The sequence below is a fragment of the Notamacropus eugenii genome, chromosome 2 (assembly GCF_028372415.1).
Source record: "Notamacropus eugenii isolate mMacEug1 chromosome 2, mMacEug1.pri_v2, whole genome shotgun sequence".
In the NCBI taxonomy this organism is placed as follows: Eukaryota; Metazoa; Chordata; class Mammalia; order Diprotodontia; family Macropodidae; genus Notamacropus; species Notamacropus eugenii.
Window position 1 is genome coordinate 379023613 of NC_092873.1, and position 267143 is coordinate 379290755.

At 47.7% G+C, this 267143-nt stretch overlaps 18 protein-coding genes and 2 long non-coding RNA genes across 92 annotated transcripts; 12 read left to right on the top strand and 8 right to left on the bottom strand.

Moving 5' to 3' along the window:
* Positions 1 to 6965: 6965 nt before the first annotated feature.
* Positions 6966 to 29401, bottom strand: PBXIP1 (PBX homeobox interacting protein 1). Of its 17 annotated transcripts, none has more exons than XM_072647126.1 (13): positions 29339 to 29401; positions 26952 to 27001; positions 22813 to 22879; positions 15551 to 15644; positions 12447 to 12537; positions 12133 to 12200; positions 11637 to 11841; positions 10944 to 11171; positions 10538 to 10630; positions 10368 to 10435; positions 10115 to 10246; positions 8406 to 9628; positions 6966 to 7836 (listed from the first exon to the last, which is right to left on the bottom strand). In XM_072647126.1, the coding sequence occupies exons 4-13, from the start codon at positions 15602 to 15604 to the stop codon at positions 7755 to 7757; spliced, it is 2244 nt and encodes a 747-aa protein (XP_072503227.1). In that variant the 5' UTR covers positions 15605 to 15644; positions 22813 to 22879; positions 26952 to 27001; positions 29339 to 29401; the 3' UTR covers positions 6966 to 7754. The 17 variants fall into 17 exon arrangements, with proteins under 17 accessions (XP_072503227.1, XP_072503230.1, XP_072503225.1 ...); XM_072647129.1 differs by having other exon boundaries at positions 11637 to 11802; positions 15551 to 15656; XM_072647124.1 differs by having other exon boundaries at positions 15551 to 15656.
* Positions 23622 to 29708, bottom strand: PYGO2 (pygopus family PHD finger 2). Its single transcript, XM_072647142.1, has 3 exons — positions 29339 to 29708; positions 26952 to 27001; positions 23622 to 26444 (listed from the first exon to the last, which is right to left on the bottom strand). The coding sequence occupies exons 1-3, from the start codon at positions 29439 to 29441 to the stop codon at positions 25377 to 25379; spliced, it is 1221 nt and encodes a 406-aa protein (XP_072503243.1). The 5' UTR covers positions 29442 to 29708; the 3' UTR covers positions 23622 to 25376.
* Positions 29709 to 31385: 1677 nt separating this feature from the next.
* On the bottom strand, positions 31386 to 43965 carry SHC1 (SHC adaptor protein 1). Of its 3 annotated transcripts, XM_072647154.1 has the most exons (14): positions 43817 to 43950; positions 42247 to 42320; positions 39200 to 39361; positions 38581 to 38651; positions 37979 to 38042; positions 37695 to 37814; positions 37388 to 37441; positions 37160 to 37211; positions 36836 to 36962; positions 35436 to 35634; positions 35274 to 35337; positions 35036 to 35161; positions 34548 to 34786; positions 31386 to 32930 (listed from the first exon to the last, which is right to left on the bottom strand). In XM_072647154.1, the coding sequence occupies exons 2-14, from the start codon at positions 42256 to 42258 to the stop codon at positions 32802 to 32804; spliced, it is 1419 nt and encodes a 472-aa protein (XP_072503255.1). In that variant the 5' UTR covers positions 42259 to 42320; positions 43817 to 43950; the 3' UTR covers positions 31386 to 32801. The 3 variants fall into 3 exon arrangements, with proteins under 3 accessions (XP_072503255.1, XP_072503254.1, XP_072503253.1); XM_072647153.1 differs by lacking the exon at positions 42247 to 42320 and having other exon boundaries at positions 43817 to 43965; XM_072647152.1 differs by lacking the exons at positions 42247 to 42320; positions 43817 to 43950 and having other exon boundaries at positions 39200 to 40000.
* A 115-nt stretch (positions 43966 to 44080) lies between these two features.
* On the top strand, positions 44081 to 48621 carry CKS1B (CDC28 protein kinase regulatory subunit 1B). The gene is made up of 3 exons (XM_072647171.1): positions 44081 to 44404; positions 46358 to 46485; positions 48097 to 48621. The coding sequence occupies exons 1-3, from the start codon at positions 44220 to 44222 to the stop codon at positions 48147 to 48149; spliced, it is 366 nt and encodes a 121-aa protein (XP_072503272.1). The 5' UTR covers positions 44081 to 44219; the 3' UTR covers positions 48150 to 48621.
* Positions 48622 to 50574: 1953 nt separating this feature from the next.
* On the top strand, positions 50575 to 56802 carry FLAD1 (flavin adenine dinucleotide synthetase 1). 16 transcript variants are annotated; one of them, XR_011975330.1, is made up of 9 exons: positions 50632 to 50874; positions 51039 to 51095; positions 51397 to 51586; positions 53638 to 54382; positions 54890 to 55037; positions 55567 to 55730; positions 55841 to 56030; positions 56394 to 56467; positions 56563 to 56802. XR_011975330.1 is itself a non-coding variant. In XM_072647164.1 (9 exons), the coding sequence occupies exons 3-9, from the start codon at positions 51524 to 51526 to the stop codon at positions 56696 to 56698; spliced, it is 1455 nt and encodes a 484-aa protein (XP_072503265.1). In that variant the 5' UTR covers positions 50637 to 50874; positions 51039 to 51099; positions 51435 to 51523; the 3' UTR covers positions 56699 to 56802. The 16 variants fall into 16 exon arrangements, 13 of the variants coding, with proteins under 13 accessions (XP_072503265.1, XP_072503264.1, XP_072503259.1 ...); XM_072647164.1 differs by having other exon boundaries at positions 50637 to 50874; positions 51039 to 51099; positions 51435 to 51586; positions 55632 to 55730; XM_072647163.1 differs by having other exon boundaries at positions 50642 to 50939; positions 51435 to 51586; positions 55632 to 55730.
* Positions 56803 to 56899: 97 nt separating this feature from the next.
* Positions 56900 to 57754, top strand: LENEP (lens epithelial protein). Its single transcript, XM_072647172.1, has one exon. The coding sequence runs from the start codon at positions 57346 to 57348 to the stop codon at positions 57538 to 57540; it is 195 nt and encodes a 64-aa protein (XP_072503273.1). The 5' UTR covers positions 56900 to 57345; the 3' UTR covers positions 57541 to 57754.
* Positions 57755 to 59058: 1304 nt separating this feature from the next.
* Positions 59059 to 65578, bottom strand: LOC140528881 (uncharacterized). 3 transcript variants are annotated; one of them, XR_011975333.1, is made up of 4 exons: positions 64602 to 65578; positions 63046 to 63162; positions 60571 to 61558; positions 59059 to 59908 (listed from the first exon to the last, which is right to left on the bottom strand). It is a non-coding gene; the product is annotated as an uncharacterized lncRNA (long non-coding RNA). The 3 variants fall into 3 exon arrangements; XR_011975334.1 differs by lacking the exon at positions 63046 to 63162 and having other exon boundaries at positions 64602 to 64811; positions 65139 to 65577; XR_011975332.1 differs by lacking the exon at positions 63046 to 63162 and having other exon boundaries at positions 64602 to 65576.
* Positions 59819 to 62048, top strand: LOC140528882 (uncharacterized). The gene is made up of 2 exons (XR_011975335.1): positions 59819 to 59928; positions 61436 to 62048. It is a non-coding gene; the product is annotated as an uncharacterized lncRNA (long non-coding RNA).
* Positions 64281 to 80861, top strand: ZBTB7B (zinc finger and BTB domain containing 7B). 3 transcript variants are annotated; one of them, XM_072647156.1, is made up of 3 exons: positions 64281 to 64329; positions 76480 to 77606; positions 78450 to 80861. In XM_072647156.1, exons 2-3 carry the CDS (start codon positions 76486 to 76488, stop codon positions 78913 to 78915), a joined length of 1587 nt encoding a protein of 528 aa, XP_072503257.1. In that variant the 5' UTR covers positions 64281 to 64329; positions 76480 to 76485; the 3' UTR covers positions 78916 to 80861. The 3 variants fall into 3 exon arrangements, with proteins under 3 accessions (XP_072503257.1, XP_072503258.1, XP_072503256.1); XM_072647157.1 differs by having other exon boundaries at positions 64295 to 64312; XM_072647155.1 differs by lacking the exon at positions 64281 to 64329 and adding an exon at positions 64403 to 64629.
* A 1-nt stretch (position 80862) lies between these two features.
* DCST2 (DC-STAMP domain containing 2) lies at positions 80863 to 93268 on the bottom strand. 2 transcript variants are annotated; one of them, XM_072647143.1, is made up of 15 exons: positions 92919 to 93268; positions 91942 to 92112; positions 90859 to 90960; positions 89760 to 89957; positions 89406 to 89471; positions 88651 to 88864; positions 87519 to 87676; positions 85952 to 86116; positions 84629 to 84796; positions 83278 to 83378; positions 82720 to 82850; positions 82218 to 82345; positions 81530 to 81623; positions 81225 to 81389; positions 80863 to 81139 (listed from the first exon to the last, which is right to left on the bottom strand). In XM_072647143.1, exons 1-15 carry the CDS (start codon positions 93172 to 93174, stop codon positions 80950 to 80952), a joined length of 2307 nt encoding a protein of 768 aa, XP_072503244.1. In that variant the 5' UTR covers positions 93175 to 93268; the 3' UTR covers positions 80863 to 80949. The 2 variants fall into 2 exon arrangements, with proteins under 2 accessions (XP_072503244.1, XP_072503245.1); XM_072647144.1 differs by lacking the exon at positions 84629 to 84796.
* A 46-nt stretch (positions 93269 to 93314) lies between these two features.
* DCST1 (DC-STAMP domain containing 1) lies at positions 93315 to 108609 on the top strand. 6 transcript variants are annotated; one of them, XM_072647145.1, is made up of 17 exons: positions 93315 to 93366; positions 93534 to 93678; positions 93939 to 94064; positions 94601 to 94675; positions 95941 to 96069; positions 96718 to 96857; positions 97770 to 97980; positions 98262 to 98405; positions 98804 to 98925; positions 99665 to 99822; positions 102353 to 102452; positions 102617 to 102712; positions 102945 to 103071; positions 103320 to 103436; positions 104593 to 104735; positions 104995 to 105108; positions 108161 to 108609. In XM_072647145.1, exons 2-17 carry the CDS (start codon positions 93609 to 93611, stop codon positions 108410 to 108412), a joined length of 2124 nt encoding a protein of 707 aa, XP_072503246.1. In that variant the 5' UTR covers positions 93315 to 93366; positions 93534 to 93608; the 3' UTR covers positions 108413 to 108609. The 6 variants fall into 6 exon arrangements, with proteins under 6 accessions (XP_072503246.1, XP_072503249.1, XP_072503247.1 ...); XM_072647151.1 differs by lacking the exon at positions 93315 to 93366 and adding an exon at positions 94392 to 94529 and having other exon boundaries at positions 93377 to 93678; XM_072647148.1 differs by lacking the exon at positions 93939 to 94064.
* A 493-nt stretch (positions 108610 to 109102) lies between these two features.
* ADAM15 (ADAM metallopeptidase domain 15) lies at positions 109103 to 120456 on the top strand. 14 transcript variants are annotated; one of them, XM_072647173.1, is made up of 24 exons: positions 109104 to 109322; positions 110642 to 110748; positions 111636 to 111712; positions 111901 to 111979; positions 112165 to 112241; positions 112324 to 112507; positions 112615 to 112680; positions 112761 to 112829; positions 112918 to 113087; positions 113191 to 113275; positions 114578 to 114726; positions 114839 to 115013; positions 115234 to 115326; positions 115474 to 115778; positions 115927 to 116122; positions 116291 to 116368; positions 116890 to 117004; positions 117279 to 117417; positions 117589 to 117648; positions 117854 to 117938; positions 118671 to 118742; positions 119233 to 119304; positions 119539 to 119660; positions 119761 to 120456. In XM_072647173.1, the coding sequence occupies exons 1-24, from the start codon at positions 109244 to 109246 to the stop codon at positions 119807 to 119809; spliced, it is 2703 nt and encodes a 900-aa protein (XP_072503274.1). In that variant the 5' UTR covers positions 109104 to 109243; the 3' UTR covers positions 119810 to 120456. The 14 variants fall into 14 exon arrangements, with proteins under 14 accessions (XP_072503277.1, XP_072503274.1, XP_072503275.1 ...); XM_072647174.1 differs by having other exon boundaries at positions 119545 to 119660; XM_072647176.1 differs by lacking the exon at positions 117589 to 117648 and having other exon boundaries at positions 109103 to 109322; positions 119545 to 119660.
* Positions 120457 to 120565: 109 nt separating this feature from the next.
* EFNA4 (ephrin A4) lies at positions 120566 to 125186 on the top strand. 2 transcript variants are annotated; one of them, XM_072647191.1, is made up of 5 exons: positions 120566 to 121458; positions 122763 to 123055; positions 123510 to 123578; positions 123753 to 123812; positions 124381 to 125186. In XM_072647191.1, exons 1-5 carry the CDS (start codon positions 121346 to 121348, stop codon positions 124497 to 124499), a joined length of 654 nt encoding a protein of 217 aa, XP_072503292.1. In that variant the 5' UTR covers positions 120566 to 121345; the 3' UTR covers positions 124500 to 125186. The 2 variants fall into 2 exon arrangements, with proteins under 2 accessions (XP_072503292.1, XP_072503293.1); XM_072647192.1 differs by having other exon boundaries at positions 124842 to 125186.
* Positions 125187 to 134814: 9628 nt separating this feature from the next.
* Positions 134815 to 145348, top strand: EFNA3 (ephrin A3). Of its 4 annotated transcripts, none has more exons than XM_072647187.1 (5): positions 134816 to 135036; positions 142762 to 143075; positions 143605 to 143670; positions 143865 to 143942; positions 144181 to 145348. In XM_072647187.1, the coding sequence occupies exons 1-5, from the start codon at positions 134909 to 134911 to the stop codon at positions 144309 to 144311; spliced, it is 717 nt and encodes a 238-aa protein (XP_072503288.1). In that variant the 5' UTR covers positions 134816 to 134908; the 3' UTR covers positions 144312 to 145348. The 4 variants fall into 4 exon arrangements, with proteins under 4 accessions (XP_072503290.1, XP_072503288.1, XP_072503291.1 ...); XM_072647190.1 differs by lacking the exon at positions 134816 to 135036 and adding an exon at positions 140111 to 141628; XM_072647188.1 differs by lacking the exon at positions 134816 to 135036 and adding an exon at positions 141662 to 141864.
* A 48981-nt stretch (positions 145349 to 194329) lies between these two features.
* EFNA1 (ephrin A1) lies at positions 194330 to 201573 on the top strand. Its single transcript, XM_072647198.1, has 5 exons — positions 194330 to 194617; positions 198660 to 198955; positions 199767 to 199832; positions 200277 to 200330; positions 200756 to 201573. Exons 1-5 carry the CDS (start codon positions 194526 to 194528, stop codon positions 200866 to 200868), a joined length of 621 nt encoding a protein of 206 aa, XP_072503299.1. The 5' UTR covers positions 194330 to 194525; the 3' UTR covers positions 200869 to 201573.
* Positions 201574 to 204354: 2781 nt separating this feature from the next.
* Positions 204355 to 207260, top strand: SLC50A1 (solute carrier family 50 member 1). 5 transcript variants are annotated; one of them, XM_072647197.1, is made up of 6 exons: positions 204355 to 204822; positions 205171 to 205268; positions 205419 to 205542; positions 206104 to 206265; positions 206671 to 206790; positions 206874 to 207260. In XM_072647197.1, the coding sequence occupies exons 1-6, from the start codon at positions 204463 to 204465 to the stop codon at positions 206973 to 206975; spliced, it is 966 nt and encodes a 321-aa protein (XP_072503298.1). In that variant the 5' UTR covers positions 204355 to 204462; the 3' UTR covers positions 206976 to 207260. The 5 variants fall into 5 exon arrangements, with proteins under 5 accessions (XP_072503298.1, XP_072503295.1, XP_072503294.1 ...); XM_072647193.1 differs by having other exon boundaries at positions 204623 to 204822; positions 205171 to 205248; XM_072647195.1 differs by having other exon boundaries at positions 204685 to 204899; positions 205171 to 205248.
* A 1027-nt stretch (positions 207261 to 208287) lies between these two features.
* On the bottom strand, positions 208288 to 208942 carry DPM3 (dolichyl-phosphate mannosyltransferase subunit 3, regulatory). The gene is made up of 2 exons (XM_072647199.1): positions 208843 to 208942; positions 208288 to 208685 (listed from the first exon to the last, which is right to left on the bottom strand). The coding sequence occupies exon 2, from the start codon at positions 208678 to 208680 to the stop codon at positions 208402 to 208404; it is 279 nt and encodes a 92-aa protein (XP_072503300.1). The 5' UTR covers positions 208681 to 208685; positions 208843 to 208942; the 3' UTR covers positions 208288 to 208401.
* Positions 208943 to 240474: 31532 nt separating this feature from the next.
* KRTCAP2 (keratinocyte associated protein 2) lies at positions 240475 to 246782 on the bottom strand. 7 transcript variants are annotated; one of them, XM_072647203.1, is made up of 6 exons: positions 246718 to 246782; positions 245944 to 246116; positions 244904 to 245058; positions 244272 to 244335; positions 241204 to 241270; positions 240475 to 240630 (listed from the first exon to the last, which is right to left on the bottom strand). In XM_072647203.1, exons 2-6 carry the CDS (start codon positions 245945 to 245947, stop codon positions 240510 to 240512), a joined length of 411 nt encoding a protein of 136 aa, XP_072503304.1. In that variant the 5' UTR covers positions 245948 to 246116; positions 246718 to 246782; the 3' UTR covers positions 240475 to 240509. The 7 variants fall into 7 exon arrangements, with proteins under 7 accessions (XP_072503304.1, XP_072503305.1, XP_072503307.1 ...); XM_072647204.1 differs by lacking the exon at positions 246718 to 246782 and adding an exon at positions 246541 to 246628; XM_072647206.1 differs by lacking the exon at positions 246718 to 246782 and adding an exon at positions 245558 to 245741 and having other exon boundaries at positions 245944 to 246051.
* A 135-nt stretch (positions 246783 to 246917) lies between these two features.
* On the top strand, positions 246918 to 256999 carry TRIM46 (tripartite motif containing 46). Of its 3 annotated transcripts, none has more exons than XM_072647209.1 (10): positions 246918 to 247022; positions 248680 to 248941; positions 249261 to 249604; positions 250168 to 250311; positions 250466 to 250561; positions 251177 to 251430; positions 251795 to 251916; positions 253101 to 253403; positions 254913 to 255210; positions 255601 to 256999. In XM_072647209.1, exons 1-10 carry the CDS (start codon positions 246960 to 246962, stop codon positions 255992 to 255994), a joined length of 2280 nt encoding a protein of 759 aa, XP_072503310.1. In that variant the 5' UTR covers positions 246918 to 246959; the 3' UTR covers positions 255995 to 256999. The 3 variants fall into 3 exon arrangements, with proteins under 3 accessions (XP_072503310.1, XP_072503309.1, XP_072503308.1); XM_072647208.1 differs by lacking the exon at positions 246918 to 247022 and adding an exon at positions 247402 to 247788; XM_072647207.1 differs by lacking the exon at positions 246918 to 247022 and adding an exon at positions 247925 to 248236.
* A 1961-nt stretch (positions 257000 to 258960) lies between these two features.
* On the bottom strand, positions 258961 to 263584 carry MUC1 (mucin 1, cell surface associated). Its single transcript, XM_072647210.1, has 7 exons — positions 263416 to 263584; positions 261584 to 262803; positions 261419 to 261474; positions 261133 to 261269; positions 260742 to 260860; positions 260491 to 260640; positions 258961 to 259371 (listed from the first exon to the last, which is right to left on the bottom strand). The coding sequence occupies exons 1-7, from the start codon at positions 263468 to 263470 to the stop codon at positions 259303 to 259305; spliced, it is 1806 nt and encodes a 601-aa protein (XP_072503311.1). The 5' UTR covers positions 263471 to 263584; the 3' UTR covers positions 258961 to 259302.
* Between the last annotated feature and the right edge of the window lie 3559 nt (positions 263585 to 267143).

Below are 267143 nucleotides of genomic sequence, written 5' to 3' on the forward strand. Positions count from 1 at the left end.
CAGGGTGAGAAGTCCAGGTCAGAGACTGCATTCAGGACAACCAACATCTGAAAGCCTGTTTGGTGCCTCTCCAGGGCCCTGAGTATGGCAAAGGAGCAAAACCAGAAACTCCTGAGATTCTGAAAGTCCCCTGAGTCTGAATTGCTGTATTATGTGCTATATTGGGTCAGTCCCAGAGAGCCTGGACAGGTTCCCATGGCAACAGCTAGACCTGATGTAGCTTCTGCCCTTGGGGGCCACAGCAGATGGGGCAGGGTGGTGAGGGAAGGAGCTAACCAAAAATAAGAACTTTCTGTCCACAAGTGTTAATGAGGAAGGGTCATGTTACCAGAAGGGAAGATGGAAACTGTGGAGTCCGAAGTGGAAAATGAATGCCAGTCCCTGGGTGGGGCCAGTCAGGGAGAATAAGAAAAGGAGAGGAGAATTCCTTCCTTCCACCCCATCCTGGGAACAGTTCTAGGCTCAGCTTTGGCATGAATAACACGTACTTTGCAAAACTCTGTGCTAAGGACAAAGATGGACAAAACATGGTCCCTACCATCAAGCAACTTACCAATTATAGAAGGATAGAGACCAAATGGATAACCAAAATAGAGGGAGAATGTGATGAGTGCAGTAGGGAGAGGATGGAGACTCTAGGAGGGGGCATAGCACAGAGCTTAAGGGAAGATGTGACACTAAAGATGGACCTTGAAAGTGAAGGGAGTAGACTAGATGGGGGGCAGAGGGTGTCAGTTCCAGGACTTGGGTTCCCCACTTTCTTACTACAATTCACAGAGGTTGGACAAAGGCAGAGAGCAAGGAGGAGGCCCATTTTGAATCATAAATGAAGGGAAGTACTGGGAAATGAGGCTGAGATGGCCCCTTCCCCTTTGCTGATACTACAGCACTCTGGATTGGAGACAAACTCTAAGAAGTGCATGTCCCTGAAAAACACTGTAGAAGAGGGAAGGAGGCTAGGTAAACACTGAGGAGAACCAGTGGGGACTAAAAAACAATAAAGGGAAAGAAGGGGAAGGGAATAAGTGCCTACTATGTGCCAGGCACTATGCTAAGGGCCTTACAAATATCTCATCTGATTCTCACAACAACTCTAGGAAGTAGGGGCTGTTATCCCATTTTATAGCTGAGAAAACTTGAGGCAAATAAATGTTGTTGTCTAGGGTTAAACAGCTAGTAAGTATGTGAAGCTGGCTTTAAACTCAGGTCTTCCTGACTCTACACCCTAACCACTGTACCATCTAGCTTCCTGTAAGGAAGGAGGCTGGAGACTGATGAAGAAGAGGGACAGGGGGACATTCTTTGGGAAAAGGGTAGCCTGTTGAGAGACAGGAAGTAAGTACTAGCTGGAAGGGAGAATTCAGATTGGTGACCCAGAGCTGGGTAGAGTATTAGGGAATTAGTTGTAAGTACTGGTTAAATGCCCTGGGAAAGTCACTTAACCCTGCTTGTCTCAGTTTTCCCATCTGTAAAATGAGCTGGAGATGGAAATGGCAAACCACTTCATTCTCTTTGCCAAGAAAACCTCAAACGGGGTCACAAACAGTCGGTCATGACTGAAACAACTGAACAACAACAAAACTGGTTAAATGTACTAAGACTCTTCAGTTTGCAAAGGGAAGATCATAAGGCAAGGAAGAAATGAGGAGGATCCCCAAGGCCTATTGTTTGGAGCAGGGGGCCCTATTCCTTTCTAACTCTATTAAGAACAGAGAGATCATTTCTGTACCATGAAGGAAAGAAGTGAGGTTTCTAGTGTTGGGGAGCCCAGGCAGGGTCTAAGAATAGGAAATATTAATAATAAGGAACAGGAAACCTGCAGCCTCGAGGCCACATGTGGCCCTCTAGGTCTCAAGTGTGGCCCTTTGAATCCAAACTTCACAGCACAAAGAATTTTAATTTCAGTCAAAGGACCACACTTGAAGGCCTAGAGAGCCACGCGTGACCTTGAAGCTGTAGGTTCCCCACCCTTGGTGTAAGACCTTTTTCCCTAGGACTGTTCCTAACCTGGGTCAGATGTATTTAGGTATGGGCCAGCACTGAAGCTGGTCAGCCCTATTGGCCGAGTGACTAGTCTTTTCTCCTAGTGAGTTTGAGAAGGAAGGGGAGAAGAAAGAGAAAGAAGTTGGGGCAGAAAAGAACAAAGGGATTTAAGAAAGAGCCAAATAATACGAGGTCTGGTTGAGTCAGAAGAGCACAGATCCATGTAGAGTTTATACAAATTTGTCCAAAGCAAAGATTCTCCATTATAAAAATTCAGATGGACATCCAGTGCAAGGACCCAAGTTCTTTAAAGAGAGCTTCTTTGGGCATGGGAGGATCCTCCAGAAGTTCCTATTAAAGGGAGACATTGCACTGCCTTCTCCCACTCCCCTCAAGACTGCAGCTACCCTTGGCCAGGGATGGGCATGACTGCAGAGATCATCTCTTTATGTTACCCTCAAGCCAGCCTTTAAACAACCCATGTGAACCTACATGTCTTATAGCAGGACTCACACAATCTTACACACAGTCACAAGGTACTCTAAGATTGACAAGGTACCTTCCCCACAACTATCCTGTGAAGCACATAAGGCAAGCATTATTATCTTTATTTTATAGATGAGGAAGCTAAGACAGGCTGGCTGCACAGGTACTGAATGTCAGAACCAGAATTCAAACCCAAATCTTCTGACTCCAAATCCATCATCGTCTGCCCTTTATCATGCTGGCTTTCATTGTGGAGTGATAAGCTCTGTAGGTAAGTTCTCATGGCAAAAGCCTTGATGGGTGTAAGGTCTTTGTCCTTGGGACCATAGCCCTTGTGGAGAAGGAGTGGGGATATCTTCATATTCTCTGGTTCTTCTGACTTCTATTGCTAATCCATTCTGCCGATCTCTGAATGGCATGGGGCTCCTGCATGAGATAGAGGCTGGGACACCAAAGCTGGTCAGAATCATAGCTAGGCAGATAGCTCTCGGAGTAAGCTGAGCATCTCATACTCTGTCCAGTCTCTTCTCTATTCCTCCACATCACTCCTCCAAGTCCACTATAACTCACATGCGCCATCACCACACCCTAACCCAGTCTTTCCTAGAACAAAGGGTCAGAAAAGAGAGAAGCCAGATCTCCAAGCATCCTTCTGTCTCCTGAAGTAGCAGGAGAAAAGATGGAATACTTATCTGCTCAAATGAGGACGGCAGACTAGATGATTGAAACATAATCACCCTCTTCTCAGAATCATGTTTTTAAATGCATAAAACAAAATACATAGGACTGCAAAGGAAACCAATTCAATTGAAATATGGTTATCTGTGATAATAGAAGATACTCCCAACCCAGCCCTTTGCAGAGGTGGGAGGTCCATATGTGTTGCACATTGTATATATTTACAGATTTTTTTTGACAGTGATCCATTATACTGAGTTTTTTCCTCTTTTCCTTTTTTTCTTTAAAAAAGTTTGTTACATGGAAAGGTTTTCTAGGAGAGGGATGGAGAGGCATACTGGGGGAACTATGGTGATATAAAAAACAAAACACAAATAAAACTGATGAAAAAAAGAAATATAGTTATCAAAACATTTTTTTAATTAACAGACCCTAGGCTAAGAACTTCTGGATAGAGGAAAGAAAACTGGATTCAGACTGGTGGTACATGCCTTTAATCCTGATGGGGTGGTCCAAGTGGATAGAATATTGGGACCAATGTCAGGAAGATTTAAGTTCAAATCCAGCCTCAGAAATTTATCAGCTGTGTGATGCTGCACAAGTTACCTAACCCGCCTGCCTCAGTTTCCTCAACTGTAAAGTGGGGATGATAATAATACCTCAACGGGTTGTTGTGAGGATCAAATGAACTGATATTTGTAAAACTTGTAGCATGGTGCCTGGCACGTAGACTCTTAATAAAATGCTTGTCCCTTTCCCTGAGGGTGGCTAAAGTTGCGGGATCACTTGAGCTCAAGCGTTTGAGATGTAGTAGGACTAAGGTGACTAGGTGTTACATCAAATCTGGCACAAAGAGAGTGGTAGTGGGGGTGCCACCAGGCTACCGATGAAGGGGTAAGCTGGCCGGAGCAGGTCAAAGCTTCCATGCTTATCCACAGTGGAGTAGCCGGTGAGTGGCCACTGAACTTCCATCCTTGAAGAGATAGAGAGATCTAGTCTCCAAAAAAGGGGGATGCAGCTAGGTGGCACAGTGGATAGAACCCTGGCCCTAGAGTCAGAAGGACCCGAGTCCAAATGCAACCTCAGACACCTGACTAGCTGTGTGATCCTGAACAAGTTACTTAACCCCAATTACCAATAAAAAAATAAAATAAATTTTAAAAGTTAAATTTTTTTAAATTAATGTACTTCAGGTTAACAACCCCTGGGCAAGATAGATGATCTCTAAGATCCTCTTCATCTCATGATTCCCCGGGACAGAGAGGGAAAACTGAAGCCTAGAGAGAGGTATTGATTGGGGGACAGGGCACCCAGGTGTGCTTTTTTTTCTCTGACTCAGCTGCTTCAAAAACTTCTAGTTCATCAAATCTGTTTCCTGAAGGGTAGAGAACTGGGGGAACCTCTAGCCACCCCCAGAGGTCGTTATGCAAATGAGAGAAAAGAAGCTTGAGAATCGAAACTGTTTGAAAGACTTAAAAACCAGCTCCAAACCTACAGAGTCAGCACCCTGAGAGAGCCTGGAAGGGCAGGTCAGCTTTCTCCCTGTCCTCTGGCCTATCCTAGGCTGCTGAGCATTGCAGCTCTGAGGACCCTCCAGGACAATTCAAACCCCTGTCCACAGCAGGGTCCTGAATTCTGGGATTCAAATTCAGCTCCTATCATTTTTGGTTAGTAGCTTCTTCCCCTTTCTAGGTCTGTTTCCTTCATTCAACAAACATTTCTTAATCCCATGCTTTATGCAAAGAACTGCCCTTGGTGCTAGGAAAATACAAATGAAATCATCCTTGCCCTCAGGGAGAGTAATGATATTCACCAGTAAAATGAAGGTGATTCAAGAGATGACAAGTTCTTGTCAGCTGTAAAAATCCTAGGATCCTACTCAGCTAACTTCTCTGTCAGCCTGCTGTGTGTTGGGCCAGAAAAGAGCACAGGAGATGGAGAAGTTAAAGTCTCTCGATAAGACAAAGCGAAAATCCAATTCTGTTTGACTCATCCTTCTTTTCTCTACCTCTTCCTTGGCAGCTAAGTGGTTCAGTGGATAGAGTGCTAGTCCTGGAGTCAGGATAGACCCCAGTTCAAATCCAGCCTCAGACACTAACTATATGACTCTGGGTAAGTCACTTAACCCTTTTACCTCAGTTTCACCAACTATAAAATGGGAATGGCAGCTACTTTGCAGGGTTGTACAATGCCTGGTACATAAAAGGCCCTTAAAATATACTCCCTCTCTGTGCCCAGTCAGTCATTTTCACTTCCCTTTAAATTCCCCCTCCCTCCCTGGGCATTCTAGTCCACACTTAGTTAAGATACAAACTCTTCCACTAAGTCCTTGGGTATCCCTTTATTTTTCTGGGTCTCAGTTTCCTCAGCTGTAAAAATGAGGTAGTTCACCTCAAAAGTCCCTTCCAGCTCGAAATCCTTTCATTCTATGAAGCCAAAGAAAGCTCCCAGCTCTGCCTTCTTCCTCCCTCTCCCTGGCACGTGGGTTCAGGAAAGAACATTAAATGAGGAGCTAGAAGATGGAGCTAGCTTCTTGGGATGCAATAACCTTGGTCAAGCCCCCTTCCTGAGTCCCAGGTGTCTAATTTGTAAAGTGAGATGTTGGACCAGATGAGCTCTAAGGTTCTAATCCTTCCAGCTCTGAAATTCTAATTCATTCCAGTGACTAGACCAGTAAATTGAGGGCACAGGGAGGGGGCATGGAGAGATTGAAATCTCCAAGACCAAGTGCCCCAGCCACACCATTCAGTGATGTAAAGGGTCCTAAAAGGTGAGCCCAGGGACAAAGGGGGGGGCTTTGTGTAGCTTCTGCTTCAGGGGGAGTCCTTCCTGAAGGTCCTTCCCTTCTGAAAAGGTTCTTCCCTCACCTGCCCTCCATCAACTGCTCCATTTTCTAACACGGCTGGGCCCTTCCCAAGGTCTAATCCCGCTGTCCTTTTGTACTGACCTGCATCACCACTGCCTTTCTCGACTCCCGGCAGCATCACCTCCCCAGCTGTCTGACTCCTATATTTCTTGGGCTCCACATGTCTCCCTCATCACCCAAGCTGAGTCTTTCCCCTCAAACCTCCCCTCCTCAAATGGGGGCCCCCTGATGCCCAGGTAACGATATCAGCCTCTTCAGGACATTTCAGCTCTCCCCTCCCTAGCCCCAGCCCCAGGAACCAGATTCAGCCACCTAGAAATACCATTCTGCCCTAAGTCCAAGTTGGGAGGTTTTCTAAGAGGAAAGAGTCCACAGCCCCAAGAGTAACAAGTAGGATGGGGTTCAGACCTCAGGAAGGACTTTACATGAGGTGACCGAGGAAAAGTAAAGAGACTCTCCTTCCCTAAAGAGTTTCAGAGATAGGACTGTCAGCTAGACTTGGCTAAGAGACAGAGGATCACAGAGACTCATTACAAAATGTGACAAAACTGACAAAAATGTGAAGCCAGTGCGCCACCTAGTGCCCCTTCTGCCCCCACCCCCACCCTACTATCTAGAGATGCCAGGGAGCCTGGGAAACAAGCTCTGAGACTGTACCAAGGAGGCTACTGTGCTGGAATTGGAAGGGAGTTGTCACAGATGACGGTTGAATACAGGGGAATGGCATTAAGTGCTTCAGTTCAAGGCTGAATGTTGGAGATGAGGATAAGAGCACCAGGGATGAGGCCTAGGACAGGTGATCTCTGCAGCTTCTCCAAACCCCTATTGTCTGTGGGCACAAGTAGGGCAGTTCTGGGGTCTGTGATCCCCAGTGAGAGCCCTGCCCCTAACAGGGAACACTCCCCCCATCCCATCCCTCTACCCATGGAAACACCAAGCCCCACAGCCGCACTGCTAACAAAGGCACTTTATTGAGTTCAGTGTTGACCAAGTGTCCAAGTCAAAAGCCTGGAAGCAAGGGAGTCAGCCTCCCAACTTTATACCTACAGACAAATCTAGGTGGGCACTGGAGCCTCAGGCCCAGGCCCAGAAATGACATCCCCCAAGAACCAAACCAACCATGGCTGGAGCGAGGTAAGGGGTGTCCCCAGGAGCCCTCCAGGTACCACTGTTTCTGTCTCCCTCATACACACACATACACACACAAAGGGGTGAAGGGAGCCTTTATCCTGCCTCTCAACCAAAGAAGCCTCACCTCAGCTCCTTTCATCCCCCACACTCTTCCCTCAGCACTATACCCCCCCACACACATACACCCTTACAAGCAGAGGGAACAGCCCACTTTGGTACAACCAGCTTGGCCTCAAAGCCAACAGGGTCTCCATCCAGGAACCCCAAAGGGTGAAGAAGGCCCAAATGTATTTACACACATAAATAAACATAAGCAGTGTCAGAGGATTTTCAAGCTAAAGCAGTGTCTCCTGAGCAAGCTGGGGTTTGAGCTCTTTTCTGCTCCTACTCAGTCCCCCTACCCTGGACCTACCTAATCCTGGAAGTGGAGACAATGCCAATGCCAGAAGGAGATCCTAATGCCCCCATCCCCCCAACTTGTGTCACAGACCTCCCCCAAAATACCACAGACCTCCCCAAATATACCACACACATGCAGTGATAAAGACCAAAGGGGGCTAGGGCCCCCCATGTCTCTGATGGCTGGGCATAGCCCCTCCAGCCCTCTGCCTCAGTCCTCCTGGGAGTGTCTGGGCCTGTCCTTGGGCCCCGAGCTTCTGGGGCCCTTCTGGTATTTGTCTTTCTTCCCAGACCTGCAAGACATGGAAGGTAGGGAAAGAGGTGGGTTGATGTTAGTGCTAACCTAAGAACTAGACTGACAAGGGATCTCCCTACACCAATGAAATAATAGATCTAGACCCCAAACTCAAACCCAGATGTACGCTGACAGGAAGCTACTCCTGGAGAAGACAGCACAGAAGACCCTCATACATACAAACACGTACAAAGACTCATGGTCCAAGGAGCTGCTTTCACTGAGGAACGACCACTAGTCCCTCAGCCTAACTATAGCTTTGGTCTCCTGGTCTGAAAGGCATCAGCCTGTACTGTCGATGATGCTATGCCAAAAGAGGGATGGGGAAGGTGGGTCCCACCTTAGGTCAAGGAGAAGAGCCAGAGGCAACTAAACTTCCCCAACCTCAACTGATTTTCAGAGAGTTTGTTGGAGTCAAACCCCAAACTAGGCATTTGACCCTCTTCTAACTCCTCAAGTCCCTCCTCGGTTCTTCAGTGGACCAAGAATTCCCTAGACCAGCTCCCATGTACTGAGCCTACTTTCTGTTCCACCAAACTTCGCCCCCCTTTCCGTAGACTCCCACACCTCTTCCTCTGTGCCTTGGCCCCAAAGAAATGGCCAAAGATGAAATCCTCAAAGTCATCAACTTCATCGTCGTCTCCCGTCTCTCTGACTGCAGCCTCCTCCAGGCTGTCCTCCATGGCCTCCACAAAGTCCCAGAAGCGAAGGCGGTCATGGCGGAAGATGCCATCATCACCAAAGTAGGTAGACAGGAAGGATAGTGGTTCAGGAAGCCACTGGCCCCAGGGCAGCCGGGCCAAGTATTTCTGCAGCAACACTTCCAGCTCCTGTCTCTGAACCGGTGGCAGCTCCACACCAAACATGGCCAGGCCCTCCTGGCGCGCACACTCGGTCACACCCGAGCAGCCCTGAGGCATGCGGTACTTGCGGCCCAGCACCTTCTTCCAGGTCACCTGGGGATCATGATGGCCAGGGCCACTGCCCTTGGCCCCTTCCCTATGTGCCATGTGCGGGTGGGGCCCCTCACTCCCTCTGGTACCATCCCAACTCTTCTTGGGATGCTCCTTCATACCCCTCCATTCCCGCTTGTTCTTGCCCCCTGATTCTGCTGTGCCTAGCTTCTCTGTCTTCCCCCTCTCTATGGACTTCCTATCTCCTTTGCCCCTGAAACTCCTCTTTCCATCCTTGACAGATTCTTCCTTCTTGTGTTTCCACTTCTCTGCCTTATGGTCCCCTTGCCTGTCCTTCCATTTCTCCTTCTGACTGGACTCCTGTGGGCTCGTTAAGCGGGCTTCTCCTAGCCCCCAGGCCTCTGATGTGTTGGCCCAGGGGCTCCAGCTCTCCACTCCCTGAAGCTCTACTGCCAGCTTCCGACCCAACTCAGCCAGATCTGCCCAGTCCCTGTGCCCCAGCCCTGACTCTCGGAGACTCCTCTCCAGATCCCTCTGAACTGAGCTCAGCAGCAGCCTCTGCTTCTCTAGCTCCCTGCGCAGCATCTGGGCCTCGGCCTCCAATCGTTCTTTCTGCTCCAGGAAGCCCTGGGACTCCGCCAGCCTAGGGGCTGCCTTCCATGCGGTCTCCCCTTCACTCTGGCTATGGCAGGTGCTCTCCACTCCACTCGAGTAAGTCTCCTCAAGTTCCCCTAGGCGGCTTCGGAGCTCCTGCATCTCAGACTCCAGCACCCGCTGGGATGTTTCTCGCTGCTGCAGGGCCCCCCGGAGTCTCTCATTCTCCTCCTCCAGGCCCGGGTGTCTGTGCAGCAAGTTCTGGAGCTCTTCCTTCTGAGCCTGGAAGGGAAAGAAGATGGGGGAGGGAGCTGAGCCAGCAGGCATGACCTAATGGGAAAAGAAGGTCCCATGGAGACAAGAGCATGACAGGGGGAAGTAACCATGCCTACCCAAAAAATGACAATCTTTCCACCTCCAATTCCATCTAATCACAAGGTACAGGTTGTCCCTGTCAGAGGGAGGACCCTGCCCCATCACCTAAGCCCCAAATTCCCAGACAGGGAAGTTCTCCTCTTGACTCAGAATCACAGAATCTTAGAACTGGAGGGGACCTCAGAGATAAATTCCACAGATGAAGATACCAAGGGTCATGGGGGAAAGTGACTTACCTAAGCTTTCAGGGACAGTAAGTATAAGAGACAGGCTCCCCCAGCAAAGGTCAAGGCTTTTCCCACTCTCTCTACTTATCCTCACCATCATAATTAGCAGGATTATCCTAAGAGGTTATTCCCTTCAGTCTTTCATTTAACACGAAGTCTTCTCTACCTGCAGCTGGGCCTGAAGGAGCCGGATGTCTTGATTCTCCTTAGCCAGTTTATCCAGCAGGAGGCTCATGGACTGGAGGCTTGGGTCACTTCCAAGGGGGGAATGAGCCTGTTGCTGCAGCCTCAGTCCATCCTTGGGGACAGGAAAGCTAGGGTCACATACATATGACCAGAACTAGCCCTTTGCATCCCTCTACCCAAGTATATATACACGGGATTGAGCCTCTAGACACACATAGACACACAAACACAACCTGAATATCCTCAATGTCCTGTGATTCAGACTCTGGGGTCACCTGTGCCTCCAAATTCTCTGCTGGCCCTAGCAAACAAAGAGGAAATGTGGGTAGCTGGTCACTCACTAGCTTCCAGCCTGTACCTACCCAAATTCTACCAAACAATGAATACATACACACACACTCACTTTTCCCTCTCCTTCCCTCCTTCCTCCTAGCTCTGCAAGATCCTGTAGCCCAGGAACTCTGGTTTGAGGTTATCCTTAAACATATTTTACATACTAGAAAAGAAAGAGCTTCTCCCTTCAACCACCAGTCCCCAGACATTCATTCAGTCAGGGGAAGAGATTACAAGACATTCTCTTCCCCCTGACAACTAAGACATTCCCACTCACCAGCCTCAAGGTCAGAGAAACCACCTGGAGACAGATAGAGAGGAGTCTGGGTGAGTTCCCTCTGGCATCAAGTGGGGGTGAAGGGACAGGGAGAGGAAAAGCAGAATCAGGATAACGGCAGGAGAGAGACTGGACAACAGAGGGGCAAGGTTTGGAGAGAAGGGGAGCAGAGAAGGTAGAAAGGACCCCCGTTGCTCACCAGAGAAGAAGAGGAAGCCAAGCCCCACCAGGAGCAGAGCTCCAAGGAGACAAGTGTTCAGGGTGAGCCCTAGCTCCCCACTTCCTCCCTCATTGCTGGCCTGATCGTGCACACCCACGGAGGCCGAAGAATGAAGCAGGCTGGCCTCCCGGCCCCGACGTCTCCTCAGGCCCTCCACATCCAAGTCATCCTCACTGCTTGAGCAGCTGAATTCCTCACTAATCTGATCTGGAAGTGAGGAAAGGAGAAGAGGAAAGTTAGCTATGAGTGCAGGGACCCATGGTCAGAGGCAGAGAAAAACATAAAGTTGCAAAAACATGGAAAACAAAAAGGTAGAGAGAATAGTGGTTGTAGCCCCCTACCAAGGAGGAGTCAGTTCTAGCACTCACTGAGCCTTGGTTTCCATGTGTGCAGTATGAAAATAACAGTGACTGCCCTGCCCATCTAATAGGGTTGCGGTGAGGCTCAAAGATGAAAGCACTTTGAAAACTAGAAGCATTAAAGGTTAAGTGACTGACCCAGGGTCACACTACAGAAAGAGACCAAGCTGGGCTCAGAGCTCAGGTTTTTTGTCCTCTGCCTTCCATGGCAGATAGGAGCTGTGGGCAGGGGCTGGAGGGAGAGATGGAAGGCACTATGATCGCCATTAGGTAGAAAAGGACAGAAAAGGAGAGACGGAGGAGGGATTCTCGCCTGCTTTAGAGGACCAGGGGTCATGCTTTGGAGCGCTCAGCTCCCTGTGATCCACGATGTCTGATTCCAACTCTTCCCCTTCGGTGGCCTCTGGCTGCTCAACCTTTGTTTGTTCTTCATCTGGACTTGGGAGGTCCAAGCTCTTGTTGTTGCTTTCCAGGGACACCTGACACAGGGTAACAGCCTTGAGCATGGCTTTTGCTCCCTGGCCCCATTTTACAGAAGAGGACATAGTCTCAGAGTCACAATACGTCACTTCAGTGAGTTAGAGGTGAGACTTTAAACTAGGTCTCCCAATTCTTTTTTAAAAAACTAATTAATTAATTAGTTTTTCATTTTCAGCATTCACTTTTATAAGATGTTGAGTTCTAAATTTTCTCCCCCTCTTTCCCCTCTCCCCACCCCTCCCCAAGATGGCATGCAATCTAACATAGGCTATATATATACATGTTCCCAATCCTTTTGGCCACCTTGCCTTCCTCCATGAGGGGCCTACCTTGATGTCTGTCTCCTCTGGCAGGCAGGCACCAGGCTGGACAGGAGGATTCTTGTGAACAGTAGGCACTGTAGGAGGGAGTCAGGAAGGCTCAGAGAACACTCTCCTACTCAGCCTCCGCCATAACTCCTGGCCCCCTGTATTCCCAACAAGTCTCTCCTGCCCCAGTGTGAAGTGAGAAAAGGCCAAGAACAAGATGAACAGGGAAATCAATAGGCACCAGGGCAGGGACAGTGTGAGGCCAAGGTGACAGGTAGGAAAAGCGGGAATCCAGAAAACCGCAGTGCACCGGCTCCCTCACAGGGCCCAATTACCCTCTCCCTCCAAGGTTCCTAGAAGGTCATCCGTTGAGGTCTGTGGGGCTGCCTCAGATTCTGGACCCAGCGTCTCTACTGGCAAACAGCCCTGAAGGAAGAAGGGTAGGGGGGATGTGTATATGCATGTGTGCATGTGCGCGTGAGAGCACACACATGTGCACAGTGAAGAGGAGACATTTCCTGCTGGTAGAAGCCTCTACCCATCCTCTCCAGTGGTTTGTCTATGCACTCTGGCCTGGGACTGAGCTTAATTAGCAAGTGTCCAATACCCAGATCATGGTCTCTGCCAGACCTTGCCACACTCCTTGACCTTCCTCTTCTCTCCCTCTCTGCATTCTTTCCTTGGACAGCTTGTCCACTCCCTGAACTTCCACTATCATCTCTACCCCAAGGCTTCTCCCATCTCCATATTTCTCCCCAGCACCCCAGTCCTCCAGCTTGCTAGTAGCGTGACAAGGACAGTCGTAGCTCTGTCACACTCACTGGTGTGACAGGAGGGAATTCACTTAACAAGCTCTTTGGGATTCAGTTTCTTTAGCTGTAAAACGAGATGTCTAGACCAGATGATCTCTAAAGCCATTTCTGCACTTAGCACACTCAAATTCACATTCATTATTTCTGTAAAAAGAGTTGGCCTCAGAGCCAGGAAGGTCTAGGTTCAAAGCCTGGCTGCTGACAAAGACTATAGCTGTCACCCCAGGCAAGTCATTTAGCCTCCTAATCAGTAAAATACTTCTCTTAGCCTGGAAAGTTACAGAGAAAGTGTTGTGCCGACCTACAGAGACCAAGGGAATTTCCTTATTGGGGATTTCCCTATACCAGTGAAATCACAGGTGCAGTCCCTCACCCTCTCCCTCTATTTGTGTACATATCTTGTTTCCTCAGTTCAGCTGTAAGATCCTTAAATGCCAGGACTAAGTTTTAGTTCATCCTGGGGTCTCTACAGCCTTGTGAATAATAAATATTTGTTGAATTAAATGAAAACTAAGGCCCTCCAGAATCTGTTCCCAAACTACCATTCTAAGCTTAGTCTTCCCTGAAACCCTTAGGCCTAGCTCTGGCTCCACCTACTCAACAGAACAGTCACCAGCTTGCCCAGTCCAGTGTAATCTCTGGCAGTCTGTCAGAGCAGACATCTTGCTGGATTTGGAATTCATAAGACCGCTAAAAAATACTACTTTGCTGTGTGACCATGAATAAAGAGATTTACCTCTCTGAGCCTTAATTTCTACATATGTAAGACAGATAATAATAATGACATTCTAGGGTCTACTCCACAGGGCTGTTACCAGGCTCAAATCAGACGATGGATAAAGTGCATTGCAAACTGTCAAGTATCACATGAATGTCAATCACCCGTCTTTCCCTCCAATCTTGTAGCACTAATTTTCTATACCAGTCATTTGGCCCTTATCGTGTACGTAGTGGCAGTATAGACCACCTGAGCTTGGGATATAAGTTTTTCCACCTGGGATGTTAAGCAAAAATGTATTTTACCCAATTAGCCACACCAGTGACATAGTGGGAAGTAGAGCTTAACCACCACCCAGACGCTACTCTTGGGTAACCAAGCCTCACAGTGGGCACACCAAAGATCTCAAATCTGACTCAGGGGTCCTCTGGTGTGGGGAATGAGAGGAATTCCTTCTGGAACATCCCTGACATTTGGCCATCCAGTCCTTTCTTAAGGAGCTCTACTAGTAGCTGTTATTGAAGCCAAAGGTGGAAAGAGAGTTTGACTCAGAGCTGGGAGAGCCAGGGGCTCAAAGCCCTGTTCCCAGACTCCAAATACAACACTTGTCCCACAGCACTAGCCTCCAGGGGGACGTTCTGAGGATAGTGCTTGGTAAACCTGAAACCATGAGACAAACAAACTACTATTACTACCACCAGAGCATAGCACTGGTATTATTATCAATTATATCATTCATTAATCTGGACACTGAAGGTAGGGATTTCCGATCTGGTGGCCTAGTAATGAGAAACTTTGCCCCCTCCCCTGCCCCCCTTCCCCCGTCCCCCATCCCAGTCCTAGTCCTATTCTGTGCTACTTTTGTGACAGCATTTTCTTCTCTCTCTCCACCTTAGGCTGGGGGACCTAGAAGCCCCCAGAAGGCAGGCAGGGTCTGTGCTAGGTTCTCCTCGATGTAGCTGGCAGTTTCGAGCTCACCGCTTTAGCTAAAGAGGAGATGCTCAGGATATGGCACAACTGCTGATGTTGGAGCATCTGTCTGAGCACATCCACTGTCTTTTTTTATTGTTATTACTGTTTTACTGTTATTTCTTTATCACTGGTGCAGTGACTTGCACATGGTAACAAATGTTTGTAGTGCTGATTTGAATTGCCTCCCTCCTCAGTGAGTCTGCTCCATTCTCTGATTCCCCTTACTTGGTGGTTCAGAAGTATATGGCAAACCCCAGCCCTCCCTCTTTGCTACCTCCAATAGCAAACCTCCTGGTTGCTTTCCACAGTATCCAAATCTACACCAAGGAAGCAGGGGAAATAGTGGGTTCAGAGCTCACATCTGGAAATCCTCCAAGGTTTTCATGTTTCCTAAGGCTCCTCTCTCCCTTTCCCCTTCCACTACCATCCTGACTTCACTTTTCCATCTGGGCAAACCTGCTATTTCCACCTATGGTTTACCTATTCCCCACAGAAGGGGCCATTCCAACCCTCCAGAGACACCTTCTAGTCTGCTCTTCTCATCATACTCTGCACTAGACTTCTTCAAGGAAGCCTTTCCAGACTAATGCTTCTGGCTCCCTTCATCCTCTCTGCTTCCTAAGCACTGATAACTAGGCCTCCTGTCTGGCCACCTTTATCTTTTTGTCCCTAGGTCTGGGTCAGCATCCTTGGGGGTGAGGAGTGGGGTACTAGATTGTCTCCATCAAACTGAGAACTCTTGGTGGATAAGGACTTGGCTTCTTTCTTCTTCTGCCCCCCCCCACCCCCTACCCCTCCAGGAGTACCCAAGGTTGCTGAAAGACACTCAGAATGGAAGAGGGATAGACTGAATGAAATTAAAGTCTCTGGGAATCCCTTCCCCATCACAGACATATTCTGGTTCTCCCATGAAGTCCCCAGCCTCTTCCCTTCTTACCTCTGAGCCAGCAATCACCCAGCTATTATCCGACTCCGGGCTGGAGGACTCCATAGCTGTTCTCACCCCTGGGGACCTCAACAGACACCACCTGCTGAGAAAAGTGCTGAGAAATGGGATCTTCTCTTAGACATTGCCTCAGGAGCAAGGGGAGAAGACCTAGGGGGAAGGGAAGAGAAGTGCAGCAGAATGCAAGGTCCAGCATCAAAGACCCTGCTCCAGTATGGGTCCTTCTAAGGTCAAAGCTACCAACTTGTGGGCATCATTTGACTTGTAAATGAGTATCTGCAAATGTTCACAAAAGAATATGCCTCTTCTAGGGATTGGCTAGCCTGCAGGAATGAAGAATGACCTTGAAAGGACACAGAATTTCACAGCTAGGATCATTTAGTTTCAATTGGGCCTCATTTTTACTGCTGAAACTGTAGCCTAGGGAGACTGGGGGAGTGACTCACCGAGGGTCATGCTTAGTGACAGAGCTGGAATTAAGAACCCAGGTTTCCTGACTCCTGGGCAGTACTTTTTTCACTGAGCCAAATTTTCTCTCCTTATCTCTCCTCCCCAGCTTCTCCCCAACCAGTAACATAATTAGGAGGAAAAGGCAACATGGTGCAGCAGAGAGGGCCCTGGCTTCACAGGCAGGGACCTGGTTTTGCATACTGACTGCTACTTACTACTTTGGCCTCGGCCTACTCATCTGTAAAGGGAAGGGGTTAGCCTAAGACATCTCTAAGGTCCCTCCTAGCTCCAAATCTTCTCTCCAAGTAGTACCCCATGCTTTCATGCTATCTCTCCCAGTCAACCCTCCCTTTTAATGGGGATCTCATGTAACCTACATCAGACAGAGACCCTCCAGAAGGGAAAATTCTTATTACCCCTTCAGCATTGCTTCCTCCTCCAATCCCCCCTCCACACTCCCACACTCTACTCCTCCCCTCAAAGCTGTGGGAATTTAGTGAACCACACTAACTCCATCTTGTGACTCAATTCTGGAGCTAGTTCAGTTCCTTTCCTATTCAATTATGATCTAACCAACTTCTGTCTTGTGAGAAAACTTTATTCAGTTGTGGGGATTGTGAGAAAACCTTATTGCACTGCTCAAATCTAGTCCTCCAAGGCTCTTTTACCTGCCGGTTAGAGATCCTTAACCAAGGACCTAGGTTATTACGATGGGAAACCCAGTCAGATCCAAAGATTGATGCAAGAAGTTTTCTCACAATTATATGTCTCAAGCAATCCACATGTATAAACCGAAATCCAGTCTATATTGGTTAATCAGTTACTGTTTCCATGTTCCTTTGATTGAATACAGACACTTGGTGGGGGGGAGTTCTTGATCCAGAACTGGGAGGAACCAGAGAGTTCATTGAGTAAAACCCTCTCATTTTACAGATCAGAAACCTGGGGCCCAGAAAAACAGAAACTTATCCAAGGTCTCAGGTATGGCCTTTTGACTGAGTCCAAGTTTTACAGAACAAATTGTTTTGTTAAGGGGATTTGTTCTGTGAAGTTTGGATTCAAAGGGCTGTACTTGAGGACCTTAAGGGTCACATGTGTCCTTGAGGACAAAGGTTCCCCACCCCTGCCCTAATCCTTCCTCCAATTAGAAATCAGATTCTTATTGTTATCTTTTGAATGCATAAAAATCTGTCTCCCTCTATCTATATTCAGGGGTCCAAGCTGAGGCGGTCTAGTCCTGATTTGTTATGCAATTAGCATACACTGCTTAATAAATTGATAGGCTTGGAAGCTGGAACCTATTTTCCTCAGTTATTTTATCTTTCACCTTCCATGTTGCCAGGCACAGAGATTTTACCCCATTCCCTTGGCCAGGAGTCACTTCAATTCCTCAATCTTGTAGCTACAGGGGAAATATCTTTCTTCAGTCTTCCTTTCCTCCAGAGGCCAGCTTTCTAGCTTCACTAAACAGTAACAGTTTCTCTTTTATCTAGGAACCCTGAGGGTCTTCCCCTCCCACTTTGATTTTTTTTTTTAAATTAAAAGGCTCCATCCACTGACTAATTACTTAAAGAAGCTTATTCATTGAATGGGTGTATCTCACTCAAAGTGAGAATGTGGTAAGACCTTAGAGCCTGAAAGGGCCAGGGTCTCCCATTGCATCCTCGGCCATCTCCAGTCTTCCTGAAGAATATCAGGCCGCTGGACCCAGATGGCTCAGGAGGAGAAAGTGAGGCTGGTGACCTGCACAGACCTCCCTCACTCAAATCAAAGTCAACTGCAAGTCATGTCATCATCTTGATGTCATGATCCTCTTCCAGAATGAAGGACAAACACAACTTCACAATGCATTCCCTTATTATCACCAAACTCCACCTCCCCCTAACGCAGAGCAGTGTAAAAAGGGCAAGTTCAAATCCTAGCTCTGCACAAACTGAGTGGCCATGGGCAAATAATGACTCTTTCTGAACTTCAGTTTCCTTAACTGAAAATTGGGAATCATGAGAAAAGTGCTCGATAAATCATGAAATGCTATATACGGGAGTTCATGTTGTTGGTGCTGCTGTTCAGTCATTTTCAGTCATGTCCAATTCTTGGTGACCCCATGTGGGCTTTTCTTGACAAAGATACTGAAGTGGTTTGCCATTTCCTTCTCCAGCTCATTTGACAGATAAGTAAACTGTGGCAAACTGGGTTAAGTGGCTTGCTCAGGGTTTCACAGAGCAAGTAAATGTCTGATGCTGAACTTGAATTCAGGTCTTCCTGACTTCAAGTCCAGAGCTCTATCCACTGAGTCATCTAGCTGCCCACTGAGCTAAATTAGAGGTGAAGGGTAGGGCAAATTTGGACAAAGTAGTCTTGTACCCTAAGCCAGGTTTGAAAATTGTACTCCCTTTAGGCTACCATCTACCACAGGATTTGAACTTTTGCTGTAATGCATGTGGCTTAGAGTCATTAATCCCTTAACTGGAAGAGATCTCAGAGACTACCTAAGCCAGGCCCCTCATTTTTTACAGATGAGGAAACTGAGGACCCCCAGAAATTTGTCTAAGATTTTAGAGGAAGAAAAGAGAAGACTGGGATCTAGGTCTTCCAACTCCAAATCCAGTACTTATCACAAAATAAGTACCTGCAGGGCATAAAGCCAAGAACACAGTCTGGAGAATGGATGATATGACCCTGGGCAACATCAGTGGAAGAGAAATGGTGGCACTATTAAAGATTCCTGAAACTACAACAGGAGAGACTAAAAACTAGAGCCTCAACACCCAAATGACTTCACTACAAAAAGACTTTTGGCTAAAGGGAACAAAAGTACAACAATTTCACCTTTAAAAGCAACAAATGCTTTCAATTCCACTGCCCCCATGTCTGAGCAGGTTTAGGACCTACATGGAGACAGATGGATGGTGGCTAGAATTTCTCAGAATTCAGTCCAGAGTCACTAGACACTTACAGATCTGCCTTCAGCTACATGTGCCTATATTCTCCCTTCCCACTCCTCCTCTAGGTCCTGGCTTAGTCAATTAGACCCTTTTTCATGCATTTTCAATCTCTCCCTTTCTAGTGGCTCTTTCCCACATGCCTACAAACATAACAAGGTTCCCCTAATCTTAAAAAAGCCTTTGTTCAGTCTTTCAAACCCATCTAACTACTATGTCATTTCTTTCTGATAGAACCCACCCTTTCACTGCCAGAATTCTGCAAAAAGTCATTTATAGTGGAGACTTCTACTTCACTCCCATCACTTCACTTAAATTCCTCTCAGGTCATCAGTGACTTCCTTATCACCAAGTCCAATGAACAGTTCATATCCTTCTTGACCTCTCTGCAGTTTTTTGAAACTGACCACTCCTTTGCTATTAAACATTCCTGCTTCTCTGTTTCAGACATTCCACACTTCTCCTGTTTTTCTTCCTAACATGATAACTACTCCAGTTCCATAGTGCTCCTGTCTTCGTACCTACCCTTTGAAGTAGGTGATCACCAACATTTGGTCCCCATCCCTCTTCTCTTTTTTCTCTACAGCGAATACCAATCTCATTTGTTACCATGGTTTTGGCTATCACCCCTATACAAATGACTTCCATATTTATCCCCTTCTAACCCTCAGCTCTCTTCTGAGTTCCAGGCTTACATCTCCAACTGCTTACCAGAGCTAGTTGATTTCTTACGTACTCCTCTGCTCAAGGCACAACCCTCCTATGGCATAGGTCCAGTACTCTCACCATCCTGGTCACTCACTCAGACGTCCATACTACAGTGTGTCATGGTCCGTCGTCAATGAAACAAACATCATGGTCCAACAGGGCAGAGTAGAACAGAACTATCTCTTCCCTTGTCTGAACATGATTGTTTCCATTAAACCTAAATTCAGGTTGCACAGTTAGGTGGCACAGTGGACAGAGCACTGGGTCTAGAGTCAGAAAGACCTGACTTCAAATCCAGCCTCAGACACTTACTAATTGCGTGACCCTGGGCAAGTCACTTAACCCTGTTTGCCTCAGGTTACTCATCCATAAAATAAGCTGAAGAAAATGGCAAACCACTCCAGTATCTTTGCCAAAAAAAACCTCAAATGGAGTCACTAAGAGTCAGACACGACTGAGGATGACAAATTCAGATTAGATTTTTTTTTTTTGCCTGCCATATCACACTGTTGATTCATATTGAGCTAATAGCCTTCTAAAATAGTATTTGGAAAGTGCTTAGCATAGTACCTGCCACAGGATAGGGGCTATATAAATGTTTATTCCCTTTCCTTCCCCTTCCCCTAAAATCCCCCCAGTTCATTTTCATACTAATTGTTGGTTAGGCAAAATTCTGTCATGGTATACTTATACAGCTGATATTTTTTTAACCCAGGTAAAACTTAACATTTACCCACATCAAATTCCATCATCAGAGATTAGGCTATCCTTCTAGTCTGTTCCAAACCTTCAGGATACTAATTCTGCCATGTGCATGCTTGCTATCACTTTCCAACTCTTATGAATGTTTGAAGAGCACACGATTTATACCACTGTCCAAGTCACCAATAAAAAATGTTGAACAACATACCACCAAGCATGGATTGCTGGGGCACTCTACTGGAGACCACCTTCCAAATCTCAATCTTCCATGTTCAAAACTGAGATTGTAACTTTGCTCTCTGGCCCTTGCTGCCTCCCCTCCTATATACCCTATTGACTCTTCCATCATAAAGTCTGTCCAATCTGTACTGGTCTTTTCATTCTCAACATCATCTCCTCAACTGCAACAGCCTCCAAAGGTGACTGGCTGCCTCTCTTCTCCTCCATTCTTCACACAGGTACGAGATTAATTTCCCTTATACACAAATATTATGTGACTCCCTGGCTCAAAATCCTCCAACTGTTGACCAAATAAATTTCATTCTTTAACCTGGCCTTCAAAGGCATCTCATTAATAGAATGCCAATTACTTAAAGGCAGGAGCTATCTAGTTTTTGTCTTTTCCATAAATTGTAGTGCACTGTATACAATAGGCACTTAATAATATTATCCAAACTGAACTGAAGGCTTTAAAATATAGTTATCTCATGCCTTTCCTCCCCTTCACATACTCCAAATTCTAAGCTGAATTCTTCAGATCCTTTTCTTCCCTTCCTCCATGAAGATGTTTATGTGATGCTCTTTAGGCCAGCAATGCCATCACCCTTTCCCATCTCTGCCTACCTACTGAAATCCTACTCACTCCTTAAGGTTCAGCTCAAATGCCATCTCTTCTACAAAGTCTTCTCTAATGCCTGTCTTTCCTCCTACCTCCCCAGACTTCACATGGCAACTTACACAAGTTCCATATTACAAAATAATACATGTTGTATGTCCTGCCCTACTACTGATGGAAGCAGGGGCTTCATCTGAGCCTTGCATCTCTCCAGGACAACACAGTGTTTTGCACAGTGTTGTATCATATAAGCATTTTGTGAAACGAATCCCTATCTCTTTCTTACACCTCAAGGCTCTCTTTTATATCTGCCAGCCAGCTGCTACAGGCCTCTTAGTTACTAGGTAAGATTGTTGACAAGCAGTAACAGGAAGGAAGTGAAGTCACCATGGGTAAAGTCTCTGTTTACTCCTCATTCTGGTACAGCATGCTCAAGTCCCCTGCAACGGCCACCATCACAATCAAGGTGATGTCAGGCCCACTGTCACCATAGGGATGAGGGCTAGTATTTAGGTCACAGAGACCCTGGGGAGACCCAGACAAGAAAAGGGCTCATCCTCAAACCTCCTGGGTTCCCAGGACCCTGACATATCTTAGAGTAGCTTTCTGGGGTCCCTGGGGTTCCCTTCTGTGCCAGCATCTTAAGGAAAGTTCCTTTCTCTCTTTGGGTATGTTTCTTCATCTGTAAAATCTCAAAGGTCCCTGAGAGCTTCAAATTCTATGATCTAAGTTTCTTCTACTGTCTAACCTTTAGGACAGCATGATAAAAATTCAAAGAGCCCTGAATTTGAAGTTGGAAAGACTTGTGTTCAAATGCCACTAATAGCCATATATGAGACTCAGTTTCATCATTTGTAAAATGGGGATAATACTTTGCTGCAACTACTTTGCTGAATTACAGGGAGGATAAAATGAAACAAAATGCTCTTCAAACCTTAAAGAGCTATGTGTCAACTATGAGTATAATCAAACCTCCTTTTCTTCCCAGTTCTAACTTCGAACAGGATTTCTAGTTATAAAGACCTCAAGAACCCAGAGGTTATCCTGTACTTGTACCTAACAAAAATCCTCATTTTCTTCCTTCCCTCTGACTCATGTAATACCGCTCTCTCTCTCTCCTCTGTCTCTCACTGCTTTAAGGTTTGCAAAGGGCTTTACAAAATACTGCCTAGTTCAAACTCCTAACCCCAGGACATAGGTGCTATTATTACATTCTATTACTACTTTACAAATGAGGAAACTGGGGCAGAAATCAGTGAGATGACTTGCCCAAGCAGGGTCACCCAGGTAACAGGTCATCTTGTTAGGGAGGGGTGGACGCCGCGGGAGTGTCTCCGACAAGACACCGAAGAGGCCGTTTCCAGACGAAGCCGGGCACGGCAGCCGGGGCCAGCGCAGGCAGACCGCGCTAGCGCCCCGGCTGGCGGCGTCACCTGTGAGCCCTGTCAATCTCCCCATCCCCGGATCCTCCAGCCGGGCGGACTTCACTCTCCCCACCCCGCCCCCCGGGAAGACTGGGAGGAGGGCAGTTGGGGGGGCAGACCCCGCCCCTCCCGATGAGCCCGCCGGGCCCCCGATTCCTCCCCGCCCCTCGCTCCCCAGCCAGGGTACACTACCTCTCCCGGCTCCGTGGTGGCCTCGGTCCTCGATCTGCTCGCTGCCGGATCCCCGGGTTTCCGACCTCTAGTGGAGGGAGAGGCACGTGACACCCCAAAAACCAATGAGGAAGCTGCTCCCCGGCCGTGGTAAAAAACTTTGGACCAATGAGACAGGGAGGCGAGGCGGTGGGGCCGCGAGGCCCGGACTCCCGCGGTCAGGTCGGCGTAGAGAGGAAGGCCTCGCGCGCCACTCCCACCCTCACCGCCCACCCCCGCGTCCGTCCGACCTGGGGCCTCGGGGTCCACAGAACATGGCCGCTTCCGGAGCCGAGCCCCAAGCAGGCCTTGACGCCAACCTGCCCCGGACGGACTGGGGCAGCTGCGGCAAGATGGGCGGGGGGGAGGGGGAGCGTGCGCTCCTGCCGCGTCCCCCTCCCTCCTCCCGTCGCCCCCGGGGCCTCGGCGTCCTAACCCTGGCTCGAGGCCCAGCCCCGGGAATGAGCCCAGAAAGGAAACTCGCGGTCCATTTCTCACGACCTGCTCAGGCGGGGAAGGGGCAGGCCTCCTGCGGCAACCCTCGCAGTCCAGCCTCTAGCCCGTGCCCCCTCCAACCAGGCTGTCAGTCGCTTTCCATGACTGGTACAGACCAGTGTCCAGCTCTTGGGGCAGGCACCCAATCAGTGTGAAAAAAAATCAGTCGATTCCCACTTGTTCCCCGGGGAGTGGGCAAAGGCACACAGGGGACAGTAAAGTTCCTCAATAAGATTTGAGGCCTCCACCAGACATCCCACCCACCACTCTCCCAAGCACAAGTCGGGGATTCCACATGGTTTTTCAAGTCACTTTATAAATCCAACATACAAAAAGACCAAAGGCCCCCCAACGCCGATCCATCTTGGCCTGCTCCACCCTACTCTCAGCGGATGGAGGGGGTGGTGCTTTACAAAACAGGGGAAAGAAGAAAATGGAAGGGAAACGCACAAAAATAGGCATAGATAATGGGGACGCCAGAGGCAAACCAAAACCTAACAAAATTTAACTGTGGCTGTCCATCCGTCTGTGCTCAGTTACTTCTCATGTTTTCATCGTTCTTTTTCTCCAGGGGAAAAGGGAGAGGAACACAGGTCCACTCTCTTCAGGAATTAAGAGCTTCGAATATTAGCAGAACAGACAAGAAACTTAGATGCCCGGTCCCCTGCCTTGGAGTTCTCTTCTCCAAGCTGCTAGGGTGCCTGGCTGCAGAAAGGACTGGGGCATCTGGTTAAGAAAGCAGACGTGAAAGGCATCTTGGCCCTTTTCCATCATTCTCTCCTCAACTAAAGGACTGAGTACCCACAGTTAGAGGCTGTTAATTCCTTCCAGATGACTAAATATGCAAGCTGAGGGTTTCATTTGGGTACTCACATACCTCTGGAACCGGAGTGGGCTAACCAGAAAGGCTCTATGCTGGGCAGTCATCTGTCTTCATCAACCAAGTGGCTTTATCAACAGAGAAAATACACTGTAAAGGGCTGATGAGAATCAGATTTTAAACTGCTGGGTCACTATTAAGCCTTGGGACATGCTGAGGGGCTGGGGAGTGAGATTTCTTCCCTTCCCCTTCTCTCATAAGGACCCTGCCCCATTCCAATAGGTAAGATGAAATCTTCCCTTTTATCCTATAAGAACACCTGAAATCAATGACTGAGAAAATTGTTGGGGTTTCTAATTATTTTCTTAGGTTCTCAGCACAGTGAAGACACAGGAGCTATAGGTAAGAGGGCAGATTTGATAAAGTAGTTTAGGATAATGTAGCTGAGATGTACAAAGTCCTGGGGGTTAGGAAGCATGACATGGACCAGGAGATGAATAGACTGAAGCTGGGGAGGGAGGGACCTGTGACTTTGGTATGAGGAGGGGACTGACTCAAGAACATCATCTCTCAACCATTCTGATCCTGCTACCACCAAAATCTCCAGGAATGTTACGGGTCAGACCTTCATCTAGCTTCCTCAAAGCCTTTTGGTTCCAGAGGAGGGAGGTCAGTGGAAAAGGGGACAGTTAAAAATAATGGATGACCCCTACCAACTGGTTCCACTCATCATCTAATACTGTCTTCTGCATTGGGCTAAAACCCATTGGTAGGCCACTGAAGGAATGAGGGAAAACCCTGACAATTACCTCTGGCCAGAGGGGAAAAACATTCAGGAGTTTATCCCTAAGAGTGAGGCTAGGTACGAGTGTTAGGCACAGATACTAGAAGGCATCTGACACCAGCAAAGAAATGCAGCCCCTAATCAATAATGTCCACTCATATTCTACCCCTCTATATCCTTTCCTCTTTAAGATACCCTGGACAATCAGAGAATGGTACTGATCACTGGGGCTTTGGCCTCCCAGGGGATTCTTTCTTAGCCCTTCAGGGGCAGGTTCCAAGGAGAGAGATCTAAGCATTCTCTTGCCCAGGAAATCCCTTCTCCTATTCCCAGGAGTCACTGTGCCTCCTCCCAGCCTGAGTGCGGAGCTGGGACCAAGAGCCACAAGAGGAGAAAGGTCCATGGTCCTCAAGGAGATTGCTTGGTCCCACACCGAATGTGCCCAATTCACCCATCATTGGCAGCCACTAGTTGTCCCATGCCCTCTCGGATGTAGACTGACTGGATCTCCTTGGTCTTGAGGCAGAAATCACAGGCCCAGACAGCTGAAGCTTCAGTGGTCAGCAGCCCATAGGCATTCTCTGTCATGCCAGTACACTCCCGATGGAACCACTTCTGACATGATGCCTCACATAAAATGGCGTCCTGGTCATCATTCACTTCACTTCGGCATGCCCCACATGGGTATACCAAGCCTGGAGGGGGTTGGTGCCCTGATGTCCCACCTGTCTTATTTGGAGGTGCCAAGCTATTGGCATCTGGGGTGCCTCCACCCCGACCACCACTGTTCTGGGGAAAACTGGGTTGGTTGCCATTGACAGCAGCAGCAGGTGAGCCTGAATGAGGCTCCTGTGGGAAGGCAGTCGCTGCAGGAGGGTTTAGGGGCTTTCCTCCATCCTCTCCCCCAGGCCCAGGGAAGCCAGGGTCAGGACCAGGGAAGGGGCTCGTGTTGGGAGGCAGACTTGGGAGTCCTTGACCAGGCCGCTGAAGGGGTGAGGGCCCAAAGGGAGCACCTGGCTGGGCAAATCGTTGGGGAAGGGAAGGAGGGCCCAGCTCCCCTCTGGGTGGCTGCCCCATAGTAGGTGAAATCATGGGTCCAAACCCCCCCACAGGGCCTGGCATCATTTGTCCCCCAGGAGGGCTAAAGTTCTGGCCCAAGGGCTGGTTAAAGGGCTGACTGGGGAAGTTCATGTTACCAGGAGGTGGGTACCCAGGACCTTGAGGGGGCATACTGAAGGCAGGACCCAATGGATTTGGGGGAAAAGGAGGAGGCTGTCGTCGAAGTGGTTGAGGCCCGCCTCCACCTCCACCACCATAGCCTGGGGGCACCTGGCCAGCCATGCCCCCTTGGACTCGGAATCCACCAAAGGGCACAGGGCTACCAAGGAATGGAGGAGCTGCTCCCCCAACCTTGGGGGCCCCAAAGTCATCCTCAAATGGGTTAGATGCCACCAGGTGATCCACCATGGGGGTCGGGGGTGGTGCAAACTCCGTCAGGTGTGAGTATGCAGGGCCCTGGGAAGGGGAAGGACAAAGAAGGGGAGGGGGTGTTACAGGTGAAAGAACAGAGGAAACCGAAGACTTGGAGAAGAGGAAGAGAGATCCAGAAATACAATTCATTTACAACAGAAGGGAACAAGGGATGGTGGGAACAACAGAGAAAATCTGTAGACTGTGAAAGATCCTGGGTGTTGACAAAGCCTGACCAAAAGAGGAACCTTCTGTCAAACCATGTCTCTTAGCTCACTCATACCATAGGATTTAGAGTGGGAAGGGACTTTTAAATAATCAAACCCAACCCACTTCAGGGTAAGATTAAAGAGGTAGTGAATGGACCAAGAAGAGATCTATTGAAATAGAACCAATAGGAACTCCTCCACCTCTTCTCTTCCTATACCTGGTTCAAGGAATAGATGGGAACACTAAAGTTTAAAAGTAGGATAGGCATATGAGAACCAGGATCTTGGCATCTCTAAGGCTAATGAGAAAAGATCACCACCCCACCTAATATGCAACATTCACCTGAGTATTTGACTTGCGCCGTTTCTTTTCTGGGCTCTTCATTTGCAGACCTGGGAGAAGGAAAGAATGGTTGAGGAGGACAAGTTTCCAAAACATGGGCAATCTAGGCCTTCCAAACTCCCTTCCACAAAGCCATGAATCTCCTCTGCCACCTCCATTATCTAATCATCTTCCCTCAATGCTGTATGGTCTATGCTCCCAATCCAAGCCTAGCTCTTCTCCCAACTCCCATTCAATTTGGGTTGCCAGGCTGAAGAATGCAAGGGACGAATGAATGAAGAGAAGGAAAAATTCCAGGCTTAGTCTGGGATTTAAAGGAGTGGTTCAGAGCTTCAGTCTAGGACTCCCCAGATTCTTGACCGCCCCAGTCTAAGACTAAGGATCTGGCTAGAGTTCTCTAGGAGCCTAGCACGCATTTCAGATTGGTCTCAATCGAGGGCCTCCTCACCTTTAGAAGTAGGTTGACAAAAATGACCTTAGAAAACTTGCTGGACCCACAGCCAGCCCATCCTCTCAGCTCCCTAAACACAGAGGGTAGCATCTTCTATAAATCCAGATGCCTCTGTACCCACTGACTATCCTGTCCCCTTGCAGTGCTCTGTCCCACCCCCTCACCTCTTCCTTTTAGTTTCCCTGACTTCCTTTGAGATTCAGCTCAACCATACCCAATGAATACATGGTCAAAGAATATGAAACAGGTAGTTTTCCTAAGAAATCAAAGCTATCTATAATCATATGAAAAAATGCTCAAAATCACTATTGATTAGAGAAATGCAAATTAAAACATCTGGGAGGTACCACCTCATGCCTATCAAATTGATTAACATGATGGAAAAGGAAAATGACAAATGCTGGAGAGGACACAGAAAAACAGGAACACTAATGCTCTCTTGGTGGATTTGTGAACTGGTCCAACCATTCTGGAAGATAATTTGGACCTATGTCAAAAGGGCTATAAAACTATGCATCCCCTTTGATACAGCAATACACTACCAGGTTTATACCCCCAAAAATCAAAGAAAAAGGAAAGGGCCTATTTGTACAAAAATAAGTATAGCAACTCTTTTTATGGTGGCACTGAATTGGAAACTGAGGGGATGCCCATCAATTAGTGAATGGCTAAACAAGTAGTGGTGTGTGATTGTGATGGTATGCTATTTTGCTGTAAGATATGAAGGGAATGGTTTCAGCAAACCCTGGGAAGACTTATATGAATTAATACAAAGAAAAATGAGCAGAACCAGAAGAACACAGGACACAATTAACAATGCTGCAAAGATGATCAACTGTGGAAAACTTAGCTACTTGGAACAAGTCAATGCTCCATGACAATTCCAAAGGACCCATGATAAAAAATGTCATCCACCTCCAGAGAGGGAACTTATGAACTCTGAGTGCAGATTGAAGTATCTTTTTCTCACTCTATTTTTCTTACTTTTCCCCCCACGACATGGCTAATGTGGAAATAATGTTTTGCATGACTTCATATGGGTATCGTATTTCCTGCCTTCTCAAAGGTTGGGGGAGGGAGTGGAGGGAGGAAGAGAGCTGGAACTGAAAATTAAAAAAAAAAAAAGACAGCTCAAAGCCCATCTTTGAGAAGCCTTTCCTGGATACCCCAGCTGTTAGTCCTTCCCCTTTCAGATCACCTCCCATCTACTTTGTATATACCTGATCATGTATTATCTCATCCGTTAGAATATTTACTTCTTGAAGGGAAATACTGCTTTTTGCCTTTTTCTGTATCATTCGTGGTTAGCAGAGTGTCTGGCATATATAAACCTAAAGCTTTAATAAATGCTCGTTGATGGCGTCCCTCAAACCCTGCAAATCCTTTCCTGTGACCTCTACCACCCCTACCCCCACACTTCACAGAAGCACAGAATGTGAGAATTCCAAGGGACATTAGTCATTATAAAACTGTAAAAAGAATCTCTTCTCAGTCTACGACTCCCCTAACCTTTAATGTGCCTTCCGGACTCCTCAATCTGCGAGCCCCTCACACCCAAGAGCCAGTAACTCCCACCCTAACCCGTAGACCCAAATCACCCCTCTTATGCCACTGCCCTGGAAGACCTCCTGGTCTGGAATCACCCTGGAGGCTCAGATCCCTCAGCCTGAGACCTGCAACTCCTAGACCCCACAGCGTGAGGGGCCCGTAACCCTCAGGCTGGAATCCGCACCTACCATCAGCCATTAGCCCTTAGCCTAAAGCACCCCCACCCCGGGCTCCTCTACCTGGGCCCCCCTCCTCTCCCTCCAACCCTCAGCAGCAGACCCCCTCCTTCCCACTCCTCTGAGCCTCCGCCTAAGACCCCCACTCCCTCTGCCTGGGCCCCCTCCTCTCCTTACAAGCCCCAGCCCTGGTCCCGCGCTCCCGCTCTCACCGGCTTTGCCCTGCTTTCTCCCGGTGCTGGGCGGCGCTGGCGGCGCAGCGGGGCCGCCTCCTCCCTCCAGCTTGTCAGGGGGGGGCGGCGCCGCGGCGGCCATGGGGCGGGGGCGCGGGTCAGCGGCGGCGGCGGCGGCGGCCGCCGGGACGGCGGCGGGGGGGCAAGGAGCCCCCGGCCTGCACCATCTCCCAGAGCGGGGGATCAGGGCCAGCGCAGGCCTCTGGGCGGTACCATCCTGGGCAGCACGGAGGAGGGAGCGGGGTCCCACAGCGGATAGGGAGCTCCCTCCGTACTCAACGCCCGCCCGCCAGCAGCCAGGACCGGAACCGGAACTCGGCCGGGACTCCACCACTCCGGCTTCGTGGGGAGGGGAGAAAGAGACCAACAGGCGGAAACGAGGACTCTACCATCCGCACGGAGCCCCGGGAGACGGGGACTTCAGGGAGAAGGTTCCGCCAGGCGTGAGCGTACCGCAGCGCACCGGTTTTCCAGCTGACTCTCCTTCTGGAGAGGTCAGACCCCGCCGCCTCGGTGCCCAGGGCCTGCGCGTGCGAATCCCCACCCATCCACCTCTGCCGGGGCCACCCCCAGACGCACGTCCAGGCATTGCTGCCACACTCCCATCCGCCCACCCCTCCCGGTGGTGCCACCCCCAGACACACGCACAGGCGTCACCACCACACTCACATCCTGTCAGTCGTATCCACCTACCTCTCCTAGTGACGCTACCCCCAGACGCACATCCAGGTGTCACTGTCACACTCATCCACCCACCCCTCCTAGTGACAGCTACCCCTAGACACACAGGTGTCGCTGTCACACTCATCCACCCACCCCTCCTTACGGTGCTAACCCCTAGACACACAGGTGTCGCTGTCACACTCATCCACCCACCCCTCCTAGTGACAGCTACCCCTAGACACACAGGTGTCGCTGTCACACTCATCCACCCACCCCTCCTTACGGTGCTAACCCCTAGACAGTACAGCTCTATCACCCTCACAATCATCCACCTCCCCAAGTGATGTTAACCCCCGACGTACAGCTGTATCACTCACACTCACAACCAAGTCACAAACCCATCTAGCCCACCTACAGTGGAAACGACATCCAAATATACAGCTGGGTCAGCATCACACACCCATCCACCCCTCCCAGTGATGCTACCCTCAGGCATAAAGCCATGTCACTGTCACACACACACCCACACCCCCTACAGTGACACTATACCCAAATACAGTCTTGTCACTATCATCCTGACACACAACTGACACTCATACTCATCGACCCTTCCTCCAGTGATACTACACCCAGACACAGTCATATCACCATCCCACCAGCATTAATATCACAATCATATATACAACTATATATATATGTCACAGCCACATATGGCTCCTATACCACACCCAGACACACAACCTTGCCACTCATACCCATCCACTCTTTGTGTAGTGATATTACAGCAGACAGTTTCAACAATGATATTACACCTAGAAATAAATCCCTTCTACATGCAAATCTATTCTATCCAAGTTCTTACCCTGCATACAACCATGCCAATATCACAACATATTCAATCGTAATACACAGTCACGTCACTATCACAAATGTATTAACTTAACACCCACACTACTTTAACAATATATCCCAACCCTGACATCACTCCTACAGTAATATTCCTAAGCCCACACAATCATATCAATATCACATAACACCCCGACATCTCTCCTATATGGCCATACCACATGTAGACATGTTCAAAGCACATCAATCACATCCAAACAAGTATCAACATCTTATCTACACATCCCTTGGAGTAACAATACCCATATATCCCTCCTACAATGATAACACACACATACACCCCAATATCCCATCCGTTACCCCTCATAACACACCACAACATCCACCTACCCCAAGTCTATCAAACAGATATACAAGCCCAAACTTGTAGGTGAGGTCAGAGCTTGTTTTCCTTTCCCCCAACCACAAGCAGGCCCCAAAGCAACTGAAGAATGGGTGTTGAATTGAAAGAGAGACATTTGATAAAAGAAATAATGATCTTTAATGACATTTCCCTTTGGTATAAGTGAGACCCGTGAATAGATTCAAACAAAATAAGGGTAGGAGAGAGAAACAGAAGTGGAGGAGATAAAGATACAGTCAACTCTCCATTATCCACAACTACTCAGAAGTGTCTTCTACACTTCTTCCTCACACTGTCTAGCAACAGGTACTCAATAAATACATTGATTTGAATGATACCCTCTGAGACTTATCTGCAGCAAAGTTAAATTCCAGCCTTTTTCCTAGGCTAGGATGAGGTCTGGCTTTCAGTCCTGGCCATTTACTTGCTATGTGGCCTTCAACAATCACCTAACCTTCTCTATGCATCAGTTTTCTCACCTGTAAAATGGAGATAATAATGCCTGTGCTACTTATTTCACAGGCTTGTCATGATGGTAAAATGATATAATAGATGAAGTCTTTGAAAACATAAAAAAGGTGCTATACGTATAAAGATAACTTTTGTGCTCAAGCAAGTCAAAATCAGGAAATAATTCAGTTGCCAAAACTATAATATTCCCAAACTAAATAAAAATTCCACTGCTATAGATAAAACATTACCCCTCAAATAACGCAGAAAATTGAGAGTTGACTGTAAAGAAGAACAAAATACTGGATTCACTGTCCAACTCAAAGGAGTTGGAGAGGCTACAAGAGGCTACACTTTGGCTGTAAAATAGGAGAATGTGCATGCAACGCTGGGGGTGGGGGAAAATGGATGTTTACGAAATGTATATACAGACCCCCTAGAACAGGAGGCCCCAGCCAGGAGGCAATCTGTGTTATGTGGCAGAGGGGAGGAATAGGGATAGGACATTTACCTCCTCCTGGCCAGGAAGTAGGGTTCTGGGATAGGCTCTGAGGATTAAACATCCTCTTTGAAGAAGGGCAAGTAACCACATCTGCCCCTAGTCTCCCAAGCCCAGTCTGGGAGTCCCAGGCTAAGGGAGGGCTGGGAGACAGGATCCCAGGGGGGCAGATGGAGTGTCATCATTTCTAGCTCACAGGAAAACTTTGCATAAAACTTATTTAGACCTGGCGCATGGTCAAAGGCACAAGGTTTAAACACTGGAGGAGGGACAGAATTTTATCCCTTTGAAGAAAATCCCATTCCACTGGAGTTGTCCCTAACATTCCTTTCTCCTGTCAGGGGGTCTTGCCCAGGCCCATATGAGGGCCATGAGGCTGCAAGGGCACTACTACTCTCATGGAGGAGAAAAAAAAATTAATCCCTCCTCCAGGTCCCGAGCCCTAGGATTCAGGCCACTCACAGATACAAGAGTGCTGCAACCATAGCATTTGTCCCCAGAAAACTGTTGGAATTGGGACCAGAAAAGTGAAAAGGAATGTCCTGGAGGCTGGAACAGGGTTGGGGACAGAATCAGGTCAGTTACAACTTCCGTTCCACGGGCTGCTGAAGACATAGCTCACTGCCTGCAGAGATGATGGGTAGGTGATTGTCCATGTGGTAGCTGATGAGGTGACTGACGCTCTCAAATCGGTGATCCTTTGTCCTAACCTGGAGGGAGATGACAGAGGACATTCAGACACTGAGGGCTTTTTTTGGTGGGGGTGGGAGAAGGCAGTTAGAAGGATGGTTGAACTGGATGGAGAAGCATTCACCTCTCTATAACCAAAGAAGCTAAGGCATCCAAGAGAAGAGGGAGAAAGTTAAGAAGAAAGAACTGAGGCAATTGGATGATAAGTAGGAAACGTAAAAAGAATGAAGAAAATGCTTAAGACTGAGGACCTGAGTACCAAGCCAATAGCTATTACTGAAGGATCCTGGTTCTTCTTGGATGAAAAAGGATAGAGGTCATTTTAAAACTGAAGAACAAAAAAGGAGGGGCATGCCCATATGGCAAACAAAGGCCTGAAATCATTATCCAGGAAATAAATTAATAATAAGAGTGGCTTAGGTTGGGTAAAGATAAAGACACACCTTTGCAGAGTGGAGGGATTTACCTACTCACTCTCCAGAGGGAGGCACAGTAGAGGAAGAAGAGAGGAGGGAATAGGTAAAGATTATGGGAGAAAAATGATTAATAGTTCCAGAGAAGAGCTAAAGGCATATGTGTACCTTTGTTGGTCTAAAGATCTTACGGAACTGTGCAATGTGGATTCTTGATAAAGAGAGGGTATGTGGGTAGAGAAGCCTGGAATAGTATAGGAATTGTGGGGAAAGAAAACATGGGATCTGAGAGTTAGGAGACTCTGGCCCTGCCACTAACTAGCTGTGTGACCTTTACTTCGCCTCTTACCCTTTCAAGGCTATGTTTCCTTATCTGTAATATTAATAACTGCTAATAATAGCTAGTATTTATACAGTGAAGAAAGGCTTGTGAAGCATTTTACCTATATTATCTTATAACAACCCTGGGAGTTAGATGCTATTATGATCTCCATGTTACTAACAAGGAAACTGAGGCACAAAGGGGCTAACTGATATGCCCAGAGAGATAGAGCTAGTAAGTGTCTAAGGCAGAATTTGAATTAATGTGTATCCTAATCCTAGTGCTGCACTTTTCCTTCTGTACCACCTACACCCCACTGGCCAAAATAATAAGGAATCAAGTAAAAAAGACATTAAGCAAAATCTTTAAAAGTCTCTTCCAGAATCTGACCAACATAATAACCACAATTACCAGAGGATGCATGATAAAACATGCTAAAGTAGTTTTTGTTTTTTTTTAACATAGCCAATGTGGGAATTTGTTTTGTTTAACTATACATATTTGTAACATATATTTTGTTTTTTCTTGTTTTCTCATTTTGGGAACAGAAGGATGTGGAAGGGGAATGAAAAAGGACCTAAAAACAAAACAAAATTGAATGTAAGAAATAAAGTCTCTTTCAGCTCTAACATTCTAATACTCTTTTGTTTTTAAGTGGATACAAGCTAGAGGGAACAGACTTATGTATCAGGTCTCAGAACCTTGTTGGAGTTGGGCAATGAAACAGCCCCTAGCAGATGGAACTGGGTTGTCTCAGAAATTAGTAGTGGGGAGAGGTGGGAGTTCAGCCACCTGGAGGGAGAAAGGTGGTAGTAGAAACATTTGCAAAGAAGAGCTGTGTCTCAGGATGGAGACCGAATGACAGACCCCACCCACACTCATCTACACATCCAAGAACTCACCACGCCTTCAGGATCAACAAGCAGCAAATGTTTGGGCTGGCCACTCTGCAGACCAGTAAGGACATACTGGCCTGGGGTAGTTGTACTCTCCCGAACCAGGAAGTCCCCATTGAGCCTCAGCTGCCCTTCAGCCTCCCGTCTACTCAACTTCCCATGAAACCAGGGCTCCCCTCGGAGCTGTTCAGCCATTGGTGTTGTAGGAGCAGGTGGAGGGACACGAAGAGCATCTTCAAATGGCTCTGAGGGAGTAAAGGCAAGTCAGGGTAAAAACAGGAGGCAATGTGGCTCTTTTTACTAGTGGGACCCTCTTAGGAGTAGGCACAAAACAGACCCACCCCCCCAACCCAGTACTATGAGGTGATAATAGAGATCACACTGAAGAAGGAAGGAAAAAAATGGGAATAGAAAGAAAAGACACTGGAGGAAAAAATAATCAGGGGAAATGTAAAAAGAAAATAAAAACTAGGCGGGGAAAGAGTAATACTCACTCATGTCAAAGAGGTCACGTGGGGCACTGCCATTGGTAGTAGGGTTAGAAGGACCACCAGCCCCTTGGCGGACTTTTTCCAGGTTCTGGACATTGACGTAGGAGGGATCATCAAAGAGTTCTCTACCTACCAAGGGAATGGGAGTTTGTCAGCCAGAACCCCAGAGTCTATAATCCCCTTAACCCTTTCCCCCCCAACCCCAATTCTCCAGCTGTTCTAACCTTCCCTTTCTTCATACCTGGTCCAGGAGTTGGGAGCTGTTTTCGAATATCAGGGTCGCCACTGGCTAGCTGTCCAACAGGCTATGGTGGCAAACACAACATGAGAACTGCAGATAACAGTAGCCTATCTTATTCCCCTAGTCCCAAACTGACTTTCTTGCTCAGCTTAGGCAACATACCAAAGTGGCTCCTAGGTGGTTGGTGGATTGGGTACTAGGTGGGGGTGGACGAGGAACCCCTGGGGCAGCTCCATCCCGAAGCCTCATGTCTACTACCCCACCAAGAGGGGGCTCCTTCCCTGGGAAGTCATTGTAGTACTGATGGTCAGGTGGTTCCTCTTCCTCCTCATCCCAAGCTGAGCCATCAAAGCCAGCCATCCTCGAAGAAGAGAAAGAAAAGGAAAGTTCATTCATTTCCTGGCCCTAGCCCACACTGGCCTGCAGAGAGAGGATCTCATAAAAGTGGAGATTGGATATTTCTCCCCCAAAAGATTGAAGCAGGGCAGCAGCTAGAATAAGGACTGAGGCTTTAGCTCTCTAAAGGACCTGAGAGGAGACCAAGTACTATCTCCTAACTTCACAGATGAAGTTACTTGTCCTTGGGCACTCATCTGGTTAGTTTCCAAATCCAGCCCTCCATCCACTACCTCCTGCTGAGTCTTATCTAGAGGATACTAGGTGACATTGTAGACAGCACTGGACCTCGGATCAGGAAGATCTCAGTGGAGCTCATTACTGGCTACGTGACGCTAGACAAGTCACTTCACTTCTTTCTTGATAGTGCTTACCTCACAGGGTTTTGTGAGGATCAAATGAGATATTTGTGCAAAAGGATTTGCAAACTTTAAAAGAATTATATACTAGCAGAATAACAGATATTAGCTATTAACTGACCAGGGGTTATGGACCCAGAGTCTGTGGAAGACGTGGCTTATCTAGAAAGAGGGACAGCCTAGATTCCAAAGCAGTTCATCTTCCCAAAGAAATGATAACGAGAAGCTACCATTACAGCAGCAGCGCTAGAGATTAGACCCCAGGAAAGAATTCCCAGAAAGCCAGTAGAAAACATGGGAAAGAAAGAGGTAGGGCAGGTAGGACATGGGGTAACTTCCTCCATTCTGTAAGATTCTTTTAGCTCTGAGAAAGAACCTGTCAAGTGAGCTGAGGCAAGAGGGATAGCACACCCCTCATCTCCACTGCTTAGAAAAACTGGCTTTCTTCAATGCTCAGCATCTGTGCCACCTCTCAGCTCAGCGTCACTGGCTTCTTTGTCCCCCACCCAGTTGTTACAGCTTTCTCCTCTTTGTCTAATTTAATTGTTTAATTGTATTGATTTGTTGAAATGTTGTACTCTCCCATGCAGAATGGAAGCTCTGTCAGAGTCAAGGGGATGAACTGATTTTTTTTTTTTGGTCTTTTTATCCATTTTTACTGGCATCATGCTTTGCACAGAGTGGGAGCTTTAGAAAGGCTTGCTAGACTGAATGTGGTAATGTGGGTTTCTACTATATTTCTGAAGTATTTTTTCCTCTAGGGAAATATTCCCACCCCAATGCCCACATCCCTAGCCTTCATCCTACCTGTCATGGGGAGTGACAAGCTTGGGTGGGTTCCTGAGGTATTGTTTGAAGCGCAGCTCAAAGGCCTGGCCAATGGTGCTGATGACATCCTGTGCTAGTCCTTCTGGACACTCCAGGATGTGGCAGGCTATGGGCACAGCAGGCATTGTCCTTATAAGCAACAAGTGCGGGGCTAGGGATGTTCAGGCATGACCCATCCCAGCCATCCCAGGCTCCCTGGAAATAGCACCCACTGGGCAAGGGAAGCTTCAAGTGCCCTCAATGACCACAGAACTAGTAATTGGAGAAGGAACCCCTGACCCACCCTACCAGATTCCCACTTACCTCTCTGATTGACAGGATCTTTGGCAACATAGGCAACATACTCAGCAGTGTCCTAGGGGATCAGGTTCCGAGTCGGGGTAAGATCAGCCAGCATGGCTTTACATGTTCCCCACCAGCCCACAAAAACCTCTTTATTCCCCCCCCACCTCTACCCAATCATTCTGGGTCACCTCAATCCAGAGTCACTCCATTTTTCCCCAGCCACCATCTCTTTTTACCATAACTCACCGGATCCCCACCGGATGCAAATGAGATTGACTGCATGTGGTGATTGGCAATGATCTGAGAATTTGGGGTGGTGGGGTAGTGTTAGCAATTCCACTTTGACTCACATTCTTCACTCCTTAGTATTCTCTGTCCTACTAACTCCCTTATTTCTTTCTGTCCCATCCCCTGGTCCCTTCCACCAGGGGCCCTCTAACTATCTCCACCCAGATACCCAGTTCTTCCCTCACTTTCTCCCCTTGAGTTTCTCTGACTTCTCTTCACTGGCTAGACTGTTTCCCTCTCCCCAACCCCCCCAGGCACAACAAACCTGTTTACAGTCTGCAGCCATGAGATTGAGGCTGCTGGTAGAAACAGTCAGGGTGATAGGCATGCCAGCAAACTTTAGATTACTCCTCCCCAGTATGGAGCTGAGTGGGCGGCTACAGGGCTAATAAGAAAGGATCCACAGAAAATTTGGGGGTTAAAGGCTACAGGCCTACCCCTAAAGCCCCAATTTCTATATCCAGAAACCCATCTCCCCTCCATTGCTCCTGGCTTCCCCTCCGTCTCTCCTCCCATCTACTACTCTCCACAACAATGCTCCCCAGGTACCTTTCTCCTTCGTGCAGCCCCCTTGGCTCCTGGCACAGCCTCACACACCAGACTGATGGCTTCTCTGAGAAGACAAAGACTTGCTTAGAAGCAAAGATTTCCCTGGGCCCCAACATAGGTCTAAGGGAGGGGAAGCCAGGGACAGACTCCAGGGGCACTCTGAGCTCTTTGTAGTGGCTGATTGAATTAAGGGCCTTTAATATTTGATGATACTAAGGAGCTGCCTGCTGGTTGATTGGATTAGGGCCTCTGAGCCCAGTGATGGACCCAGTCACTTCCCCTTAACCTCAACCCTTCTAGTCACCAAATACTAATTTTCCCTGAAACCATGCTCCCACCCTTCAGGGTCTTTGTAATCTTATGGGCTGGCACACAGTAAGCCCAGCCAAAGTTCATTGACTCAAGTGCGTGCCTCCTCCATTCCAAGGCTGAAAAGGCAGAGGGGAACCTAGATCTTCCACTGGGCTCCCTTAAGTGCCCCATCCCTCAGTAATAATGCTCTTCCTGTGCTATCATGACCACAGAGCCCCAGGAGCTCACTAACTGCTATGAGCCCCAGCAACACTGACTGGCCCCCATGCCCCCAGACAGACACCACTTACCTGGTAACCTGGGTGCGAGTACTGAAATCCAAGGCCCGCATCGACTGGAGGACCTCCACACAACCCATGTACTGAGGGAGGGGGAGGGAGGGAAAAGTGGAGCATTTGACCTCTGCCAACTACTATCAGCACCACCCTCAACACACATGCACACAAAAGACCCCCCAGGATTTTCTCCTATATTAATTCCAGAATGTGAACGCCTACCCACTGACTATGCTTGGTATCTGAATGTAGAACACCCCTGGTCCCAGTGTAGAGGGAGAGAAGAAGAGGTTAGAGAAACAGTCTATGTAAAGTAATGGGGAAAGAGAAATCTTTAGGTGCTGGGAAAAGACCAGAATGATATGGAGGAAGAGAACAGGAAATAAGAATGTCTGCACAAGAATTAGGGGAAAAAAAGCAGGGGGGAAACAGAAAGGAATGGGAAATAGCAGCATTTGGGGCAGGGAACAGGACAGGTAGGAAGTAATACATGGAGGGACCTGAAGAGGGAATTTGGCACATAAAGAAAACATAAAATCCAGCAAAACAAGGGACTTACAAGGGTCTCAGGCAAAAGAAGACTACATGGGGATTGAGGGGAGGAATATTTGAGAATACGGACATACTCACTCACCCGAACAAGGTAGGAAACCCCAGGTCCCATGACCTTGTCGTTGGGATGTAACCAACCCCGAGTTGGCTTGTTGACAAAGCTCCCGTGACGAGTCCACTCCTCACCCCCCAGCTGGCCCCCTTCCACCCGAGTCCTCCGCCCGCCGCTCAGTTTGTTCATGTCCTGGAGAAGAGGTGAAGGGCCTGAGTCCGGCCCAGTGCCCCCTGCATTTCCTTCCCTATCCTCAGGTCCTTGTCCTGACTCTTCAGAGGGACCGAGCCGCCCCCCAGTTGGGTTGGCTAGCTTCAAATTGCTCATCCGAGGGAAAAAAGAGCAAAGGGTTGTAGGACTATCATCCACCAGCACTGGGGGCAAGATGGGTCCCAAGGAAGAGGCAGATGGTGAGGATAGCTCCCCAGGGGATAAGGATCCCAGAGTCCCCTCTTCCAATGAAGACAGAGATTCATTCCTAAGAGGGTTGTACTTGGGCTTGGGGGGCAGGAGATCCATGGCTAGAGGAGAAAGGAAACTGCTGTCCAGCCCGGCCCTCCCCCCAGCCAGGGTAAGGGGGCCGGGCTGGGGGCATTCCCAGACCCTTAGTCTGATCTGCTATATACAGGCAGATAGTCACAGAACCCTTGCAGAGAAGACCACCACTCCCCCAGCTCAGATCCAGACAAGCCCTAGCTCCAACCCCGCCTAGCATGAAGCCTCTTTTCTAGCTGTAGAAGAGAGAGCTGGACCAGGAACAGTTTGGCTCCTCCCCAGGGGAGGAGAGTTAGTAAGTGGAGGCCAATCAGGAGGACAGTGCTGACTCACAGGCACAGAAGGGGCAGAGCCCCCCACCTCTACCCCACCCAAGGCCTCAAATCCTAAGGGAGGGAATCTCTGTGGCCCTCCCATTTCCACATATCCACCCACCCCCCCTCTTCCCAACCAAGCATAATCAGGAATGGGGAAAAGGGAAGGGATGATGAGAAGAGAGAACAGATCTGAAAGTCTAATGCCTGACTGCGAAGGGGGAGGAGAAGACAGGAAGCCAGGGCAGTGGGGAAGGAAAGAGAGAAAGACAGGGAAAGGGGGCAATCCCTGACTTATTTCCCTTTCCCACCCCAGTTAAAAATTCTGGCAACCTTGCCGTGGGGAGAAGATCCCCAGGGAACCTCAAGGCCATTAGCTAAAACTGCCATAACAGCTGGAGATATAGTAGAAAGAAAATCTCTCTGTGCTGTCTGGGAAACAGGGAAGGAAAGAAAGATAGGAAGGGGTTGCTAAGCAAAGGGGCAAGATGAGCAGAGAGCCAAGAGAGACTGAAAGAGCCAGGGAGCAAGGCCAAACCAGTGCATTGGTAGAGCCAGCCCAACAAGGCCTCTGAAGGAAGCATGTGGGATCCTGGAGAGCTTGGGACTGTAAAGAAAGAAGGCAGGTGAGATGAGTCTCACCTTTTAAGCCTCTCCACATGACATAAGGGAAGTGAGCCAGCCACAAAGACAGTCCAGCCCCCACCTGTACTACCTAGGGCATTACTGGGGGAGTTCAGCTGTCAGTTTCCTCCCAAGATGATGTTTCAACCAAGAGAGCATCACTTGGAAGGTGGGCAAGGCTCTGTTCTCCCGAGTCCAAACGTTAGGACACATCACTACCCAACAATTCTCCTGTCCGTGGGGTTCCTCTCCCTTTGTATATGGGCACTTACCCATTCCATGAAGATCACAGGAAAGGAAAATCCATTACTGACCACAGGATCCTAATTATCCTAATCCTAGAGGTCTATGCTCTCTCTGATTCCAAAGCTAGGCTTCCAGACTCCTCCCCATAGCCACCAGGCACTGATAGTAAAGGCAGATTTAAAAGCAAAGAGGGTCAAAGGCAGCCCCTGGCATCCATGGGCAATGTCTTATACATATATATGGTAATCCAACTGCCACTTCTCTCCCAGTTATCCCTAAATCTCCCTTCTGAGGATGAGTGCCACTCTGAAAAAGGGCTCTACTCCAACCTTCACGCTTCCCCCATATTCTAATCATACAGAAAAGGAGAGTTTGGGGAGTCGGGTTTGAGTCTGGACACAGGAAACAGTCCAAAACTCATTTCCTCCACCCACAAGTTCCTGACTTCCTGCCAAACCAAATGGAAGAGAGGGCAGAAATTCCTACAAAGGCAGACAGCAAAAAAAGACTAGAGGAACTAAATTCAAAATTAAGCCTCAGGTACATTCCTAGCTAGGGAGAGGGGGAAAAGCTTTCTTTCACCTCCTAGGCAAATTGTACTAACAGAAGCAGTGGAAAGAATGGTGGATTTGAAGTCAGAATACCAGGGCTAAAATCCCACTTCTACTTGGCACCTGCAACTTTAGGCAACCTCTCCATGCCTCAGACCCCTCATCTATAAAATGAATGGAAGGGAAGAGGATTGGCTTGGATGGTCTCTAAGGTCTCCTCCTGCTGGGAATCTACGATCCCATAAATGGGGGAGGGGAGAGAAGAGAGAAGGGTTTGTTTCAACTCCTAACTGGGAGAAGAAATTTATCATCCCCATTTCCTCACTCCCCAGGGCTCACTCAGTTCACAGATCACAGAAAAAAAAGAAGACCCAAAAGATAATTACCCCGATATCCTACATACTTTGTGCCAAGACTCTTGTACTGTCTAGAGATACTCACTTTCTTATAGCTTTCACAGTAAGAGAGTAGTGAGCCATATATAACGGAATATTTGGAAAAGAATGTAGAAGAAACTCAGTTCCAGAGAACCAAAAACTAGATGACTTTCAGAGGTTTGGGGTGGGGGTGGGGAATATCTGCTTTCTCTGCCCAGGGGGAGGAGAGTACAGTGGCAGGGAGCAGCCGGAAATGGCAAAAGCCTCAGGAATGTTTCCTGGACTGAAGGTTAGGCAGACATAGAAAAGACGGGGAATACCTAAACAAGAAAACAGGAATGGGGGTTGGAGTAAAGTCTCTAGGGCCAGAGAGCAAAAAGCATCCCCCCACACCTCCCAATTGCAAAATACCCTACTCTTTTAGGGTAGGTAGGGAGAAGTTACCCATTTCACAACCCCATTCCACACACCAGGGAATCCATGGCCCAGCCCAGCTCCTGAGGTACAGGTACGACATGCAGCTGTTTCTGGGGTGGAGCCGGTCCTGGGAAGGGAAACTTAGGGAGTAGATCTGGGAACTCGTGAGGGATTTCCCATCCCTTCTCCCCTACCTCCAAGCCCAACCCACTTCAGGTCATCCCACACCCAAGAATAAAATTAAGGCCCAAAGGGGAGGGAAAGTACAGCCAATCTTCAATCCCTCAGATTTGAGTCAGGGTTAGGAATAATGAGGCAGTAGAAAGAGCCTTTGGCTTACAGTTGGCAAACTTAAGATGATTTCAGCCTCTAATACATAATACTAATGTGATCATGTCACTTAAACTCTCAGAGTTTCAGTTTCCTCATGTGTAAAATGCAAATGAGAAAATTTGCACTGCCTCTCTCAAAGGAATTTAAGGGGATACTGCTATATATCTCATTTATTTAAATTATTACCACAATATGGGGTGGGGGACAGGGACACAGGCACCAGGAACTGAGGAGAAAACCTAGGCTGGATGGAAGGACAGAGTGTGATTGAGAAAGGAAGCCAGGTTTCTGGGTTTGAAGCAGGGACCTTTCAGGTTACAAGGATCGCTTCAGATTTTAATGAGCACCTTAGAAGTATCTCTTGGGAGGTATGGTTTCAGAGAATTATAAAGGGAAAGGTCATCCAAAATATTTTCCAGCTTACTTTTCCAGGCTTAGTGTTTCTCTACTTCACACACTCTGTCTTATAGCCAAATTAATCTGCTTACTATTCTAGTCCACAGCATATCATCTTTCATCTCTGTACCTCTACACAGTACCTTTTGCATCCTTGTAATGCAACCACCTCTGATTCATAAAATGTCTAGGTTCATTTAAAGTTCCACTCAAATGCCACTATCTCCAGGAAGTTTATCCTGATTTCCCCCAGTTGCTAAAGGAAATTATTCTTATGGAAATTACTTTGTGCATAATTTATATTTAATTTTCTACCTGCATGTTGTCTCCTCTCATTAGGAGGCAAGCTCCTTGAAAGTAGGAATTGTTAGGTTTTTGTCTATGCATACGTAGACAAGCACTCTGTGGGACACACAGGGGAGCTTAATAAATTCTTACTGAATTAAATGGAAATGGGCCCCTACTGAATTAAATGGCCAGGGAGGAGAAAGAAATGAGGTATACAGAGGGGTCGTGACCTAATGAAGGGCGGAGTTCCCCAGAATTCTAGAAGGCACTTCGGGGTGGGGTACGGGTAGCCCGGGACTAGCCGTAAAGAATAGTTGGAGGGCCCCCTCTCGGGGTAGGGGCGTTCAGGGAGTGTTAAGATTAAAGAGGGCGTGGTTTCGGGGGGGAGGGATGAGGAAGGCAAAGTTTTCCAAAATAGGGGGCGGGAGGGGGAAACATTTAGGTCGGTGACAACTTTGAGGGGTTCGGGGAGCCCCTGAACTGGGGGCTGGACTTCCGGGGATGGGGTCCCAGAAGGCGGGACTTATGTATGGTTGGCCGGAAGTGGGATTCCAGTGGATTGGGGGGAAGAATATTAAATAAAGATGATAAAAATTTCATACTCACCAGGGCCGCATGGGGTCTCCGCTCCGCGCCGCGGGCCGGTCTCACTCCGGATCTGGCGGCCGCAGCTTCTTAGAGGAGACGCTCCAACTTTCTCCCCCCCCCCCAGGCCCAGCCTCCCCGAAGAAACTTTATTGCACTCACTTCCGGCCTGACTAACCTTTGACCCCTACGCATTACGTGTCTCCTCCTTTCTCCATTTCATTGCCCCGCCCCTCCCGTAGAAGTGCAGGGTGGGGCCCTCAAGTAATGATACCCAATAAGAGCTTGTGTATGGTCTCATGGGCGTATACGAAACATACTGTCTGGCCCTATGGACCAATAAGAACCCGAGGTGGGATAGAGTGAAAACTATAAAAGCCAATAAGCGTCTCAAAGGTGGGCTCTTTTTCCCGCCTCCGATAGAATGAGCCAATTAATTGAAGGAGCGGCAGGTTTGAAAGCGAGGCCCCGTAGAGTTGTGGTGCGCGCGCGCGTAGCTGTAGTTAGGCGGTTGGAGGCGCGGGGTTGGGGTCCCCCGGAAGGAGCAGACATGTCGCATAAACAAATTTACTATTCGGACAAATACGACGATGAGGAGTTCGAGTACCGGTCAGTTCGGGCGTGAAGGGGGTGGCCATGCTAGGTAAAGTAGGCAACGGCGGGTGCGGGCGCGAGGACCATCTTAGCCTTAGCGATGGACGGGAGAAAGAGCTAGAAACGCATGCGCTAGAGCCAACTGGGAAGTTAGACGCATGCGCAGGAAAGGTTCGTAGTGAGGCGGGGTAAATTATATTTAGAACGCATGCGTGGAATCCTCGCGGTTTGATAAAGTTGCAAAGGAAGGGGACGAAATAGTGAAGGCTTGTTACCTTTACCTGTGCTGGTCTGCCGCCATCATCCCCCCACCCTCTTTCAAACTGACAGCTCTCTTTCATGTCTGCCTAAGGAATGCCAGGTGGTTATGGAACTGAGAGTGTGGCAGGCCCGCCGGTGATATCCATTAACCCCAAGAAAAAAGGGGGTGATTGAGGGCTCCTTTGCCCCTGGAACTGTGAGGGTTCAGTGAGTGGGAAGGACGTCGAAAGCGTTAAATATGCTAGTAAATAATGGATTGAAGGGAGGAAGGATATGACAGATATCCACATAAATTTGAAGGACCATTTAGAAAAAAGGATTAGACTTAGTCTAGGTGGCTTCAGAAAACAGAACTAGGACCTATTGGTACCTCTGACTAAGGACTCCCTTCTTAATTATTAGTAGTGCTGTCAAATGTAAAGCATTGTATTCTATGATAGTAAGTTGTACCTGCCACTGCAACTGTCGGGGCAGATCCCATGTTAACTAGATGTAGAAGAGAAATTCTTTTAATGGATTTTAATGGCACTCTTGCAAAAATTCTAAGACCTTTGTGTTTTGGAAAACAGATAATTTACTAACCACCTATTGGAACGTTTTAATTTGTTCTTGCTATAATATAAAGGTTCTTAAGATATCTCCAATTCTTTCCAACTAGATTTCAGGTTCCTTAAATACAAGGAAAAGACATGGATTTCATTTGTATATCTCACAGGACCTAGCATAGGGTTCTGTACACCCTAGGCAACTGCTAACACCAGCCAACATATATTGGGTGCCTACTCTCATACAAAATGTTGCAGAGAACTAGATAAAAACCCAATACTTCTTAGCTGTTCTTTTAAATAAACTAATAACAGAGACTCATTTATCAGTCCCCCCAATTATTAAATCAGAATAAGGAAAAGTCACTTGTTTGGTCCTGGGGAACATGCCGTTTTGGAACCCCAGCTGAAATGGCTTTGTAGTAGGCCTTGGTTTAAAATATCCTGTGCTACTGTGTTAAATGAAAATTATTTGTTCAGGTTGGTGGTTTTTAATTCTCAGCCTGTTAGCATATAAATCCCTAATCAGGGATTCTGGCAAGAAACATTTATTTGGATACAGAGACACCTTTGTATACAAGGAACATTCAGCAAATATTCATTGACATTACTGAAGCTCAAATTGGGTCACGAGGACTCAGATTTCAAATAATCAAACAGCTCATCTGCCTCCCTGAGTGACTTAGACCCCAGCTCAGAACCTTAGCTAAGAAGTATTTCAAGTTTTCCAAAAAAGGATCAGAAAATTAAAAACCATTTAGTTTTCTACTCTGTACACTGGCTTTTCAGAACCACTATCCACATTCCCTCCCCAGAGTCATGCTCTTTCCCAGATATTGATTAAGATCTATCATCAATCAACTGTTATAAGTATTCTAATAATGCCATTCTCATCAGCATCATTAATCAAATACAGTATTAGTTTTAAAGTTCTCAATAATATATTACAAGTTTTTGAAAGTGTTTCTATAGTAGTCTTGACTGAAGAAATCCCCCATTAGATTGTAAGCTCCCTTGAGAGCAGGAATTGTTATTGTTCCTTTGTATCTTCTCTTTAGTCCATGATATACTTTTCTGTACAGAGTGAAAGGCATAATATAGAGTGTTGATTGCCTAACTGCACCATGCTTAGATGCAAACCATCCCCACATTTCTGTTACAGGCACGTCATGTTGCCCAAGGACATAGCCAAACTGGTCCCTAAGACCCACTTGATGTCTGAGTCTGAGTGGAGGAACCTTGGTGTCCAGCAGAGTCAGGGATGGGTCCATTACATGATCCATGAACCAGGTCAGTGGAAAATCTGAAAGCAACTCTATAGGATAACACTGGAAAAGTAATAAGATCATATATCAATGTAATAAGCTAAGAAGATGGGAAGGGGGAGGAGGGATGTAATAGTTAATAATTTATTGTCTTAAGCATCTGTGCCCATGTAATTGCTGATTATTTTATCTATTTAGGTGGGATAGATGAGTGTTCCCTTGCCCTACATGGAGACCACAAATAGCAAAATATCTAGAGTTCAATGATGGCTTGTCATTTGGTCAGTAAGCCTTTACTATGTGCTAAGCACAAGACAGTCTCTATTCTCAACCAGCTCATAATCTAATGGGGGATACCATAAGCAAACAGATTGTACAAACAAACTGTATGGGATAAATAGGAAATAATTAACAGAAGGAGGACACTAAAATTAAGAAGGAAAGTTGTCCTGTAGAATGTGGGATTTTTGTTGGGACTTGAAGGAAGCCAGAAGGCAGAGATGAGGCGGGAAAGTATTACAGGCATGGGTGACAGCCAGAGAAAATAACTGGAGCCAAGAGATGACTGTCTTGTTCATGGAATAGCAAGGAGGCCAGTATCACTGGATTGAAGAGTATGTAGAGGTGTGTAAGGCCTAAGAAAACATGAAAGGTGGGAGGACAACTTCGAAAGCCAGAGAATTTTGTATTTAATTCTGGAGGCAATAGGAAGCCACTAGAATTTATCGAATAGAGGGATGATATAGTCAGACTTGTGCTTCAGGAAACTCATTTTGACAGCTCTATGAAAAACGGATTGGAGTAGGAAAAGGCCAGTGGCAGGCTGACCTACCAGCAGGCTGTTATAATAATCCAGGCCTGAAGTGATGATAGCCTGCCCTACAGCAGTGGCAGTGTCAGAGGAGAGGTGGAGGTATATTCAAGAAATGTTGGAAAGTGAAGTTGACAGGCTTTGCAACAGATTGGCTATGGAAATGAGAGATGGTGAGGAGTTAAGGATGGCTAAGTTTCAGGCCTGAAGGTCTGGGAGGATGGTGTTTCCCTCTACTGTAATAAGGAAGGTAGGAGGAGAAGGCATTGGGGAAAAGATGAGTTCAGTTTTGGACACAATAAGTTTGTTTAAGATGTCTACTGGACATCCATTCAAGATATCTGAAAAGCAGTTGGGAGCCTGTCTATGTGGACACTCCTCTTAAATTCTGTACTCTCTGATTACGGACTAGTTATAAACTAAAGTCAAATATTCCCTATTAACTATCTCTACCTCCCCTGCTTCTCTGCCCCTCAGAAACCCAATTTTTGTGCTTGGACATCTTTGAACTATAGCCAAAAAAACTTGTTTTTTATAAATCACCAGATAAAACATCAGAAATTCAGCTTCAGGGCAACGCTAATAAAAGACACTTCTATATCTAGGCAAACCACGTAGAGGGAGAATTGATGTGAGCATTAATATATTTGCTGGCAGACCAGGCTGCTTGGTCTTTTTCTAGGGCTGAATGGTAAAATAAAACTTAAGTTCTAAATATTAGAGTGTGCTTATTAACACATAGATGATGACATAAGGGGGAACTAGCTCATGAGAACAGTCCAGTTTGTCTCATCTTATCGAAATATCTATTTCCCTGTCTTCCAGAGCCTCACATTTTGCTGTTCCGGCGGCCACTGCCTAAGAAGCCTAAGAAATGAAAGAGCATGCCATTTCTGTTCCAAGCTGTACATAGCTGTCCTTAACCCGCTAACATCTTTCTGCTAATAGTGTTGCCTTCTTGTTTCTCACTTGGGATATTTAAGGGATGATTAATACACTGTTTGAAAGTGCTGGTGACTTGTTTCTTGAGCAAAGCTGACATCACCACCACTACCCCATTGGGTGCTCTGATGAATGTAACTTCAGCTGAGCTTTGCCTCCAAAAGCCATGGCAAGTTTCTTATCAAGCTGAACACATCAAGTAGATGGACAAAGCACCAAGAGTGACTGAAGATTCATCATTGTTTAGTTGTGGGGCATGTATAATTGTTTGTGTTTTTTTCCCCACCAGGTTGTGTATAAGGTGACTTAATGGATTTATATTTTCATTTGTTGGAAACTTTCCATTTTATTCAAGAAATGTCTGTTCTGTTGAAATCCCTTGAATAAAGAGGAAGTTTTTGTAATTCATTCTTAGATTCCTTCTGCCTGTGATCAGGATGAGTATCATTCATGAGATACCAAGGTCCTAATCTGACTTCAGTACTTTTCGGATAATGAGGCTCATTTCAGGGATTTAATTTCAAAAATATGTTAAGCTGATTATTCTTAGCCATCTGCTGAAAATCTTCATTTCAAACTTTCACTGGTCCAGGGCAGCTCTCTCAAAAAAATGCATTAGTCTGTCACATTTTATATTTGTATGTCTTCTGCCAAAGCATTGCTTTACGAATTCAGGCACGAATAAAGGGAATAATTCCATTCACAACAGTTCCACATATAATCTATGACAAGAATAGATTTTCATCAAGCTAAATTCCCTTTAGTGTAGTGTTGACAGTCTTCTGAGCTAAAGACCCCTCTGAGGTGCTGCTTTTCTACCTATTTCTTTGAACATTTAATAACATTCCCTGTTAAGTGTTTGGCCTGAATAGGATAGTCTACAGATTAGAAGCGGCCAGTTTGAGATCTTGTTCAGGTCACACTGACAGAGTGCAGATATGATACAATGAGCAGTTATGGGAAACAGTTAAGGAGCTGGTAGAAGTTCTTTAAAGAAAAAAAAAATCCAGACACACTAAATAATTATCTTGGTTTCCAAGGACACCCCTTTGGCTTCCTCTTCCTGAGGTGGAGATTCATGAAATTGTCCCGATAAGAAAAAGTTGCTGGGTTTGAATTCTAGGTGGCCTTTGACCAAGTGACTAACCTTTGGTTTGAGTGGATAAGAAGTCAGTCATTCTGTCGTGCTGTTATTGGTTTTTAAAAATGAGACCACTTCTTCCTCATGACAGTCTTACCGGGAGTTGGAGATTTTTAGTCAGATGAAATAGCTCACATTTCTATAGTATCAGGCTTGCAAAGGTTTGGAAAATGAGGCTTGTAGGTTAAGTGATTTTGCCCAAAGCCAGACAGTTACAAAGTATCTTACAACTCTGATGGACTGTCTTGTTTGTCCTCAAAAAGGGCCATGACATCAGGGAGGTGATGCCATGACATGCAAGTGAATTGGATCTAAGTACAGGAGGGCTGTGCAAAGTCACCAGCCTCACTTTCTCCTCCGGTGCCATCTGGGTCCAGGGGCCAGATGTAGATAAGGCAACCAATGGCCCTGGATGCAGTGGGAGACCTTGGCCTCTTTAATCTGAAGCCTTTAACAGGTTTTAGTTTGACTGAGGCAACAACCCAATGAATCACGTGGTTGTTACCTTAAGGCTACAAGCTCCACTTACTAGTGTTGCGTAAACAAGGCCTCCTATAGCAAGCGCTCTAACGCTGGTTACTTAGGAAGGCTAGGGAGAGGGCCTTACCTGTAAATGGCCCTAAAAATAAAAGACAAGTGAACTATGTACTTGACACTGCAGGGAAAGTTCCGGGGCTGCTAAGCATAGCTGGGTGTGGCAAGGTATTAGCTTTCTTTTAAAGATACTTCCAATTCTCGTGTTTTGACTAGGTGCCCAGGGCAGAATTTCCTCCCTCTCCCCAAGAAATGTTCGTCTTTTAGAGGCAATGGACTAGCCGGGCCCTGATCCTCTATTAAGCATCCACAGAAAAGTGCTGTGCCCTCACCTTAGAAGGTGGTGGTGTCTAATCAAAATGTCGTCTCACCCACCAACCAGCTACGTGCCCACTGCACCTTCACCCCGCAACTACTGCGGGCAGAGCTGTGGCCTGTGCTATCGGACTGCGTCCTTTAGTCCCGCCGGGATTCAGCTACAGCAGACCAAAAGCTCTTTGAGGCCCACTGTTAAGACAGTTTCTATGGAAACCTGGCCGGAGGGGGAGGAATGAGGGCACCACCCCGCGTCCCAGCACTTCCGGGCGTGACGGCCACGTGCTCTCCACCAACAACAAGCCGGCGCCTCTCCAGCCCTCCGTTCGGGGACAAGCGAGGGACAGCCGCCTGCGCCAATGAAGCCTCCGGGGGCTGAACGGGGCGGGGAAAGCCCGGGCCAATCGGCGCAGAGCGGTTGTCTAGCTGAGGAGGAACGCTAGCTACGGAAGCCGCGTCGGGACAGCCGGGAGGGAGTTGTTGGAAACAAGTGGGGAAGGGGCAAAGGGGCGGGTGAGAGCGGAGAAATCCTGGCTGGTGGGCAGGGAACCCGCAGCGCGGCCCGAGCGGGATTGGGGGCCCAGTTTGGAAAAAGCGCGCTGTCGGGCCCGGAGAAGGACAGGCATTGTCTCCGCGTGCGGGGCCCAGGGACCGGGCGATTAAGGACACAGGTACCCGACACGCCGAAGCGACGTTTAAAGGGCTGGCAGCGAGCGTGCCGTGGGCTCTGAAAAGGGTGCGTGTGATGTGGGGAAGGGAGCGTCGGGCCGCGATCCAGCGCCGGCCCGAGCTCGCCCGCAGCACGCCTAAGATCCAAACTCCCTTTATTTTGCAGATGGGGAAACGGAGATCCGCAGTCCAGAGAGTTCCGTGACTCATCCAAGGTCGCACAGTGAGTAAGTCACAGAGCTGGGACTCGAACCCAGTGCTGTGTTTTCCCTACTCCAAGGCCCTTCTTCACTTTGCTTCCAGGGGAGTCTGCTGCAGCACAGTGTGCAGTGTGCCACTGAGCAGTCACTCCCCCTTGAGCCTCAGTTTCCCCCTTAGCAAAATAATGGAGTCGTATTAGATCACCCCCTAAAGTCATCCCCAGTGCGGATGTTCTTTGATTCTCCGACCCCCAACTTAAGGATCCTTCACCGTTCCACAGTTTTCCTTTTAGTTCCTTCCATTCTAGTCTTGTCGCCCATCAGGCTGATACCTCACCTGAGCCACAGCTCCTGATTTTCAGTAGAGCTGGCGGGACCCTCATGTTCCCGAGTGCTCGCCCGGGGCCTGGGTGGCTACTGGAGGGTACTACAGGATCGAAGAAGTTGGACCATGGCCACCCCCAGGAAAAATGTGACTGCTGGCATCATCATCATCGGAGATGAAATCCTCAAGGTGGGTGTGTATGGGGGGGGTGTGCGTGTGCACTTGCTCTGGTGTGTACCACACGAAAAGGGGACCCCACCAGCATGCACCTGCGGCAAAGGAGTCCCCGGGAGCATGCCTCAGCAGGCAGGGATGCAGTTGTGGACCTGGACCCTAGGCAGCTCTTCCTTTCTCTCTTTCTTTTCCCAGGAGGATAGCTTATTGATTTTAATTGAGGGGGAGAAACGTTCAGCTTAGTCCAGCTGGGAAAGAGGAAGTGAACTTCCTCTAGTGCCGCTTACTCTAAACTTGCAGGTTCCATGACACAGACCTCCCACTGCCACACACCTAACAACGTGACTGAGCCCTTTGCCAAACTGGTTACTTAACTCACTCCCCTGTTCATTTTGCTCAGCTCTCTTTTTCCCTGGCTTCAGTAAAACTCCCAAAGGAACTCTGTGGAGGTGGGGGTAGGTTATATATTCATTCATCTAACAGACATTTATTGAGCGCCTACTGTATATGTAGGACTGCATATTAAATAGCATGGGAAATGCAAAGCTGTCTATATACTTAAAGAAGGAAGGAGCCTTTTTTAAGTGTTTGCTATGTGCCAGGCACTATGCCAAGTGCTGGGGATAGTAATAAAAGCAAAACCAAGGTACTACCTGCCTTCAGAGAGCTTATATTCTAATGGCAACCAGGTAGCACAGTGCAAGACCCAAAGTCACTTACTAGCTGTGTGACCCTGGGCAGATCACTGAATCTCTTTGCCTCCGTTTCCTCAACTGTAAAATAGGGATAATATAGCTACTATCTCCCAGGGTTTTTGTGAGGATCAAACAAGATAGTAATTGTAGAAGTGCTTAGTACAGTGCCAGACACATAGAAGGTGGCATATAAATGGTAGTTACTAATGGGGAAGACAGCTTACATAAAGGGGGTTAAAGGTAAAAAGTGAAAGGGGAATTACACTCCTGTTGAAATAACTAAAGACCTTTAAGAAGTGCCATTTGAATAAGTGATTCACTGTGTTTGGAGCTCCAAAAAGAAAGAGATCACTTCCAGGTGACTAAGTGAAGATGCATGGAGGAAGCTTTGGAGCTGAACCTTGAAAGTGGTAGAAATGGTGGGGAGGACCTGACGGGGAGGGAACAGCCTGACCAATGGACTGAAGATAAAGAAACACAAGTCCAATTCAGTGAGCAGTAAATAGTCTGATTGGGCTGGAATACAAACATGTAGGCGGGTAGTGCATAGCAAAGTAGCCAGATAATCGAATGCCAAAATGAGGAATTTGGATTGTAGTCAGTGAGAAGTAGAAGGGCACTGAAGGATTTTGACCACTTTGAGCATTATTTTTGGAGGACTGGTCTGAGTGTCCTGTGTAAGATGGGTAGAGGAGAGGAGAGCCTGGAAGGAAGATTGGGGACATGGTAACAGTGCAGGCCAGAAGAGATGAAAGAGGACCTAATTCAGGATGTTAGCAGTGAAAATGGAAGAGCACTGGACTAACTGGGTTCAAATGTCAGATTTGCCATGTAAAAATTGGGAGACTTAGAATAGACAGGACTTGGCAACTGATTAGAAATGAAGGAGAAGGGAAAGAAAAAAGTTACGTCATTCTGAAATAGGAAATTCATGAGCAATGGCAGGTTCTAGGAGAAGCATAGCTTTATTTTGGACCTAATGAGTTGCAGCAGTACATCTGAGTAGATACATTCAGGAGCAATTGAAGATATGAGAGCTCAAAGGAGTAGTAAGTGCTGGAAATAAATGATTGAGGAGTCATCTTCATGGAGGTGATGTTTGAAGCTATGACACTAGACAGTCTCACCAAAAGAGAAGAGTATAAGGCTAAGTAGAGCATCATGGATCTGACTCAGTGAGTGACTCCGTTCCAAATCTTAACCCTAAATGATTTTCCATTATCCACTCTCACTCATTTCTCTCTCCCATCTCCCTATCTCTATGGTACCTCCAAGAAAGAGACTTTCTTTTCCAACACGTGGGAGTAGCTACCCTCCCTCCACAAAACAAAACATCAAATCTCTTTACTCTCTGTCCCCCACTTTCCCCAGGGCTATACTCAGGACACCAACACCTATTTTCTGTGCCGGACTCTTCGCTCCATGGGTGTACGGGTGTCCCGGATCTCTGTGGTACCAGATGAGGTGATGGCCATTGCAGAGGAGGTGGCTTCCTTCTCTGCCCGCTTCACCCATGTCCTCACCTCTGGTGGCATTGGACCCACTCATGACGATATCACCTTTGAGGCTGTAGCCCAGGCTTTTGGAGACAAACTCCAGCCCCATCCTGAGTTGGAAAAAGCTGTGAGAGCCCTGGGGGGCACTGGGCAAGAGAAGCTGGTTCAGGTGCCTTCCACTGCCTGTCTGCACTATGGTACTGACCCTGAAACTGGAGTCCCCTTCCGATTCCCCTTGGTTTCTGTCCGGAATGTCTACCTCTTCCCAGGCATTCCAGAACTGCAGCAGCGGGTACTCGGGGGGCTATCAAGTCTATTCCGGAATGAAGGGGTGCAATTCCACCTTCGAGAGTTATACCTGACAGTGGAGGAATCGGCAGTTGCTTCCATTCTCACAGAAGCACAGGCTCACTTTGGACGAAGACTTGGCATTGGTTCCTATCCAGAGTGGAGCAGTAATTACTACCGGGTTAAGCTGACCCTGGACTCAGATGAAGAGGCAGCAGTGGAGGAAGCGAAGGCCTATCTGACTGCTCACTTACCTCCTGGAGCCCTGGTGCCATTTGTACCCAATGCAGTGGAGAAGGCTGGGGAAGCTGTGTACAAGTTAGCCCAGTCAGGTAAGAAGAAGGCTGTGGAGGATGGGAAGCGGGCATTGCATTCCTTTGGCTATCTCCTGTCCCTGGCAGAAGTTTTTGTATTTGTCTTAGGAATGGGTTCAGTAGCCAGTAGATCTTGTAAAAAGAGGTGCAGTTTGCTACCTGTAGTTTTCCTTTCCGTCCAAATAGTGCTAGTGAATAGGCAGTGAGACCTTCACTCTGCTTTTGGATACTGCCTCTGATTTCTCAGAAAGCCACTGCTTGTCAGGGAAGGAATGCATATAGAGAAAATGCATGCTTCCCAGGCAAAGGGCTGGACTAGAGATGACCTCTTTAGCTTTCTTTAAACTCTCAGATTCTGTATGTTCTAGTGTTCAGAGAACTAACTTGGTTCTAGCCCCTGGGGTGGGATCCAGTGGAAGGGATGTTAAGCTGTACAGAGGCTGGGAAAGTCCTGAGGAATCATTGCATGATCCCCTCTGACTGTTCATGCCTATGTCTCCCCTGTGCTCCCAATATTCCTGGCAGGAACTCCCCTGGGGAAGAAGGTAGCAGGGGCCCTGAAGACAATGGAGGAGGCCCTGTCGAGGTACAGCCTGACCCAGCTCTGTGTGGGCTTCAACGGGGGAAAGGACTGCACTGCCCTTCTACACCTCTTCCACGCTGCTGTCCAGAGGTACTGCAAGTCCTGGGAGAGGCCCTCCCAAGATGCATGTTCCCCCACTGCTTACCACCAGTGGCTCCCCTCCCTCCTTCCTGGGTCCATTCACTCTGTTTCTCCCTCCTGGATGTGTGTCGGTGTTGAGGAGGAAGTCTATTCATATCAGTTCAACGAGGATTTGTATGTAGAGTGTCTTTTATGTACATGCAAGGCCCTATGCAGGAACTAGGGAAGATACCTAAGGTTCATTAGACGCAAGCCCTACCCCCATGGAGCTTACAGTCTTGTTGATGTGACATTAGTGGAGTACATGACAACCAAAGAGCAGTGAAAACACGTTCACTAACCAAATGTTGGATCATGTTCTGTAGAAGATAAATATTTAACAAGTTGGGAGAAATCAGGCTAGGGCTGGCTTCCTGGAGGAAGGAAATATTAAGCTGGACCTTGAGAGGTGGGATGTGCAGGATTTAGATATAAGAAGACAAAGGAGGGCATTCCAGGATGGGGTGGGGGAGAGGCTAGTGTACATACACTGTTTTAGGGGGCACTCTACACAAATGGAGGAACCTGTGGGTCCTCCTGACCCTTCTCATCACCTACCCAAAGGAAATTCCCAGAGCACAAGGTCCCGCTGAAGATTCTCTACATCCGTAGCATCTCCCCCTTCCCAGAACTGGAGCAGTTTCTGAAGGAGACAGCCAAGAGGTACTGGGGATCAGGAATTTCAGGCTGGGAAGGCTGAGGGTTATGGGGGTTAAGAGGAGTGGGGAGTTGTTTGATTATGGGTTCAAGAGGTGGTTTATGGGCCTCTCCAGGTATAAGCTGCAAGTCTTACAGGCTGAGGGTGACATGAAGCAGGCATTGAGTGATCTTAGGGCACAGAACCCCCAGCTGGAGGCTGTGTTGATGGGCACAAGGAGAACGGATCCTTCATCCCGAAGCCTCAGTCCCCTCAGTCCCACTGACCCAGACTGGCCCCAGTATATGCGCATCAACCCACTACTGGTGAGAGAGAAAACATTCCCAACTCATACTGCCACCTTCCATCCCCTGAGACTCCCATCTTTTCTTCATGTAGAATAAGATAAGTGATGTTTTGGGAAAACTCAGGAGGGATCAGAGAGAAACTAGGACCAGAATCCTACCCTTTTTTAAAAACTCAGGGGAGGGAGCTGAGGATGAATTGCTTGATTTCAAGCATTGTAGAGGATCAGAAGGCAGAGCTGCCCCTCCCTCTAGGGATCAGGTGGGGAATAGGGTGAGTAGAAATGCTTGGATCTATCCATTCTCCCAGAAGTGGAAAGGGAGGCAGCGTAGGTGATCCAAACGTAGCGCGCCAGCTATTCAGTGAAATGACTTGTTCTCCAGGACTGGACATATAGAGACATCTGGGATTTCCTCCGTCAGCTGTTTGTTCCTTACTGTATCCTATATGACTGGGGGTAAGCACTGGAGGTTGTGGGGGAGGATGACAAGAGAGGGCTAACATGGGAAATCAGGTATTTACAGGGACCTCATCTTTCCTCCTTGTCTCCAGCTACACTTCCCTTGGAAGTCGGGAGAATACAAAGAAGAATGTGGCCTTGAAGTACCCAGGCCCTGGGGGATGCCCCACCTATCGACCAGCCTACCAGTTGGAGAATGAAGATGAGGAGCGAAATTCACGAACCTGACCCTGGGATTTTGTCCCCATCTGCTGCTCTGCCGTCCCCCAGTCCCAGCAGCCCTGCCATCAGTGCTGACCAATAAATGGTGCCTGTGTGCATTGCTTCTGCTACTTCATTCTTTCTTGTAGTCAAAGCTACCATGGATATGATTGGGACCCCCTTCTCTTCCCCAAAGCTTCAGCAAAGCCCCACCCTCAAAGACCCAGAAGTAGAGAGCTGGGCTGTTTCCTCTGTGCCTAGACATCCTTGACATTGAGCAGGGACAGGGGAATTAGGAGGATGAGGGCTGGGCTTGTGAAAAAAGAGGGTCTGGATAGGCTTGAGCTGACTCTGATGCTTCTCGATGCCAACATCAGCAGGGTTCCACGTGAGGATATATGACCTGGGGAGAAGGGAGGAGGGAGCTGGGCCATTGGGTAGCTTGGCAGGATGCCCAGGGCTTTCCTACACAGTGAGGGGAGGGAAAAGGGGTCAGATACTCCCTCCCAACTCCCACCCAGCCCAGGCTGACACAACCTATTATTCCTCATTCCAGAATCTCCCCTTGCCTCATCCAGGGGCTTTGTTACGGCTAGTCATGAGGGCACCCAGTCCCCAGGGCAGGAGAATGTTTATAAAGGCCAAGGGAACCAGCCCCCTTTCTCCCACTGAGAATGATTCCCATGCAACCAAGGGCTGTACCCGTAGCCCAGGCCTTGCCCTTTTCCCTCAGCCAGGCCATTCATGATGCTGGGTTCCGATTGCCTGTCACCAAGATGGGTACAAGCTGGGGGGTACTGCAGAGATTCCTGAAAGAGGTGGCTTATATTCTTCTCTGCTGCTGGTGTATTAAGGAGCTGCTAGACTAGCCCAGGTATTCAGGTATTCTCCCTGCCCACCCCCATCCATGATAACCATACCCAGCACTCTCAGGTGGGCACATTGGGGGCAAGACTTTAGCTTTCTTGGCAATGTTCCTTCTTCTGAGCCTCCCCTTTTCTCCTTCTAGTGCCTCCTTCATCTCTGAGATTCCTTGTGTCTTCTGTGCTTACCTGAGGGTACCAATAAATGAGTGAAGTTCAATGCCTACTGTGAGCTGTGTGGGCTTCCAGCCTCTTCCAGCCCTGGGGTCATTTGATTTCTAGCCCCTGTGGACAGTCAGGGCCAATTCTCTGCACAAGCAGGATCTCAGTGATCGGGGATAGGGGGAGGGCAAGGTAGGAGTTCATAAGAAAAAGGAGGTAGGAAATACACTATCCTATGCCAGGTTGTGGGGGGGGGGGTTATTTTTTTGTCGGGGTTTGTTTTTTTTAAGCATGACCCTTATGGGGGTGGGGGGCACCAATGACAACATTATGGGCCCCTCCCTGTTTAGCATTGCTACTGTACTCAAGAGCTTCCCTATCTCAGATATAGCACACAACACTCTCCTGTGCAAAAATGCCAGGGATAGGAGACCTCTCCCTCAGGACCCTGGATTCTATTGTCCTCTCTGTCAAAATGTAGGAAAAAGGATAGAACCCCAGTACTGGTCCTTGGTGTGACATAGGAAAGGAGACCAAGATGGTGGAGAAGAGAAAAGCAGCTCCCACAATCCAATCTACCCCTTCTGTTCCCTTCACAACGGCCTGGCCTCCATTTTGCCCTAGCCTACCCTGTGACTCAGGCCCTGGCCTCCTGCCTCTACCAGGCCTTTTCCTGTCTCCCGCCCCATGACCAACCCCACTCCACCCAGCTGGAGTTGGGACATGGCCCAAAGAACGAGGGGGAGGGGGTAGAGTCTGAGTACAGGGGGCTGAGAAAGGAACCTATGCCAGGGGAATGGAGTGGGCAATGGGATGCTTGGCAAAGGGGACTTTGGGGAAGTGGTGGGTGGAGATGGGCAAAGCTGTGGTCTGTGAGACAGAAAAAAAGTCAGAAAAAGAAGCAGTGACAGAGGGAGACAAATTCAATATGCAATTTGAGCTGGGGGAGTAAACACTTGGGAGGGTGAGACCTGGCAGCTGGAGGGGATATGGTTAGGAATCAGCAGTGTCTTTCTCTCCCCCCATTTCCATTCCTTCCTCTTATTGCATTCACATCAAATATATTCTTTTCTTTTTTCTTTATGAACCTAGTGTTGAGAACAATAAAACCTTCTACCTGCCTCCCCAGCTTAGTATGGAAGTAGGTTGTTTTTCTCTCCACTACTCCTCTTTCTTCCACCTCCAGGTCCCGAAGTTCACAGGTGGAAAGAGGAAAGGAAGGCACCCCTTCTTCTTTTACCTTCCAATATTCTGACTAGTATGAGGCAATGGGGTCAAACTCACATAGAAACACGGAGCTGTTTGTTATTAAGCCTTACCTAAAGATACCTATGAGACGCATATTGACTTAATTTACCCATGTAATGTTATCTGTGTTTAATTGTATTTGGATTTATTTTGTTAAATATTTTCCAGTTTTAATCTGGTTCTGCCGCAGTGGGGAATGTTAAGGCAGGCAAGAGTTTTACATAAGCACCTTCCATCCACTCTGCACAATCCGCGTTTCCCTTCTCCTTTGTCCACAAGGTTCCAGTCTGAGCTATCCTAGGTACTAGGGTCCTCAGGGCTGAGAAAGGCTGTTAAGGTGGAAAGACGAAGGCTAACGGTAGGCAAGGTTTCAGCCCACCTAGGAAACACTGAGGGATTCTTTAATATAACTTTTCAAAAACAGTGCCAGAAAATTCTGCTCTCCGTGACCGCTAGTTATTTTATGAAGTCAGGTTTCGTTTATCAAAGTGAAGGCTCAAAGCCTTGAGTAAGCATATTAATACACTGCCCACCAGCTGTAGGGTAGTTATTTGGGCGTTTTGGACTTGGGGGTGATTGGGGAGAGAATGTTGTCTGTTTCTCCCACCCAGTGCCCCAGCAGGCAGTGCCAAATTCCATGTTCCGCATGACTGAAGGGGAAGGGGAAGGAGACATCGGGGTGCGCTTTGAGCAAGGGTCTTGGGGACTCAAAGGGGCTTTCCCGGTAGACAGAGGGGGGCTTTCCGAGTCAGCGTTTGGAGCAGCACGGACATCTAGTGGCTTCCAAGGGAACTGAAGCAACCCCGGAAATTGGAAGCTAGACGCGAAGGGAGAAGGGACCATGGAACGAGAACCCAGATCCGACACGGACCCCCTAAGAATCCGCTGGAAAGAGGAAAAATGGAGCACAAGCCGGGGATTCATAGTCACTCTACTCGCGGCCCCATGGTGGAGTTTTGGACCCCTGGATTGGGAGAAAGAAAGGTATTACTTTACCGCGTGAATAAACTGGATATCACAGTTTTTAAAAAGAACAACAAAAAAATCCAGACCCTTGGTATCCAGCGTCTTCCCGATTGCGAGGTCGAAAAGGGGTCACTGGTGGCTATGGACACTCAGCACCAGGTTTTGGGTTTTTTTTTGGGGGGGGGGGTTGTTTGTTTGGTTTTTTTTTCATATATTTGCATCTTAGTTGCATCTGAGTCATTTCCTTTCTGTGTGAAAAAATCCCGTCCCGTTCCCCCCCCCTCCCCCCGTCACAGGGTCCTTCTTCTTTGTGGTTGTCCCCCACCTCTTCCCCACCCCAGGTCCCACTGCCCTCCTCGAATTCTCCCAGATACCTTCCCTCTTCCCTCCCTGCCTCTTTCCCCAGGCTCTCGTTCTCAATGTCTTCTCTCCATCCTCACAGTTCCTATCTACGACCCTACGAATCCCGGTCTCCAGGATTAAAATACCCCCAAAATAACCGTTTTTTTCTCCTTCGCGACCAGCGCCCCCTGCAGTCCAGCGGAGGGGGAAAAGGGGTGAGGGTGAGGAGTGGGGCGGGGTCTATTTCCCCCACCCCCACCCCCTCGTAGTTTTGGAAACTTGTTCCCCAGAGCTTCCTGGGGCTAAATTTAAATTTACCTGCCTAGGCCCTGGGGGGCGCAAAGATCTCAGCGAAGATTAGAGCGCTGGTGTAGACGGCTGTGCACCCGAGGCTCGGAATAGGCACCGGAGTTATAAATAGAGCCGCCCGCAGATGCTAGTGGGGGGGGGACTGGGGAAAGGGGAGGGTGCCCCCCTGGCAGCCGCGGCCCCTTCAGGTGGGTTGGGCGGTCGCAGTGGGAGCGCTGGGGTGGCGGCGGCTAGGGGGGCTGCGGTCTGGGCGCCCCCAGCGGTTTCCTGGGCGGCTGGTACTTCGAGGGAAGCGGTGGAGGCAGTGGGGGGCCACAAGTTAAGAGGTGGGCACAGCAGATATACTAACTTGGGGTCCCAGCTTCCCTGCTAGGGGATGGCTACCCCCCCCCCCAATCCCAAAACGCAGGACCTCCAGGCTTTCAGTCCTGGAGGTCCCTTTTTCCCACACAACCCCAAAACATATTTCCCTAGTTCTCAGAGCGTTTTTTACCCCCAATCGTATGTACCTTCCTGCCTGCCCCTTCTAATCTTTATGTCCATCCCAAAGGATGGGATGCCAACTTCCACGGTCAACTCCATTCTCAAGGCAAATATCCCTATTTTTCGGTTTACTTACCACATGCCTTACCCCACCCTGTCCTCCGTCCCTAAGTGGTTACCTATCTGGGTGGGTAATTTAAGTCTTGTTGGTCTAGAAAGGGGGATGGGAGAGGCGAGGATGAAGCTCAGACCTGGGGAGTTTGGAGCTTCCCTCTTCCCGCTTAGCCCATTTCCAGTCCAGCCCAAGACTGACTGGCAGGCCAAGGTGGCAAGAGGCCTGGGGGGGCCAGGGCTTGAGGGACAGCAAGAAGTCTACGTTTTTCTGCTTCAGATGTTCTCGACCGTCTGGTTTAGGATGGGAAGACGCGGGGACGATTTAGTCTGGATTCCCTGCCCCATCTTCCATCATCGGAGCCGGGATCCCAGGGGAGACATAGGATGGAGATCGTAGAGACTGAAAGGAGAAGATTTGGAAGGTCGAAGGGGGTTGGATGGATGGGGGTGGGGAGAGGCTGCGGGGGATAGGGACTAAGCGAACGGAGAAAACAGGAATGATTCAGATTGCTAGGGAAATGAAAATCGAAATTCCTCGCTTAGCAAAAGCGAACAAGATGCTACCCACCCCCCAATACCCCAGCCTTGAGAGGCTGGGGGTGTGTGAGGGGGGAAGGAGGGAGAGGTAGCTGGTGGCGAAGGCTGTACTCTCTCAGTCTGGCGCCCGGCTTCCTACAACCAGCCTAGGAGGTCACGGCAACCTTTCCAATCCCTTAACAGTGTGACCTTGGGCAAGTCAAGTAACGTGAGACTGTTTCCTCATCTGTAAAATGGGAGTACTAATATACATAATGCCTACCTCGTAGAGTTGTTGTGAGACCCAAATGAGATGTTTGTAAGACGCTTTGCAAATTTCAAAGTGCTATATAAATATTAGCTATTATTACTTATATTGTTATTTCTTGTGTCAATTTGTCCTTGGCCCTCCCTCTCTGTTCCTCCCCTCCCTTATGCGTGCCCTCTCTCTACTGACTCTGTTCAACTCTACCTCTGGCATAGCCCCTTCTTGATTTCAAATATGCCCCTGGCACTGCCCCCTCTAGCCTGGCACCGGCCCTTCCCCAGGCCAGCCTGTCCCAGGAGGTAGGGAAGAAAGGAATAAACCCCGGCGTGGATCCAGCTCCTTCCAAGCCCTTACAAACCGGACTCTGTCCGCCGAGACCAGGAAGAAAACCCGGAGAAACTCCCTGACCATCTACAGAGGGACTGGGGGGGGAGGGTGGGGGGCCGAGAACGGATGGGAACAGATGGAAAACCCGGAGCGGATCTCCCGAATCAGAGTTCCCACCCCTTCACACCCCCCTTAAATGCCCCAGAACCTCACCCCCCCTAATTCTCCAGTGAGATAATGTCTGGGGGTGGGGGGCTGTTTGCCTTGGCCTGGGCCCTCTGGGGCGCCTCACACTTTCCGCCCCTGGCTGGGGCGCAGGGCAGCGGCCCCGAGGCTGAGTCACGGCCGGCTAGGGAGGGAGTGTGGATGAGGGAGGGGCCCGGACCCGAGCTCCTCCCCTCCCCCTAGCCAGGGGATCCCGGGTCAGCCCGGGTGAGGGACTGGGCCCCCGCGACGCCGCCCATTGTGGTCCAACAGGTTCAGCTAGTGTCCCACGAAGCCACCTGCTGGGATGGGGGGGAGCCCCGGGCCGAGGAAAAGAAGGGAAGAGGAGGAAAGGAAGAGGGTGAATCTGACCCGGTTCGGCCGGGCCAGAATGGGAAGAGAACCTGGCCAGCTTGACTGGGGTGGGAGGGGTCCTTCGGGAAGCGGGAGGCGCCAGGCTCGTAACGGAGCCTCCCAGTCCTCTCCCGTACCTTCGGTTGGGGACAGGGTGAAGTACAAAGTGCCCTCCCTCACTCAGGTGGTTTTCCTGCTACCAACTCACTCCCTCTTACCCAGATTCCCCCCCTCAAAGCTTCAGTCTCTGGATCGTGTTCCAGCCAGTATAACTCTCCACAAAGTCCTCAGTTTCCCCAATTATCGAAAGGTGAAAGGAATTCAAGGCTCTCGAGCTGGGAGAGGAGGGGCGGGGAGAAGAAACAACGTGCCATCCCCATTCCCCCGCCCTCTTCCATGAACCCAGCCCCTCCCCGTTGGCAGTGCCAAGGCCGCAGCCGGGCAAAGGGCTGCAACTCAGAGGCCGAGTCCTGCCTTTGGGCTTAGCCTAGGCTTAGGTCCCCACCCCGTGGGGTACCGTCTTGCGTGTGGGAGGGACACGTAATGAAGTCTCCAAGTCCAGACCCCTTCCCTCCCGTCTAAGGGGAATGGGGGAGGGGGGAAGTGAGGGACATGGATCTCAGGCCTTGGCCATTGGTGACTCCACCCTCCCCTTCCCTCCCTCCTTCTGCTGGGCTTCTACTGTGACCTGATTATTTCCCCTACTCTGGTTTACCACCCTTCTCTCGCCCTACACCGAGTCCCTGATTCCGTCCCCCAATCAATTCCCATTCCCCTTCCATTAACTCCTTCACAAGCCACTTCCCTCCATTTTGCTGTCCCACCCTTTGGGGAGCCCTTGGGGACTGGATGGGAGCACTAGGGGGAAGGCGGGGAAGGGCTGGTGCCCAGGCCGCTGCAGACAAGGTCCCCAACCCCCCCCTTCTCCCTGTACCATTCCAGTCCAGAAGCCCCGCCCCTCTCCCCAAGGGCCAAGTGTGGGGCGGGACTGAAATCTCAATTGACGGAGATTTCAACCAATAGAAGAGCTGGGCGGTGGAGCTAAGGGGCGGGGGCGGGGCATTCCCCTCGGGTTGGATGGGGGTAGAGGGTGGGGTTTGGGTTAAGGTGGACTGGGGAAGATAACTGCAGGAGGAGGGAGAGGGGAAGAGGTACCGCGGCAGGTGAAGGGGAAAAAGAGGGAGAGAAGGAAAAAAGAGAAAAGAGGAGAGAGACACAGAAGAAGGCAAAAGGGGAGGGGAAGGAAGACTATAAGGGGGAAAAGAAGGGAAGAGTAGACAGCGCAGTGCCGTAAAGGGACAGGCTGGACTAAGGGGTTGAAGTTTATGTCCTTATTGGGCGGAGGGGGGGCCTGAGGGGGGGTGGTGGAAAACCAGGAAGTGACAGAGGGTGTTGCTAGGGCTGGGGAGGGGAGTGGGGGGGGGGGTTGCAGGAGGGGGCGGGGGGAGGGAGGGAGGGATGGGGGGAAAGGAGGCTGGAGGACAGGTGAGACAGCAGGACAGGTGAGGCGGGCCCGGGGGGGTGGGGGCGGGGGGGTGGGGTGGGTGGGAGCCAGGTGGATGAGCGGCTCCCAGCAGCCTAGGGGGGGCGGGAGGCAGGAGGAGGCAGAGGGAGGCGGAGGAGGAGCCCCCCAGGAGCAAGCAGCCAGCGGACTGCCCGCGGCCTTCTGACCAATATTGGAGCAGAGCCCCGAGGCTCCGGCCCCTTACGTCCCCCCGAGCCCACAGGGCCTGGAGGGGGACAATCAGTTCCCTACACCCCGCATCTCACAAACCTCTGCGGACAGACCCGACGGCAGAGAGGTGAGTTACACCCCTTCTCCTTTCCTTCCCAGGCTCGGGGTTCCCCTTCTCAGTTCGAAACTGCTGCAGTGTCCTTCGGTCGCCCTGTAGCAGGGGGACCCCCATACGGCCATACCACAGAAATAGGGATTCCCACTCCTCTGGTTCTCTCCGAAGCCTTTCGTCTTTGGAACTGGTTTAGGCTGGGAGGAAGGGTGCAGAGGAACCACGACTCCCCCACCAGCTCTTAGCATAGGGCTCCTGGTAACTTTCTCAGCACTTCTTAGGGGCCCAGGTGGCTTTTTTTCTGAGATGAATTGGAGTAATTCAGCGCCGAGCGCTCCCCAGGTTTCTTCTTGGGGATATTGGGGGACCCTCCACAGGGTTAGGGTTGAGGGAATGGAAACGCTGACTCTAACTAGGACATCGCACCCCCCCCCCCCCTGCTCCGGCGCGGTGAGCTGGACCCCCGCCAGAAGTCCGAGGAGGAGGGGGCGCCCAGGAGGAGCCGGGACTGGGGGGAAAGTTACCGGCTGGACTATTCGGTTTCTAGATCTTGTAGGACAGTTCTCTCGTTCGCTCGCTCCTTTCCCTTTCTCTGCTCGCTGTGGCTCCAGCCTCCCGCCTGCCCTCCTGCCCGGTATCGCGTCCCTTTCCTTCTTCACTCTCCCTCTGCTCTCCTTGATAACGTCTCCCTCTTGGCTGCTCAGCCGCCTGCCACCTCACTACCGCGCCCGCTCGGGACCCCCAGAACCCGAGATAGAGGGTGGGGTGACGGAAGAGACTTTTCCCACTCACCTCCCCCCTCCCCAATTCTCTGGCTCTGGAACACCTGCCCCCACCCATGGGTGTGCGCGCGCGTATAGAGGGGGGTCGCGACTGTGTTTGCTAAGTAGGATCGTCCTCATGCAAGGGTAGATTTTGAAGAGGGGTTTGGGGGGGTGTTTCCTGGAGTCTCCGGCTCTTTTTCTCCTCCCACCCCCTACCCCACCCCAAGTCAGAGAGCGACGTGTCCCGGCCGGAGCGAGGGGGGGACTCTGGAGTCGGGGGGGCGGCGTGGGCAGCGGGTTGTGCCCGGACACGTGCCAACTCCAGCGCCCCTGCCCGGCTGGTGTTTGGAGAGAGGGCGGGGTCCCTTGCTCCCCCCAACCCCCCCTACGTATCAAAGGGCGGCTGAGACGTGGTGAGACCTCGGGGCGCCCTGGGGGGCGGGGAGCTTAGGTCCAGAGTAGGGGAGGGGCAGAGGCGCTGGGGCTAGCTGACCCACAGGAAACGAGCGCTGCTGACCTAGTTTGGGACACCGGAAGTGGGTGCTCCGAGGAGAGGGGGAGACAGGGAGGCAGGCAGGCAGGCGGTCCTGGCTTCCGGGCCAGGTGGAGGGCTTTCCGGAATTAGCCTTGTCCCCTTATGCCTCGGACCCCTCTGCTCTGCTGCTGGGAATGGGAATGAGTCAGCGCTGCCCCTCCCCCTACCTCCTCCCTTAGGGGAGTCAGAGGAATGGGGGTGAGACCCTGTAGGGCAGGGAGGGGTTAAACTAGGACAGGAACTCTTTGTTGGGGGGAGGAGTGGAGGGGAGTAAAGCCAGAAGGATTATGGGGCTGGCTCCTTCCCCCCCAACTGGTTTGGTCACCCCTATACCTGCCTGGCATTGCCAAAGGGGGAATATGCCGGGAAGTGTAATGAGGGAAGGTGGGCACGCATGTCAGGATATTCTGGACTGTAGTATATTATTGAATAGATAGTGTTAGGTGCTTATTTATGACTGGGCTTAGGTGATAGCGTTCCTCTTGGTGCTGACTGGAGAGAGTGGAATGGGGGAAGCTCCCCCTGGAGCAGCTGATGAAACCTCGGAGAAATCTCAGCTACTGCCTCCTATTCTGGCCCCGGGGACCCCAGACTCCCCCAGCGCCACCTGTGTGTTAGATGGTTACCGTGGGCACCATGCAGCCGTTGGGCACCCCTGGGCACTGCCCCCCTCCCTTGGGCACCCCTGGGCACCGCCCTTCCTCTCTTGCTCAGGGGTTTCTGGAAGGGGTTAACACCATTAGGGAAGGGGGCTCTGGTAAAGGAAGAAGGCAGTGCCCACTAGATTAATATGTCAGCGAAAGAGGCCACACTGAAATCAAACACTTCACATATAGGCCCTGGTGAACTGGACCCCAGTATTCAGGAGATAGGAGTTGCCCCCTCCTTCTTGCCATGGTGCCCCCTGGTACTCAAGGGCCCCCAGCTTCTCCTTGGCATGGTGCCTGCCCTGGGAGGGCGCGGCGGGCAGCGGGGGCTGGGCTAACAATGCACCATCGGGCCCTTTGTGTGCTTATACTTGGCACCCTGGGGAAGAGTGGGGGAGGGGGTGCCCCCTGGTAGGCATGGGGGTTGGGGCACCTCTGGGGCGGAGATTTGGGGAAAGCTAAAAAGAGAATTAAAATAGGTGAGAAGGAAAGGGAAGTAGGTCAGATAAGGGGGCTAGCCCCCACTCCAATTCCAATCCAGGCCAATGCACCACCAGTATCTCCTGGTTTCCAGATGGTATAAAACTTGCAAACAGGGAGCAGTATGTGGTTAGGAGTTGAAGGTCAGAGGTCACTGTCACAGAGAACTGCCCAGATGGAGGGAGGAGGGCCTAGTGTTCCCCCTCCCCTCTGGTGGGCATAAGGCCCAGTTCCCCTGGCCCTCTGCCCCTGAGAGGCCTAAGGAGTAGGGAGAAAGAGTCAGAGGCCCCACCCAGGTGGGTAAGTAGGTGGGCATTTTGCCAGGTTACTGGCCTCAGGACTAAGGCCTCTACTTCTGCTGGGTCCAGACTTCCAACAGGCTTCCGGGACAGTGCCCACCTGGCATAGTGCCTTTTCCTAGATTTGAGACTACTTGAACTCTACTAGGCTGTAATAATGAAGGAGTGAGGGGACCTATGCCTTACTTGTACTGAGGCTGGGCAGAGGGGTGGGGAAGAAAGGTGGGGATGGGCAGATGGATAAGACCCTGGCATGGGTGTGTCTGCCCTGGCCTCTTCCCCCTCCTGCTGAGTAAACTTGTGAGTAAACTTGACATTTTGCCCGGACAGTTTGAAACTGCCTTACCACCCCACCCCCTTAACCCCCCCATCCCCACCCTACCCCACCTCCTCTCAACAACACAAATGAAACCAGGAACCAAGACAGACTTGGGATAGGATGGGGGAAACATTTGCCACCCACCCTCATAGGTGCTGGAGGGGCCAGAAAGGTTCTTCTCCCTCTATTCCCCTCTATGTCAGGCAAGTTGTCTTGGTGGGAATGTCAGCTATGAGTGGGAAACTTCTGGATGGCAGAGGAAGGATGATTTCAAAACATCCATGTTACTTTGACAGGGACCTTATAGCCAGTCTATCACCCCAGTCTTGGCCTCCCAGACCTGTCTGCCTTTTATATGGGCAGACCTCTTAACAGTAAGTGGATTTCATTGGATGTTTCCCCAGGTTGTCCTGGAAAAAAGACACTCATTACCTCCTCCCCTACTCCATGAACCAGCATTCTCTGTAAAATAGGTCAAGGGGGCAAAGAGGAGGTAGGCCAAGTTATCACCCTTGTGTTGGCATGGCCTCTGGCATTGGAGGGTGGGGATTATATCCACAGTGTGCCAGCATCCTTCTCTTATTGAGGGAAGAGCTGTGCTTTCCTCCACACCGAGGGCTAACTCAACAAGGCCATGAGGCCACAACTGAGCATAGAAGCTAGCCAACATCCCCAGTGCCACCTCTTCCCTCTCCCTACTAGCATCCTCAGAACTGAGTCAGGCTTCTGAACCCCACAGTTAACTAGGTTCAGAGACCAGACCCAGAGGCAGGGCAGGATGGCAGAGAGATTAGAGGGTGAGCCAGGCTAGGCAGGCACTATGCGTGATAACTGCTAAAATGGACAGTGCCAAAGTGGAGCACCCCCAAGTCCCTGCAAGGCTTCTGAGTGGGGGCTCCCCTAGGCCTTTGTTCTAGGGGCCTCATGTCTCTGGCTTTAGTTTCCTTCCTGTTTCCCTTCCTACACCCCCACCCCACCCATATGCCCCTTTCAACAGACATCCTCTCCTCCTTCCTTCCTCCTTGCCTCCCCTCTGCTTGGGCCAGGGGATAGGGGGCAGCTTGGTCCCCACCCTATGGGCTCCTTCTCTACCTCAGTTTTCCCAAACCTAGGTTCCATGGGAATTCTTTCCCATCTTTGACTCCTCCTAAATTCTGTACACCACTGTGCCCGTTACCTCAAGGGGTGGGGTGGAGGGAGCACCTATATGGCAAGAGTAGCTCTTGTGAACTACAACTCCCATGGTGCACTAGGGCCCTCCACACGTAGCATACTGGGAGCTGTAGTCAGCCTGGAGTTGTGGGAGAAATAAGCTGGAAATGTTGGGAGTGGGGTAAAGACTAAGAGAGTTAGGTAGGGTGGATCTTCTTCCCATTTGTCCCCCCCAGCCACCTCACACTCCTTTGGCCTTTTCCTCTGTGACTTCATGACACCCACAGTTGGCGTGAACCTGATGCCAATGTCATTGATGCCCTCTGGGAAGAGAGATTCCACCCACCTTTCTCTTGTGGCCCCACCCCAGAGGTGCCCACACCCTGCCCAGTTGCCCCCAGGGGAAATGAAATTGGGGGGCACCTTGTGAACCCCCTCACCTGCCCCAGGCTCTGCTCATTCTCTTTATGGGGATCAAAGGGCAGAGTGCTGCCCCACCCACCCCCTCCCAGGCACAGGGGCTCCAGGGAACCCAGTGAGAATTGCAGGGACTTTGGTGTCCAAGCAGATGCAGGGGGTGGGGGGAGGCCTGTAGGCTGGCATCTGGTGCCTGGGAACACACACCCCCTCCCCCCAGGGAAGTGGGGACACCACGGTTCTGTTATAGATAACCGCCCATCGCTGGCTGCAGGTTCTCCATGACTGTGTTTATGGAGACCTGGAAATAAGTGCTACCTCCAGAGGGAGGGCTTCTAGGGACTAGGGGCCTCCTGGCTTGTCTGTCTGTGGGACCTGGGGGTCTAAGGCTGTGCCAGGCTGGCATGAAGGGTAATATAACCCTCCCCCACCCACTACCCCAGAGTTGGCATGAGAATCCTGGGAGAAGGAGGATTGGTTGGGGGGGAGGGCAGTACTGCCAGCATCCTGGTGGGTAGGTGCCAACCGGGCAGGGAGCTGGTGAGGGGCAGCTGGCCAGGGGCACAGTGCCAACTGCCAGCAGGAGAGAAGGGGAGGGGGCATTTCAGGGGACATTACTGACAGTCTCCCCACCCTGATCCCTTCCCAGGCCCCAAAAGAAACCAATTTAACCCAGTGCCTAATGAGCTGTGCTTAGATTGAGGGAAAGTCCCCCAATATCAAAAATCTCCTATCCCTTGGTACCTGGTCCCTGGAAGCTACAGAAAGGGAGCCTCGTTGTTTATGTCCCAGCTTTAAGCTAGGACCAGAGTCCTGGGTGCCCCTGCTCAGCCTGGGCAGGTCCCACCCAACCCAACTGGCCAGGATGGTGATAGTCTTGCGCAAGAGGTGGGGCCAGGCCCTTCCCAGCAGATGCCCCCTGCTAGCTAGCTCCTTCCTCTTTCAGTACCCGCTGCTCCCCTCCCCTTACCCCCAAAGAAGACACTATACCCCATATCCCTCTGGCCTTTGGGGGTTGGTAGAGTTGCTGCCCCCTGGCCTGGTTGGCAGGGGCAGGCACCCAGGCCAGAAGCTGTGGTATGTGAGTGGGTTTGGGGTGAGGCTATAGGGAGGGCGGGGTGCTGCCCCGCCTGGCCCCTGAGGGCCTGAGCCTGTCACCAGGCTGGGAGGGTCTGGCCAGCTCCCATGGGGGTGGGGGACCCTGTTCCTTAATGAGGCTCCTAAGGGTCTGAGACCTGGGCATCACCATTGTGAAGTCTGCTGGCTTTGTACTCCTTCCCTCTGTCTCTTTCATTCCCTTTCTGTGCCTCCTCCTCATCTTCCCCTCCTTTCTTTCCAAGACGTATCTGCTCTCCCCAGTCCCACTTCTTTGTGACTCTCCCAGTCCAGCAAATACATTTTTATATTCTCTGCCTCAGTGTCACAGTTCTCTGCTTACCCCCACTTCTTATCCCTCTTGCCCCCTCACCTGCTTCCCCTTCCAGAGTTGGGAGGAGGGAGGAAAGGAGGGAAGGAGGTGGTAGTGATGGTGCCAAAGGCAGAGTTTTGCCAGATTCTTGGGTCCTTCTCCCACGGTGTTGGCCCTCCCAGTGGCCCCTCCCTCCAAGCCTGGGGGGGGGGGGGGAGGGCCAGCACCCAGAGGGTTAAGGCTGCTGGGGGAGGGGCTGGGCCAGGTCGTGGGCGGCTCCTTTGAAGAAGGGAGCTGGATTGGGGAACGGCCTACCCCCCCCATCCCGCCCCCAACCCGCCCATCACCCCCCCACCCCAGCCCAGCCTCCCCCCTGCCTGCTCCCCCCAGGGCCCAGGACAAGTTGCAGCCACCGCCCCTCAGCGTGCAGGTGAGTGGGGCCCGCTCCCCAGGGACTAGGAGACAGAGGCCCTAGGGAGTCTGGGGAGAATTGGGGTCAACTGGCAGGCTTGAAAAACAGTCTAGGGGAGATGAAGAGAATCCATTCCTGGGGAGATGTGGTAAATGAAGGGACTGAGGGAACTGGGATATCCGGGAGACATTTGAGAGATTGAGGGGACCAGAGAAACTGAAAGACAGCAGGGAAATTGACCCTCAGGGAGGTGAACTAAGAGATTGCTGGGGTTGGCAGGCCGACTAGGCCTGGGAGCTGGGCTCAGGGGACCAGGCTGGGGTGTCTTCTGGGGCTGGGGGGCTCAGGTTTCTGCCGGCAGCATGGCGGGTGTGGGGTTACCAGGCGGCTCGGTTACCCGCCCCACAGACGCCAAATCTCAAGGGGTGGGGGTGGGCAGCAGGGCAGACCCCGGCACTTCTGGGCACACATGCCAAACCTTCATGGAGAGAGCTGGCTGGTCTACCCTTTATAGCTAGGATATGACCCCTTGAATCCTGGGGTCTTCCTGGGGGGATAACAGGCAGAGTGGGGCGCCCCCCGGGGAAGTCCGGTGGTTCCAGGGTTGGAAAATCTGACGGTCTAAGCATGTCCCCACCCCCCCCACACACATCCGCTCTCACTGTTCCCCACCCCCTCTATCCTTTCTATTCCCCTCCCTCTATCCCTTCCTTAATCCAAGAGGCCAACATGAGGACTTTGGCTAATGGCATTGCCTCCCATGGCACTGCCAGGTCTTGAAGGAACTGGGCTCTGGCTTTGATTTTGTTTCTATGATGTGCTCCATTCACCTATTACCTTCTACACTTGAGTAGAGAAACTGAGTGGGTCTTGGGGCGATACCATAGAGGATTTGATAGGAAAGATGAGGATGGATTTTTGGAGGGGCCTGAGAAAGCTGAGTGGAGAACAGGGATCATTCCACAGGACAGAAGGAAGAGAAGGGAGTGGGAAAGCCCAGGGAAGAGTAAGGCAGGTATGATGGGAAGGAGAACGGCACAGAATGGAAAGAGATGGAGTGGGCAATGAGGATTAATGCTCCCCCCCCCCCCCCAAAGGGGTTTAGAGCCTTGGACTTGGAGTAGGTAGAAGGAAGCTGGAGAGTAAAGACGTATACCATGGAGGATGTTTGGGGAAGCAGAGGTCTTCTTAATCCACCCCCATCCCACATCCCACCATCGTTTTCCCTCTATCTCCTTCCTATCTCCCCTGCTGGAAACAGGTGGCTGTGGGCTTGTGTCATGGAAAGGAAAAAGTGGGGGCACTAAAATCTCTTTCTTGGGTGCCCAGATGATTGGAATGAAGGATTTGGGGGGGAGGTTGGCTTTAACCCCAATAGCACTGGGAAGCAGTCGGCTCCTCTCACCTCCTTCCCCCTTCGTGGCTTGCGGTCTCTCCTCTCCCTGTCTTGGCCCCCAGGAAGTGTGAGTTCTGGGGGTGGTGAGGTTAGGAGGGGGGAAGGGGTGGGGGGAGGCAGGCAGAAGCTGGAGGGGCTAGGGTTGGAGGGCGCTAGTCCTTTGTGCATCTTGGGATAAAAGGGCCTTCTCTTTCTATCTCTCCTCTCCCCATACTTCTCCATCTTAGCACGCGACTTTGTGATCCAGGTGCCTGTCCTCAGTTTGAGAATGTGTCAGAAAAGTCTAAAGGAGGCAGTGGACCTCTGGGTCTTTGGGGAAACTAGTCTGGCTCTTTGGTCATCCCCCTAACACCCCACACATACAGCCCCGCCACCTATCCCCTGGTCCAGCCACAGGCCAAAGCCTGTGCTTCGTGCAAGCTAACTCCACAAAAACAGGAAGAAAACCTGAAGCTGGAGATGGGGTGGGGGTGGGGGTTGGAGGGAAAGAGAAGCATGGGGGAAGGGGAGCTGGAGGTATTCAGAGTTCTCAGTCTCTCCATCTTTCTAGCTTTCATTGAGGGTCTTCATGCTTTTATTCCAAATCTGTAGGATCTTAAATCAGACCAGATCTTGCAGCTACAGCTAGCTCTAGGCTCTAGATCTCAAACTGACATGTCCCCCACCCCCCACCACACCATCACCCCAGGTCCAGTCTTCATCCTAACACCAGGGATGGGGGAAGTGTAAAGGAGGGAATGTATGCTTGTATCTTAGTCCAGTATCTATTTTCTCCCTCACCCCATAATCCTGGCTCCACCCCACTAAGCTGGTTCCCCTAATCCCAGGGGTGGGGGAGGTGGTGGTCAGCTTGCTTTACTCAACTGTTCAACACAGGGCTTCCTAAACCTGCCCATCAGCTGGCACCGATTAGCATCATTGGTCCTGCTATTTATTAGAACCCACAAGTCACTAGATTTGAGTCCTGCTTGGTATTGGCACTTGGGGCAGGGAACCAAACTTTACTTTATCCAAATCCAGGGCTAATGGCCTCTGCCCTTTTGGCTCCACTGATATAAGCATACCCTTCTTAGTGCCCACTGGCACCAAGGAAGGTAGTTAGGTGATATTGGTCTCCCCCTCTTCATCCCTTTATTGCACCCCCCTCCCACCAAGATGGGGCAGATTTGACTCAGGTCCCAGTTTCAAGAGAGCTGCCCACCTGCCCGGCCGGTCGAGCAGGCCTGACAGTGAGGGGAGCCTGGGGGGGTGGGGGTGGGGGGGTGGCTGGCAAGGGGGTAAGAGTGGGGCGGGGCCCCCAGCTTCCCATCCCCCCCTAAGGCAAACAGACCAAGCCTGGTTCCCTGGCACCCCCAGCACAGTTGCCCTCCCCACCCCCCAACTACCACCACACCCGTCCATGCCCACGAGGTCTTAGCAAGAGGGGGCATGCCAGGCAGGGTGGGGATGGGGCCGCCCTCATGGGGCGTTGGGGGCTGGGCGCTCTGGGATGGAGAGGTGGGCAGGTTGCCCGAGGGGGAGTGGGCACACTGGCACCAACACCCTGCCCAGGACAAAGGAAGGTCTCCAATGGTCCTACATACCTCCCAGAGGCTGGGACTATGCCCCCTGAGCCTAGTTGGCACCAGCCTAGCTCCAGGTGTCACTCAGATTGGCACAGCTGCCAGTGTCCTGGGGAAATCTCCCTAGGGAGGAAGAGTGGTCTGGTCCTTATTCCCCACCCTGTCCATACCCCCTCTCATTTTGCCCCTCCTCCTTCTTTGACCAATATCTCCTTAGAATGGACAGTGGTGTGGCATTAAGGAGTTAAACACCCACTCTTGCCTGAGCCTGTGAGAGCTGCGTGGTGAACCAAGCTGCGCCCGTGACCTGACAGTGGGGTCAGCCAATCAGCACCCCCGCCACACCACGTTGCCAAGGAGATCGCCCCTGGGGTGGGAGAAGGAGGGAGCAGAGGGATCTAGTGGGGGGGGACAGGAGAGGGAGAAGGACTGAAAAGGGAGTGGAAAGAGCCACGTGCCCGCCGGTGCCCCAGCTCATGGCCAATGGACAACTAGGACAACCCCTCCCTCTTTTCCTCTCTTCCTCCCTCCCTTTCTCCCTCCTCCCAGAGGAGTGTAAGCCTAGGGTCCCAACTGGGCTACTGTTGCTGCCCACCTCTGTTTCTGTGTATTTTCTGCTTCACCAAAGTCCTGATGGCTTTTAGCTCCAAGAACATCTTACAAAGCCTAGAGCTAGGCAGGAGAGGGCCTCCTCAGCGTATCCCTTCTGGGGGCTAGCTTCTGAGTTGGGGAAAGGGTGCCTGTAGATGCTAGGGTACAGCGAGGACTCCCTTACCCCCCAGAAACACATGTGGGCAGCTGCTTGCTCAAGGCTTGGGGGCGGGGGAGCCAGTACTCTGGGCTTTGCAATCAGGGAGGTGCACAGGAGAGCTGTCACATAGACACAATGCTGCTCTTGTATCTTAATGAGGAAACTTGGGGCCCCGCCTTATTTTCCCCCCTCCCCCAAATAACAGAGTCCCCATCGTTGGCCAGGGCTGGGCAGCTGCTGTGGGAGTGGCAGAGGTAACAGAGACATAAAATGTGGAGTTGGAAGGGACCTTGGCCATCGTCGGCTTCATTTTACAGATGAGGAGAACTGAGGTGCCCAAGGTTACCCTATGAGTTGGTAGCTAGGCTGCCACTCATATCCAAGTCTCCTGAGTCTTAGCCTTTTTGTTTTTGGAAAGAATTTTGGGCTGTGTCCCTACCCCCCACATTATGAGGTGGGGAAATCTCTCTCCAACAAGCTCAGGGGTACCCCTTCTCCACTGGAGAAGCAGCAAATACAATGGAAAAAGTGTTGAATTTGGAGTCAGGCTACGAAGGTTTGAATCTGGAGTCTGCTGTGTGACTCTAGGCAAGTCAGATTGCCTCTCCAGGGCCCAGTTTCAAAATGAGGATAATAATCCTTATGCAACCTGCATCATAGGGTTACTGTGGGAAAGCACCCTGGAAACTGTAAATATCTCTATAATACAAGATCTTGCCTACCTTTACCTGACTAGCAAGAGGGTTGAAGGCTGTAATACTGAGCCCCAAAGATAAAAGACTCTCCCTAGCATTCCCTCTGCGTGATGCTACCCCGACATCCTTCTCTGTGTTCTTCTCCATGCTTCCAGGGTAGAAAAGGCATCTTAGGTCTCCAGTTAACCCTCATTCCACCTATGCTAGCCATAGCAGTGGTTTAAAAGGGGAAGAGGATCAAATTGGTGCCACTTCCAGGGCACCTCCTGCCTGCCTGGGAATGGGGGAGGAGGGATGGAATCTGTGAGGAGGGGGGTAGGAGCATGAAGCCTAGCCTATTGTCAGTGGGGGAGGGGTCGGGCAAGATGCTTATCTTCTGGGCAGGAAGCACCAGAGACACCCCAGCGCCCTTGGTGGCTGTTCCCCGGGCCCCATTGTTGGAGGGGGGAGAGGATGTAGGGGGCCCCTGGGAGCTGCACATTTCCCGTCCACTAGATAGGGAGGGGTACTCCAGAGGGGGAGAACCTGGTTGAGAGAGAAAAATTAGGGTAAAAATGCATTAGATTTGTGACTCACTGTGAGCACTTTTCTTTTGTGTCCATCTCATTTGAGCCACACAAACCTGGGGGAGAGGCAGGGTAGGCAGCATGGTGGCATTTTCCCCTTTTCCCAAATGGAGGAATTGAGACTTGGGAGAGCGGAAATCCCACCACTATGATCTGATGACAGCTCTAATTCTGATTATGATGCCCCCGCTCACAGATGAGGAAACTGAGGTTTGGTGACTTGCCCAAGGTCACACTGTAAATCAGTGTCAGAACCAGGGCTAGATTCCAGGTATTCCCTTTGTCCCATATTCTTCCCACTGAGATTCTCAAAAGATAGCTTCTTGAAAGCAGAGGCAATGCAGCAGATGAGTCTGGGGATTACAGACTTGCTTTGGTTGAAGAAACTTCCCTACTCTCCTTCCCTCAAAATGCCAAGCTTCCTCTCCTAACTGTGGCTTGTGTCTTTCCATGCTCCCACAGGTGAGGATGGGGAGCCCTGAAGATGATCTCATTGGGATTCCCTTCCCAGATCACAGCAGTGAACTCCTAAGCTGTCTAAATGAGCAGCGCCAGCTGGGCCAGCTGTGTGACCTCACAATCCGAACCCAAGGTCTAGAATACCGAACCCATCGGGCCGTGCTGGCTGCTTGCAGCCACTACTTTAAGAAACTGTTCACTGAGGGGGGTGGGGGCACCGGTGCCAGTGGTGGGATGGCTGCCTCTTCCGGTGCTGGCGTCTGTGAACTGGATTTTGTGGGGCCAGAAGCACTAGGAGCCCTGCTGGAGTTTGCCTACACAGCCACCCTCACTACCAGTAGCGCCAACATGCCTGCTGTCCTCCAGGCAGCTAGACTGCTGGAGATCCCCTGTGTCATTGCTGCCTGTGTTGAAATCCTGCAGGGGAGTGGGCTGGAGGCTCCTGGACCTGATGAAGATGACTGTGAAAGAGCCCGCCAGTACCTGGAGGCCTTTGCAACTGTGGGCACTCGGGTGCCCAATGGTGATGACAGTCCACTACCAGCCCCTCTTCCACCACCCCCGCCCCCAACACGACCTGTTCCCCGACGAAGCCGAAAGCCCCGAAAAGCCTTTTTGCAGACAAAGAGGCCTCAAACCAACCATCTGGTGTCTGATGTGGCTGCCATCCCCTCCCACCCCTTTACCTATCCAGATGAGGAAGAGGCAGGAAGTGGCATGGGGCTAGGGGATGGCTATAGCCCCCCTGGCGGGGCCAGGTCACCTCCTGAGGGGCACCTGGGTTATGAAGGATATGATGGGGAGGAAGAAGAGGAAGATCTAGTGTACCCACCAGGCTATGGGCTGGCACAGACTGGGGCACCCCCCTTGTCTCCTGAAGAGTTGGTCTCAGATGAGGATGCCATTGACCCCGACCTGATGGCCTATCTGAGTTCCCTGAACCACGAAGCCCTCACACCAGGGTTAGATGGCCAGGACAAACTGGTGCGAAAGCGTCGTTCCCAGATGCCCCAGGAATGTCCAGTTTGTCACAAGATCATTCATGGGGCAGGCAAGCTGCCCCGACACATGCGGACCCACACTGGTGAGAAGCCTTTTGCCTGCGAGGTCTGTGGCGTCAGGTTCACCAGGTGAGAGGGCACCCAGCTTTTCCGAAGGGGGAGGGGAGGGAGGCCATGGGCAAGAGGGTAAAGGAGAGTGCCACACCTACTAAAAACCCAGGAAGGGAAGAACCACTCAGTGGAATACTCAGCCAAGAGGAGGGATGGGAGCCAAGGGAAGATACACAGGAATGCAGTGGGAAATGGGGAGATGGGGAGAGGAAGGAGGGGGGGAGGCAAAAATTAGAAGTTCAAGGACACTGCTGTAGGGCATGAGGGACACAGGACAGGTGGGCACTGGATATCGGTGAATAAGAGTACAGGCAGATGAAGAATGAACAATGCCAAAATGAGTTGTCTGTCCTTCATTCTCAAAGAGGACCATGACATCAAGGAGATGTCATGATTTGCAAGTGAATTGGATTTGAGGGAAGGCGGTGCAAAGTCACCAGCCTCACTCTCTCCTAAGGAGCCATCTGGGTCCAGTGGGAAGATAGAGATTAGGACGACTGGAGATGGCCCAGGATGCAGGGCCTGGCCTAGCCTTGTTGAACTAAGGCTTTTCTCAGGTCTCAGTTTGTCAGAGGCAACACCCATTCAGTGATTAAGGCTAGGTAAAGATGAGTCCAAAATGGGAAAGAAATAAAGGAAGCACAGAGCCTGTGGACAAAGCTACAGGGATGAATGGAAGAGAGATCAAAAGGGGAGGAAGAAATGGGAATGAAGGTGAAGAAAAAAGGTAGATACCTACAGAAATAAAATTACTCAGGCCTATGCAAATATCACAAGGACTTTCTCTAGGCCCTATTCCTACCTGCAGGTTCTTAGCCTATCTCTTCCACCACCCCCAACCCCACCCTTTCCCCTCCCCAGGAATGACAAGCTGAAGATCCACATGAGGAAGCACACTGGTGAGCGGCCATACTCATGCCCACATTGCCCAGCACGCTTCCTCCACAGCTATGACCTCAAGAACCACATGCACCTGCACACAGGCGACAGGCCCTTTGAATGCCACCTGTGCCACAAGGCTTTCGCCAAGGAGGACCACCTGCAGCGCCACCTGAAGGGTCAGAACTGCCTGGAGGTCCGGACCCGACGTCGGAGAAAAGATGATGCACCCCCCCACTACCCCCCACCCCAGGTGCCCACCCCAACTGGCCCTGGCCTTGACCTTTCCAACGGGCACCTGGATGACTTCCGCCTCTCCCTGGCGCGTTTCTGGGAGCAGCCAGCCAGGGCTGGGCCTCCTCCTCCACCCCCAGGGCCTCCTGAAGAAGATGAGGAGGAGGGGGCACCAACCACACCCCAGGCTGAGGGTGCCATGGAATCCTCTTAAATGGGAAAAGGAGGTGGACTAGGGTGGAGTCGCAGGGTGGGCGCCAATGCCAAGGAAGATGAGGGCTGTGGAGCACAGACTGTACTGTGGGTCAGGGGAATTTAGCCTTGCAGGGTACCGGGCTCTGCTCCTCCTCTGCACCTTGGCAGCTCCGGGCTAGTCCGACGTACAGGGAAAAGTTTGGGCTCTCTCCTGGGCTGGGGCAGACTCCCTCCCACTAAGGGGTGATAACTATATATGTATATATACATATATAATATTTTGTGTATATATATATACATATAAATATATATGCACACACACACAGCTCTTGTAAAGGTGGGGTTCCCCCCTCCCCAAACCCTGGCTCTTCCCAGGAATCTAGAAGCAATAATATATTTCTGATTTGTAGGGGGCTCCCTTTTCGGCTATGCGGGTTTTTAGGGGTGAGGGGCATGGGACCAAATCCCTGCCCCACCCACCCTAGGGGTAGGGCTGTGTGTCTGGGGTGGGGGAAGCTGCCCCTCCTTCCTGGTTTCTGTTCCCCTTTTCCTGGCAGTGGATTATGCAAAGGTGGGGGGAGAATCGCGGTAAGGAATAGACTGGAAGCGGGGGAGGTGAGGGGGAGACGGCAGGGAAGGCAGGACTGGGGGTGGGGGGCACGGTGGGAAGCTGGCGCAGAGGCGAAGGCGGCGCCCAGCGCTGAGTCACGGGGTCCGAGGAGCAGGCGGGGGGCGGGTGCCCAGGGCCTCTCGCCCGCCCCCGGGGGCAGCAGGAGGAGCCCCACCCGCTCCCCTCCCCTCCCGCGTCCCCAGGCAGGGAATGTCTTGTTCCCGCCGCTCCCCGCCCGGGGCCAGAGGGCTGGGCGGGCCGGGCTCCGGCCCATCCTCGCCCGGCCCTCCCCGCCCAGGTGCGAGCTGCTGCCGCTGGGGCCGCCGCCGCCGCCGCGCCCTGACTCACGCCGCCCCCGGGCTGGCGCTGCAGCTGCTCCGGCTGCCGCCGCTCGGGCTGGGGGCGGGGGGGCTTGCTGAGAGGGGCCTGCGGTCGCCACCTGGCGGCGGGCTGCAGCGCGAGCGCCCCTGGCGGCTGCTTTGGGCGAGTAGCTAGCACCATCCCTAGCCACCGCTGCCGGCGGGCGAGCGCTCCCTAGCGGCGGCCGGGTGAGAGCCTGAACGCGGCTCCCTGGAGGGGCTGCACCAATAACTTGTCCCTCTTCACCTCCGTTCCTTGGGGGCTTCTCCTGGGTTGGGGAGGAGTCTCCTCCCGCCCTCCCAGCCACCCCGATTCCCTTAGGATCCAATCCACCCATCTTTCTGTACATAGCATCTTCTGTTGGTCTTGTTGAAATCTAGTTTGAAAATTTTAATTTCCTCTTGATTCCCTCTTGATTTCCTGGGGTGACGGGAGGGTGCTGGGGGCTCTCTCCAGTCTCTTCCTCACTGGGTGCTGGACCCCCACTGTGGCCTGGGCTCTGCTGATTGGGCTGGTAAGGGAGGGTCCCTCCCTCCCCCACCCCAACTCTGCCTTGCACTATTCCCCCTCCCTGGCCTAGTGGCCCCTTCCCCTCCCTGGGGGGGCAGGTTCAGGGGCCGGTGCTGTCTTCCTTTCCTTCCCCCTCCCACTATGCCCCATGCCCATTTGCACAGCTGCTCAGGCCTCTCCCCCCGGGCTAGGGGGGTCAGGGGAGGGGGTAGCGGGACCAGTCCCTGTATCTATTTAAGGCGTGATGATGTAATATATTGGGGGGGTTGGGTGCCCCGGGCCCCATCTTAGCATTTCAGGTGGTGGGGGGCCCAGGGCTGGGGGGGGGGGAGACTGGGGACACCTTGGCCTCCCCTCCGCATTTCCTTGGCTTTTCCAGTCAGTGCCTTAGGGTTGGGGGGGGCAGTTCCCCCTCTCCTGCCCCATTCCCTTTCCCTCCCCTCGGGTGTAAACAACAGAAAGAAAATAATAACTTAAGATTCGCACTTGTGTCGCCTCTCCTTCCTTCTTTAATTTCGGGTGGCGGTGGGGGTGGCAGCAAAGGCAGGGTCGGAGGGCTGGGCACCAGAGCGCTCAGTGGCTACTTCTGGGGGGGGGGGGGGGAGGAGGGGGGATGGGGATATGGACCGAAGGCTCTGGATTGGAGGTAGACTGCAGTGAGGGGTTGGGGTCACCTTCACCCTCTTCCTTGTCTTTGGCCTCCTCACCACTGACCCCATCCTGATTCTCCGGCAGCTGGTCACCGCCGGAATCTGTTTCATCACTGACAAGAGAAGACGGATTGGGGGGAAGGGAGCGGGGACCTCCTCTGCATTCCTGTTCCTCAAGTCCCTCAGCTCTCCCCTCACCTTGAGCTATAGGTTACATCTTGCTTAGAAAGGAGGGATAGCTTCTTGAACCTGGCTTTCCCCAGGGTTGCCTTCAGCTTTTTCTTGAACCACCTTCGCTTCTCCTTGCTCAGGCTTTTGGCTGAAGCCAGCCACAGGCGGGGGTGCTCATCATCACTGGAGTCCCTGGAGGAAGCCTCAGAACTTAGGGAGCTGGAGGTTGTTTCTGAATCATCCTAGACAAGTGAATTCCCCTGCACCTCTGCCTCCTAGTTTCCTCCCTTCTGGAACCAACCCCGTGGCGAGCTGTGTCCTTGAGAACTCACAGCTCCAGATCCAGGATCCCCTGGTGAGTCAGGGGCGCTGCACACACCGAGCAGGTGTTATCCAGGAGTCGGAAGCAGGACCTGCAGAAGAGGCCTGGGAGGCCGAGCCCAGGGAGTAGTGACTCAGGAACACTTGGCCTGGCTACTCCTTCCCTCCCTCCCTCCCCCGACTTTCCTGGAGTTCTTCCTGCCCCCCCCCCCCCACCTTACTGGGCTGCCAATGATGGGATGCCATGCCATAATAGAACTATATGCAAATTGAAGAAAGGGTGCAATGCAAATTAGGCCAAAACTGACAAATTTGTGTCTGCCTTATGTAAATCACAAAATGCATATGCAAATCACTATGTCCATATGCAAACGAGTCCATGCATAGCAATAACATTGGATCCAAATGTAAAACCTATGCAAAGTTTATGTAAATTATGGACCACAATTGATTGTGTCTATGCAAATGAAATAGAATTATAGATTTAAAATTGGAAAGAACCTTAGAAGCCAGTCAGTCCATGCCCTTCATTTACAGAGAAAAGAAACCGAGGGTAGGAAAGCTAAATGACTCCCTAGGTTTCAGCATGACCTAAATGGGACTGGAAGCTAACCTTTCAGACAACAAATGCAGAGCTCTTTCCATGGTACTATGTTGGCATCTCTAGAGCAAGACTCTGGTGATTCCCAGCAGGCCTACCTCTACAACCTGGGGTGCTACAGGACACAAAGTCTTCCATCTCATGTTCGTTCTGAGGCCTCCCACAGCCTAGACAGTAGGTCTCATGTATTCCCAAGAGACTGATCAATGGTACCAGGCAAGGCCACCTGTAGGAGGGTTTTGGGTACAGCCTCTGAATGGGGCATCCCCTTCCCTAATCCACCCTAAAGCTCTATAGATGTTGGGAACCTGTCCCTTATTGTCCCATTACTTTTGCCATTTTGACCTGACCATTAGGAAGATCTTCCCACAGTCTAACCCTCACTGAACCAACCAGAAAGATATTCCTATTTCTTTGGCCCCATTTCCACCTTCTATCCTGCTAGAGAATCCTTCAGAGTATCCCATACATCCGGAGGTACCTCTTACTTTACACAAGTATTTTGCACGTTCAACTTAGGGGTGAATTTCTACTCTGACCTCCTAGATCATCTGCTGTTGGACTTTCCCTTCAGGGAGAAAGGGGAGGGAGAAAACTCACCTCGCAGCAAGCACAAGGAGAATGTTGGTGTGACCCTGGTCAGCTGCCCGACGCCTCACAGCACCCACCAGAGAAGTGGGCAAGTTGGATCGGCGGGACAGCAGGTTGTTGTACAGGAAGGAGATCCGTTCCTGGATGGGATGTTGGACAGAGTGCTCAATGTTTTAAGATCCAACAGTGGATAGATTTCTACCCAAATCTAAAAGGGTTTCCCTTACATATGGTTAAGCAAAGGTAGTTGGGAGGGAGGGGATGCAAAGGGAATTACCAAACCCCTGATATTACAGCTGTAAAACTGTATGATTGTGTGGAAACCCCCTCCCAAGGTATCCCCAACCCAGAGACACCAATCCTAAGAAACCCTGCCCTGAGAAACTTCTCTGTGTTTGCCCTGGGGGAGGTCTACAGAGAATCTTGGAACCATGGGAGCTCAGAAATGGAAGTAAGGACTTTGAGTTTCCTCAAATTCCCAAACACCTAACTACTTCTGACCAGTAAACCACTGTTTAGATGGCTGTCCTCCCTCCACTCCATCCACTGGGGCTGTAGGCCCTTCACCTGCTCCCGGGATGGGTAGTAGGAAGCACAGATGATCCGATTTATCCGCCCAACATAAGAACCAAAGAGGGTAACAAAGAAACAAAGGCCGTACATGAAGCCTGTGGACAAGGTGGGTGTTACCAGAGAAGGAATACAAGACCCATACCTGGACTGCCCTACATCCTCCCCGCACTGCACAGGTCTTGATGAGGACAGACTGAGAGACCCTAGTTCCCAATGCTATGACTCCCAAAACAAGGTTCCATTTTCTGGAACTTATTCCCCTCTCCCCTACTCCCATCAACCTCATACCCTTGACAATCATTATAACAATAACTAACATTTACTTTCTTTTGTGGACCCGACTTGGGATTTCATAGCTATAAGGAATTCTGAATGAAGGAATTCCTTACCTCATAAACCCTCCTCAGCAATTTATAGTGTTAGAGTTACCTGGAGCATTGAGAGGTTTAGTGATTTAGGAGGGGTCACACAATATGGTCTGAGTCAGGACTTGAACTCAGGTCTTCCTGACTCCAGGCCTTATATTCTATCCACTGCACCGCCTACCTGCCCTTGTATCCCATATAATACTTAATCATTACAAAGCATTTCACATTAATTATCTCATTTGATCCTTACAACAGCTGGGTGGGAAGTAGAGAGAATAGGTGTTGTCATTTCTAAGGCTAAGTGATCACACAGTAAGTATGTATCAGAACCAGTTCATGTCTTTCTGACTTTAAGGTCAGCACTCCCTACCCACTAAACTATATCACCTCTCACATCACTATCAATATAGCCTAAAATTGCTGTATTTTTTCTCTCCTCTATGTCCCCAACATCAATTCATACTTGAGCTTGCATTCCACTAAAACCTCATGATTTTCTTTAGCGTGAAATTAAGTCTATCCATGTCTCCACTATCCTGTTTTTGTGCAATTGATTTTTTGAACACAAGTAATACTTTCCATTTGTCCCTACCATATTTGCATCTTCCTAGGTTTGGTCTACCACACTAATTTGTAGAGATCTTTTTGGCTAGCTGCATCTGTCTTGCAGCTATCCTCTCCAGTTTTGTATCATCTATGAATTTTATTAACAAGCTACTAATGCTTTCATTCAACTCAATAATTTTTTTTTTTAAAGAAAAAGGAAAAACACCAAATGGTAGGCCAGGTACACCACTACATGCTTCCTTCCTGGTTGACACTAGCTATCAGTCACTACTATTTTTTGGGTCTGCACATTCAACTAATTCAAATCCACTTTGTCATTTAGCCTACTTTTTAAATCTCAATATTCCAATGTTGATTAAATCTCCCAGTGCCCTCTGGATCTGTGAGTCCAGTGCCCTCTGAACAGTTACCAATGAGTAGATAGCTTTTGTGGTTGGGTTCTGATGTACGGAGAAGGCAGCGCCGAGATAGGATGGTGATATTGCCCTGCTGAAGGATGTCAAATACTGATACCAGGTCACGATAGATCTGTCCCACATACCCTGTCCCCTGTACAGTGACTGACATCAACACAGGATCTGGGAACACAGGGGATAGGACAGGTAGTGAAATCAATCCATCTCAGCTTTCCCTTCTTGAAAGGGTCACTTTTATAGCCAGGAAATGTACGCACTGGGGATAAGGAGGCCCCTAGATCCTCTGAGCAGGAAGGGGCCCATAGCCTCATTTTCTCACTTTACACACACACACACACACACACACACACACACACACACACACACACACACACACACACACACACACACTCACACACATTCTCTCTCTCTCTCTCTCTCTCTCTCTCTGCCCAGAGCAAAGCAGAGCCTTAGCACCATCACCCTTAACCCATTCTAAATGGGTATAGCACCATGCCTAGGTCAAGGTAGGAAGATAGTAGAATCTATTTTCAACTCATGTCAGCCAAAATAACCAGAAGGAAAAGGGAACTGGGTGATGTGGTGGTTAAGAGCACCAGACTTGACTTGGAAATAAGTTAATAGATAGACCACCCACCCTGGAGTCAGGAGGACCTGAGCTTAAATCCTTCCTCAGATACTTACTAGTTATGTGACCCTAGGCAAGTCACTTAACTCTGATTGCCTCCAAAAACAAATAAATAAACAAAGGAAAGTTTAAATTCAAATCCTGTCTCAGACACTTGACTATTTATGTGACCTTGGGCAAGCCATGTAAATTCCTTCTGCCTCAATTTTCTCATCTATAAAATGGGAATAGTAACGACCACCTCCCAGAGTTGTTGTGAGGATCAACTGAGATATTTTCAAGGGCTTTTGCCAACCTTAAAGCATGATATAAATGCTATTATTATTATTAAGTGGGAACTGGATTTGGAGTCAGACAACCTGGGTTTGAAGCCCAACCTTGGTGATATTGAATAAGTCACTTCTCTTTGATGAATGTTTCCTCAAATGCATATAAAAACCCTACTGGCCCAGAGGGTGGAAGGGTAGACCACTATTACATAGGAGATAGTGGGGATAAACTTGATTACGTAAAATTCCTTCTAGTTCTAAATCTCATTATCTTTTGATCCAGAACAAGAGGTAAGAATTGGTTGGAAGTTTATAGGAAGGGAATGGAGAGTAAGAGTTGGAGAAAGACTAAATGGGTGGGTCAGAGGGTCCAGAGGAGGGCAAACAGAGGAGGAGTAGGTTGACGGGGGGTACTCTCACTTCGAGCCACAATCTCCCCTTGCAGCCAATAGCGAGCCAAGTCCAGTAGCCAGAAGATGGCATAGTCCAGTGCCATTAGCAGCAATACCACCAGCAGATGTCGGATTAGGGTGAAGGTCGCCAAGGTGTAATGCAGCCTCTCCTTCTTAGACAGGTATAGGGAACCTGAAAAGAAGAAGAGTCTATGGGAGAGGAAGGCTGGCACCAGAGACTTAGCACAGCCAGAAGTGCTGCATGGAAATGGTGCTTATGAAAGTGACCTAAGGAATAAGTCAAAGAGTCCCTTCTATTATGGGATCCCCCTGTCTTTTTCCTATACCCTGACCCTGTCCACCAAGAAATAAGACTCCTACTTGGTCATGGGCAGCTAGGTGGTACAGTGGATAGAGCACCTGACCTGGAACCAGGAGGACCTAAATTGAAATCTGACCTCAGACACTAGCTGTTTGACCTTGGGCAAGTCATATAACCCTGTTTGCCTCAGTTTCCTCATCTGTAAAAGAGCTAGAGAAAGAAATGGCAAATCACTCCAGGATCTTTGCTAAGAAAACTTCAAATGGGGTCACAAAGAGTTGGATATGCCTGAAACAACTCAACAACAACAACATTCTGTTATACTTGGCCACCTAACTGGACCTCAGTCTTCTCATCTAGAAAATCATCCTGAATGGTGAAGATGGGGGTCAGGGAATGCCTTGCCAAAAAATACACAGCCACAAGGGGTTCCTTTTGCCAAATGTGTAGAATCCCACCCCCTTGTCATGAAAGTGCCATGTAAATATTAACTATTATAATATTTTAACATTTGCACAGTACTTCACTCTGACTAAGTAATTTCCCTGGTGATGATGGTGATGATTATGTCTAGGGCCTGGACCTGCTTTTCACTGATATAGTAACTCTCAGAAGAGGAAAATCCCTTCATCTCCTCTGCACTCTGTAGTCTTAGAGACTTGCTAAAGGCACTGAGAGTTTAAGTAATGATGGCAGTGATGTCCACTCATGCCTTGTCTTCCTAGAATCTCTAACTCTGCTTCTCCACCATAGCAGGCAAAATCGGTCCTTGTCTCCCAGTCCCACAAGAACCATTCATTCTGCACCCAATGCTCTCTGCCCCTCTTAGATAGCCTTCATTCTTCCCATCACTGGTCCAAGATCTCTTCCAGGAAGTCTTCCCAAAGTAAACATCCATCCCCTGATGGTCCTCTCATCCCTCTCCCTGTCTCCAATTCTATAGAGTTTTATCTGGATAAATCACTGGACCTTCCCTCTCTCTTCATCTATGTCCTTGAGATAGTAGTCATGGGAAGAGGAAGGGGTATTTGGTTTCATAAGACTGGACTCTCCCCTAAGGCAGAGTCTGTTTCTCCTGCTCCATCTAAATCTTTTCCTAACATGAAAGACAGAGGTACACCAACAAACAGTGCGGTCAGTACTGATAGTAACTAGACCTCTATGACACAGGGTCCTAGCATTCTTACCCTTTCTCAGTAACTTCTTGACCCTTCCCCAGATACCCCCAATACTGTCTTTAGGAAACTTCTGTCTTTAAGAGCAACATAATCACCTGGCCGAATATATCGAGTGGACTCCCTGGGACTCAGGGGCAGGACTGAAGGCAGACCAGCCTGGATCCGGAGGGTATCCATACGAATGAAGCGTTTAGTTATATAGATGTTGTCAAAGTTGTCCTGAGTCAGGTAATAGTAGCGGTAGAAGAGGGCTCTGCAGGAGGGAGAGGTAAGAGAGGTCTCAGAGCCTTTCAGGGCATCATTCCTAAGAGAGGTCCAGAGCTGGGACTGCCCACCCTATAGACTTATACAACACTTGGCAAGTTCACCCCCACCACTGTCCTTTTGAGGTTATGGACCTTCATTCTCACAAATACAGCTTGATTTAGAAATCTGGGCCATGGAGAGAAGGGTTTTCTGGCATTAAAAATATGTGAAAAAACAGTTTAAACCAAACATATGTACTTATAAAAAGGAAGGTAAACCATGATGTAAATGATCAGTCTTAATCCAAGAGAACAGATGATGAAGCATACTTCCCTCCTCTCCATAAAGAGGTGGAGTACTACCAGCACAGAATAGGACATACATTGTCAGAGGTACTGCAGGAGACAGTTGGTGTTAAGGGTAGAGGGTTGGGCCTAGAGTCAGGAAGATCTCATATATCTTAGCTATGTGATCTTGGGCAAGTCAGTTGACCTCAGTTTCCTTAACTGTAAAATTGGGATAATAATAGTACCTACTCCCCAGGTTATTGTGAGGATCAAATGAGATAAGGCATTTAGCACAGTGTCTGGCATATAGTAGTTGTACAATTTATTATTAATACTACTACTACTACTGTCACACATGGTTCTTGTATTGATCGGTTTCCATAAATGGTTTGGGGTTTTTTTTGTGTTGTTATAGGAAAGGTTTAGAGGAGGAGATACTGAAAAATGTCTAAACAAAGCATTAATAAAATTAAAAAATAAAGGAAGAAAGAAACAGCCAATGGTGTTGCACCCCAGCATGTTCATGCCTTCCCAGCCCTGGTCCTAGGTTTGGATTGGTCAGTATCAACCTGGAAACCCCTTCTAAGAAATGTCATGCTCCTCTCACTGCAAGCCCTCAAAGTCTCAGAGACTTTGAAATCCCTGCTCCCTAGTCCCAGATCCCCTGCCTTTCATGTTCCCCCCCATCCCTTACTGGAGATAGAGGAAAGTCAGCAGTAGTGCAGTAGTATGGTCAAGCAAGGCCAGGGTCTCCCTGATTGGATGTAGCTTCAAGTTGACAGCCTCTCGTAGGTCAAAGGCCACCTGAGACAGGCTTCGGGAAGAGTTGAGATTGACTTTGAAGTGATGGGAGACTGTGACGTTGAACTCAAACTCACTACGAACACGGTTAATCAATCGAATCACCGCTGGAGGAGGTGGTAGGAATAAGAAGTCAGCAGAATCAGGGCAAAGGTACAACCCCATGGAGGAGGAGGGATCAAGTATGAAAGATGTCAACCACACAGAACAAAAAATCCTCTCTGGGATTCATTCATTCATGCTTTCATTCAAACATTGAGTGCCTGCTGGGTGCCCAGTGCTGTGATAGGGTAGAGGGTAGGGGAGGACATGCCAAGCTACAAAGATAAATAAAACAAAGCATTTTTCCTTTAACGTGTTCTTGACCTCAAGGGGAGATAAAGCACAGAAAAGTATTTTATGTTAAAATATATTATATATAAAATATATTATATATATATATATTACATATATATATACATACATATATATATATATATATGGAATAGGGACCCATATGGTAGCATCTTATGGAATATGAATGAAAAGGAAGAGGGACCCTAGGAACTGAGAAGCATCCCTGAGAATAATGATTGGCCAACCTGAAAAGATCAGCTTAATGGGAATGAGGGAGCACTTCTAGGTAAGAAACAGGGAGGGGTGACTCACGGGTACCAATGGTGGTCTGCAAGAATGGCTGTACATAGTGAGGGATGACACAGAACAGCTGGGCCACTGGGAGGAGCAGAGGGGTAACAACACAGAATGAGGGACAGATTCATGGTTCACTTATCTCCCAGTATCAGCCGTATCCTCCAATGACCCTGTTGCTTCTCACTCTTCCCCTCCAATGGTCTCCCTTCTTTAGTTTTATGCCCTCCCCATTGAACCCTAGTCCTTACTAGACCCATCTCTCATCCTTTCCTCATTGTCTCTTCCCCACCCTGACCACCCACTTCCACCACCCAATCCCACTATACGTAGTGATTTCCCCAACCACCTCTACAGTGGGCCCATCCTCACCACTGGCCAGACCACAGAGTAGCAGCTTGAAAGGCATGAGGATATAGCAGAGGTGGTAGAACTGGGGCACTGCCTTCATGCAGCTATCCTTGGCATCGTCAAAGATCCTAGCACATTTTCTGTAGGGTGAGCCTAGCTCAGAATTGCACACATCGCCAATGTGCAAAAGCCAGTACCACACATTCCTCAGAGCCCTGACTGGGGAGAGAAGGGTGGGTAGAGTGAGCATCCAATTAATAGTTGCTGGAGATATAAATGAATGAATGGATAGATGAATGGATGGATGAATAGATGAATGGATTGACAATATCTTCTCATACTTTTTCTCTCTCTTACATAGAACCCACTTCTACTATTAGTAATCCTCTTCCATATGTGACAGAGTAGATCCAGAAAACAAGGGAAGGTAGATAGGGAAGTGACATCTAGGTGGCAAAAGAGTGCAGGGCTTGGGTCAGAAAGATGTGAGTTCAAATACAGCCTCAGACACTTACTAGCTATGTGACCCTGGACAATTCACTTAACATCTTCCTGCTTCAGTTTTCTTAACTGAAAAACGGGAATAATAATAGCACCTACCTCCTAGGATTGTGGTGAGGATCAAATGAGATATATCTGCACAGTGCTTAGCACAGCACCTATGCTTTTTCCCTCCTCTCCTCTTCCTTTCCCTCTCCTTCTTCTCCCTGGAGGGAGGAGGAATGCCTAGGGCCTCTGTGATGCCTCCTACTAGCTCTGGCTCCCCAGGAATGTAGTAGAGCTGGGGGCTGGTACTATGGGCCTGGTTGACAGTCCTCTTCTTCAAAGTAGAACAACCCATTTGGGGCTAAGGAAGAATCAGAGGCTACTAGATTCCTGAATCTCCTCTCTCATCCAAGTGCTAGGTCTGGAGGAGACAGTATCATTGGGTATGTTTTGGGGGGGAGGTGTTTTTGTTTTTATTGGATCAGTCCAATGGAATATAAGAAAGACTGTTGAGAGAATGACCCTGACCGAGGAGGAACACATCAGGGAGAAAAGTTAGGAGGTGAGAGGAACAGGGAATTTTACTATGCTTTTTTGCTATGAAGAGTATACTGTAGACAAATGAACTACTAACCCACATGTTTCACACCATCCATGATAGAACGGAAGAATTTTCGGATCCGGTCAGCCACCTCCTTGGCCTTCACTGCAATGGCCTTGATTTTTTTCAGAGCACCTGGTAAGAAATAGTAGGGGCTAAAGGGAGGTGGTGTGAGGAAATCCTTCCCAGAGGTCTGAGTCCTGACCTCTGAGGTATGGAGGATGTTGGTCCAAAGCCTGGGAACAAGGGCTACTGCTTGGTACTTGGGAAGGGATGCTTCCCAATAATCAAAAGGCAGCCTTTGCTGCTTACTAAGTGTGCTAACAGAGTCCAATCACTTAGCTTCCCTAAACTGCTTTTAAAATGAATATTAAATAAATTCTTACCAGAGCCCAAACTAAACATTTTTTTTTCCCGGTGGCAGTGGTGGCATAGAGGATATTTCAACCTAAGTGAGGTTATTTTGGGAGAGGACACAACCTGTAAAGCTCAGTTGGCCCTTGCCTTAGGGGCTTAGGGAGAAAGGAAGGCCCAGGGATAATGGACGGGAATGTGACTCAAGGCACTTCACAGCCACAGGATTAGCCAACAAACAGAATTCTGTAAGGTGAGTTCGGATGCTGTGGAGAGGAAGCACAGGTCCCTGCCCATCTTCCCAAGCTAGTCATAACTGATAGTGGCACTACCTCCCTCCACCATAATTATGAAGAAAATGCTTTGTAAATCTGAAAGTGCTGCAGAAATGAAAGTGGTTACATCTTGGAGGATGGGTGAAGGTGTTGGGGTTCCACAGGGTCATAGCATATAGAGCTGGAAGAGGCCTAAGAGTCTGAATCCCTCATTTTATAGATGAGGGATCCCTCATTTTATAGATGAAGCCCAGAAGCAGAAGTAATTTGTCTAAGGTTACATAGAATGAAGAATGTGGACTCGAATTCAGTTCTAAATCCTCTACTTGAGACCACTAGACCACACTCCTTTTCAAGACCCATCATTATAAAGAAACCATGACACTGGGATATTGAAGTTGCAGGGGAAGGTGAGAGCAGGAAAAAGGCAATAACCCTGGAGAAGGAGATGAAGAGGGGGGCGGGGCAGAAGGGAAGGAACTCTTACTGATTAGGGGCTGTCGAGCCCGCTGAAGCACTTCAGCACTCTGGTTAAGGGCCAGCTCAGCCCCACAAGCCACAGAATCACTCGCCCGATTGAAGTTTCTGATAATGTTGGCACAGGGGCCCTGCATAACCAGCCCAAAGGCTGCAATCAGTAGCAGTGTCCGGCCCTGTCCTAGTGGAGGTAATGAGCTCTCAGAATACTTACTGGGATATCACCCCAATCCCTTCTCAGACCCCAACACCAATTTTTTCATTCTTTTAAGAGCCCACTCCAAGGTGAGCTAGTTTGGGATCTGGCTATTTTTCCACCCTCACCCTCTAGTTGCTGATGCTGTTTCATTCCCCAGACCATCAGAGGCCAATCCTGGGAAGAGCTGAGGCACTCTGCTCTGCATACCCTAGAGCCAGCCTTCCTCATCTTCATCCCAGGACCTTCATCATCTTTTTCAACCCCAAGACTCACCCTTCTTCATCTTTACCCTAGTCATTATCTGTCCTAGGGGTCCAGAGTTCCCCTCTCCATCTCCTTTCTGCCTTTTTCCTCGAGAACTCAAACCAATCATTCCTACCTTTGTATTTGGAAAAGGTCTGATCATGGACTGAGCTATTTCTTGACTTAAACTCCTTGTGACTTTCCCTTCTTTAGCCATCACTTCCCTCTATGTGTTGTTTCCCTGATTAATACATAAGCTTCTTGAGGTCAGGAACTACCATCTCTATTTTCTATTTGTCTCCCCAGCACTTAATCACAGTTACTCTTCACTTCTTTCCCTCACTGTTCCTTCCTATAGCTGTCCCCCTTGATGCCAGTGTCTTCTCAGGTCCTGGCCCTCCTTGCAATGATCCTTTCTCCCCTATCCCCTAGGGTTCTCCTCTTCAACCCAGGTGTCTTTTATCCATGTGTCCTCCCAGCCCTCTTTTCTCTTCTCTGAAGTGACCACCCCTCAATACCCCCTCACCCGATATCACTGGACTCACTAGAAAAGGCCTGAGGCAGCAGCAGCAGGACAGTGATGCGAACAGAGTGGGAAAAGCCCATGCCTAGGCCCAAGAAGACAGCTAGAGAGAAAGTGCTCACCAGGCACATCCAAGGACTGTGTCCCTGCACCAACAGGCCTACAAGCCCATAGGCTGTAGCCAGGGTGAGGCCCAGGATAAAGCTACCCACACTCTGAGCCACTTCTTGTCGCCTGTTCCGCTCCCGTGCCCACAGAGGGATCTCTTTGCCAGCCATGGATTTGAGGGATAGCTTCTATACTCATCTATTTACTGGTCTCCTTGAGATGCCCACTGGGCTCTGCTCAGAAGCACCTCTTTCTTAAAGGAGCCACAAGCTTGGATTTACCAGACCTCTACACCAATATTCTAAGGTTCCAGAATGTCTCTTAAAGAAGAATTCCTATTTGCACTTCACCTAGTTTCCAAGGTCAGAAGTAGGGAGGGAGAGTCATATACCCTAAATCTTTCATATCTTTGGACTATTCCCTGGATCCTACTAGGAATCAAGGAGAAAAGGGGGACACACTCTCCCCCTTACTATAAAAGGGAGGAGGAGGTCAAAGAGGTAGAATGATCTTTCCCCTTCCACAACAGAACTCAAAATGAAGTCACAGAAGAGGGAGTTGGGGATGAGAAGGGATTATCAAAGTACCTAGTAAAAGTATCATCATGGGAGGTAAACTGAGTCAAGCCAAGGAAGCTGCCTTGGGAGGTCAGAGGAAGAAACTACCCAATACCAGTAAGTCAAATTCTCAGTGACACCCTCCCCTTCCTCCTCTCCTGATCCTCTCTTCTAATATCCCCTCAGCTCCCACCCCTCTTCTCTTAGTGTTCTCTCAGCCCCTGTCTCTGGAGTGCTTATACTTTTCCCTATAACATCTCTAGCTATACTATGCCCAATTGGACAAATCCAACCAAGGAAAAGTCACTGGCTGGGCACAAAGCTGACAGCCCCTTGAGAAAAATGGGATGGCATTTAGGCAGTACATTCCTTCATAGCTGTGAATCGGTTCCTGAGCTGGGTGCTGCCTGCTCCCTGTGCTCGGTTTGTGTGGCGAAAGCCGGAAGAATTTCCTGTCACTGCATTCCTACTGGGAGCTGGCACTGGAGGGCTCCTGGCTGTGGGTGAGTAGGTCACAGAACCACAGAATCCAAGAATTTGGGAACCGGAAGTAACCTAAGTTCCCCTATAGTCCAATACATAACACAAAAGACCTTCCACTATAATATGTCCAATAAGACATCAACCACCTCGAGGCCTCTAAGGAAGGGGAATTTACCACTTCTGTTGATTCTACTTTTTTCTCTAATTGTTAGGGAGTTCTTTCCTGACATCAAGCTTAAATTGACCATTTTGCTACCCTTTATTCCAATTTCTGCCCTCTGTCCTTCACATAACAGCCCTTCAAATATTTAGAGACAGCTAGAATCTCTAGACTTTCTCTTCTCCATATGAAACATCCCTGTTGCTTTGGCTCGTCCTCTTACATCATGAACCAAAGGTCCTTCATCTTGGCTGTCCTTCCCTACACACTCTCCAACTTCCCAATTTCCTACTTAAAATATCCTTAGAACCTCCTCCTCATCCCAGTAAGGACTATTTATAAGCAGACAGCAGAGGAGGACTTGTTTCCTTTTAATGTTGACCCTCTGGTCCCCAGGTCTTGCCCACATTTTGGTGACCCCCATAAACCTCTATGAAAATCAGAAGATGGCGTTGATGTACAGCATGGTGGGTGAGTACAAAAGGGTAGGGTCTGGGAGGACCCATGTTATGACAGCAGTGTCCAAGGTGGTAAATCTGTGCTCAGCCAGGAGTACCCTTCCTGAATCAAAGTCCTGTTTAGCATGTGGAGGGGGATGCAGAGGTCCAGAGGCAGAAGGCCTTAGGGGAGATCCTAATCTGATAGATGTGACAGAACACCTCTGCCCAGAACACAGTGGGACATTGGGAGAAGGACAGAATCATGGGAGGGCAGGTGACTGAGCTGGATAGTTAATAGTAGTAGTAGTAGTGGTGGTGTAGTAGTAGTAACAACATTTAGGATTTGCAAAGCATTTTATGTGTGTTATCTTATTTGATCCTCAAAACAATCTTGCTAGGTTATTGTTGTTTAGTTGTTTTCAGTCATGTTTGACTCTTCATGACCCCATTTGGGGTTTTCTTGGCAAAGATACTGGAGTGTTTTGGGGAAACTGAGACAAACAGAGTTAAGTAACTTGTCCAGGGTCACACACAACCAGAAAGTTTTTGAGGCAAGATTTAAACTCAGGTGTCCCCGTCTAAAATCCAACCCTGTATACCACTGAGGCACCTCTGGGGTGGATGTAGAGAAAGTAATGCTTGAGGAAAAGGTTCTTAGGGAATGGGGACAGAGAGCAGTTCTTCAAACAAGGGACCAGGAAGGAAGAGAAGAGCAGTAGGTGTGACCTGGGGAAGACACATTATAGAAATGAGTGGATGAGGTCTAGATTCTCCTGTCTGGGACAGAGAATTGGAATTGGAGCTCCTGATGGAGTAGAATCTCATGGATCAGAGAAATGTGTGACTAGAAAAAAAAAGAAGCTTCCCAGGATTTGGGGTAGATTCCACATGGAGTAAATTACCAGGGCATATGGATAAGAGGCTTGCACGGCATGGATCTGATCTGTACTGTCAGAGGGAGTGTCTACATCTATAAGTTTGTGGATCCATTGACTATTCACTGAACAACTCCTTTGTGCCTAGAAATGTGCTCAACATTATAGGAGTTATAGAAAACACCTCCCTACCTTCCATGACCAGCCAGTCCTCCCCAGGAGACAAGAGAGGACTGAGGACCTACATGACTTCAATTGTAGGTCAAATAAGGGGTGCTCTTAGAAGGTTGAAGTAGCCAAGGAAGTCTTACTGATGAGACCAGGCATAGAATGACAAAGCCCTGGAGGCATCATGGTGGGTCCAACAGGCACTATCTGGAACATTAGATATTTCTCATTCTTTTGTTTGCTCTCTGGACAGGACTGGGGGCCCTGGGCTGGGGCAAATCCCCCTATATTCGCTGTGCCAGCCTTCTGCTGATCCCCAAAATGCTAGGCAAAGAAGGAAGACTGCTGATGCTTGGCTACGTACTGGCTGCCATCTATGAGGGTGAGTGCCTACCAAGCATTGGGATGGGACATGCTGTCAGGTAGAGGGCAGCCATGGAGAAGAATCAATAAGAAAGATGGAATAATAGTTAATAATCAGAGCTAGCATCCATTTAACTTTCTAGAGTTTACAAAGAAAAAATAAAATAAAAATAAAGTTTGCAAAGCACTTTACAAATATTATCTCATTTTATCCTCACAACAACCAATTGCAGAGTACTGTTATTACCCCCATCTTATAGATGAAGAAACTGAGGCAAACAGGGTTAAGTGACCTACGCAGGATATCTCAGCTAGTATGTTTCTGAGGCAAGATTTGAACATTCAGATTCCAAGTCAAGGGCTCTCCCCACTGTACCCCCCAGATGTCTGATGAAGACAGAAGGATCATAGGATCTTGGATATTAGGTCTACACAGCATATTATAGGTCTCCAAGTCCAAATTCCTCATTTTACAAGTGAGAAAAATGAGACCATAAGTGACTGGGCCAGAGTCACTTGTCTTTGCAGGATTTGAAGGATCACAAAGCATATCATGTCCCATGGTAAAGTATGCCAGAGTAGTGAAGCAGACCTCAAGGCCAAGGACTTAGGGACCTAAAATAAGAAGGATCCTAGCCTCTCTCCCTTTGCCTCTTTCCCCTTCCAGGGCCTGTGGCCAATCTGCGGCACAACTTGAATGAAGTAGTGTTGTCTCTGGGTTGTACAGTAGAGCTGCAGATCAATCACACCCGTATGGCCTGGAGAGTCTCCACTTCTCCTCTTCGGACTATGTTCAAGGAACTTCTGGTCAGGGGACCATAGAGGCAGAGCTGAGGGTGGGGGAGGGTGGGATAGAGGAGGGTGAGGGAGCTTGAGAGATAGGCCTGAAGGGTTATAAAGTTAGGAGAGGGGGCTAAAGAATTGAGGGGTTATAGAGCTGGGTGGTGGGATGGTGCGGTGGATAGAGTGCTGGGTCTGGAATCAGGAAGACCTGAGCAAAAATCCAGCCTAGGTTCACTTACGAGCTGTCTCTAGCTTACTAGCTGTGTGAAAAGGGAAGGGGGACATAACCTCAGAAATCATCTATTCCAACCTCCTCCCTAAAGCATGAATGCCAATTACATAAGCAGGTCACTTTATCCTGTTTGCCTTGGTTTCCTCATCTGTAAAATGAGCTGGAGAAGAAAATGGCAAACCACTCCAATATCTCTGTCAAAAAACAAAACAAAACAAAATAAATGCAAAAATAGGGACAAGAAGAGTCAGACACCACTGAAAATAACTCAACAACAACAAAGAGTTGCTGTTCTAGGAATCTGGAAAGCTGAAGAATTAGGGAGTTAGGACTTCAGCAATGGAGGGATTTCAGAATTGGAAGGAAATGGGGGAATAACATAGAAAAAATTTAAGGAGACAGACAAAGATGTTTTCTTGTGATGATGGAGTCCCATCACTGGAACTTAGGACTGGAATTTTATGGGAGCTTCAGGCCTAAAATGGGAAAGGTGGAAGTTAGGAGGGAGGCCTAGAGCTTGGGAATTCATAGAGGGTTGAGGACTTGGGGGACAAGTAGCTGAGCTAGGCTCCAGGAGGCCTGAGGGGAGGAGATGAAGGTTCTTTGTGTCCCGGTTAGGAGAAGGGGATGTTTTGGGTTTTGGGGAGCTTAAAACTCGGAGGATTCCGTTCCTCTGGCCTCACCACCACTTCCCCAACTCTCAGAGAAGAAAAGAAGAGCTGAAATTGGATACTCGAAATATCTCAAACTCCTTTAGAGAACTGGATGACCAGGTGAAGAGTAGCAATGGCTATGACCCAGGGGCATCTGGGGAACTACAAGGTGAGGCCCCTGACATCCGGATGGGCCTTAAAGGAGCCAAGGCTTTTTCCACTCAGAAACTGTATGAACTCAAGACCAAGCTTCGTTGCCACTGTGAGTGGGGAGGCCAGAAGGGCACCTGGCTGGGGCCTCTGGCGCTGGTCTGAAAGAGCACAGGGAAGGAGACAGGAGCCCTTCAGAACCTTGGGTGGTGCCTGAGGGTTTGGGGGTTTTCAGTCCATTCCAGGGAAAGCTGTAGGATTGAGGGAGGTGGGAACAAGTTACACATATTGGTGGTGGTGGTAGTTGGGGTGGGGGGCTCTGGGTCTGTGTTAGAGGCCCTGACAATCCAATTTTCTTTCCCTTCTCCAACCCCCTTCCACTGCTCTCTCCAGATATTGTGGACGCCGCCATTGGGAGCTGCCATCGGTGGTTCGATCGAAAGCACATCCAGTGCATGCGAACAATCAAAGTCCCACTCTTTAGCCACCTCCTCTGCCTCCCCATGATGTTCAAATTCTTATGCAACATCACTAAGAGTTAGGACTTGGGGGGGGAGTTGGTGTAAAAGGGGGAGGGGCCCACAGGGCATGGGGTCAGAATGATCAGAGCAGGAGCAGACTTGTGTGGCTCCTGGAAATGCTATCTGTGTGTTGGGGGGTGTGAGGTGGGCAGGGGATTGTCGAGGGTGAAAAGGGAAGGGAGAAGGGACCTCAGAAGTCATCTGTTCCAATCTCCTACAATCCTCACCAACTCATCCTTCAGACCCTTCTTACTCTTGTCTAAAGGCTACAAAGGAGGACAATGTCTTGGAAAGAGAGTTAGGAGGCCAGAGAATGAGGGGTTCTGGCAAAGAGATAGGCAACAGCAGGGCCCCGGGGTGGAAGGTAGCCCTCCCGACTTAACTTTCTCATGCTTAACCTCCTCTCCTCATCAGTACTGCAGCCCTGGTGCCAAAATCGAATCCCCGTGGAAGGCAACTTTGGCCAGACCTATGATTCACTCAACCAGTCCATGCAAGGACTGGGAGGAGAGTTCTCTGCACAGATAAAAATCAAGGTGGTTATTGAAGTGTGAAAAGAGATCATTCTGGTGATGGGTGTGAGAGGTAATAGAGGATGAGGAGAGAGGCAGGGTGGGTGAAGTGACCTGGTGGAAATTAAACATGGGAACAGACAGACATAAGGCAAGAGTAGAAGTAATAATGCTAATAACTAGCCTTCGCAAATGAAACTGCTAGGTGGTGCCATAGTGCACAGAGTGCTGGGTTTGGAGTCAGGGAGGCTCATCTTCCCAAGTTCAAATTCAGCCTCAGATACTTAGTAGCTGTGGGACCTTGGATAAGTCATTTAACCCTGTTTGCCTCAGTTTCCTCATCCGTAAAATGAGCTAGAGAAGTAAATGGCAAACCACTCCAGTATCTTTGCCAAGAAAACCCCAAATGGAGTTGCGAAGTGTGGGACATGACAGAAATGACTGAACGACAAAAATATCTCTGTAGTACTTCAAGGTTGGCAAACACTTCATTTAATCTTCACGAGAACCCTGGAAGGTAAATACTGTTATTATTCCCATCTGACAGATGAGAAAACTGAGAGAGGTTTGGTGTCTTGCTCAGGGTTACACAGCTAGCAAGTGTCTAAGGTTAGATTTGAACTTGGGCCTTCCTAAGTCCCAGTCTAGACCTTGCTGCTTCAAGGAATAGTATCCAAAGGAACCGAAGGGCCAGGAGTTATTTCAAACTGGACCAGTTTATCTTTCTCTCCCCATTCTATCTGAATCCCTCTTTCTGCCCTAGAAAGAGACGCAAACAGCCCTGCTGGGCATTAACGTGAGCAAAGCCCAGCTGAGGGAGGAAGTGAGGGATTATGTCGATTATCAGGTGGCCCAGGTGAACGGAGCCTTGGGACTGCTTCGGATCCTGCTTTCCTGCACGTTCCTGTTGGTTTTCCAAGCGTGAGACAATCATCTTCCGTAGTATAATCATGACACCCACCACAACCCTTTACTTGTGCACCATCTTCACTCTCTTCCTGGCCCTAGTACATCTACAACCTCTTGGGAACAGAGGGGCAGCCCTGGATGCTCAGAAACTGCAAGGAGGCAGGATGGGCAGGGAGGTAGAGGAAGGAAGATGTACATGTTGGGAGACTTTCTAAAGCTGAATGGATTGTCTCAGGGACCCCGCCACCTCACAGGCAGTCACAGAGCCACTGGGAGAGATCTCAGGGATCATTAAATCTAGTTCCCTCATTTTACATGTGAGAAATCAGAGGCTTAGACAGGGGAATGCATGATTTGTTATGGGTCATTTGTTATACTGCACATCAGAACAGGAAAAGAGAATCCAGATCTTCTGTATTCTGTTCTAGAGCCTCTAGTAGAATCATTTCATCATTAAAATCATCTAATGATCAACCTCCTCATTTTATTGAGGTCTGTAAAAGCTAAGTGACTTGTCCAAGGTCATGAATCTATTTAAGTAGGGAGGCCAAAACTCAAACCTTGGTCTTCTGACTCTTAAGTTCAATGTTTCTACAAAGTTCTACTGTGGCAGACTGCCTCTAATCAACTACTTTTATTCCTTATTTTGTATGCTTGCCACTTTGCCATTAACCTTTAAAAAATATTCCTGAGAATCTTCTTTTGCCTTGATTTTTGTATCATCCGTAATGTCCAAAGCCTGCTTTCATTTCCTCCTGAATGATGATTGGTCAGCAATTTTCCCTCCATTTGGACCAAAGTCCTAGGCACCACACCCATTTAGAAGCAAGCTGGTTCCTGGAAGTTTGCTTTGGGCCTCTCCCTCTACCTGCCTCACTCCTTCTTTCAAAGACCTTTGGACTCTCGCTGTCCCTCCTAGGATACTATCCAACACCTTTAAGTATTGGGGGGGTTATATAGGGGGTGGGATATTGGTTCTCAGGGATTAGCTCCCTAACAGTAGGAATGGTTCCTGGGACAATATTTTGGCAGCCAGACTGTACCATGGGTTTCATCAGACCTCTCTGCTCTAGTGACCACCTAAACTTGAATTTTCCTTTCAATACTCCCTTCAGGGTATTATCCTCCACAGGCCTCCTGAATCTGTTCCTAACTCCATCTCCTGGCACTGGAAAAGGAGGGTATTTACCTTCCATAGCTCCTTTTCTCAATTAACTAACAAGTCTTTAGAAAGTCTTGGTTGTGTTACAAGTAAGTGAGAGACATATAGGTCCCACTCTCAAAGTACTTATTGCATAGTTAGGGAGACTAGACACAAATATAGGAAACAATCAGAATAACTATGTAATACTGACTCTAAGTGTTGTAGCATAGAAGAGAGAGATTAGGATCGACCAGAAGAATCAGGGAAGGCTTCTTGGAGATGGTGGACCTTGGAGGTTTACTAGGCTTTGGCGGAGCCAAGAGGAAGGGGAAGGCATTGCAGTATGAGCAAAATCAGAAATGGAAATGTATTTGAAAAATAAGTAGGACTAAAAAGTCAAGCCTATAAGACTGCATGCAAGATTGGAACAGGTTTTGGAGAGTCTCAAAAGAGGCATATGGTTCAGTGTATAGGATGGGTTGGAGTGGGGATACCAACTAGAAGGCTGTTATAAAAATGTAAGCTTAAGATGAAGACGGTGGGAGCAGTAAGAGGAGTAAGGAGGGAATGAATCCAAGGGACTTTTCTTTCGTAAAAAGTAAGTGAATGTTTTAGCGCTATTCTTTTTTTATATTTCATGTCCTTTATATGTCCTTTCCCAATAATAGCATGATACCTTCCCAATTCACTCCCAATAGAACCCTTCCTTGCAGCAACAGAGTAAAGCCAAGCAAAAGAGATTAGTATGTTGGTCCTGCCTGCCTCATTCCATACCCGTAGGCCACCACTTCTCCACTAAGGGTCTTCTGAAGTCATGACTGGTTGCTGCATTGATCAAAAGTTTTTAATGTTCTTCATTATTACATCCCTGTGATCACTGTGTAAATTGTTGTCCTGATTAGGCTTTATCAGTTTGTACAAATCTTTCCAAACCTCCTAGAATTCCAAAAGATGTTTCCAAGGAAGGGGTGATAAGACAGGATGACATGACAGGTTGGACTCAGGGCTGAAGGAGCAAGGCTCTAGAGTTGAGCCCCCAAATTCTAGCCTGGATGACTGGGGACAGTGGTGGTATCACTTGGAAAATGGTAAGGGGAGCCAGGGCAAAGGTGATGAGTGAAGTCTTGTTGAATTTGTGGTGCAGGTGGGATGGTCCCATGGATATGTTTAGCCAGAATCTAGGAAGGCAAGGCTGGGTCCTAGAGAAAGGTCAAGGCTAGGTGCATAGCTTTGGAAATCAAGTGCCTAAAAGAGATAACAAAAAAAAAAAATGAGACCAAATGAGATCCCCCAAGGAGAATAATGGATAAGGAAGAGAAGGGTTTCACTCTGGAAAAAATTAGGAAACAGTTGGGAGAAGGAGGGAAGAAGGGAAGGAGATGAGTTGTTTTCCTTCAGGGCCTTCTCCTACACAGACAACTATCTCCAAGACATCCGTTTTGACAACATCTATATCAGTACCTACTTCCAACAGATTGATGATAGAAGGAAGAAGCTGGTGAGTAGGCATTGCCTGATAGTCAGCTGTCAGGCCTGGACCTGATCCTGGACCCTAGAAACCCCCAGAAATCTTTCTGTATTCTCTGGGATAGTTTCTATATGGGTATGGATGGGTTCAGAGAGCTATAGCTCTACCTAATGTTCTTGGCTGCTTCCCCACAGGGCAAAAGGAGTCTCCTGCCTCTCCGAAAAGCTGAGAAGGCCACCATCATTTTCCCCTGCAAGCCAACCATCCAGGCAACTGAGATGAGGAATGTGGTAAGGAAGGCACTGCCAGGCCTACACACCTCCAGGCCCAGGCATAGGAGGGGAAATCTTGTAGCTGGTAGGTACCTTAGGCCCCCAGAAGCCACTTGGGGGTATAAGAGGAATAGGGGAGCAATTTGAAGGTTCTGACTCTCAGCTGGACTCCAAGGATAAAATGAGGGTCAAAGCTTCAGATGCCAACTGTGGTGCTTTCCCAGAGCAGCCAAGCCATTTAATCTTGTAGATTCGGGAGTTGCTGGAATTCTTGCCTGTGTTGCTGCTGCTGCTGATTCTGTGTGTGTTGGACTGGGCCTTCTATACCATCTTTGACACCATCAACCAGCACTCTTTCCTACAGTACACCTTCAGCAGTAAGCCTTTTTCCCTTCTGCTCCTTGGAACTCTAGCCTGACAGCCCTATTATCTCTCTGCTGGTTCCTCACTCTTTTGACCAAGATATTCACACTTGTAGGAAACCCAGGAACCTTCTCCCCTGCCCCATCCCTCTCCACTTCCCAATGATAAGAAGCATGGTATCCAGCAGTGCAGATAACTTTGCCCTCCACACAGCTCTCCTGACATTGATCCTTTTCCCCATCTACCCTAACCCCACTCCCAGGCAGTCACCATCTGGAAGTAAAGGTAGGGGGAGATTCCATGCTGGCCAGACTCCTAAGGAAGACGATTGGGGCCCTAAACACATCCTCTGAGCTTCAGATAGAGTCAAGCAACATAGGTGAGTAGGTGTAGGAGAACTTAGGCCAGAATTAGCTGGGCTGTAGAGTACTTTGATGGGTGAAATCTTAAATAGCTGAGGAAACAAAGGTTTGAGCTTCTAAGCAGATCAATTTATTAACCAATCAATGCCAATTGCATAGCAGATCAGGCCCAGGGTTTCTCAGCTTTGGCACTGGACAACAAATACAGGTGGAAACAGAATTTTATTGCATTAAAAATAATCAAAGAAGGCCAATTAGTTAAATTAAAATGGTTAACCAGGATACAAAATTACATAATCTGATTCCTAATTGAAGGAAAAATTAGGGGTTTTTCCAAGGGGGTGGAGAGCAAACAAGTATAATTTCCTGAAATCAGAAGAAAGTATCTGTATTCACTCAAAGGAATATGGAAACAATAGCTGATGGACCAGTATGGGGCTATTTTTCAGAAAAGACATGTATGTTGCTTGAGATATATAATTGTGAGTAAACTCCTTGCATCAATCTTTGGATCTGAGTCTCTGGTCAGCATAACCTAGGTCCTTACTTCAGGATTTCTTAGCAACTGGTAGAGGTGGTCCAGCTTCCCAGTCACGCAGGGGTAGGTTCAAACAATGCAATAAAATTTTCTCACAATTCCTGTAATAGAATAATGTTTTCTCACAAGACAGAAACTGGACTATACCCATAGTTGAATAGAAAGGGAACTGAGGGGGCTCCAGAATTGAGTCACAAGGTGGAGTCAGTGTGGTTCACTAAACTCCCACAATTCCCTCAGTATACTGAGTTGGGAAAGCAAAGATAGAGCCATGTACAGGCAAGGAGATAGGATATCAAAATGACCAGTTCCAGGAACTGGGGATGGGAAAGTAAGGGACCAAGGTCCCTCTCTCTTTCCTCAGAGTAGGGTAAAATAAGAGGAATACTGCAGAAGCTGACTTGGAATCCTAGTTCTGTCACTTAGAGGCTGTGTGGTCTTGGGAAAGTCACTTATTTCCTCCTCTAAAAAGTGAAGGCATTGCACTAGATGGTTTCTGAGGTCCCTTCTAGGTCTAGGCCTACAGTTTTGTTATTCTTCTGTGAAAGGGTATTAATACTGTTCCAGGTGCTGTTCTTTTGGCAAGACTAATTATTCTATATCAACTTTTATATCCTGGGATCCTGCTCCCACAGCTTGCTTGCCCAAGCCAATGGGCATGAACTCCAAAGACTACATGAAGACGTTTTTGCCTGCTGGCATCCTGATGCTCCTCTGCCTGACACAGGCCTTCAGCTATCGACTCAGAAGGGTCATTGCAGCCTTCTACTTCCCCAAGGTGACCGCGGCCTTGGATCCTAAGCCTTAGATTCTCACTTCTGTAGTCTGTCACAGAATAATGGGATCTCAGAGTCAGAGAGGACCCCTCTCCCTGGAGTCACCCAAATGCTTCTCACCAGCCCAAGAAGACCCCAAGATGGTGGGAATCACTGCCTTCTCCAACCCCTCCTCCCAACTCAGAGTCTAGGGCTGATCTTGGCTCCCTGAACCTGTGAGGTGCCAGGGAGACCCAAGGCATTTTCATCTCCCACTCACAGAGAGAGAAGAAGCGAGTACTGTTTTTCTACAATGAGCTTCTGAGAAAAAGACTGGTCTTCACCAAGCTTCGGCGGACTGTCATCATGCAAAGAGCTCAAAGGCAGGGGAGGCCTGTGAGTCCAGAACTTCGATTTTCTCCCTTCTCCCTTGGGTGGGGCTGGAAAGACTAGGGTTGTATATGAGAGGATTCCTACTTTTAATGTCTCAGTAACCCTCAGTAACCCTCAGCAAGTATGCCATAGAATTTAGAGCCAGGAGAGACCTTAGAAATCACCTAGTCTAGTCTCACATTTTACAGGAGAAGAAAGAGAAAATCATTTATTCAAGTTCATACAAGGAAGCAACTATCAGAATCCAAATTTGAATCCGGGCCTTCTGGTTCCCAATGTAGTGCTTGTCCTGGTATATTAGAACTGAATTTAGGATACAAAAGAAGTCTGACAGTCCCTTCTCCCTTACCCCTCTTTCCCACACCTCCACTGTCTCTTCTCCTAGGAGCTTGCAGCTTAATTAAAGGGAATGAGAAGGCAAAGAACACATGGTAGCTTGGCAGAAAAGATAGAGTACTGGATTTGGAATCAGCCAAGACCTGAGTTCAAATCCTGTCTCAGATATCATAGCTATATTACCCTGGACAAATCACTTTAACCTCTCTCAGCCCTCAGTTTCCTCATCTGTAAAATGAGAACATCTACCTCAAAGAGTTGTTGTAAGGATCAAAGGAGATAATATACAGTCAATTATTTAGCCATCTTTAATCTCTATATGAAAGTTAGCTATTATGTCACAATTAAATTCAACTCAACAAGTATTTAAGTTCTGTGCCAGGTACTGAGGAAACAGTCCCTGCCTTCAAGGAGCTCACATTCTAACATGGAAAACAGATAGGAAAAAAATTAGGTACATACATGATATGAACAGAGTAGAATGAAGGAGCAGCTATGTTGGTGCCATAGTGTACACAGCACTTGGCCTCCAGTCAGGGAAACTCATCTTCCTGAATTCAAATCTGGCCTCAGATACTTGATCACTGTGAGACCCTGGGGAAGGAACTTAACCCTGGTTGCCTCAGTTTCCTCATATGTAAAAATGAGCTGGAGAAGAAAATGACAAACCACTCCGGTATCTTTGCCAAGGAAATCTCAAATGAGGGTCACAAAAAGTTGGACATGATGGAAATGACATAACAAAAAAAATCCAAGAAGGGGTAGGCTCTAGACTCTAGTCTTAGAAGGTGAGATTTAAACTGAATCTTGAAGGAAGCCAGAGAAACTAAGAGAGGAAGTAGGTAGGGAGAGAATTTAGGCACGGAGGACAGGCTGTTCAAAGGCTTGAAGACAGAATATGGAGTATGCCAAACACAAGACTTTATATTTTTGATCCTGAAAGTAACAGGGAGCCTCTAGAGAAATGGGGAGAAGAGAGGAGGTGATATAGTCATACCTACATTTTAGGAAATTCATTTTGGCAGCTAAGTAGAGAATAGATTAGAGGGGGAAGAGATCTGACACCAATTAGAAGGCTCATTCAGTTGTCTAGGCAAAAGGCGGATTAGCTTCAGTGCTGAGAAGGGAATAAACATGCACACATACATACATATGTGTGCACATATGTTTACATGCACATTTTTGTGTATATGTGTTGCATATGCATGTGTCTACATATATGTTCACACACATACACACAGATAGCCTGGAGATGTTAAGAAGATAGGAATGACAAGATTTGGCTATGTTATAGAATCTGTAAGTCAAGTGAGAGTTACGAGTCAGGAATGACAACAAAATTGCAAACCTAGGTAATTAGGAGGTGCCTTCAGCAGCAACAGGGAAGTTGGAGAAAGGGCAGCACTGGTGGGGGGTGGCAGATAATGAGTTCTGTTTGGAGCTGTCTGTGGGACATCCAATCCAAGATGTTCAAAAAGGGGTTGATGATGTAGGCTAGGAGACCAGGGCTGGATACGGAATAACAGTGTTAGCATTTCTATAGCACTTTAGAGTTTACAAAGCACTGTCTAGTTTATCTTGTATGATCCTCACAAGAACTCTGGGAGATAGGTGTCATTATTATTCCCATTTTACAGATGAGAAAACTGAGGCTGACAGGTTCCTTAACTTGTCCAGGGTCACATAGCTGTCTGAAGCAGATTTTGAATTCAGGTCTTCCTAACTCCAAGTCTAGTGCTCTTACCCATTGTGCCAACTAACTGCCTAGGAATCACTTGCAGAGGTGAAACCTGCAGCCCTTGGGAGCTGATGAGAATACTGACTTGTTATAAAGGAAAAAGAGAAGAGAGCCTGGTGGTCCTCCAGGCTTCGAGGACAACCATGGTTAACTAAGTATGAGGAGAATGAAGGTCCAGCTGCCAAGACTGAGAAGGGGCAGTCAGAGAAGTAGGAGGAGAACCAGGAGTCACAAGAACCTAGAGAGGACAGACAAGCATGTATGAAGGACCTAACAGATGCCAAACACCGTGCTTAATTTGGGCATATAAAGAAAGGCAAAAAAAACCCCCAAAACAACCCAACTTTTTTTTTTCTAAAGGAGGTCACAATTGAATTGGGGAAACACCATGGAAATAAGATGTATTCAGGATAAAGTATCAGATGCTGCTGAGAAGTCAAGGAGAATGGACTGAAAAGAGTCATTCATTCTATTAGCAATTAAAGAGATCACCACTTCCTTTGGAGAGAGCTGGACAGAGGAAACTTAATAATATTTACATACAATACAAACAATACTCTTTAATAAGTACGGTTTACAGAGTGTTTACAAACAGTATCCCATTCTACCCTCACAACAAGCCTGAGAGGTAGGTGCTATTATCGTTCCCATATTTCTGATGAGGAAACAGGCTGACTGAAGTCAGGCAACTTCTTCAGGTCATGCAGCAAGTATTTGAGGCTGGATTTGAATCTGACTGCTGATGACATGAGAGAGGGGAGGAATGGAGGATGACACCGGACTGCAAGTGTCATTGTCTCCCTTTCACAGATGAGGAGACAGACTCAGAGACGTGAAGTCTCACGGTCACACAGTTATGAAATGTGGAAAGGGATTCAAACCTAGTTCTCTGTGACTCTACCACTCCACCAGGGGGCCCCGCCCCTTGGCTACAAGTGCCATAGGAGAGCACTGAGGGGCCGCTCTTTCTCTCTTTGACAGCGCCACCGTCTGGTGGACTTATGTTACCGCCGCTGCCCCTTTCTGCGGTATTTTCTGCGCAGGCGCTGCGTGGTGTGCCAGGCCTCCCAGACGTCCGAGTCCTGGGTCTGCCAGAGCCCGGGCTGCGGCGCGGTGTACTGTGCCTCGTGCTGGATAGACATGGACAAGAGGTGCCCGGCGTGCACTCCCCGTGAGGAGCTCTCCTCCTCGGCTCACAACAACAGCTCGGACGACGCTATCTACGCGGAGTGAGGGGAAGCCGGGAAGGGGCCGGTCGACCTCGTGTGTTCTCCCCATTCCCCACGTGCCCTGCTCGGCCCTGCCCTGCCCTGTCTTCTCTTCCAAACTCCGCTCAATAAAGCTGCATTGTCGCAAAGTGGGTCTGATCAAATCGAGGAGAACCGGGGAGAGGGAGGGTCGGCTGGGCTCCCAAAGGCGCAGCCTAACCGGTCTCGACCCCTTGGGGCTGCTCTAGCTGAACCCGCCCTCGCTGGGCCGGGTTGGGAAGCCACGGTGGGGACAGCGGGACGCTGGAAGCCAAGTAACACGGATTAGGGACACCTGGGTCGGGCGAAGGGAGCGGTTACTCTAGCCGGTTAGACCAGGAAGCAACTCCGGGTCACGCCCCTGGGATCGCCCACTGCGGAGGTTGGCCGACAAGCCTCAGGCTTGGGAGTAGACACAGGGGGCGGGGCCAAGACGAGATGGGGGAGGGTCTCGGCTGGGGGCGGGGCTGACGCCCTGGGGCGGGGCCTTAGCTGGGTCAAAGCTGTGAGCGGGAGCTAGGGGCGGGGCCTCCAGAGGGCGGGTTGAGGGGGCGGGGTCTCAGCTGGGTTTAGGAGTTGGACCAAAGCTCGAGGGGGGCGGAGCTGCTCTGTGGGCAGGGCTTGGACTGGGGTCAGAGCTGGGAGAGCTGTTGAGGGGGCGGGGCCAAGTTGGGGGCGGGGCCGGGCCTGGGAGAGGCGCTGGGCTGCCTCGGCCGAGAGATCTCAGCAGAGCCGGCGCCTTTGCTGCCACTACCGCTGTCGCAGCCTCGCTGCCCCAGCACCTGCTACCCTCGCCCGGCCCCCGGGCACCACTGCCATGCGGCTGGCGCTGCTCTGGGCACTGGGGCTCCTGGGCGCCGGGAGTCCTATGCCCTCGGGGCCCCTCTTGGACACAGGTGAGCCCCGGCGTGGGGAGCCCTTGGAAAGGAAACTTGGAGCGACGTGACCCGGAGGTGCGGGGTGTGTAAGGAGCCAAGGGGAGCCAAGGAGACTGTGAGAGAACTCCCAGCAGGAGCCCATCCCAGCCTGCATCCCTTGCGCTGAAGGCCCGGGACGAGGCTGGGGCGGGATACTGACACGCAGATCGGAGCTCAGCGGCAGGGAGAGGGAAAGCGAAGGGTGACACACCAGCCAATTCTGATGACTGTGCCCCCAGATTCCTCCTCCACCCCCACCCTTAATTGGGCCATCAACAGATGGCCCCTGGTGCCAGACAGAGTCCGTACATCCCCAGTTTTCTCCCGTCTGGAATCCCAGGGATGAAAGTCATCATTCACCTACCTCCCTTCTGCAAGACAAGGGAGAAGTCGTCTCTTCCACCCCCCACCCTAACTAGGGACAAGTTAGCCATACTTCCCTGGACCAGGGTCAGTAGTCGTCCAAGGGACCAAAGGTGTTTGCAAGCTGAGCCTGGAGGAGGAGGGGGACTCTCTAGCTCTGGAGACAAGAGGAGTGGGTATCCAGGTGTCAGAATGCTTATGCCACCAAAATTTAGGGAACCAGGAGGGGAACAACTAGAGGAGTATGGAGGGAGGACTTGACGCCTCTTAGAACTTTCACTTCCTATTCAATGTCTTGGAGTGGGGTTGGGTGGGGGGAGACTACCGAGGGGGTGGAGTGTCCGGAGGAGAGAGGTCCATTGTGTATGGGGGTGTGTGAGGAGGAAACCAAGACTGTAGCTTCATCGGGTGTGCCTGCTGTGGGCATGAGGGGGGTGTTTGGGGAAGAGGTGGGAGTGTTTGTTCTGCCGCCCAGAGATGGGTGTTTCCTTCCAAGATGCCACAGGGGAAAGAGAGAGGGAGGGGAGGTGGGCACTAGGCCACCCTGGTGGCTACGGACCATTCCCTGGGAGAAGGGGGAGGGGCCTGCTGGGCTCAATGAGAGTGTTCCTTCTAGAGAAGGGGGATGGGACTATGGAAATTAGGAGGGGAATAGAAGATGGGGGGAAAACAGAAAAAAGGCAAAGAATATGACAGGAACTCCTTGAGGAAGTAATGGAAGGGGAGAGATCATGGAGGACCACCCCAGTCTTTACTTTTTGTATGTCCCAATATGCTTTGGGAGTTCCCCTTCCCTATGCAGAGAAGGTTCTCAGAAAGAGGCATTTTAAGAACCCAGGAATAGGGGGTATTGACAAGAACCTCCGTAGTTCCTTAACCCTTAGGGCCTATGGTTTTCTTTGCTTCACATTTTGGAGGGCTATTTGGTGTTATAGGTCAAATGAGGGAGCAACTCCGGCTGCCAGAGGGGCTGCCTAGAGGGTACCCAGAGCCGCAGGTTTTTCAGGGCAACCTCACTCTCAATCTCTCAGAAGCACTCCAGGTAAAGTGTAACCCTGTCCTCATCTTTTTCTACCTGCCCTTCTTAGAACTTGGGTTGTGTTATGCTAACTTGCATTCCTTTTCTGTGTGGAGAGAATAATGGATTTTTCCAGTTAGATTTGGGATCCTGAGACTCTTGCATTTGAATCCTTAATTTGACCCCAGACAATCCATTTAACCTCTCTGAGCCTCAGTTTCCCCATTTGGGAAATGAAAATAATAAAATTACACTACTTACCTCATAGTTGTTAGAAGGAAAACGCTTCGGGATGCTGAAATTTATTATCTTATTATTATTTCTGCCTACCTCCTTCAAAATTTCCTGAGTCCTTCATCTCTTCCCTAATGATCAGTTTCATTTAAGGATACTTCTATGCCCCTTCCCTCCACTCGTGAAACAGATCTGTTTGCTTGTTTCCCCCCACCCCAACCCTGACAATCCTCTACTAGAAGGATTCTAACTCAAACTTATTTTTCATTCACACTATGTTCTCATTCATTCCCTCCCTCATGCCCGCATCCTAGATGGGATTATCCTGGACCCTAGGGGAAATTTAAAGAGGAGGGGCTTCTCACTGAATCCCCCACCCCAAAGCTGAGTCAGAGGAAGGGCTGGGACCGGGAATGGGTCCTCCTTACCATTTCCTCTTTGGACAGGAAGCCAAGAAGGGGGCGGCTGAGACACCTCCTTTGACCCCCACATGTCCCCCCTAAACAATGATCTCGGGCCAGGTGGGGCTTCCTGATCTTTCCCTTGAGACTTCCCCTGCCCCCATCCTCATGATCTAACCTTCAGGGCTCCCCTGAGAGCCTGAGTCTTTCTGGCTTCTGGAGGGTTGATGAACATAGCAGGGAGTGCTAGGTGGGTGATAGTATTTTCCCCTACAGGACAGGCTTCCTGAGAAATTACAGATCAGTCTAGAGCTGGAGGGTAAGAGCCACATCTTGGAGCTGCAACAGAATGGGTGAGTGCACCAAAGGGTCCAAGACAGGCAGTGCTCATGAGGTTTAGCACTGCAAAGGGTGATAGCTCCCTAGCCCAGGGTTTCGTATAAATGTCTCTACCTTGTTACAATCTGTAGTAGCTGGGCCAGTCACTCCAGGTCAGTAGAAGGCACTATTGACCCTGTCTTTTCTTTACTCTGGCCTCTAGGGAGCTGATCCCAGACACCCCAACCCTTGTGTGGTACCAGCCTGATGGCACCCAAGTGGTAAATGAGGGAGACACTCTGGTGAGTTAGACCCTAATGTGCCAAGGTTCGTTGACTATTCAGGGAGTGAGTGGATCTCTAAGGCTAAATTTCCCTGGGAGAGAAGTGGAAAGAGGGTGCCTTATCTGTTGCAACAGGGTGGATTTTTGTGAATACCCTTAGTGCCTTTCTCTCAGATCTTCATTAGGTTTGATTCTCTCCCACAGGAGAATTGTTGCTACCAAGGGACAGTACAAGACCACCCAGACTCCTGGGTGTCTGTTTGCATTTGCTCTGGACTCAGGTAGAGTAGCAGATGTGGGGAGAGAGGGCAAGCAAACTTGAGGTACTCACATGCCATTCTGAATTCCTACTTCTCTCCCTAGAGGGCTGGTTGTCCTATCTCCAGAGAAAGTATATACCTTAGATCCCAGGTCATCGGGAGTTACCCATATCTCCAAGATAGAAGATATTCACCTGACAGGAGGCACTTGTGCCCTGAACCCAGGATCCCATATGTTCATCCAGGCACAGTCAGAGGTCAAGCTGGGTCTGCATCATCTATATCGGGTAAGATTGAAATAGAAACCAGACATTCAAGTGCTTATTCAATTGAATTGGATTATTGTCCATCATTGACCCTTCTTTTTTGTCTCCCCTCCCTCCCTCCCACCCAGAGTAAACGAGATGTGGTATCAGAGACAAAGTTTGTGGAGCTGGTGATTGTGGCTGACCATGAGGAGGTGAGGAAGTTGGCATCTGGTGCCTTCTATGTCCATCTCTCGGCACCTTTCATACTAGCATCTTCTTCCTTCTTCAACAGGTGCAGAGATACCCAGACCTCCACCAACTACAGACCCGTATGCTAGAAGTGGCTAACCAAGTAGATGCGGTGAGTCTCCAAGAAGGGTAGGCAGGTATAATACCTGCTGGCCTACACACGGGACAGCAGACAAGGCCTGACTTTTCTTCCCGATTAGTTCTTTAGGCCCCTGAATGTACGGGTGGCATTGGTGGGCGTGGAAGTCTGGAACCAGAAAAATATGATCACAATGGACAGAGATGCAAGCATCACCCTGGAACGCTTTCTCCGCTGGCGTCAGACAGAGCTGCTCCCTCGACTACAGCATGACAGTGCCCAGCTGGTCACGTAAGGGCCCTTTTCCTTTGACCATTATTCTGACCACGTCCCCAGGATGTGACTGCTTAATCCCTTGGAGGGTCCCAACCTTTGGCTGCCTCACTCCCCTTAGGAAGAGCCTGTTTCTGAACTCTGCAGTGGGTATGGCGGTACAGAACTCCATCTGCTCTCCAAGCCTCTCAGGGGGTGTGAATGTGGTAAGTCTTTCTGGATCTCTTTCTAACCTTTCTCCCTCCTTCCATTTTGTTGCCTCCCCCACCCCCACCCTCAGCAATTCAATTCAGTCTGGCTTCACTTAGCACCATTTACTGGAAGTACAGCACTGCACAAAGACAACTGATTCTGCAGTCACATTCAAATCTCCTCACCGATGTTCACCAGACATGGCCTTGGAGAAATCATCTCACTTCTTTGGGTCTTAATTTCCTGACCTATTAAATGAGGAGCTTGGACTGAAGGGATTGACAAACTACAATCCATCTCTTTTTGCACAGAAGTGACTTTTTACATTTTTAAATTAAGTTTTGTTGCATTTAAGAATGTTAAAAAAAAACAACAAAGTTCATGGCTTTACCAAAACAGACTGCAGGCCACAGGGCAAAATGATAAAGAATAATAATAGCTAACATTTATATAGCGCTCCCTATATGCCAGGCACTGTGCTAAATACTTTCAATTATCTCATTTGAGCCACCTACCCTGGGAAGTAGGTGATATTATTACCGATCCCCCCTCCCCCCAGGAAACTAAGGCAAACAGGTTAAATGACTTAGCCCAGAGTCACACAACTAATATCTGAGGTCAAATTTGAACTTAGGTCTTCCTGACTTCAAGCCCAGCACTCTATCACCAGGCCACCTAGCTGCTGAACCCTGTACTAGATGGTTTCTGGACCTATGTGTGATATGCTCTCCATGTCCTCTGATGGGCACAGTCTGGATGCTATGGGGACAGAGGGGACCTGTCTTCATGGAACTTGTGGTTCATTTGAGGAACCAGAAAGAAAACTGAATGAGATAGTATGGTGTAGGGGATAAACCACAGCACCAAGTCAGAAGTCTTGGAAGGAAGTGGAACCTCGGTCAGCTTTTGGACACATGACCTTGGGCAAGTGCTTCCCCTCCACTGGTCTTTATTTCCTTCATTTGTAAAGAGGGATGAGTCTGACTAGCTGATCTCTATGATGCCTTCCAACTATAACATGTAATATGCTAACCCTGACATTCTGTGGTCTGAGATCCCTTCCAACTCTGACATTCTAAAACTCACCCCCAAATGAACTGGCCAGATAGTAAGGGGTATCAGAGTCAGAGGAGAGAGGGAACACTACATGTGGGAAGGCTTCAAGAAGAAGGTGGGACAGGAGAAGGTTTTTTCTGTCAAAGACTTCTTCCTCCTATGGCTAAGTGGACAATGAATCAACATTTCAGTGTTCCCCTCTTACCTCCTTACCTTGAGCTTATGAGTTCATCTGTCTACCCTGACTCCTTCTTCCGCAGGACCATTCAGTGAGCATTCTAGGTGTGGCATCCACCATGGCCCATGAGCTGGGACACAGCCTGGGCCTTGCACATGACCCCCCAGGAGGTAACTGCCCATGTCCAGGCCAGCCTCCTGCTAAGAGCTGTATCATGGAGGCTGCCACAGCGTAAGTGACACCCTGTCTCCAAACCAGGGAGTGAGGAAGGGCCTGGATGGGGGGGAGGGGCTAAAGGAAAGAGCTCCCTTTCACCATGATCTCCCTTTTCCTCCATCCTCAGATTCCTGCCTGGTCTGAGTTTTAGCAGCTGCAGCAAAGAAGCTTTGGAAAAGGCACTTCTGAGGGGAGCAGGTGGTTGCCTCTTTTCTCGGCCACCTCGGCTGGCCCCTCGCCCTCCTCGATGTGGGAACCTATTTGTGGAGCCTGGCGAGCAGTGTGACTGTGGCTTCTGGGAGGTGAGAGGCTCCTGAGTTTCCTTTCCTACCTGGGACTCCTCCATTGCCACTCCTTGGCCCGAACTCTCAGAGGGTTCGCTTCCACCTCTTTGTCCCTTGATTCTGACTCCGGGATTTATCTCCCTTGGACCCTAAGTCCTCTGCCCCACAATTTCAAGTTTACCTCCACTGTTCTCACTGGTGCCCTCTCTCCCCTACTCTCTCTCTGTTCCATGCCCAGGAGTGTTCTGATCCCTGCTGTAATGCCTCCAGCTGCCAGCTGATGCCTGGGGCTCAATGTGCTTCAGATGGTCTCTGTTGTCAAGATTGCCAGGTATGGGTATAGAGACGGCATAGATGGGATGCTCCAAGTGTGACTTGGATTGGGGTAGTAGTAATGATAATCCTGGTGACAGATGATGGAGAAATGGCATCAGGGTGGAAGTGTTTGTCTTTTGACTGATCGCCTCTCTCCCCACAGTTGCGCCCAGTGGGATGGTTATGCCGCCCAGTTCGGGGGGACTGTGACCTGCCTGAGTTTTGCTCAGGGGACAGCGCCCAGTGTCCTTTAGATGTCAGCCTGGGGGATGGTGAACCCTGTGCAGGGGGCAAAGCTGTCTGTGCTGCTGGGCACTGTGCTTCTTACATTGCCCAGTGCCAGGCACTCTGGGGTCCTGGTGCCCGCCCTGCAACTGCTTTCTGTCTCCAAGCTGCCAACACACGAGGAGATAGCTTTGGGAACTGTGGGAAACAGTACAATGGCAGTTATGTGCCATGTGCCCATCGGTGAGTGAGTACTCCCCCATCCCAATCCTGGCTCTTGCTCCCTCATCTCTCCTTCCTCACCCTTTGCCCTCTGGTCATCCCTTCTCCTCTTCACCCTATGATTCCCAGTTCCCTCCCTTACCCTGACTCTCTAGTCCCCCCCTCACAGAGATGCCAGCTGTGGGCAACTCCAATGCCAAGGTGGTAGTGTCCACCCTCTATTGGGCACTGCTCAAGATACTCTCACAGAGACCATTGAGGCCAATGGAACACGCCAGACCTGCCGATGGACACATCTAGACCTGGGCAGTGATGTGGCCCAGCCCTTTCTGGCCCTAATGGGCACTGCTTGTGCCCCTGGCCAGGTGAGTGAGCCAGATATTCCTGCTCAGGCATAGAAGTGATGACCTTTGAAATCCCTTTCAAGGCTGAGATTCTATGAAATATTAAAGGGAACTGGCAGAACTTCTGGGCCCTGAGGCCTAGCATATAGAATACTGACCAATCTGTGTCTCCCTCTCCGTCCCTGACAGGTATGCATTGACCAGCAATGTCAGTCAGTGAAACTTCTGGGGGCAGAGGAATGTCGGAGCAAGTGCCATGGGCATGGGGTAAGTAGAGAGAAGGGGGGGTATTCCTGGGACCCTGACCCCCAAGAGCAGACTGTGGGGCAAACTTAAGGAGACTGTGTAGGTGGCAGTCCTGGATGCTCTGTGCACCCTTGTTCCTGCAAATCCCTCTTTGCTTGACCTCCACAAAACTCCTGATGGTTTGTTTTGACATTTTGATGTTTGCTGAAGCTGGAATAACTTTGGGGAAAATACTTCCCAGGTGTCCCTCCTCCCTCAAACATTTTCAGAGACAGCTGAGTAGAATAGTGGAGAGAGTACTGGAACTGAAGCAAGGAAGACCTGAGTTCAAATCTTATCTTGGACACTTACTAGCTATGTGACCCTGAGCAAGTCACTTAACCTCTCAATTCCCTCAACTGTAAAATGCTGATAATAATAGCATTTAGGGTTCTTGTGAGAGGATCATATGAAGTAATATTTGTGAAGTGCCTGGCACGTTGAATTGCTTAATCCATATGTATTTCCTTCCTTCCTTCCTTTCTTTGCTCTTTCTTCTTCAGGTCTGCAACAGCAATGGACATTGCCACTGTGACCAGGGCTGGGCACCACCTGATTGCTCCAACCAAGGCTTTGGGGGCAGTGTGGACAGTGGGGCTCTGGGCCAGCAGCCAAAAGGTACTCACTGGAAATGGGGTCCAGGAAGGTGCTGAAAGAGACTGATCATTTGACGTAGGTTTTAGATTCCCAGGATGTTAAAGCTGGCAAGGATCTTAGAGATCATCTGTTTGAATTCTCCCATTTTATAGATGAAGAAATTGAGTGAGGTCTGGAAAGATTGTGGGTACCCCTAGCTAGTTAATAGTGGCCACTCCCACCTCTATCCCCTTTTTCTGACCTGTTGACCTCTGACCTCCACTCTTCTTCCTGGATCTGGCCTCACATCCTACAGCAAATGGGAGCCTGACTACAGGATTGCTCCTCAGTCTCCTCCTTCTGGCCCTGTTGATGCTTCTTGGAGCTTGCTATTGGCACCGTACCCATCTGCGCCAGAGACTCTGCCAGTTTAAGGGAACCAGTTCCCAATATAGGTATCAGATCTGTAGCTTCCACTAAGACCCTTGGCTGTGAGCCTTCCCTCCCTCTTCTTCACCCCTTGTGCCACCTTTAACCTCTCTTCATCATTTACCTACCCACACTGACCCAGCTCTCATCCTTCTCCAACATCTCCCCCTTAATTCCCTTCCCCCTAACCCCTGCAGGGACACTGCTGTGGCCCATGTTCGATTTCTCCATGGGGGTGTCTGTGCCAATGGCTACAGGTAAGCAGGGCCCTTTACTCACACCCAGACTAACTAGTCCCTGTCTCAGGCTGCTCCTTCTCCACTCCTAGGCAACTGGATGTTCCCTATCATCTCTATTTGATCTCTAAGGGTTTTAAAAAGGGTAACGCAATCAAGCAATCATATCTGTTACCTGGAGGTAGATAATAGGGTCTGAAACTTCCTTCCCCTTCACCTACCCCAGGGCATCCCCATCTGGTCCCCCTGAGCGTCCAGGTCCACCTCAGAGAACTCAGGCAACAGAACTCCAGCTGATGCCTAGCACCAAGGTGAGCTCCTGGTACCTGTCAAGGGAAGAGGCAAGGATACTTGTCTACTCCGCTATAATCCTGCTGGGTTACCATCCCCTCCATGACCCTCAAGGGGATTCTTAGTGCTTATTTCAGCAGGTTCTGGATGGTGTGAGAGTGACTGACACTGTCCTGATGCAAAATTGCCAGCTCCAAGGAAGTTGAGGAGTCATACCTTACCTGGGGTGGGAAACCCAAGATGGGTGACCAAAGCAAATGTTGTTTGGCACAATTTGTTAATTGAGATGAGACTATTGTGCCTGCTACTCATTGGCACTTCAATGATGCCACTCTGGATCTGGAGGCCCAGATGCCCTCTGACTGCAGGATTGGGTAAAAGAAATTGGCACTGCTTGGGGCCCCATGTGCACAGGACAAACATCAGAGGGACTGATAAGAGCTCCTGGATCCCAGGGTGCACTAGAACTGATATTCACTAGTGACTGTATGAGGTGGGGACGGGGGGTTGGTGCGCATGCCCACAGCCTGGCACCCCCCACTCTTGAATGTGGCTGAGTAACTGCATGATGCCCCTGCTCTCCTAAGGTCCTGGCTGCCCCACCCCTGGAGACTAAACCCACTTATTTTTACCACAAGCCTCAGTATCTCTGACTGTAACTCTGATCCTCCCCTCTACCACTGTTCTCTTCTTCCACCACCCCTCTTTGTCCTCTCTCTATGCTCCCTCTGCTTTTCCTGCTCTTTCCGCAGTCTGGTGCTCTTGGTCACCCTGACCCCCCTTCCCGGCCGCTCCCGCCAGACCCTATGCCCAAGAGACTACAGGTAAATTTGAGCAAAGGGCAAAGCCCAGCACAAGGGCAGAGGGACGTGGGGATTTAGTGAACCTGAACTTCTGCGCACGTGCATGAAGAACTAGGATTGAGAAAGAAAACACTTACCCCTGCCCCTCCCAGCTGTGACTTTGGGTGGGCAAGTTACCCCTCTGTGCCCCATAAGGCAGTAGAAAGAGTACAGGGTTTCTAATTTGGTCTGTATCTCCACCTGGTGGTATAGTGTGGCACTACAACCCACCTGCCCTCCAATTATTTAATTGCACCCCCTTTCTCTTTCTCCCACTACTCTAGCCCCTGAAATCCCTGGTGCCAAACTGTGTCCTGCATGTGTCCTTACCCCTGCGCATGTACCCAGCCTAAGGTTGCATGTTAGCATGGAACCCTATTGAGGGGAATCTCTGAATGCCATACTCCCACAACCAGCGAATGCCCATTCCCCCTCTGGCTTCTTCCTCACTGGCACTGCTCTTTCTGTCCAGGCTGCACTGACTGATCGACCCAATCCCCCCACCCGTCCGCTACCCGCCGACCCGGTGGTGAGGAGCCCACAGGTAACGGTGTGGGGGCGGGCATAGCCCCTCGCCCCCCTCCTGGGCTGTAGCACTGATGGTCTGTGGCAGTGGTTGCTGGGGCAAGGTGCCCCCTGGTGCCCCTTGGGCACAGCACCAAGCCCTTCCCTAGCGGAGGTACCTCAGGAGGTACCGTTGGCAGCAATAGGTTTGTTTGGGGATGGGGGTGACCTCTTGGGGCCATTCCCCTGGTAAATTCTGCCTTCTCTCTGTCAGTCTCAGGGGCCTGCTAAGCCCCCACCTCCCAGGAAGCCGCTGCCCTCCTACCCCCAGGGACGGCTTCTCTCAGGTGAAAGGCCCGATGAAGACAGCTCGGTGCCACTGGTCGTGCCCTCTAGGTAGGTGAGGGGAGAGGTTGAGGAAGAGTATGAAGGAAATGTCCCTTTGGTGGAAGGGTATCCACACTCTCTCCCTTTTTTTCTGCCCCTTTATTCCAAGACCAGCACCTCCTCCCCCTACGGCCTCTGGGGCAGCTCTACGCGTCTGACCTCATCCTGGGACGGTGAGATCCCCGAGAAGTCATTGTAGGCCCCCATTTCCCGGACATTGAACTCGAGGAGCCTGTGGAAGTGAAGACTGCCCGCTCTGCTAGGACTGAGGAGCCTCGAGGAGAAGCCGAGGACCAGCATTCTTGTGGCACTATTGGAGTTCCTGAAGGCGAAGCACGAGATGGAACCCCGCACTGTTGACTCTGGGATGGGGGGGAGGCAGGGAGAGGGACCAGGTAGGAAGGGGGTGGGAGTTGGCCCGGCGCTGCTGGGGCTCTTCTGCAATAAACTGAGACCTGGAAGCGCCTTCCTCCCTCCGAGCGTCTGTCTGCTCTGAGAAGCCTGGGCCCACCCCCTCTGCAGTCCAGGACAGGGGAACTTGGAGGTTCCCTTTCCGACCGCCAGAGGACGATGCTGCCCTGGCCGGAGAAAGGCTCCAGGAGAAGGCGGGGCAAGGAGGGGGGGAGTAGCTTGGTTTCTTCGCTTGCCTACACCTGTCTGAGGTGGAATTCGGACGCCAGGGTCGGCGATCTGCCTCAACACAGCCTGTGTGGGCTTGAAGACTTGGACTGATCCTTCAGCCCTTTCCCTTTCCCTCCCCATTGTATGATTGGGAAGTATATCGCAATATAACTACTAAGTATGATTGTCCTAAGGCTCGCACCAGGAGCTATCATGATACCCTGGTGATGGCCTAAGGTGCCTGCACGGTTCTTGTCCATTGACATCCTCCAACTAGAAGTCTGCGGAGGGACTAGGGAGAGGCTACCCGGTTCTCAGAAGCCTGGAGGCGAGGCGGGGCGGGATGAGGCGGCTCCCACGGTCCCGGGGCTGCGCACCTGCCTCCCCTTTCCTCCCGCCCCTTCCCGAGGGCTCGTGAACAAAGGTGCTTTGTACTGTGCCGCCGACACCTCATTACACTGAAGTCCGGACTGGGGCAACTGCCTTTCCCCCACACCCTTGGGTAGGGATAGATCAGAAGGTACCCTAGGTCGCACTGGTTGTACCCGCAGCCCAGCAAAAAAGGAGGGGTGTGGGTGATTAGCGAAGGGCGTGAGTTGGGACCCTGACGGAGCTGGAAACCTTGATTGTTCCATCCTACTTTTCCCTGTCTCTGAACGATGGGAGAGTGCCTAGACTTCCACCCCCCCACTTCAGCAGTTTTACCCTGTGTGACTGTCCAGGGAACTGTAGCTGGCCCAACACACACAGAGACACACACACACACACACACACACACACACACACACACACAGAGCTGTAAAGCTGGAGTCTAGTTGGAGGCGTGTCTGGAGAGCCTGCGGCTGGTAAAGGGTTAACTCTGAGTTGGTCGGATTAGGTGGAGACGTCTCCCCATTGGTGGAAAGTTATCCGGGGCGTGGCTTCTCATTCTATTCTGCTCCCCCCCCTCCTCGTCATTCCCCCCTCCCCCTGTATCCTCCCCCCACCCCCTAACCCTGGTCTACTTTGTACCTTCCTCGCCCTGACTCCGGAACCCGGCCAAGCCCAGCCGGGCCAGACTAGACCCGGGGGCGATGCGGCTTCTGCCTCTGCTGCGGACAGTCCTCTGGGCCTCGCTCCTCGGGTCCCCGTTCCGGGGGGGGTCCGGCCTCCGCCACACCGTCTACTGGAACTCCAGTAACCCCAGGTAGCCGGAACAAACCGGGCTTAGCCAAGCCGGGCCAGCTCGCCTCTGGGACGGGGTGTGCACTCTCCATTACCTCCTTTCGAGTCCCCGCCTGGGCCGGACAGCCGCGCGCTAGGGCTCCTTTGTTTGAGCTGGTTGTGGGGCGGAGGGGCGACGCTCGCCCCCATTACCGCAAGTACCCCTGCCCCGGTACACCCTGGCCCCCACGTGGGGAGGGGGTGGGAGGAGGTGAAGCCCTGGGGTAGGATACAGGCACAAGTTCTGGGGGTCGGGGGGGTTTCATCTCAGATTCCAGACCCCGCCCCCCTTGCTAGCCCCTTAATTCGACTCCCCCCCCCCAACCTCTAGCTGGCCCCAGAGGTTTCGATGTATGGAGAGAGGAAAGAGAGCTGGATGTTCAGACTATATCTTGTGTGTGTAGTGAAAGAATGTGTCTGTCTAATCCCTTTAAGGTCCTTCCTCTACCCCCTTGTTCAACTTCATCTCCCTCTCTCCAATTTATTTTATCTCTGTATTTGTTTCACTGTCTGTCTCTTTTCCTATACCTCTCCAAACACACCACTCTAGCTTTTTCATTCTCTCTCTGCCGCTCTCTTTGTTTCTCTGGGAGAATGTTTTGCTTTTCTCCATCCCGGTATATCTAGAATTCCAACAGGTCAACCAGGCTCAAAATAAGCCATAACTTTGGAGTAGGTAGGAGCTTGTGAGGATTGGTTCCTACCCTTTTAAGCTTTATTTAGGTGGCCCCAGCATAACTTGAATGGCCCAGAGGGAAGGGCAGTGGGAGGTCTGGGGTGGGGGTGGGGTACTGGTTTACCAGATGGAGCCAGACTGACAGGAAGGACAAACATCCTTGGTGGTATCTACTGGATGACACCACCTCCCCCATGTCAGTCACTACCCAATCTGTAGCTCAGTGTTTCCTTATGTTGCAGTTGCAGGTCAAGGTCCAAAAGTCTGCCTCTGCCCTGTTTTCATCTATCTTTCTCTCCATAATTTAGTCATTGTGCGGTTTTATGTATCTCTGTCTTTCCTTTTCTGTTTTTTGCTTAGCATTTTTTCCCCTGTGTCTGCCAAGGGGAGCTCTCTCTATGTGGAGCAGCTTGATGCTTGATTTGGGAGCCTTTTGCTTGTTAGTGTGTGTTCAGGCATATATGCTGGGTAGTTATGCTCAAAAGAGATGTTGAGTCCTTTGGGAGAGGGCAGTCTGGCCATTTATGGATACCCCCAAATCTCCTGTATTCCTTAGCTCCCATCCTCTGAGAGTTTACCCTAAAGTCCTAATGCCTGACTCATGCCTACAGGTTACTTCGAGGAGACGCAGCAGTGGAACTGAGCCTCAATGATTATCTGGACATCTTCTGTCCGCACTACGATGGGCCAGGGCCACCTGAGGGCCCTGAGACTTTTGCTCTTTTCATGGTGGACTTGGATGGCTATAAGAAATGCCAAGCTGAGGGCATTCCCAAGCCCGTGTGGGAGTGTGCCCGTCCCTTTGCTCCTTTTGGTCCAGTACGATTTTCAGAGAAAATCCAGCGCTTCACACCTTTCTCATTGGGTCATGAGTTCCTGCCGGGAGAAACCTACTACTATATCTGTAAGTAAAATGGAAGGGCTGTGGTGAGTAGATTGTGAGGCTTAGGAGTAGAGGAAATCAGATGTGGTAGAGATGTTCTCCCACCTCAAAGCCTGACACCATTCAGGCCCAAGGAGAGGAGCCTAGAAAGGAGTAAAGGGAGCTAGATTGAGTGCAGTGAAGGATAGGTATCAAGAGCTTGGGAGCAAACTAAGCCCCTAAAAAAATGGCAATGAATGGACATAGGGAAGTTGGAGGAAAAGGGGAGAGATCTAAAAGTGAAATAAAAGAAGCCGGGGAAGGGTTCTGGATAATTTGTGGTGAGAGGAAAAGGGGAAATTAGAGAGCTCTATATCTTGGGAAGGAGACTGATAAATAGAAAGCTAAGAAAAGAGGGACAGGAGTGTAGGAGTCCAAAGTACTGTCAAAAAGCATGAACAAACTTTTTTCCTGCCCATCTGCTTACCTACCATAGCTCTCCCAACCTCAGAAAGCTCTAATCGGTGTCTGAAGTTGCAGGTATCGGTGTGTTGCAAAGAAACCAGTAAGTGTTTTGGTGGGTGTTTTCCCAACCCCGGGTGAGTGGGAAATGCCTCATGTAGGGTAGCAGGGTGTATGGGGTTTGAGGGAGTGTTGAATGATCCCTAGGAATGAAGAAATTGTCTGGGTAACTGGGATATTTGTAATCTGTCCCCATCTCTGGCTTCTTTTCCCCTAGCTGAAAAGTCAACCACTGTACCTCCTTTTGTTCTTCGCCAAGGGAATGGGGTCTCCAGGGGTAAGTCAAAAGCATGACAGGACCTCTGGCCTTTGTTTTGGTGCACTCTAGGACATTAGTGCCAGATTCTGGGGAGACTAGAGGGTTGGGGTATACAGGTGAGGATGTGTATTATATTCATTATTGGCTTTGAAGGATCTGCTGAATTGAATAGGAGGTGGCAAGGTGAAAATGGGTAAATGGGGAATGCATGAAGGATCTTAGAGTGAAATGGACTTCAAGGCTAGAGACCAGGGTTCAAAATCTGACCCTATTCTTACTGTGTGAATGGGGTCAGTCACTTTATCACTTGAACCTCAGTTTCCTTATTTCTAAAGTGGGGATAATAATACTTATCTCACATAGTTGTAGGGAAACCTTTAGACTTTAAAGTATCAAATGATGCTGATTTATAGTTATTGTTATAGTTTGACACCCTTACTATATAGATAAGAAAACTGAAACAGAATCATGAAATGGCATGCTCTCAAATAAGGAGCAGAATTATGGGTAGAAGGAATGGAAAGGGGAGATGGGATTAAGTATGGTAGAATCACCCCTCCAATCCTCTTTTGCCTGTGTGTTACAGAGTCCTTAGGTCCAGGTGGGGGGAGCACACCCGCATGGCAAGGAGGCCGGGCCCCAAGTCCCCTCTGCCTCCTCCTCTTGCTACTGTTGCCACTTCTTCGCCTCCTTCGGGGACTCTGAGCCTAGTCCTGATCCCACCACACTTTGACCATCACCCCCAGATCTAGCTGTGCATATCCCTGACCACTGACTTCAGCCTGGAGGCATGGCTTCAGCTGTCTGGAAAGGGGCTAAAGGGTCAGCACTTGGGGGATGGGGAGGTATTGCAGGGTTGAAAGACTCCAGGATGACTCCTCTTGGTGTGGAGTATTGCAGAAATTTTCCCTCTGATCTTTGGGGGATAGGATCAGAGTTACCTAGGGCTATCTCCACAATTTTTGAGTGCATGGACTGATACCTGGACAAATACTGAGACTGGATCAATTCTTGGATTCACATTGAGTTGAATATCACTTCCAACAGCCTGCAGCTGGCCATGGTCCATTTCTCTCTTCGGACTGGAATTTTTCTCTGGAAAATAAACCAAACTCCAATCCTGGAGAAGGGGGATGAAACACTGAGGTCCCCTGGGGACTTCAAGACTTCTACTAGTCTGGGAGTAAGGCAATTCGCCCCTGGGCCCTGGTCAAGCAGCCCACTGACCTTCCAGGTGCTCCCCAGGACTATACTTTGTTCTCCACCTGAGAACTCTCTTGTGTCTTCTGGGAAGACGAACTCGATATGAGATTCATTTTCATTTATTTGTATTTTTATAAGTATCTGAACTCAACCTTCAATAAACCAGCCCCCTCCCTCTCATATACCATATCCTTCTGCCCTCTAGCTTCTTCCCTACTGCCAGAACCCCAGTGTCCTGGACTCCCACCTTGTCACTGGCTGACCTCCATGCCAGCTGTGCTCAAGTGATCTGTGCCAGCCCTTGGTGGGCACCCCACTGGGCCTGGATGGGATGGGTGCCAACAGCAGCTGTGGAGGTTGGCACCTCTCTTCCCACTTCCCCCACCTCAGCTTCCTGTGTATGTGAAGCAGGTGGAAGGGCCCACAGATGCTCTGATACTGCTGGAGCTGTTTGGGGCACTGTCTAGGCACTAGGGATTCACTGAGGCCTGAGCTTCCATTTGGGAAAAAGATCTGGGGACTAAAGGAAGGCTGTATTTCCCAAAGCCTAAGCTTAGAAAAACTAAGGTGTTCCTCCTCCTTTCCCTGAGGGCACCTGGGGCGTAGGTCTGGTCTGGAGTTGTGGAGGGTAGGGTCAAATCAAAGCCTTCGACTAGCTCGGTCCCCTTTGTTCTCGGCTTTTATAGGAACACAGGGCTGGAGCCATGGTGGGAGGACCCCAGAGCTCCCCGCCCCCCAACCTGTCATTGCCCTCCCGACTAGGGGAAGATTCTGCCTCTTCTCCACTTCCCTCCCACCCCCTTCTACCTTCCACCTGTCCGGGTCTCCCAAGGCTCAAGGCTCTCCACCCTGGGCCTCCCCATCCCCCCTCCTCCTCACCCTCTCCTGGCAAAGTGCCAGGCTGCTTGGCGTGGAACCTGAGATCGATAAGTGGATGTTGTGCTGATTAGCTCGGGTCTGGCTGCCGCAGCTCGAGAGAGCGTGTGAACATGGGGCGGGTCTCGAGGATGTGGAGGGTGGGGGTGGGGGGCCCCTACCATAGACTGACAAAGTCAGAGAAATTCACATCCTTTCCACCTACCCCCTCACACCTCGGCCGCCCCCCAGGTCAGACACCTGGGTCTACCCCCGCTCCCTAGGTCAAAGTCAGGGAGGGTGGAAGCGCCGAAGGAACAGCTGTCTCCCGCCTCCTTCCGGCAAGACCACTCGGCACTCACGCCGCCGCCGTAGCTCTGTGTTAATTTGATTGCTGTGTCCCAAGGCTGGGAGTACGGCACCACCAGTGCAGACACAGACACAGCCGGCCCTACCCGCCCTGCCCCAACGCACCTAGGCCTTGTTCTGTGTAGGTGTGTGTATGCGCGCGGGCACTCACACATACGCCTGCGCGTGTCTTGAGATGTCACTGTCTGCCTGTAAGTGGTTGTGGCTTCTTTGCATTAATGTTAGTGTGACTACGTATGTGTACCCCATTACTCTCCTCCCCAATCCTATCCCTTACCCAATCCGCTCTTTTCCTGGACAAGAAGGGCGCCATAGAGTGGGCTGGAGTGGAAAGGCCAGAGAATATGGAATAGAAAACACAGAATGGGCTTCTTGAAGCTCCAGTGCTGGGTTCGAGTTCCTCTCCTCCTGCAGTTAGAGGAGAGTAGAAGTTGGGGAGGATGTCTAGGCATTACCATGGAAACTCATCTCTCTCTCTCTCTCAATCTCTCTCTCTCTCCCCCTCTCTCTCTCTCCCCCTATCCCCTCCCCCCTGCCCCCGCGCCCCCCCCCCCCAAGTAAGTCTCTCAGACCATGGGGGATGGGGTGAGGGACTGAACCACAACCTCCCTGGACCCTGGCAAACTCTGGGCCTGTAGTGGATTTAGAGGTTGTCCTAGTCTCAGGCAAGCTCGCAGTAGGGGAGGGGCTAGAGGTGGAGGCGCAGAGACCCAGAGATCCAGGCTGCCCACACCAAGCAGGAAGGCTAGTTCTCTCGCTGGCTGGTTCCCGCCAGGTCCGAGGCACGAGTGGGGAGAACAAGAACGCATGTGCGGACACAATACACAGGGACACAGCCCGATAAACACACTTGGGCGCTTCACATTCACAAATTTGGACACACACTGACACGCAGGAAAGCACTCATCCACCAATTCGGGCAGACGTAACAACCAGAAACACAGTGCAGGCCCACAGACACCCTGCCTGACCCTGCTGCTTCCCTCCACCTGCACCGGCCTTTTGAATCCTTCACCCAGACGTTATTCAGGGTTTGAATTTGAGCCGGGGGTGGGAATGGGAGGGTGGGGAGAGAGATCCTTTGAATTCTCGTGCTTAGGAGAGGAGAGGGGATGAGCACTGCAAACACTAGCACGGTGAGCTTTCCCTTCCCTCCACTCCGTCCCTCCACTTTTCCTGCCACTCTATCTAGGGAGTCAAATCTCCTGGGGCACCCGGGAGGGAGATTGCAGGGACGTCCGCAGGCTGAAACTTCAAGCCCCACGAAGAGGTCAGCGCTGGCCAGAAGAGCTAGGAGGCCTCCTCAGCACTGGTCCCTGTCCATGAGAAGCCCTCGAGGCGTGTTGTCCAAACGTGGTTCCGGGAGGCTGGGAAGCAGGTTTTGGGGAGTCACCGGGTTCCCCCCAATTATTCTATTCTAGAAGGCTCAGGATGGCGCCAGGGCCTCCATACCTGGCTCTGGTCACTCTTTTTCCCTTGTTCTCGGATAAAGTCCGGTTTCCTCCCCATTTCCTTGGTCTCCAGAGAGCTAGAACAAGACCTCTGTGTGAAGTCTACAACCCTGCATTGTATGGCTTCATGCAAATAAGACCCTTTCTCTGTGGGCGGAACTCCGGCGTTTTGCCATCTCCTGTCATTGATTCATTCATTCCTCGATTCATTCAACAGATATTCATTGAGAACCTACTATGTGCTAGAACGCCCCTTTTTTCCAGTCCATCTAGTGAGGTAGTCGGGAGATCCCCAGCTGTGACGCAGTTGGAGCGGGTGCCCCTGCACCAAACAGCCAATGGAATCCTGGGGCCTGGGCCATGAGGTCATCAGTGGAGACTCCCATTGGTGGAGATGTGGAAGAAGGGAAGCCCCCTCCCCACATATCCGTTTCAGGGGCCCAGTAAACCTGAGGTCACTGTGCCTCTCCCTCATTCCTAGCTGCTGCTCCCTTCAGTGGATACTAGGATGGTACCAGGGCATGGGGAGGCTATCCCAGGGGAGTACTTCCATATTCTCTCCCCCCCCCAGCTTCCATAGCAGAAGTCCCCAGACCCAGCTAATACAAGAAGTGGAGGTTCTTGGAGTGGTCCTGAAGCGAGGGAAGGAGCTGGCATTGCCAATCCACAGGATTGGTTTTTAGATCCAAGTGTTCATTTAAATATTAATCTATGTCCTATTTGCACGTTATTCGCAGTCAAAATGACAACTCAGTCCTTTCTTTTTTACCCCAGTCCTTCCACTTCATTCTTTAGTGTTGCCCAACTCTTGCTCCTCTCTTCCCAGTATCCTCTCCAGTCTAACCCACTGCCCCTATAAGTGTTTTATCTTTATGATATCGTTATACTCCAATTGAGAAATCAACTCCTCTTTCCCAGTCCTTTCTACCATTGCCCCAAGCCACACCTCCTTCCCAGAATCTCCCCTCCAGCCTTTCCCCCCTTAATCCCTGTCCTCCCTCACTCTCCCAGACCCTGCCTCTCACCTCTAGTATGCATCTGCCTTTTTTCCCCAGTGCATGCCCTGCCCATCTCCCCTAGTTTCTTCCCCTCTTCAGTATCTCTCAGTCTCTCCTCCACTGTTCTCCCTCTAGCCTTTTCTAGTCTAAGTTGAACTTTGCATGCTTGAAAAAGTTAACTGGCCACTTCTAGATGATGGACTACAAGTACAAAATGAGATATACATTTTTTGACCTAATCAATTTGTTGATTTGTTTTCCTTGTTTATTCTTTATTACAAGGAAAAGTAGGTGCATCACAATAATGATGGGACTAGAACAAGAAAAGAAATTCCTGTCAATAAAGCCATTTTAAAGCACACAAACTATACAGGAGAGCAAAGGGGCATTCACAAGAGGGCACAGACAAGTAGAATAATTTTGTTACTACCATGGGAAGTTTAATGTGCCCTTAAAAAATAGCAACAATGTAGCAGAAGTTGCAAGTTTCATTCACAATCCTCTCTTCTGCTTTTTTAATGTTCGTATTTATTCAAGTTTGTTAAGTTTGTAATTATTTGTAATTAAAAAAATTTTTTTAAAAGAAAAGTCACAGACTTTCAGATCAATTAGTTTGGAGAGGAGGGTTCAGAGACTGGGAAAAGGGGAAAGGGCCCATTCTGGACTTTATTCTCTTTGGGCATGGATAGGGGAGGGTAGTCAAAGATGCCTGGAGTTTTAATTGGCAAAACAAATAGTCTTGGGGATAGGAGGACATACCCAAATTAGGTTGGAGAAAGCAGGGCCAGAGAATATTCCCCAAAGTCAACTCCCAGTGCCATACACATCATCACCCTAGATGCCCCACTCTGGTAGGGGTCAGTACCCACCCTTCTATATGGTGCCAAGGTTGTTTCCTTTCCCCCTCCCCCTCAATTAAGCACTAATGAGCTGTCATTAACTCTCAAAGCATCAGCCCTCAGGAGGAACTAGCATCTGTGGTCCAGACTGGGGGGAGGGGGGGGGCGGTTGAGCCTAAAGGTGTCTAGAGGCACCTAAGAAATCTCGACACTGAGCCAGGGCCCAGGACCCTGAGGGGTGGGATTGGGGGGGGGGGGGAGGTGTAGGGAACGAATGGTTGAGGCCAAGATGGTATGAATCCATCAGGCTGTGTGTGTCTATCATTTTGTGTATCTCTCAGTGTGGCTGTGAATGTGTGATTGTATGTCCCAGCTTAATTGTAGTATCTGGGGCTGTTTTGTCTGTCCTTGTGCAACTTTGTCTCTGTCAGTGTCTGAATCTATACATTTATACCTCTGTCCATGTCAAGACTGCCTGGCCTCCCTGTCTCTGGAATCTCTTCTGCTGACTCTGATACATGACGTTGGTTTTATAACAAATCAATTGTTTACTGTGAAGATCTTGCATGGATTGGTCTGAACCTGTCTAACACAAGGGAGGGGAAGTCAGGGAAGACTCAGGGGATGGGAGGTGAGAGGAGCCCTGTTGTCAGACCCTGGGCTGGGACATGAAGAAGAGAGGAAGATATAAGTGAGATAGCTATAGTCCTCATATGTGATCTTGGAATCCAAAATATTCCAAGTTCTCTGTGTAGGTAGAGAAGAATGAATCCCCGACCTGATGTTTCCAATAAGGTTTCCTTGGCTCTGTAATCATGTTATATCTTCTTATACCTTCCCTCAAACATAGAGTTGGAGGAAAAGAGGGCATGGAAGATCCTATTTCCCCAGGAAAAATTTGGGGGGCCCTTCCCCCCACTCTGCTACTTGTCTGTCTGCTGAGGAGCTGGGACCTGTACAAACTAGTCCTCTTTTGGCTCCCTCCCCAGGGGAACAGATCCTTTCCAAGTGAGACTAGAGGACTAGGGAATGCTAGGGCAGTCTGGGAAGGAGCCTGAGGAGCAATCCAATGTCCCAATCCCTCCCTCCCCCTTCTCTCTGCCTGCCTCACAGACCTGGATTCTCCCCACCCACCCTTTGCTTTGCTGCCACTCCCAGGCTTCACACAGCCAGCTCTACCTAGAGACCCTTAGGCAGGGCATGTTCAGGGAGCTGAGAGATGGAACGAAGTTTGTGCTACTACAGAGATCCCTCTTCTTTTCTTCGATTCCCTGATCTTCATTTTTCCTTTAACCATTTTCTCTGATGACTTTGGGCAGGGAGAGGAGGTGTTAAAGGAAAAGCACAAAGGGCCTTGCTAGGGGTAAAGTGTCCTGGAAAGAGATTTAGAAGAAAGGGTGATTTTAGTAGTGGATGGAACAGTCTGGGATTGGATGAAGAAGAGTAGCTCAGGAGACAGGGGACCCAAACAACTGGGGCCTTCTCCAATGTCTCTTTGGGACCCAGTCCATCTACTATACCTCACCTTATCTCATATTCATTAGGAAAATTCAGAAAGAGCAAAGGGGAAAGGCAATTGAAGTAATATTAGGATCCATAAAGAAGGGACCTTAGAAGAATTAGGTCCTCAGAATAATTAGGTCCTCAGAATAATTTTAGGCAATGTTAGTAGTCCCCTGACCATAATATCAATGGTTAATTCCCCACTCCCAAACCCTATCCGTCCTCTCTATCTCTCACCAACTTCCTGGAGCTAGAAGAGATATGGGGTAAAATCCTAACTGTAGCAACAATGAGTTGTGTTTCCCCACAAAAGTAACTTACCTTCTCTGAGCCTTGGTTTTCTCATCTGCAAAATGGGGACAATAAAACCTAATCCATTCCTCATGAGGTTATTGTGAGAAAAGTGCTTTGTTAACCTTAAATTTTCTATTATAGTGAGCTATCATTGTTCTAAAATCAACCCTACCACCTTGTAAATGTCCTCTTCCACTTTCCAGATGTGCCATCCTTTCTTCTTTCTCTAGATTTCTAGGTGCCTATCCTCTAGGAATCTTAATTTTCTAGGTCCTTTGTGGGAGGAGTGATAATGTCTAGAAGTAAAAGATCCCAATCTGTCTCTTTGTCTCTGTCTCACTGTCTTTCTCACACACATCATACACTTCTTAGCCACCCATTTCTGTATGAAAATTCTCTGATCCTCAACCTGAAGACATGCATGTTATGCACACATGTTCTTCATGCTGATGTTTGTATGTGCATAGATCCAAGTCAAGATACACTTGTCCTTATTAGAACTCACATGGCTTTCTGAATGTACATCTCAATGTCAGGGAATACATCTGCTTCCCTTCTTGTTGGAACACATGTCTCCATATTATGACACACACATGTGGTTGTGTGTTGGTAAGCATGTGTGGATCCTGTGTTGGAGGTGCAAAACCTGTAAATATTTCATGCCTAGAGCTGGTGGCTGCCTCTCCTGCTTACACTCTTGCCTGCTCTTCTCTCTCTCCAGTGCCTGTGTTTATTTGTTTAATGAATTATTTATCCACAACCCCCCCTCTTCCCCCTATCCTCCCCCTCCCCCAGGTCCCAGCCTCTATGGTTTATTGAACGCAGCTCAGCTTTGCGGTTGCCACCCGCTGTCCCAGGAGCTGTGTCTGGTCATACCAGCCAGAGAGCTTCCCTTTCCTGTAGACCTGCTCACCTCTTTGTGACTCTAGGCAGCAAGCTAGGGAGACCACCAGAAGAGGGTAGGGAAATAGGAGAATGCCTTAAAGGTTTTAGAGTCTGGGAGGGTGGAGTCAGAGGTAAAGAAGGCCTGAGGATAGTTGAGAGATATTCTCCTAACTATATGCCCAGATCTTATAGGGAAAGTCTTAGACCTTGGAGAAGAAGGCCAAAACTCTACAAGGGAAGAGCTCAGGTCCTAGAAAGAAAGACCTAAATTAGTTAATCATGGGACAAAGGCCAAGGAAATATCTAACCTCATTGAGAGATATTAAACCCTATGGCAATGAGCCCAAACCCCTAGAGGAAATCCAACCCCTATAGAAAAGGGTCTCCTCACCCTAGCATAGATATCTTTATCGTCTGAAAGAGATGAAAATAAGAATAAGGAAAGAAGTGGGGCTCCATTCCTGAAGGTCTTGGACCCCTGAGAGGTAAGCTATATGACTGTTGGCTGTAGTTAAAAAACAAAATAACATCTTATTGGCGCAATATTTTGTTATTACAAAATGGTCTTCTCCCAATAATCCTTCAAGGTAGGTCATGGAAGTGTTATTATCACCCTTTTATGCATGAAGAAACTGAGATCCAGAGAAATAACTAGTTCATGGCACACAGCTGGTAAGAGTCACTGACATAACTTGAATTCAGGTCTATCACCTAGTCTGGTTCTCCTTCCACTACAGCCACCTGTCTTGGGAAAAACCATAAGAAGCTCTCAGGAGAGGGAAGGGGGAGAGGCTGTTTGTGAAGTTCCCTCCAAACTACCCCAAGGGGCCTAATTTATCTTCTGATTTCTTAGGAGGGAGAGGAGATCCCCTAGGGGTATGGGGGAGTCCAGGGACAACACTGCCAGCTCTTGCCTGCTTGCTGGGCAGCAACTGGGCACAGTGCCCATTCTGGCTGGCACTGCCTACCAAGCACTTATGGAAGGCACATGATACACACGCCCTGATCCTGACGCTTTTTAATTGTGGGCATCAGGGGTCAGGGGTATCCGTGTGTGCCTATCTCTTGGGGTTGCTGGGAGTAGTGCCAACTCCTGTGGGTACAGGGGCTTGCCTAGGTTTCTGAAAACCATGTCATCCCATCCATTAGCCTGATTCTTCCCATAAGAAAAATTTGGCATGTTCCTATTCCCTATTCTTCATTCTTCCTAACTTTAATCGATTGGGATTGAAAAAGGGAAAGAGAGAAGAGGAAAAGGAAGAGGAGGAAGAAGAAAATGGAACAGGAGAGCAAATAAAAGTGTGTGCCAGATATGGGCATGTGTTTTGCTTTTTGTGTGAGAGGAACTGTGTGCCTCAGCATAACTGTGTGTACAGGGATTGTGTTGAAAGACCTGGTTTGTGACCTGTGATTTGCCCTCATTACTTCTGTATTCGGGTGTCTGAGAGTGTATGGGGAAAGGTTAGGTACCATTGCCTGTACTGGGAGGAGGGGGTGTGGGGAAAGAGTGTGTCCCTACCCCCAACAGCTGGGGAAGCCCAAGTGTGGAAATGTAAGAGGCATGTGTCAGTGTGAGACTAGCTTCTTGGGTATCTCTTCTTAATGACACCTTTTGCATTTAGGAGATACCCCAGGAATCTGACCCAGAATGGGTCTTGTTGAGATTAGAGTACCCTGCTCCTTTACCTTCTCTACTGTACTCCTTTGCCCATTAAGGAGCAAAGAAAGACCTAGTCATGTTCCTCTCCATTCCCTCCCCAATCCTAACATCCTTTAGGGCCTGAGTTCACCTTTAACTTACTGGCCTCCCCTATCCCGCCCCTGCACGCCTTGCCCATCTGTCTGAGAAAGGCTACCAGGTCACAAGGTGTTCAGTCCTTGGTGACAGCCAAGGGCAAATAGCAACCTCCGCTGTGTCATAGCCCTCTTTCTCCTGCCCCTAGCCTTCCTCTCCCCCAGGCCCTAGCCTCTATGATTTATTGAACACGGCTCCCCATATTTTGTCCTCTGCCCTCTGGGGACCGTCGAGGGGAGAAAGCAGAAAGGGGAGGATTGTTCTGGTAACAGATGTAAGTATGCAGAGCCCTTTGCCAAGCATAAACACTCTATAGGTGTAAGCTGTTAGTGCTGCTGTCACTGCTTTCCTCTGTCCTCAAGATACCCCCCTCCTATTCCCAGGCATTTCCTAGATTAGAGACCCTTGAGATCTTTCATGCCCAGCTCTCTTTCAGCCCTTGCGGGTGGCAGAAGGACAGACAGCCTTCTCAGATCTTACGGTTTGAGTCTTAGATCAGTTTGGGCCCACCCTGTCCCGGAGGCTTCTAGCCTCCCAATCTCTTCCCTTGGGGAATTCGTTTTTGAAAGCGGCGGACTGCCAGCCCTTTTGGTAGCATCTCCACTCAAGCCTGGGGAAGAGGAGGAGGAGCAGAAAGCGCAAGCGCGCTCCCGAGAGAGGAGGGAAGCCCGGGTTCCCATCTCCCACGCGCCGCGCGAGCCCGGGCGGGGAAGGGAGAGGGGCGGGGCCTTTGGGTGGGTGGGCGCGCGTCGGGGGCGGGGCGTCGGGGGCGCGCCGGGCAAGCGGAGGGGGAAGGGTGGGGGCGTGGCCTAGGGCTCGGGGGCCGGCGGCGGCGGCGGCGGCGGCGGCAGCAGGGAGCTGGGAAGCGGAGAAGCGGGGAGCGGAGTTCAGTCGGGGGGCGGCGGCGGCGGCGGCTCCGGGGATGGCGGCGGCTCCGCTGCTGCTGCTGCTGCTGCTGGTGCCCGTGCCGCTGCTGCCGCTGCTGGCCCAGGGGCCCGGGGGGGCGCTGGGCAACCGGCATGCGGTGTACTGGAACAGCTCCAACCAGCAGTGAGTCCGAGGGAACCCGGAGACCCCGGGGAGGGCGGGGGTTCGGGAGAGGCTGAGGCCCGAAGAGAAAGGGCAGATCGGGAGGCGCCGGGGGGATCTGGGTAGATGGGAGTGGGGGGCATCAGGAGTCTTGGAGGGATGCAAGGAGAGGCCTGGGAGGAGGGGTCGGAGTAGGTCGGAAAGAAGGAGGCGCTGGCGAGATTGGGGGGCGCGGGGTGGGGAAGCCTGGAGATCAGGCCATCGGGGTCTTGGGATGGGCGCGCTGGAGAGATTGGGGCACGTTGAGGAGGAAGGGAGAGGGCGCTGGGGGCGTCTGGGAAGACTCAGGGGGAGTATCTGAGGGCGCTGATTTAGGAGGTTGGGGAGCAGTAGCGTAGGGGGATGTGCTAAGGAAGCTGTCCAGATCCCCGGAACCCCTTTCCCTCCCCAATTCTCCCGGCACCACACAGCGGGAGTCGCACGCCCCCGTCCTACATCCCCACCCTCCTTCCCCGCCCCCGCGCTTGGTCTGGGGGCCCGGATTTGGGGGTGTCTGAGAAGCCCTGGAAGGAGAGACCAACTTAGAGAAGGCAGATTTCAGAAGGCCATTGACCTGTTTTCTTCTGGGAGGATGCTTAGGAGCCGCGTTTGGTGTTCTCTCTCAGTCTCATCTCTTCAAAGTGGGGGGCGAGGGACTTACAGAGGGGGAGGGAGTTGTCTCTGTCTTTGAATCTCCCCAAGAGGACAGGGAAAATGTGTGTTATGGTGTCTTATGTGAATGTCAGCTTCTGAGTGTGTGGGTTGTGTCGCTGACTTGGGGTACCCTGCCTGGACTCGCTGTGCGCTCTAGAATGAAAGCTGTGGGGCAATAGCGAGAGATAGAGAGATAAGGAGGATCAAACGTTGGGGAGGGGGGCCTGTCATGTCACAAACACACACACTCTCAGCTTGGAGATGGTGTGTGTGTGTGCCTCTAAGTGTGAGCGGGCGTGCGCCGCTGTCAATGTGCATGTGTCTGAGTGTGTGATTTGTGTGTCTGCGTCGACGATGGTGTCTGGGGGTGGGGTGGTGGTGGTGGTAGGAGGGGGCTGTCAGCCTGTTGGGGAAGGGGCGGTCAGGGTCCATTTAGGGTTGTGTGTGGAGAATGGAAGTGTGTGGTTATGCCTGAGTTCGTGTGGTTATCAGTATCTCGGTCTCCGGGATACGTGTGTGGTACGTCTGGGTCAGGTTGTGTATGTTTTCTTCGGATGTGTATGATAGGCGTTTGTGGTTGTGTGTTTCGGCTGGTTTTGTCACTGTGTGTCTGCTGTGCCCTGGCTATTCATCTTCGTGTGGTTGTGTGGCCCGGTTCTGTATGTCAGTCCTTGCTTTTCTCTCACTCTGCTGCCCTTGTTTCCTCCTCCCCACGGAGCTGCTGTGTGTATCGCCCTCGCTTCTTCCGAGTGTTGAGTGTGTATGTGTGTGTGTGTGGGGGGGGGTCTGTCCCTAGGGGCGCGGGGGGTATAGGGGGAGCTCTCTGTCACACCTACCTGGGCGGCGACGAGAGCTCTGGATATTACCTCCCCACCAAGGGAAGAGGATGGCTTGGGGAGCAAACCGTAATGCCCTAGAGGGAGGGGGCCCTGGAGAACAGAGCAGCCTCGACCCCCAACCTCCCCGGGGAGGGGCTGCCTCGCGCGGCTTCGTTCTTTGTTGTTTTGGGCTCAGCGGCTCCCCCTCCTCCTAGCGCCCGGAGTGTCAGACTGGGGGGGTGGGGTGGGGATGAGCCAACATTCCCCGCCCCCCCGCCAATCTTGGAAATCTGAAGTGGTGGAGGATTTGTCTCTTGGCCTGCCCCCTCCCCCAGCGGGAAGGGGAGAGCTTCGAAGGGCTAGAGAAAATGATTTGGGGGGGTTAGTAAGATGGCTCCCCCTCCCCACTTTTCTCTTCTCTCCCCCACCCTTGGGCACGCACGCCTCTCCGCCCCTCTAGAGTCTGGTGGAGAGTCGGGAGCGCGTAGGTAAGGGGGCCTTTGGATCTCCCCGCTGCCCATAAGGGTCCGCCCGCTTTGAAAGGCAATAGTGATGGTGGGAGGACGCAGGACTTGATCCTGAGGGGTTGGTGGTAGGAAGGTCAGGGCCTCCCCAACCTGAGCACAGGTGATAATTCAGTAGGAGTGGGGGCGGTGCGAGCTAGGGGAGTGGGTAGCTCTCCCCTAGGCTGCCTAGCATTGAAGAGTGTCGGGTGAGGAGGGGGACGTGTCCTAGGGGCGAATAGGGCACCGCCCCCCCTTCTTGCTTCCCTCGGCCTTTGTTGCCGCTGCGCCCGGGCTCCCCGGCTCCCTCACTGCGGCAGCCGCGGCCCCATAAATCGTGAGAGCGACGTGCTCCGGAGCCGGGAGAAGAGAGGGCCGGGGAGCTGGGGGCGGGGAGCGGGAGAGCTTGGGGGCGGGGCCCCACCGAGCCACAGGCTTCCACCGCCCCCCACCCCCACCCGGGGTCACGTGGGGAGGGGCTCTATTTGCCACCCCCCCCCCCAGATCACGTGGGAAGGGTCTCTGGCCCCCTTGGGGGTCACGTGGGGAGGGCCCTTGCTATCCCGCCCCTTAGAGGTCACGTGGGAAGGGTCTTTATATCCACCCCTCCCTTAACCTACCCCCAGTTAAGTGAGGAGGGTCTGTCACCTAATGAGGTCACTTTGGGGGTGGGCAGCCAGGGGGTAAAGAGGCACAGGTTTCCGGGTCCTAAACCTATAGAGGGGCCCGTCAGTGAGGGCACAGTCTGGACAGAGGCTGCACCTGCTGGGCAGACTGTGGCCAAAGTGGGAGGAGGACTATGTGTAAAGCTAAGAAGGATATGGGGGGGGGGGGGGGGTAGAGAAAGAAATAGAAGGGACCTGGATTATAGACTACAATCAGCCCAGGAATTGAGGAGCTTGGCAGAGGACATGTGTGAGGTCTCTGGGTCTGTTTCTGTCTCTCATATCCTTGTGTGTGAGTAGGTCTGGTCTCTTGGCTTCCTCCCGTCCCCCCCCACCCTACCCCCCCCGCCAATTTCTTGTTCTGTATCTATTAGTTTCTCACAGCGTGCTTGTTTCTTTATGGTTTCAGTTTCTCTCTACCTTTGCCTACGTCTCTGTTCCGATTTTTGCCTCTACTCTCTACCTGTGCAAAACTATCTAGCTCAGTCTTCGTTTCCCATGTTCCTGGCAGCTTCTGTCTCTGTGTGCTCCTGTTTTTGCTTCTGTTCCTGTCTCTCCTCTGTCTCTGACTCTGCTTCAGTCTCTGTGTGTCTCTCCGCTCCTCTCCGCCGCTGCAGATCAATAAACCTTCGCCGCCGCTGCTGTCGCAGGGAGGAGGGGGCGGTGGGGGGCGGGCGGTGCTCATTCTCCGCCCCCAGTCGGGGTAGGGGGAAGTCCGGGGCATAGAACCGGCGCTGTGGGGATGGGAGGGGGCGAGCCTTTGCAGAGAAGAGGTTCTCCACAGTCTCCTGGGGTCCTGGGGCCTTACTGTTGGGATGCTCTCGCGGGGATGTTGGGACGACCCAGGGTGGGGTGGGTTGGATAGGAGGGCGCCTAAACGTGCACGCGCGCCCGGGGAGCGCTCTCGCCCCCTCTTCTCCCACCCGGGAGGACGCGCAGACCCCCACGTCGCGCGCACGTGGTCCAAGTCTCTACCTGTCGTATGGAAAAACTGAAAGCGCTGCTGCGGGAGCGCGCAACAGAGCCGGCGATCCAATGCCTAATGCCGGGGTAGGGAGGCGAGAGGAAAGCGAGATTTGGGTCTTCCTTCTCTCTCTTCTTAGTCGCCCTATTTCTCAGCTCCTCCCTTCTGCACCCCAGAGTTGCTCTTTGCTGTTATGGTGGAGGCGTGTAGGGAATTTAACAAGTCCCCAGGGATCCCCTTGGCCCCCTCTCCCCACTCGCAGCTCAGCCTTGCCTCGTTAGATGCCCTGTTTGTACATCCCTAATTGCCCCGGGGGGAGAGACCCAAGCCACCCCGCCACTTCCCTCTTGGGGCGCCTTAGTGTGAGGGCGGAGCCACAGCTTGAAAGCCAGAACACCGGAGTGCCTTTCCCAGCTCTCCTAAGGGGTCAGTACTGTGGACATGGTGGGGGAGATAGTTGGGCAGGCGGTGGAGGGAGTGGTCCACAAGCTAGTTATAGCTCTAACTAAAGGGATAGAAGGTGATGATGGAGTAGTGATAGAAAGGAGGAAAGTAGAAAGAAAAAAGCGGACTCCGGTTATGGCCAGAGATCTGTTGCTGAAATAATGGGGTGAGAGGGGCAACATAACAAGGTAGGGGTGTGCCTCGCCTTGATCAGAGCAGGGGTGGGACTAAGAGGTACTGGGTTAGAGGAACCCAAGGTTTCGACTCTCGGTGTACATGGAGGAAAGAGAAGGGTAAGACGTAGAATAAAGACAATTGGTTCTAAAGAGCCTGGGTCCAGGTCCCCCTTCCCCACCTATACACTATGCTCCCTTGAGACCTTAGTTTAGCTTCCTTGGGAAATGGGAAGGGGTAATCAAGGCAGTTCCTCTCCCCACAACCCTGGGAAGAGAGTAGGATTGACAGTTTCAATTAAAGTGCTGAATCCAACCCTACGCCTCCCTGGAGTAGCGGTTGAAGAAGCCTGGCACCCAGCCCCTCCCCTGCCAGATGCCAATTGGGCACAAACCTTTGAGGGGAGGCGGTGATGGGGCAAGTGTCCACTCCCCACATGGTGGGGATGGGGGGGAGAGGGAATTTAGGGAATACTTTGAACAGAGATTTACATTCTGCCCCATTCTGTGTAGGGGGAGGTTAACAGCTGCCGCCTAGTTTCCCTTTTATAAGGCTCCCATTGCCAGCTCTACTAATTAAGCTGAGGCACCTGAGGAGTGATACTTGCTGGAATGAGGTGGGGGTGGGCGTGGAGTATAGGGGTGGTGTAACTGGGTGGAGCTGATTTGGGGTGGGCAGGCAGGAATTGGGCGGGGCCAGAAGACAGAGGCCCCAGTGTAGTGATGAGGATGAAATTGGCAGGAGGCATAGTGAGGGGGCAGTGCTGGCACACCACCCCCCAAATTCTCAATGTCTCTTCAACCCTGAGAGAGAAGAGAGAATGTTTTAGAGTTGGGGGTGGAGAGGGCCCTTGGGCGGAGGCTGAAAGCCCGGCCCAGTCAAACTCGTTTGCCTGCTCCCAGTGCCCCAGGCCAGAGCTCCTGCCCACCCAGGTACCTGGGCCAGGGAGGGGCCTGAGTGACCCATCACCCCCGTGGGAACCAAGTGGAGAGGGTGGCATACTTGATGACTCAATGGGGCTAGTGCCTTTTTTCACATGGGGGTGCCCCTAACTTTATGTACATTCTAACTGGCAGGGCACCTCAGCTCTGGAAAAAGGGTGCTCAAGACAGGGTGGGAAGGGGACAGAAAGGCCAGCGGAAGTAGGGCAAGGGGGAGTGGGACCCTCTGTGCCACCCCATGCTGAAGTTTCCAAGCTTGTTACTCTTATAGCTGCTAATTGATATTTGTGGAACCAGGAATTGCTTAGTAATGTTTGGGGGATCCAGTCCCTGTCCCCAGGGTGTTCCTAGGGACTCAGGCCCCCAAATGAGTTGGCACTTTCCTTAACCTCCTTGCTACTCACTCCAGGAAAGCGAATATTCCCTAAGTGAAATATGATCCCTGTTACTTTCTCCATCTAGTTACCCCACCCATCAGTGACCCCATTCACTGCAGGAGAGGGGATAAAACATGAACTTTGATGGCACCAATGAAGTGGGTAGCCAACATCTCCAGCAGTAAAGGATGAAGGGTCCCCTGAATACAGGGTGTGGAACAGTGGATTAGGGCTGTGCTCCTTACTCTCTGACCTTGGGCAAGTCATTTAATTTCTATCGGTCTCAGTTTCCTTATCTGTAAAATAGGAAGCTTGGCCAGATGACTTTAGAGATCTCCCACAGTTCTAAAACTATCACACTATGATTTTCTGACCTTTTAAAGAGGAGGCCAAGCCTCTTCATATGAGTGTTGAGCCACTTACATATTTTTCTGCTTGGAACTATTGGTGGATGGGCAGGTATGCCCAGGTTGGGAGGGGATGTAGGGTGTGAAATAAGAACTTTGGTAATTTGGTATGATGCTAAGTAAAGTCCATCCCTTGGGCTGTTAGGTGTTCAAAGTCAGGGTAGTAAAACCCTTTGTGGGATAAAGGGGTGTGAGAAAAGACACGGAAGAAGGAGCTGAGGGAAAATGGAGCAGTATCTGAAAGTATGTGTAAGTAAGAGTGCAGAGGTGGAAAGAGGGCTAGTGAATGGGAGCTGTAGCTATCAGAATATCAGGTACATCTACATAGCACACATAGGACTTAGTTTACATACAGGCATCTGGTGGGGTAAACACTAGATGTTGAACATATTTGTGTATCTGCCCTCAGACTAATACATGTGCATGCATGAGGCTTATGTGTGTTGTGTTTGAGTACAGGGTCAACTGAATACATCAAGGGGTGGCAAATATGAAAGGTGTGCTGGGTGGGAAGATGTATTTCTAAGGGACATGGTGGGGAATCTCACGGTTCGCTCTTAAAACCCTCCCAGGTGTACTGTGGGGGATGGGCACTCTGGAGTCGCCTGGGCCTGCTCCGTTGCCATGGTAACCAACGCACATGTTTTCCCCTTTGCACATACTCCCTTTAGTGGGCAGGGCTTAGATTGCCTGAGCCTCTGCTGCCCCCAGGTGGTGTCTGTAGGCTGGAAGTGAATGAATGAACAGAGGAGAACATAGAGGGAAGAGGGGCAGGAATGTATGGTCCTAATTACTGGGGAAAGTGGCGTAGGTACAGGGAGGGAAGAAGAGAAATTGAAGTTGAAGAAAGGCTGGAGAAGAGGGTGAGAAGTTGCAGAGCGCCTAGGGAAAGAAAGCTAGAAAGACATTGGAGAGGGGTAGAGAGTGTGGGATAGGAATGAGGGGGGAGATACCAGGGAAGATACAGTGGGAAGACTCTGGGGAGAGGGGCAAGAACTAGGGAGGGCACTAGGGGAGAGAAGTTGGATGGGGAAGAAATAAGAGTGGGGAGGATATTGAGGGAAGGGGCAGGGAAGGGAAGAAGGAAAGGTCTGAGGGATACTAGGGGTGGGGCTAGGACACTGGGAATATGCACAGGGGCTGGGGAGCACTAGAGATGGAGTTAGGGGATACTAAGGGAAAAGGGACAGAGGGTGAGAAACTCAGGTGGAGAGGAAGGGACAAGGACTCCCAATACTGGGGAGATGAGCAGGGCTAAGGGGACACGGAAGAAAGAAGAGAGATTGGGAAAGGTGGGGTGGAAAAGATCCTGGGGGAGATGGATAGATGCTGGGTTAACTTTAGGGGAGGAGGGAGAGTCTGGGGAACATTGAAGGAAAGGGGAGAAAGGTATGGGAGGGAGCAAGAGGAGGACAGGGGAGGGGAATACTGGTGAAAGGGAAAGATGAGAAAGGATACTGAAGGGATACTGAGGAAAAGTGGTTAGGCTGGGAGACCAGGAGAAAGAGACAAAAGTAGAAAGGATACTGAACAGGACTATGGAGACACTATAGGATTGAGAAGGGGCTGGTGGCCACTGGGGGAAAGGGAAGATGAATGAGGAGAACGTTGTAGGAGAAGAGTAGTGGAGAGAAATAATGAGGGATTTGAGGAGATGGTGGGTGGATTAGAAAGACAATGGGGGCAGTAGAGTGACTTTTCGAAGCAGTAAGGGGAGGAGCGCTGGTCTTGGGTTCTGATTACCTCCTTTCACCCTGCAGCCTGCGGCGAGATGGTTACACAGTCCAGGTGAATGTGAACGATTACTTGGACATCTACTGCCCACACTACAACAGCTCAGGCTCAGGGCCGGGAGCAGGCCCAGGACCCGGAGGCGGGGCGGAACAGTATGTGCTGTACATGGTGAGCCGAAGCGGCTACCGAACCTGCAATGCCAGCCAGGGTTTTAAGCGCTGGGAATGCAATCGACCCCACGCTCCCCACAGCCCCATCAAGTTCTCAGAGAAGTTCCAGCGCTATAGCGCCTTCTCGCTGGGCTATGAATTCCACGCAGGCCACGAGTACTACTACATCTGTGAGTGACCGGTCCAGAGTGGAAGGGATGGGATGGGGCAGGGGGAGAGGGAGAGGGAGAGGGCAGGGCCACAGAGTAGCAGTTTCTATGAGTTATAGTTTGAGGGTCAGGCCCCGAGGCTACAATATCTATGAATGACAACCCAAGGACCAGGTATAGGAAAGGGTCCTTGGTCCAAGGCCATGCCTAGACAGCCTCGGGTGAGGCGGGTGGGGAAGCTGGAGCTTTGGGCTGTCACTATCAGTGATAATCATTGTAGAATGGGAGATAGGAAAGAGGCAGCATAGTGCTATGAAGGATGGGGTCAGGGAGGGACCAAGGGTATAAATGTGAGGAGAGTGGGGTTGGGCTAAGGAGCGTCTCCAGGAGATCTTCCTGGGGTGCATCAGCAGGGGACAGTGGTGCCCAATACCGCCTAAGAGATTAGGAGACCAATAGAGTTTTTGTGTGACTAGAGGAGGGCTGGGAAGAGGGTGGCTTTTCTAGCCCGGGAGTCCTGGAGTCCAGTTCAGTCTGTCTCCTCCCTCAGCAACGCCCACCCACAACCTGCACTGGAAGTGTCTGAAGATGAAGGTGTTCGTCTGCTGTGCCTCCAGTGAGTATCCCTTCTCCAATCAGCCATCTCCCACTCCCCGGCTCCCCCGCTTTGGGGCACCCCCAGCTTCCTGGGGGTGGGGGCAGAGGCAGCACTGGGGAGGAGTTTATCCCCCAGCTGTAGCGGAGGGGAAGGGGGTCCTGGCCCTGACGAGCTCCCCTCCTCTCTTCCCCATCCCCCACCCCACCCCGCAGCATCGCACTCCGGGGAGAAGCCGATCCCCACCCTCCCCCAGTTCACCATGGGCCCCAATGTGAAGATCAACGTGCTGGGTGAGTCTGCGCAGCGCCCTCTGGTGGCCACTGCTGGAACTGCAGCCCCACCCTCACTGGTGCCTTCCCTTCTGGCTCACCTTTGCATGTGCCCATCCCTCTCTGCCCCCCCAAGGGTATAGACCCCCTTCCTCCCCATTACCTGTGGGTGGGCATATCCCTTGCTCTGCTGCTACCCCGCTGCCGCCTCCCCCTCCTCTCCCCCAGGCCCAGTCCTCATCTGCATGTTTATCCACAGAGGACTTTGAGGGAGACAATCCCCAGGTGCCCAAGCTGGAGAAGAGCATCAGTGGGACCAGCCCAAAGCGGGAACACCTGCCCCTCGCTGTGGCCATCGCCTTTTTCCTCATGACGCTCTTGGCCTCCTAGCTCTGCTCCCAGAGCAGGGAAAGGTGGAGGGCAGGGCTGGTGGAAGGAGCGGCCAAACCACCATCACTTTTCCGGAGGGAACTTTCTTCCCTGGATGGATGTGGGGTAGATCCTATGATGGCTGTGCCCACCCCTCCCCTGTGCCATGCTCAGGGCTGGGCACTCTAACTCTACCAGTCATCCTGTTAGCAGGAACCCCAGGTCAGCCTGGGTCCTGCCTTGTGGCTCTGGAGATTTCTGGTACCAAATTGGGGGGAGGGGAAAGGGGGGGTTTTGGGCAATGCCCAACTTCCTGCCTCCTCCTGGTGCCCTCCACCCTGCCCCCTGGTGCCCTTTCCTTCTTTCCTCCAAGAGAGACCCCAGCTATGTTCCAGAAAGAGCAATTTGGAGTCTGAGAGACAAATCTGTCCCTCCTCTCCAGGGGCAGAGCCAGGCCCCCTATCACAGGGGGAGGGGACAAGGTGGGTGAGGGGGTGGGCACTGCCTGCTGCCCCCTCCCCCTGTTTACAGCAATAAGCACGTTCCCCTCCCCTGCCCCCACCCTATCCCACCTCATCCCAGGACTGTGGTTTGGATGGAGACCAAGTTTACAAGTAGTCACCCTGGGGGTGGGGGAGGGGTGAGGGCAAAGGAACAAGGGTGGCTTGGGTGGCAGGTGGGCATGTACAGTCTCTATATCTCTATATATAATGTACAGACAGACAGAGTCCCTTTCCCTTCCTAATTCCCTGGTCCCTTCTTTAACCTTCCCCTCCAGCTTTGGACCCCTTCCCTACCAGGCCCGGCCCCTACCCTGGGAGCCACCCCTGGCCCCTCGTTTGTCTTCTGTGAAGACACGACCTATGCAACGCACAGACACTTTTGGAGACCGTGAGACAACAACAACCCCCCCCCCCTCCAGAGACCGGGACCCAACCTTTAAACCTTCCTACCCCCCACCTGCCCAACTCCCTCCTCCAGGACCTTTTTCAAGTGCTTTGGCTGTGACTTTCATACTCTGCTCTTAGTCTAAAAAAATAAACTCCAGATAAAAACAACACAATTTGTATGTGTGTGTGTGTGTGTGTGTGTGTGTGTGTGTGTGTACACACTTGCTTGAATGTCAGTGTGTATGAGAGGGAAGAAGGAAACTAAGGGAAGCGTAGAGAAACATTTGAGCAACTACCTAGCATTATTGATCAAGCATCTTTGAAGGAGGATGGAGGTTGTAGGAGCCTGTGTGGGCCACTGGGCAGGAGACAGAGATATGAACAATTGACTTAACTCATTGCCAGAGACAGAGTACATAGAAAGCATGAGAACTGGATGGGAGGTGTCATTCTGGAGGAGATGTGGTGGATCAAGGTTTGGGAAGGTGAGGGTCCACTTTGGCTTGCATTCCTGGAGAGAAGATGAAGTGGACATTCTAGGGAAGAAGCAGTCTGTGAAATAGTGACTATGATAGCTTTAGACAGCTGACAGGAACCTGAGATCACCTTCCCACTCATTTTTGAGAGCATCAGAGAGGGAGGAAGCGGAAAAAGATGGGATTAAAACCTAGGTCCTCTGATTCCAAATTTGGTGCTTTTAAATGTAAAAAGAAGTTAGTGCAGTAGGTTCCAGGTGAGGACAAATAAGACTAGTTCTGAGAGTCCGCACCAGAGCAAGGAGGGGAAGAAAAAGGAAGTTTATATAGGGTCTATCACTTTGCTAAGTGCTTTGCAAATATTATCTCACTTGATTTTTACAAAAACCCAGAGAGGTGCTATTATTATCCCCATTTTACAGTTGAGGAAACTGAGGCAGACAGAATTTTTTTTTTTTAAGTGTCTTGCTCTGGTCACAAAGAAAAGTGTCTGAGGCTGGAAACTCATTTCTTCCTGACTGCAGTCCAGCACTCTCTCCACTGTGCCTGACTTGGTAAAGGAACAGAAGAGCAAATCCAGCTTCAGATGCTTACTAAGCAGTGTGGACCCTGGGGAAGTTACTTAGTCCCACTGCCTCAAAAAAAAAGATCAAATGTGATAATATTTATAAAGTGCTCTATAAATACTAGTTACTATTGTTAAGTCAAGCATTGTATCTAGAACTTAGGGTTAGATCTTCAGTACTAGGGTAAGAAGTTTGTATATTATGAATGACTGACTAAAGGAAAATGAAGAAAGATAGGTAGAAAGATAAGGGCTCATGGGATCAAGTTAATGTTGTTGTTAGGTTGTTTTTCAGTCTTGTACAACTCTTGGGCAGACCTCATTTGGGGTTTTCTTGACAGATACTAGAGTGGTTTGCCATTTCCTTTTCTACCTCATATTACAGATGAGGAAACTGAGGCAAATAGCGTTAACTGACTTGCCCAGGGTCACACAACTAGGAAGTGTCTGAGGCTGAATTTGAACTCATGAAGATGAGTCTTCCTGATTTGAAACCCAGTGCTCTATGCACTGCACCATCTAGCTGCCGTCAAGTTAATGTAGCAAGGAATCTGGATTCAGACTCACATCTTCTGCCTCCAAACAGTGGATCTGCTAATATATTACTCAAGTAGTATCCTATTCTATTCTACTCTACTCTTTTATACTCAAGTAGTATATAGTTATCCCTTCCACATCCCAGGGTGTTAGGGGTGCAGTGCCCCTTGATCTGGAAAATCCGTGTAAAATGTTTTGACCTTCCCTTGGTACCAGAGAAGAAGTCTGAATTGTTATAGATTAAAAGATAAAGTATGTTGCTATTATACAATATTCCACATGTATTTTCTGAGTTTCTAGAATTTTTCTGTGGTATCGGCTTGCCTTCATGTGTCATCTGCAGCTTCTGCAAAACTCCCCCAAAACTCCCATTTAATTTCTTATGCTGCCCCTCAATATATGGAAATCTCACTGGAGAAAGTTATGATGTGGAAGGAATAACTATATTAACAAATCCACTGGATTTGAAGTCAGAAGGCCCAAGGCTGAATTCAGATTTCTATTTTCTATGTGAATTCAGGCAGATCACTTCATCTGTGAAGGGAAATGATCTCTAAAGTTCCTTCCAATGCTAAACCTATCAAAACCTTCTATGACAGAGATTGGAGAGGGACAAAGAGAAGAGGGAAACCAAGTTGGGAGAACCCCAGAGAAAAACCTGAGGGAGGCGTGACAGACAGTAGTGGAATGCCCTACCACTGAAATCCTGCTGACTTCCTTCAGACACAGGCTACCCTAGTTCCATATGCCCACTGGCTCCTTTGAAAATTCTAGGATCCAAGAGAGAGGAATCTGAGGGAAACAAAGCATGATAAAGAGACATAGGCCAACCTGGTTTTACAGATAAGGAGACAGGCCAGGAATGGGAAATGACTTGCTCACGGTCATAAAGCTGATTAGTAGCCAACTTGGACCTAGAATCTGACTCTCTGCCCTGTATTTTTTCAACTATACATTTCTCAGTCAAGAAAAAAAGTTAGCCCTCCCTCAGTAGTGGGAGCTCACTCCCCTTAAATTACTTTTACCTTAAGCATAGATCAAGAATGAAATCGTTCTTCTACCTCTTCCTCCACTCTGGTTTTTGTCCATTTATCTCCAGTTACAGAGATTTCTGGAAGTTCCTCGGCCCTGCAGGGGTTCCCTACCCACCCAAGTCTTCAGGGTGTGGCCTGAGGGAGGAATTGGGGGTTAAGGAGGTCAGCTCCATCAGAGACAAAGGAACAATTGATTCTTGGTGCTGGCACCCTGGCTGCTACCTGGCACTGTGCCCTTGGTCTTCTGGGGGCTTGGTCTACCTGGTTCCAGGTTGTGACCTGAGCAGGAAATTCAGTGAGAGAGTAACTGGGGTGGGATAAAGGGAGATACTGGAGAAAAGGAAAGAGGGGGAAAATGAATAAGGTTTGTGAGGTTTGGTAGGGAAAAGAGATAATTGGTCCAGGGTTAGATGTAGTAGGTGACAGTTGCCAGATTCCTTCCAACTGTAAGATTTTATAACTTAAGGGCAGAATAAGGTCCTGGGAAAGAAGGTGAGCAGAGGTAAACATTTACTAACTGCTCTCTGAAGAAAAATGTACTCACTTTTAAGTTTAATCGGCATTATTTGTAAATAAAATATTTCCCCATCACTTCCTAAAGTCCAGACAACCAACAAAACAAAATCAAGCCGTGATTTGTAGCAGGTGCTGATTTCATAGGTATCAATGGTCACACTAAAAATTTAACAGTGGGTTCTTGAAATCCATTTTGAGCTGGAGCTGCTGGAGGAGGGGGGATCATAAGGAATTGTAAGAGAATTTAAAGGTCATTTAGCCCAGTCTTTTCATTTTGGGCCACTAGGTGGTGCCATATTGCACAACGTGCTGGGTCTGAAGTCAGGAAGATTCCTTTTCCAGAGTTCAAATCCAGCCTCAGACACTTGGTAACTGTGTTAGACTAGGTAAGTCACTTCACACCATTTGCCTCAGTTTTCTCATCTGGAAAAAGCTGGAGAAGGAAATGGTAAATCTAGTATCTTTGCCAAGAAAACCCCAAATGGGGTCACAAAGATTTGGACACAACTAACCAACAACTTCATCTTATGGATGAGGAAATTGAGGAACAGAGAATTTAAGTGACTTACTCAAGGACACTTGAGGTAATAAGGTAATAAGTGGCAAAGCCAAGATTAGCTGGTAATCAAGTCAACAAACATTTATTAAGTGCATATTGTGTGCCCCAGCACTGGGGATATATAGATAGGTAAAAGTAAAGTTGGCATTAAGGTTTGGAAAAATCTTCACAAATATTATTTTATTTTATCCTCATAACTGCCCGGGATGCTTTCTTCCCTGGGTGCTATTATTATCCCCATTCTGCAGATGAGAAAAAGGAGACACACAGGTTAAGTGATTTGCCTAGGGTCACACAGCTATAGTAAGGATTTGAGGCCAAATTTGAACTCAGCTCCTTCTGACTCCAGATCCTGTACTCCTGTATCACTGAGCTGCCTGTGAGATAGTTCCTGCCCTCAAGGAACTGATAGGAACCCAATGAACCTCAAGAAGAGGTTGTACAAACAAGATTTGTACAGGATAAATTGGAGATAATCTCAAAGGGAAGGCACTAAGGTTAAGGAAGACCAACAAAGGTGCCAAAGGTGAAATTTTAGCTAAGATTTTCAGGAGGCCAAGGAGGTAGAATTCTGGGAATGAGGGACAATGAAAGTACATAGAGGAGGAAAATAGATTATCTTGTGGGATAAAGAGGCCAGAGTCACTGAATCTTAGAGTATGTGGAGGTAAGGAAGAAGATCCGAAAGTCAGGAAGTCACTTTCCAAATGATTTTCCCTCATCTCACTTTCTAGGAGGAAATCTTTCCCCAATTTTCTCACTGCAAGGGTTTTCTCTCTGTAGAGTATCTCTAATTGATCCTGCTTGTCTTAGTTTCCTCAATTGCATTTCTTTCTTTTGAGGCAGTCAAGGTTTAGTGACTGGCTCAGGCTCACACAGCTGGTAAGTGTCTAAGGCTGGGTTTGAACTCAGGTCTTCCTGACTCCAGGGCAGGTACTCCATCCACTGTACCATCTAGCTGTGCCTCTTCAACTAAATAATAACAGTACCTACCCAGCTGGCTTGTTGTGAGGCTCAAATAAGATAACATGTATAAACTGCTTAACACAATTCCTGGCACATAGTAGGATAAATGCTATTCCCTTCCCTAAACGCTTAATAAATGTTTATTGATTGACTAAAAAGAAAAACCAAGAAGGATTTTATACATGTCATTCCAGAAATCCTGTACTGTTTTAAGCTACAAAGGCATAAAAAGATCATTAAGACTTTTGGAACACTTTCTATTGGATCCTCTAGGCAATAGGGAGCCTCTGTAGTTTATGGACTAGGGCAGTGACATGGTAAGACCTGCACTTTAGGAAGATCACCTAAAGTAAAGAATGGACTGGAGTAGGGAGAGGTTTGAGGCAAGCAGACCTGAGGGTTATCGGACCACCAATCCAGCATTCTTTCCATAACACCAGGATGGCTCTGATCCTAGGCTGACAGGACAAGGACTCTTGGGGTTTTGGGATGAGGAGACTGAGAACACCCCTTTTTACCTAACTCCCAGAGGGCTTGAATATTCCCTGCTGCTTGTCCCATCCTAGTACCTAGTGGTTCCTATAGGGTTCGGAGCTATTTGCAATGGTGACCCAAGTGGGGGGGGAAGGGTCTTGTCCTTCCCACTCCAAAACAACTGGATCCTCCAGACTGGCAGCCTCTCTGTGCCAGCCAGAGCAAGTCACCTCCTCTATCTTCTCCCTTTTGGAGCTGCCCCCTTCCAGGCCCTGAAAAGTTTGGCCCTTCCCAAGGACCCTCAGAGGGAAATCTGTACTACGGAGGCTCCAGGAAGTTAGTGGGCACATAGAAATTCAAGAACTCCACTCCTGAGAGAGGTAGGAGGAAATTTGAGACACCCAAAACAGACACATTTTAGTTGGGCTCCAATCCATTTCCCCACTCCGAGTTCCGAGTCATGAAAAGACTCATGACAGGGGAATCCGCACACAGCCAGACAGAACAGACAGAGGACTCAGACAGCCACGGGGACTCCCCCAAACGCAGCAAAATCTTAGCCCTAAGGGAAGGGGAGGTTGCGTCTTGGAGCTGCTGTGCATCATTATAGGCAGGTGCAGGTTGGGGGAGGGTGGAGGTAGAGAAGGAGGTGTTTGGATAGCCCGGGGCTGAGGCCGGGCTGCTCTCTGTATTCCCATTACACCAGCTGTCTCTCTGTCGTGGGTTCTCTGTCTGTTTGTCTCTCTCTGTCTCTGTCTCTGTCTCTGTCTCTCTCTCTCTCTGTGCTGGTCTTTGCTCTTTCACTGTTGAGCTCCCACGTCTCTGGTGTGTCTTGCCCGCCAGGAGTCGCCGAAGTTCCAGCAAGGACGGACTAAGGGGAGAAGTGGGAATGTGTGTGTGTGTGTGTGTCTGTCTGTGTCTGTCTTAATCTATGAGTGTGTATATGTGTGAGACTTAGTTGACTCACCGCCGTGCCCAGACCCAGACTATCTGTGTCTCAAAATTTTCAGCTCTGCCCTCCGCCCCTTCCCCCCACCCCCACCTTCGGCCATAAAGAGCTGACGGGGCTAGGAAGCAGCTTGGCCCAACAGAGACAAGACAAGCCCAAACCGGTGCCAGGCATGGAGCAGCTCAGCCCGAAAATCCCACAGATTCCCCTCTTCCCTTCAGTACTCAGGACATCCCAAGTCAAAGAAATAGGGTGGCGGGGAGGTGAAGAAAGAGCCGAAGAACGTGGAAGGGGAACCCCAGAATCCACACATCTAGCCCGCACCAGTGCCGGGTCCCACCCACACAGAGCCCGAATCAGCCTGGGAGACTGGCCCCGGGCACCTGGAAGGGCAGGGTCACTGCTCCAGACTTGCCAGAAGTAAACAAAGAGGTGAAGCTGGAGCCCAGAGAAAAGGGGGTTACTTTATCCCGGGGAGACAATGTGTAGTTTGGGGTCAGATTCAGCTCTAGTTTCTGGGTCCCGATCCCTGCGCCTCCCGCCCCGATTGGGAGAAGGGTCGTGGCCTCTTCCCTCCCCCTCCTCAGCGCTGGACTCGCCTGCTGCGTCCGGTCCCAAGCGCATAATTACAGAGGCAGCGGCCAGGCTGGCCGTAAAAGGGGGTGGATGAGATTGCAAAGGCCCTAGAGCCGAGTGGGAAAGGGGGAGCGGGGGACGGGATGCGGTTACAGCCTCGGACGCCCCTTCGTCTTGTCTCTCCCCCCCAGGACACGCAGACAGGCAGGCCCACGTGCGGGCCCCACGCTGACACGCCGTGAACGCTCTGTCCCGATGGGGAATGGGGAGCGAGACAGATCTGGCCCCGTGACTGTGACTGAGGAATAAACAAGGCTCCCCCCGTTCCTCCCAGATACAGGGAGAGGAGCCTCAGGATGGGGTTGGTTTAGAGTCAACAGGGGGAGGAAGACGCCAGACACCAAGAGAGCCACTGATAGGGGACCACACACAGATAGGTACACATCACACACCAGTCCTTAAACACAGTGCATACAGATGTATGTGGTATATGTGCATGTGTGTGTGTATATGCACAAGAATTTCTGCAGAGTATTTATTAAGCACCTACTGTGTGCTGGTCACTGTGTTATTTGCTGGTGAGATTAACAGGACAGACAAAAGTAAAAGTCCTTTTTCTGCAGTAACATTCTATATACAGAAAGGCTTCTGTGCTTTATGTTTGTTTTTATGTTGAGTGTTTATCAGGGGTGGGGGAACCTTTGGCCTTGAGATCGCGTGTGGCCTTCTAAGTTCTTGGGTTCAGCCTTTTGACTGAGTCCAGTTCTTACCGAACAAATCCTTTTAAATAGGCGGATTTGTTCTGTGAAATTTGGATTCAGTCTAAACAAAGGGCCACACGTGGCCTCCAGGCAGAAGGCTCTCCACCCCTGCTTATATAGGGTATCCCAAAGTTTTAATTCCCTTTTAGGCTTTTGTACCTTAAAAGACTTTTGGGACATACATAGGACAATGTGTGTATGCAGGTAATACTGGCAGGCAGGAACAAAATTCTTTATATCCCTAGGGCCTGGCACATAGAAGCTGCTTGTTCATTAGTTCATTGATAAGTATGATATGAGAAGCGAAATTTGGGTAAAATGCTTTAAGAAAATGGGAGGATGGAGATAAAGATTCAGTTTTTATTGGAGGGATCAAGGAAGGCTTCTTGTAGGACAGGCATCTTCATATTCTCATATATGTACAAAAACATATATAAACATATAACACAGAGCCACATATGTAGTCAAATACATTCATGTGTTATACACAATGCACACACAAATAAGCGTAGTCACTTTGGTACTAGAGGTGTACTGGAGCCAATGGGAAATGATTGTTAAATTTTTCAGGGTGAACTTTTATACCTCAGAAATCAACAAATACTTCAAATCAAGACTTAATTTATTGTTTTATTATCTAGTCTTAATAAATGATGGAGAAATTGTTAATAATGCAGGTTAAACCTAAAAGTATATAATTCGTGCTTTTTTAAAGAGAGTTGATTGTTAAATATTTACCAGCACACCCCTGATTAGCACATACAAAAAGCACGTGCTCATATATATAATCTCATATATCTAATTTCTGTCATCTGAGCAGTGACACAATCTTTCAAACAAAGCCAACATTGACAAACAGTGCAAACAGTTCAGGTAAGGGAATCTGGGAGGGGCAGTCAGCCAGGCAGAGTCCAGACTGGGGGTGTGGGGACAAGGGGAATGAGAATGAACGCCCAACAGAGGTGTGAGCACTCAGGAAAAGTCACGTATGGCTTGTCACATGAAGACCTACACAGGGTTAGATTTCTCTCTCTTTCTCTCTCTCTCTCTCTCTCCCCTCCTCCTCCTCCTCCTCCTCCTTCTTCTTTCTCTGTCTCTCTGTCTCACACACACACACACACACACACACACACACACACACACACCACACACAAGAGCAGTCCCTATCCCTATCTATGATCTCTCCCTGAAGATCTCTCACCCAAGCCAAGCAGAGGGTACTGGAGAAAAAAGAATAACCCAATGAGAGTCATAAGGTATTTATGGGGAGCTTCTGACAATCTAATTCTTTGTATTGTCAATATCCCATGGAGTATGAGTCTCTCTTGGGCTGTGGTCAAAATGTCCTGCAGTATTCTGGACCAACTCAAAACTCAAACCACTGTAACCCCTACCACATACACCTTAGCCTCCTTCTGAGTCATGCCATCTGGCACCTTGACTAGCAGAGAATCCTGAACCTCTATCTGAGTTTTGTGACAAGGAAGGGATTCTAGAAGTCATGTTCTCTTTCTCACATCCCCTCTTTCCTCCACCAAGGGAATTGCCCTCATCCCCATGGCAGGTGCCATGTCTGTATCTGCTAGCATTGGGAATTGCCTCTGTCTTCCCTTTTATGCTCGGCAACTGGGCAACTCTCTTTGTTCTGAAGTTGGCATTTCTGGGGTGCCCTGTCAGTTATCCAGACTTGAAATAAAATGATGCCCTTTATATCCAGCTTCTTTGGCTTCCCAGTGGCTTACTACTGAATATACCCCCAAACTCCCCTGTTGATTTTGGATGCTCTTCCCAGATGCTGACATAGAACCCTGGATTGACTTTTGACTTGGCTCAGTGTAGTTAGTGGCTGGGAGCAAAACAAAACAAATCCCCACACCTACCCAGTCCTGAATTGGGGTTATATTGGGTTAGTCAAGAAATCAGCAAGTAACAGCAATGTGGTGTAGTAGTTAGAGAACTAGCCTTAGAGTAAGAAAGACCTAGGTTTTAGTCCTACCTTAGATACACATTGGCTGTATTGTTCATTATTGTCCTTTTCGTCCATTCATTTCAGTTTTGTCTGACTCTCCATCCCATTTGGGGTTTCATCGGAAAAGATACTGGAGTGGTTTGCCATTTCCTTCTCCAGCTCATTTTACAGATGAGGAAACTGAGGCAAATAGGATGAAGTGACTTGCCCAGGGTCACATAGCTAGTAAATGTCCGAGGCCAGATTTGAACTCACAAAGATGAGCCTTCCTAAGTCCCGGTCCAGCTAGCTGCTTGGCATCACTCTGGGTAGGTCGATTAACTTCTCTGTGTCCACCTTTCTTCCCCCTTCCACACCTCCAACCTCTAAATTACAGATGGCATTGGTAGATGGAATTTCCTCTCTGAAAATTCTCTCTATTCATAAAGTCACAGGTTCAGTTTTGGTTTTTAGTTTTTTAAAGAAAGGAAAGAGTTAAAGAGGGTCTGGGATTGGGAAGGAGGGGCCTGAGCAAGAACTGCCCACGGCTCCTTTGTTCTTGACCTGGAGTTCTTAGAAATTGTAAGAGTTCCCTGTACAAAAAGCACTAGAGCATAGGTTTGAGTTAAAAATAGGATTAGAAGGGATCTCTCCCCTCTCTGAACTCGGAATCAACTTTGTTTGCACCAATCCTAGGCACTTTCCACAGTCTAGTTTGTTAGCCTTGTTATCGGCGCACAGGTCTTATCTCCCCAGATAGACCGTAAGACGGTAAACTCCTTAGGAGCAGCAAGGACTGAGGTTAATTCATTTCTGTTGCCCCCCAGGGGTGGGGTGGGGGATGGGGGGGTACCCTTGGCCTATGGGGGAGGGAGAAAGGGAGGAGGAGGAGGAAAGGGAGAAGGGAGAAGAGGGAGAAGAAGAGGGAGAGGGAGAAGAAGAGGGAGAGGGAGAGGAAAAGGGAGAGGGAAAGGGAGAGGAAAAGGGAGAGGGAGAGGGAAAGGGAGAGGGAAAGGGAGAGGGAGAGGGAAAGGGAGAAGGAGAAGGAGATATTCCCTTCTAACAGGTTCAGCTTCAGCAGCTAGGTGACACAGTGGATAGAGCACTCGGCCTGGAGTAAGGAAGATCTGAATTCAAATGTGGCCACCGACACTTCCTAGCTGTGTCATCCTAGGCAAGTCACTTAACCTTATTTGCCTCGATTTCTTCATCTGTTAAATGAGTTGGAGAAGGAAATGGCAAACCACCCCAGTATCTTCGCCAAGAAAACCCCAAACATGGCTAAACAACAGCAAAGTTTTAGCTTCACACATAAACACCCTCCCTAGAATGGGGTGGAGGGGTCGTGATTCCTCAAATGCTCAGGGAGGGCTCCTAATGAATGTCCTGTGAGGAGAAGTTCCCCTCACCCATCTACAATTTCAAGGTCTTCGTTACTCTTTAGATCTAGTTTTGTTCAGAGACAACCTCCTGCTGGCTGTCCTGTCTGCTGCCCAGCAGGGAGGGCTTGCTTATCTGTGAGTTTCTCCGGATTGGGATAACCTGACTATCTCCAGTTTATCTTTGAATATGTTCTCCAGACTTTGTCCCAAATTATCAAGGAATATCTTGCCCCAGGCATATAGTTTTCTCTCTTGTAAAGCAATCCTTTTTCTGTATTCTTCAGCCCTTTTTTCTATTTAACCCTTTCATGCCAGTGCTAAATTCCGAACCATGCAAAGCAGAGGCTGGATGATCCCATGGCAGGGACGTTGTTGAGAGGATTCCTGAATCTAGAGTAGGGCTAAGCCAGTGGGCATCAAAGGTCTCTCTACCAGTTCTGAGAACCTATTATTTTATTTATTTAGCAAATATTATATTGTAGCAAATGCTACGAGGTATTCCTGCTCCCCAGTTTTCTCGTAGACAAGGTGTGAATCCCCTGGACAAAGGGAGCTCACTGGGTTGGTGTGTGACCCACTTTGTCCTGGGCCGTGAGGACAAAGATCTAATTGATAACATAAAGTCAGCAAAGCTGTAGTTAGTACTGCTACATCCTTGTTTTTGGTCTTTAGAAGGGGGCTTCTAATTCAGATTCAAGGGGACTGGAGAAAGAATAGGATAGGCAGGGAGGGCAAAGGGTATGACACATTGATGTAGATGTGGCCCTATCAGGAGAATCTGCCAGGCAGTGAAGAGAGCTAGGCCAGTCTCTGAGCTACAGGAACATATTTGCTGATCTAAACCAGTCCTGGAGGAGGGGAGCAAGGATACAGAGACATGATGTGGACTAAGAAGCCTAGGCCGCATCCTTCACTGGTACTGTGAGTCATGTTGGCTTTGCAGGTCAGAAAAGAACCAGTCAATTCCCTAGTGAATGCAATTTCTTTCTCTGCTTGGGAGAAGCTTATCTTCAGGTGTTACTCCAAATATGTTGTTGTTTGTTCTCCAGGAGGCCCATGACACCAGGGAGGTGATGCCATGACATGCAGGTGAACTGGGTTTAAGTGAGGCAGGGCTGTGCAAAGTCACCAGCCTCACTTTCTCCACTGGACCCAAGTGGCCAGATATAGATCAGGACACCTGGAGATGACCCAGATGCAATGGGAGACCTTGACCTTTTTAAGCTAAGTTCTTTAACAGGTCTCAGTTTGTTTGAGAAAAGGTGGGATCACCATAGAGGTAGACTGCTTAACATCTTAACACCCCTGAATTCTTTTCCTCTGTGTGTGTTGAGGGATTGTCTGTGGGGAGCCACTATGAATTTCAAAGTCCATATAAGTTTTTGGGAGGCAGAGATCTACTAGAGGGGGAAGGGTAGTTGATTCTCTAGAAACTCTGGGCTTTAGTTTTGGTTTTTTTCTGGGAGGGGATAGGGGGACAGGGGGAAATGAGAAATAAAGGCAACCCAGGTAGCACTATAAATCTGGAGAATTATATAGGTTTTCAGGAAAGGCAGAGGCCCATGAGTACAAAAAGGGGAGTTGATTTGACTATATATAGACTCAGGTACAAGTCTTTTGAGTTTTCTTCTCACCTGCAACAAAACCTATGCACTGCCTGTTTATCTGAATATTTATATAGGAACTAAGGACCCTTTCCCTTTTGTCTATATAAGTAATACTTATCATTATTGTTACTTATATGTTTATCTTTTGTGTCCCCCTACTACAGGGATTCTTAACCTGGGGTTTGTTGGCTGTTATTTTTAAAAATACTTTGATGACTGCATTTCAATATAATTGGTTTTCCTTATAATCCTATATATTTTATGTTATGCATTTAAAAAAATTAATTCTGAGAAGGGGTCCAAAGGTTTCGTCAGACTGTCAAAGGGAACCATAATACAAAACAGATCAAGAATTCTGATATTTGGGGCAACTAGGTGGCACAGTGGATAGAGTACTGCCCCTGAAGTCAGGAGGACCTGAGTTCAAATGTGGCCTCAGACACTTACTAGCTGTGTCACCTTGGGCAAGTCTCTTAACCCTGATTGCCTCAAAGAAAGAAAGAAAAGAAAAGACTCCCTGTTACTCAGACCAGTAGTTCTCTGGTAGTTTAGGTTCTATGATGGAACAAACTGAGACACTCACAGGATAGTTAACAGTTAAAGGATTTTCTTGGCCATAGCAAGAGTAGGCTATTCAAAAAAGATAGGCATTGAATACACCTCAAGTTGACTCAGCTGAGCAAAGTTCTCTTACCTATACTACCCATTGTGACTGACTTATCAAGCCTCAGAGCTCCTCCTGGTTACTTGGCACTCAGGTGATGAGGAAGTGGCATTAACAGTCTTTACCTTTAGTCTCCTGAGCCAAACAAGTCCCAAGGAAGGTCTCAATACCTTTTAAGGAAAACCTAGCCTAACCTGCATGGAGAGAGAGGTCAAGCTATTGTTCCTACCACGCTCCACCCCTTGGTGGTAAGGTCTGTAAAGTCTTCTAAAGGACTTTCACTCACTTAAATGACTTTAGAGCTGTTACTAGGGCAAAGATGGCACAGTGGAGAGAGTGCCAGGCCTGGAGTTGGGAAGATTCATCTACTTGAGTTCAAATCTGGCCTGATACACTTACTAGGGGTGTCACCCTGGGCAAGTCACAACCCTGTTTGCCTCAGTTTCCTCATGTGTAAAATGAAGAGGAGAAGGAAATGGCAAACAACTCCAGTATCTTTGCCAAGTAAAACCCAAATAGGGTCACAAAGAGCTGGACACAACCGAGTAACAACAGGTCATCCCCGACCTGTAATACTCAAGTAGCCTGATACAGGCAATAGTAAAAGAGGGGAAAAAAAGAAATTAAAACTAAAACAGAAAGAGCAGAAACAAAACATACCAAACAATTCCCTGAAGGAGTGAGAGAATCTGGAAAAGTCCCAGGTAGTACCAATTCTCACATCTAGATGATCAAGTCCACGTGCTGGGTGGTACCAAATTTTTCCAGTTAACAGTGGGCCTCTCAATGTAAAAAGGTAACCAAAACCAGAAGACGCATCAGTGCTACAGCAAAAACGATGATACTTTCAGCAGTGATCAGTCCTCAGCAGAGGCCAGGGAGAATTACTCTGTACTAAACCTCACTCCATATTCTCCCTCATCAGTCAGGACCTCCTCCTCTTTGGGAGCCCCACTGGGGAGGGGACAATACTAATCTTGGCTCCATGAGGGACCTCTGAGCTACTGCCCCACCTCCCCTTCTTACAGGGTAGTTAGACACATCACCTTCTCCCTTGATGCCAGAGGGCTAGCTCCCTCCCCTTGGTCCTCCAAGCCCTCTTGGGGGAAATTTATACAGTGATCACTAGGGGTTGTTGTCCTGGCAGCAGAGTCAGGGGCCAGTCTGCCTTTTGCCACTGGCCGTGCCAATTCTTACCCTCTGGCCACTGTCCCTAGGGCCCCATATCTCTGCTCACTGACTCTAGAGCCTTTGTCTCTGCATGCTAATCATGGTCATGTGCTGCTGCTGGGGCCCTGCAACAGTGCCTGCTGCTCCCCAGCCAGGGCTGCTGGGGCCTGCATCTCTGCCACCTGATGTCTACTGCCTTCATCTGAGGCCTTCATCCCCTCCCCATCTGCTGTTGCTTGCTGCTTCTGGGGCGGTGCCTGTGCCCTCTGCCTCCAGTCAGTCATCAGTGGGACCCTGAGTCCCTTCCCTCCCTCCCTCCATGTAAGCTCTTGGAGTACTAGGACTGTTTTTCATTTGGTCTTTTTATTCGTGGAGTTCAGTGCCTTGCTCCACACAGTATGCACTTCAAAAATGCTTCTAGGTTTGGATTTGAGGAGTTACCAAGAAATGAATAAAAAAATTTATTAAGCATTTACTTAGAGTACCAAATATTATGCTAATTACGGGGGATAAAGATAGAAAAAGAGAGACAGTGCTTGCTCTCAAAAATTCATATTCTAATTGAAGGAGATAATATATACAGTAGGGTTCATTTAGGGCAACTAGGTGCCCCAGTGGATAAAGCTATGGGCTGGGATCAGGAAGACCTGAGTTCAAATATGGCTTCAGAGACTTACTAGCTATGTGACCCTGGGCAAGGCACTTAACCCAATTTGCCTCAGTTGCCTCATCTGTAAAATGAGCTGGAGAAGGAAATGATGAACAGTCCATTATCTTTGCCTAGAAAACCCTAAATGAGATCATGAAGAGCTGGACACAACTGAACAACAAGGATTCACTAGAAGGATGGCTGGTAAGGACTAGGGGTCCTAAGAGGATAGTTGCAGGGTAGAGAGTAGGGCCAGGTGGTTTGGAATGTTCCACCATAGGGCAGATGCTAAGGTCCAGTGGTTTGCTAACTTACTACCGTACTCATGTGTGAGTGGCAATATCTGATCCGCAGCTGGTAGCTGGAGAGGTGCAGGGTCACAACCACTGGGCAGGAGGGAGTTAGAGTGGAACAGGAGCTTTGAGCTCCCTCCCACAGGGGTGGCAATGGGGCAGGAGGAAACCTTGAGATCTGAGAAGGAGCTAAGTGGGGGAGGAGGGCAGAGAAGAACTCAGGTGATGGAAAGCTCACTTCCTGTTAGGAGTGTCAGAGAAGACTAAATGGAGGCTGTGGTATTTGACTTGAATTTTGGGGAATGGATAGGAACTCAGTGCTCAGAAACAGAGAGAGATTATTCCAGGCAAACAGAGTCTCAAGAGAAAAGGTGATGAGTTCAAGGAAAGGAAAACAGTCCAGTTTAGAGGGGACATAGGGAGTAGTGGGAAAGGGAGGTAAGTCTTTAAAAAAATAAGTTGATTGGAACTGGATTGTTGAGGCTAAGGAATTTGGACAATATTCAATAGGCAATGGGGAGGCATTGAAAATTTTTGAGCAAGATAGTGACCTATTTAGAACTTTGTATTAGGAAAACTACACAGACAGCAAGCAGTATGTGGGATGACCTGGAGTAGGTTAAGACAAGCTCAGGAGATCAATTAAAAGTAATTTTAATTTGTAAATTCGATTAATTAAAGTAGCCTCTAGTCCAGGTAAGAGGTAGTGATCTTAACTTTTATACTAACAATGGAAATAGTTAAGAAGAAATAGATATGGAAGACATTTCCGAGATAAAACTGAGAATTTGGCATCTGGGGAGGAAGGCGACGTAGAGGTCAAAGATGGTTTCCAAACTAGGTGATTGAAAGAACAGAATTATCCCTGACAGAAATAGAGAAGTTGGGAGTCCCAGCTCCCATCTTTGAGCATGGATAAGCTATAGTATGTAACTACTTCTGAGAATCTATAATTTTATGGGCGTGGGTACTTCCTCTGCCTACACAGATCATAACCTCTCCATAACATGGTCCCAAGAGTTACTGTAGCTGAAAAAAGGCATTCCCCCACCCCACCCCACCCTACCCCTGAACTGGAAATGTGCCATCTCCTCCTGGAAGCCTCTCCTGATCCCTTCACTGTTAGCGTTCTCTCCTTTCTTCCTAAATGCTCACCCATCTCTTAATATATATACTTTTTTGAGACTTAAACACCTTGAGAAAGTATATGTGCATATATGTACATACACATATGTGCGTGTGTGTACATGGCAGGCAACATCAATTCATCTGTTCTCTTCAAACCTAGACTATCCCAGACCACCCCCTACTCCCTCTGTCACAATGTCCTTTTTCTCACAAGCCTCTTCTTCCAGTTGGTGAATTCCTCTCCAAATCTCCATCTGGGGAAGACATCACTTTTTTTCAAACACTGACCAAAACATGATCAGTCCTCTGACTTACTCCCCTAACCTGTACCTTCCCCTCTCTCTCTCCTTCTCAAGATGTCCTTTACCCCTTCTTTCTTCCCTTTGTTTCTCCTCTTTTATTATGTATTGTCTTCCTCTTCTCAGAATATAGACTTCTTGCAGACAGGAATTGTTTTTTCTCTTTTGAATGCTCTATCACTCTATCTATCCATCTAGCTAGCTATCTGTACCCCACTGGTATGGAATCCTTTCCTCATTGTTTGAGATCAATGCCCTGTGTCTTCATGGATTTGGTGGGGTGTGTGTGAAGTTCTCAAGATGAGAGAAGAGAGGTTCAGTTTCTTCAGTCTCTTTGGATTGTAGTTGCTTTGAGTGATTCTGGCTTCCAGCATTGAGAGAGAAGATAGAGGACACCACCCTCACTTCAGGTTGCTGCAGGATGAATAAAACTCTGGGAAGAAGCTAGCATGTGAGGAGCTAGCAGTGTCCATTATGTCCCTAATCCCCAGCCTGCTACCCTAGAGATTTGGGGGAATTTCCCCTAGGGTGAGATCTGGAACTCTTGTTTACTGATGTTGAGCCCAGTTACTTTGCTCCTAAGGGGGAGAGCTCCTTCACTCTGCATTGCCTGGGATATATTCTCCTGTGTACAGTTTCTCTGATTTCTCTTTTGCTCTCAACAAATCAATGCATTTCTTTGCTACTTATACGTAGTCACTGTGGACCTGGCATTTAGTAAGGAAGGGAGTTCTTGGGACTCTTCTTTCCCCATTAGTGAATAGCTATCAAGAGTTTAGCTAGAACCTAAAAATTATATCCTCTAAACTAATAATGTTTAAGGAAATTGATAAATATAATTCTAGCCTGGTACCTGCCCCCCCTCTCCAAGGAGGGTAGAGTGGCCCCAACTTCCTGCTTCCCTTCCTGGTAGGAAATAAAGTCTCCTTTGGAGTGTGGTGGGGGGAAAAGAAGCTAGAGTTGTCTATTCTGCCTCACGTGAACCACACAACAACTCCCCCATGCTATCTATGGGGAAAGCTTCATGTCAATGAGGACTCTCTCCATAGGAATACGATTTCTGGTCACTTAGTTTTACAAAAAATGGGTGATTTTTGCTAGTTTTTGTAAAAGCTGGGGCAATTTCCTTTGTCCCTCTATGTTTCTCCAGTTGTTGTTTGTCGTTCTTCTCAAAGAGGACCAAGGCATCAGGGAGGGGATGCCATGCCATATTTTTCAAGGGCAGTCTGTTGTTTTCCAAATGGCGCTACTTGAGTATACCTTTTTAGCCTAAATCATTTCTGGTACCTGAAAATGAGGAGGTCAAACAACCAGAAGAGCAACAAACACCCTTAAGGCCCATTTCTTGGAGTTGGAATAAAAGAGGGAACAGGGGAAGGAAGCCCTTCCTTCACACATTCATGTGGTAGCTTTTGTATTAGGCAAACTTGACATGCTTCAAAAACCCCTCAGGACACCCCCATTTTAGGCCAATTGGAATCTCAAAACCCATTGGTATGGAACTCTCTCCTAATTGATGGAGATCACTGCCTCTGACCAGGGTGAAGTTGGAGGGAAGAGATTCAGCTTCTTAACTTTCTTTGGGGCTCTGCAATCACATGTGCACAAGGGAGGTCATGTAATGATTTAGCAAAGTAACAGCACAGTTCTTAATAAATCTGCAATCATGACCCCTTCATCCCTGAAAAGTTCTTAAGTCTCTAAGATTTTGTGGGTACGGCCAATGGAGAAGTACTTCTACCTTCTTTGAATCAATGCTCCCATTTTGGAAAACAATGTGGCCCACGTACTTAACAGAAATTCTGTAAAAGTTGCATTGGTCAATTGACCGCTTCAGACCAGTTTCCTTCATCTAATCTAACATTTTCGTCAATTTCTCCTTATGTTTTTGCAGTGCCTTACCAGAGACAATGATGTCATCAGAGTACATATAGTTCCATATAGTTCATGTCCACTTGATCAGTTTCTGGAAAGTGTTTGGTAGCCCTAAGATGCCCTGGTAAAACTGGTAAAAATCTAGTTGGACATTTGAAGGCAGTCTTTTCCTTGTCTTCCTCAGACACAGGAATCTGGTGACACCCACTATTTAAGTTCAATCCTGAAAACCATTTGCTATCTAACAGAAAATCCAGGGCATCTTGCATACGTAGCTTAATATAATTAGTATACTTTGATCCTTTTGTTTAGAAACTTGGTAATCAAGACATATCTGTAGCTTTACATATTTCTCAGGCACCACCATTATGGATGATGCCTAAAGGTTGTTGAATTCAGTGATGATGTCAATCAGCACTTCTTTGAGATGGTTTCTGAGGTCTTCCATCATAGACAAAGGAATCCTCCTAGATATTTCTCTTAATGGTCAGGAATCAACTGAACAGGATTCTATGGGTTGCAACTCCAGCACATCCCGCATCCTACTCATGCAATGAGAAAACACTATTCTTTTGCTGAGTTTCAACCTTGACCTTCAACTCTTGTGGTACAGGGGAGTCCCCAAAGTCAGGATCCAGCTCAAATGGTGAACACTTGGGCCTCCTGTGGTCACTGAAGCATCTCTTCTCTTTTTTCTTGTAAGACTGCACAGTTGGCATGAATGATCAACTGTGCAGGTATTGGGTCTCAGCTTGTTGTTTACGGTATCCTGCTAGAATTTTTAAAAGATTGGAATTAGGGACACCTAGGTGGAACAGTGGAAAGGGCACTGGCCCTGGAGTCAGGAGAACCTGAGTTCAAATCCAGCCTCAGACACTTGACCCTTATTGTGTCAAGTCACTTAACTCTGATTGCCTTGCACCCCACCCCCCAAAAAAAAACACAAAAAAAGCACACCAAAAAAGGAAGAAAAACCCCCACAAAGAAAAGAGTAGAATTAGTTCCAATAAGTGATGATGCTCCAATGAGTACTGGAGGACTTGGACAGATCAGAACCACATTGTCCACATTTCTGTTGATACCAATCATTTCCTTGGGAAATCTCAAGCTCAGCTGGATGTAAAGACACAGGTAAACAATCAAAAGAGGCTACACCCAGTCATGTGGTAAAGGATGAACGCTGCCTCCATGTTAGGCAACCTAGATAGGCCCCTCAAGTTGCCTCCATATTAGATAAACTGGATGTATCCAGACAAACTTGGGTTATATTATTGATTTATCTCTCTATCTATCCATCTAGCTTCCTTAGTGGAAAAATGGTGTAGTTAACAAAATTCTAAGAAGCAACCATATCCTTATTAATATAATAAGAAGGGTCATGGAAACCATAAAGCAGAAAAACTGGAATAATAAGAATTGTCATTTAATAGAGCTCTTTCTAAAACAAGGGGGGAGGGGCAAGATATTAGGAAGTCAATAACAATAATTATAAAAACAATAATTAATAAAAGATTTTTTAAAAATTACCTAGCTAACCCTTAAATTTCATACCATTTACCAAGATTGACCATGATAGATGATAGATAACTAGATATAGATAGATAGATAGATAGATAGATAGATAGATAGATAGATAGATAGACAGATGATAGATAAGAGAATTTATTAAGCATTTCTCTGATGTCATGGTCCTCTTTGAAAATGAAAGATGAATACAACAAAAACAATTATGTGCCAGGCATTATGCTAAGTGCTGGGAATACAAATACAGGCAAAAAGAAAGATAGTCCTTACCCACAAGGTGCTCACATTCTAATAGGGGAAGACAGCACATAAAAAAGGTGGATTATATCCAGTACTGCAAATGATATATTTTTGAACCGATATTTTCACAGATAATGAAGTTTGACCAGTCAGAAACATAAAACACTCAAATACTCCAATGAATCTATGATCTTATTTAGGTGGTCCCTCCATCTCTAGAGACTGCTACTCAGTTGTGCTTGTTCATCCTATGTGACTCTTGTCCATGTCCCAAATGCATCTTGATTGTAAGTTTAACACAAGGAGTCTATCTAACGTATTGGGAGGATCTTTCTTTTTCTTGATATCTCAAGGATACCAGTGGAGCACAAGAGCTACCCCTTTTATTATCCCTTGCTTTGGCCATGTGATCAGTCATTTTAAAAAATCATATATTTCTCTGATGCCATGTTTTGCTCTAGTTCTCCTTTATATTTCCTTATTTGTTATATGTTGAAAGCAGTTCACTCCTACATGTGCCTCTCCATTGCCCTCTGAGTGATGCTCATTTTAAATTCATTAGACTCTAGTGTTCCATGATACACAGCCATATATCCACACCAGTAGAATATTGTTATTTTTAAAAATGAGGCTTGATTGCAGAGAAAAATATGGAGTCATTAAAAGAGTTTTGCAGTTTTCCCAAGTCATTTAACCTGTTTTCCTTCTTCTGTTTAATGCTGACCCCAGTGCACTGTCCATTTGCAGTCTTTGCCAAAGATACATACTGATGGATGACCTCTCTGGGCTGTCCATCTGAGTTCATGTCATATTCTGGACAATAGGTATTCTTTACCTACTCATTCCTTGTGTGGTTGGTTAATGATCGTGTTCATCAGATTTCTCAGTATTCCAGGGTTTCACACAAGTATCACAAATGTTTTGAGGAGCTTTATGAGTACATTTTATTTATGTATCAAGGGCATCATTAAGGATATGAGTAGAGAACAGGCAGCCATTTACAAGTGATATTCCAATATTTTTGCCATAATGTGATTGAAACAAGTAGAGCATACGAGATTACACTGTGCTCATCGTTTGTTGACAATTAAAAAAAAAACAACCTTTTTTATTCAATAAGGCTTTTTTTCTGACAAGGTGTTCCCTATGCATTCATCAGAATTACTTAAGATTCTTTGAAAGATATATAAAGGAGATATGAAAGAAATGTAAAGATAAGAAGTTCCTCAATCAGTTGGGATGAAATTGATAGACTGGTCTCCACTGGCTGTCTGAATCAACCTCACCCTAGTGGGTTTTAGAAAGTGAGAGCCTATGCCATGTCATCAGTCATTGAGAGGAATTATCTCTGGTAGCTCATATGAGAGCTAGATATGGAGGAAGGATCTCTTGTTTTTGAGGACTTTTTTTTCCTACCTCTAGTAGAGTGAAGCAAGGGAGAGGGAGAAGGAGAAGGTTCTCTTCTTCTCACCCTCCATGACTCACTCAGTCAGCAATAGAACTTAGAGCAGAGCAGTAAGTCTCTTAAAACGGGACGCTTAAACAAAAGAAAAAATGAAAAAGGTCCAAGGGAAAAACAAAAAATGGAATCCTGAAGAGAAGAATAACGCACCAGCTCTAGTCCATATTTAGTACAGGAAAGGAGAGAGAACCATGCTAACAATAATAATTACAACATACATCTACAAAGAAATCTAAAGTTTGCAAGCTTTATGTATGTAACACCCCTCTATGGTCACTTCCTCAACTCCTACTGGCATTGGCAGCTTAGATCCCCAGATAGTAGCTAACTACTACTTCCCACAGGGTCCTAGGGGTAACTCTGAGAGGCTGGCCTTTCAGTACTATAGCTCCTTAGACCCTACAAGTGTGTTCTCCATTAATAGTTAGCCAATAGACATCAATTAGTTTTTAGGAAAGGGATTTACCAAGATAGTGCAGCAAGGGACAGGTGGTACAAAACATATTCTCCCAACAGGGTCATACCCTTCTTATGAACTCACAAGGATACTGCAGAAAGTGGACTAAAATTTAAATATGGTGATAGTGAAGCATATATTAGATAACACAAGTAACCAAAGGGTATCTCCCAACTTTTGACCCTGGAAGTCCTTTTTTTCCCTTTCTAGAATCCTCAGGAAGTTCACTATAGGGTGTAACATCAGTGACAAAGGAATTGTTCCATCGCTTTTCTGGGCTGGTTCCTCATAGGCCATGATGCCTTTACTGGATGGACAACTTTTGCTCCTTGTTTGAACATTAGATGGCTCAATCTGCTGATTAGCTATGTCCAGCAGCTTGATCTTTTCCCGCTTTGGATCTACATGGGTCTTGGTTATTGCTGGACTACACTATTCCAGTTTGATACGATCACTTGAACTGAAGCAAGATAAGGGAATATGTCTCTGCACATGCTTAAAGATCTGGAACCAGGCAAGGAAGAGGTGCTCATTCTTCATTGCCTGTCTCTTCACAGGCCAGCCCTATCCCTATTACATAAATATCATTTCACTTCATCATCCCAACAACTCAGTTTGATTATTCCCACTTTATATATGAAGAAACTGAGACTCACACAGCTTCCATGATTATCCCAGTGTCACACAATGAGTAAGTGCCTGAGGCAGGATTTCAATTCATATCTTCCTTATGTCTTTCCAAGAACTCTATCTAATACTTCATCAATCAGTTATCTTGAAGGCCAGTTGCTAGGGAGTAACCAGAAATGTTCTGTTCATCCTTTCATCAATGCCATCATAGACATGCCAGTATTCCATAAGGATGATTTCACATGAAAGGCTATGACCTCTAATCTCACTAAATTGATTGGAAAACTCATCCAACCAATCCCCTGATCAATCTCCTTCATAAAAGTATCACAGAATTCAGGTAAAGAAACTTAAATTCAAAGTCTAAGCATCATTCTATAGTTAAATAATAATAACAAGATTTCCAAAGCACTTTATATACATCATCTCATTGGAACCCTTTAAGTTAAATACTATAGGTACTATAACTTCCATTTGACAGACAAGGAAACTGAGGTTCAGAAGGTTGAAACGACTGACCAAGGTCACACAGCTAATAAATACCACAGACAAGATTTGAACTCATGTCTCTCCTGATTCTAGATCCAGCAATTTTGTCATTACCCTCTGCCACCTTCCAACAAAACTGCACCTATAAAGCATTCAGACCAATTAAACAGCCAAAATGAAATTCTTCTTCATCACCACCATAACTAGTATTTACGTAGGGCCTTTAAGGTTTGCAAAGAACTTCAAAAATATCTTGTCATTTTATCCTCATAACCCTAGAATATTGGTGTTATTATTATCACCATTTTATGGATGATGAAACCAAGGAAAATTAAGTTCAAATGACTTACTGAGGGTCAGACAGCTGGTAAGTGTCTGAGGCAGAATTTGAACTCAGGTCTTCCTGAATCTAAGTTCAGTATTCTATCCACTTTAATACCCAGTACTTTATCTTTTACCAACCTATTATCACAAACACATAGTTATGTTACTGTACTTCCTAAAAAGAAAAATATTTACATAATTTATAAACATAATAAATTATGATGTACATTCACCAAAGCTTTTATTGCCTTATCCTAATTAATGCACAAAATTGAATGCTGAAGCACCTCTTCTGATCAAATGAAAAGATGACCTGCCAATCTGCATTCCTCCCCAAAAAGAAATTTAACCACCAATTTGCCTTTTTACAGTTAAACAGCACACCAGTTTCCCAGACCATCTTATCCTCCAAGGGACAGATGAACTGCTTTCAAACCTTAGAAAATAACATACATTGACAAATAGGTGAGTTTTCTTTCCTCCTTCTCAACCCCCATTCACTTTCATTCTTAAGTTTCTGAGGACCTAGACTCAAACACTGAACTCACATATGTCTTCATGCAGTTCAGTACAACATATATTAAGTGCCTACTATGTGCAAAGTACTGAGCTAGCTCCCAGAGACACAAAGATGGAAAACTACACAGCTCCTGCCCTCACAGTCTACTGTGATCTATAATACAGAAACATGTAATACAAGATAGAATGTGATGCAGGCAAAGGAGAAATTCAAAATGCTTAAAGAAAATTTGATTTGGGAGAAAGCAATTTCATCTTCATTGCCTGTTAATAATAATAGCTAGGTTGATAGCATAGTAGATAGAGTGCTGGGAGTGGAATCAAGAAGACTCGTCTTCCTGAGTTCAAATCTAGTCTCAGATACTTACTGGCCATGTGACCCTTGACAAGTCACTTTACCCTGTTTGCCTCAGTTTTCTCATCTGTCAAGTGCGCTGGAGAAGGAATGGCAAACCACTCCCAAGAAAATGCCAAATGAGGTCACCAAGAGGTGGACATGACTCAAGAAGATCTTTTGGATATCTCCAACTAGATATCCTGCAAACATTTCAGCATGCCCAAAACAGAACTCATTATCTTTGCCCCTAAACCCTCCCCTCTTTCCAACTTCCCCATTTTTGTTAAGGACACTTCCATTCCTCTGGTTACCCAATCAGTTGTCAGGTCCTATGATTCTGTCTTCCAAAGATATACCACATTCTCTCTACTCCCAGTGCCACTGATTGCCTCTTGCCTGGACTACTGCAATAGCCAGTCAGTTGATCTCCTTGCATTCATCCTTCACATGGGTGACAAATTGATATTCCTAAAGCACATGTCTGACTGTGTCACTACCCTGTTCGAAAAGCTCCAGTGGCCTCCCTGTGCCCCTAGCAAGCAAGCAAACAAAAAGCTCTATTTGGCTTTTTGAGAGTCTCACAATCTGGCTTTATGAGACTTTCTAGGCTTATTGAATTAATGAAAAAGCATTTGTTGAATGTCTACTAGGTGCCAGGTACTGCTCTAGTCACTGAGAATACAAATACAGAAGTGAAATAATCCCTTAAGAAGCTTACATTCTAATATAGGCATTGTGGCCCAGGAAGGGAATTTTGGACAAGGGCATCACAGTGATGAGCCTGGCTCTGTTCGTTGCCATGTCCTTTTCAGAAGCAATGGCAGTAATGATTTGATTATTGTTTTCATAGCAAGAAATGGAAAGCAGAGAATTGCAGAAACCAAGTCCAGGGCATTTTGTAGTTCCCTCTCTGGACTCACTCTCCTAACCCAAACTGGACTTAGAGGTTAAGTTCCCAAAGGGTGTTGACTTTTCCCCTTAGAGTTCAAAGGGCAATCAGTAGGAGCTGGAGTTTGTAATACTGTCACCCACAAGTCACCATCTACATGCTTCCCACAGATTATTAGCCAGTCGCCTCAATTAATCTCTAGAAAAAGGATACTCACTAAGTTAACAAATGGTATAAGATAATTCCCCTCCAAAAACCTGAGGCACACTGTCCCACAGGTACACAGAGGGTCCAGGGGAAGAGTGAGCTTAGGTGTAGTGTTTGATGGTAGTGAGACAAACGTGTCCAAAGGGTAAATGCACAATTTCTGGTTACTGGAAGTTGTTTCTTGAATGCCACAGCTGTCATTCTTTTCTTGTGACAAGGCTGGGGTGGGAAAAGAGAGAGTTGGGGGGGGCATACTCCTCGAAGCTGTGTCCTCCCTCAAGTGGCAATGGTTTTGCATGTGTGTGTGTATGTGCTTTTCTTGTAGTGTCTCTCTTTGCTTTGGGTTAGATGAACTGTCCCCCTATGGTCTCTTCTCTCCAGCGACTTGGTCAACTGAAAGGAAGGAAGAGAGAGGAAGCTGTTCCTTTTTAGGAACTTGACACCATTTCACATCTAAAATCTTCCACTACTAGACTAGACTCCTCTGGACTGATGGACTATTCAATTGAGATGACTGATCTCAGGCAATATCACTTTCCTTTCCCATCCAATTAAAGAGATTCACATGTTATAAAGTCAGTCGCTCCATAAGCATTTCTTAAGCTGACTAGGTACCAAGCTTTATGAAATATGCTGAGAATAGAAATACAAGCAAAAAGAATGACAGTCACTATAATCAAGGAACTTACATTGTAATGGGAAGATAACATATGAAAGGAAGAGGAAAAGGGCCATGGGAGGAGATGGTATTCATGACAAAGTACTTCCATGGTGTGAGGTCCAAGATGGGAATGATCTTCCAGGGTGAAGGCATGATTGAAATGAAAAAGACATCATCGAAATGATCTTCTGTGCTGGGACATGATGGAGAAATGCAAAAAAAGTGCTGTCTAGTGTGGGAATGACGAGGAATCGAGGTATCACTGGAGAGAAACTATCTCATTTATACCTCAAGCTTCATCTTCTGTTGATTGCTTCATAGATGGTGCTAGGGGAGGAGCTCCTTCCTTTCAATGGTTTATGTACAACTGGATAGAGTGGGCTGGGTGAATTTACATTTGTTCACATTTGATACAGTCCCAAGATGGAGTTCCAGAGGAAATTAACTCCTCAAAGGAAGGTGGATGGTTTCTGGATGTCTATCTACACCTTGGGAGGGGAGGGGAGGACCTTGACAAGGCAGACTTTGAGATCTCCACAATATATGGATTGCAAATTATTTCCCATCAAGCAATTCCAACCAAACTGGCTTATTCACTGTGCCCTCCACTCCTCCTCTCTGTGAGCCCATCATAACTGAAATGTATTTCATTCACAACTCAGCCTCATGGACCACCCCCATCCCATTTCCTGCAAGGCTCAGCTCAGGTGCCACTGCTATCAGAAGTCTACCCAGATCCTCCAGTTACTGGTACCTTGCCTCCAGGCATTGCTTTGTAACTACATTGTCTATATTTTATATTTAACTTTCAGTGTATGTGCTATTTTCCCCCAATGTGATGTGAGCTCCTTGTGAGTACGTATTATTTTAGTTCTTAGATTTGTATCTCCCAAACACCAGCACAATGCTTGGTGGATAGGGGTTTAATAAATGTTTAAATGAATGCATATGAAACATTCCCTTTGTGTCTTTTCAGCCCTGTGTTTGTAGGCTTTTAATCTTTTCCTGCCACTCTTACCATTATTCACAATTGCCTTAGCCAATATCTTATAAAAATAGTATTAGGATGGGATGGTGCAGGGAGAAAAGAGGCAGAAGAGGGAAGTAGGTATTCCTTTGAAATGCTCCATCCTCCATTCATCCTTCTCTCCCATCCCTAGGGAATATCACTCTCCTTTTGACTCAGGCTCCCACATATATCCCCATACAAGTCAAATCCAGAAACATTTAATAGGCGCCTACTTTGTTCCAGGCATTGTGCCGATTCCTGAAGGGAAGAGATTGTAAGCCAGCTTCCTCTGACTCTATGACATTAGCCTACTGGGATCTGTCTTCAGTGTGTGTTTGTGTATGGGAGGAGGGCATTTCCCTGGTTGTCGTCAACCCCAAAGGGCAGTGCCCCCTTCCTGGAAGGAGGGAAAGTCAGCCTGCCCTTCTCTCTCCTCCCTTCCCAGGATTTGCCCTGCTGATCCAGTCTCGCCACATGGAGAGAGTTCAAAGTCCTTGTTTATTCTACCCAATCCCAGGTGCTGGCTGGAGCTGGGGCAGAGGAGGGAGAGGGAGCAGGAAACTCTGAACATTCTTTCAGACAAAGCCCAGGAGACAAACTAAAAGCCAGTGAAAGCACATATTAGATTGTAGCTACTCTGCAAGTTTCCTTGCCTGACTTCTAAGTACTTTTGATTCAGCAGTGCCCAAGGTAGTCATTGTTCTAAGAATTTCCAAGTTAGTAGAATATGGGAATTCACCAATGCCGGCAACTAACTTTTCCCTTTGAAAAACTACCCCTCATTTCTCTGCCAGCTCATTGTCAGAACTTGACTAACAAAATCCTCAGGATTTAAATGCCTCCATTTGCGGGCAGTTCACTCCATAGACATTAAGGCAGGGAAAGACGGTAGGTATAGTGAAAGAACACTGACCCTGGAGTCCTGGAATCATAATGATTTCGACCTAAAAGAAACCTTGGAGATCACCCAACTGCCTCATTTTACAAATGAGGAAACTGTGGTGCAGAGAGGCTTAGTGACTTTTGAGTCATACTCTCCCTTTAGATCCCTTTCTGCCTTAGGATCTATAGAAAGAAGAGCCATTTAAATTTTAGGATAGGAGGAGCCCCTTAAGGGAGAAGCAGAAAATTGTAGTAGAAAAAAATGCATGGACATCTGAGGAGATGGATTCAAATCCTGTCCCAGCAATTCACTATTTTTTGCCTTAGGCAAATCTGCTTCATCTTTCTTGACCTTAGTCTCCTAATTTGTAAAATTGAGGGGATTGGTCTTGATGATCAATTAATAAACAAGCCAACAAGGGTAGCTAAGTGGTATAGTGTACAGAGCACTGGACCAGAACCAGGATATCTCATCTTCACTGGGTTCAAATCTGATCTCAGATTTGAACTAGCTATGTGATCCTGGCCAAGTCACTTAATCCTGTTTGCCTCAGTTTTCTCATCTGTCAAATGAGCTGGAGAAGGAAATTCAAACCACTCTAGTATCCTTGCCAAGAAAATCCCAAATACAAAGAGTCACGCAAGACTAAATAACAACAACAAAAAGCACCTACTGTGTTCCAGGGGGAGTGCTAAATAAAAAATGGGTATTATAAATACGAAGGACACAAAATCTCCATGGAGTTGATAATAACAATCACACGGCTCCTTCCAGAGACAACATATGTAAAATGCTTTGAATATTTTAAAGTCAGCACTAGCTGCTAGCTGTTATTATTGTGAAGATCTTAAAACCATCTGATACAGCTTCCTATCTTTAGGAAAGGAGTGTTATTCTCCATTTTATCCATTAGGCAATTTGGATTGTTAAATGACCAGCCCAAGGTCACACAGCCAGTAAATAGTGACATCTACTTTTCTCATTCCTAATGCAATATGCAATCCACTCTCTTTTCTCCACCTAACCCCCAGGCACATTTTTCTTTTTTAATACCTGCTTCTTTGGTTAGGACCCAAAGTCAATTATCAAAGTAACCCTCAACTCACCAATGTTGTAGGAATAATCTCTCCTAAGTTTGCAAGAGAGCTAAAAGAGTAGGCCAGTTTGAAGCAATAATTCTGTCTAACAAGTTGAGCTAACTGTTTGTTTGGAAAGGGCACCATCTCTCCAAACAAAGGCCTTGCCAAGATAAATAACTAGGCCCCCTCTTTTCCAGCTGTTATTTTGGTTTCAGCTCCTGAGAAGTCTCCTTTCAGTTGTTAAAATAATCCTATCACCAGCAATCACTTTCCCGCTATAGTTTTGCAAAATATATCACAGAATTATAGGTCTATAGAATTGTAGATCTGAGTGCTGGGAAGGACATTGGAGGTCATAGATCTCATTTTACAAATAAGGAAACTAGTGTCCTTGAAGCTCTTGTGAAATCAATTTTTCCCTCTAATTTTTTTTAATTATATGAAGTAATAGTATAGTAACATAGGATAACTTGGTTTTGTTATTTTGTTGTTGAGTCCTTGTAATCCCATTGAGATTTCCTTGGCAAAGATAATAGAGTGGTTTTCTATTTTCTTCTCTAGCTTTACAAATGAGGAAACTGAGGCAAACAGGGTTAAGTGACTTGCCCAGGGTCACATGACTAGTGTCTGAAGCCTGATTTGAACTCAGGCAGACATTCCTAACTCTTAGGCCCCAAATTTTATCCACTGTGCCACCTAGCTTCGCTATGTGGTAAACAGGTCTTGGGTTCTAATCCTCACTGGGCTTTCTGTATGACTTCAGGAAAGACATTTCCTTTCTCTGGACCTTGGTTTGTTTACATATAAAATTAGAGAATTAGATGGGATGATTGCCATGATCTAACACTCCATGAGTCTATGAGACTGCCTCACACTAATTAAACTTATAAGAGATTCGGTCACCTGAGTGTTGATTTACTGATTTATAATGATCAATATTGGAACAGCTGCAAAAGGCCATGAATACACTGTTGGTTTGAGGTTTAAACTCATCCATGCTGTAAAGCACTTCGGAATTTGCTTTTTAAAAATGACTACAATGTCTATATCTTTTGACCTAAGAGATCCTCCTGCTAAGTATATACCCCAAGGCAGTCAAAGACAAGAACAAAGCTTTCATATACACCAAAATATTCATAGCAGCCCTTTTCATGGTAGAAAAGAATTAGAAACAAAGTAGATGCCCATCGGTTACAGAATGGTTAAACAAAGTAAGGTAGGTGAATATAATAAAATATTAGATTACATTATTCTTATTGCCTTAATAATGATGACTATGAAGAATTCAGAGAAGCGTAGAAAGACTTTATGAACTAATTAAGAGTGAAAGAAGAAGATCCAGGAAAACAATATGCAAAATGACTTCAACAATACAAATAGAAAAAAAAGTAAAAAATGAAAATAAATCATTGTAAAATTAAAATGACCTAGCTTGGTCCTGGAGAAGAATTAAGAAAATGCACATTGTTTCATCCTTTGAAGACATGAGGGACTATGGCTAAGGTAAATGGCATATATTGTCACATAATGCTGATTTATTGATTAGTTTTGCTGAATTGTTCTTTTCATCCTGTTTTAATTCTTTGTCATAAGGTATAGTTTACAAGGGAAAATATATTCAAGTCAAGTCCACAAGCATTTTTTAAGTGCTTACTGTGTACGGTACTGTGCTAAGCTCTGAGTAAACAAAGAAAGGGAGGAAAAAACCCCACCAAACTGTTCTCAAGGAGCTCTCAGCTTAAATGTACAAACAAGATATAAACAGGATAAATTAGGGATAATCTCAGAGGGGAGGCACTAGCATTAAGGACACTAGCATACTCGGAATGGCTTTTTACAGAAATGAGGATGACATAAAAGCAAAAGATATCAAAGCATTTTTTTAAAAGTACCCTGGTTGATGATAATGAGGATGTCAGTCATCCTCATAGGGCATATGCACCTGGTAGGTGGGTCTCTTCTTCAGGAGACCAAATCATAGCTCAGAAGGCTGCTTGATGAGACTAGACTTAGAGCAAAGGGGTATTATTACAGGGGCATTTCCATTAAGCTATTGTAGAAGGATGACTTGCTCTTTTCAGCTCTCAGGGCATTCTAGCTAAATAACTGAAACCTGTCCTCTAGAATCTGAGCATACTATGTGGACCTTTGCAGTTCGGGAGACTGAGAAATTCTTAATTCTATGACTGCTTTTCTCCAGACTCTGGGCAGACCACATACCTTCTCACTTCTATTTTCCTCTGTTATTAACCTGTTACAGTTTCCAAGGCTACAATCCCTCTTACAGCAATTACACTTGCATTGGTTAGGTGACTTCCTAATGCAGTCTTCAGAGTTACCTTACCTTACCAGTATTATATCTATACAACATCTATTTAGGAGAGAATCTTTGTCAATTTTATCTCAATTGTATTTTCTGGAGGAATGCCATCTTCTGATCTTGTCTTCAAATTCTGGAGGTCACTTTATTTGGGATCAACAGTCTCCAGGACCATGATGCACTCATCTTATGTGCCATCTTTTTTTCTCCCCAGGGAAAAGGTGTTGTGCTTTTATGGCAGGCAGGTTGTAGGAAAAGATAGAGAATTCAGGAAGACCTGGATTTGAATTCTGTCCCTAAGGGTCTGTAGGTCTGTGATCATGGTCTCTCCGAACTACTCTGAGCCTCAGTTATCTCATCTATAAGTACCTATAGAACCTAACTAATAACTTTATCAGGATCCTTAAATGGGATCATGAAATGTATTCATTTTAAAGCACTTTGGAAGTGCTTTGCAAATTTTAATAGAGAACATATCAATTCTAGATATCTTCCCATACTTGATGGTCTCATTCAGTATCCATAACCCACGAAGGGAGTAGAGGGGATACATTCTCATATTGATTGTGACAACTGTTATCACCAAACGGTGACAATTGATAGTTGAGAACATCTACAAATGAACATGCTATAGATGCAGGGGGTTACCAGGATACTTTTTTTTTAAATCCATGGATACATTGTCTACTAAAAGTTGTTCTACATGGTGTAACAGAGGATATTCCTGTTACAAAGTCTTATTAGAACTGCATTTTGTTTTCTTGAAATTGGAACTATCTAGAAAAACTTAGGATGTCTGGTCACTGGAACCAAGGAGGAGGGAGTAAGAGACAGAATTCCCTGGCATACTTGTTGCACCCACTGATTGATCTGTGGCGGATAAGCAGTACCCAGCCTGGGAAGGTAAGTGGTGCCGTAAAAGAGAAGGGTTTGGCAGGTTGGCTTGGTGTCTTTGTCCTGTGTCTCTTACTGTCTGGGCCCCCGAGTCCTATAAAATCAGGGTAAAAAGAGATTTCATTTTTAGTTGAGATTTCCAAAGTGCTGAAGAAAAAAAATAAGACTATACTCTGTTTTAGGCACAAGTCTGCCAGAAATGCCTTTTATTAATACATTATCCACTTAATCCAAGTATTTCTAGTTTATATTTTTTCCAATCACATATAAAGACAATTTTTAACATTCATTTTTTAAAAAATGTTGAGTTGCAAATTTTCTCCCTCCCTCCGTAAAATGATAAGCAATTTGATATAGGTTACATATGGGCAATCCATGTATTTCTAGTCTAGAAAGAGATTGACATCTAAATTGACATGTCTCCTTGGCACTCAGACATCTCTTTTTGATTTAAAACATTCTGAAGTAACATTTCTAGGAATCTTGACCACAGAAAGTGTCATATTATTACTTCTTACTGACAATGAATATATCTTTTATGAACATAGTTCTTTATATGTCATTTCCCCCACTGGAACACCTTGAAAGTAAGAACCAGGTTTTTGCCTATCTTTTTATGGCCAGTACTAAGGATAGTATCTGGCACATAATAAGTTTTAATGAATAATAATAACTAGCATTTTACATAGGGAAGCTAGGTAGTTCAGTGGATAGAGCCCCTAGCCTAGAGGCAAGAAGACCTGAGTTCAAATCCAGCCTCAGACACTTACACTTCCTAGTTGTGTAACCCTGGTCAAGTCACTTAATCCTGTTTGCCTTGGTTTCCTCATCTGTAAAATAAGCTGGAGAAGGAAATGGCGAATCACTCCAGTATCTTTGTCAAGAAAACCCCAAATGGGGTCATGAAGAGTTGCACATGACTGAAATGACACAACAAAAGCATTTACATAACACTTTAAGGTTGGCAAAAACACCTTACAAATGTTATCTCAGGATCAAATGAGATTGAAAATGTTAAAACACTTAGCATGGTTCCTTGCACATAGTAAGCACTGTATAAATATCATCATCATCATCATCATCACCACCACCACCATCATCTCATTTGATCTTCACAACCACCTTGGGAGACAGGTGCTATTTATTTACTCATTTTATATATGAGGAATCTAAAGTAGACACGGGTCACATGACTTGCTCAGGGTCACACAGATAGTAGTGTCCTAGGGAAGAATTGACCTCAGGTCTTCCTTACCACATATCCAGCTCTCTATCCATATCCACCTTGCTGCATATAAATGCAGGTTAACTGAATGAATATGATAAAATGCTGTATTTACATTCCATCTAATCTAATAGAACTAATAATCACTTAATCTTTCCTATGCCCCCAGGAGAATCAAGCTTCTAAAATCACATAGCCACATTTGACCATTTCTCTCAAGGACTCTCCTTCAGCTGTCACCTGGGACCAGGAGTAATCAAAAGGGCCTCCTCTCTCACATCAACATCCTAATCCCATCCAGAAAGAGAGAAATCAGGAGGAAGCCTTAAATGGGTCACAACTCTAACCCTCCAGGGGATGGGAGAAAGCTAAAATCTTGACTGAATCAAAGGTATTTCCAGTTGCTCCTCCGATGATCACCCTTAATTCATTTTCCTGTATCTTAGTTTTTGTTTGTAACTTCTTTTGTTGTTCTTAACCTTCTTAAGTAAAGGGGGTGGGGTGGGAAAATTAGGTCTAAGAAAAAAGGATTTTAGTGGAAGGGATTGTTTCCTAAAAATTTTAAAAATGTATTATATATTTAATACTTCTTTATATTTGTTATATTTAAATTTATTATATTTACCAGTAAACTTTCTTTCTTCCAAGCTAATCTAGAAGAACTTAGACAAGAGAAATATTTATTTCTTAACATTTCATTTGAACTAAAAGGATTTTTAATATGCTTCCATAAAGGCAAAGGGTGTGTATGGAGGAAGGACATCCATTAGAGTTGAAATCTGTGGAAGGAGGTGTGGAAGGGGAAGGATACCCATTAGAGCTGAAATCTAAAGGGCTGCAGAGACCATTCATTCCACAATTGTTTATTAAGAGTCTACTGTGCTGCAGGCACTAGGCTAGTGAAGTTCAGGGTATACAGACACAAATTAAATGCTCCCAACCTTCAAGGAACATTTCATCACACTGGTCCATAGGTTAGTAAAAGTAGATAGGAAATAATTGGAAGGGGAAGACTCTAGTCTCCGAGAGGAGGTTCACATAGTCAGGTGTAAAAGTGTTCATTAAGCCCATTTTATTTTGTTTTATAATTGTTATTCAGTCCTGTCCAACTCTCCATGACCCCATTAGGGTTTCCTTGACAAAGATACAGGAGTAGTTTGCTATTTCCTTCTCCAGCTAACTTTTACAAATGAGGAAACTGAGATAAATGGGGTTAGGTGACTTGCCCAGGGTCACACAGCTAGTAAGTGCCTGAGGTCGGATTTGAACCCAGGTTTTCCTAACTCCAGGTCTAACTCTCTACCCCCTGTGCCACTTAACTGTCCCCATTAAGCTGGGGAAACAGAAAGATAAAGGGCAGTCCCTGCCTTCAAAGAGCTTATTTTTGAATGAGAGAATTGCATGGGATTGCATAGCTTTTGTTCCAGTCTTGAAGGAAGAAATTCTAAGGGACGTGGAGGTGAGGAAGGAGTGCATTATGGGATTGGGAGACAGCCTGCACAAAGGTACAGAAGAGAGAGACAGAGAAAGAACGTCCTATGTGGGCAACAGCAAGTAGGGGCCAATTTGCTTGTAACACAGATTCCAGGAAGGGGTGCAATGTGAAATAAGCCTGGCAGGGTAAGCTGGCGCCAGATTGTAAGGGGCTGTAAAAATCTTACAGAGGAGTTCATATTTCATCCTAGAGGCTTTATCAAGAGGAAGCAGTTGGAGCATTTGGAGCCAGGGAGTGATGTGATCACTTTTGCTTTAGGAATATCACTTTGGCCACTGTATGGGGGAATGGATTGGAGAGGGGAGAGGCTGGAAGTAGAGACACCAATGAGGAGATTATTTTGATAGCTCCGGGAGAGGTAATGAGAAAATGAACTAAAGTGATGCTGTAGGAATGGAGGAGACTGATGGGAGATATCTTGTGGCAGTAGAAGCACAAGACATGATGACTGGTTGAGTGTGATGGAGGAAAGCAGTCAGTCAGTCAACTAGCATTTATTAAAGTGACTATTCTGTGCAAAGCAGAGACAATTTTTCCAATTTCTTATTTTTTCTTTTCTTTTTTGGTTTCTTACAAGGGATTATTAACTAGGGGGAGAGAGAAACAGATTAAGAAAGAGAGACAGAGAGACAGAGAGAGATAATGAAAGAGAGAGGGAAGGGAAAAGAGAGAAAGAGAGGCTCAATAAGCATTTATAAAGCACCCATTATGTGCCAGGCCCTGTGCTAAAGTCTGGGTACACACAATTAGTGACATTGGCCTCCTTGCTGTTCTATAAACAAGACATTTTATCTCTCTGCTCTAGGCATTTGTCTTCCATGCCTGGAAAGCTCTCCCTCCTCATCTGTACTTCCTGGCTCCCTCCAAGTCCCAACTAAAATCCGCTCTTCTACCAGAAGCTTTTCCCAATCCTTCTAAATTCTGGTGGCTTCCCTCTTTGTATTAATTCCTTTGTATGTTGTATATAACTTGTTTGCTTGTCCCCCTCCTTAGATTGTAAACTCCTTGAGGGCAGGGACCATCTTTCACCTCTTTTTGTATTCTCAGAACTTAGCTCAGTGACTGGCACACAGTAGGCACTTAATGTTTATTGACTGACTAAAAACAAAAAACAGTATCTATTCTCAAGGAGCTTACTGTCTAACAGGGGAAACAATGTGCAGACCACAAAGGGGCTATGGAAAGGATAAATTTGAGAAGAAGGAAGGTGTATTAAGATTAAGAAAGACGAGAAAGGTTTCTTGTAGAAGGTGAGACTTTAGTTGAGACCTGAAGGAAGTAAAGAGGAAGGAGAGAATTTGTTCTGGGAAACAACCAGTGAAAATACCAGGAGTTGGTTAACACAGCAGAGTTAAAATGACTCTGAACTCTATCAAACCTGGGTGACTCAAAAAACGGCAGTGCCTGTGACAGAAACAGGATATCAAAGAAGAGGGGAGAGTCAGGGCAGGGGAGAGGAGCTTTGGACCTAGAGCAGAAGATTTAGACTCACATTTTACAGATGAGGAAATCAAAATCCAGAAGGGTTTAGTGATTGCCCAAAGTCACACATAGTTGACTATGTCCAGAGGACAGTTGGATGTGGGACTAGAACTCAAGAGAGAGACTAGGGCTGGATTTATTCTGGGAGTCATGTGTATAGAGATGATAGCTGGATTCATGGGAGCTGATGAAATCACCAAGGGAGCATGAAGACAAAAGAGAACAGAGCCCATGACAGAACTCCAGTCTATAACCATGCATAGTGAATACAATATGCTTGGTGATCCAGGAAAGGAGACAGAAGAGGGTTGATTAGGACTGAGGAGAGTCAGTTAGTTAATAAACATTTATTTTTACCTCCTACTATGTGTCTACTATTATGGGTGGCTAGATGGAGAAGTAGATAGAGCGCCAGACCTAGAGTCAGGAAGACTCATCTTCCTGAGTTCAAATGTAGTCTCAGACACTTACTAGCTGTGGGACCCTGGGCAAGTCACTGAACCCTGTTTCCTCATCTGTCAAATGAGCTGGAGAAATAAATGGCAAAGTACTCCAGTATCTTTGCCAAGAAAACTCCAAATAGGGTGATGAAGAGTCAGACGTGACTGAACAACAACACTATGTACCAGACACTATGCTAAGTGTTGGGGATACAAAAAGAGTCAAAAGACAGTCCCTACCTTCAAGGAGCTTATAACAGAATGAGAGGATACTCTAAAGCTTGAATTGAACTATTCCAGAGGATAAGGAAAGATGCTGGAATTCCAAAGTTAAGATGGGTTAGACTGGATGGTCCAGGTTGGACCAGACAGCTTCTCCTGGAAGTCCCTTCCAGCTTGGACACTCTCTGATTCTGTGATCCAGGCAACTCAATGTTTACTAGACAGTAACTGAAAGGATAACTGACAACCCCTTGCTCATTTAATAGGATCAAGTAAGATAACATGCAAAGCATTTTGCAAATTCTAAAGCGCTACAGAAATGCTAGCTATTATTGCTGCTGATGATTCATGTCCAGCTCTAAATGACCTCATTTGGGGTCTTCTTGGCAAAGATATCAGAATGGTTTGTCATTTCCTTCTCCAGCTCATTTGACAGATGAGGAAACTGAGGCAAACAGGGTGAAGTGATTTGTCCAAGGTCACATAGTTATTAAGTGCCTAAGATCAGATTTGAACTCAGGAAGATGGGTCTTCCTGATTCCAAGGTCAGTGCTCTATCCACTCCTTCACCTAGCAATGCAGCTTAAAATGTTTTCTCCCTTCTCAAGTTTGAATTTCTCCTTTGCCTTGATCACATTCTATCATGTATCATATGTTTCTGTTTGCTTGTTGCCTTTCTCCCCAGTAGAGTATGAGCTCATACTCTGTCCCTAGGAGCTATTTCAGTGCTTTGCCCATAGTAGGTACTTAGTACAACTTGCATTGAACTAAGTATGTGTGCAGATATATGTGAGTTTAGTGTTTAAGTCTTGGGAGTTGAGGAGAAGGAAAGAAAACTCACTATTTGTCAATATGTTTTAGACTAAATGTTGTTCAGTCATTTCAGTCATGTGCAACTCTTTGTGACCCCATTTAGGGTATCTTGGAAAAGATACTGGGGTGGTTTGCCATCTCCTTCTCCAGCTCATTTGACAGATGAGAAAACTGAGGCAAACAGGGTGAAATGAATTGCCCAAGGTCAAAAAGCTAGTAAGTGTCTGAGGCCACATTTGAACTCAGGAAGATGAGTCTTCCTGACTCCAAGCTCCATGCTTTATTCACTTTGACATCTAGATGCCTCTTTAGATTGTATACAGGGCAACTGCAATAGTTCAGGTCTGAAGTGATGGGGTTGTTAGTTGTATGAATAGAAATAAGAGGACCGATCTGAGAGATGTTTTTATTGCAGAACTAACCAGATTTGATAACTGATTAGATATGGGAGGAAAAAAAGGAAAGAATTGAGGATGACGGAGGTGGAGAACCTGAGAAGGACTGACTGACCTTGGGAGAAGAGGTCTTGTGTGTCCATGACATTGTCATTGTGTGAGCTCATTCAGAAAAGGACGTGGATGGTTGTATCATTGCTATCAGGCACAGTGGGGACTGCCTGCTGTTCCTCAGAGCCTTGGCATAGCAGCAGCTCTGTGCACTTCCTCTTAGAGGTCAGAGTGAAATAATGGAAAAAATACTGGGTTTGAAATCAGAAACTCTGGGTTTGAATTCTGTCTCTGCCAATTGTTACAGACTTTGATTCTAGCTAAATCATGTTCTCTGATCCTTGTCAGGTGAGTTTCCCCATTGGTTAAATGAGGATAGCATCACTGAACTCTTAGCATCCTCTTGGATAAAATAAGATGATTGGACTTGATCCTCCCAGTCACCCAGGCTCAAAACCTCAAAACATCCTTGACTCTTCACTCTTTCTTATCTCCCATACCCAATCTGTGGCCAAATTTTATTATTTCTACCTTCATAACAACTCACGCAGGCCCTTTTCTCTCCTCTGAAACTTTCGCCACCCTGGTGCAGGCTTTCATCACCTCACACCTTGACTATTGCAATGACCTGCTGGTTGGTCTCCTTGCCTTAAGTCTCTCCCCAGCCACTCCACTCAGCTGTCAGGTTGATCTTCCTAGAGAGCGTGTTTGACCATGTCACTCTTCCATTCAATAAACTCCATGGTTCTCTATTACTTCCACAATCAAATATGAAATCCTCCATTTGGCTTTTAAAGTTCTTGACCTCTTCCCACTTTTTCCAGTCTTCTTACACATACTTTGCTCCCCTCAAGTACCTTTGCAACAATGTAGCAACACTGACCTCCTTGCTATTGTTCCTCAAGTGAAACTAACTCCAGGATTTTTACTGGCTATCTCTCATGCCTGGACCTCTCATCATCATCATCATCATCATCACCACCATCATCATCATCATCTCCTGCCATCCCTGCTTCCTTTCAGGTCTCAGTGAAAGTCCAACTTCCTGCAAGAAGTCTTTCTTAGTGCTTTTTTTTCTTTTTTCTTGGAAGGGGAAAGGCAAGGCAATTTTGGTTAAGTGACTTATCCAAGGTCACGCAGCTAGTAAGTGTGTCAAGTGTCTGAGGCCACATTTGAACTCAGGTCTTCCTTACTCCAGGGCTGGTACTCTACTCACTGTGGAACCTAACTGTTCCCTTAGTGCCTCTTAATCTTCAGCCTTACCTCCTATATTATCACCTCTTAGATTATATTATCATATATATATATATATATATACATACATATGTGTATATATATATATATATATATATTTCTGGTGCATGGTTGTTTGTATGTTGTTTCCCCTATTAGCCAGTGACCTGAATGAGATCAGGGACTATTTTAGGCCTTTCTTTGTTTCTCCAGAGCTTAACACTGTGCCTGGCACATAGCAGGCACTTAATAAATCACTGATGATTTGATGTGACTAGATGTTCAGGTCCCACAAGCTGAACGTGGTATAGTATCAAGAATATTGGATTCAGAGTCAGACATTATGGGTCTGAGTCTTAGATGTTTGGTTTTCTCTGATCCAGTCTCTACCTTCACCTCTCTAGACTCACTTTTCCTCTGTAAAATGAAAGGACTGGATTATATGACCTCTCAATCTGTAATGCTATACACAACAGATCAGGGGTTCCTTAACCATTGTTTGTGTTATGGTCTCCTTTGGCATCTGGGTGAGGCCTGTGGGCCCCTTCTCAGAATAATGTTTTAAAATGCATAAAACAAAATGAATAAGATTTTAAAGGAAACCAATTACATTGAAATACAGTTATGGAGGCAGCTAGGGGACACAGTGGATAGAGCACTGACCCTAAAGTCAGGAGGATCTTAGTTCAAATCTAGCCTCAGATACTTATGAGCTGTGTGACCCTGAGCAAGTCACTTAACCACAATTGCCTCTGCACAAAAAACCACCCCAGCAATAGTTAGGATTTTTTTTAATTTATGGATTTCAGGTTAAGTATTTCTGCTACAGACAACAGTGGTTGCTTCTAGCTGTAAATCCTTAATCTTACGATCCTAAGTGACTTGTCTAAGGTTACACAGAGCTATGATAATACTTGAAATCAATCATTCATCCCCTACCTTGTACTAGACACTTGGAATACAAAGAGAAAAAAGGCTAATTTTTCTTAAATCCACAGTAAACTCTCTTTTCTGTTATCAAAGGTATCCCTCTTTGAAACTGCTTTTTGTCTTGAATTTTGCCTATGTCCCTTTCCTTCTGGAGACTGAGACTTTCAAAACTTAGCCTTTATGAATTCTGTATATCCTACTAGTAGAATAGTTCCACTGAAAAGCACCAGTGTCATTGGGAGAGAGAGTGATATCCTCTCCTTTCCTCACCAAGATGTTAAATTTGATTCCTTACTAGAGGTTAGGTTAGACTCTTCCTCCACTACTGACTTCTTGCCTGCAGAGTTGGCAATCCAGCTTTTAAAGTGTGACCAGAGGTGTGGCAAGTCTTCAATTTGTCAATGGTAGCTGCCAATTCCAATTCAATTAAGGAAATTTTTCATTCTTTATAAAGGGATAAGTCTTTACACTCAGTTTAACACCTCCTTAATATGTCTCTTACTTCTTGGGATTACATCCTGGACTGGGAGGTTGGTCAGAGATCCCCAACATTGGGTAATTTAAGGATGGAGGCCATTAGGAAAGTTTTCCTGTAGAACGTAAGCTTAGCTCTGAAGGAAGCAACGTGTTCTACTGCTCTGAGACGAAAAAGGAATGAATTCCAGACACAGGTGACAACCTATGCCAAAGCATAGTGATGAGAGATGTACAGGGCAATGATGTACAAGAGATGAGAAAAGGAATTTGAGAACACACTGTGTTACTGTAAAACAGTATATCAGTGTAAGCTTTTATCATTATTCTTAGGATCCTCACTGTCTCTCTACAAAGACATCCTGGATGCTCTAAGAACTGAGTATCTTAGGTCATTCTTTGAGCACCACCTCTTGAGGGTACCTCCTAACCAGGTGCTTGCAGAATCCTCCAGTGTCAGCCCAGGGCTGCCTGTACAGGTCTTTAAAGAAACTTGTTCAAACCTACCCCTGGTTATGCAGTGTTAGAGAAACAAGCATGTATGATGCTAACAGTAACAGCTCAAATTAGACAGAAGTTTACCCAAAGGTCCTTCTGTACAACAGCCCTGTGAAACAATTTTTACCCTCACCTTGCAAACTGAGGAAACAGGCTGAAAGGGGAAAAGGATGTCCAACCTATGGAGCCAGTAAAAAAGGGGAATTGGGATTTGAATGCAGCCTTGTAAGTCTAGGGTTCTTTCCACTATACCAGACATATTCACAGCCTTAAGAACACTCCTTTACTGAGCCCATAGACAGCTGAATGCTGATTCCCTGGTCTAGATTGTGTCTCCACTAAAGCTATTTGTCCACCCAACCTTCCACCTGGGAGTTGTGGAGCACAGAAATGTTTTATTTCAAGCAATCAAAGCTAGAAGGGACTTTAGAGATCATCTAGTTTAACCCCTCAATTTACAGCTGAGGAAACTGAGTTCTGAAGAAGGAAAAGGGTTTATCTAAGGGGGATGATTTATCCAAGGTCACGTAAGAAGTTAGTTGGTGAACCTAAGATTAAAAAACTTGACAAAAACTCTAAATTTCTCTTTCACATATCTCTGTCTCTGTTTCTGTCTCTGTCTGTCTCTCTGTCTCTCTCTCACAAACACATACACACTTGTCCTAGAAACAGACCTGAGCATCCCATAGTTCCCAAGGTAGATGATCAAACTAATGTCTAATAATTGTGCCTAGGTACCATAAGTGGGGCAGCTAGATGGTGCAATGGATAGAATGCCAAGTCTGAAATCAGAAAGATTCATCTTCCTGATTTCAAATACTCAGACACTTCCTAGCTGTGTGACCCTGGGCAAGACACTTAAGCCTCTTGGCCTCAGTTTCCTCATCTGTAAAATGAGCTGGAAAAGGAAATGGCAAACTAGTCCAGTATCTGTGCCAAGAAAACTCCCAATGGAGTCATGAACAGTCGGACATGACTGAAACGACTGAACAACTACAACAAAGGTACCGTAAGGATAAGACATAATTATAATTATTCTGCCACAGGGATACTGGGGAAATGGTCTGTGGCGCTGGAGACTTGAAACATTTATTATTATATTTTCTTTTTAGATCATCTTCATTTTCAAATGTCTTTCCCATAGCCAGTGAGCAATGGGAAATTGCCCTTGTAACAATGAACAAAAAAGAAAGGGTGGGGGGGGAGAAAACCAATTCATCAAAATTAACTGAGTCTGACAGCATGTGCAATATCCTACACACAGTCCCCTACCACTGCAAAGATGGAAGAGAGGGCTTTGATGGTATTTAATACCAAATTCAGACTGAGGGTGGTGGGCAGTACCCAGGGCCTCTCACTCCTGTTATCTGACTCCAAGTCTCCTTTCCTCCTTTCTTCCCAGAGACACCCCCAACCAGTCCCAGAAAGAACTAGGAGTTTGATTGGGTGGTTTGTCTTCTTTCTTTGGCATAGGGAAGAAACTAGCTGTGTGAGGAGGAGGCAACACATCGCCTGCTGCTCCCCCCCTTATGGTACAGCAATAGGCAACTGCTGCCCCTCCTTTCCCCTCCTTCCTCCCACTACCTGCTCTCCACAAGACTGTCGTTTCTATAGAGATCAGGTTTTTAAGTAGTGGGGAAAGCGGAAAGATGCAAAAGGAATGAGAGTGGCCAAGTGCAGCAGGGTGCCAGGCAGACATGGACAGACTCTATACCCTTCCACATTTCTATCTCTACATGTAGCACATTCTCTGTCTCTATACTCTTTATCATATGCCATCTCCATATCTCCCTAGTTCTCTCTACAACACACTTTTGATATCTTGATGTACATCAGAAACACAGACATATTCATTCTTCTTCCCTGACTTCTCTGACTAAAATTTTTCCCAATTCTCATAAGCAGGATGTCCTCCCTGGAGAACTCATGTAGCTCTTTATTCATACACAACCAATGCAGATACTTTGGGAGAACAGGTGACTAACCATGACTCCTTGCCAAGAATGGAACCCAATCCCTAAGACCTTTCTGGTCCCTCAACTTTTTTTCACTGTTGACTATTATTTCAAACTCTCTTCTTAGTCTAAAAAAGAACATGAATATTAGAAAAAAGAACAAATCAGTGTGTGTGTGTGTGTGTGTGTGTGTGTGTGTGTGTGTGTGTGTGTATGAGAGGGAGAGAGAGGAGGGAGAGAGAAAAGAGAGGGAGAAAGAGAGAGGGGAAAGAGAAAGAGGAGGGAGGGTAAAGAAAGAGGAGGGAGAGAGAAAGAGAAGGGGGAGAGAAAGAGGAGGGAGAGGGGGAGAGAGACAGAGACAGACAGAGATAGAGAGGGGAGAGAGAGAGAAAGAGAGAGAGAGAGAGAGAGAGAGAGAGAGAAAGTGTTGTTTGGGGCACTGGAAGGGAGAACTCAGGTATAGGAACCAACTTTCAGAACGCTTACAAAGCAGGTCTCATGGAATCCACAGCCTGTAACAGGCCTGTAACAGATACAGTGCTAAGTAAAGAAATCACTTGACAAAGTCTCACAACATTCTCCTGGGCAAGATGGACAGATGTAGGCTGAATGAAAGTATAGATAGGTGGATCCACCACTGACAGAAGGACCAGACCCAAAGAGTATTGCTTAATGAATCACTAAACTGGAGGGAGTTCTCCATGGTATGATTCCAGTTCTGACTTCAGTCCCATCTAAACAACATTTTTACCAAAATTGAAGATAAATATATAGATGGTATACATATCTAATTTAGAGATGATATAACATCGCACAGAGTCAGTGTTCCAGAAAGATGTCTTAACAGAATAGAACAGGGGTGGGGAACCTGGGGCCTTGAGGCCACATGTGGCCCTCTAGGCCTTCAAATGCAACCTGAAGGTTTCCCACGCTGGACTAGAACAATAAGGCAAATGTAATGAGATGAAATTTATTAGTATAAAATCAAGTCCTGAAATGGGGGTTCAAAAAATCAACTGCATTGAGTACAAGATTGTAAAACTACTAGGGTGGATGGGGCAGGAGGAGGGAAAAGCACATGGTGAGGCAGAAAATTCTGTCAAAAAGAACTCAGTCAATACTGTTACAAGGAGCAGGCAACAAATAAGAGGGATATGGTGTGCAGAATACTACCTTCAAAGTCATACCATTCCAGTGCTAGGCAGTTTTAATTATTGGAAAATTCTTCCTCATACTAAGTAAATAATCTACTTCCTTGCAAGTTCTATCCATCGAACCTATCTCTAATTCCAATTCCATTTGACAGATCTTTGAATACATGAAGTTAGCTACTGTATCCCATCTTTTCCTCTCCAGGCTAAACTTTAACAAATCCTTATATTTATTGAAGTTTCAATTTCCCTTAACATCTTGATCTTTTTCTCTGGGGAAATTTCATCTGGAGGAGAGGGGCAAGGGACAATAGAATGATCACTTCTGATCTAGGAATGATTCCTCTGTTTATCAGTGGTGGAAGAAACAACACAGTCTGGAAGAAAGAACACAGGACTGAGGTTGGGAGACCTGAGTTCTAGTCCTGACTGCCAATAACTTGCTCTCTGGACCCTGGATAATTCATTTTACTTCACTGTCTCCTGTTTTGAGCAATAAGGGAGTTGGTTTTTATGGTCTCTCAAGGACCACTACTCCACAGAATTTTGTAATGGCAAAAGAGCTTCACTGGTGTAAAGGGTGTCATCAGAAAGTGTTCTTTCATGCTCCAAAATCCTATGATTCTATGACTGACGTCTAATTTAATTTTCTTTCTCCTGGATTGCACAGCCTTAAGAGCTGCTAAGATTGGTACCTTCTCCAGGAACTTAGCTCACTCTGCTTGGTTTCTCCTTCCTCAAGCACTGAGTAGGTAGGTAGGAAGTGAAGAGATTATTTACATAACTTAAAGAAACTAGACTGGTTTCTCATCAATATTTTTCGTGTCTCTAAAACTTCTAGAAACTCAGGGGGCCCTAGAGAGGGTCCCTTCCCCTTCCCACCTGGGGTGTGGCCTGTAAGCAAAAGTGAGAATGAAGGAGGTCAGCAACTCAGAGAGACAAAGGAGCAATTGATACTGGGTTCTGGTATCTCCACTGCCTGGAACCATACCCTTGGTCCCCCAGGGAGGCTAGTCTGCTTAGTTGCAGGTGTGACTTGAGCAGGGGGAAAGCTTGGTGATAGGAGAGCACAGATAGGCTGTCAGGAGCAAAGGAAGGCAAGGCAGGGAAAGCTCCTGACAAGAGATCAAAGAAACAAAAAACAGAAAAATCTAGGGGACAAAACAGGTAGGGATTTTTCAGCCCAATAATAGACATAGTAAGGACTGGATAAGCACTTGTTGAATTGAACTTAATATCCTGTTCAACTCTAAAATTCCAAAAGTTGAGGGTGGATCTGGTTAGATGACACTAGTCCAGACTGGGAGGACAGGATCACTTAAGCATTGGTGAATGACAAGTGGGCACACTCCATTTCACCTACTTCTCATAGGCATGGTATCGGTACACTCCACTGGTGACCAGTGCTGCCCAGCGGGTGTTGAAGTGTTTTAGATGGTGCCTCAGGGCCTTTAAGCTCATGCCTTCACCACCCCAAAACCACAGGACCGTAGGGCAAGGGAGAAGCAACCCAGAAAGTCCTGTCTGCACCAGACTGGCAACCTCTCATTCCAGGTCTAGATGTCCCCTGTTCAGTGATAAGTTCAATAGATCAGACATTTTACACTGTATGCAAGGCTCTGTTCTAGACCTGTAGGAGAGAAGGTGAAGCTGCCATACCTGGCTAATAAGTTCCAGCCTTCCTCTCCCCCAGGAATTCTCCTGGGAAATCCTGAGTCAGACTCAGACAGACTGATAACTCAGACAGCTGCTTGTCATCGTTCGCCAGCCCCCCCAAAACACACAAACACACACACACACACAAAACCACCAAACATAAACCTTAGCCCGGGGGGAGGGGGAGGCAGCTTATAGGCGCTGCCCACGTCATTGTGGTGAGAGGTCACTGCGGTGAAAGACAGCGGGCTGGGTGGCGGCAGCTAGGGTGATGGCCAGGGGCGCAGCGAAGGAGGCTCCGCCCATGTCTCCATCTGTCTTGCTCTCAGCTTCTCACTCGGCTGGTCTCCCTGCTGTGTTTCTCTAGCTGCCAATCTTCCCATCAAAGTGCCTCTCTGTCCACCAGGAATAGTCTGGGTTCAGGCATGGGGGTGGGAATAGGGTTACAGGCTAGGGAGTGGGCGAGAGTGGGTATGTGAAGGTCCCCAGTTCAGACCAGCCCTTCTGGTGATCTGTACCTCTGCACAATTACATCGGGGTTCGTTTAAAGCCTCCACAGGGAGCAGAGAGGGGGAGCGTCTCCACATCCTCAGAATTTTCAGTTTTGCCCCCTACCCCAACCGCTCACAGCAATAAGCATAGGCTAGGCGAGGAGCCGGTTTGGGCCAATGGAGCCAAAACAAGCCCAAACGGGTGCCAGGCATGGAGCAGCGGAGCCCGAAGACCTCACACATCACCTTCCTCCCCCGACTCCGCTCCTTTTCTCCCTCCCGCGTAATCAAGACATCCCCAGCCAGAGAAATAGGGCTGCAGGAAGTGGGGGAAAGAACGAAGACCTTAGAGAGGGAACCTAAGGGTCCGCTTGCCCCGCCCGCGTGCGTGCCAGGTCCCACGAACCAAGAGCCAGCGTCACCCAAGGAGACTTTGGCCCCGGGCACCTGAAAGGGCAGGGTCGCTGCCCCAGACTCTCCAAGAGGTAAACAAGGAGGCGGAGCTGGAGCCCAAGTTAGGGGGAAGGCATGGAGGTGGAGGTGTTGTTTTGAGTCACGAGAAGTGGGCGTGGGTAGTTTGGGGTCAGATTCAGCTCTAGTTTCTGGGTCCCGATCCCTGCGCCTCCCGCCCCGATTGGGAGAAGGGTCGTGGCCTCTTCCCGCCCCCTCCTCAGCGCTGGACTCGCCTGCTGCGTCCGGTCCCAAGCGCATAATTACAGAGGCAGCGGCCAGGTTGGCCGTAAAAGGGGGTGGATGAGATTGCAAAGGCCCTAGAGCCGAGTGGGAAAGGGGGAGCGGGGGACGGGATGCAGTTACAGCCTCGGACGCCCCTTCGTCTTGTCTCTCCCCCCCAGGACACGCAGACAGGCAGGCCCACGTGCGGGCCCCACGCTGACACGCCGTGAGCACTCTGTCCCGGTGGGGAATGGGGAGCGAGACAGATCTGGCCCCGTGATTGTGACTGAGGAATAAACAAAATGCGCACACACACACACACACACACACACACTCACACTCACACTCACTCACACTCCTTTCCCTCCAGATACGGGGAGAGGAGATTGAGGATGGAGTTGGTTTACAAGAGAGACACACTGATATGGGACCACACACAGAAATACGAAGTCACCCACAGAGTTAGGTACACACACATATGTATGTACGTGTGTGACACATTCCCCAGTAATAGAACACACAAACCACATTACACCTGCATTGCTATTAACCCCTGGGTTCTTCTAGTCACAGCTATTCTGACACATTCCCCTCTACATTCACTCACAAGCAGTTATCTCCATTATAAACAACCTTTACGTTCATAATCCATGTGCATACACATTCACTGGCAAATACGAAATTTACACAACTGCAAATCAAACATTCGCACACAAATACACACATACATGAATACATACAAAACCACATGCCAGAAGCACAGGCATATACAAGCACTCTTATCAAGTTAACAATCAGTATTGCAGTGAAGCAAACACACACATTCACACAGGAATACACACATCCAGCGCATAGCTCAGTGCCTGGGACATAATAGGCGCTTAATTAATGCTTATGACTGACATCGAGGAACATGATCACACATATACATTCTTGTTCATGATTACACACATAAGGCACACACACAATTCCCGGCATTTCAAGGATAACACAATCCCTTACACGAAGCCAACACTGACAAACCTAACAAAAACAAACCGCCTGGTGTGAGAGGAGTCGGGAGGAGTAGTAACCCGGGCAGAATCTGGGACCTGGGGGGAGGGGAGAGAAAGGGAAAGGGAGATGAAGAGGTTTGGGGGAAGGAATGTGCGAAGGAGCACTTAACCAAACCTAAGAGCTCTGGAGCTCTCATTTATCTACATCACATCTACAGTCAGTCACAATACAAAGTTGTCCAGGACCCTAGGGTAAACAGAGCCCCCGTTCCTAGACACAAGTACACACATATGTGTTCAAGCCTCTGTCTCTCTGTCTCTCTCTCTCTCTCTCTCTCTCACACACACACACACACACACACACGTGTACACACCAAGACTTATGCAGAGACACAAACGTAGAAGTACAAGGTACAAACTCACAAAGACATAATAAGCAAATATTGAAACATTGGGAGGCATACCGTTTCTTCTAATGACCCCACATCCCCCAACACACACACACAGACACACACAGAGGCGCTCCCGGGCTCTGCTCCTCAGGTTTCTCCTTTCCCTACCCCCCCTGGCCCAGGAGAGCGGGGCGGGGCGGGGTTGGGCAGGGACGGGGCGGGGTGTCTGGGGCGGTGTCGGCCCCAAAAGGCGGAGCCGTGGGGCTAAGGGGCCAGAGTTGTTAGCGCGTTCCTGGACTGCAGCCACAGAAAAGAACAAGAGCTCCGGCCTCTATAAGAGATTTCCCTACTCTCACTCTCTCCAAACCCAGCCCGACCTGGCCCAGTGTGGCGCGGTCCGGCCCGGCTAGGCGCCACGTTATGGAGTTACTGTGGGTTCCCCTTTTGGGCTTGTGTTGCAGTTTGGCCTCCGCTGACCGACACACCGTCTTCTGGAACAGCTCAAACCCCAAGTAAGCTTCCCCAGCCTTCCCCAAGCCCTGGTACTTGGGCACTTTAATTGCCACTGCCCAGGCAGATGCAACCGCAGAGAATCCACAGCTGCTCTCCCCATTTCGGGGAGTTTCGTTAGAGGCATAATTTTGTGAACCCTTCCCCTTCTTTTATATTCCTTCAGGGAATATTCCCTCACCCCTTTCCTCCCACCTCCCATAACCTGGCTTTTCCTGTGCTTTCCCATAGCCTTTGAGTACCCTCAAGACTTTATAAAGCCAGTGAATTTAGGGTCCTAGACACTCCCCCCCCCAGCCTACCAGTCACAAATTCTCCTCATGCCCAATCCTTGCTCTGTGCATGGATGGTACTTTTGGACCCTCTAGACAAATACTCTTAGATCCTTTCTTATCTTACTTGTAATTTAGATGCTTTCCCTGAAACCTGGCACAAATCAGTTTGTTGTCATAGAGGAAAGTGTTCTCTGCTCTGGGTGGGCTGGGACTGTGGCCAAAATGCAGCATATACCATCTACAGAGACCTGAAACAGGGTGTGAGTGCTATACATTGGATTCAGGTTGGCCAAAGATTAGCAGGCGTTTGTTTTGCAGTTAGAACCTGGAAGAACATCTGGGACAAGAGGTTGCTGAAGGGTACAGATGAGATAGGGAGGAAAAGACCCAGGCACTAATATCAGAAAGAGTTCAAATGGGTGGGAAGGAGTTAATTTTTCTCAGGACTGGTTTGAAGCTAGGAGGCAAATGGTATTGGGAGGGACTGGAGACAGTGTCGGCTTCTTTGTTCCTGCCTGAGAGTCCTTAGAAATTGTGAGAACTGTTTTGGGGGGAGTATTAGAAAGGTGGAGGACTGGGAACAGAGAAGTGAGTATAGGCTGAGGCTACTGTCCCTAGAATCTGGCTAGTGCTTTAAGTTTCATGCCCTTCAACATAGCCTGTTTCCTCCAATCCTGTATTACTGAGAGGAGGGAGGTCCCCAGCCTGTTGTCATCCCAGAAGGGCAATGCCCTCTTGCCCAGGGCCACTTGCTGAGCCTGCCCTTTTCCTCCTTCCTTTCCCAGGATTTACTCTGCTGACCTGGTCTTGCCACAGTGGGAGAGTACAAAATCCTTGTTTATGCCCAATGCCAGGTGCTGGGGGGAGGGGGAGCAGGAAACCATTAACAAGGAGGGGGGAGCCCTGGTCTTTTCCGTTCCCAAGTTCCCAGGTTTCCTCTCTTTCAGGAAGGAGCCTCTTCCTTGCCAACCTCCCCCCCCCTTCTCCTCCCCCACTTCCCAGAAGGAGAGTAATAGTGAAATCAGAGACTTTTCCAATGCAGGGAGAGTGAGTGAGGGGTGTCCCAGTCAAGCCAAACCTCTACCCCTGTCCATCTCACCCACAAGATAAAACATATTTAACCCAATTCTAAACCAGAAAGTGGGCCCAGAGGAAGTGAGAGTGGGCTGGTGTTGAGGTGGGCCCAACTTGGAACAAGTTGAGGTATTTATGAGATATGGGTAATCAAGAGGCCTATACTGGTGATTAATGGCAGTGGGCAGCAGTCTCCAAGCCTACTAGCAGGAGCAGTGTTGGAAGGAAACAAAGCCTTGATCTGAATTGGGCACATGTTTTTTTTGGCCTTGGGTGGGGGACCGAGACGCCGCTGTGTAAGCCAACACACACTTGTCCCTTTGCTCTTAGGGGTTTCCAAGGATGCATGGACAATTTGACTACCACCAGGGTTCTTAAGTAGAGAACAGCCACCTTGGCATATCTCACAGGCTCTGGGGGGCGCTGGGGCTGGGGCTAGTGGTGGAGGCGCTGAGGGAGTGAGTCAGTGCTTGTCATGGGGAGAGGGAGAGAGACGCCAGCCCCAGAGCTGAAATACCTGTTCTGAAATGGCTTCTATGTTTATCTCTCCAGAGAGGAATTTTAAAAGCCTCTCTGTCTTTCTTCCCTGAGGTGGGGGAAGGGCCTGGGAATGCCCAGTCTGGTTGCAGGCATGGCCCTGCTGGACAAGCTCATGCCTGGTCTTGGGTGTTGGGTGGTGCTGGGCACCAGTGCTCCATGTGACAGGCATTTGGTGCCCACTTAAATCTCTTTGGCAAGCCCTGGCCCAATCCCCCTGATGCCCCCCAGGCACTGATTTTATTCAAATAGGCAAACAAGGGGGCCGCCCCTTCTCCAGGTCTGGTGCTGGCTGAGAATATTTTGGAAAGCTGACCAGTTTGAGATGGCTACTCTTCCCACTGGGACCCCACCTGGCCCGGAGCCAGGTGTCTGGGTCTGAGGGAGGAGGGAAAAGTGGGCAGTCAGGCTGGAGCCTGTAAAGCCTGGGGGCAGAGGTGGGGAGGGGGAGAGGGGAGATAGAGAGACCATTTCTTCCTTGGAAGGAAGTAGAGGGGGCTGCAGCTAATCAGAGAACTTTCAGCATTTCTGGAATTCTCAGGGAGCTGAAAGTGTGGATTTCAGGGACTTGGGTATACAGGATTAGGAAAACATGGAGAGTTGTGGGTGGGAAGGATTGATTGGGAGGAATTTTGGAAAAGAGCTAGAGAAGAAAGAGAGAAGAGGTGTGGAAATGAGATAGCATAGGTTTAAATGGCTTTGAGGAGCTTTTGAGATAGCAGGGTGAGTTGGTGAAGATGATTTGGGGAGATAGTATAGACTGAAAGGCTAAGAAAGCCAGATCTGAGCCTGAGTTGGGAGGACACGGGGTATTGGTGAAGGAGCTTTATTTGATGGTTCAGGTAGACATTTTGGGGGATTAGAACTGAACTGAAGACAGGGCTGCAATCACACTAGAGCACTTGGGGAGATTCAGGGGTCACCTGGAAGAAACTGTCCTTGCAGTTATTTAACATTTGTAGGTGTACCATAATGATTTCAGGGTATGGTTGGTCCACATACCTAATCAATCACAATCTCTCTCTGTTTCTCTCTCTCTTTCCTCTTCCTCTCTTTCTCCTTCGCTCTCCCCTTTTTGTCTCTCTTCTCTCTCTCCTATTCATCTATCCATCTTTCTTCTTATCAGACAGAAGAGAGTAGGGTATAGAATAAAGGTAATGGGTGCAACCAGAGGGATGGAGGTACAAATGTTAGTGTAGATTTGGGGGAACATTTGAAAACTGATGGGGAAATAGAAGGGAAGAGAGGGAGAAAGCAGAAATGGCAAATTTTGTGATCTTGACCTTTTTGTTGCCCTGGACTTCTTTGGCAGTCTGGCAAATTTTATGAATCCTTTCTCAGAATAATAATTTCAAATGCATGAAATAGAATATATGATATTGCAGAGTAAGTCAGTTGTATTGATATACAGTTATCAAAATATTAAAAATAGAAGTTCATGAACCCTAGGTTAAGAATCCTTGTCCTGAGGAGCTGTGTTGAGGGTGCAGCTAGGTGGCATGGGGGACAGAGTGTGGGGCCCAGAGTCAGGAAGACTCATCTTGGTGAGTTCAAATCCAGCCTCAGATACTTACCAGCTTTGCGGCCCTGGGCAAGTCACTTAACCCTGTTTGCCTCAGTTTCCTCACTTATAAAATGAACTGGAGAAGGAAATAGCAAACCACTCCAATATGTTTACCAAGAAAACTCCAAAGGGGGATATGAAGAGTTAGACACCATTAAACAGCCACAACAACATTAAGAGGCTGATACTTGGGAATTTAGTAGAGAGATATTCAGGGGATGAAAGCATTTAGTGAAATTTGGGGGACAAAAACAGCATTTAGAGTCTTCTTGGTGAGATTTTTCAGAACGTGGTATACAAATGAAGAGGAGGCACTTAACATATAATAGAGCTAAAACAACATAATATATAAAATTTAAAAGTTCAGTAATAATGAAATAACATATAAAATCAGAATGCTTTCTCTCCCACTGGAGGTCTTGAGGCTGAGATTGGATGTCTACTTCTTGGGTGTGTTATAGAAGGAATTCCTTGACGAATGGTCACAGTTGGACCACGTGGCTAATAAGGATCCTTTGAATTCTATGATTTTGCTACTGCATTCAAATTGACACTCTCTCTCCCCTCCTTTTTTTTCCTCTGCTCTGTGTGCAGGTTTCAGAGTGAAGACTACACGGTACATGTCCAACTGAATGATTACTTAGACATCATCTGTCCACATTATGAGGATGAGTCCGTGGCCCCAGATGCCATGGAGCGTTATACGCTGTATCTGGTGGATCATGAGGAATACCAACTGTGCCAGCCACAATCCAAGGAACAGGTGCGATGGCAATGCAACCAGCCCAGTGCCCGGCATGGTCCTGAGAAGCTGTCTGAGAAGTTCCAACGTTTTACCCCCTTTACCCTGGGAAAGGAGTTTAAAGAAGGACACAGCTACTACTATATTTGTGAGTCAATGGGCATGTTGGGCATGGGGTGAGCGTAAAGTGTGGAAAGGTAGAAAGAAGAGCTCTGGGAAGGAGGAAGGGCTTGACTAGAGTCCATGGAGTACTTTGATCAGGATAGGAATGGGGTGGGTGACCAGGAACATCTAGGCCCACTTACTGGGGCTGAATTTTTCAAAAGTTGCCCAGACTGTACTCTTCAGGCTTCAGGGGTCAGGGCTTCACTAAACCAAACACTTGTACTTGGTCTGCCCACGTTAGAGTACACTGGATCAAAGGAACATTTTTTATGAGTCTAATGTGTCAGGTACACATGAAACAGGAAAACAAAAATAATATCACCAACACAGCAAAGCAAGGTGGACATTCAGATCTCAGGTGGAACCAATCACTACACGTACATTAACATGTCTTAGGGATCCTTTAGCTTAGTCTCTCTATTTCTTTTCCCCCTCCCCTTGCTAGATCAGACAGACAGCTAGGGAGATTGACAGTATTTCTTATTTCAGTGACCCATCTCCTGAAAGCTTTATAACAGGTTATGGGTGTCATGTCCCTGCTGTTCCTTATTTGGGGAGTTGGTTTCCAGGATATGAGACTGGAAACTCAGGAGGACATATACACACCATTAATACCCAGGCACCTTCTTCCATTGAGGAAACCATTAATGTCCAAGTATCATCAATGGTCTTAGAAATGCATTTCCTTAGAAACATTAAGATAGTAGGCGCTAAGAAAAACAGAGGACAAATGGGAAGATCCAGGATTTTCCTTTGGGGGGGGCTTCTCACCACAATATGGGTGTCTTTTGCAGCCAAACCCATCCATCACCATGGAGACCAGTGTCTGAAATTGAAAGTGACTGTTGATGGCAAAATGAGTGAGTATATGAGATATTTGTGTCAATTTTGGTGGCCACCCTTCAGCATTACACCATGATGGGCCTCGTGACCTAAAGATAGGAGGCAAAGTAGAAAGAGGCTTTGAATTTATAGTAAAGGGCTTAGATTTGAATCCTGACTTGTTTACTTAGCTACCTATGAGACACTGGGCACATGCAACAGCCCTGAGCTTCACTTTACTCAGTTGAGAAATGAAGGGGTTGAACCACATGATTCTCCAGATTTGAAGGTTTAGCCACAGTTGAGGACCTAGAGGGCCACACATGGCCTCAAGGCCACAGGTTCCCCACCCCTGGGATTCTAGATCATAGGACCTAGAATGGTGGTGGTGATAGTGGTTTCTTCCCTTCCCATACCCCCACTCCCTGTTTGCCAGGTTGCTGAGTCTGCCCTCTCACTTCTCTTTTCTTAATATCTTCCAGCTCACAGTCCCCAAGTGGACGCCAATCCAAAGAATGAGAATAACTTTTCAGCAGGTGGGTAGTGGACCCCAACTAGAAAGGAGCAGAGTAGGGCAGAAGAGGGAGGAGAATGGTAGATAGAAGAGTTAAGGTACTGGGGAGGTCCACACTTGACATGAGCTGGTGATCTTGACTGGATTTGGTAATAGATGACAGAGCAATGTGGCAAGCATCTCTACAGTAGCTGTGTGCTTTCCTACTAGAGGGGGAAATGTCCAGCTTCCGTGCTTTCTGAGATAATTTGATCCAGTGGAAAGAAGCCTTGGATTCAGAGTCAAAGGATCTGGATTTGAATTCCAGATCTGCTTTTCCTATGAGGGAAAGGCATAGTTCTCCTATGCCTGAGTTTCCCTCATCTGTAAAATAAGGGGATTGGATTAGATAATTTCTAGGATCCATACCATCTCTGAATCTATGATTTGTTCTTTCCCTCCTTCCAGATGATGCAAATGTCCAGGTCCTACATAGTGTTGGACACAGTGCTGCCCCTCGGACCTTTCCAGTTGCCTGGGTTGTGCTGCTTCTACCTCTCATACTGCTTCATACCCCCTGAGGGTGGGCATCAAACCCAGCTTTTGAGGACTAGAACTGGGCTGGGGAAAGAAAGGGTAATGGCCCCTTTCCAAAGGAGAAAACTGGAATCCTCTGCCCAAGGAACTTCATCCAGCGTAGTACAAACTTGCCACCCTTGTGGTATGGGTCAGTGTTAGGGGTGCCAGGAAAGATTGGCAGTGCCAACTTGTCCCCTGCCCCCATGGTTGGGAGGACACAGCTCTCTTCATTCCTCCTGTTTTGCCAAAGATCAAGAACCTGAAATTAACCAAGGGCAGCTGCTCCTCTTAGAAGTGGGGAGCTTATGGATGGACCCTGGGCATGGAATGGTCATGCCCTCCATGAAAGACCCAGGAGTGCCCAAGACGGAACTCTAAAGGAGGAGAAAGAGACACTGAGATTTTCATGTGGGAAGGGGAAGATGGGAAGAAGGAAGCACTTTGTATGCACTCAGGGTCTGCCTTCCCTACGCACTCACATACAATTCCATCTGTAATGCCATATTGGCAAAAGAAGGTTACAGCCTGGGCTCTCCCAATTCTGAGCCACCCCTCAGGGGGCTATCTCAGAGCAATGCCAGGTAGGCAAAGAGGGGCAGTGCCCCAACATGTGCTGTGTATAAGGGCAGTGCCCATTGTGTATATATATTTGTATGTAAAATCTCTCCCTGGAGAGAGTTCTACAACTAAAGTTGTTTTTTACACAACTGCTCTTTGTCAGAATGAAATTGTGTGTTATATTTTTTGGATTTCATCTGCCCCCTCAGTGTACAGATTAGAGACCCTGCCAGGCTACTTCTCCATCCACATGGGACCACCTCTGCCCTTGCCTAAATGTTTAGGAGACACTCCTCTTTTGGGAATAATATAGTGTAGTGCAAAGGACACTGGATTTTGAACTGGGTGATTGGAGTCCAAATCCTGGTTCTTCTCCCTTGATGGTCTTAGGAAAGTTGCTAACCACTCTGTGCTTCATTTTCTCAACTGTAAAAGGAGGTAGCTGACTCATCGTATCTTTTTTTAAAATTCGTTTTATTTGTTATTTTTAAGATCTGAATTATCCCCTCCTCACCCCATACTAGAGAAAGCCACCATTTGACACAGATTATATGTGTGTATAATGGTATACATACATATACCTATACACACACATTACTTCTATGTATCAATTCTTTCTCTGGAGGTAGATGACATCTTCCTTCTTTAGGTCCTTTCTAGTTGATTTGAGTATTTGTAATATTCAGAATAATTGAATCATTTGGCTGTGCTTTGAACAGTATTGCTGTTACTGTACCCAAAGTTCTTTGGATCCGCTCATTTTACTCTTCATTATTTCACACAAGTCTTTCCATATTTTTTTCTAAAATCAACTAACCCATCATTTCTTACAGCACAGCAGTATTCCATCACAATCACATGCCACAGCTAGTTTGGCCATTCCCCAATTGATCATCATCCCCTCAATTTCCAGTTCTTTGCCACCACTGAGTCATCTGATCTTAAAGACCCCCTTCAGTCTTATGATCGATCCATTTATGAATGCTAAGAAGGAGGTTAGTGCCTCTCCCTATTTGCCCTGCCTACAACCATCTTTCACATTTTCTCCTCTGAAAGATGGGGACCAGGATACCTCCAGCTCCAACCTTCTGTGATGGTAGTATTTCCACCCATAGGCAAGAAGCTCTTGATGTCCAGCCTCTTGGTCCTTCTACTGTACTCCAGCCCTTGTTTCATTCTCCAGGAGAGTAGGAGTCCAGCACCTTCTCCTTGAGTCACCTCTCCTGAATTACTAGACCTTTTCTGAGGTAGTTTTTCCTGTTGCCCTCCTGAAGCATAAAAGAGACTTTTCCTAGGCCCTCCTCCCCGTTCCCTTTAGATACTAGGGCATAGTCGGTCAGAAGCCTTGGATTTATAGGGTTCAGGTGCTCAAACTGCCTGGGGTCTTGGTCTGGGCAGGGAAAGAGTGAGTCAGCTGTGGCATGGGGGTAACGCCAGTACTATAGTATGTGGGTGGTACTCCACAGCTCTACTACCAAGACTGTGTGGGAGGTGGAACGAGAATTCCAAACTCACACACTGCAGGTACTTCATGTATGTTTTTCAATTGATTTAGGTTATACCACTGTATGGCATATCAGTTCTGGTGTGGACCCCTCCTATACTGATCATAGATGAGCAAATAATCTGTACTTTCTGTTCCTAATTGCCTCAGGATCAGTCCACAGTCATAAGGCTAGTAGTATGTGTCAAGAGCCAGGATTTCAACCCAACTTTTCCTGATTTGCCGCCTCCCCACCCCAACCTATTACCTACACATTACTTCCCTTCAAGCACTCCAAACTGGCCTTATTATTCCCCCCAACCCTCTCCAGTTCACACTCCTATCTCTAACCTCAAAGTCTTGAGTCGTGGCTGTCCCCATGTCTGGAATGCACCCTCTCTTCATCTACATACCTTAGATTCTTTTGCAAGAGGTTAGCTCAAGTGCCTACTCCTAAGGGAGGCCTTTCCTAGTCCCTACAGCTGCTGGTGCCTTCCCTTACCTCCCAACCCCTACACACACACACACAAACACACACACACCCCTAACAGATTTGTGAAGCACTTAGCCCAGTGCCTGGCGTGTGGTAGGGGCTTAATAGATGCTTGTTCCCTACTCTCATATTTATTTGGTATATACTTTCCACATGCCTATATACGTACGTGCCTTCCCAGAAAGAATATAACTTCCATAAGAGCCTAATTATTTCACTTTTTGGTCTTTGTCCTTAGTGCCAAGCACAGGGCTCGGCAGGCTGTTGTTGAGTCCATCAGTTGTGTCTGCCTCTCCATGGCTCTGTGGACAGCAACATGTCAATACTATCCATAGATTTTCTTGTCAGAGATACTGGAATGGTTTGCCATGTCCTTCTCCAGTAACTTAAATCAAGTGACTTCCCTGGGTTCACACGACTAGGGAAGGCTGAATTTTAACTCAGTTCTTTCTGATTCCGGGCCCAGTACTCTATCTACTGAGCCACCTAGCCTCCTCCAAGGCAGAGGTTAAGTGACTTGCCCAGGGTCACACAACTAGTTAAGTATCTGAGGCCACATTTGAACTGGGGTCTTCCTGACTCCAGGCCCAGCAGTCTATCCACAGAGCTCACACACGTGCCTGGCAGCGTAGTAAGAACCCAATAAATGCTTACTGATGACCTGATCCAAGATCCCTCCATCTTAACTGTCTCCCAGCTTGGGGTGTGATGAAGGGATCGAGCCTGCAGATATCTGACGGTGGCCAGGCCAGTTACATCACTTCTCCCATCTCGTGTAAAATGGGGATGGCACTTGGAGGACCCCGCCCCCGCCGGCGGGGAGAAAGCCCACGAGACGCCGTGTGCCCAGCGCTTTCAGCGCCCCCAGCGCCAGCGAAGTCTGCCCCGCACCGCGCACACCTGCCACGTGGGAAGCCTTGCGCCGCGGCCTAGGCCGGCACTTCCTGGCCAGGACTGCCCCAGGGAGGGGGCGGTGCGAAGTGTTCGGAGAAACGATTCCACGCGTGGGTGGGGGAAGGCGAGGTCTCTAGAGCTGGGTGCCAAATCGATCGACAAACATTTATGGAACTCTTGCTATGTCCGTGCAAGGCACTGTGGGAAGCCCGTATTCCCGGAGCTCTGGGAACTGGGGAGGAGGCGGGCGCAGGCGGAGAAAACGGGGCCGGCCGGCCGGGGCACGTCCCGGATGCGCAGGGCGGGGAGCAGGTCGGCCTCGGCATTCGGAAAGGGGGCGGGGCAAAAGTTCCGGAGGATTCTTCTGGGGCGGGGCCTGAGCCTGAGGGCGGGGCTCCGAGGACCCGGGAGCCGGGCCTGAGAGTTCAGGTCTGGGGCTGGGGCCGAGATGGAGTCAGCGGCCGCTCCGGACACGCTCCTTTCCTGGGCTTGCGTGCTTTTCACCGTCTGCATGTTTTCTACCGGCCTGTGAGAACCGAACCGGGGCTGGGGGCTGGAGCCTAGAGGGCCCCGAGGGGGAAATGAAGCCAGGGATGAGGCCCCAGGTCCGGGAACTTAGAGCCCCCAAGTTCAAGTCTACGTCCACGTCCACGTCCTCCCCCCCCCCCCCAACTGTGTTGTGGTGGGCTCCGCTGGGTCTGGTGGAGGAGGAGGGGGAGGAGCTAAGGGGCTTGGGGGCGGAGCCCAGGGAAGAAATGAGTGGCCTGGAAGGTGAGGGTTTGAGCCTGTTCCCAACAGGTCCCAGAAGGGGAGGGTCGCACCCTGGTCCCAGCCGCAGCCCCCAGCTTCCTTCCTAACCTTCCCATCCCTTTACAGCTCGGACCTCCGGCACATGCAGACCACCCGGAGTGTGAACAATATCCAGTTCCTGCCCTTTCTCACCACCGATGTCAAGTGAGGCCAGCTGGGGACTGGTCTTTGCAAGACTTTGCTGGGGAGAGGGAGAAAAGAGGGAGGGAAGGCTTCCAGCTTCTGGCCTCTGGGGTGGTGGGGCTAAAGCAGCCTCTCTCTTTCTCTCTTACGCCTTCGGGGACTCAAATCATCGTCTGTCTCCCTGCCTGCAGCAACCTAAGCTGGCTGAGTTACGGGCTCCTCAAGGGAGACAAGACGCTGATCGTGGTGAACTCACTGGGAGCCTTGCTCCAGACCCTCTATATGCTGACATATCTCCACTACTGTCCCCGAAAGGTAGAGGCCAACCCTGTCCCTCAGCCCCTTAGGCCCTGCTGGAGTGCTGCCACGTTGGCCAGGCTATGTCAACATTTCCTCGAATTCTCCTTTGACCCAATATTGATTGCTACCTTTTTCCTGGAGGGCTGTATCTTAACTGGCCTTCTTTCAGGAAGCCTTCCCTCAGGGTCTGATCCCTAACAGTATTCCACAATTATTGAATTGTTTAATTGAATTGCTTCATACTTCCTCAGCACTGATCCAATTCAATTTAGCATCTATTAACCCCTAAATATATGCAAGACTGTATATACTAGGTGGTTGTGATGATGCAGATGACAAATGTGGAAGAGGGGAATGTCTAGATGCTAATTATCTAGGACTCAGTCTAGTTGGCTTTTCTTTAACTGGCCCATATGTGTGTGCTCCCTAGCCATCAAATTGGGGGGCTTCCTGCATGATTCCTTCTGCAGTCCACCAGCCGTCAAGTGACTAGGACAGAAACGGAGACTTAGGGATTGCTGAGGTTTCAGTAACTGGCTGGGACTGCTGTCACCCTGTTCTTCCTTTCCCCCACAGCGTACTGTCCTCTTGCAAACTGCCGCCCTGCTCGGTCTTCTCCTCCTGGGCTATAGCTACTTTCAGTTCCTGGTGCCTGATTGGACATCCCGGCTGAGGCAGCTGGGCCTCTTCTGTAGCATCTTCACCATCAGCATGTACCTGTCACCCTTGGCTGACCTGGTGGGTTCAGTGTGGGAGAGAGGATTAAGAAGTGGTCATGAATACTTGGGTGCTGGCCATCTCCCCTCTGAAAAGGAATAGATGCTGGAGGAAACAGCACAGACATAGGGATGATGAGATTGTCAGCCATTGAGATTTGGAGCAAGGTTCCTTCCTTTATCAGGTTCTCAGTTTTCTCATCTCTAAACTGGTCAGTCTAGATTAAGAACTCTTTAAGCTCTAAAATTCTTTGATTCCTATGAACTTTACTACCTGTTACACTGGAGGTTGGGGAGGGAGAGATCCCACCATCTATCTAGCTTTGGGGAGGAGAAGGTGATACCTTGAGTAGAGGAAGGGGGAAGGATGTGAGGACCCTTATTCTTGGGAGGGTGTGAAGGGCATTAATGACATCCCTCCCCACAGGTCAAGATTATTCAGACCAAGTCCACTCAGTGTCTGTCCTTCTCCCTCACTGTGTTTACCCTCCTTGCCTCTGCCTCCTGGACTCTCTATGGCTTCCACCTCAGAGATCTCTACATTATGGTGAGCCAGGGTAGGGATAGTATTGGGTATACAGAGTAGGAAACCAGTCCCCCACTTTATTGCAGCTTCTTGTTTCCTTTCAGGTGCCCAACATACCAGGAATTCTCACTAGCTTGATACGCCTGGGGCTTTTTTGGCAATACCGTCAGGTTCAAGAAAAGAGCTACAGTCTTCTTCAGACCTAAGGATGATGAAGGGTATACCATACCTATCCTTTCACCTGTTACCTTGGTGCCAACCTGTTGCCAAAGATTCTTCAGCTACACCTCATTGCTCAACCTTCTTTGCCACAGTGGGGTGGAGCAGAAGAGGAAGGGGCTTCTTTGAAAGCAGAGGGACCAAAATTAGGGCTTTTATTTGGGAGGAATTTTCATTTTTATTTTTTGGAGAGATTATTTTTTTAATGTGGGTTTGGGATAGCATTGAGTTCCATTCTGTGCCTTATATTAAACTATCACACACATACCCTTCCTCTGCACTCCTCAGTCTGTTCTCTGTGGTTCCACCAAATTGGGTTGGGAAATAAGGAATTTATGTAGGAAAGGGGGTGATGGGTGGATATATCAGAACTGGGAGTTTAGGGAAGGTTTTAGAAAGTTAGAGGAGGAGAGGACAAAGATCTTAAGAGGAAGGCAGAGACTACAGTAGTTAGATATGAAGCTAGACTTCAGGACTTCCTGGAAGAATGAGGAAACATCTGATGGGGGGAATTTAACAGGCCATCCTGGAAAATAATGAAAAGAAGAGAATCTTATTCCACTTAGACTAGGGTATGAGGCTTTCTCGTGATTGATAAAAATGAACTCAGGAAGGTCTGTGGCTTAACATATCATGCCTCAATGCTGCAAAGGATCCGTAGTACCCTTGCCTGTGGAATAGATAGCAACCCATCCATTCCTGCTCATATTCTCCCAAAATACTCCCTGGAGGATTTGCAAAAATCATTGGAGGCCTTCCTCTGAGCCTTTTAGCTTTTAATGGGTACAACACTTGGGCTACTCATCATTTGTGAAATAAGGAGCTTGGACTAGATTAGATGGCCTTTGAGGTCTTTTCTAACACTACACCTAATGTCCTGGGGAAAGGTTTGTGAATTTGGATGGGGAAAAATTATATATGAATTTTCAGTAGCCTTTGGTTTCCTTTTGTAACCTTATGTATTTTACGTTATGTGTTTAGAAAGTTTTTTCTGAGAAGGGCCCATAACTTTCACCAGACTGGCAAGCAGGTCCAGAACTCAGAAAAACATTAAGAACCCTAATATCCCTCAATCAGAGCAAGGCAGCAACCTTTCATAGGGAAATTAGTTTTCCTAGTTCTACCCTCTCCTTCTCGGGAAGTGTCTTCTCAGTCCCTCCCCTCTCTGTGTCACCTCCAGCCGCCATCTGCCACAGTGTCCTCTCCCTCCCCAAGCTGACCCCCCTTCTTCAAAGTTTCCCCACCCTCTGTCTATAGGTACCCCATTTTTTTGCCCCAGAAATGTCCCAGTCAAGGGAATGAAAAAAGGCGCTTTTACTCTTTTAATTTAGCCTTAAAGGGGCCCTAGGGGTGGCCTGGGGCTGGGTGCCACAGAGGCAGCAGAGGACCAGGAAGGTTGGGCGCCTAAGAGGATCACAGCGTGAGGCCCTTGCTGGCCAGATCAGCCTTGGCTTCCTGGATCTGCATGAACAGTTCTTGGGCAGCTTCCTCACAGTCATTGAAGTTGGCCAAGCGAAAACCCAGGGTGCCCAGAGTGTAGCTGCCCGCGGTGACCAGCAGGTAGACGGGTAAGGGTACTAGCACATCGTGGAATTTTTTACTATATCCCAGGTTGAGCAGGTCCTGCACCAGACACAGCCAGACGAGCATCAGCACCAGCAGCGTGGAGACCCACTGCTCCAGCTTGGTCATGGTCACTGGTGGGGAGGAAGGAAGCGCTCGTGCTGTGGGCAGTGCAGCCGCGGGGGCCACAGGACGCCCCTCTCCCCGCTCCGCACGCCTCCCGCCTCTTGCCCCCTCTCCCCCTCCAGTTCAGCTCCCCAGCCCCTCGCCCACAAGCCCTTGTCCCCTCACCTCGCAACTCTAACCGCGGGCAGGAAAGGAAATCCCCTTCCACAGTTCTCTGCAGATGTTGCAGACCCAACCAGGGAAGCTGGGCCCTCTGCGCATGCGCCGCTGCCTGTGATGCTTTATGGGAGTCGTAGTCTTTCACCGGGTTTCCATGAAGCCTGCTGAGATACCTCACAGAGCGCTGTCCGGCGCCTCCGCCGCTTTGCTCTACCTCCCTTCATCTCCCCAGTTTGGGAGAAGGAGAGATGATACTGTTGGGTAGTTAGAGGTGAGAGGAAAGGGAGAAGCAACTGCTACTAGTCCAAAAGAATGAATGAACGAAGCAAACTTGGGGCTCTAGGACAAAGCCCCTGACCCTTTCTACAAACCTACACACCTCCCGCGTTGGGATGACTCGTAGGGCACAGAGAGACAGCCTCCCCACCTCCCATGAAAGCCTCCTTTGAGAATCGCAAAGCTTGGATAAGACACCCCACTCTTGTCCTGCTGGAGTGTGGCCTGGCATGATGTCATGTTTGTTTTCTAGATTTGTCATATATACATGTATGTATGCATGAATATGTGTATACATGTGTCTACATAAAACTGTACATGATCTGGGGAAGACAACATACACTATCTATCCGTGCATATGTGTATGTATATGTAACTTGCACACGTGGGGAGGAGTCTGTAAGGAGTATGCCTTCTCTTTTACTGGGTTCTCTTCTAGATCCATGCTTTCTGGAGGTGTCCCTCAAGGTTCTGTCCTGGGCCCTCTTCTCTTCTCCCTCTATAATACTTCACTTGGTAATCTCATTAGCCTCTGTGGATTTAATTACCTGCCATTTCTATGCTGATGATTCTCAAATCTACCTTTCCTGCCTCTGCCTTTCTTCTGACCTCCATTCTAACATCTCCCAAATGCCTTTCAGAAGTCTGGATGTCCAGCAGACATCTTAAACTCAACATGTCCAAAACAGAATTCATTAACCTTTCCCCTAATCTTTCCCTTCATCCTACTTTCCCTGTTATTGTAGAGGTTAACCCCATCCTCCCAGTCCCTCAGGTTGGCAATCCAGGAATCCCACCCTGGCTTCCTCATCTCCCCCCACCCCTGCTCCATATAAAAGCTGTTGTCAAGGGCTGCTGATTTCACTTTTGCAACTTTTCTACTATATATCTCCTTTTCTTCTTTGATATTTCCATCACTCTAGTGTAGACCCTCATCACCTCCTGCCTGGATTATTGCAATAGCCTGCCTGCTGGTGGATCTGCCTGCCTCAAGTCTCTTCTCATGCCAGTTCATCCTCCAATGATCTACTAAAATGATTTTCCTACAACATAGGTCTGATCATGTCACCCTACTTCCTCCCACTCAATAAACTCCAGTGGCTCCCTGTTGCCTCCAGGATCAAATACAAAATGCTCTGGTAGGCATTCAAAGCCCTTCATAACCTAGCCCCTTCCCACTTCTCCAGTTTTCTTATACCTTGTTCCCCATCACAAACTCCTTGATCCAGTGACATTGGCTTCCTATCTGCTCCACAAACAAGACTCTCCATCTCTTGGACTCTTCATCTCTTGACTCAAGGTATTCCTTCTGGTTGTCCCTAATGCCTAGAACATTTCCTCTCCTCCATTCCAACTACTGACTTTTCTTGGCTTCCTTTAAGTCCCAACTTCTATAGGAAGCCTTCCCCAGCTCCTTTTAATTCCTGAGCCTTCTCTCTGTTAATTATTTCTTTTTTTTACTAAATTAATTAATTTATTTTTAGTTTTCAACACTCACTTCCTTAAGTTTTAAATTTTCTCCCCCTCCTTCTCCTTCCCCCTGCCCAAGACAGCATCATACTATATAGAAGAATTAGAATGAATGGAAAGAACTATGAGAAAGAAAAGCAAAACAAAACAAAAAAAGAGAACAAATCATATGTTTCCATCCACATTCAGACTCCATATTTCTTTCTCTGAATGTGGATGGCATTTTGCATCATGAGTATTTTGGAGTTGTTTTAGGTCCTTGTGTTGCTGAGAAGAGCTAAGTGTATCAAAGTCAGTCATTGCACACTGTGGCTGTTACTGTGTACAATGTTCTCCTGATCCTGCTCACTTCACTCAGCATCAGTTCATGTAAGTCTTAACAGGTTTTTCTGAAGTCTGCCTGCTTATCATTTCTTATATCACAATAGTGTTCCATTACATTCATATGCCACAACTTGTTCAGCCATTCCCCAACTGACGAGCATTCCCTCAATTTCTGACTCTTGGTCACCACAAAAAGAGCTGCTTTAAATATTTTTGTACATGTGTGTCCTTGTTAATTATTTCTTGTATGTAGTTAGCTTTGTATAAATTTGTTTGTATGTTTCCTTCCTCTTTTAATTGTAAGTTCCTTGAGGACAGGGACTGCCTTTTACCTCTTTTTGTATCCCCAGCACTTAGCACAGTGACTGTCACATAGTAGGTGTTAAATACTGAGTGACTGGTTGATTGAAAAACTCTGTAGAAACTCAAGGGATTAGAAGGGCCTCAGAGAAGATATGATACTTGACTTGAGCTTTGAAGGGACTTAGCGATTTTAAGAAGCTGAGGTGAAAATACATTACAGGGAATCATTGTGGGACAAATAAGAGTATCATAGCTTGAGGAGATGGTAGGATCGAGCAAGGATTTTTCTTCAAAGATGAGGGGATGCAGGCACATGAGTAGACTGTAAAGCAGGATACTCAGATATGGGAGGGGGTGGATGATTTGGGGGAGCAATCAAAATTTGGGAGACAATGCAATCAATGGTACAAGTCTAGGTGTTGGTCTTGGTGAGAAGGACAATCTTTTCAAGAAAGATAAGAGTAAAGGTGGAGAGAATGATGCCTGATAACTGAGGCCTTTAAAATGTATAGGAGAAAGGAGAGTACTCATAGAAAATGCTCTCTTTTTTCTAATTTAAGGAGAAAAAGTTTTCTGCTGAGAGAGAAAGCAGAAGAATGTGGGACCATATAAATGTCAGATGTTATTAGTAGAGAATATGGCACACACAAATATAACTAACACAAAGTCATATATTCTAACAGTGTGAGAAATGAATACTGTGTGATGTCTAAGTGGGAAGGAAGGTCATTACCAACTGGGAGCAAAATAGCCAAAACTGGGATTCCATTCAGCTCAGTAAAATATCTGCTGATTAAAGTTGCAGCTGATTACTTACTGTGTCTAACCCCATGCCATGAGCTATATAGACCATTGTCCTGCTTATAAAGTTGTTCATGTAATGCCATGGATCTTTCAGGGCCTGGGGGTTCTCATACTCAGTTCCTATATATGCGCATGTATGCATGTGTGTATATATGTTGGTGTGTATATAGATATCATATGTATATGTGTATGCATGTATGTATATATATGTGTGTGTGTGTGTACACACATGCTATAAAAGGGAGTCACAAGGAAAGTAAAAGCAGTTGGCAAGGAGGTTCCATCGATCTCTGGATCTCCCTTCCAAAATCCTAAAAACCACTTTTATATTCATCTTGACCAGATGGTCCCCAGCTGGGTGTCAAAAGCACCCCAGAGCAAAGTCAACTTTCATTGTCCCAGGTCTGCACCGTAGCTTTTAAGCAATTCTGGCTGGGGTTGTGGGAGTGTGGGAGTTAACTCTAGCTCCCCAATTCCAAAAGTATCTTGGCCCACAACAGGTACACACACAAAGAAATGAGACAGACAGAATTTCTGCCCTTAAGGATTTTACAGCCTAATTAAGGAGACAAGGGGTCGAGGCATAAAGATATGAAAGACAAATAATAATTATTATGATGATTATTTTATTATTAATAATAATTTATATTTATACCTCATTCACATTTATAAGTTACTTTGCTGTTTCACAACAACTTTGTAAAATAGTACATTGGAACAGGAATTACATTTGATGAGCAGTCAACAAACATTTATATTTTTCAAATATTTTATTTTTTCCAATTACGTATAAAAATTTATTTAAAGTCTTTAATATTTTAATTATATGTAAAAACAATTTTAGCCTTCATTCTTTACATTTTTGAGTTACAAGTTCTTTCCCTCCCTCTCTCCTTCGTTGAGAAGGCAAGCAATTTGATATAAATCATACCTGTGCAGTCATGCAAAGCATATTTCTATATTAGTCATGTTGTGAAAGTAAAAAACAGACAAAAAAATCCCAAGAAAAATAAAGAAAGTAAAAAAGTATGGCTCAATCTGCCTGAAATCCTTTGGAATTGTCTTTGATCTTTGCATTGATGAGAATAACCAAGTCATTCACAGTTAATCATCATAAAATACTGCTGTTACCTGGGTCTGCTCATTTCCCTTTGCATCACTTCATGTAAGTCTTACCAGGTTATCCTCCTCTCAACAAACGTTTATTAAGCACTTACATTGTGCTAAGCACTGGAAACGCAAAGAAGAATCAAAACATGGCCCCTTGACCCAAAGAATTCACATTCTAATGGTGGAGACTACATGTAAATAACTAGGTATTAATCTGAGATAATCTCTGAGGGGAGACTGTAGTAGGGGGATAGGAGGAGAAAGGTGGGAAAGATTACAAAAGGCTTCTTTCTGGAGGGGGGATTTGAAGTTTCTTAAAGGCAGCTAATATACAGGTAGATGTAAAGCTAGATAGTCAGTGACAAAGTGCAAAAAACTGCATGTTTTTTTTCCTAAACTATGACTGAAATTCAGCATTTCCTTCGATTATTTAAAAATATCTTGATAAATGTTGTATATTAGACATATTTTCTGAATTTTTCAATATACCAATCAATTGTGCTGATTTTTCCCTTTCTGATTTTTTGGTTTGTTGTTTGTTTTTTTTTTTTAATACTATTTGTTATGTAGAATGGTTCTCTGGAAGGGGATGGGAGAGAAAATTATGATGATGTAAAATTTAAAAAAAGACATCTGTAAAACTTATTTAAAAAAAAAAGTTCTAAGAAGAGGTGGATCGGCTCCACCAAACTAACAAAATGACTCAAAAAAGTTAAGAAGCCAGGATGTAGACAGAGAAGAGGGTCCAAGACAGAGCCTTGGGGGGATGCTATCTGTTAGTGGGCATGCCCCGAATGAAGAAGCAGAAAAGGAGAAAAAGAAATGTATCAGAAAGGTAAGACTACCTAAACAATCAAACCTAAGAACAGGGCCTCCATTGCCCTGCCTTTTTTTTTTTTTTATTACAGATGAGGAAACTAGGCTAAAATAATCGATAGGATTTATCTCTTTTTTCTGATCTGCAATTTCCTTAGAGTAAGGAATTTCTGGTAAGGAAACTCCTTCCACAGATAGACAAGTGAGGCAAGTGACTTAATGCAACTCTGCCTCACTTAAATCCAATTCACTCTCAAGTCAAGACATCACCCTGTGATGTCATTGGTGCTCTTAAAAAAAGGAGAAACAACAACGGTCAATAAATTAAAGACTTAGAGAGTTGCCTGGGCAACTGAGAGGTGACATCATTTGTCTATGGTCACATACCTAGAACACAAGTGAATCATCTGCACTCAGATGCCAGTTATCCAGATTCCAAGGCCAGGTTTTCAACCCACTATGTCAGATTCACAACTTCTGAAATATGTGTGTGTGCATGTGTATGTATGTATGTGTGCGTATATATATGTGTATATATAAAACACACATATATCTGATATTTGTATATCAGATATCTATATCTCTGATATATATCTGATATCTCTATATATATACATATATATACATACACACACACACACACACACACACACACACACACACACACACATATATATCTCTCAGAACTGGAAAGAACCTTAGAAAGTCCAAATCTAAATAGTGTTACAGAAATAATGCTAGGCTTGAAGTCAGAAGACCTAGGTTTGAATCCCAGCTCTGACCCTTACCAAGAGTGTTGGTCTTGAACTACTAATCATTTCTATCTGTCTCTGTCTCTGTCTTCTCTCTCTCTCTCTCTCTCTCTCTCTCTCAATTTCAATCTCTATCTTCTGAACTTAAGGAACAACAACAAACAAAATGAATATTTTCATATACACAGTAGGGGAAGATTACATAAAACTGTAGTTCTCAATTAGATACAGCTTGCTTTTTTTTTTAGGTATATAAAAATTCAGTCTGTAGCTTTCAAAACTGTCTTGCTTCTGTGTCTTAGTCTATGCTTCTCTTTGGCCTTCCTTCTGTTCTCTGTATTTTTTTTTAAAAAAAGTATCTCAACAACTCTCTTTTAGTTCTTTTTTTTTTATATGCTACCCGATCCCTATCCCTGCTACAAGATTATTCTGTATCTTGATTCTATCACTTCTCTGTCAAAAAGTGCTTTATCAGTTATTACTCTTAGAACCATGGTTAGTCACTAGATTAAACAGAGTTCCCAAATTATTCAAATTTTGGTTGGTTTTTTCTTCCTTTCTGGATAACATTGCTGTTATTTTGTAACTTTCCCTGCATCAGTTCATACAGAGCTTCCCAAATTTGTCCAAAACTACATCATAATTTCTAACAGGAATTTTAATATATTCCATAGTATTCATATACCATTAAATGCCAAATGCCAATGTTTGTTTACTGCAAGGGTGCATTCATGAAGTTTTATTTCATTTAGGTAAGCAGAAGACAACGTTGGTGATGAGAAGGTCATGATATGCCTTTAGCAGGAAGGAGTGCATAATTTTTTTGTTTGTAGATAACTGTGCACTCCATACAGCCTCTGAAGCTGAGACACACAAAGTGTAGACCATTTTTCTACTTTTTGTGCTAATTTTGGCCTAATAATTAACACCAAGAAAGCGCAGGTACTCTATCAGCCAGTATCACAATACCCATACATGGAACATGGAACATGGTTACAGCAAATGGAGAAGTTTTGAATGCTGTAGATAAATTCTCATACTTGGCAGTGTACTTTCCAGGGATGTACACACTGATAATGAGGTTGATGCATGAATTGCCAGTGTTTGAGAGACTGAAGGAAAGTGTGGGAGAGAAGAGGTCAGAAGACTGACTACCAAACTGAAGGTCTACAGAGCCATTGTGCTGACCTCATTGTTGTATGCTTGTGAAATCTGGACAGTATACCAATGCCATGCCAGGAAACTAAATTACTTTTATCTGAACTATCTTAAGAAGATTTTGAAGATCACCTGGCAGGATAAGTTACACTGAGGTCCTTTCTTGAGCTAAACTGCCAAGCATTCAAACTCTACTGAAGGAAATGTAACTCTGAGAAGCCAGACATGTTTTTTTTCAATGCCAAATGTACACTTGCTAAAAAGACTACTTTATGGAGAACTCACATAGGGTAAGTGCTCACATGGTGGGCAGAAGAAGCTATACAAAGACACTCTCAAGGTTTCTCTTAAGAACTTTGGAAATGATTGTGTGACACAGGAGACACTGGCACAGGACCTCCCAGCACGTCGTGCCTTCATCAGAGAAAGTGCTGTGTGTTCTATGAGCAAAGGAGAATTGAAGTGGCTCAACAGGAATATGAGATGCCCAAATTTGGGGAATCCACCCCACATGTTCACATGGACTATTTGTGTTGCTCTGTGGTAGAGCATTCTGAGCTTGAATTGGTCTGATCAGCCACAGTTGGATTTGTCTCCAAAATAGTGATGTCATTTTGGTCCTCTTCCAGAATGAAGGACAACAACCAACCGATACCATAATTTTTTCAACCATTTCTTAATCAATGTTATTAAGTCAATTTTTAGTTGTATCTGACTCTCCATGATCCCATTTGGAGTTTTCTTGGCAAGGATACTAGAGTGGTTTGCCATTTCCTTCTCCAACTCATTTTACAGATGGGGAAATTAACTCAAGCCACATTAAGTGACTTGCCTAGGGTTACAGCTAGTGTCTGAGGCTGAATTTGAACTCATGAAGATGAGTCTTTCTGATTCCAAGCCCTCTATTCACTTTGCAATCTAACCACCCTCCTAACTAATGAGTACCCTCTTAATTTCCAGTTCTTTGCCACTACAAAAAGAGATGCTTTAAATATTTTTATATGGCTCTTTCCCCTCTTTATTTGATGTTTTTGAGTTTTAGGTGTAGTAATGGGATAGCTGGGTCAAAGAGTATACACAATTTAGTGAGTTTTAAATGAATGGCTGAACTAATTCACAGCTCTACCATAAAGTACCGAGGTATATGTGTTTTTCCACAGGCCTCCAACAATTACTTTCCTCTTCTTGCCGTCTTTGCCAACCTGATGGATGTGAGGTGGAAACTAAGAGTTACTTTAATTTGTATTTCTCTATTTATTAGTGATTTGGAGCATTTTTTCATGGAGCTTTTGATAGTTTGAATTTCTTTCTTTGAAAATTACCTGTTCATTTTATGTCATTTGACCATTATCTATCAGGAAATCATTCCTGTTTTTATAAATTGGAATCCATTCCTTATGTATATGAGATCTTTATCAGAGAAACTTGCTGCAAAGATTTTTTTTCATGTTTCCCTTCTAATTTTAAGTGCATTGGTTTTGTGTAAAAACGTTTTAATTTTATATAATCAAAGTTGTCCATTTTTTCATGTGATTTTCTCTGTTCTTTATTTGATTGTAAACTCTTCACCTACCCATATCTGTGAAAGACATTTTTTTTCTTTGCTTCTTTAATTTGCTTATGATGCCACCCTTTCTATCTACACCATATTCATTTGAAGTTTATTTTGGTATAGGGGTGTAGGGTATGATCAGGGAGGACCAGTACCTTTGATGTGATGGCTGCCAAGCCCTTTTCAGGGCTCTTTCCACCTTTGGAGTCCACCTGTTCCACCCAACTCTCATCTGTGGCTCCAAGAAGCTGCAGCATGCACAGAGGCCACACCCCAGCAAACTGTTTCAGCAGATGGGCCAAACCAGGTTGAGGGCAACCAAGGGTTCTCAAACCCATTGGTGAATTGTGGGATGTCTACCCCGAGGATGTGAAGACATTTTCTGACGGAATGGGTAGATGAGAACAATTTGTTCCAACAGCCATGAAGGCAAATGAAGCAGGCGATGTGAAGCACTTAGAACTTGGTTAGACACTCAAGATGCCAAGGTCATCCACTGCATCCTGAGCCGTTGCCAGCCATTTTGACTCTGTCCTGCCACTGGACTATGATGACTCTAGAAGAGAGAGTGAGGCTGACAACTTCCTACAACTCTGCCTCACTTAAATCCAATTTATGCACCAATCAAAAGACATCACTCATATCATTTTACTACTATGCCTCAAAGTCCTGTGGTGACAGGCAAGTGATGAAGCAGCAGGTGAGGATTCAGTGGGAGCTGTAGTCACAACCCTGCACACAGGCAGCCTAGGCCATAGGGTCTTTTCTCACTGGAAGCAGCAGTGGGACTCAGCAGCCCCTTGGGTGTCTGAGCAACCTTTTAAGGATTGTACTGCTCACCTCCTGGCATGAGGAAGGGGATAGAAAATGTGCCCTAAACATTGCCTGCTTACTCAACTCTGGCCCGATTACCATGGCAGGTGGGAAATGCGGTCAAAACACAAAAAATGTACAAAATGTACAAAAACATTGCTAAGATGATTCCACTCACCATCAGCACATGAAACATGCTCACACAAATAGATAACACAAAATCCAGTAGACCTGAAAGGAGAACTGCTCTTGTTGCAAGAGAACTCAACAGGTATCACATCCAAATAGCAGCACTGAGTGAAACAAGGTTGGAAAATGAAGGCCAGCCTATTGAAGTTGGAGCTGGATACACCTTTTTCACAGTAAAGGGGAGTGCTGTGAAGCTAGCATGGGTTTTGCAATCAAAACTAATCTAACCAACAAATTGGTATGACTGCTAAAAGGAGTGAATGCAGGCTCATGACAATGTGATTACTACTCGCAAGAAAACACCATGCCACCATCATCAGTGCCTATGCTCCCACCATAACAAACCCTGATGAAGCCAAAGAAAAATTTTATGAAGATCTAGAGACCCTATCATCAATGTGCCCAAAGAGAACAAGCTTATAATTCTGGGTGACTTTAAGACTAGAATAGACTCAGACTCCCAGACTTGTCAGGGAGTCCTAGGGAGGAATGGAGTTGGAAACAGCAACAGCAATGGCCATATACTGCTGAAGACTTGTGCATCTCATGAACTTCTCATCACCTACACTGTTTTCCATTTACCCAAATGCAATAAAACTTCATGGATACACCCTTGCAGCAAATACTGGCATCTAATAGACTATGTGATTGTAAGGAGAAGAGACAGACAAGATGTGAGAGTGAAAAAGGCAATGTGTGGTGCAGAATGCTGGACTGATCACAGACTTATCTTTTCCAAGCTAAATATTCGAATTCCTCAAAAGTACAGCCCCCAAGGCAAAATGACTACCAGAAGACTCAATGTCAACAAATCAGAGCTCTTCTCTGAGCATGAACAGTTTGTTGCTGACTTGGAGGGAAAGTTGAGCCAACAAACAGTTGGCAACAGTGGAGCACAAAAGGTGTGGGCAGCTTTCAGAGATTTTATGTATGGCCTTGCATTTACTCATCTGGATCAGAATACTTGCAAACACCAGGAATGGTTTGGTGAAAATGGTGGGGAAATTCAGAAGCTGCTAAATGAAAAATGAGAACTCCATAGAATTTACTAGCAGGATAGTTCATCCACTTCTAAGAAGGCAACATTTAATTCCATCAAAAGCAAAGTGCGAGCAAAGCTTAGAGAGATACAGAATTCCCGGCTCAGTAAGAAAGCAGATGAAATTCAGTTTTATGCTGATAGTAACAATCCAAATTGCTTTTTGAATCTCTGAAAGCTATTTGTGGACCAAAAACCTATGGTGCATCACAAGTACTCAGTGCTGATGGAGCCACATTGATTAGTTATAAGGACATGATCCTAGAGAGATGCGCTGAACACTCCCATAGTGTTCTCAACAGATCATCATCAATCAATGCTGAGGCCATTGACTGTTTACCTCAGGTTGAAGTCAATCCCTCCTTAGCTGAACTTCCAACTGAAGAAGAGATTTTGAGGGTCTTTAGGCTCCTTTCATGTGGCAAAACACCTGGTACTGATTCTATTCCAGCTGAAATTTACAAGGTAGAGGGACCATTGCTCATACAAAAGCTGACTGAAATTTTCCAGGTTATATGGCAAGAGGAGGTTATCCCCCAGGAGTTCAAGGATGCCTCCATTGTCCATCTCTATAAAGGTAAAGGGAATAGATTGTCCTGCAACAATCACATGGGGGTCTCTTATTCATTGCTGGCAAAATTCTTGCTGGAGTCTTCCTTAATAGGCTGATCCTTCACCTAGCAGATGGTTATATACCTGAGAGTCAGTGTGGCTTCAGAAAGGACCAAGGAACAGTCGATATGATGTCTGCTGCCCATTGAATCCAGGAGAAATTTCAGGAGCAGAACAAAGGTCTGTACACAACATTTGTAGATCTGACCAAGGTCTTTGACAGTGTTAGTTGTGAGGGCTTATGGAAAATTATGTCAAAATTTGGTTGCCTGGATAAGTTCATCAATATTGTATGTCAATTTCATGATAGTATGTTTGCCCCAGGTTCTGGATAGTGGACAATGCTCTCATACCTTCCCCGTCACCAATAGAGTGAATGAGGCTGTGTGCTTTTTTTTAGCATGATGTTTTCAGCCATGTTGACAAATGCTTTCAATGAGGATGAACATATCATCAAGGTCAACTACTGTGCTGATGATAAATTCTTCAATTTGAAAAGGCTACAAGCCAAGACCAAAGTGGAGGGAGTGTTGGTGCATGATTTTCTGTTTGCAGATGATTGTGCACTCAATGCAGCCTCTGACGCTGAGATGCAACAAAATATGGATCAATTCTCTGCTGCCTGTGCTAATTTTGGTCTAATAATTAACACCAAAAAAAAAAAAAACAAAACATAGGTGCTCCCTCAGCCACCAGCACACCATCCATACATGGAACCATCGGTTACAACAAATAGAGAAGTTTTCAGTGCTGTAGATAAGTTCACTTACCTTGGTAGTGTACTTTCCAGGGATGTACACGTTGACAATGACATTGATGCACACATTGCCAGAACTAACTCAGTGTTTGGGAGACTCTGAAGAAAAGTTTGTGAGAGAAGAGGTATTAGACTGACTACCAAACTGATGGTCTAGAGGGCCATTGTGCTGACCTCATTGTTAATATGCTTGTGAAACATGGACAGTCTACCACTGCCATGCCAGGAAACTGAATTGCTTTCACTTGAACTGTCTTAGGAAGATCCTGAGGATCACCTGGCAGGATAAGGTACCAGACACTGAAGTCCTTGCTCAAGCTCAACTGCCAAGCATTCAAACTATGCTTCAGAGAGTGCAACTCTGATGGACTGGCCACATTGTTTGAATGCAAAATGTACGCTTGCCAAAAAGACCATTTTATGGAGAACTCACATGGGGTAGGTGATAACATGGTGGCCAGAAGAAGCGATAAAAGGACACTCTCAAGGTCTCTCTCAAGAACTTTGGATTTGACTGTGCAACATGGGAGGCACTGGCACAGGACTGCTCAGCATGGCATATCCACATCAGAAAGGGTGTTGTACCCTATGAGCAAAGCAGAATGGAGATAGCACAAAGTAAACATGGGATGTGTAAATTTGGGATATTCACCCCAAATATTCACGTGAACTATCTGTGCCCAACCTGTGGTAGAGCATTCCAAGCTCATATTGGCCTGATCAGCCACAGTGGGACACACTAAAATTTCAGTTTATCATGGTGATGCCATTTTGGTCCTCTTCGAAAACAAAGGATAACAACCAATTTTGGTGTATGATATGATATACTCTAAATCTAATTTTTGCCAGACTTCTTTCCAGTTTTCCCAGTAGTTTTTGTCAAATGCTGTGTCCTTAGGTCTTTGGGTTTCATGAAAACTAGACTACTAGCTTTCCTATGCTGTATAACTAATTTTCTTCATCTGTAAAATAAAGGGATTGGACTAGGTGATCTCTAAAGCTCTTTCCAGCTCTAAATCCCATCATCCTAGGTCTTTTAACTGTCAAGTATACTGCTGAATTTAAGAGTTAAGTAACAACCCAAGAGTTGCAAAAAATGATTATTGTGTAATATAGAAAGGGTTGCAAGAAGTAAGTTCTATATGATCTGTATTCTCTAATGATCTTATATGATCCTAGCACTACAGGCTGTCATGATTAGACAAGGTTCATGAAGGCACTAAGCAAGCTAGCTTTGAAAGAATAAGTTGGATTGGAAGAGGTAGGGTAAGGGAGGCTATTCCAGGCATATTTGAGAAAGGAATTATGACCCAACTTTATTGGAGGATTGTGAAATGGAAAAGTGGATAGAAGCCAGACTGTGAAAAGACTTGAACACCAAGCTGAAAGAGATGAATTTTACACTCTAAGTGAAAGGAAACCTAAAAGGCTTTTTTTGAGCAGCGAAGGGATATGACCAAAGAAATGTTTCAGCACATTTCATCTGAAGGGGATCAGTAATACTTACTAAAGCAGTGGGAGCCTTTATTGGAGGCTGAGACTCATAATCACAGAATTTTAGAGCCAGAAAGGACTTTCAAGGAGCCTTTTTCCTCATTTTCTTTTGTATGTTTCAAGTGACACATCTTTAGGCTTCATCCTGTCCACTCTTTTTGTCTCCATCTTAATCACTTCTTTCTCTGCCTCCCTTTCTCTTCCTACTCTCCATTGATCTATCTCCTTCCTTGTCATTCTCCACTTTTTATATCACAAGGAGACCGGGCAGGGGAAGCAATAGTTCAGGAATTCATCCAAGCTCAGGCTCAGGGAGTAGTGGAACTCTGAGACAGGTGGAGATCTGCTCAGGGGGTTTGGGGAGGAGGTGTAAAAAGTGTGTGTGTGTGTGTGTGTGTGTGTGTGTGTGTGTGTGTGTGTGTGTGTGTCTGTGTGTCTGTGTGTCTGTGTGTCTGTGTCTGTGTGTGTGTGTGTGTCTGTGTCTGTGTATCTGTGTGTCTGTGTCTGTGTGTCTGTGTAGGGGGAGAACCTTTGACCCAGAGCCTTATCCCTTTCAGATTTCCCAGGCTAATGCTGCTTTCTGCCATGTCTTCTAGGTGGTAGTGATATTTATTCATACAACATTCATTCAGCATTTATTAAATACTGGCTATGTATAAAAGTCTGTTCACCAGGGGAGACAAAGAATAATTAAGACACAGTCTTTGTCCTCATGGACAATATAGCCTCTGTGCCCTCTCATACTCCATCTCCCATGCATGTAATGTACTCCACCCTCATTTCCCTCATTAAATTCAGGTGTCACCTCCTTCATAAAGCCTAACAATTCACACAGGAAAAACCAAATGGATGAGGAATGTCTTTTGTCTAGACTATGATGTGAAGTTGGATGGAAGGTGATTCATATAAAAGAAGTAGAATAAAAGATCTCATCTAGAAAATGTACAGTTGGAAAAGGAGATGATTTGGTAATGTATTAAGAGTAAGGGATAACATTTGAACAACCTAAGTGCTGTGTTGGTACCTAGCTATGGTAGGAGAAACCTCTACCCTAATCTAGGCTAATTATATTTTCTCTAAAAGGAAAGGAATCTGTCCCAAAGACTTAATGACCTGGGTAGATAAGGTTTAAGGCTTGAGGCTTTGACTTGGCTATCTAGTGGCCTAAGGTCATCAAAGAGGTCAGCCCACAAGAAATCAAAAGAACTCTTAAGTACCAAGTGGTAGATGTTCTACAGGCAAAGGAGTCAACATACCCTGTTCTGACTACTAGACTCATTTTTGTATGGGAAAGGGGATGTCTACCTGAGCTAATTGCTTTAACCCTTCTTCTATGGCTAAGTAAACTATCTTTAGTTATCTGTTAGATATTTAAATATATATTTTAAATGAATAAATATGACTCATTTCATTCAAGTCTTGAACCTGAACTGCCAAAGCAAACCTGAGTCAGAACTCCCTAATAATACTGGCAACATTAAAGGACCTAGAGTTCTTTGAGTACATTATGCATATTCTTTTAAAATAAGAGTTTATTTATGTTTCCTATTTCTTATATCACCATAGCTATCTCTAGTATCCGTCTCCCCCTCCCTTCCATATGACCAATACTTTTTTAGAAAAGAAAAAAAGTCAGCATTTCTGATTGATAAATTGAAAAAGGCTGAAAATATGTGCACCATGTAGCACCTGTGGATGTCCCACCTCCACAAAGGGGTAGGCTGAAGGTATCTTCTCATCTCTCTTAGTTCAATTCCTGCTTGATTCTTTATAATTTTGTTAAATTTACTTTTGATTTTTTGGTGTGTGGTTGCTGGTTTTTTGTTTACATTGTTGTAGTTACTATGTATATTGTTTACGTATTCCTGTTTACTTCACTGTGCATCAGTTCATATAAATCTTTCCATGCTTCTCTATATTCATCACACATCATTTGTAACAGCCCAGGATTATTCCTTTACATTCATGTACCACAGCTGGCTTAGCCATTTCCCAACCTATGGAGCATCTACTTAGTCTCCAATTTTTGGCCATCACAAAAAGTGCTACTTAAATATTTTGGAGCATATAAGGACTTTTTTCTTGTCAATAGTTTCCTTGGGATAAAAGCCCAGTAATGGAGTATCTAGATCAAAAGGTATGGATATTTTATTTGCTTTATTTGCAGAATTCCAAATTGCTTTCCAAAATGATTTTTTTCATAGTTCCATGAACAATGTGTTAGTGTGCCTATCAGGGGGCAGCTAGGTGATGCAGTAGATAAAGAACAAGTGCAGGAGTCAGGAGAACCTGAGTTCAAATCTCCCCTCAGACAGTTGACACTTACTAGCTGTGTGACTTTGGGCAAGTCACTTAACCCCAATTGCCTCATCCTGGGTCATCTCCAGTCATCCTGATGAATATCTGGTCACTGGATTCAGATGGCTCTGCAGGAGAAGTGAGGCTGGTGACCTGCACAGCCCTCCCTCACTCAAAACAAAGTCAAGTGCAAGTCAGGTCATCATTTCTCTGATGTCATGGTCTTCTGCAATGAAGGACAAACACACACACAGTGTGCCTATCCCACCACAACCCCTTCAACATTGACTGTTGTCATTTTGTCAATTTATGGAGTATAAAATGAAACGTCAAGGTTACTTTGAGTTGTATTTCTGTAATTATTAATGATTTGGAACATTTTTTACATATGGTGGCATGTCCTTTCTGTAGGGCTTATGGTAGGGCATAGACAAGAATGGAATAGGATGAAAATATATGAATGGAATGTAAATATGGCTAGGGGGAGCACCCACAGCAATAAGATGATGAATCCTTTAAAATAGTTAATAACTATGGAACAGAACATACTCTATTCTGATGGACAATAAGCAGATAGTTTTTGAGCATTCATGAGTCCATTATGGGTCTGCAAGGACAATCAGAGATAGAGGACCTGACCTCAAGAAGTTTCCATTTCAGTTGGGAAGACAGTGTCACCACCCATGAATCAATAATGAGCAATAAAAGACTGAGCAATATATAATTAGAAACTAAATTGTAAGGTACAGCATGGTAGGAGTCCTGAGTCCAAGATCAATGAGGGCTAAAGTACTCAGGGAAGGTGTTATGGAAAGACCTGTACTACCTTTGTGGGATGAGTAGGATTTAGAAAATCATAACAGCAAAGAGAAGAGAGCATCCCAGGTGATGGAAACAATAGGAATGATATAAATGAGGGCACAAATCAAATTTGTCATGCTCAAGGTTCATAGAGGAGACCAGCCTGACAAGATCAAAGGGTATGTATGGGGAGTGGTGGGAGGCCCTGGAAAATCAAGCAAAGGATTTTAAACTCATTGCAGTAGGAACATGGGAGTCACTGAATATCTTTGAGCCAGGGAGTGGCAGGATAAATGCCATGTGTTTTTTTTTTTATAAGTTTTTTATTGAGTTTTTTTTTATGTCACCATAATTTCTTCCAGCACCTTTCCCCTTCCCCTTCAGAGAGCCACCCAATAAAACAAATCATATTTTTTATAAAGAAAAGAAAAAGTAACAGCATAATTAATTAATATATTGGAAAAGTCTCAAAATAAGGGCAACTTGCAACACTTGGAGACCTCCTACCTCTGCCAAGGGGTGGTGTGGGAATATATTCTCATTTCTTTTTAGACACTGTGATTATTCTGGAAATTTGTGTAGATAGAAGTGAATGAGAGAAATGAGAAGAAGGAAGGCCAATAAGGAGACTGATGAAGTAATTTGAACAAGATATGACAAGGGCCAGTATCCCAGTGGTTCTAGGAGGAATGGAGAGGAAGGGATAAATAACAAAATTCATTCATTCATCCAATTATTCAACAAATGTATATTAAGGGCCTTGAGTGCTAGACAATGGAGGATGCTACACGGTTTAAATAAGTCATGGCCCCTGCCCTCATGGAGGTGTGTAATTAATTATACATTTCAAAGGGAAAAATCAAGAGGATTTGATGATCCCACCTGATTAGGTATGGGGGAAGAGGGAGGGGGAGAAGAAGGAAGAATTAAAGATGACTTAATTTTACCAGTTTGAATGACTAGGTATTGGTGGTGCCAAGACAAGGAGATACGTCAGGAGACTGACTCAGGGAGTAAGACAGTCACTTTGGTTTTGGACATATTGAGTGTGAGGTCATATTGAGACATCTACTTGAAAATGTCAACTAAACAATTTGAGATGTAGGCCTGTATACTCACATAGACATGATAGTTGAAAGCATGAAAATGGTTAAATCGTTGAAAGAGAGTATACCAGGGATGTAGGGTGTGTTCAGGGAGGACCACTACCTTTGGTGTGATGGCTGTCGAGCCCTTTTCAGGGCTTCTTTCCACCTTTGGTGTCCATCTGTTCCACTCAACTCTTGCCTGTGGCTCAAAGAAGCTGCAGCATGCACGGTGGCCACACCCCAGTAAACCGTTTCAGCAGACAGACCAAACCAGGTTGAGGGTAACCAAGGGGTCTCTAATCCATTGGTAAGTTGGGGGGGTGTCTAACTCAAGCATATGAAGACTTCATCTGGTGGAATGGGTGGATGAAAACAATTTGTTCCAACAGGCAGATGAAGCAGGTGATGTGGAACGCTTAGAGCTTGGTTAGATACCGAAGATGCCAAGGTCATCCATTGCATCCTGAGCCGTCGCCAGCCATCTTGACTCTGTCCTTCTACTGGACTATAAAGACTGGAGGAGAGAGTGAGGCTGACAACTTCCTACAACTCTGCCTCACTTAAATCCAATCAAAAGACATCACCCATACCTTTTGGCTATTATGCCTCAAAGCCCTGTGGTGACAGGCAAGTGATGAAGCAGCAGGTGTGGATACACTGGGAGCTGCAGTCACAACCCTGCACACAGGCAGCCTAGGCCATAGGGTCTTTTCTCACTGGAAGCAGCAGTGGGACTCGGCAGCCCCCTGGGTGTCTGAGTAATCTTTTAAGGATTGCACTGCTCACCTCCTGGCGTGAGGAAGGGGATAGAAAACGTGCCCTAAACTTTGCCTGCTTACTCAACCCTGGCCTGATTACCCCAGCAGGCGAGGAATCCCACTATGCAGTTGAAACACAAAAATTGTACAAAAACATCTGCAGAGATGATTCCACTCACCACTGGCACATGGAACGTGTGCACACTAATACACAACACAAAATCCAGTAGACCTGAAAGAACTGCTCTTGTTTCAAGAGAACTCAACAGGTATTACATCCAAATAGCAGCCCTGAGTGAAATGAGGTTGGAAAATGAAGGTCAGCTGACTGAAGTTGGAGCTAGATACACCTTTTCTGGAGTGGGCACAGTGAAGGGGAGTGCTGTGAAGCTGGCATGGGTTTGCAACCAAAAATAATCTAATCAACAAGCTGGTATGCCTGCGAAAAAGAGTGAATGACAGGCTCATGGCAATGCAATTACCACTCGCAAGAAAACACCATGCCACCATCATCAGTGCCTATGCTCCCACCATAGCAAACCCTGATGAAGTCAAAGAAAAATTTTATGAAGATCTAGAGACCCTTATCATCAATGTGCCAAAAAAGGACAAGCTTATAATTCTGAGTGACTTTAATGCTAGAATAGACTCAGACTACCAGACTTGGCAGGGAGTCCTAGGGAGGAATGGAGTTGGAAACAGCAACAGCAATGGTCATTTACCGCTGAAGACTTGTGCATCACATGACCTTCTCATCACCTACACTGTCTTCCATTTACTCAAATACAATAAAACTTCAAGGATGCACCCTCATAGCAAACATTGGCATCTAATAGACTATGTGATTGTAAGGAGAAGAGACAGACAAGATGTGAGAGTGAAAAAGGCAATGTGTGGTGCAGAGTGCTGGACTGATCTTAGACATCCTTTCCAAGCTAAATATTCGAATTCCTCAAAAGTACAGCCCCCAAGGCAAAATGACTACCAGAAGACTCAATGTCAACAAATCAGAGCTCTTCTCTGAGCATGAACAGTTTGTTGCTGACTTGGAGGGAAAGTTGAGCCAACAAACAGTTGGCAAAAGTGGAGCACAAAAGGTGTGGGCAGCTTTCAGAGATTTTATGTATGGCCTTGCATTTGCTCATCTGGATCAGAATACTTGCAAACACCAGGAATGGTTTGGTGAAAATGGTGGGGAAATTCAGAAGCTGCTAAATGAAAAATGAGAACTCCATAGAATTTACTAGCAGGATAGTTCATCCACTTCTAAGAAGGCAACATTTAATTCCATCAAAAGCAAAGTGCGAGCAAAGCTTAGAGAGATACAGAATTCCTGGCTCAGTAAGAAAGCAGATGAAATTCAGTTTTATGCTGATAGTAACAATCCAAATTGCTTTTTGAATCTCTGAAAGCTATTTGTGGACCAAAAACCTATGGTGCATCACAAGTACTCAGTGCTGATGGAGCCACATTGATTAGTTATAAGGACATGATCCTAGAGAGATGCGCTGAACACTCCCATAGTGTTCTCAACAGATCATCATCAATCAATGCTGAGGCCATTGACTGTTTACCTCAGGTTGAAGTCAATCCCTCCTTAGCTGAACTTCCAACTGAAGAAGAGATTTTGAGGGTCTTTAGGCTCCTTTCATGTGGCAAAACACCTGGTACTGATTCTATTCCAGCTGAGATTTACAAGGTAGGGGGACCATTGCTCGTACAAAAGCTGACTGAAATTTTCCAGGTTATATGGCAAGAGGAGGTTATCCCCCAGGAGTTCAAGGATGCCTCCATTGTCCATCTCTATAAAGGTAAAGGGAATAGATTGTCCTGCAACAATCACATGGGGGTCTCTTATTCATTGCTGGCAAAATTCTTGCTGGAGTCTTCCTTAATAGGCTGATCCTTCACCTAGCAGATGGTTATATACCTGAGAGTCAGTGTGGCTTCAGAAAGGACCAAGGAACAGTCGATATGATGTCTGCTGCCCATTGAATCCAGGAGAAATTTCAGGAGCAGAACAGAGGTCTGTACACAACATTTGTAGATCTGACCAAGGTCTTTGGCAGTGTTAGTTGTGAGGGCTTATGGAAAATTATGTCAAAATTTGGTTGCCTGGATAAGTTCATCAATATTGTATGTCAATTTCATGATAGTATGTTTGCCCCAGGTTCTGGATAGTGGACAATGCTCTCATACCTTCCCCGTCACCAATAGAGTGAATGAGGCTGTGTGCTTTTTTTTAGCATGATGTTTTCAGCCATGTTGACAAATGCTTTCAATGAGGATGAACATATCATCAAGGTCAACTACTGTGCTGATGATAAATTCTTCAATTTGAAAAGGCTACAAGCCAAGACCAAAGTGGAGGGAGTGTTGGTGCATGATTTTCTGTTTGCAGATGATTGTGCACTCAATGCAGCCTCTGACGCTGAGATGCAACAAAATATGGATCAATTCTCTGCTGCCTGTGCTAATTTTGGTCTAATAATTAACACCAAAAAAAAAAAAAAACAAAACATAGGTGCTCCCTCAGCCACCAGCACACCATCCATACATGGAACCATCGGTTACAACAAATAGAGAAGTTTTCAGTGCTGTAGATAAGTTCACTTACCTTGGTAGTGTACTTTCCAGGGATGTACACGTTGACAATGACATTGATGCACACATTGCCAGAACTAACTCAGTGTTTGGGAGACTCTGAAGAAAAGTTTGTGAGAGAAGAGGTATTAGACTGACTACCAAACTGATGGTCTAGAGGGCCATTGTGCTGACCTCATTGTTAATATGCTTGTGAAACATGGACAGTCTACCACTGCCATGCCAGGAAACTGAATTGCTTTCACTTGAACTGTCTTAGGAAGATCCTGAGGATCACCTGGCAGGATAAGGTACCAGACACTGAAGTCCTTGCTCAAGCTCAACTGCCAAGCATTCAAACTATGCTTCAGAGAGTGCAACTCTGATGGACTGGCCACATTGTTTGAATGCAAAATGTACGCTTGCCAAAAAGACCATTTTATGGAGAACTCACATGGGGTAGGTGATAACATGGTGGCCAGAAGAAGCGATAAAAGGACACTCTCAAGGTCTCTCTCAAGAACTTTGGATTTGACTGTGCAACATGGGAGGCACTGGCACAGGACTGCTCAGCATGGCATATCCACATCAGAAAGGGTGTTGTACCCTATGAGCAAAGCAGAATGGAGATAGCACAAAGTAAACATGGGATGTGTAAATTTGGGATATTCACCCCAAATATTCACGTGAACTATCTGTGCCCAACCTGTGGTAGAGCATTCCAAGCTCATATTGGCCTGATCAGCCACAGTGGGACACACTAAAATTTCAGTTTATCATGGTGATGCCATTTTGGTCCTCTTCGAAAATGAAGAACAACCTCCATCACCAGGGATGAAAAGGGCAGGAGGTTAAGGACTGAATTGTAGGAAACTCCCAGTTATCAGACATGATAACTAAGGCTCAGAAGGCTATGGGGTACAAGAACTTATCTGCCTCTATCTGGATCATTATGGGGACTTTCCAGGGATCTCTGAATGTCTCTTACAGTGCTAAAAACTGGGATCTTCTGAAAGAGGTCTTGGCACTATCAAGAACACAAGTCCTATTCTATTGAGTTTATCAAGGATATCTTGCATTGGTTTTTTAAAAATATATTGATGTAACAACAATTTCTCAACAAACACCTAAACAATGCCCTCCCACCCCCACCCCACACACAATGTATACATGGACAGCTAGGTAGCCCAGTGGATAAAGTGACAGACATGGAGTCAGAAAGACTCATCTTCCAGAGTTCAAATCTGGCCTCAGACACTTGCTAGCTGTGCAATGCTGGGCAAGTTGCTTTACCCTGGTTGCTTCAATTTCCTCACCTGTCAAATGAGCTAGAGAAGGAAATGGGAAACTACTCTGGCATCTCTGCCAAGGAAATCCCAAATGGGGTCATGAAGAGTCAGATAAGACTGTAAAATAACTGAACAGCAGCACAAAGTACATGCCATGAAAACAGTTTGTTAACTGTTAACAGAAAGGAGGGGCTTGTCCTTTAATTTTTACAGTATTGGAACAACATGGGTACTGTTGTAATTGACAGGTGTTATTGCACTTTTCTGTTGACTCCCTTTATATTACTCTGGGCATTGACTACATCAGTTCTATTGCTCTATTTTTTTTTTTTAACCACACCATACAAGTCTTCCCATGTTTCTCTGAATTCTTTCTATTTGCCATTCCTATTGGGAATGCTCATATTCCATTATTTTTATTTACCACAATTTGTTCAGGCAGTCCCCCACTGTGGGCAAATATTTTGCTTCAGTCTTTTTGTTATCACAGTTGAAGCGGCTGTGCATATTTCTATAAGTATGAATCTTCTGTTGCTGCCAGTAACTTCCCTGAGAAGTACCAGTAGCAGAATCTCTGAGTTAATTTAGTAATTTATACTTTATCAAAGATATATATTAAAAATATGTGTGTCTAGGGGAGTGGGGTGAGCAGGGGGAGGTTCCATTCACTCTCTCCTTCCCTAAAGCACCTACCTCCCAGGATTATTGTGAGCATCCAATGAGATAACATTTATAAAGGTCTTAGCAGAATATCTGGTACATAGTAGGTGCTATATAAATGTTTCCTTCCTTCTTTCTTTCCTTCCTTCCAAAATAATATTTATAAAAGTCTAAGCACAGTAGCTGGCACATGGTAGGTGCTCTATAAATGCTTATTTGCTTCCTTCCTTGCTCTTTCTGATCCAAGTAAGGGGCCTTCCTCTTCCCTGTTCTATGTCCGTTCATATTCCTGCATGACTAGGTGTCCTTTCTGTTCTTTATTGAAGGCACACAGTTGCATAGCAGTTTTGTAGGTCCTTGGGGGTAAGGTAAGTACTAAATAATGAATTGTGCCTCTCCCTGGCCTAAGAGAGCTCACAGTCCAATAGGGGAGAAAAGACAAACACCCATATAATCAACACAAATGCCTAATTCTAACACAACAGGAGTGTGGTGAGGAAAAAAGGCGGTTCAGAGATTACTGGAGAAAATGGGTTGAGTGACTCCAGGAAGATTTCCTAGAGGAGCTTGCCCTAGTCTTACATGGAAAGAGAAAAAGGATGAAGTGTTGTGGAAAGATTAAGGAAGAAAAGACACAAGAATAAGCCTTGTGTACTTGAGAAAACGATCTGAGCCTTTATGAGGAGTTTTTAAGGTCTTGGAGGGATGTATAAAAGGGAGGAAGTGCCAGCAACTGGGGAAGCAGGGTAGGTTTCAGGAAAGAAACACAATAAACCAGGTCTGTTGTTAATAAAGTTATAGAGTCATAAGATGGTTAGAGATGAAAGGGACTTTGGAGATCAGTTACTCCTAGGATAACAGATTTGCAGACAATGTACTACATAGAAAAGAATCCTTGCTTAGGGTGAGGTGGGAACAAGAGAATTTAGAACTGAAATAAAATAAAATTTAATTTAAAAAAGGAGTACTTACTGGACTGAGACTCTGAGTCCTGGGTTTGATGCTCAACTCCACACTCAGCAGCTATGTGGTGACTCATTTTACTTCTCCAGGTGTTCATTTTATCACCTGTAGAATGAGGTTTATAACAACCACAGTACCCACCTCACAGGGATAGTGTGAGACTCAGATGAGATAATATATACAAAGGGCTTTGCAGGCCTTAAAGCTCTGTATAAAAGTCAGCTATTGCTATAATATTTACTTTATGTTGTTACATACTTATTATCATCTTATCCTTCCTATATTTTTGGAAGAGGTTTGGATAGAAATTCTCCTGGAACAATCACTACCACACTAATGTAACGCTTTCATCATTCTCATCTCATGTCCTTCCAGTGTCTTTCCAAAGACAATAACGTCATCAAGGCACCGTGACCCTTCAGTCTATTTTCCATCACCATTAGGAAAGGCCAGCTGCCTCCAACTGCTTTGGGGGCACACACTTGAAAAGTAAACTCAAGCCGGGGTGATGAAAACAGTCTTCTTGTTTTCTATTTCAGCCATAGGAATCTAGTATCATCCACCATGTAAATCCAAGACTGAGGACCACTGGCTACCTAGGAAAGAGTCCAGGGCAACCCCAGACATGGTTTACATTTCTCCTATAGTTCTGTGCAAAGCCTTTTCTGTAGCCTACACCCATTCCTTTCTTCCCATTCTTTGGTCCTACACAAAATGTGCAAATTTAGAAAATCCACTCCAAATGGTCACATGAACTATCTGTGTCTGACCTGTGGTAGAACATTCTGAGCCCATATTGGTCTAATCAATCATAGTTACACAGACTGAAACTTGCAAACTAGCAAAGCAACACCCTTTTGGTCCTCTTCAAGAACAAAGGACAATGACCAGATGATGCATAAGGCTGCTGGACTCTGAGATGATATTATTGACCAGCAGCGGTCCTCCAAGATGGTTTTGCAGGTCTTTGGTCACAGATAAAGGAATCTTCCTTGATTTTTCTCAGAATGGTGCAGAATTGGTGAGTTGGATCCTATAGGTCGTACCTCAGGCACATCTCCCATCCCACCCGTGCAGTGACAACCTATCTGCCTTCTTGCTAAACTTCTGCTCCAACTGAGTCTTTGTTTCTTTTTTCTTACTTTCTCCCAGAAATCCTCACCAACCCCTCTCAGAGGTCCCAGCTGCAAAATGTCACTAATTGGTGGATTTGTGGTATACTGTCTACTTGAGTGTCTCTCACAGCAAGTCAGGGTTGGTCAAGCAAAACAAATTCACAAGTTAACCTGTCTAAAAGTGTCAGCTAAGTGGTGCAGCGAGCAGAGTATGGGAATTAGTGTATGAAGGTCTGAGTTAGACTTAGACACTTCTTAGCTGTGTTAGCCTGGGCAAATCATTTAACATTTTACCCTTAGTTTCCTCATTATTTTCCCTGGTTGTCCCTCATGCCAGGAATTCTGTCTGTTGTTCACTTCTACTACTGGCTTCCCTCATCTCTCAGCTAAAAAAATCTACCTTTCTGCAAGAAGCCTTTTTTAGTCCTTTTTACAGATAGCAGCTGACACAGAGAACTGGGCCAGGAAGACCTGAGTTCAAATCCAGCCTCAGAAACTTACCTAGCTGTGTGACCTTGGGCAAATCTCTTAACCACTGCTTGCCTCATTTTCCCCAATTATAAAATGGGGATAATAATAACACTTACCACACAGAGTTGTTGTGACGATCAAATGAGATAATATTTGTAAAATTCTTGGCACAATGTATATAGTATGCACTTAATAGATGCTTCCTTCCTTCTCTCCTCTAAGATTATCTCCAATTTATCCTGCAACTATCTCATTGCATGTTCCCATGTTGTCTCCTCTCATTTGAGTGTGGGTTCCTTGATGTCAAGGGTTATTTTTTTGCCTTTCTTTGTATCTGTAGGGCTTAGTATAGTGCCTGGCAAATACTGGGAGCCTAATAAATGCTTGTTGATTTGACTTGCCTGTAAAATGGAGATAATAATAGTACCTCCCTCACAGCTTTGTCGTGAGGATCAAATCAGATAACTTTATGTAAAATGTTTTGCAAACCTGAAAGACCTCTAAAGCAATGATGCACATCTCCTTCTGAACCTCTGATCCTTCACCTCTCTGCTAAGAGGCCATGGGGAGCAGGTTTTGTCATAAGCCGTTCCACTGATCAGAGTTTTTAAGCCTTTTAAAGTTTTTCCCTGTCTGAGTTACTGTAGTAATTACTCTCCTGATTCTGCCCACCTTGTTCTGAATCGCTCTGTACAAGTCTGCCCAGGTTTCTCTAAATCTGTCCCTTTTGTCATTTCTAACAGCGATTTAATATTCCATACCTTTCATGTACTATAGTTTGTTCAGTCATTTCCCAAGCGATATTATTTGATTACTTCAGTCATGTCCAATTTTTCAAGACCCTATTTGGGGTTTTCTTGGCAAAGATACTGAAGTGGTTTGCCATTTCCTTCTCCAGCTCATTTTACAGATGAGGAAACTGAGGCACACTGAGTTAAATGACTTGCCCAGAGTTACATAGCTGAAAAAACAAAAACACTAAAGGGTAGGGGGCAGCTATGTGGCCAACACAATAGAGTACCGGTTCTGGAGTCAGAGGACCTGAGTTGAAATGTGACGTCAGACGCTTGACATTTACTAGCTGTGTGTCCTTGGGCAAATCACTTAACCCAATTGCCCTGCCTTCCCCCCTCCAAAAAATTAAACAAAACAAAAACAAACTCACACAGCTCTTTGTTTTCAGTTTTTAGTCCTCTGTACCAAGCTACATTACTTGTTAGGTTCCCAAGAGCCCCCTGCCCCAATATGCCCCAGGAAAACTGGCTACTTTGGAACTAGGCCACTGATTCTGGGCTAGTGGGGAATAGATTCCTTTTCACAAGTTCGAAGGAGGGAACGATCCTTCTTGAGAGGAGGGGAACTCTATAAAGGAAACTGGGAGGAAGGTGAAATAGAGAGTAAGACCCATCCCAGGGGCTTCCCAGACCACATTTCCTCCCATTGTACTCCTCCATTAGGTGGAAGCAAGGCCTTTCCAGAAGGGCCCAGGGATCAGGATTGAAGATTTTTCTTGGATGTCAGTCCCTCCTTAGCTATAGGATTAGGGCAAGAGTTAGGAGTTAGAAACCCAAAAATAGGTTTGGGGGCGGGAGAGCGCCAGTGACCTTAAACAGGAAAAAATACTTTATTTCAACATAATCATTTCTTTTGAAACCCTATGTATTTTATTTTGTGCATTTGAAAACGTTATCCTGAGTAGCAAGGTTCCTGCTCGAACCTCTATCTTTCTCTCTTTCATAAGATTTAGAGCTAGAAGAAAATTTAGAGAGATCATCGAGTCCAAGTTTCTTATTTACAGAGCAGGAAATAAACTCTGAGATTAACGGACTTGTCCAAAGTCACAACTAGTGAAAAACAGGCTTGGAATTTGAACCCAAATCTTCTAGACTCTAAAAGCAATGCTTGGTCCATTATACCACACCACTGTTGTTCACCAGTTAATAATCATTTACTGAGCAACTGCCTGCCCTCCACTTGTTTATGTTCAGATGCGGAGAGAAAACAGCATTTGGAGGTTTCTGACAGGCACTGCAATAGGTCCCTTCTTAGTCTGTACTAAATTCATTTGTAATGAGGTGGCGATGTAAGGGCTCTGAAATAGCTGCATGTGTGTCTTGCCTCCCAAACCACACTGTGAGTTCCCAGAGGGGAGGGGCTCAGGCTTATTTTTCAGTAGTTCCTTCCTACAGTGCCCTGTACAGTGCAATGCTCAGAGTAGGTCTCAATACATGTTTTTGGCCAAATGTTTCTGTCTTTGTTTGTCTTTGAGTCTCTCTGTGTCTCTGTCTCTCCATGTCTCTGGCTCTCTCTTGTTTCCCAACATCCTTCCCGAGCCCCTGGGGAGCCGGGCTGGGGGTAGGCAGGCAGTGAGAACAGGACGCTCTCCTGTTCTCACCAAGGACAATAAGGGCCGGAAAGGGCTGGAGCCAAGGGCTGGCGCTAAGCCCCCCTCCACCTCCCCTCTCCAGCCACTGTTTCCCTAGCCCTGACCCTTTGGCATTCCCTCCCTGTGCCCTGATGCTTGGCAGGCTGCCTGATTCAAGACCTCTGCCCAGCCCCTGACCCATAAGCCCAAGGATCACCCTGAGCTACAGCACCATGTCCCCTGCTGGTGTTCCAGCCCCCAAGCCCTTAGCCCCGGGACTGTGGACAAGGGGCACAATGCCTCTGACCTCATGGGGCATCACATCATATTATTCTCCTTTCTCAGCAAGGAGACCAGACTAATGAAAGGTCCTTCTCAATCCTCAACCTCTCCCGCCTCTCCACCCCCTTTACACTCCCGCCACCCCCTCCAGAGTATTATTTACTCCTGTTTCCTGTGGCGGCAGTGGGTGTCAGAGCCTCGTGTGAGGGAGGCAGGGAGGAAACATCTGGTTTCCCTCCATACTCTGAGACAGAGGACATCCCCCCCCCCCCTTTTGTCCCTCCCCCTCAGCTACACACTTGTAGCTTCTTGGGGGAAGCAGAGACAAAATTGCTGAAGGAGTGCAACAGAGGTCAGGCCTATGACCCTTCTCACCTTTCCCTAGGCTGTGGAAATGCTCTTGGCTTAATGATAGTGATTGAGCTGTTTGTGAGTACCCCCCTTTTAGTGTTAATTGGTGGGTCAGAAGCTGGCACCCTGAAGCCAGGCACACGAAATGCCGGGTGGAGAGTAGATGCTGGCGCCAAACTGCCTTGTAAATGCACACATCCCCTAGGAGGGGGTCATTATCCCTGGCCATGAAGTGCCCCCTCTGCCCACGCAACCAGATGGCAGGTGCCTAGACTTCTCAGCAGACAGCCTTTCACCTGCTCTAGGGCCCTGCTCACCCCTCCGCCCTCCCCCCAGATACAATAGGTGACAACATCTTGCTCTATCCAGGTGCCAGCCTATCTCTATGGCAGGCGTGATGCCCCAGGGGATGGATGTCTCACCGCCTGTCTATGTAGGGAGCCCTAGATCTTGTCCCTTTGCCCATCACACTCACCACAGGCATCAAGAAAAAGGTAAAGGTTAAGGGATATTGAGACCAGGCAACACACCCAAGAGCCCCGCCCAGGGATGAAGGGAAAGAAAAGGACCCAAGCCTTTTGATCTACTCTTAGGATAATTACAAAATTGTCCTCTCAGAATGTCATGGGCAATGCCAACCAGGTCCTCCCCCATCTCATCAGATCCTGAGGAAGGCAGGATAATGAGAACTTCTTCCTCCTTTTAGGTTGAGTGTGGAGGTGGGTCTCCACTAAGACCCTTCCCCCCTCCCCTGCTTTCTTAGGGAATGGCATATTGGTGTCCTCAAACATCTTATTTTCCAGCTTCTATTTCTAGTCTTTTGGCTGAGGTGAGGACAGTGGGAATTGATGGAGCACCCAGATTTTAGAAAGGTAGGGGGCAGATAGCTCATACTCCCCTCTTGGTTCTCAGTGATGCCTTCTGGTGGCTGAAGGTTATTCAAGCACCAACTTAATTATGAAAATGAGTTCTAAGCACCCTCTGCAGGCAATCCTTGGAAATAGCAGGAGAATTCACACACCACAATCCATAAGACCGCAGAATTTAGAGATGGAAACATGTATGCTGGGAAATGTTTAACAACCAGCTCTGGGTGGTAGTGATGGTAGAATGTATGCCCAACACACTTTGAAGTTTAATTTGCAAAACTAACATTTCCTCTTTCACTTTCTTAAGACTAGATAACCAACAAAACAATAAATTAAGCCTTAATTTGTAATGTTTGCTGACTTCCAAGGTACAAATGCCCACATTAAAAATTTACAATCAACTCTCTCTGGCAGATAAGAGCTGGTTCCAGCAGACCCCTGGCTGGAAGGCATTTTAGTGACTACCTAGTTCAACTCCATCAATTTATAGAAGGACAGAGGAGCTAAGTGATTTGACTCAGGTCACACGGTTAGTAAACAGCTAAGATTAAAAACCAAACCCTCTTAATTAAAAAATAAAATAAAATAAAACAAAAACACTGGCCTTCAACCCTTCCCTATAAAACATTTTAACTAGGGCATTTCTTTGGCTTGAATCTTCTCCTTACTCCACAACTCAGGTAATTTCCTGTGTGCACTTGGGTGGGGGGAGAGGAAGAGGTGAGAGCAGAATGGTTCAGAAGAGATCATTTCTCATCTCAGGGAGTGCCTCCTTTCTTCACTGGGAAACAAAGCACATGGAGACAAGGGCAGGTCAGCCAGCCATGTATAGAGTACAAGTAGGCAGTGGTTTGAAGGAAATGGACATCAGTACCATATAACTTTCTAAATATATGAGCATACACTGCAATATTTCCATGCTCTTTGCAGCCATTTATGGAGTCTTCATTCATAAATTTGTCCACATCTTGGGGATCATTCACTTCACCTCCTGATCTAGAGAATCTATAGAAAATGACTTCCCCTGGTTACACAATTGCAAAGGGTTGAATCAGGAAGCAAACTCAAATTTTTCTCTTTCCCTTATGCCAAACCTACTTACTGTCCATATAAATCATCATAACTTCTATTTACACATTGATTTAAAGCATTTGAGCTGCCCACAACCATGTGTGGTAAGTGTTGCAGTCTTCACGCCCACTTTGTAGAGGAAACAGCTCAAAGGGCTTAAGTGACTTGTTTCTGGTGTCATAGCTACTGTCAGAAGTGGCTTCAATGCAGGTCTTTCTCACCCTAAAGCTAGCTCTCCAACCAACAGGACAAACGGCTTCTCAAGGAGGGCCAGAGCTGTCAAGCTGGCTAAAGGACTGGGGAGTAGGATTTAGAAGTAAAGGTGGAGTTAGGAGGGCATCAGAGCAAAGAATGGCTCAGAGGTGGAGGAAAGTGAAGACTGAGACAGGCTGTTTCCTGAGCCAGAGTGGAGAGTGGGAACAAAACAGAAGTCAGGAGGGGCTGATTTGTGTGAGGTGTCTTAGTGGAGGAGACCATTTTGTCGAGATTCCCTTCCCTGTCCCATTCCAGGGTTCCTTTTTTGGTAAGGAAGACCTTACTGTGTTCTAGCTTCTATTCCAAGACCTAGAACATTCTTATCCTCCTGACTGTCAATCATTGCTTGGGCTAAAGAAAGGTCAAAAACAGGCAAATGTCGGAATCCTTGGAAGAGCACAGGGGAGGTGCAGTCAGCAGTGTAACAAGGAGCCCTGTGTCTGGTATCAGATCTGGATTCAAAACCCAGCTGTGCTGCTCACTATATGAGCCTGGGGAAATCACTGAAATTGTTGGGCCAGATGACCTTTAAGCTCCTTCCAGGTCACATACCCACAGCCCAAACACAGGAAAGTCATGGAAGATCTGCCACTATGAAAAATAAACATGTACCCTTTGCTCATCCTGGAAGAGATGGATAAAGATTACATACTAACAGGGGTGCTGGAACCAGCTCAAGCCTGCCCAAGAGAACTGACTGTTAAATGTTCAGTGTGAGCATTCACACCTCAAAACTCAGCAATACAAATCAGGGCTCAATTTATTGTTTTCTTGGTTGTCTGGACTAGAATTAATTGATGGAGAAAATGTTAATAATGCAAATTAAGCTTAAAAGTGTATCATGCCTGTGTTTTTTTTTTCCCTGCCCCCCTGCAACAGACAGCTGTTTAAAATTTACCAACGTACATACCACTGTTAACACAACCCAAAATAGACCACCATACACTGGGTTACAAAGCAGGCAGCTTTATTGGTCAGTTAGGGGTCAGTTCCTCTTCTTGCTTTTGCCTGTAACCTTGGCAGGGGCAATGACTGGGGCAGTTGCCTGATATAAAGCAGAGGAAATCTTGTTGATGTAGTAAAGACCAACCATGGAGAAGATGAAGCTGCATGGTGGAGGAAGGAAAGGGGTCACATTAAAGCCAAACTACCAGGGCCAGCAACTGAGTCCTTGAGGGATGTTAAATTGGGTCATTGTCCTAGAATATGGAGATGTGGGATAGGCTGCAGAAGCAGAGGAGTAACAGCGTTGAAGGATGGGTGTAGAGTGGAGGTGGGAGGAGTGAGAAGTCTATTTTCTGGCTAGAGGTGGCTAGAACTTTATCAAGTTCTCCTCTGATGCTCCCTTTTGGTGTGGAGGTACCTCATGAGTTTCAAAGGATGGACAGCACCAGCAGTGATACCAAGCTAAAAAGGCTTTTGGACCTGGTGCCTGAGGACCAGCTAAAGGGAGATGCTCATTACTACATTGGTTACAGGATGACAAATATTTTGGACACAGGGACTCATGGAGATCATCTAATTAAGGACTGGAAGGAATATCCATGCCAAGGAAATCATGGATCCTTAAAAAACTGAAATAAGTTAGACAAAAGAGGATAAGGCAATAAGGAAAGGGAACTAATACTGTAGCAGTAGATATGGGCACTGTGCCTCTTGTCACAATGCCCAATACTTACCAGGTGGTTACACAAACACGGTGGATGAGGCCAGAGGCAAAGAGAGCCAATAAGAGGCAGATGAGAACTGGAAGGGAGGAAGAAGAGGGCACAACTCAGAATGAAGGACTCAGAAATAACATGGAGCACATAGGTAGGGAACAGAATTTGGGGCAATCCATCATTCCTTGAATCCCATAGGGATGTCTGAAATAGACAGCATGGCAAAGAAGGCAGTCACTCTCCCTAGTGCAAGAGATATGGGTTCGAATCATAGTTCAGCTATATACTTCTCTTAATCACTGTATTAGAGTGAACCCTAGACTTATAGTCAGGAAGACCTACTTTCAGATCCTGTTTTGGATACTTACTGGCTGTGTGATCATGATCAAGTCACTTAACTTGTCTGCCTCAGATTCCCAACTGTAAAATGGGGATAATAACAGTACCTATCTCACAAGGTTGTTGAGGATCAAATGATTTGAGGATCAAATGAGATAATATTTGTAAAAAGATCTAAGCACAGTACCTGGCACATAGTTGGTATTCTGTCAATGCTTCTTTTCCTATCCCATCCCCTTCCTCTCTCTAAGCCTGTTTCTTCATATGTAAAACGAGGAAAACACCACCTATAGTAGCACTAACCTCAAAAAGCTATTATGAAGCTTAAAAGAGATAAAAAAAAAAACAAAACCATGAATTTTTAAGGACTATATATGTCCCTTGTCATAATTACCAAACTCTCAGGGCCCTAGCCTCCTCTTCTAGAGAATCAGCTTAGCACAAATTCCCTTGAAGCCAATTACTCCTCTCTGGGCTTGTTTTCTCAACTGTAAAATGAGGGGCTAGACTCAGTCTCTGGGTCTGGATGAAGGAGATCCTGAAAACCTGCAGCAGGATCAATTAAAACTTAAGAGAAGGGATCATCCGAGGGACAAGAATGGGTTTCAGTTTTATGGTTGCTTTGTTTTGTTTTATATCTTAATTATGAGTGAAATGTAATACTGACCACTTCTCAACATTCACTTTTATAATAGTTTTGAGTTCCAAACATTTTTCTCCCTCCCTTCCGTCCCCCCCACCCATGGCAAGTAATCTGATGTAGGTTATACATGTAGAATCATATTAAACATATTTCCACATTAGTCATTTTGTGAAAGAAGAATCAGAACCAAAGGAAAAAAACATGAGAAGGAAAAAAAACACAAAGAAAAAAGGTGAAAATAGTATGCTTTGATCTGCATTCAAACTCCATAGTTCTTTCTCTGGATGTGGACAGCATCATGAGTAACCTCCTTTCACAAAATACAACTCAGATGCATCCTCCCACAAGATACCTTTCTTGATTCCCTCAACTGTCAATGCTCTTTTTCTTCAAACCTATTAAAAAATCTGCTTTATACCTATTTTAATATTTTTGACACATTTATCACACATTCTCCCAATAAAATCTCAGCACCTTGAAGGCAGGACTTGTCTTGGTTTTAGTTCTTGGACTGTGCCCTTTTCCCTCCCCCCCACCCCCCCCACTGCTCATCCATGGCACAGTGCTTAGAATACTACAGCCAATTAATACTCCTTGAATTGAATTGGTGTGTGTGCATGTGTGTTTTACTGATCACAAATGTGTCTATCACGCTCTGAATTTCTAAGGATACGGACAAAAGATTTTAAGGGAAGCATATTTCTGTCTGGGATTTGGGGGTACAGTTTCAGTTAAAATTCACTATGGAAGGGTGTCATTTGCCCTGTCCGAAAACACAGCCTGATGTAGTGGATAGATCACTGGACCTGGAGTCAGAAAAACCTGGGCTCACATACTGCCTTACAAGCTGGGGTAAGTGCTTGAACTTTCTGGGTTTCCATCTTCTCACCTATAACATGAAGGGATTAGATTCAACGAACCCCGATCCTAGGAAGTGAAGTTTGTGTTAAATAAGAAAACACAACCATCTTTCTGCTACCTGAACATTCACAGGAGAGAATTTTAAAATCTGCCCTATTTGGCTCTGGGGGTATAGAATTGTTAGGACATGCTCAATACTCAAATCCGAAGCTCTATGTGATAAGTGTCTGTTTCAGGAGAAGCTAGAAAGCGGTCTGGTTCTGACTCATTCTTTCCAGGGGAGGAAACTGGAAAGATCACTAGTTGTTGTCAGAGATCTTGGGGTAGAATCCTGGCCCTGTCATTAAATAACTAACTACCTTTGTGACTAGAGGCAAGTCACTTAGCCTCTAAGAGCCTCAGTTTCTTCATCAGTAAAATAAGAGAGTTGGAAGTTCCTCAGGAATCAGAATCTATGATTCTATGGCCCCTTTTCCTTGCCAGCAATAGATGGCACTCCTTCTCAGAAGAGAAAGCAAAACCTTGAATAAAACTGCCCATTTGTCTGGCTCACGCCTTCCCTGCAAGGTAGATGATGAATTACTTTGGCTTCAGAGGACTTCTTCACTAACTCCTGCTTCAGAACACACAGTATAATGATGACGATGATGATGATAGTATTTATAAATTGCACTTTGTTTGCAAAGTGCTTTACAAACTAACTCATTTTATCCTCACAATGATCCTAGATGTAGGTGCTATCATCATCCCCATTTTACAGAGGAAAAAACTGAGTCTGAGGCCAGTTAAATGACTTATTCAGGACCACACAGTTTGTATGTATCTGAGGATGACTTTAACTCAGGTTTTCCTGACTCCAGGTCCAGTACTCTGTCCATGGTGCCACCTCCCTGCCCTTCCTTATGCCCCTAGTTTTTAGTATTCTCTCCTCAAGTCATCATGTACCTACTTACCTGTTTACAAATTGTATCCCCAGTAAAATATAGGATCATTGAGAGCAAGGTCTATTTTTTGTTTTGTCTTTAAACCTTAACACCCAGCCCTGTTCCTGTCATTGAGAAGGTACTTAATAAATTTTTTTTGTACTGGAGTGGAATGTCTGACTATCAATGAGAAGTGAAGGAAAAATATATTTGTAAGCCAAGTCCTACTTAACACATCATTCCTTTACCCTGATTGTCCTCCTTCCCCAAAAGGCTCCCATATCCCAGTACCTACTGGACACCTCCAGATTCTCACTTACTCTCAGGGAAGATCTTGGCCTGGAACCCTTTACCAAAGACCAGGTTCTCCAAATTGTTGAAGGCCTGAGGTAAAGGGGTTAAGGAGGATGGAAATGACACATTTCTACAGTGCTTTGAGGGTTACCAAGCACTGTCCTTGCAACAACTGGTATGTTGTTGTTATATAGGTTATCTCTCTTTCTTCACTTGTATTTCTATCTCTCTCTCTATATATATATATGTATATATATGTACATATATTTCTCTCTCCATCTATATCTTTACCTCTATATTTATTCATCTATTCCTATCTATATCTATCCATCTCTCTACCTCTATATCTCTCTCTGTATATGTCTGTATTCCATCTATCTAAATCTCTATTCATCTATATCTCCCTCTCTCTCTCTCTCTATATATATATCTGTATCTATTCGTGTATCTCCATCTAAATCTCTATCCATCTATATATGTAGATATAGATATCTGTATTCATCTATCTCCATCTATCTTTCTGTATCCATCTATCTCTCCTGTATTTCTATCTCTTGATATACCTCATCTTTCTGCTGCTCACGAGTCAAGGCCTCCCTCCTCTGAAACCCCCATTTTTCCCACCCTCCATCCATATCCCCACCCTCTGAAAGGATACAGTGAGGGAGAAAACAAAAAGTGCTGAGCCTAGCAGTCCCCCTTGGATCGTCAGCCACTCGGTGGAGGCAAGCTGCCGGCTGTACATCTGCATCCCTGCAAAAAGCAGCAGAGACAGGAGGGAGGAGAGGGCCAAAGAAGTGCCCGTGCCCACCACTGAAAGGGAAAATTGGGAAAGGAAGAACATTTTACAATCTGCTCCCCCCAAACACTCCTGCCTCCCCCCATTCCCATTATCTCCTAACACATCTGAGCCCGTTGCTGCCCCACTATCCCATGATTCGCCAGTAACACCCCAAAATTGTGCCTTGTCATCTCAACAATGTTCCAGGTTCCTTAGTGATTTCCCACAATGCCTAGTCTCCCACCAAGACCAGTGAGGATGATGACGGCCCACGCTGACATAATCCTTTCAGGCAGAGTTCTCAGCCTTGTCTGTGGTTAGGAATGTCTTGGTGGGCAGGGGGAACCTACACCCCTTTTCAGAATAGTGTGTTTAGATGCGGGATCGCAAAGGAAGCTAAAGAGAGCGAAGCATGCTGATTAACGATGGTTTTGAAACAAGGGGCCCCCGGTGAAACACAGGCACCCCCGGCTTTCCCTGCCCTGGCACAGATGAGGAAACCAAAGGGCCCACCCGGGGCTCTCCACGCACATAAATCGTGCCTAACTCCTCCAAGGACAGACGAGCCACGAGGGGCCAGTCCTCCCACTGACCCCGACACTTCCTAGACAATGCTCCGTTCAATCCATCGAGGAAAAGGCAGCACGGAGCAGAGCTCCGGGCTCTGCGCCACCTCGCGAGGCCGCTTCCGCTCTCTGAACCTCAGTTTCCTCGTCTGTACAATGGGGGTGAAGTGCTCAGTCTCCGCTGAAGCCCTTCCTGCCCATTGAAGCTGGCCGGCCACGTCAGCGCCGCCGAGTCCCCGGCCCGGCCCCGGCCCCGGCCCCGGCCCAGCAGCGGTCCCACTCCCACTCCTACCCCCCCGCCCAGCCAGCCCTCCTAGGGGATCCCAGCCAGATCCCGCCCGGTCCCGTTACCCATGATGCTCCACGTGCGGGTGGGCTCAGCACCTCCGGCCCGGAGAAAAGAAGAAACCCAACCGAACTCGGAAAGATGTGCGCATGCGTCAAGCCTCGGCCTTTTCTCTTCCCTTCCCCCTCGCTGCCTCCTTCTTTCGACTCCTCCACCTTGAGCCGGCGGGCGTCGCCCTCTGCCGGAGAGGAGGAAGAAGTGCAAGGAAGGCGAGCCCCAGCCACCGCCCCTGCCCTACCACCCAGAAGACTCTGCCCTGTTCTAGTCCACCCTAGTCCGCGCCGCTACATCCTCAGTGTCCGCTGTGCTCAGCTCTTCTGCACTGCTGGATCCAGCGCCTCCAGTCCCTTCCACATTCTCCCGGGTGTTCAGTTTACTCCACATCCCCCCCATGCCCACTATGTCCACCTCCTACCCGTAATGCCCCCTCCCCGATGTTTGTTGCATAGCTAACTCCAAGCCTCGGGTCGCCCTTCCCTCCAGACCCCCCTTCCTCAATGGTGTCCACCTCCCTCTAGGCCAGTAATCCTGGAGGGCGGGGGTTGGGGTGTGAGGGTATGGAGAGTATGGGGGGGCGGCATCCCGGGGCACACACACCACACCTCGATTTGACAGGAGCAAAGGTGCTCCGGGGAGCAAGTTACAGCATAGGAAGAGCAGTCTCCCCAACTCTCCGCCTCCCCTCTTTCTAGGTTACCCTCCCCCTCCCAGAGGACCACGTGGGGGAGAGTCCCATCCTTCCACCCCCTTCCCGCCACCCCCCACACCACCTTCCGCACCCTCTCTGCTCTCTGCTCCCCCCTCCTCCCAACCACAGGCGCTGTTCGAAGCCGGTCCCTGGAGCATGCGCAGTGTTGCCCCACCCCAAGCCCCCACCGTCAAAATTCCCTCCCCCACCCCCCTACCCCACCCCGACTCCAGCATTAAGCTAGGGGGGCTCATAGGCGAAGCCGGGATCGGACACATCAGGCTCTGGTGGAGGGGGGGAAATTGGGGGTGGGCAGTGAGCACCCCGAGAGCCATGGCTGAGGGTGAGGATATGCAGACCTTCACTTCCATCATGGATGCGCTGGTCCGCATCAGCGTGAGTTGCGGATGGAGGGGGGAAAGTGGGAAACTGGTGGGGAGCTGGAGTGAGGTGGTCATGGGCTAAAGGACGGGGTGCACGAGTCAGGGGGCTGGAGTTGGCCATAGCGGCTGAACAGGTGGACGTGCGGATGCCGGGCTGCAGCCCCGAGGCTGAGGAGAGAGAGGCTGGGTTGGGAAGATGGGGACAGGTGTGAAGGGGGATAGGAAAGGACAGGTATGAAGAGGCGCTCGGGGAAGAGGGAAGTTGTTCGCGGGGGCTTTGAGTTACAATGGGGTAAAGCATCTAAGCGATGGGGTTTAGGGAAGCTGTGAACAGCTGGTGGGGAGTCTCGCCAGATGTGGAGGTGGGGGAAGGGGGCGGCATAAGGCGTAAGTCGGAAGGGGACTTGCCTAGGTCTTTCGTGTTTGGGGTAGCTATGGAGAGAGGCTTGGCAAGAGGGCTGGAGGGATGTCCGAGGGACCAGTGATGCTCCTGGGGGAATGTGTGCTTGGAGAACCGATGAAAGGGGATTAGAAATGATTCCCCTCGAGGTGAAAAGCTCCATTTCCACCTCTCCCCTGACCCCACCACATGTCACCCCAGCTGCCCCTCACCCCTAATCTCACCCCCACCCCCGTGTGCCTCCGAGCCCTGGGTTGTCATGGCAACCCCGTGCCCGGCGCTCCCAGGGGCGGTGCCAACCCGGCTCCCCCCCTCCTTCCCTCCCTCCTTTGTGTCAGCTGCGCCCCTGGCCGGGATGGCTGCTAGGAGAGGGAACAAGGTGAGGTTGGGGAGGGGAACGTGAGGGTGGGGACAGCTGGGAGGCCCCCACCACTACTGAAAAAGGGAGAGGCTACTTCCGGTGGGGAGGGGGAGGGGGCGGGGCACTCGTTACCCCCAGCTCCCTTGGGGGGCAGCTAGGGATGCTGTGCTGGGGAGGATGGGAGGCGGGGCAGAAAGCGATACAGTGGGATGGCGACGATGGGAGGTGAATCGCTTAGAGGGGCGATTGAAGCTAGCGGACGGATGGGTTCGGAGGTCTGAAAACTCTGCAGAGTCAGGGAGGTTGAGCACAGGAGATGGAGCCTTGTAAAGTGATGGGGACAGGAGAGGGAGCAGCTGCTGGAGGAACGCTAGAGAAACGGGCCTGGAATCCTGGCAGTCTAAGGGATTGTGTCCTTGAGCTAAACGTCCGTGCTTTGGCAAGGGGAGTGGGGGCGGCGGGCCAGGTGAGTGGGGGGGGGGGGGGCGGAGAAATGCGGCCGGGTTGCTGCAGAGATAGAAAAGGGGAGGGCATGGGAATAGGAAACAACTCTGGCACTACCTACGTCTCCCAACGCCGATGCATTGATGGAGGGAAACTGAGGCAAAGGGGGAACAGTATCTCTGGGTGGGGAAGGAATGCCAGACCAGTTATTAGCTCGGTATCCCAGAGGTAGGTGGTTGGATGAGAAGAGTGAGCTCTTTCCTTTCTTGCCTTTTTCTCTGGGAGACCATGACCCAGTCATTCCAACCTCATCCAAAAATCCATTTTTATCCAAAGGGTCCAAAATTCGGCAAAAAAAAAAAACAAAACAAAACCAAAAAACCCAAAGCCCTACCATAATAGCATGTATCCAAGCCCTGACAGCCTATCTTCCCTTTTTTCCCTCCTCCTCCCTCATCCCTCCAGACAAGCATGAAGAACATGGAGAGGGAATTGCTGTGCCCTGTCTGCCAGGAGATGTACAAGCAGCCACTGGTGCTGCCCTGTGCCCACAATGTATGCCAGGCCTGTGCCAGGGAAGTGCTCGGTCAGCAGGGTTATGGGAGCCACACTGGGGATCCCAGCTCTGAGCCCACCTCACCTGCCTCCACCCCTTCCACCCGAAGTCCCCGTCTTGGCCGTAGGACCCTCCCCAAAGCAGATCGCTTGGACAGGCTGCTCAAGTCAGGTGGGGATACTGAATCTAGGTGGGAAAGGTTGGGGGGGGGGTGGTAATCGCAGAAGATTACATAGACCAGGAATTATGGGAGTAAAGGTACACAGAAAAGCTAGGGGTTGTGTGCCTGGGAAATGGGGGGGAAAGGGAGTAAGGGGAAGGAGCCTTCTCTGAGTCTCCTTGTCTAGTGATGTTTCTGTTTGTGCTGATGAAAAGGCACCTGTTTAGGGAGTAAATCTGTTTGTGTCCCAGCTGTGGCACCAGCTGTGGTGTGAGGACTGGAATTGACACATGCCCTTCTTTCCATCTCCCTCCTCATGCTCTCCTTCAGGTTTTGGAACATACCCTGGCCGGAAACGGGGAGCCTTGCACCCCCAGATTGTGACGTTTCCATGCCCAGCATGCCAGGGTGATGTGGAGCTGGGTGAGCGGGGCCTGAATGGCCTCTTCCGTAACTTGACCCTAGAGCGGGTTGTGGAGCGGTACCGTCAGAGTGTGAGTGTGGGTGGTGCCATCTTGTGCCAGCTTTGTAAGCCCCCACCTCTGGAGGCCACCAAGGGCTGTACCGAGTGCCGTGCCACCTTCTGCAATGAGTGCTTCAAGCTCTACCACCCCTGGGGCACTCAGAAGGCCCAGCATGAACCCACTCTGCCCACCCTCACTTTCCGCCCCAAGGTGAGCAGGCCCTGACAGTCAAACCTCCAGGTATCTCTGCAGAGGCTTAAGAAGCTGGGGGAGAGGGAAGTTCTGAATAGCATTATGTTAGCTCCAGTACAATGCTTCCATGCTATTAGGGATCCTGGATATGTGGGCAACTAGATCTTTCAGTACCCAGAGAATCACCAGGCAATCTGTAAGATGCTTAGATATTTACCGTAAAATACATGCATGGGCACACAGAAACACACAGAATTGAAGCTTTGCTGGTGACAAAGTATTAATGACATACTCATGAAAGGGACTGAACAAGCATTTTAGTAGTACCCAGAATAATGTCCTTTATTTTAAGGGCATCCATTACTATCCAGAATAATGCTCCTAATTTTAGATACCCCCTTGCACCTAAAAAAAGCCAGGCTCACTGTAGTGCCACCTAAGGCTAGTGTAAACTAGCAGCATGGTGCAGCCCCAACCTTCCCCCTAGGACAAGATATTACATCTGCCTTGGGCACCTAAACTTGGGCATTCAGGAGACTAAGAAAGATTTATTAATAGCATTGCCTTGATTTTCTCTGCAGGGTCTGATGTGCCCAGACCACAAAGAAGAAGTCTCTCACTACTGCAAGACATGCCAGCGCCTGGTGTGCCAGCTTTGCCGGGTTCGGCGTACCCACAGTGGGCATAAGATTACACCTGTGCTCAGTGCCTATCAGGTTCTAAAGGTGAGAAGCCTTTTTGTCCTATCTTTATTTCTTAGCCTCCTCCCTACCCCACCACATAATCACCCTGTGCCACACCAATCTGATCTTTCTCACCACCGGGGAAAAAACTCCTCCTGTGCCCGGGCATAATGCCCACTTCTCTCTTCCTTCTCAGGAGAAACTGACAAAGAGCCTGACATATATTTTGGGAAATCAGGACACTGTACAAACCCAGATCTGTGAGCTGGAGGAGACAGTGAGGCACACAGAGGTGAGGGAGGGCACAGGGGCAGGCTTGGTGCCAGGGCAGGGTGGGTAAGGCTGGCTGAAATGTCAGAGAGTTCTGATAGTTCTGAAAGAAGGCAATTTTGGGGTGTCTTGGAGTTGTCTGAGGGGATAAGTAAGCAAAGGTTGTTGAGTATGTTGGCGCTTGTGGAAAGGTTTACATGGACTCTCGTGAGTGGAAAGGTGCAGATAGGGACAGTCATCACAGGGAGAGCCCCAGAGGGAAGTAGCATAAATACCCCAAGGCTTACCATTCAGCCCTAAAAGGCTGTCACAGGCACCCAGGAAGTTGGCATAGCTAGCAGGTAGCCATAACTTTGATGCTTTCTGCCAAATGGTTTGGTTTGGATGCCCAGGGGAATGGGCAGTGATGTAGGCATCCAGCAAGGTTGACACAAATACAAAATGTTTGACATGAACAAGCAAGAGTCCTCCACTGGGGCCATGAGTCTTGTCCCTTTACCTATGAAGGTAGAGATAGTATTAGTGCAGATACTTAGAGGACTAGCAGTGATGCTGGGCACCCAGAAAGTTGGTAAAGGGACCAGTGTAAGAAAAACGGAGAATCATATTCCCTGTGCCCTTTTCTTCCCTTGGGCAGGTGAGTGGTCAGCAAGCAAAGGAGGAAGTGGCTCAACTGGTACGGGGGCTGGGTGCAGTGCTGGAGGAGAAGAGGGCAACGCTGCTGCAGGCCATTGATGAATGCCAACAGGAACGGCTAGCGCGGCTGGGGGCCCAGCTCCAGGAGCACCGGAGCCTGTTGGATGGCTCAGGACTAGTGGGCTATGCTCAAGAGGTCCTCAAAGAGACTGACCAGCCTTGTTTTGTACAGGCTGCCAAGCAGCTACACCACAGGTACCCACTGGGCACCATACTAGGAAGCCCTTCCTCAGAAAAGGGTAGGGCTGAGAACAAGGTAGGAGTGTGGAGGAAATGGGAAAGGAGAAAGAAGGAAGGCTTGCTCTAAATGGGTGAAGCTTGCTTGTAGACAAGTGACAGAACATGTCCATGCTCATGCCAAAGGGTGGATTTGGTGCTCTGAGCATCCAGGGATTATTTGGACACTCCGAAGAGTATTATAAAGCAGGACTGAGGTTTGAGGGGTGGGATGGGCTCCCAAATCCAGTGCTAGAGCCAGAGTCATATATGAGATCCCAGGGAGCCAGTTCCTGTACCAGGGTGCAGGATGGATGATGTCTGTGCTGACCACCTCCTCTAGGATCGCCCGGGCAACAGAGGCCCTCCAGAACTTCCGGCCAGCTACCAGCTCCTCCTTCCGCCATTGTCAGTTGGATGTGGGGCGCGAGATGAAGCTGCTGACTGAGCTCAGCTTCCTAAGAGGTAATGAGGTGGCCAGACCCTGTCCCCTCTCCCATCTCCCCCACCTTCTCCTCCCTCTTCCTGGCAGCGGGCCCGGGGGGCAGTGTCCACCTCAGAGAGCTTCGTCCTTGCCCTGCCCTCAGCCTCCCCAGCGCCCAGCCCCTGCTCAGCCCCCGACCCCAGCTCCATTGAGCTCCGCTCAGCGCTGCTTCTCCCTCTCTTTGTTTATAGGCTGTGGCCACGGCGGAGTCTGCTCCGGAGCACCCCAGGCAAGTCACTGGCCCCTGCCCCGGGGGCCCTGCCCCCCGCTGGGCCCTCTGTCCTACCCTGCCCTCCTCAAAGAGCTCTCCTCATTTCCCCACCTGTCTGATTTTCCTAACATGACCTTTGGATCGCCCCTCTTGATTTCTGACCTTTTGACTTTCCTTCACTCTCTCGTCTTCGTTTACCATTGTATCTCTTCCCTCCTTGTCCTTTCCCTTTCATTCACCTTACCTTTGTCCTCCCAACCTTCCCCCTGACTTTCGCTGTCCTGTCCCTAGGGCTCTTGCCTTTCTCTGCTTCTGCTCCCTGCTTCCTGCTCCCTGCTCCCTGCTCCCTGCCCCCTCCCTACCGGCATCTTTTTGCTTCCCATTCTTATTTTCCTATTGATTTATGTTCTAGGGACCTGTGTCCTTCTTCTTCCTCTATTTCTTGTCTTATTCCTTTCTCCCCCCTCCCACACCCCACTCATCACTTAGAGTTGAAAGGGACCTTAGAGGTCAGTTATAGGCTCATAGGAGCCCCTAATTATACTGACGAGGAATCCAAAGCCCATTAAGGTCAAAGTGACTTGCCCAAGGTTATCCAGCTAGTTAGCAGCAAATCTGGGCAGAGCTCCCAGGCTGCCCCTGACTCCCAGACTAATTAGTGTCCTCTCTGCTATCCTGTGCTTCCTCTATCCCCTTTTACCTTCCAATTGTCTATCTTTTACTCTTCCTACCTATATTTTGTACCTCTCTCTACTCCCATCTCCCAGATGCCTGCTCCCTGCTTGTCCCAGCCTGGGTACCAGTGTGTTTCCATTTCCCAGCTTCCTTCTTCAGGTATCCCCAACCCCTCACTTCCACTCACCCTCCGGGCTCCCGCTGCCCGCCCTCTCCTTCCCCTTTACCCCATCCCATCACAGGCCCCTGTGTGTCCTGACCTGCTATTTTTTCTTGCAGTGCCTGAGGCTCCTGTCATCGACACCCAGCGCACCTTTGCCTACGACCAGATTTTCCTCTGCTGGCGGCTGCCCCCACATTCCCCACCTGCTTGGCACTATACTGTGGAATTCCGGCGCACAGATGTTCCTAATCCCCCAGGCCCCACCCGCTGGCAGCGGCGAGAGGAGGTAAGAGGGACCAGTGCTCTGCTGGAGAACCCCGACCCAGGCTCAGTCTACGTGCTTCGAGTCAGAGGCTGCAATAAGGCTGGCTATGGAGAGTACAGTGAGGATGTCCACCTGCACACACCTCCTGCACCAGGTGAGCTGCTAGACAAGGGCTGGGAACTGGGACAGATCTGGGCACTAAGAGAGCAAGTACTTAGGGAGTGTAGGGCTAACCCCGTCGGGGAGGAATGCCACGTGGTCATCAGGTACCTAATTAACAACACTAGATGACTTGGTCTGGTACAAAGACTTTGGACTTGGAAATACAAGAAAACTAGGTTTGAGTCCTTCCTCTGACACCTACTAGCTGTGTAACTTTGAGTAAATCTCTTAATCTCTCTGTGCCTCAGTTTCCTCATCTGTTAAACGCTCTATCCAGCCTCTCACATTGTCATGAGGAAACTGTTTTGCAAACCTTAAAGCATTCCATAATTGTGAATTACTTTTACAGGAAGCAATGAATAGCCAGTCATTGGGTGGGCATCCTAGACTATTGGGGTTCTGATTCTAAATCTGCCCTTTCGATTGAATGGCCATGGGTAAGCCACTGAAACTGTCTAAATCTCAGTTTTCCCACCTGCAAATTGGGGACAATAATAGTGAGGTTGTGGTGGAGAGAGAGTTAGCCTCAGGCTCGGGAAGAGCTGGGTCCCAATTTTACCTCAATGCCTAGTGGCCATGTGATCCTGGGTAATTCACCACTCAGTGCCCCAAAAAACTGAGACTATATGGAAGTCTGAGTCAGCACAGCTGGTGCCTTGAGTTGGTAGGAATTCTCATACTAGTGAAATTACAGATCCGGATACCTCACTCCATGTGACCACCAATAATCCAACAAATCCTATCTTACCATATGCCACCTAACCTATCCTACCATGTTGTTATAAGGTTTAAACCAGATAAGGACTGTAAAGAGACTTGTAAATCTCAGAGGGTTGTTTAAAATTAAGGCATTAGGGCATGGGCTTGTGGGGTTGGCATGAAGGAAAGAGATGGAGGTGGAAATGAATGAGAAACTTAGGGATAGACACAGGGACTCTAGACACGGAGGAATATATGCAATGGGATAGAGAGAAAGGGTACCCATTATTGGGCTCAGCAGAGGTGGGGTCTGGGGCTTGGGGGTGGGGGAATGATTTTTGTACTCTTCCATAAAATTCTTCCTGGGGTCCCATACCCATCCTTTGCCTTCTACCTTCATACCCACTCCCCATTCCTATTCCCCGTCATGGCCCACTGTCTGTCCTAGGAATTCATTCAACTGGCCCTTAAAACTCCAGGTTTCCTCTCCCTTCCTACCCTGCTTAAGCACCCCACCCAAGTCATCCAGCTCAGGCATTGTGCCCAATAGACCCTTGCCTGCCACCTCATTATGGTCCCTTCCCTCCTCCACTTCCAGCAGTCTGGCTTGAAATGAGGAGACATCCAGGGGAAATTCTCCCAGAGGAAACTCCTCTTCCTTCTGCTCCCCCTGAATTTGGACTGATGCCTTGCTAAAACCCTGTACTTTCTGGGCACAGACAATGCCCTGAGTCCCCTCCTTGTGCTTTCCTCCTGCTTTCCCCATCCTCCTGTTCTTCCGATCTTGCCCCCTCTCCCCCAGTTCTGCACTTCTTCTTGGATGGGCGCTGGGGTTCTAGCAGAGAGCGGCTGGCCATCAGCAAGGACCAACGGGCAGTGCGCAGCATACCAGGGGTGCCTCTGCTCCTGGCGGCTGAGCGACTGTTGACAGGCTGCCATCTGAGTGTGGACATCGTGCTGGGGGATGTGGCCGTAACCCAGGGCCGAAGCTACTGGGCCTGTGCTGTGGACCCAGCCTCCTACCTGGTCAAAGTGGGTGTTGGGCTAGAAAGCAAACTGCAGGAGAATTTCCAGGGTGCCCCGGACGTGGTCAGCCCCAGGTCAGGCCACAAAAGGGGCTACGGGTGGGGGCGGTGTGGGAGAGAGCACAGGGACCCAGAAGGGCTAAAAAAAGGCAGACAAGGGAACTGAGCAGTTTGGCCCCATAGGAATATAGAAACCCAGGCCTTGGGTGTGGGGAGAGAGTAAAAAACTGAAGCAACAGGCTAAGAAATGTCTAGAATGGGACCAATATAAAGGGAAGGACCCTGGCCTCAAATCTTGGCTCCACTGGGGGAAGACTTGGGCGAGATGCTTTCTAAGGTCTCTTCCAATTATAAATCCTATGATCCTATGAGGGGAACATAGGAGGAGATAATAGGGGTGGAAAGGGGAGGAGGATGGTCTATCCCTGATCCTGTCCTGAGCATTTGCTTTGGATCTTCCTCTAGGTACGATCCAGACAGTGGTCATGACAGTGGAGCAGAAGATGCCACTGTGGAGGCATCTCCACCTTTTGCCTTCCTGACCATTGGCATGGGCAAGATCCTGCTGGGAGCTGGTGGTAGTGGGGGAGCGGGGCTGACAGGGCGAGATGGGCCTGGGGCTGGCTGCACGGTTCCCCTGCCTCCCCGCCTAGGCATCTGCCTGGACTATGAGCGAGGTCGGGTCTCCTTCCTTGATGCTGTGTCTTTCCGTGGGCTGCTCGAGTGCCCGCTGGACTGTTCAGGACCTGTTTGTCCAGCTTTTTGCTTTATTGGGGGTGGTGCAGTCCAACTGCAAGAGCCGGTGGGTATTAAGCCTGAGAGGAAAGTCACAATTGGGGGCTTCTCTAAGCTGGATTGAGCCCCACAGGCATGGTGGGTGCTGTGGGTCCTATTCTCCTGGATTCCTGATCTAAGCCACACCATGAGCCCGAAGCCCTAAGCCTAAGTGAAGGCTCCCACAGAGCTGGGCATCTCCCCTGGCTCCCTTTCCTTAGGATCTTTTCTTCCACATCTCCTATTAGTTTACCCTTGTCATTTGACTGATCTCTGCCAGTTCCTCCTGCCAGTACAGGTACTGCTCCCCTGTAACCCTTCCATCTAGGATTTCATGTTGATCCCTCTACTCTCCCCTGGGTTGGGTATGTTCTCTATCGTTCCTAGGCACTGGGGTTGCCCTCCACTTTTTTCCAGTTATCTCTTGGCCTAGGCATAGGATCTAATGAGTTTACACGTCCCAGGAAAAATTCACATTTTCTTGCCCATCCTGCCTGGGCATCTTACTTAAGTCACCCAGAGTGGGCACTATGCCTTCTGTGTCCCCCTCTCACTGCTGTACCCTGATTTTCTCAGTCTGGCTTAGAGTGAGGGGTATAGGTCTGGGGGAAACTTTCCAGTGAAGAACACCCACCCACCCACCTCCAATTTCTCACTGACGTCCTGCTAACTTCTCTGCCCCATGGACACTGTCCTCCCCATCATAAACCTGAGGTTGGTAAGACCTTCTCTAGCCTGGCAGGGCCCAGGTACTCTCTCCCAGGGGGCCACAGGTAGGTGCCCACTGGAACAGAGGAGCTGGGGCCCCTTTCTGTCATGCTTGTTTTATTGGGGCTATCCCAGTCTCCCCAGCTGCATGTCCTCTTCTCTCCTTTCCCTCTGCATGTTTTGTCCTCCCCATTCCCCAATACCAGTGTGCCAAGTCTTCCCAGGGGCCCTGATGAGCAGGGCCCAGTACCCCATGGCAGGCTAGGCTGGGCAACATCGCTCATGCTCATCCTTTGCTCCCTGTGGGTGGGCAATGCTCTGGCCTATGCCAATGGCTGTAATTTTCACAGTTTCTAACAATAAAGGGTGATGCCAGATACAACCCAGGTCTAGCCATTCCTTTCAAAGCTCCATTCCCATAGTTCATAGTGATAGAAATAATGACTTTCGTGTTAGAATCATGGGAAGCTGGATGAACACTGGGCTTGGTGCCCAAGGAAAGGGGTCTCACTACTAGAGTTCCCTAAGGTGGGGAGAGGAGACCCGTCTACCATATCATGATACTCAGAAGCTAAGGGAGTGACAAATACACATAGCACCCATACTCATATAATTATCATCTATATACATACATAGGTACACACGGCATGTACAATGAGGACATGTAATGGGTACCTGTGCTCATACACAGTCAGTACATATGTACACAATACAGACCCATCATAATCACACACAGAGCATTCAAAAGCAAACCCATCCAACCCCTACATATGATCTACATTTACCCACATATATAGAGCCATGCAACAGATTAGCCACCAGGGGGTGCCATAACTCCAAATGGAGATGCCAGCAGAGGCCACTATCCCAGTTACAGGACCTCCAGAGCTGACCAGGTAATGGCATCAAGGCCTTATCCACCCATCAGGTGGAGGAATAGAGCTAAGGAGGCAGGGGCAGGAGGTGGTCCATCAACCAAGATTGCTTTAATGCACTGGAACCACTTCTCCATTACTGGAGGAGTTGGAAGAAAGAGGGAGTGGGGAAAAGGATGAACCCCAAACTATCACAAATGGGGGGAGGAGGGAAGAAGACCCTGACAAGCCAAGAAGGGACTACTTAGAGGACTGGCCTTGAAAGAAGAGGGAACTGGTACCATGCCAGTGCCCGGATCTAACACAGTCCTTCTTATCAAAGGTCTATTGACTTTGCTACTGTTATCACGGCTTTGGGATTTACTTAACGCCAAGTCAGCTAAGAATAGAGCTGCCCCCTGGCACCGTGCCAGGGGGAAGGAGTGAACCAAGGGCTCCACCTGCCTTGGTGTGAGAAGAAACCCCTATCTGGGCTGAGCCAGCACAACCAAGCACGTCTGGGGCCCGGAGGGGGCGAAGAGGTGGAGGAAAGGGGTTAGGTAAGATTGGGCCTTCTGATACAAGAGCTTGACTCTCGGTTTCATTTCCTCCTTCCTTGTGGGAATCATCAAAAATGGGGTGAGAGGCAAAGTTTCTGACAAACTAAGGCTTTTCACACCAGCAAGTAGTCTTAGATGTTATTGCCAATCTTATAAAGCATCCCACTTGACCTACTCTTGACATTCCCCCAGCCCCTGCCAGGGCTATCAGTCCCCTTGGAATATAGAACACAGAAGGTTAGAATTGAAATGGACCTCAAGAGAGTGTCTAACCCAACTTGCTTATTTTATAGATGAGGTAACTAAGGTACAAGGGAGGGGTCAGTGATGAAGATCAAACAGCTGATCTAGGGCAGACCAAGGAGACACCCACCTTGACTCATGTCCTTTGCTAATACCCACATGAAACATCATTTGTTCCCCACTCCAAAGTCCCTGACTTCCCACAACACAACTTCCATATTCATCCCCTTCCTCTGGTCTCTTAAACTTTCACCCCCAAGTTCCTTATTGACCTTCAAGTAAGCCTCCTCTATCTTGTATTGCACCCCACCTAAAGACATTTGTTTTCCACCTAATACTGTCCCCAAATTCCCCACCAGAATCCTGCTGCCTCCCCTCAAACACTACTCACTGTCAATGGGTCCCAGTGTCACAACTGTGACATGACAGATCATTTAAACATTTGTACCTTCACTTCTTTCATCTGTAAAATGAAGGAGGATGGAGCTAGATGATCTAGTCTCCAGAGATACCAGAATGCTTACCTTGGAACCTAGCCTCCCCACTATCAAGCCTTCTCCCCTCCCTTTCCAACTCTTCCCTCAAAAGCAGTACTATTCCAAGCCCACTGGAGACTTTGAGGCCTAAGGGTAGTTAGAGGGTGGGCTAGGTCCGAGGAAGGAAGGACAGATAGAGGTTCAAAGATGTTCTGTTTGTGGGAGTCATCAGTTTTATTGAGTCACATGCAGATTTCTCTTCCCCAACCCCCAACCCACCCTGGTTTCAGCATCTTGCAGAAGTCATCACTATGCCTCAGGACAGCGCATGAGGGTGGGATATCAGCATTCAGTCTTGGATAGCTTTATCTGGAGATGGATTGGGGTGGCGAAGTCTGTGTCTAAGGGGCCTTCAGAGAAAGGAACCCTCAGGACACTACCCACTCTGGGCTCCCTGCTTTTCCTTCCAGGAGAGGGAGGGGCGGAGGCCAAGAAATGGGGAAAGTGCCCTCAGTAGTGCTTGACTCTGGACACAAAGCTGGTACCATTGCTCTACAGGTTAGCAGAAGTAGCCACTGGATTCACATAAGAGAGGCTGTTGCTACCATTTCCTGGAGAGATCTGGGCAGGGGGAGGGAATATGGGTGTGTTAAACTGTTTAGGGAGTGCAGAGAAGAGGTATTGGAGAAAGACATAATGCCCCCTGGATCTCCCTTGGTGGCACTAGGGTCCCTTCCCAACTCCCCTGAAGGGTTAACAACACCTGCCCGGGCTCCACCGACAACCAATGCGACTGTAAACAGCGTCTTTCCCTTCCCCTTCCCTTGGCTCAGCCCCCTCCTTAGCTCCTAGCCCTTAGTCTGCCCACCCCCACCCTCATCTCTGGCTCCCTTAATTCTCTCCACCCCAAAGAGGGGGACAGGACAAAGAAAAGGAAGTCAGGGAGTGGGGCACATAACTAGGAGGGGAGAGGGAAAGATTCTCCCTTCCCCCACCGAAAGTTTTAGCCCAAGGTAGAGTGGTAATTATTTACCCAGTGACTGGAGCCTGATGTTTCGGGAAGGAGAGGAAAAGGAGGGGGGGAGTGGGGAAAATCTGCCTCTGGGCCTTCTGGGAATTGCCCTCCCCCCTCCATCTAACCCCTCTCTGGTTTTACAGCTTTCCCACCAAAATTAAACCAAAAACCAAAAGCAAAATATTTGTCCCTCTCCCCTATGCATTTGCCAGTTCATTATTACAGTACCCTCTAACATCCCTGTAGCTCTAGACACTCATACCCCAACCCAGGCACCACCTACTCTACCCTCTGGGCACGCAGGCAGTTGCCTATATATATAGGTGACAACTCTACTGAACTATGAAAGTGCTGTTGCAGGCACCATGGGCACCTGCTGTCCCTGGCACCCCCCTGAGGGAATGAAGGGGAAGGGGGGTGGTCACTGGCTCCCAGAACTCCCATCTTCCATACTTCCTGTACCATCCACCCCCAGGCCTCCCAGGCTCCTTTTCTTAGCACTACACTTCTGGCTCTCTATTTACATCCAACAATGTCTGTGCTCCTGTGTTCACAGTGCCCTCTCCTCTGTGTCTCTTTGAAACCCTTCAGATCCTCTCAGTACACTATGATGTCTGGGCTCTGTCATGACTACTCCCACACTGAATATTTTCCCGTGTCCCTTTAATCCTTTCTTAGATCCCAGCCACACTTGCCTTCCCACTGCCCACTAGGCATAGCCTCACCTCTTCATAGGGACTGTGCTTGGTGTTGCTTGGGGGCACATATCGTCCATGAGTATGATAAGGGGGGTACTCATTCATGGGATGGTAAGAATGTTGGGATGGGAAGATGTCCAGTTGTCCACAATGTTCCCGGCGGAAATAAGATATCACCTGGAAGAGGTGGAGATGAAGGCAGAAGGGCACAGTGGCTGATGGTTAGGGAACCAAGACAGGGGGAGGACCCAAACATCTGGGCTGGACAAAGCACTTACCAGGGCACTAAGGTGCAAAATTGCCAAAGCAAGCAGGATACAGACTATCACAAGCAAAGCAATGGCATAGCCTGGCACAGCAGAATCAGTAGATGAGGCTTTAGAATTCCACTCACGGACTAGAAAAGAGAGTTGGATTGTAAAAGAATCTCCCAAGATGCCTTGTCCCAATCTTCTTTAAGACCCCTGCTCTTCTCCCACAAAAAGGGAGTGTGTGCCTGTGTACTTAGGTCCAAGGAGACCCATGAGTGTGGGGCAATAGAACCTGGAAATATGAATTCCTGGCTCTGGGGCAGACTATCTGGGGGAATGTTCCAAGTTCCCAGAGAGTACCTGGGTAGTGAGGTGGGGGAGGGGGGCACTAGTGGGGGGGGGGGGATAGAAACCTTACCAGTTATATCTGATGGTGAAATAGTCAGGTTGTACATATTCTTATTCACATTTTCAGCAAACAGAGTCTGTACTTCATTGGCTGTGATGCTGCCCTCTTGGAAGACCACGATACAGTCTGTAATCACAGAGCCCATTCTGGGCACAGGAAAATTGGCACCTAAGTCCTGTACATTCCAGTTCCTGTTTCAGACCACTTTTCCCTCCTCCTGGAACCGGTACTCCTTCTCATATCTAAGCTGGTGACCTACCCACCCCCAATACCACCCATATCTGCAGATTGGTACCTGAACTGGAGCAGGTAAAAGGTCAGAAATGCCTTGTTTTCGTAGACCTGCCGCAACTGGGAAAAGAGAGGAAGGAAGAAGTATAGCCAGAACGCCAGAGGAATAAATGGCCATCTGGGGGTTAGGGGAAGTCTTCCCAACCTATAGGGAGAGGATGGTACCTACCAGATCATTAACAGAATCCTTCAAGCTTTGATAGTAGAAAGAGCTGGGATTCTCCAGGGAAGAGTTAAAAGGCTTTTGGAGGATGTGGAATGAGAGGAAAAACATACTCTCATAAATGATAACTGGGAGGTGAGAGGTGCTTTGGCTGACAGTAATGGGTTGTGATATGGAGCTGTGGTTATTGTTAGGGGTTGGAGTGGCTTTTTGGTGAAGGGTTGAAGAAATATTCTTGGGGTTATCAGTAGTTGCTGCAGTGATGGGAGTGCTTTTTGTAGCTATAGTGCTATGGTGACTAGTGGGTGTAGTGGAGGTGTGATGGTCAGAGGGTGTGAATGTGCTATGGTTAGTGGGGGGTGTAGAGGAGGTGTGATGGTCAGTGGGTGTGAATGTGCTGTGGTTAGTGGGGGGTGTAGTGGAGGTGGGATGGTCAGTGGGTGCGGATGTGCTGTGGTTACTGGGGGGGGCAGTGGAGGTGGGATGGTCAGTGGGTGCGGATGTGCTGTGGTTAGTGGGGGGTGTAGTGGAGGTGGGATGGTCAGTGGGTGCGGATGTGCTGTGGTTACTGGGGGGGGCAGTGGAGGTGGGATGGTCAGTGGGTGCGGATGTGCTGTGGTTACTGGGGGGGGCAGTGGAGGTGGGATGGTCAGTGGGTGCGGATGTGCTGTGGTTAGTGGGGGGTGTAGTGGAGGTGGGATGGTCAGTGGGTGCGGATGTGCTGTGGTTACTGGGGGGGGCAGTGGAGGTGGGATGGTCAGTGGGTGCGGATGTGCTGTGGTTACTGGGGGGGGTAGTGGAGGTGGGATGGTCAGTGGGTGCGGATGTGCTGTGGTTACTGGGGGGTGTAGTGGAGGTGGGATGGTCAGTGGGTGCGGATGTGCTGTGGTTACTGGGGGGTGTAGTGGAGGTGGGATGGTCAGTGGGTGCGGATGTGCTGTGGTTACTGGGGGGTGTAGGGGAGGTGGGATGCTCACTAGGTGCGTATGTGGTAGATATGCTGTTGTCTGTGTGAGCTGTGGTCCCAGTACTGTGGTGGCCATTGATTTCAGGTTCATCAACAGCAGTTACGGGTCCATGTGAGCTAGATGAAGCTGTGGCACTGAGGGTAATGGTTGTCCTGTGTTTCTCGGTAGTTCCGTTGCTGCGGTTTGTGTCCAGAGTTGTTGCTGTAGCTGCCTCATGGTCAGGGCTGGTAGTTGTGCCAAAGGTACTGTTGCCAATAGCTATAAGAAGTCAGAGACACTGAGTTAGGCTGGAGCCCAGTCTGATCAGGGAGAAGCAACAGACCTAGAGAGATTTAGGCAGAAAGTAGAAAGAAAGAAATTTTAGGAAGTAGGTGGTTGGAGAAAACCCAAAGACACTAGGCACTCCACCTTCCTTGAATTCATCGTTGGCTCCATGTTCTGCTTCTAGTTTTCCTCCATTGTTGCCCTGCTCCCTGCCCCACCACACACACACACACACACACACACACACACACACACACACACACACACACACACACACACACACACACACACACTTCCATAGTTGCCTCACCTTTCCTCTGCTTTCACCCCCTGGAAACCTTCTAGGTAATCAAGCAGGATCCCTCACTGCCCAAAGCTTTGTCCTTTCAATAGGGTCTCCTCTCAGTCCCAGTCTCTGTAACTCCTTCTTCCTCTTCTTCTTCCTCCACTTTGGCCCCAGCTTTGAACCCTTCAGCTCACCCTCACATCAGGATTCCCTCCCCCTTCAGCAAACTCCGCCGGAAGTAAAAACTAGCCCAGAGGCTATTTTAAAAATGGTATAAATCAAGCCACCCCATTCCCCATCTCTTTTTCCCCTGCCCTCACCTGTAGGTACCAGGAACAATACAAGGACCAGGGTGGGTTGGATGCCCGGGGTCATGGTGGTAACCAGCGGAGGGGAGCGTTCAGCAGGCAGGGCCAGGTTCTGCCCGAAAGGCTGTGTCGGGCTCAGGAGCCCGCTGCTTTATACCAGTCCTCCGCCCGAGGCTCCGACAGCCAGAGCAGGTGACAGGTGACACAACCCCACCCCCCTCCATCCCTCCTCCCTTCTACTTCTCCTCCTTCTCCTCCACACACATTCCTGACCCCTCGGGTACAGCGGGCTCCAGATCACTCAACCCTTTGACAACCTGTTTGTTCTCCACCTGGCGTCACCCCCATCTCCCCTCCCTCCCTTCACACGGAAGGGAGCCAGGTCACCTGGAACTTCAGACCTTCTTTCTGGACCCCGGGGCGGTGCCCGGGGTGGGAAAATGGACTGAGTTGAGAGGTGTTAGATCAGTACCCCTGGCTCCCCCGAGGGTCTAGGGCTGCGGACGCCGCATCATCTTCTAGCCCCCGGAGTCCCTGACTTCCTGGGACACATCTTCCTGTAGGACCCCTCTCACGACCCCAGCCCCAGCACAAAGGAAACTTGAATATCAGAACAGCTACCCCATTTCCTGAAACAACCCCACCCAATGCCAGCCCCTCCCGGTCCGTTCTGCCCCGTAGATCTGGCCCGAAACCCGACAGTCCCCGCCCCAGGGGTTTTCTGTATGCCTGGTTGCCTTCCGCGTTTTCTCACGGGTGCGTGGTGGGGGGGAGGGGGATAAAGGAGTGGGAGGAAGGAGGAAGTAAGAAGAAGAAAAGAGGGTAAGATCTTTGGGGTCCTTCCACCCCAATTCTCCAACTCCGCACGCATCCTGTCAGGTAACAGAACCATTCTGCCCCCTGGTGGTCATCAGGAGCCTTCAAGAATTAGAGAGGGAGGTGAACGGTTCGGGGGAGAAACACCTGAGGAGGGAAGTGGGGCAGAGCAGCCCCTGGCAGGGGAGAAGTAACAAGGAACACAAAACGACTCTGAATTTGGGGGCTGGAGAGCCCCGAATGTCGGTCCGTACTTAGTCCCCAACTATATGAGCCTGAATAAGTCGCTTCATCTTTGAGAGCCGATTTCCTACTTTATAAAATAGGGCATAACAATCCTCGTGTTACCTAATTTGTGGGTTTGTTTTGAAAAGCAGTAAGATAATGTGCATGTAAGGGGGTTTAGCAGGGAAACCCTATAAACTGTGATACTAGGGTCAACTATTGCTAGAATTATTTTAGCATTCGGCTTCTTCCCTTGTAAAGGAAGAAGGAAAAGACACCGAATTTAGAGCAGGGAAAGATCTCAGAAGCTATCTAGTGGGAAGGCAAGGGGAGGAAATGAGCATTTCTATAGTACCTACAATATGCCAGGCATTGTGCAAGCATTTTTTAAATTAATTTATTTGTTTTCTACAATCACTTCCATAAGTCTTAGATTTTCTCCCCCTTCCTACCTCCTCCCTCCCCAAGACAGCATGCATTCTTATATGGGTTCTACACATACATTCTTATTAAATACATTTTCACATTAGTCATGTTGCATGGAAGAATTGAAATGAATGGGAGAAACCATGAGAAAAACCCAAACAAAACAAAACACAACACAAGAGGAAATATTCTGCTTCATTTTGTGTTTCAATTCCATAGTTATTTCTCTGGATATGGATGGCATTTTGCCTCAAGAGTTCATTGGGAATGTTTTAGGTCCTTGCATTGCTGTGAAGGGCTAAGTCTACCAGAAAAATTCCTGGCTCACTGTGATTGTTACCATGTACCATATTCTCCTGGTTCTGCTCCTTTCACTCAGCATCAGCTCATATGATTCCTTCCAGGCCTCCCTGAAGTCTTCCTGTTCATCATTTCTTATAGCACAATAGTATTCTATTGCATTCATGTACCACAACTTGTTCAGCCATTCCCCAGTTGATGGGCATCCCCTTGATTTCCACTTCTTGGCCACCACAAAGAGAGCTGCTATACATATTTTTGTACATGTGGGACCCTTTCCCATTTTTGTGATCTCTTTGGGATACAGTCCTAGTAGCAATATTGCTGAGTCAAAGGGTATGTACATTTCTGTAGCCCTTTGGACATAGTTCCAAATTGCTCTCCAGATTGGCTGGATCAGTTCACGGCTCCACCAACAATGAATTAGTGTTCTCACTCTGTCACATCTTCTCCAACATTTATCATCTTTCTGTTTTTTCATGTTAACCAATCTGATAGGTGTGATGTGGTACCTCAGAGTTGTTTTGATTTGCATCTCTCTAATCAATAGTGATTTAGAGCATTTTTTCATATGACTATAGATAGCCTTAATTTCTTCCTCTGAAAACTGCCTGTTCATATCCTTTGACCATTTATCAATTGGGGACAAGCATTTAAAAAAATTTTTTCTCATTTAATACAACCCTACTAGATAAGTGCTATTATTATCTAGTCAAACCCTTCATTTTAGAGGAACTGAGACTCAGAAAAATGAATTGTTCACACAGATGGTAAGGAGCAGAAGCAGGACCAGAATGATGCTTCTACCCTTGTCTTATTCTCCTTACAAGCATGTTATGATGAGACTTAATCAAACATCAAGCAATTATTAAGGACCAACTCCGTGTCAGGCATCTCTGTGCTAGATGCTGGGGATACAGTGACAAAAGCTGATTGCCCCTGACCTCAGAGAGCTTCCATTCTTATCCAGAAATTGACATATCACAGAATCACAGAATTTTAGAACTGGAAAAGTTCTTGGCAGCTGTAAGTCCAACCAAAGTTCTAAAGGAATCTTCTCTATAACATATACAAATAGTAGCTGTCCAAGCCTCCACATACAGACGTCCTGGGAGAAGGGGGTGGGGAAGAAGCTATCTATCATTCCCCTTTGGGGCAGTGCTAACTGATAGGAAGATTCTCCTGAACTCTCTCCTGAATTGTCTCCTCTACACATTCCCTTCATTGGAATGACTCCTAATTCTTCTCTTGGTGTCAACAATTAACAAGTCTAATCTTTCTGGAACAAGACAGTCCTTTAAATATTTACATATATCCCAATAAGTAAATGGCCAAAGTATGTAAACAGGCAGTTTTCAAGGAAAGAAATGAAAGCTATCGACCATCATATGGAAAAATTATTGAAATCATAAGAAAAATGCAAATTAAAACAACTCAGATTTCACTTCACACCCATCAGATCAAAAAAGATGGTAAATGAGGAAAATGACTGTTTACAGGAATGCAAGCAGACATACTAATTGATGGAGCTGTCAAAAGGTCCAACCATTCTGGAAAACAACTTGGAACTATACCCCCCAAGTCACTAAACTGTATACTCTTTGACCCACAATACCACTATTGGGAAAATATCCCAAAGACATCAAAGAAAGGAAATGAATCATATATGCAAAAATATTTATAGCAATATTTTTTGTTACAGCCAAGAACTGGAAAGAAACTGTCCATCAATTGGGGAGTGGCTAAGCAAATTGTGGTATATGAATGTAATAGAATATTACTATGCTATAAGAAATGACAGAATGGATTCAGGGAAACCCAGAGAAAGACTTTTATGAACTAATAAAGCAATACAGAACCGTGGATGAATTGTTGGACATGTTGTTAGCAAGATCTGAATTCAAATCCCATCTCAGACACTTCCAGCTATATGACTGTAAGCATGTTACTTAACCTATTTGTGCCTTGGTTTC

What these genes read in the sequence shown, in the direction of transcription:
- SLC50A1 (XM_072647197.1), top strand. Translation starts at nt 204,463, where the DNA reads ATGGAACTCTTGCTATGTCCGTGCAAGGCACTGTGGGAAGCCCGTATT. An exon ending in TCCACTACTGTCCCCGAAAG is followed by an intron (nt 205,543 to 206,103) that starts GTAGAGGCCAAC and finishes TTTCCCCCACAG; the next exon opens with CGTACTGTCCTCTTGCAAAC. An exon ending in TGTCACCCTTGGCTGACCTG is followed by an intron (nt 206,266 to 206,670) that starts GTGGGTTCAGTG and finishes CCCTCCCCACAG; the next exon opens with GTCAAGATTATTCAGACCAA.
- SHC1 (XM_072647152.1), bottom strand. Translation starts at nt 39,688, where the DNA reads ATGGATCTCCTGCCCCCCAAGCCCAAGTACAACCCTCTTAGGAATGAA. An exon ending in TGGCTGCAGACTGTAAACAG is followed by an intron (nt 37,442 to 37,694) that starts GTTTGTTGTGCC and finishes CCAAATTCTCAG; the next exon opens with ATCATTGCCAATCACCACAT. An exon ending in ACGTGACCTCTTTGACATGA is followed by an intron (nt 34,787 to 35,035) that starts GTGAGTATTACT and finishes TTACTCCCTCAG; the next exon opens with AGCCATTTGAAGATGCTCTT.
- ZBTB7B (XM_072647156.1), top strand. Translation starts at nt 76,486, where the DNA reads ATGGGGAGCCCTGAAGATGATCTCATTGGGATTCCCTTCCCAGATCAC. An exon ending in TGTGGCGTCAGGTTCACCAG is followed by an intron (nt 77,607 to 78,449) that starts GTGAGAGGGCAC and finishes TCCCCTCCCCAG; the next exon opens with GAATGACAAGCTGAAGATCC.
- DPM3 (XM_072647199.1), bottom strand. Translation starts at nt 208,680, where the DNA reads ATGACCAAGCTGGAGCAGTGGGTCTCCACGCTGCTGGTGCTGATGCTC.
- DCST1 (XM_072647151.1), top strand. Translation starts at nt 93,609, where the DNA reads ATGGGAGGTAAACTGAGTCAAGCCAAGGAAGCTGCCTTGGGAGGTCAG. An exon ending in GTTGATGTACAGCATGGTGG is followed by an intron (nt 94,676 to 95,940) that starts GTGAGTACAAAA and finishes CTCTCTGGACAG; the next exon opens with GACTGGGGGCCCTGGGCTGG. An exon ending in GACCAAGCTTCGTTGCCACT is followed by an intron (nt 97,981 to 98,261) that starts GTGAGTGGGGAG and finishes TGCTCTCTCCAG; the next exon opens with ATATTGTGGACGCCGCCATT.
- EFNA1 (XM_072647198.1), top strand. Translation starts at nt 194,526, where the DNA reads ATGGAGTTACTGTGGGTTCCCCTTTTGGGCTTGTGTTGCAGTTTGGCC. An exon ending in TGGAACAGCTCAAACCCCAA is followed by an intron (nt 194,618 to 198,659) that starts GTAAGCTTCCCC and finishes CTCTGTGTGCAG; the next exon opens with GTTTCAGAGTGAAGACTACA. An exon ending in GACTGTTGATGGCAAAATGA is followed by an intron (nt 199,833 to 200,276) that starts GTGAGTATATGA and finishes AATATCTTCCAG; the next exon opens with CTCACAGTCCCCAAGTGGAC.
- CKS1B (XM_072647171.1), top strand. Translation starts at nt 44,220, where the DNA reads ATGAGCCAATTAATTGAAGGAGCGGCAGGTTTGAAAGCGAGGCCCCGT. An exon ending in GATGAGGAGTTCGAGTACCG is followed by an intron (nt 44,405 to 46,357) that starts GTCAGTTCGGGC and finishes TTTCTGTTACAG; the next exon opens with GCACGTCATGTTGCCCAAGG. An exon ending in TTACATGATCCATGAACCAG is followed by an intron (nt 46,486 to 48,096) that starts GTCAGTGGAAAA and finishes CCTGTCTTCCAG; the next exon opens with AGCCTCACATTTTGCTGTTC.
- MUC1 (XM_072647210.1), bottom strand. Translation starts at nt 263,470, where the DNA reads ATGACCCCGGGCATCCAACCCACCCTGGTCCTTGTATTGTTCCTGGTA. An exon ending in TTTTACCTGCTCCAGTTCAG is followed by an intron (nt 261,270 to 261,418) that starts GTACCAATCTGC and finishes TCCTGTGCCCAG; the next exon opens with AATGGGCTCTGTGATTACAG. An exon ending in TTCACCATCAGATATAACTG is followed by an intron (nt 260,861 to 261,132) that starts GTAAGGTTTCTA and finishes TCTCTTTTCTAG; the next exon opens with TCCGTGAGTGGAATTCTAAA.
- ADAM15 (XM_072647173.1), top strand. Translation starts at nt 109,244, where the DNA reads ATGCGGCTGGCGCTGCTCTGGGCACTGGGGCTCCTGGGCGCCGGGAGT. An exon ending in GCAAGTGCCATGGGCATGGG is followed by an intron (nt 116,369 to 116,889) that starts GTAAGTAGAGAG and finishes TTTCTTCTTCAG; the next exon opens with GTCTGCAACAGCAATGGACA. An exon ending in AGCTGATGCCTAGCACCAAG is followed by an intron (nt 117,939 to 118,670) that starts GTGAGCTCCTGG and finishes CTCTTTCCGCAG; the next exon opens with TCTGGTGCTCTTGGTCACCC.
- EFNA3 (XM_072647187.1), top strand. Translation starts at nt 134,909, where the DNA reads ATGGCGGCGGCTCCGCTGCTGCTGCTGCTGCTGCTGGTGCCCGTGCCG. An exon ending in CCACGAGTACTACTACATCT is followed by an intron (nt 143,076 to 143,604) that starts GTGAGTGACCGG and finishes CTCCTCCCTCAG; the next exon opens with CAACGCCCACCCACAACCTG. An exon ending in GTTCGTCTGCTGTGCCTCCA is followed by an intron (nt 143,671 to 143,864) that starts GTGAGTATCCCT and finishes CCCACCCCGCAG; the next exon opens with CATCGCACTCCGGGGAGAAG.
- FLAD1 (XM_072647164.1), top strand. Translation starts at nt 51,524, where the DNA reads ATGGCCACCCCCAGGAAAAATGTGACTGCTGGCATCATCATCATCGGA. An exon ending in TCGGAGATGAAATCCTCAAG is followed by an intron (nt 51,587 to 53,637) that starts GTGGGTGTGTAT and finishes CACTTTCCCCAG; the next exon opens with GGCTATACTCAGGACACCAA. An exon ending in TGTATCCTATATGACTGGGG is followed by an intron (nt 56,468 to 56,562) that starts GTAAGCACTGGA and finishes CCTTGTCTCCAG; the next exon opens with CTACACTTCCCTTGGAAGTC.
- EFNA4 (XM_072647191.1), top strand. Translation starts at nt 121,346, where the DNA reads ATGCGGCTTCTGCCTCTGCTGCGGACAGTCCTCTGGGCCTCGCTCCTC. An exon ending in TGGAACTCCAGTAACCCCAG is followed by an intron (nt 121,459 to 122,762) that starts GTAGCCGGAACA and finishes TCATGCCTACAG; the next exon opens with GTTACTTCGAGGAGACGCAG. An exon ending in AGGGAATGGGGTCTCCAGGG is followed by an intron (nt 123,813 to 124,380) that starts GTAAGTCAAAAG and finishes TGTGTGTTACAG; the next exon opens with AGTCCTTAGGTCCAGGTGGG.
- PYGO2 (XM_072647142.1), bottom strand. Translation starts at nt 29,441, where the DNA reads ATGGCCGCCGCGGCGCCGCCCCCCCCTGACAAGCTGGAGGGAGGAGGC. An exon ending in GAGAAAGCAGGGCAAAGCCG is followed by an intron (nt 27,002 to 29,338) that starts GTGAGAGCGGGA and finishes TCCTTCTCCCAG; the next exon opens with GTCTGCAAATGAAGAGCCCA. An exon ending in GGCGCAAGTCAAATACTCAG is followed by an intron (nt 26,445 to 26,951) that starts GTGAATGTTGCA and finishes TCCCCTTCCCAG; the next exon opens with GGCCCTGCATACTCACACCT.
- DCST2 (XM_072647143.1), bottom strand. Translation starts at nt 93,174, where the DNA reads ATGGCTGGCAAAGAGATCCCTCTGTGGGCACGGGAGCGGAACAGGCGA. An exon ending in GCTGCCTCAGGCCTTTTCTA is followed by an intron (nt 92,113 to 92,918) that starts GTGAGTCCAGTG and finishes TACCTCCACTAG; the next exon opens with GACAGGGCCGGACACTGCTA. An exon ending in ACTACCCATCCCGGGAGCAG is followed by an intron (nt 82,851 to 83,277) that starts GTGAAGGGCCTA and finishes CATCCCATCCAG; the next exon opens with GAACGGATCTCCTTCCTGTA.
- TRIM46 (XM_072647207.1), top strand. Translation starts at nt 248,087, where the DNA reads ATGGAGCCTTGTAAAGTGATGGGGACAGGAGAGGGAGCAGCTGCTGGA. An exon ending in GAGTGGGGGCGGCGGGCCAG is followed by an intron (nt 248,237 to 248,679) that starts GTGAGTGGGGGG and finishes TCATCCCTCCAG; the next exon opens with ACAAGCATGAAGAACATGGA. An exon ending in GCCAAGCAGCTACACCACAG is followed by an intron (nt 251,431 to 251,794) that starts GTACCCACTGGG and finishes CACCTCCTCTAG; the next exon opens with GATCGCCCGGGCAACAGAGG.
- PBXIP1 (XM_072647126.1), bottom strand. Translation starts at nt 15,604, where the DNA reads ATGGAGTCCTCCAGCCCGGAGTCGGATAATAGCTGGGTGATTGCTGGC. An exon ending in TCCTTCAGGCCCAGCTGCAG is followed by an intron (nt 9,629 to 10,114) that starts GTAGAGAAGACT and finishes TTTCCCTTCCAG; the next exon opens with GCTCAGAAGGAAGAGCTCCA. An exon ending in GCCAAGGCACAGAGGAAGAG is followed by an intron (nt 7,837 to 8,405) that starts GTGTGGGAGTCT and finishes CATGTCTTGCAG; the next exon opens with GTCTGGGAAGAAAGACAAAT.
- KRTCAP2 (XM_072647201.1), bottom strand. Translation starts at nt 245,307, where the DNA reads ATGTCAGCGTGGGCCGTCATCATCCTCACTGGTCTTG. An exon ending in GGCCAAGATCTTCCCTGAGA is followed by an intron (nt 241,271 to 244,271) that starts GTAAGTGAGAAT and finishes CCTCCCTTCCAG; the next exon opens with TTCTCATCTGCCTCTTATTG. An exon ending in CGTGTTTGTGTAACCACCTG is followed by an intron (nt 240,631 to 241,203) that starts GTAAGTATTGGG and finishes TCCACCATGCAG; the next exon opens with CTTCATCTTCTCCATGGTTG.
- LENEP (XM_072647172.1), top strand. Translation starts at nt 57,346, where the DNA reads ATGATTCCCATGCAACCAAGGGCTGTACCCGTAGCCCAGGCCTTGCCC.